Raw genomic sequence first — 288358 nt, 5'->3', positions numbered from 1 at the left:
TGGTTTCTCCTTTGGAAGAGGCCTAGTAGATTAAAAAATTTAGCAATTAGTATAGAATGTTAGTAAAAGAGACATGAGGTGGAAAATTTGTAACTATTATGGAACTAATTAAAAACCCCCTATTCTTTATTCAGCAGCCATTGCCTTAATATGCATCTGTGCTGCAGTCATAAATTTGGGGACAGATACAATTTTTGTGGACCAGTTTTTTGGCTATTTTGAGGTCAGGTAGCAGTTAGAAAGTAGCAGCACTTAAATCTCAGAACAATGATGTTGTCAATGTATACAGATATTTCTGATGGAATAGCTTTTTTAAAACTTCTGGAATGCTTCTTGGGACATGGTGAATTATGTTTCTTGATGTGCTTTATTCAAAAGATACGTTTTGTTTTCAGTTAAAAGAAGCGTATAAACACATTTTCAGTGTTTGTAAGCTGTAAACAGTTTCTGTGTTTGTAAAGTCTCTCTTGGAAATCATTTGTATCATTTGCCATTATAGAATCAGAATCTGTGTGTCTTGTTCAGAAGTCTTTTCTATAAAATAGTACTGTGTTAAATATTAGTACAGATGGAAAGTAAGGGCTTTCAGAAAATTCCTCTGCATCTACAACTATTAATAAATGTTGCCTGTCTATCAGTTACAGCTATGATCTGTCTCACTCCCTTCAGTACAATCTTACTGTCCTGAGAATGCCACTTGAGACATTAAAAACTGAAACAAGCCAGACCCGACAAGAGAGTTTTGATATATTTGAAGATGAAGGACTTTCAACGCAGGGAGGAAGTGGTAAGAAAACACATCTAATTAAACTGATGTTATTGGTCATGAGTGCTTTTAAAATATGTTCCACTTAGATTTACTTTTGAGAAACATCCACGTCTTCTGTTGTTGGTCAGTAGTGTCCTAACAATTGTGAGTTAATAAAAGATTTTGTAAAGTGCCAAGTACATTTCAATTTGAACAATGCCATTTCTCAAGGTGTGTAGTCATTGTTTTAAGTTGCATTGTAACTGGGGAAGATGACTGAGCATGCTGACATTTTTCAGCAATCAATTACTCAATTGACTTCTGAGTCTCTCAACAGGAATGAGTTACAAGGAGAGTGGGAAGTAATAACTAATTAAGTACCAATACATTTTTTTGTTTGTTTTATATTGGAGAATACTAACAGAGGAGCTGTATGAAGTTAGCATCATCTTACTGTAATAACCCCTGTCAAGAAATGTAAGAAAATTACTCATTTCGGTGGGAAACTTCAGCCTTCAGTTTGGATTAACATTTTCATAAGAATATAAAGATGAGCAGTCAGAGAGAAAAACTATTTTCTCTTTCTTTTTCTTCATGCACACACACACACACAGAGTTTCTCCTGAAATTCTTAATACTGGATTTTATTCTGTTGAATGAAACTCCCATGCCCCTAAGAAAAACATACGAGTAACATGGTCATATAAATCAAGATACCAGCAACTGGCTATCAAATACTACCATATCAGAAAGGACCATAAGGAAGGAAGAGTGCAATAATTCCTCTTCTGCAAAGACTGTAATCTGGAGGATTCCTCAGGAACCCTTACAAGGGCACCATCTCTTCTATGTCTTTGTAAAAACAGTAGGAAATGAAGATGCCCTAACCTTGACCCCATCAGCACTGTGTGCTAGTCACCTGTCTATTCATAGAGCATGTGTAACAAATAGCCACCTGTCATTTAAGAATTAATTCTCACCAAAGTAAAGCTGCTAGTAGTAAGAAATAGGAAAGATTGCTGGCAAAGTGCTTGTGACCAGCTTCTGCTGACTGTCTAAACTGCTTCATGAAAATATTTTGGTTACGTCAGTTTTCCTTGGGCTCACAGTAAGTTGGGTCTATGTAGCAATAGTTTGTTCAACAGCTGCTTTTTCACCTGCAGTCTGTAAGAACTCCTTTTTTCCTCCAGCAGAACGTTTGACTGCTGTAGTTGTCTGCTATTATTGGCATTCATACTGCTACAATGTAATTCGTCCTGTCAGAAACTTCATGCAAAAAAAGTGTGAAAAAATATAGGTAATAGGATTCTTGTCCTCCTTATTCTCTTTTAAGTTTCAGATTCATTCAATTCCATCTGTCACCTTTCAGTGGCACTTGTCATCTTGGTCCTTATATTTGAAACAGAAAAAGACTCTGATTCTAGATATATCAGAAGATATATTTTAATTTGCAGGTCTACAATAGCTGCGTTTCTTGGTGTTAGTGCAAATAGGAAAACCATGTTGAATTGTGTGAAAAAGGATTGATGTGCATGATCTTCCAGAACCTAGTAGGTAATTAGAGGTGACCCGGAACTGAGAAGCTTATAAAGTCCTCCTGTAAGAGCATTTTGCCTTAACTGGAATTCACAACTTTATTTCCCTTGGTATTGCATCCCTTGATGCTACTATGTAGAGATTCCTTTTCATTACTGAAGAATATCAGTAACTTCTGCATGAAGACACTCAAGTCACAACAGTGACTGACAGCTATAGAAAAACTGCAAATCCTCACAAACACTGGACTTCAGCATGTGCCTGAAATTATCTGCGTTCAGCAAACCTCAAGGATGCGAGTATTTGGTAACACTGAGTTGCAGTCAAGGGAAAATCAAAACAAAGATCCAATGTCCTGGATTTTAGAGCAGGTGAGCTTGTTTCTTAATTGCTAATGCATTTTCACTGTAACAACTTCCTAGGTGTATTTGGGATTTGCAGTAAGCCTTATGAAAAGTACGTATGGAATGCCAAGCTTCTGGAAGCAATAAGAAGTGCTGTTCATCGTGACTGGCTGCTGTATATTATTCATGGATTCTGTGGGCAATCAAGTATCCTTCTACTGTTATAATGAATTTTGATTTATCAATTTTGAGAAAAAAAACAGTTTGAACATTAAATTATTTCTTTGTCATATAAATACCATTCAATTTTATACTTATTGTTTGTCTTTTATTTTCATTACTTTCTAAGTAAGAAATATAGTTACTGTAAGAAGGCCCTAACACAGGTAGACTAGATTTTCAGTGAGGCTCTGTTTATAAGCATGGGGTTTAGTAGTAAAGAACTTGAGAGGATTTTTAGGCTCAGCTGTATTTTTTCACAGATGTTTGAGGAAAGGGGGAAAAGCTAAGCAGAGCTGAATTGCTGACTGATCTGGTTTCAGTTGTGTTTAAACCATGACATTGCCGTAGAAATGCTGTCCTACTAATCTTCTCTAAAACATTTTTTAGTAACTGAGATTTGCAGAAATTCTTGTATTTACTCTCTTTCTGTTGAAGACGATGATACAACTTCAGCCCTGCTGTGTGCAGAGCACTAGGACACGTGAAAGTCTCTTTTCTTGACTATATACTATTTTAAATGGTAAAATGGGTCTATGTACATTGTAACTGGAGGAGCAAAAGACCAAATGCATACCGCAGTCCAAAGAAATGTCATGTTATGCATTAAGAAGTTAGTGTATTACAAAGACACTCTGTTTTATTCACCAACGCTATCATGTTAGCTTAAAATTCCTGGGGAAGCAAATGCAATTATAAAGTTAACATTAGCGGTGTCTGCAAAATTTAATTTTACTTTTTTATGATTGTAAGACTGTTGGTCATTGGCTTAGTCCCCAGACAAAAAGCTAGATCTGGTTTTACATACCATTATATCATTTGTGGTATTACCAAACCAAAACTGGATCTGACCACCAGTGTTGTGCCAGCAGCTGCTTAGTGTGTGAGCAAATGTCTTCTTAACTCTTTCTTGTGCCTCCCTTACACTGAGGAGTGTGCCTCCCACTAGGCTCCGATTCTGTCTGGTGTTAGTAAAATGAAAAAAGGTTATAAAAAAGCCACCACTGCATCTGTAGCCTGTTTGCCTCTGGCTTTCAATTGTTGTTACTTAAGAGGTTGCAAATTTATCTGTTTTTCCAAATGAATAATTAGAGGGCGACGAATATGCTTCATCTGAAAATGAAGCCCCCAAGTTTTAATCCCAGGTGCTAGGTGTATCTTGTATCTATTTCACCTCCATTGTCATTTTAAAAAAATAGAAATGCTGCTTCTCTTGTGTAGGTTCTGAAAAGCGGGTGATGTATTACAACGTAGATTCACTTTCCAAAGTTCCTAAACCAATTGTTGGAATGGGCAATGTTCTCTTCCAGCTGCAAAATAAGTTTGGAAGTGATACTCATCACTGTTAAGGTGTTTTTAGTAAATTGGATATATTGGGGTTTTACACCTTTATTAGAGCTTATTTTTGCTAGCATAAAGTAAGTGAACAAAAAATTGCATGCGACATATAAACCTTAACTTGTCCTTCAAGAACTGTTAATATATGGCCGCCCTATATATGTCACTCTGATAGCCAGAAGGTCAAGCAAATTTGCTGGAACACGTTTTCTGAAACGAGGAGCAAACTGTGAGGTAAATCAAATATGATTTTAGAGGTTGTTTCCTCCTGCTCCTCCCCAGTATGAAGGCTTGAGCTTGACTGACTGAAGAGCTGAAATGGTTTAGAGGGTTGTTACAGGTTTGGCTATAAATGATGCTATTAGATGATGTTATCACAGGTATCATTACTTTTTTTTTGGCATAATAAAGTTGTTCCTGAAATAATAAATTTAATAGTTCTAAATTGGCACTTGTTTTGGTTTTTTACACTTAGAGGTAATGTTTTTTCCCAAACTGAGGAAAAAAATAAAAATATTGTAATATACATTAGGGACAAATGGGAGTTTAACCTTCACTGTTGTTCTCCCTACTGTAGTTCTCTGTCTCACAGTTAATTGTGCTCTGTTTGTAATGATCAATTCTCTGTACTGCATGCAGCTTTGAATGTCATGTCTACCTCATATGTGTATTTCTGTTTGGTTTAGGGAGATGTTGCTAATGAAGTGGAAACTGAACAAATACTTTATGATGCTTCAGTTATGTCATTTTCTGCGGGGAGTTATTCTTCCTATGTTCAGGTTCGAGGGTCTGTCCCTCTGTACTGGTCTCAAGATATTTCAACTATGATGCCTAAGCCACCCATAACACGTGTGTACAAATTATTCTTTGTGATAAATTGTGGTTAGTGCTGTGTCCTAAAGGAACATATGAGAGAATAAGTGGAAACTGAATTTGCAAAAATGAAGAGATTGTCTGTTCAATTGTGCTTTGTGAAGCCATAATTTAATGTAAAAAAATTAAGGAAAAAAATCTCCATCTTAGACTTCACATTCAGAACTTTAACAGGAAAAGTTTCTGTTTGAAGATGTGAGCTTTCTTTGTATTACTTTGTGTGTGAAGTTAGCTACATTTATCTTAGTATTGTGGGTAAAATATTAAACCTGTTGAAAATAGTAGAAAATGTCTGGACAGAGATTAATGGGGCCAGAATAATTGTTCTTTATAAGCATTTAATAAAAATTTAAGAAGCTGCCTACAATTCCATGAAGGGAATTTTTTTTAACAGCTTTTGTATGAAAAGAGGGAAAGTTCTTAACTGTGTTATTGCTACCAGAGAACTAATGCATTTTTTGTGAGGAGTACTATTAAGGGAAAATTCTACAGCTCACTTATTGTCATCTTCAATTTATATTTGTTTCAGTGGATCAAGCAGATCCTTATGCACATGTTGCTGCTCTTCACTTTGACCAAATGCTTCAGAGATTTGGCTCCCCCATTATTATATTGAATCTTGTGAAGGTACAATATTTTGAATATGTTCTATATGTTTGATTTTCAATATTATGCTTCTTTCTGTAGAGCTGCTTTGTAATTTTGGTTATGTTCTAAAACTAATATTGGCTTACAAGTGGAATATTTTCTTCATAAATCTCATGATATAGGATATAGTACATAACTCTGCTTCCACAACAGCCCTTCAAAAACAAAATTTCCCATGTTTAGAGATTTCTTACAGTAACCTGTCACTGTTCTTTTCAGGTTTTTGTTATTACCCATTAGATCTAAGTCCAAATAAATTTATCACTAAATTTAATTTAACAGTAAAAACTACTGAAATAGTATGGTTCCATTCAAAGCAAGGTTGGAACTAGGTGACTTTAAGGTCTCTTCTAACCCAAACCATTCTGTGGTTCTATGAAAACATATGCTATATTTAGGCAATGGCAACACAATTCTAATTTTTAAAAATTAATGCATGACTGGGAGATGGGAGCTGTTGTTCCCCATCTCTTGCCAGTAATGGAGAAGAATTTCTCTTTGTCCTCCTATATTCCACAACTGAATGGGATGCTTCCCTTTCTGCCTGTGTTTTTGCTTCTCTTTTGTGGTTCTCCATTTCATCTTGCCACTTTTATTTCTGTGTGTTCTTCTTTACACTTCCAGCATTCCATTTTTCAGCCAATGATTATGCACAGTTAAAACAGGTGGATAAACATCTTACTACTAATACAAATTGATTGTTAAAAACCTAGAATGTTCCGATTTTTCTATCTTTTCTGTTCTTAATTTAATTGTACTATTTATGAAGAACTGCCTGCTTTTGTTACAGCTTCCACTTTTGATTTCCATTATATATGCATGTGTCTATGTGTGCATGTGTATGGGTTATATATGTTTGTTAATGAAAATTGTGATGTTGCATTCCTTGTCTTTTTGCTAAAGGAACGTGAGAAAAGAAAGCACGAAAGGATTCTCAGTGAAGAACTTGTTGCTGCTGTGACGTATCTCAACCAGTTCTTACCCCCAGAGCATGCAATTATATATATACCCTGGGATATGGCCAAATACACTAAAAGGTAGAAAAAGTTTTTTCTATACTAGTGTTTGTAGCTGCAATGCACATATGGAAGCAAATGTTGCTGAACAAAACAGCAACTTGCAAACAAAACAAGGGAATGTGATTCAGCATAATCATACTTCCTTTTCTGCCTCATTCATATTTTTGAATCACAGAAAGTTTGGTAGAGAAAAATCAGTGTGATGTAAAAATCAAGGAGTTTTAGTTTTTTTATGTCTTCTGCTACTAGTTTTTCTAATATTTTTTATCAAAAAGAAGCAAAATTACTCAGATACAGTCAGCCTCTCTCTCCTGTAAAATCCATGAAAATTATAGACATAATTACTGTTGGATGAATAAAGCTGTGATTTGGGGCTGTTTTTAAATAATGTTTGTTATGGAAAAACTTCTCAAAACGTGAAATTTTTTTAGTATTTATGTATCTTGACTGTGTCTTTTTTTTTTTTTTTTCCCTCTCCTCAGCAAACTTTGCAATGTCCTTGACAGACTGAATGTGATTGCAGAAAGTGTAGTAAAGAAGACTGGATTTTTTGTAAATCGACCTGATTCCTACTGCAGTATCTTGCGTCCAGATGAAAAGTACCTATAATTTATTCGATGCATAATGAGTACCACCTACTCCTTAGAAAGCTGTTTGGAATTTCTATGTTTATTAAATTATTTATTATTTTAAGACTAACTAATTTGGAAACTACTAAGCGACTTCTTTTGAGGCATACTAATAAGAAAAATGTCATCAGAGTGTTACTGAGTCTGTTGTTAACCAGTTGATTATATGGTTTTATAAATAGAAAATTTGAAACTTTTTTTGAAGACAGAAACTGTATTTGATTAGACTGCTTCAGATGAAGTCTCTCAAGTAGCTGAAAATCCAGATGTAACTATTTATCACTGAGTAGATCAATACATGATATGATCTGTTATTTTATGAAACAATTTGAAAGTCATTCTGTTTTGTTTCTTTTTCAGGTGGAATGAACTAGGAGGTTGTGTTGTTTCCACTGGTCGCTTGCAGGTACTAAAATATACCTTTTTTAGTTCATAGTTTTAATGATGTAGGTCAGCACTCCCAAAGAACAGTGAATCATTTCACTTAAATAGCTGATTGGTGACTCACAGACTGCTCTTAAATGAATATTTATAGTACAGATTATTATGGCTGTCCTTCCTAGAAATCTAATTGGGAGTTAAGGCCTTAAGTTTTTGCATGGTACCCCAAAACCTTATGGTGTTGGAATTGTATCTTTTCTGGACTAATTTCCATTACTGTTTACTCTGTAATGTTACCAGTGCAGGGAAAGTTGTACCATCAACATTTTAGCAAACGGTGTCATAAAATGTTACACGGAAGTAGTGAGGAATAAGCATGTACTTAACCCTGGTAACACATTCATACACATGAACATGGGTTACTGACATTTACACCAGTTCTGAATATTCTCTACATTGTTACAGTTTCCAGCACTAAAAGAAAATAAAACAAGAAACATGTCTTCCTTTAAGGTCAGAAAAGTACTGACTAAACTGCAAACCATACACTATCAAATTTATACCTGAATGTTGTGGTTATATACTCTGAACACAGGGCATATTCTTAAGAAGTATTAGTTGCTTTGACCTGCCATTCATAATTTTGTATTTCTTGTAAGGTAGAGAGCATGTGACCATTCCCGTAGTAGCCGATCACTGGGATATGTTTGTTGAGGGTGGATAAACAGCAGAGCAGATGGAATTTGATCTCTTAAAAAAAACCAAAAAACAACAACTCTCATTAGATTTTTTATGTTAGTCTTACAGGTTTACCTGTAGTAGGAAAGTGATTTTTTTATATTTAATAATTTGAGAGTCACCAGTGACATACATGTAAGCATTCAGATCACAGTTCATCTCTGACTAGACATCTTGTGAGTCGCATCCAAGTTGTGACTTCTTCAGGGCTGTTTGTGAGTTGAAGGAACATCCAGTTGGTGTGATGATAAACGCAAGAATATTTTGAAATCAGGCATGACAGCAGTCTGATGTAGCTTGCAAGGGATGAATTGCTTTTGAACTTCTATTAGGAGTGTCTTCACATTTTTTGTGAAGACATAATTTGAGATTTTATAAGACTTAGCTAGTAGTAAAAAAGTAATAATCATGAGTGCTGTAATTTGTTGATTAAGGTAAATCTTTTATTTGGATTGCTTTGCCAGACTGGAGTCCTCCGAACCAACTGTGTGGACTGTTTAGATCGCACCAACACAGCCCAGTTTATGGTGGGGAAATGTGCTTTGGCCTACCAGTTGTATTCATTGGGATTGATTGATAAACCAAATTTACAATTTGATACAGATGCTGTAAGGTAAGATAGATTAATAGAGTGTGTCGTGGTTTTAGTTTTTAATTTTGAGTCAAGAGATTATGGAGAATTATGCTTATGTAGAAGAAGCATACAATTATTTCTACTGGTATGATTTAATGTTTATTCATCCAAGTTTAAAACATCTTTCATACTTGAAATCTTGAGAAAATCCCATTATGCTGGAAGTTCCATCTTCTGGAAAAGTATGTTAATCAGTCTTACAATATAACTGCTTTACTTCATTCTATTTATATGCCTAAACTTAAAGAGATGTGTTTTCCTTTGAAATAAGTTCAAGAAAACCTCTGACCCAGTCTTCTACACTTGTTTCAATTGCTTGAGGCAAAATGCTGACTGAGAGTAAAAACTGAAATAAATTCATGCTTTCGTGGAGAATGCCAAACTGGTAATTGTATAGAAGTACATCTTACCTTGCTATTTCCTTCTTTGTCTTTGGAAAGATTTCATCATTTTTGATTTATTGAAGTTTCTCAGCAGAATTGTTCTTTCAGATCAAGTGTCAATACAAGCATCCTCAAATCCCTTATGAAAATCCAGCATTTGTATTGAAATGCTTTGGGAGTCAGGGTGAACTAAGCTGCTTAACTTGTACACATGCTTCAGAAATTAATGTAGGAGTCTTTAAAGTGCTGTGCTTTTATTCCTTTAAGCTATTGTTGTGACTGTGAAACTTATGGCTTCATTGCTGATTTTAGCTAGTGGTTTGATAATTTTAGAGCATGGAGACCTAACTTGTATTCAGAAGCCACAAGTAGTCAGGCTTCAGTCCCCTTCCCTTGAGATATAACTTCAGCTCCTCTTTTTTTCCATTAGCTTCCAGCACCTGCCTGGTTCCTGGAGCTGGTATGTGCTGGTGAAACCACCTCACCTGCATCATCTTGGTTCACTGTGCAAGTGGTGGCTCCTGGCCTCTGGTGGCCAGGGAGAGCACCCACTGGTGGCTTCCTGGGTGTGCCTCTCACCCACCATGTCCCAGCTGCTGGGAGCTGCATGTTTACCTCCGGGAATAAATAATTCCTGCTGCCAATACCAGTTGCTGTGCAGCCTCCTGGGGCTACTGGTCAAACAGAAACAAACCAACCTACCAAACCCAAAGAAACAAATGAGATTCTTATACATGGTGTATGATCTCTGAACAATTTGGGTGGAGGCAAGTGGGTTTGGGGTTATTTCTTTGGGGGTTTTTTTTGTCTGTTTTTTTCTGTTAGGGTTTTCCTTTTGTTTTCTTAAAGTTATTTAGCAGATATTTCCTCCATCATGTTGTACTTGACCTTGAACAAAAGATTTGCTGGACAGCTATTCCGTTTTTACAGAAATTGATTTGCTGCTCAGATAAATGTTCTTCATCCAGATCCTTTCCAGGCGAACTTCAGTCAGATGGTTGCTAGGTTACATATGCAATACTGTCTCTTTTGTTGGAAATTTTATTAGGGGAATGTTTTTGTTGTCTTGTTTTGATGCATTTGTTGTTGTTGTTGTTGTTGTTTGTTTGTTTCTATCTTTCTTTTCACTCCTCAAGGACTTCTTTCCCCTGCAGGTATTACATGTAGATGCCTGAGTTACTTTGTCTTCCTGTACTGATGTGAAATACATTCTCACATCAGTGCTTGGGTTTGCTTTTTAGTTTTGGGGAGAGGTTGGGGCTTGTTTTGTTCTGGTTTGGGGTTTTTAGTCTCTTAACTAAACTTCCAGTCTTTTTTAGCAAAATATCGTCCTTGTCATTGTCTTGCTCAAGCAAGGCCATAGTCTCCATTTCTGAGAAGCGCTTTTCAGTCTCTTATCTTTTAGACTGAGCACCATCTCCTGAAGATAGACTCTTTTTTCTGAGACTGTTGTCTTGTTTTTGTCATTGATAGGAAGCTTGTTTAATTTTTGCTCTACCAGTTTGGATAGTGTCAGCTTCTTGATTCCAGAGGACTTCTTTCTTTTTCAGCCAGCTTTCCTTGTTCAAGTCAATTCTTAGGCAATTCTTTTTGATTTTTGTTTACATCAAGATCTTCCAGCTCCAGCAAACGTTACCTGACTGCCATATGCTTTTCTTACATGTCACGCTTATTCATTTTGTACATTTGAGCCATCATTATTTTAACTGCAGAGATTTTTGGAAGGTTATGCTAACTTCATTCCTAGTGCACTTAACAGGAAATGTAGCCTTGAGATATTGATATGTTCTGTCCCTTTTAGTGTACAAAACATGCCTTGGTTAGTGAAGATACATTGTTTGTTTTCTCCCCATTAAGTAGTAGGACTGTTAATCTTCTTCCTGAATCTGCAGAACTGCATACTCTGTTGGTGTGAACCTCTTCTTTTATATTAAAAAATAATGAAAATCTTATAAGTCTAAACCTTCTTAGTAATTATTATGTCCGAATAAAATTTCCACATATTTATCTGAATAAAGGAGAAGAAATTGTATTGCATTTTCAAAAATACTTTATTATATTTTCTCTTAAAAAATTCTATTCAAAAGTTTGATAGATGACACATTTTGCTTTTCCTTCAGATTATTTGAAGAATTATATGAAGATCATGGGGACACGCTTTCTCTGCAGTACGGAGGCTCTCAGCTTGTCCACAGAGTAAAAACATACAGAAAGATTGCTCCATGGACTCAGCATTCCAAAGATATTATGCAAACGCTCTCTAGATACTATAGTAATGCTTTCTCAGGTAAATTTAAGTGCTTTCTTTCAAGCCATTGTTTACAAAATTCCTTACTCATGATGTTTCAATAATCTATACCATGACCTTATGACAGAGTTCCTCTATACTGTAATTTCAAAGTAATTCAGAAACATCTCAGATAGGTATTCTGGTTTGAGGATATATTTATTTATCCTATGTTGTAACATACAGCCCTCTATTTAGAAAATGCACACATGTAGCACTCCATCTGCAGTGACATTTGTAGATCAGTAGGGAAGCAAGCAGGTTTTACAGAGTTTTGAAATGTTGGACAGAGTGTTTTCAGCAACTATGAGGAAAATGGTAAATCTAAACATGAGTAGAAGGCTTCACATGGAGTATTTCTTGTGATGTTTCTGAGAGTACAAAACAAAGCAAGCTGTAATGCATGTAATTGTATTGTGTAAATAGGAGCTACAAACTGTTAAATCTATGGTAGAAAAGACAAAATTAAATTCAAAAACCAAGTAAATAAGCAAATGTTTTTCAGTTAAATAAACTGTAAAATATTAACTTACTCCTTCACTAGCTCATATCACTTATTAGTTCAACACTGGGTTTCTACTTTCTTCTAGGCAACACTGCTAACAGAAAACTTGTTTGAAAAATGTTGATCCTTTTCTTATGCAAAATAACAAAAAAGTGTGGTGTGTTTAGAAGTCTTGCAAAAGATCTAAAAGAATGATCAAAGGACATGTCAGAAGGGCAAACACTGAGTGCTACTGTGTCATAAATATTGTGTCAGTCCTCTATTACTCTTTTGCCCAAAAGTTGTGGAGCCAGGGGTGGAAGTACCTTTTTTTCCTTTTTTCTAGTAGACTGCAATTAGTTAGAGACTGTGAACTTTAAAACAGTGAGTTGGACAATGGCTAGAAATACTTCAGTAATCTCTGATTTTTTTGGCTGAAATTATTGATTTAGTGCATATAACAGTGTTGAGAGCACACCATTCAGGTTAACTTTTCTGAATGTAAATCATGTAATTTTTGTATCATATTTGTCCAAACTAAATGGGAAATGGAGAATTTGTTTATTTCAGCGATGTGGTCTCTTATTGTTTGCATTGGCAATAAAGTCTAGCTTCATCAATTCTTACGAGCCAAAGGTAGCACACTGGCAGTGTCACCTGTACTGTGACACAGAGGATGGAACAAATCTCTGAGCTGTTCATTTTTATGTCAGCCACTGAAATGGTTAAGTAGAAGCCTGAGCTAAGTTCTATGTCCACATCTGGGGTTGTGGTCTGCTTGCAAGGATAGTCATAATGCGCACACCTTCTAGTAATAAAAGAATTTGTTCTAAAAAAGATGTTACAAAAAGAAGAAAAAATTTAAAAATTAATAAAGTCCATCTTGTCATCTCAATTAACTTGTAGGAAAGTACACAAACAGATGTTAATATTTACTGAAGCCAATACTGTCTTTGACTGAAATTTTCTTAAAGGTGCTGCACACTTCCCCCAATTTACTTACAATTTTGGTATTTGATCCCATTTGAGGCATGCATTTTTGGGGCTGTATGCATTCCTTGTGTTTGAAAATGACATTGTTAAAATGTAGCATTCAGTGTCATATTTACTTTGTTGCACTTTTTGTATTGAGTTTTAAAATATTTGTTTCAATGAAATTTAAAGGTTTGCAGTCCAACACTGCCTGTTCAGATGGCAACAGCTAGCTTGTTAATGTGGCACATTGAGAGAGATCACTTAGTTCTTTAAGTTTCCTAAGAAAGCAGAGAAAAAGAAACAGTTTTAGAACAAGATGCTGATTTACTGTACTGTGTTTATTATTGTTGCTATCCATTATATATCCTTTAAAATGCCAATAAAAATCTGAGGACTAGCTAGTTCATGAATTAGCATTTCCTTGTGTCTCTGATCTGAGAAACTTTTTTTTAATGCTTGTGTATTTTATTAATTAATGAATCTGAATTAAACAGACTCAAAAAATTTTAGTGATTCACTTGGAGTCATACAGTAGATAAGATTCAGAGCAGGGTTAAAGGAGGCCTGCTGTCACTGCCTCTTAAATAAATCTCTTAGCTACACATGTACTGCTTGTCTATCATTCAAAATACATGAATCTAAAAAGAATCTACTCTCATAAGAAAATATTTTCATGTGTTGACCTCAACGCTCTTAGGATAATTACTACTAATTAATTAGTAGTAATTAACTTACTAATTAAGTTGTACGGATGAGAAAAAGTAAGACAGGTATCAAGTAATAATTTGGTGGAGCTTAAAGTGTGACAAGATAAATTGATGATTTAAACCAACAGGAAAAAAGACCAAATTACTAAAAGGTGTTTGTGAAATTTAATCATTTTACTGTGTATTGGCAAGGAAATCCCAAAGAAATCCTCATTTGTATGTTTTATTGGAAACTTGTGTTGCATGGATATTGTTTAATTTCATTAAGTCATTTTTCAGTTATTTAGACTGCAGTGAATCCACTAAGGTATGTCAGTTTTCCTGAAACATGCCTTAATCCATGCATGTGCTTCATCTGCACACGTGGCAAGGAGAGTTGCAGTGTGAGGTCTGACTTCTGCCAGGCCTGGGCTCCTGAGGGAGAAGCCAAGGGAAGAGGCAGTGTTGGTACCAGCTCCACGTGCCCTGCAGCATAGCAGGTCTGCTGTAAATGAAGTTCCATGGTGCTGCTTGAAGCCCAGAGGACCCTGCAGCCGTCACAGGATACACACACACTGTCTCTGAGGAGCAAAGGGAAGCAGTGTCTGAATGGGCTTGAGCTGTGCAGTGCTCCTAGTGTAAAGTGTGCCTCTTGTCTAACAGATGCGGACAGGCAAGATTCTATCAATCTCTTTCTGGGAATGTTCAAGCCTGCAGAAGGAAAGTCACATCTCTGGGAACTTCCCACTGATTTTTATTTGCATCACAAGAACACCCTCAGTCTGTCACAGACTAGGCAAAGGTATTTTGCTGTTCTGTTTTTTTGTTTTCTTTGGTTATTGCTTTAATAAATTCTAAAAACCACACGTTGCTAATCAAATAATTAGGTCAGCCTGTCAAAAACTTGCTTACTGTTTTTTATGTTTATACAAAAGCTTAAAAAAACATCTTCAAGAAATTACCAAAAAATGCTGAACATAGGCGTTTCAAAGGATTTGCTTTAGTATGTTATTTTCCTGTTGTATTTAAAAAGAAAGTTAATTTCATATGAAATTCTATCCTTCAGTGTAAAAGGCTTCACTGTTTTACTGAAATACAGTTACTACTGTTTCATTAAGCAATATATCGGTGCATTCTTCTTTGTCAGATTTATTAATGGTTGAATTTGAGATTATGTGATAAGGAAAATATTTAGTTTTCTATGTACTACACTTAGTCTGCAGCTGTGCATACCAAGAAACCCATGATTTTCTATCTTCCTTTCAGCATGTCTAGCCTGTTTTGAAGACAGTTCTTATTCAATTGCATTCCACTGTAGATGCATGGTAATAAACAGAAGTAATAAAGTATAAAAATCTTAAAGTAATTTGATTGCTTCGCAGAGGGAAATTCTTCTTTTGAAGACTATGAATACTGCACGTTTTTTAAAAATCCATTTCAACAAAAAGGACAGTATTCAACTTGTCAACTAAATAATCTCTTAGGATTTTGGCTGGTTTTATCTTTATTCATTCTGTGAGCCATAAAGCTCTTTAGTACACATGGCAGATCTGAATATCTGCATTTAGATTTTTGTCTGGGCAAAACTGCAAGTGTTTAACCAGTGTGATCAGTCCCTATTGCCTGCTTATTCTGTTAACCTGTCGCAGCAGCTGACACATGATATGGCTCTTTGTGAATATCAGTCCTCTTGTATTGTCTCCTGAGGCTTCTCTTAAAGGTAGATTATATGAGCCATACAACCAAGTGGTATTTCAGGCATACATTAAACACACAATATTAATTGTCTTGACTACTTGTTCTGAACATTGTTGTATGTCTAAAATTAATTCGGCTGATATATTGCAAATATGCAAATGTTCTAGTCTCCCTTTCATCTGTTACTCTGTTAAAACAGCCGTCTCTTATTTGTCACACATACTGTTCTCAAATGAGGTGGAATATTAAAAAGAAATGTTGGTACTCTTCATTTACTTGTTAATTATTTTTACCTTTCATTCTAACCAGAATTTCTTCTGAGCAGTTATAATATACAATCAAGATGTTTCATCATATGAATTAAATGACACCTTCCTGTAATAACTATGTGAAATAAATATGTGAAAAATACTCCTATAGGTAATTTTTTGTTTCTACCAAATATTTGGACACATTCTTTGTGTAACTTTTTCCTGCCTGTCTGTGTAATGCCTCTTTTAGGTTCCTTGGGTACAGCAGCAAAAAAATAACGACACTCATAATGAAATCAAGGATATAGGAGAAGGAAGATGATGTTCCCTGTCATTGAAACTTCCTTTGACTATCTGTGCTTTTCCTATATTGTAATTGCCTCCTCATCAGGAGGAGAATATTTAATATGGTTCATATCTTACTTCCGTATAATTTGTGATTCATGTGAAAGGACAGTGAATATGGAAAAGGAGACTTTGTGCTGCCATGTTACTAATCATTTATGCAGGCAACAAAACTGGGTGTGTCTGCATCATTTCTGAAGGCACTGGAGAAATAGCTTACTAGCATGGGACTTTGAGGAGAGGCAGGACAATCAGGCATAAGTCATTCCTTACTGTCTAGGATATACACAGTTCTTGGAACTGAAGTGTGTTTTCCTGCCTGTGCTGTATCATCTCCTAAATCCCACTAACAAGCCTATTCCTGGCCATGGGGATACAGCCATTGTGTCTGCTGCAGATGGCTACATTGACTGGAGTAGGAGATAACCACATTAATACTCTGATTACAGCCCTCACACAAATTCACACGTATTTGAAATAAAAGTCAATGAAGACAATTGTGTTTTATTCCATATAATGAAATAGAAAAAACTATCTGAATAAATCAGAGAAGAAATTAAAGTATATTTGAGAAGAGACAATAAAAATGTGTAAACGTGAATGAAAGATACAACATGCTTTGTTATATGAATGTTGCTTGCCTTCTTTTGCTGTTTTACAGAAATACTAAATAAGGTTCCAGCCGGGCTTGAATTTTGCTGTTAGATATGCCAATGGCACTCAGACTTACGACAGCTGTTACATCAAAATGTGTTTCTTTGTGTAGAAGTCAGCTGCTTTGACAATCTACCGTTCCTATTATCATTGACCTTCGCTTCTTCATAACTTTATCCTATATTTTGGGATCTGAATAACTTGTGGGAGGGGATGCCTTTCCCCCACTCCTCCCACCCTCCAACAACCAAAACAAAAGAAATACATAAATACTTTTGATATGTACTAATACTTTAATTTTCAGTGCTGTAGCAGTGGGCACCTGAAACATATTTTTAAATGAAACAAAACCACTCTTATGTCCATACCTGTATTGTGTTTCATGTGTTTAAATTTCTTGATTTAATAGCAAAGTAGTTGGACAGGAGCCTGTTGAAATCCTCGTCCAATTCAGCAGTGTTTGCTGAAGTGACATTGTATGGATGGGTGGTTGTTATATTCAAACTGGATAGGCTGGATACAAGATCCAATCTCCTGTATCAATTGTGTTTCTGTTTTTCTTGTACAGCTATACTTACTGGTGGACCACAGGTGTGCTAAAGCATTTACCTCTTCCTTTTGATGAAGGTAGGATCTATATTTGCTCCTTGCCTTGCAGAGTATCTTGAAAAAGAAATTTTAGTCACAAATGCTTTTTAACTGGTTTAGATCCCAAATCTGGGAAAAAATGTGTTTCTGTAATGGTTTCTAAATACTTCTCCGCCCCCTCCCCCCCTCCAAAGAGATATGATGTTTCAATTGCAGGTTGCAAGAGCTACCTAAGTGGCTAAAACTTGACCTTCGTGTGTTTATGAGCCAGGGCATGCTTAATTGTTTTTTTTCTTTTTTTTTCTTGTCTATTAGCATATATTTATAGTCTGTGCTGATGAACCTATTCCTAATTATAGCTAGTGTGTCTCATTTCTCTCTTTCTTATTTTCTGTCAATGTAGCTAGTGTGTCTTATTTCTCTGTGCTGTTGTGGAGCATGTTTTATTAGGAATTGTCATCATGAAGTGAAATCAAATTACAGTGGTTGATAATTCATATTTATTAAAGATGTGCAATGCATCTTCTTCATGTCATATTTCTTTTTCTCAGATGGGATATGACTGTAGGAAAAAAATTGCCTGCTCTCCTAGCCACTGTTTGATTAGATTTTTTGCAAGAGTCAGTAATTGCTAGTAAAAAAGACTTTTTTTCCCCTTCAGTGACATGTGCTGAAAACAGACGCAAGTTGACAGTGAAGAAGTTCCACAAATACGAAGAGGAAATTGATATCCACAATGAGTTTTTTAGGCCGTATGAGTTAAGCAGTTTTGATGAGACCTTCTGCTTGGCAATGACCAATTCTACACGGTACATTGGGATTTTCTGTGGTTCTAAATCCTTGACTGGAAGTTGATTTGGTGTGAATTAAATATGCATTTGATTTATTTGGTTAAATATGTATGGTTTCAAATTTAGCAAAGTTCTTGAAACTAAATCACAATGCTACATGGAGATGTTACTCTAAAAAGAAGTCAGTTAAAGTAGCAATTAGATTTCCAATTATTTTTTGTTATGGAGTGCCCAGTGTCTGGGCACTTGATGGCTGAGAGATGAACTTTTCTCTGTTGACTCTGATCACAGAGGCTACTTTCAAAACAATTGTTTTCTCATTGTTCTGCTCTCGTTTTGCAGTTGTTTTCTTCAGTTCATCTGGTTCTCACAGCTGGTCAGATATTTTTGGGTTTTTTTTTTGTTGGCAGCAGTCAGCTGGATATTCTGAGCATAATCTGAATCATGGTTTGGCTAAAGACTTCCAGGCAGATTATGTTTCATGTAGCTGTTTGACCCAATTTGTGCGTTGGCAGCATTTTGAAAACAATATACAAAGCCCTGAGTTACCGGGCTTCTTCAGCACAGGAATGGAGCACGATGCTTTAGCATCTTTGGCAAGTGGTCATACTTGCAGCTGTTTTATGGAACTAAATAATGCAACTGAAGGCTTTTAAAAAACCTTGGTTATATATACATTAACTTGATAAAGTTAGAACATAATATCTCTTTATGATGATTTTTTTTTTTTAGTTCACAGGTAGATGTTAGAGGTAGGTGGTTCTTCCAGAAAATTTAAAAATTTTATGTGTTGCACTTTGTTCATGAACCCTTTTTCTTTTCTATTTTGGCAGAGATTTTATGCCTAAGAATGTGGGAATTGATCCAAGTCCATTTACTGTTCGTAAACCTGATGAAACCGGAAAATCTGTGTTGGGGTAAGTCTGAAATCAGAAATTTTGTTGTGGTTTAATAATAATGACATTGTAATGAATATGTATAAACTGTTATGTATGTGTCTGTGAAACAAATTCTGTTACATGGGAAATAAAAAATGCATTTGTGTTATACTACAGAATTGTACACTTTGAAAAATCACATCTAATTTGAGATTTTTATTTAAAACTAGGAATTCTTAATTCAACTTGTTAAATATTTTCTGTTTTCTCTCATTCCTCAAAGTGAAATTCATGAGAAGATTTTACCAATAATATACAGAAGTTATTAAAATTTGATCATCTCCTCATCCTAGTGGCAGCTCTATTCTCTACTGGAGTTGACAGCAGTGCATATTTTCTTGTTCTCTTAAAGAAATGATAAATTTTTCATAAAGAGTGCATATTCTGAAACAGCAATAAATGCCAATTTCAGCATAGTCTTGGATAAAATACATTATTAAAATATTTATGGATAAAATGATATAAAACAATCCATCAGCATTGCTGGGACAAATGAATGCTTCATTTAACTGCTTTTGCATCCTGGACCTGCTTTGTTATTCTATTTATTCCACTGCTATGTCCCACAAGGGCTGTGCAGAATCTTCCTGAATTCCTTCTCTCTGGTAGCTCATATTAAGGAAACCTTTTGTCAGTAGTTACCGTGCTGTGAGAACATTAGAAGTTCCTCTGTAAACTTGCTGTTCTGTTAAACACTACAACGTTTGTCTGTCTCATGTGCTCTGATCCTGAGGGTCTCATTGTCAATAAGTGTTGAGAGCAGACTATGCTTATCACCAGTAGAACCTCATTCCATACTACTGATACCCTGGGAATAAACAGGAAGACCATTCAACTGTTACACAGTTCATCTCTGCTAAGAATTTGAGTTTATGAGTATTTTGAGGATAAGCTTTATTCTTCCACTATGGTAGAATGTCAGATTTTGGACTAATTTGTCTCCAGGTACTCCATTAAACAGTTGACCGTTACATAATTTTCTGAGGCACTTTTATTCAAACTTTTCACTGTGGTTTTTAGGGATTGATGTGGGACAGAGAATCAGCTCCATCAAAGTTACATTCCAGGACTCTCTGCATATCACTTATAGGGCTTCCCCTTCATTGACTGTGTTGTAGGGTAAAACATGGCTTCACTCTTGCACCTCACCCATATTTAGCCTTGCAAAAGATGGTACCTTTGCCTTGCTCATTTGTCATCATCTTTTGATCTAAGACATTTCTGAAGGAAATTTGGTGATCTCTTTTTATCTGTAGGCATTCAGGTCCCAAGGATGCTTAGATCTTGGCTGAGTATGTGTTGGGAGTGGGGTGAGGATAACGCTCTTAGCAGTGTTCGGCTACTTGCTCCATTCCTCAACTTTCAGAAAGGACTGCTTTTCTTGTGACCTTCACCTCATCTAGAAAAGTAGGGGGAAATCCCTTTATTTTCCCTAAAAAGAATGCTTATGTCTTCATAACTTCCTGTAAATTTCAGTCCAAGGAAATGTCTGGTTCTGCTGAGTCAGAAATCAAAGTCACCCATGGTGTTATTTTCCCCAAGGCATTTGTACCAGCTCCAAAATTTCTTCTGATACAATCATGGCCTTGGTGGTGGGGCACTTAGATTAGATTAGAATCTTTGGAAGGACTCTCCTACTTGTTTAGATGTGTTCCTTGAGCATATAAAGTGTAGCTAATTCAGTACAGGGATAAACTGCTGTGTGAGGCAGCATCTGTAAGAGTCATGGTGTGCTCCGTTAGGGCTCAAGTGATGCTGATGAGAGCAACTAGACCTGCATCTCCAAATAGTGTTTGCATCAGTCTGTGTGCTCTTTTCACAACCTCTAGCATGCTGCTGTCTTCCTTTAGAATAAGTCACACACTCTCTCTCAGTGATACATGGGACAGTCACTGCAGCAAGGAAGAGATGTTCCTTCCCTATTTTCAGGGATTTGTCTATAAACTGTCTATTCATTAGCTAATGTCTATTCATTAACTGCCTTCCCTGAAAGATTATGACAGTGTCTGAGAGGAAATTGCAACTAAATATTCTTCTGTGGCCAGTAGGAGAGGATGCAGAACACATAAGTCTGGTATGATTTCTAATGGGTGAAGTAATGTGTACCTTTCAGAGAGCTACAGTTAAATTCTGTGTTAGCTTGCTTATGTAGAGATGCTGTATCTTGAAGGCTTCTTATAAATAAGGCACCTCTTTATATTGACTAGAATTTCTTGAGTGAGAAATATGTACTGCATCAAGAAATGTTGCTGATTAAAGAATTAAATAGAGGGGAGAAGTATGGAAGATAAAGGAAAAAAGTGACAATACCATTAAAATTTGGAATCAAGATTAAGGAAGCTATTGGAGTCGCTATTGTTATTAATCAGAAAGTGACACTTTTTCCAAGATCAAAACCAAAGATGTTACGTCTCAATTAATTTTTATGCCTTTTTATTTATTCAGTTGTGGGGAGGAATTTAAGTAAAGAATCAGAGAATTGGTAGAGAAAGGCTGACAGAATCCTTTGGGCTTTCTTTAAATGCTCTGGAATAACAAGAGATTGAAGAAGAGACATCAATCGGGGATTTAAAAAGATGAGCAAAAAGTTGCCCCAGAGGTTAAAAGTTATTTCCCTGGAAAGATTGTAACCAAGATTAGGAATTTTAAATATTCATTGCTATTATCCTGCTGATTTCATAAACACACACTGCCTTTCCTAATAGGAACAAAAATAATAGAGAAGAAGCTGTGCTCCAGCGCAAAACAGCTGCCAGTGCTCCTCCCCCCCCAAGCGAGGAAGCAGTGTCAAGTAGTTCTGAAGATGATTCTGGGACAGATAAAGAAGATGAAGGTGCTGTTTCTCAACGTTCAACTCCAGTAAAGGTGACTGATGCGGGAGACAATACAAAAATCACAGAGGTAAGAAATTACTGTGTTAGGCAAGAAGGCTTGAAAGTCACATTCTCTTAAAAAAAAGCATTATAGAACAGTCAGAAGTGAAGCACTGAGAAATTTAGTGACAAAGATCTGCAGTGTATTTTTTTTTGTGCAGATATTAGCATAACTGCAGCACCACTGCTTGTTAACCTTTTCTGTTCTTCTTGTCACGTAACAGTGAAACACAAAGGAAAATAGCATTAAACAAAAAGAAAACTACTGTCAGAAACCTATGGCATTTGAAAGGTATTTGGGTCATTCCATAATGTAAAATGCACCTGTATTAGTGTGTTAATTCAGAGCTGTAGTGCACCTTTCATTATTGTCTGTTACCATGCTCTGGCACACATCATTAGGTGGCCTTGGAGCATGCAAATATGATTCCTTTTCTCCAGGAATGTATTTAATCTACCTACTTAATCAACATTAAGTCCATGGGAGTTAAGCTGGAGCAAACCCCCGGAAAGACATGTAGTATGAACCTGAGGTCCTGAGAACCGCCTCTTAGAATTACAAAGCAATTTGTTTTGGACGATGCCACTTGCTTAGGTCAATTAACTGTAAATTAATGTTCATTCTGTCTAAATTTCAAACTGATTTATGTGAACACTTTTAAACTGTTGTTCCATAATTATGTGGTCTGGCATTTTAAAAAAAGAATTAACTAAAATGTGCATGATAGTGTGCACAGGTCAGATGCTATTACTGCTACTAAGGTTGCAGATAATGGCAGTGAATAAAATAGTGAAATAAATTGTATTTGCCCAGTTAGGTGGAAAGAATGTATATTTTCAGTTGTGGGCTATTAATCTTTCTTTGCTAGTGTAACTCTGATATTACTGGAATCCCTTGGGTGCTAATTTAATGAAAATATTGAGTTGTATAAAGAATTATGGAAGCATCTATTTTATTAGTTCATGTAATAGTCCTTCAAATTCCTTCTTGTACATATCCATTTTGGATACCATTGAAAGTGCCTTAACAAAAGGTTATGCTAATGTATACTATAGAAATATAAGCAAAATACTTATATTGTCTGGTGGGGTTGTTTTTTTTTAAAGTCACAGCTAATTTAAATAGTTGTAGGATTGTGCACGTTATCACTTCTGAAGAAAATTGAGTATTAATGACCTCAGCACCTTAGCATGAAATGTAGTGCCTGATAGGCAACAGACAATTACACTGCCTTCTTTTTTTTTTCTTTTTTTTTTTTTTTTATTGCCACGACTCAAATTTTGATTCTATTCAGTCTTTAGCCTAGGGTTGTGTGTTCTCAGATAATGGATTTGCAGCCTTCAATAGTGCAATAGTGTCTTATTCCTAAGCCAGTATTCCTAAGCCGTTATTGAGTTAATAATAATAGAGTACCTGTTCTCCAGCAAATCAGATTGTTTCTAGATTTTTTTAACAAAAATCCAAATTGAAATTTTCTTATTGACTCCTACTGTTGCATATTTCATCTCACATCAGTTTTTCCCTCTGTTTTGAACACACTTCAGCACTCAAACCTAAGATATCTTTCTTAGATTTTTAAGATGCTTAAATGAAAGGTAAATGTAACCACAAAGTGTGATTTGAAATATTGAATTTCAATGGTTTAAAAATTGGGTGAGCTACTCTGACTTTTTAGTAATGATATGAAGAAATATATTCCGATTTATTAGCACCTCTTCGTGCACTGCATTTTAGTCATAATTTACATTGTTAATTCATGCCATTCCTTATTATCTGGGGAACTCAAAAAGCTAATGCCTTTCTGTTCACATCTCTGAGAAGTTAATAAAAAATGCATTTATACTTCTGGTCAGGACATACCTTTCTGAAGTTCTTTGACTTTGAATTGTTTTGAACTGAGAGACAACTGTCTTTCTATTTGACTCACAGTCATATGTGTCTTGTCAGAAAACCCCCCTCAGTTTAGCACCGAATCACTAGACACAGTTAGTGAACTATTGCATGTGCATTGATTCCGTGTTATAGTTGAATGACATATTGCATAATGTGTAAAATAAAAATAGTTTTGTTCAACCTGAGGTTTGTAATTATTGCAGAATTGACAGCAGGAAATGTGAAACCAAATGTGGGAGAATGTTCTGAACGAATATGACTTTTTCTATATTAAGTTTCAACACAGAACAGAATTTAATAACTACACCATTATGTTCTATTACTATAATTTATTCTCCTAATATGTTGTTTTAGCCGATGTTATCTTTCAAGAATTCTTTACTTGTTGAATAAATGTGTTGATTAATATTTTTTAAAATTATTTTCTTAAAAAATATGTGTAAGCTAAGATTGCTGTGGATGTGAGAAGCCTGTTTGTCTGCAGTTCTGAAATGATACTTTGGTTTGTAAGGAAGTTCTTTCTTAAGAGCAAACTTGCTTTGGATGTTGTTACAGTATTCTTATTCCTAATCTTAATCTTTCGTATGTCCCAGAATGTAGTGCAATCAACAAAAGATGTGTATGGAGTCAATCTTTCAGATATCCCTTCAGAAGATGATCTTGCAATATATGCAAGGTGAGATAAATTTCCAGTGGGAATCAGTAAAGGATAATTTGAGCTAGTTAAGTGCAGTTTGTGAAAGTGCTGCCTTTGATTAATTGTTTAAATGAGAAATTTGCCTATATATGCTATCTCTTTCAAAATCAAACTATTTTCAGCTGTCTGTGTCAATTCTGGTTTCAGCGGAAGCTCTGCAGCTGTCTCTGAAAGCAAAATTTGGAGCTTAAGTCAAATGAAAGATGCTTCAAAAGAAATACCTGTCACTTAATATAATCCTAGAAATTCATAAGTAAATTAATGGGAATTCCATATTCCATTGATAAGTAAATTCCACAGAAATGGTTCCATGACTGCAAGCTTTGTAAACTGTGGGGTTTGCGTTTTTCAAGTGTTGAATTACTCCAATTCAAGTCAGTCATTATGAAATAGCTTATCCTGTAAAAATGCATATAAAATAATAGAAGTTGTCTTTTTGTTTAACATGATGTCATATAGGGGTCTAAAAAATCTACAACCCATCTCAGGAAATCTCTGTGTGTATATTGAAGTGAATGCTTGTGAGACATGCATTGAAATGGCCTTGTGTGCATTTGTTTTTATTTTCTGATGTGTAATAGCAGTAACTACCTTGTTATATTTGAAACCCTTTTCATTTTTAAGGGAAATTTTAATTCACTGTGATATCTGTTTGGTGATATGTGGTTTCATCCTGACTTACTTCATTAATCCACTCAAAGCATTTTTTCTTTTTATTTAAAATTATTTTTCTCTTACTTTTTCTTTGCCTGTAGCTATTTCTCCTGCAGTCTTCTGTTCTTTAAAATTCCTATTTCTACCTATTTCCTACAAGCTGAGTCATTTGAAGATACTACACTTGAATAGGGTTAAGGAGGATATTATTTCTCACTATATCTGAAATTTTTACCTTCATCTATTTTTATTTTAACCTTAGAAGATGGATGCAAATTTGACAGCTATCCTTTGCTACAGCAGGTAGTTATTGCGGTTCTGAAAATGGCCTGAGAGTCTCTGAGAGTCTTTCTACTGAGAGTCTCTCTGTACAAATGAACAACTCTGTGTTAACATCCAGAATTGCAGCTACTTCCAATTTTGTAATTTCTTCAGGCTGGACTAATATTCAATCTATTGTTCATGTAAAACTGTAAACCCCTTGGAGGCTTTGAAGCTCCCTATTTTTATCCTTCTTAAGAAAAAATAAACCTTGCATTTATTTCATTTTCTTCGAGCAATGCAGGTTTTAAAATAGAAAAAATTACAAATTCTTTATCTCTTTTAGCTAACAAGACATAGTGCTATTTCTGGTCTGGTGTGCTGATTTATGCAATAAAGGATGTCAGTAAAATCTATACTTTCCAAAATGTACATCGCTTGAGAATAGCAGCAATTTGTTTCACAGTATGATTACAGTTCTCACATCAAGCTTTTTCTGTTACTGGAATAAGGGAAATGGGGATGTAAGATCCTGACTCCACGTGACATGGCTGGACATGATACGTGTTTTTTCATTATTAGGATTAGGGTCTTGCAGATTCAAAGTACTTCAGGTTAAGTTGCTTTACATCAACTGATCCATATTAAGTCTATTTGCAAAAGCAAAATAAAAGTGATTTAGATCTATTCAGTCTGTTTTCACTGATGGCTGAGATAATACCCTTTAAAACAGAAAGCACAGAAGCACAGGTGGGTTGAATTTGGGAGGGACAGGAAGTCCCTCAAATAATTAAGGGCTGTACGCTGCAGGTCAACAGTGCATGGTGTCTTCCTGACATCAGGGAACTTGCTTGTGTGCATTCAGGTCTTGTGGTTTGGAAAATACTGAATAATTTGAAGCAAGCAATTGGTTTGCCTTTGGATTTTTAAGTTGGTTTCAACTCCTGCAGACTCCTGAACTAGAAGATCTTCATTATCTTGATTTCCACTTAAAATTCTCTTATTTGGTAATGTAAGTTTTTATTCCTTTAATGGTCAAAGTGATATTGCTTTTTTCTACAGTATGGACTCTGAGTGGAACAGAAAAAAAAGCTGCAATAAGTTGTTTAGGAACATGTTGTTCATTTGACTTCTGTACACTCTTTCGTGCAATTGTTTCTGCTATTGGTAATAGTTGCTTGTTAAAATGTAGTAAATATTCCTGAAGTAGACCAGTAAGACTTCTTAAGCTAAATGGAGGCTCATTGTGAAGAGAAACCCTCTGCCTGAGAAAATTAAACTAGTAAATCACAACTGACATTTACTTGTCTCTTCAGTGGCACAGATGTGTTGGAGAGTGAACAAATTGAGTGCAAGATAGCTACATACATTTACAGTTGAAACCATCTGACTTTTCCTTCTATTCTAAGTGACTAAGATTAGTGAAAAAGTACTTTTCAGAAGATTTTGTTCCACTTCATTGCCAAGAAAAATAAGCCATGAAAGTATTTTCCATTGGCAGTGTCTTCCAGCAAATATTTGGAGATGGAGAAATTGTCCCAAAAGGTTGTGCTTGTAAATAAGTGATCTGGACTAACAGTGTTTCAGATGAACAAACTAGATTGAATTCAGCATAGGACTGACTTAAATCTGAAACTCCAGAGACTTTGTGTCTTTTGCTGATTTTTCCATAGGCTATTCCTCTCTGATTGCTTTGAGAAAGACATAGGAAGTTGGTTGTAAAGGGCTGCCTGTTTCTTAGGGGAGGCCTGTTTATTCCCATGACATGCTAGGTGACACCAACTGATAAACAAATCTTTTTTCAAAGGAGGTTCTGAGTTCATGCATGCACCCTCTATGAATTTTTAAAAATCTCTCTTGCTCACCAGAGAAGTACATCATGATCAGTGACTTACATAGCATGACTCAAAATGTCATTTCTTACTGTCATTTTTTTTGTTTGATGATTTTTGGGGATAGTTCTTTTATTTCTTTGATTTATTCTTTGGTCTACTGCTTTTCACAGGTTTGTTCAGCTGGGACAGAGTCAGCATAAACAAGACAAGGGCAGCCAGCAATTTTACTCAAAACACCCCTTGGATAAGGTCATAAATTTGTAAGTATTCTTTTTCTTTTTTTTCCCTTTAGCCTTATTTTGCTTTTGTCATTAGATATGAAAAGTGATCAGGTAAATTTGATGTTAAATTGCTTGAGAGTCATAATTCCATTTTCTTTACTGCATAAGGGGATTCAATGCATAGCATGAAGAACTGGTTTTTTGAGGGTTTGGGTATTTTAGGGGGTTGGTTTTTGTTTGTGTTCTTTTGGGGAGTCTTGTTTTTTGGGTTTTTTTTGTTTTTGTAGTATCAAGGGGCTTGTATTCAAAAGTCTTAGCAATCCTGAATTAACAGAAAATGCTGAATCTATTGAGTTTAGAGGGCAATCTTTTCTTGCATGTTCTTCACTAAAAAACATTCAAAGTTGCATTTCAGTCTTCTTAGTACTAGTGTACTGGAAGAAAAAGGGTCATACTATTATCCAAATGTCTTACTAATATTGAACCAGGTCTTAAAATTTAGATGATCAAGTACTGCCTTCCCAGGTGACATCTTCCTGTACTGTAGGCAGCTTAAAGTTTCACCACGGCAAGGCAGAATTTTATTTACTTCTGTCACTGGGGTACATGATGATTAATCCAACAGCATGACCATTTCCTAGAACTGCAAGAGCTTTTCTTCAATCTGTTGATTTACAGAAGCCTCAACTTTGTTTTCTGCACTGCCTCTTGTCCACCCCTCTGTGCTGGTGAAGTAAGGAAACCTTGAACACAGCATTTGTACCTAAGTAGGGAGAGACACTGGGTGAGTCTCAGTTCTCATTCTGAGAAAGAATGACATGAAACAGATATAATGCTGTGTATGAGACAGTACTGTCTAAAAGCAGTGTTTAGTTACGTGGTATTAGCTACATTTAAAGTGATGACATCTCATTTGTAGGTAAATGAGCCTCTAGTTTTATAGTAAAATGTGCCTAATGTGTATTAAACTAGTAAATTAGATTGGCGAACTTTAAAACTGTTTTTCAATGAGGGAGCAAGTCTGAATGTTTTAAATTGACATGTTTATTAAGAAAATATTTTGTAAGAAGAACAGTATTTTTGCTATCAATGAAGTCAATTTCTTTATTGCAAAATCTTCCAGCATGTAAGACAGTCTAGGATAATCATTCCTTTCTTTCCCCTTTAAACATAAAATTTTTTCCCAATGCTGAGCTGCTGTAAAATGAACACATTAAAGAGAGTTTCTACACAGAATTTTGGTGGTTTGGGGATAGTCAGATGTAAATTTTTTAATTTTTCCCAATTTCCAATGTGTTTCTGAGTAGTAGAAGTGTAAAAGTCATAGGGCACACAAATATCTGCTTCCTGTCACTCCTTCTCTCAAAGTCATGTAGATCATCTCTCCTTGCCAGTTCTACCAAACATGCTCCTCTGTGCAGATCAGAGAGGAAACAAGGTATCTTAGAGTTGCTAATTTCTTTTTTTATTACAATATATCCCTGGACAGCATAAAAATTTTCTTTGTGTTTTGTTCTGTAACTTTTAAAAAATGTTTAAGTACTGTTTGGATGATGACCGATTGTTCTTTTAGTTAAATTCATAAATATAGCCATTCTTAAAAGGCATGTCGTTCAACTCTGAAACAAGGAAGCTTTCTCCTCAGGGTGTGAATTGCTGCTCTGAATCAGGAATTTCCTTGGAGAACACTAACTTTTTAGAGATAAAATAGAATGAACAAAAGTGTACTCAAGATCAGGAGGAGAGAGGGAGGGTTTTCAGTAACAGCAGCTGAGGCACCGTTTGCACTTGTTTCTCAAGGAGCTCTTGAAGAAATTGAAAAATTATACTAACTTTTATTAATTTGATGTTAAATGCTTTTTGAATTGAAAAAAAAAAATCTGACAAATATAGTTCTCCAGTGGTTGCTTCTTATATGATACAAATGCAATCAAACCTTAATTCTTTACATAGTAAAATGAAGTACTCAGTCTAAAACTTTGGTTTCATATCATCAGGGAGATAAAATTCAGGCTTAGGTTAGTTGTCTTTTCCACACTTCTCAAGAAAATCTTTTTAATAACCCCACATTTCACCATTTTAAACACTTGACCATTTTAATCAAATACATGAAACCACTACAAAGAAGAAATATTTGTTATTTTTATAATATTGCTGCAGTGATATTTATTAATTCAAATAGGAATTGTATAAATACTGAAGCAAAGGTTCTGGCTTAAATTTAGAAACTGTAAGTTTAGAATAGAAATAAAAAATGGCAACTTGAACAGGGACCAAAGTGATGCAGTGAAATAATACTGAACTTGAGGGGAGGATGTGGAAGGATATTGAAATTATTCTTTTTGTTCTTAGAAAATCCATGAAGGAAAAAATGATGTAATTTTACTTAGAGCTAAATAGAGGCAAACAGAGCTGGACTACTTTTAGCACAATCTGTTATAATGTGTATGAAGAGAGACTCCAAGTACTGTAGTGTAATTACTGTTGGCTGACACAGTGCACCTGTTCCTAATTCCCTAATTCCCTGGTATTAATTTTGGTATGATATAAATACTAGTGTTGTAAAACTACACTCTCAAAACCTTTTCAAATGTACTTCATACATTTATCTAGTAGTACAAGAAACTTTATTCCCTCCTGAAAAGGGAATTGAGTGTTTTGATTCCCTGCAGCACAAAAGAAGAGTGTGGGCATGCTTAAACCTCCTTGTACCAGAGTGTGGCTGGTGCATACATCAAGGTCCAAGCTGTCTTCAGTGCCTGTGCTTCAAGTCAGATCATAGAATACTCTGGGTTGGAAGGCCTCTTAAAGACTATCCAGTTCCAGCCCCCTACCATGGGCAGGGACACTTTCCACTAGTCAAGGTTGCTCAAAGCCCCGTCCAGCCTGGCCTTGAACGCTGCCAGGAATGGGGCAAACACACCTTCTCTGGGTGATCTGTTCCAGTGCCTTGCTGCCCTCACAGTGAAAGATTTCCTCCTACTACCTAAATTAAACCTGTCTCCTTTCAGTTTAAAGCCATTACCCCTTGTCCCATCACTTCATTCCCTTTAAAAAAGTCCTTCTGCAGCTCTCTTTAGCCCCCTTCAGGTGCTGGAAGGTGCTATAAGGCCTCCCTGGAGCCTCCTTGTCTCTATGCTGAACAACCCCAACTCTGTCAGCCTGTCTTCATAGGAGAGGTACTCTAGCCCTCTGGTCATCTTCGTAGATATTTGCTTAGGGTTCAAACAAGGTGAAAAAGTACATTTTGTTTACTGTTTAGATATAATTCAGAGACTTGATGAGAACTAATCAGTGTTGAAATAAATGCAGTGGCTTTTTGGTGACTGCTGTGTGTCTGAGAGCTGATCCACGTCACCATGCACTCTTCCTTGGAAGTATGGAACATCCGTATAGTAGGATGCCCTCACTGAAGGCTTTAGCTGTATCTTTTGCAGTAGAGACAAAGATACTCTTGATGAAACCATAACCCCAGGAAGCCTGCTCACAAGTGGGATGAAAATAATTGAAAATTGCGTGTCAAGGGTGCTGTCCTTCATTACTTAAGGTTTATGTTCCTATCTACGTAATTTTCACTGGGAGGCCATAAAGCTACAGGTCTCTAGGGAAACCTGATAGCCAAGTCATAAATAACATGCTCTCCTTCATGACTATTGTAAGATATTAAACTTATAAAGTCGAATGGATTTTTACATTAATATGTTAGAGAAATGACTTTTAATTAAATGACTGGATAATACAAGCACTCTACAAATAGTTACAGCTTAATACAGGGTTATTAATCAAAGTTGGCATGCATGAACATGCGGTTCTTTCAATATATTTTTATCATGTTGATGAAAGTAGGAGGAAAATTGAGATTCAGTTATTAAATGCTCAAAATGAAATGCACTCTGCTGCCCAGCTTCCATTGTACCTAAGGAAAGGATTTTTGAGTCATTAGTGCTTCAGAAATGTCATATCTTTAGGAACCAAACAATAAACAGAGAAGGCAACAATTTAATGTTATGGCTCTGTTTTGCTCTTTTACTTAATCGTCCACTTGCTAGTAGACCAGAGACCAGTTATATTTGAGTAAGTGACATCTTTTGTTGCTATAGAGTGACATTGATAAGTTAGTACAGTGTGCTAGTGTCAAATGCCATTGCTAGAGTCTCAGCTTGGATACTTTACACTGGTTAAATAAGTATTGCAGAAACGATGGATGCTTTGAAAAGCAATCTACTTTTAAAGCATCTAGACTAATGTTTTTTACCGGTTCTGAAAACACCCACCTTAAATAAACTAGAAGTGATGATGAGAAGAAACTATCACATTGTTGAGAAAAAAAAAAGTAAGTTTTAGAGTATGCAGCCAAACTCTGTGAGTGACCAGTGATTTTATTGTCTCAAGTTCAAAAGTATACTTGTAAAATAATTCTGTCATTCCAGTCAAAGAGTAATCAAATGAATGTATGGCTATGCAAACTTGAAATATAAAATTGAAAAGTATACTTTAATCTGGAAACCTTTTTATTTTATATACCATATTCCAGTTGTAGTGGTATATTAGGCACATTAGTATATCCTACATGACATGCTGCAGTAATTTTTTAAGACTAATGAACTGTCACATGATGAAACATCCAAAATACAATATATTTTACAAAAATAAAAGGCTGCAAAATGAGGGAGCAAGAGTTTTTGGCATTTTTAATGGAGATCCTCATTTAGAAACAGGGTCAAACATTAGTTTGTGCCCACAATGCAAGTAGGAGTTTATTAGAGCATTTTATTTATAGAAGGACTTTCCCTTTGCTTAAGTGTTCCAGTTCTTACTTGTTTTTTTACCTTCAAAAGAGTAGATTCTACAGATAAAAATAACTTCTTGTCTCCTGAAAAGCACGTAGGTAGTGTGGCTTCGGTAGAATATGGCAATGATGCTAATATCTGAATCTTCATTGCATTTGGGCTGGTTGATGTTTGCTATATGAAATAGTGAGCTTTGACAGTAAGTTGCCAGTTTACTTTCTTACCTGAGAAGTTTTGAGCCCAAAAATAGGTGTATATTAGGATTCAGATATAGTATTTGTTGAATGAAGAAGATTTTAAAAATATTTTCATAAAATATCTGAGTGCTGTTGCTTATAATAAATTGTCTGTTTCCTGATAATAAGATGGAAATTTCTTACCTAATTAATCCTTTCTCTGTGTTGGGTCAGAGTATAATCACTTGTTATAATTGCTACTAAGTGGATAGCTCAATGAAGTCCTTCTTTTATCTGCTATAATGCATGGCACAGATCTACTTTAGCTGGGGTACTCACTGATCGTAGCAGGTCTGAGGAAGGATGAAGAAATGAGGGCAAGGCAAAGGGAAGTGAGAAGGTATTCTGTAATGGGATTAATGACAGCTTACCTAATTACCCTACTTGGAAAGCTGGGTCTTATCAGGTCTGCAGTAGTGATAAAAATCTAGGTAAATGAATTATCTACTGGGAACTTGCCCTCTTATTGACTCTCCTGTATATTTCAAGGAAAAGAGACACTCCGCTCCCTCTCTCTCTCTCTCTCTCCCTCTCTCTCTCTCTCTCCCTCTCTCTCTCTCTCTCTCCCTCTCTCTCTCTCTCTCTGTGGAAAATTTTTACCTAAAGCTCCAAATACTCTGCATGTTTGGTGTTTTCCAGAATACCCATCTCGTCCTTTTCTCAAGATAATATTTACGAAGTCCAGCCTCCAAGAGCTGATAGGAAATCGATAGAGATTTTCCATGCACACATTCAGGCTGGAAGAGGAAACATGCAGCCCCTGGGAAGAGATGACTTCCTCATGTACAGAGAGTACATTCGAAACAGATACATGTAAATCCAAGCTGGATTCTCCTGCCAAATCTACTGTACTGATAAGTCACAAAAATAATTTTGGAAAGGAAATCTAGATTTGTTCTTTTGCAGAAATGAATTTATTACTAACTTTTCTATTTATTATTCTTTACCATTACCCATTTATTGTATTGTGTTTTAGGGGAAAAGGTGGTTTAATATCTGATTTAAAAGGTTATTTAATATCTTTTTAGCTGAAAGTGTATCCTAAGAGACTAAGTGAATAATTGGGGCACCCAGAGTCACTAGAGAGAATGTAACGATTTGTGGAAAAGAAAATATGGCATCTTTATTTTTTTTATAACAATTTCTTACATTGTTATGTTTGCTAATAAAACAGGAGTGATTTGTACACAAGAAACAGAAGAGAATAATTTTCTTCCTCTTTCTTCCATGACAAAACAATCTTCTTTTACAGCAGAATATTTTCTGATATTTCTTGAGGTTTTTAGCAAAGTGAGTGCTAGAGTGACTGCTTGCAATTTTCTGCTTTCTTAAGCGGAAGTGAAAAATATGTGGCTTATGTCAAAATCAGAATTTGCATCAACACTAATAAACTTTGTAACCCTAATATGTGTCAATGCTGATCTCACTGGTGCTGGTAGCTACGGGATCTCTGCCACATGCTGCAGGGTGAAGATGGCTTGTGACTAATTATCACAGGTTTCTAGTAGGAGGCTGAGGAGAACCCCATAATGACTGCCCCTGCAAATGAGGGAATGCTCTTCACATTACTGCATTTGAACACCTAGAGAGTGCCAAACCCTCCTGTCATTTTTCTGTATGACAGTCATTATCCTTTTGAAGCATACTCTTCCCATCCCTGTGTTTGTTCTCCTGTGAGTTGCCTTTGGGTTCAAGCCTAGAGCCTCCGGGGAAAGTGGTCTTGGTAAGGAACTGGATCAGCTGGGGTGATCATGCAAGAGGAAGCAGTAGTTGGGTTTGGCGAGACTGAACATCATGTCCTGTGCTGGGTAAGAGGTAAAAGAGGCAGCAGATGTCTAAATAGGTTCTTTTGCGCTTGTGAGTAAAACATTTTTCAAATTAAAAAAAAAAAAAGCGGGGAGGAAGCCTACTTCGCAATTGTGAGCTGAAATTCCCAACACTTTGTAGCCCTTTCCCTTGAAGAATACTGACAGTATCAGCAGCATTCTTGATAAAACATTTTGTTCTACAAGCTTGTACAGACCACGTTTCAGAATTTTCTGGAATAGCGGAATACCTGTTTTAGGGATGTAGCCAACTGCATGTAACAGAAGTAGGGAACATGTTTGTGTTCACAGTAAATTGCTTTTCAGGCAGCTACTGTAGATTTGTGGCTGCTTGCTCCAAACATGCTTGCGTATCTTTGAATATTTTATGCAGTAATTTGCACCCCTGTCAGTAATTCAACATAAAAGATGCAGTGGGTAAAGGGAAAAAAGGTTTCTTGTGATACAAGTTTGTGTGTCTCAGGGAAGGACTTGCTTGTAGTCAATGAGAACATGGTACCTTGAGCTACCAAAGGATTTTGGTGTCCGTTCTCTTTTGTTAGTTTTTTTGAGCCAAATGGTTGTAATTTAGGAGATGCAAGAATGAATTGTCACTTCAGATAATACTTCATTGCAATTGTCAATGTTTTTATCCTCTGGAAAAATAAACCTATACTGATTTTTTTTGCCTGATATGAAAATACTTAGAAGGAATAAATGCTTTGAAAAAATGTAGAACTGGAGTTGGTGTCTTAATGAGACAAACACACACTTTCCTTACTGCACATAAACAATTGCAAGGAATGTTTTCTAGACTATCACAGACCTTACTTTTGCTGTGGATAGATACTGGTAATTCAGAAAAGTTACCCTTGAAAGTGTACCACTTACCCACAGATAACTCAAAAGATGAAACTCCCTTTTCAGCAACCAATGATGTTGTTGCAAAATTTAGGGATAGTAATCATTTTACAGCTCTAGGAAAAAATATGTTCAGCCCTCAGCAATTCAGACACTCCTCAAAGAAGAGGATTAAAGGAGATCACTTTACAGTTCTGAGAGCTGAATGACACCTCGGTGATGGCTTGTGTGATCTACCATCAGCATACTCTTAGCAGCTGTTCAGAATGCTTCAGGGTGCCAATGTCAACTTTCAATAGACTTCTTTAAAGAAAAAAAAAAGGCCAATGCACAAAGCTAGACTCCCAGCTTAACCCTGAGTAAATTCAACAGTCTGAGTGGACCTGTTGCCTAATGCACATAAATGATTTTTTGAAATAGAAATACACTCAATCACCCACCTAACAAGTTCAGCAGAGTGAAGGACTCCCAAGGTGCTGCTTCTGCATCTACCTACTTTATTCCATTCTTGTGATAATAAGGTTCAGTTCTCAAAAGTGTTAGAAGTTCTCAATAGATGCATATTGTTTCCCTTTCAGAAGCAGAGGAAAAAGTGTGTAAAATAAGAATACACATGAAGAGAGTGGGCTGTGTTGGCTCTAAAGAGTAACATGGTGCTCTTTTTCACTCTTGAGTGCTAATAAACACCTTTAACTTTAAACCATATGTGTTGCAGCAGCCCTCTCATTAGAGGGTAAAAATGAGCCGAGGCACAGACTTCTTGTTAAACACAGCATTAAAAGGGTCCTGGTTTATTCCTCTTCACAGCTTAGTCATCTTAACTCCAACTATTCACTGGCTCTGGCTGCAGCAAGCTGCTACTGTAGATTTCCCTTCCAGCTTTTGACTGCTGGTTATTTCCTGCTAAACTATGGCTACATGTATTGGTTTGCAGACTCTGAATGCAGGCTTTTACCCAGCTAGACTGTGGCTGCAAGTTCCAACACTAGGCTCTAACTGCAGACTCTGACTGACCTCACAGCAGTGAGTCTCTCTCCCCAGGGTCCTGCTTCATGATTATTTACTCTCCTTCATACTCCTCAAGGTTCCTCCTCTTATGGTTAACCCCCTCTTTTATCTCACTCATCCTTATTGGATATAGCTGTTACTCATCAGTGGTAAGGCTGTATTGGTTAATTATCACAGCTGTTACTTATCAGGGGTGAGGTCACCTGTATTTCCTTCTCCTACACATACGGACAAAAGAAATACTTGAGAAATATGTTGATTTTTCCTCCAAAATATGTTTTGTTTGTTTCAGTGTGTTTAAAGGTTACTTTGCATTACAATGCCAAAAGGTACACCTGGAAAATAATGACTTCAGGTTCTTTTCCTGTGCAATCAGGAAGCACAAATATCAAATTATGACTGATTTGGTCATTTCTGTGCCATTTCTGTGCCAATGGATTTTGATGCCAGTCTAACAGTTTTAGCTTTGTGCTGTGACTGCAGGAGCAGTTCTTTCCTACAATTTTCATTGGTATTTTCCCCTCCTTTTGAGTCTTGTTTCCACTTTCAAAATCCACTGACTTTATTCTCTTCCTCTCATTTTCCAGAGGGACTCATCTGTGGTGCTAAAATAGGACCTTTCAGTGTTCACACAGCTGCCAGGGGGAAGAAGCAAAAAGCTGTGTATAATAATTCTGGGGTGACACTTGTGGCAGCTCTTTGTTTTGTTAAAGTTTTGTTGAAAGTTTCTCTGACTTTCTGAGATTTTTCTTCATCATCCAGGAAGGTTCTCTTGGCTTTCACGGACTCAGGCTTGCCTTCACTTGTATAAACTCCAAAGCATATGCCCTGTCAAATAGTCATGTTTTACAGTCAAAGGAAATACCAGCTTCACTCAGGAGATCATTTCATCCTCCATAGGGATTTTCACCCTTTCAATAATTACATGAACAAGTCCAGTTCACTGAAGGTAAAACTGTGGTATGTACACAGGAGTGTTCTATTTGCTGGCATAGTAGGGAAAAATACAATGTGTTTGGTTTCCAAATGCCTCCCTCTGTCTTGCATATATTTAAAAACTTAAAGTTGTCACTTTTGGTGGAGATTTAGAAGTAATACGAAACCAGTGTGTAAAGTTACAAAATATTAATAATAAAAAAACCATACATTGAAATTACAAGCCTTGCAAATATTTATAATCAGCAGTCCCCTTCTGGAGTTCTTAAATCAATCTACAAAAGAACCATTGCAGCTGCTGATCTGTCCACTGGAACCAAGCAAGAGAGTGCTAAGCAAAGGCATGGAAAACAGTGTTTAGTGTTATTATGTATTGCTCCTCCAGAAAGACATGCTCTTTGCCTGACCCAGGGCTTGACTAGAACATTTGTATTCCTTTTTTTTTAATACATTCATCTTTGTAGCATAGAGGGATAGTGTAATCAAGGTAGGACAGCCAACAGCATGATATGAACCATCTCTGATGCTCCATTTGCATTTCCCCATTCTAGGGGAGGTGTGCTGCCAGCACTAAAGCCCAGTGTGGTTTTCAATCATTCCAACAGCCACCTCTCATTTCCAGAGAGATTCAGATGTGGCCCTAAAATAGGTTTGTTATTTTTTATTATTCCCTGACAGCTCAGGCGCTTTTTTTTTTTTTTCCATAGGGGTTATCTTTGGTTTATTTCCCTTCTTCTGGTTTTTGGTAGTGTGTTTGATTTTTTCAGCATCTGTGGTTCAGAATCCTTTTTCTCACATGTAACTGTGCCACAAGTTGAAGTTTTCCCACTATATCCATCTCCTCCTTTTGGAGTTTTCACTTCTTGAAGCAAAACTCTGTAGTTCCAATACACTGTCTTGTTTGTTTTATTACTGATGCATTCCAAGTTGCCATCAATGATACAGTGTAATTTTTTCTTAACTTGTTTGATTTTCCACCTACTTCTCTGGAAATGCAATGTGGATTATGTAAAGAGGAGAAAATAAAAGGAGAAACTAAAGGAAGTGGTAGGATTTTGACTCTCAATCAAACTTAAACCTTGCTTGGAGATATTCTCTGCAGGCCAGAACTCCCATAATAACTTCTCCAATAATAAAATTAAATACCTTGTGCCACCCTCTTCCTGGGTTTTCCCCAGATCACATTATTGGATAATTGACTCAGATGCTCACAAGCCTAAGCTATGAAACCTGATGCTGGGTTTAAGGTTCTACACTATATTTTGAGGGATCTTTTTTTTTCTCCTCCACAGCTTGCAAGGGTATTTTGTAGGCTTATGTACTCCCTTCTTAGCAAGAGAAATAAAGCACTCAGTAAAACCTTTCCTAAGAGAGACAGGATTTTAAGGAATGGTTAGACCAGTTACCTGGTGGAAAATCCTTTTCCCCAGATGCTCTGATAACCTTTCTCCAGTAAGTCCCTAAGGGAGGTTTTTAGGCACTTTTCCTTCTGGTCTCCCTTCTTTCCACATAGATTACAGTCCTTTACCAGGGGTGAGCAAGAGCCGAAATGCATCTCAGGGAGGCAAGGGGAAAGGAAAAGGGCAGATAAGGGAAGAGCTGGAGCCATCTGGGTGAAAAGAGAGGGTTGGACGCCAGTGAGGTATATTTGAATAAGGAAGCTGATGCACAGGGAAGAGTAGACTGGCAGGGAGGCTGCAACTTAGTTGCTAGGAGCTGCAGAAGAGCTGAGCGCAATGCTCGCTCTCACGTTGCCGGCCGGGTGGGCAGGTTGAGGGTGCAGAGCTGGAGCTTACGGAGTGGCAGAGCCCAGCTCAGTGTGTGAGCATGGCCCAACACACTCGGGGACACGTGGAGCAAAGGGCTTGTGCTGCTGTGGCAGGGAAGGAGGTTGGGTCACAGCACGTGGAAAGCAAGTGGCGAGCCTGCCATTGAGACATGCCCCGCATCCACATGAGCCCTGATGGGAGTCACAGCAGTCATTTGGAAGACACATGTGCCAAGCCTGATTTGAATTTCCAAAGGTCACATTTCTCATTCTCTGTGTACCAGGATTCTCATTAACAAGTGTCTCCAGCTGGCCCTGTGCAAGGTCCTCAGGGACATGCTGTTGTAACCAAGCCATGCACACAGGGCTCCCCGAAGGCTTTAGTCTCATCTCACTGCTCTCCACTTCTGGGATGTCAGAGGAGAGGGGGTTGTGTCCTGGACACACTGTGTAAGGGATCGGATTTTGACCTAGCAGGCACGCCCTGCTAAGTGTTGCATGAAACCTATAGAGCAGCTTTCTAGAGGTGTAGGCTGGTTTGTAGCACCATCTGATTGAATTCCCCTTTACCTGATGGCAGTGGCATCAAAGCCACTACAAACAGAGGCTATAAACAAAGAGGAGGGCTTCCAGTGGTGAGTCAGATCATCTCTCTTGGGGGGTGAGAAGTTACCCCTCTGCAGGAGTTTGTTTCTCCCCATTGTGCCTCCTTGGAGGAACATACACAAATGGCTTAGCAAAAACACCTGCACTTAAAAAACTAAAATTAGATGAGTCCCTCGGTAGCCTTTGTAAAACCTGGCAGAGCTGTGAGATAAGTAAACAGCTACATTATGGGGTCCCTTACAAAAGAATTTTATGGCTTTAACCTCTGTCTCATCTACTCCAGACACAGTAGGTACTCCTTTGGTACAGTGTTTCTCTAAAATAAGGGTGTGTGCCACCTCAGGGCTACCCTGTGTCATCAGGGGTAGATGGGGCTTCTGATCTATCACCAGCCAGGCCAGAGGACAGGCTGCTCAGAGTTAGAGAAGCTTGTCAATCATCACTGGCTTTGAATAAAACAGAATTTTGTCTGTCTCCGTTGCTGATGGGACATGGTGAGCTCTCTACCCATGTCAGGAGCCTCATGTGAGGACCAACTCTCCTTGACTCCCCTGGGACTCACAAAGCTTAGCTCTGTTTCTCCTCTGCCTGCTGACAGCATGTTCTCCATCTGCTGCCTTGGCTTGAATCTCTGACAAACATTATGTTATGGAATGGCTTCTCCAGTAACATTTATACCATTAGAGGCTCCACAGAATTATCCACTTCCCACTCAATAAATGCTTCCTCTTCAAATGCTGGTTTTGGAGAATGTTTGCACTGCAGTCTGCTGAGCAAAAGCCGTATGAGTAAGTTTCTGAGAGACCTTCACTCTGTCTGAAGCTCAGGAAAGTGTCGTTCACCTGAAGATGAGTTACCTGCCTTTTTGATCTGAAGTAATTGGTCACAATTAGGAATCTTCACTTACCTGCCATATGAATGCTACCTGATCCTCATCTGCCTCATGTATCCTGCTTTTGGATGTCCAGTACTAAGTGTCCCCCAGATCACTGAATGTGTTGATCTGTTTTAATCATCACCACTCATCTCCTCCATTTATTAGATGTTGGTGAATTTTTATACTCCCATTTATTAAATGCAGAGCATACAGCGGTAGCACAAATACTACATTGATTAGTTGTTTTTGTAGATGTGCCCTTTAGATTTCTTTTCTTATATACACGGGGTTTTACCTACTTTCATTTTGCATATCATTGCCATTGTTAATTTTATTGATCTTTCTGCACACTTCAGTATCATGGGTCTGAGCACAGGGTCACAATTCCTGCTCTGAGCAATCACAAAACATCTCTTCACCTTCCAGGTCTGTAGTTGCAAATGTGAAGCTAAAAACTTTAGTCAAGGATGTGTTTCTTGCTAATTCTTCTTCTAGGCATTAGTTTGTTCCTTCATTGTTTTTTCTGGACTGCATGCTTGAGCTGACTTGGAACTAGATGTCTCTGATTATATCCCCTAATATTTTCCTTCTTTTATTTTTTTTTTCTTTTTCAGTGATTTGGCTATTAGCTGTGCTTGTAGAAATAGAGGTTGAAGTTCATAAAAGAAGCTAAAATCCTTTCCATGCTTTCAACAGGTTGTCACTGACTGAAATTGCAGCAAAAACCAAGTGCTGAGGGTGTGGTCCCAAAATAGCCTTTTAGGGCCACTTCATCACTTGTTAGAAGAGGAGAGGCTATTCAGAAAAACGCTGAGGAGACATAAACACGAAGTGTCTCTTTCCCCCCCTTTATCAAAGGCTTGTCTCTCACAATTGTCTCCGTTCTCTCCTATTGTCCCTTGAAATCCCCGACAGCTCTTCACCCCCGTGCTCACGCAGGTAGCCGGCTTGTCCTCTCCCGGAGACGACGGGAAAACATTCCCAGACCCTGCCTGTATTCTCAATGACAGGAGTGTGTTCCAGGCTGAGCATCTCTGCACAGCTGTGTGTCAGCACACAGGGACAGGCAACAGAGATGGGCCAGCTCGTGTTTGGCCACAGCAGGAACTGGGAGGCCTTTTGAAAGAGCATCACTTTTCCCACAGGATTCCCTGAAACTGAACTGCTTTGTTTTCTGTTAGAGCATAAGTTTTCCAGTGCAAAATAAAAATATCATTAAAGCACTGTCAGTATTACAAAGTGTTTGGTACAGTATGAATTTTTTCAAAGGAACTGTTTACCTTGAGCTGATTATTAGCTTAGTCTGTAAATCCCCTGAAAAAAATATTTATCCTCAGTGTAAGTGCTGTAACTCTGAGAAGGATCCACATGCATTCCTCATAAGCATAAAATGGTTTTCAGCTTCTAATTATGGAGCAATCACAACACCCCTATAAAGAAATTAATGAGCTTTGGTATTCGTACGAAATGAATATTTCTCTATTTCCCAGTTCCTTTTTTATTACTGATTAAAAAAAGAAAATAGACAATGTTTTTCAGTGCTGTGATTTTAGAACATACATTTGCACTCAGCTTAGGGTCATTTTGCACATTGACCTCTTTGTAACTCAACAACTGCATGAGCAGGAGCACGAGCAGGAAGCTTCCAGTTCTCATCTATGCTGAGAAGTGCTCCTGGTGTCCTGTATTCTCAGCCTTACCCTACCTCAAGGGGCTGTAGTGCAGACTCATGCCGGCCGCTTGCTCTTTGAATCCTGACTTCAAGACTTCAAGTAAATATCCTCTTTGCTGACAGTCTGCTTCTTGCCAACATGGCTGTTAAGCTTCCTCACACTCACACTCCCTTCTCCACGCTCTCATTCCCTTTTCCCTCCTCTGCTTTGTAGTTTGTTCATGCTGGCATGCTACACTCCATGGTCTCCTTTCAGATGGTCTTCCAATAACCTCAGTGGGGGTTTGGAGACTTGCTACTTGCTCTAATGTGCCTAAAAACTGTTGCTCTCACTTCGGTCTGGGCAGAACATTTCAAATGACACCAACACGAAGGGAGGTTGCAGCTACAAAGGCTATGATGGAGTTTTAACTGTGGAAACCCGATGACAGAAGGAAAGTCCACACATTGCTCGGTCTCTGCCTCATCAAGAATAACTCACTTATAAGGACACTGATATGCCAAGTCTTTCTCACATGGAGCTTTCTGCTTTGAGTTCAGTGGGAGTAGCATCAGGCTTAAAATGTGAGCATAAAAACTTCCTAAACCTGTGATATGAGGGAAGAATTAGGCCATACTGTATAGGCACAGTATTTTTCTCACATTGTACAGCAGCACCACGTTTAACAGCAGCGAGGTTACAGTTTAACCAGGGCATCATTCCAGTGACAGCCTGAAGATTCTGCAGACTGTAGACGTCTTTTGCTGGCAGAAAAAGTATTGTTTTCTACCTATTCTAGGCAAGAACAACTGAAAGAATACATTGCAAAGCCTATCTTTCATTTACCTCATTTCCTAGGAAATGCAACCAATAAAATCAATTTCCATCAGAAAGGTATTTTTAGAAGAAGTGGCCTCTTCCCTGGCCAGACTCACAGCACTCCAGCCATTGTTTTTTGTGCACTTTTTATTCCCCCCTGGTTCTTCTTCTCTTCCTGACTTGCCATCTGAAAATTATTTCTTTTCTGTGCTCACCTGGGCAGAGCACAGTGGCTGGATACCAAAGGCACCACTCCTAGGCGGGGGTGTAGGCAGGGAAGAAAACCCCTGTGGGTACCAGAAGGAAGCAAGAGCAATTGCCCAGAGTCCTGGTGCTGTGTCTGTGGGCACTGCCTTTCAGAGCAGGATAAAAGAAAGCCTCATGTTCTCCCTCAACTGACAATTTCATTGACTTGCAAACTGTAATTTTGGGAGTCTGTTCAGGCGGTCCACAGCCACAGTAAGTCAGTGGGTCCATGGCCCTGGTCTTTATTGCTTCAGACCACACAGCAGCCAAGAGTGCTGCAAGGTGTGACCTTCTGCACCAGACACAAGGAGAGTGTGAAATACATGTTTGCCTGACATCCTCTGACACAGGGGCCCCAGTTCTGGGGATTTTTTTGTTTTTTCAGATTCCAGAGGGAACGTGGTATAATCGTTCTCCCCTTCCATTTTTCACCATGGCTTCTTCTCATCTGCCTGGTGTTAACAACTCACTTGCTTTCACTCACGTATTTGCACTCTTTTGTCCTAACATCTCCCTGCTGTTCTCTATCTCCCTGTCAAGCAGTGCTGGCCTCATGTGCCCCTGGGATGTGCTGCTGGGGAAGGCACATTCTGGCGCACTCTGAAGTATCCCTGTCCTGAACTCATGAGCTCTTTGCTGTATTCTCTCCCCCCATCCACCTGATAGAGTGGCTTTCGGTGGGCCACTGGTATCCAGGCAGAGTCAAACCACCTCTGTGGGAAATGTCAGTAGAACCCAGGACGAAGTAGTCCAGGTTAAGGATGAATCATCAAGAGTTAATGACAGAAACTGCATCTATTTTTGAGATTACACAATAGGAAAATACTGACCTGCATTTGGTTTGAAGTGGTTTGGCTTACCTTTCACTTATTTTGAGCTGAAAATGTGCTTATTTTAGAGTGTTTTTCCTGCAAAATCTGTGACACTTTATCCATCATCCATTGTACACCATGCACACAGACGTTTCAATTACCAGAGCATACAACCTGTCACAGTCCCTGCACTTCTTCCTCTGAAATGTATCCCAGGATTGTGCAGATTTATGAAACACTCAGAGGCACAAGCATCTCAGACTGTGGTTGTGTTTTCAGCTGTCTTCTCAGCAGCAGCGTAGGTGGCAGTGCCATCCATCATGCTTCCCTGACCATTTCTAGAATCCTGATTTTGCTTGAATTCAGCCTTTGCTGAATTTCATTCTTTGGGTAGAAATTTTTTATGGCAGGACAGCAAGATATTCAAGAGTTGCCATTGTTTTCATGTTGTTGCTTCAACGTATGTTACTTTCTGCCATGAGGAAGACAGGGTCCACCCTTTATATATATATTAGATATTTAATATCGTATACTTATTAGATATTATATTTATGCTGTACTACAGTACACTATCCTGCACTATGCCATTTTTAATGTGTTTATATAATTATAATCCAAACTAGATAAGCTGCGTTGTTTGTCCTAGCAGTCTTAGGAGAGGAGCCAGATGGGCAGCCTTTCAATGGGAGAGTTCTGTTTGTTCATTTGGGCGAGTCCTGCATCATTGCTGGAAAAGGAAAAAACAAACCATTTTAAGATCTTCCACGTGTCATGTAGCCTTGATTTGGATCCTGAGGGCTCTGTACTATGGGTATTTCTGTCAATGGTTCAATACCTACAAACAAGCACACCATTAAGTGCTTTGTTGATGGAGGGCCAGAGCACTTGGCAGCCTCCTGGGCTGAGCCTTCTCCCTCTCCTCTCTGCAAGGCATGATGCGGGGAGGGAAAGAACTCAGCTATGTCCTTCAGTCATGAGTATTTTAAAAAATTCGAGAGAGGGAAGAGAATGAAACAAAACCAGCAATGGGACCATCTTAAAGGAGGAATTTTATCTCATTTATCCTCCTCTGACCACTGTAATGTCCCAGCAATTATAATAATTTCAGTGGCAGAGGCTGCTCTTTGACCCAAATCCAGCAGACTGGGGCCATGACTGAAATCAGTGTACACACTCACAAACTGACTGAAAGTAACTTGAAGATGACTACAGAGAAGGCCAAAATCCATCTGAACTCCAAAGACCCACACCATGGTCCTGATGGCCAGGCCAGTGAGTATATCTTTTTCCTCCTACTCTGCTTTGAATCCTGTTCAAATGGAAGAAGGGAGTTTGACTATTTTGACCATTGGAAGAAATGTCCAGGCCACTCAACAGATGCATTTGGCATGAGTTGGGTTCCCCAAACACCATGCATGTATTTCTGGGGGTGATTTTCCACATAAAGAAGCAGGAGCACTCCCAGGTGCAGACCTCAAAGGCTCTCAATGCAATGCACAGTGTGCAGTGAGAGCTTCAAAAGATGGAAACATCAAAGAAAACCTCTGCAGCTGCTGCTGACTGCAGCAAATACATGAAAGGACAATATCATGAGGATTGTCCTTATTTTTTATTTCTTAACAGGGGATCAAGCAAGTGATCAAAATTTCACCTGCATTGAAGTGATGGACTAGACCACAAAAGACTGATATTTTTCCAAGCTGACTGTGTGAATTCATTTTGAAGCCTGGGTCTTAAAGCACTGCCATGGCACTGTAAGAGAAGGGGTGCACTGGCATCCCTGGAAATGAGGCATGGTTACCCCTGAAGGGCTGTTGAGGAAGGTGCTGTCAGCACTGTTACAGCGAGGAGGGACTAACAGGTTTGCAGCTATCTAACAGAAGGGCAAAGATGACCAGAATCAGCTTTTAATAAGTTAATTCAGCATGTTTTGAATTCAGCTTCCCTATTGATGCAGGTTTTTTTATATCATAGACTTGGAAATAATAACCTTTATTTAAGTGCTTATATTGAGCCATATCAGCACTGCATGTTCCAGCACTAGGGCTTTGAAAGGGATATTTGATATGAGATGATTATTTGCTAAGCCATCAGGTTCAAAAGTAGATTTTTTGGAAATAGGCATGACCAGAGCTGTTTTTTAAAAGTGACCTGCAAACAGCTTTTAAAAACTCAGCAGCTTTGCCTTTTCACAGTACGCTGCCTGATATTCACCAGGAACCGAGTTTATTTCTGAGCACTCATTTCCTCAGTTCTTCATGTCCAACAACTTAATTTTCTGGGTTTTTCAGGTGCCCTGCCTGTAACTTTGTGAGACTCAAACATATTTAGGAATTGATAATATCATAAACTATATCATGTTGGTTACAGTTCGGTCTTCCTTTTGAATTTTGCATATGCTAACAGTCAAGTACTCCAAAAGAGTATTTTGTGTGTTTTGGTGCTAAAAATAAATATGTAATGAAAGGCATTGTTGTTAGCATAAAATTAATCGTAATGGTAATTAAAATGCATTCCTAAATTCTTTAGCTTGGATTTTTGGTGACTCACCCAGTGCCTTTCACTCTATACCTGGATATTTTTGGAGCATGGATGAATTCCAATTATGAAATCTCAATTTAGACAGGACAAAAAGCATAACAACAGGTTGGGGAAGTGACCAAAATAAAGGCAAAATTATATCTGCTGCTTTGATGAAGAGGGTTCCTTCTTTTCTGCCTCAGTATCTTGACTCCCTGCCCTCAGGAGATGAAGGTGTTGCAGCCATAGCTGGGGCAGGCTGGTTTTTCACATATGCTCTTGAGTGAGGGTTTGCAGCTCCCCTCCTGGTACAGCCAGTGCTGTGCTACTCAGTGACCATGCCATGCAGCAAGACTAAAATCCACTGAAAAACCTGCCCTGGCATAGCCATGAACCAAAATCTCTGTTCCAGGTACCTCTGTGTAGCTGCTTGGATAGGTGGCATCCATGGTGTTGACCTGCAAAGCTGATGAGCCTGTGTCTGCTTCTGTGTTTAAATATATATATAAGGCCATTATTTCCACTCACCCAGAGCAAGCAATTAGTTTATTTGAGTCTGCAATCTGGGGCTCAAAGTGTGAAAACCCCATGTGGTTTAGAGTTTTGGAAGTCCACACCTTCAAAGTCTGATTAGGGTACCTGAGTGGGGCCTACTGGTACAGCAGAGTTATTTTATGAAGTTCCTTCAGGGTTCAAACAAATTCTACATCTCTGCTTCCTTCCCCACAATATGATTGAAATAACTTTGATTTCTTAAGCAGCAAAGCTTTCAGATCTTAATTTTCTGCAGAGCTCTGCAAATGGCTGAGGTGTGATCTGTGGGAACTTGGTGGCTCAAAGGAACCAGGTCTGGGAGCAGGCAAATGGAGAGCATGTATGGAGGTTTGCTGACTCTTGACATCTGCTGCCCAGATGGAAATAAAATTATCCCCATGCCAGAATTCCAGGCAATGCCTTGAAAGCATTGGCAGGGGCAGCACAGCACAGGTTCCCCTCCCACCACAGTGAGAGTGGTGGGGGAAAGCCAGCGGCTCCTGTCACTCTGTCTCTTCTCTGGTAAGAACAAGGGCAACAGGTTATGAGGGAAGGACTAAATCCCTGCACAGGGGTGCACTGATTGTCCATCTGCAACAGGCTGTCAGGAAGCAGCTCCTGCATTTGGAGAGGTCCAATGGGTTAAAAAGCCATGTGCCCAAGCAAAAAGGTTTTTCTGTGCCAATCACCTTTGCATCACATTCCTCCCCTTGCTCATCAACTATCTGCTACAGTCAGCTGTTCACTTCCAGGCTTTTTAAAAGTCCACGTTGCTGCTCAGGAAAGGAATAAAAATGAAGTTGTGTGTTAGTAATGGAGGCATCTAATGCAACCCAGGAGAGCATCATTGGACTGGCAACTCTGATAATGTTCAGGTCCATAATAGAGGCATGTATCCTCACTGCTACAGATTAGATCAATTAGATCACTTACTAGTTAGAGTAACAAAACTGTGGTTTGGCAGTGAGTACTGTAAGAGGAAGCTGAGATATAGCCAACAAAGAAAACACCATTAGAGGTGTTTTCAAGCTATCAGTGCACAAAAAAAAGGCTTGTCCTTACTTTTGACACTGCACATGAACTCAAAACCAGCAAAAAGGATGTCATTACAAATGCACTAAGTGATGCTTCCCTGAAAATCAGCTTCCTGTCTTTTTCAACCCAGACCTGAAACCTTTCCCCGCTCACAGAACAGGGCAGCAGCTGGTCATGCCACGGGGATGTGTGGGAACGCAGGACTGGCTCATCTCTAAAGTTGTACTGGATACTTTCAGATAAATTAAAGATTAATTTTTTTCACCTTGAGAATCCAAATTAATTTAGAATGTTGTCTGATCTTGGTGATCTACAAAATGTCTTTAAGTAGAGATCAACTCTAACCATTTGGGCATTTAAAAATAAATATTTCTATGCCTTTAGATAATAAACACAAGCAAAAGCCATACTACAATTTTAAATGTCAAAAAGATAGCAAGCATGATTTTTGCAGAGCTCTTACAAAGTAACTGGGTTTTTGCATGTTTTGACTCCCACAAGGAATTCACAACAACGTTTTCTGAAATACTTAGTTTAAATACCAAAGTTACTAAACATTTGAGAATGGTATCTGAGCATAAATGGTGTTGTCCTTTCCCTCAGTTACTAGATTTTTTGTGAGATACCTTAATGTAAAGTGCCAGTGTTTTGAAATGCAAGAGAAGCGGAGCTCTCTCTGAAGTTTATTTGGCTAATGTGTAACTGCAAATAGCAGAAGGTCAATAAACAAGAAGAGCTTCAGGGCTTACAGAAATCACTGACTCATGTTTGATGATACAGAGGTTGTCCAAAAGCCCCCGGGTCTGGGATGAAGCAGGCAAAACACAGTGAAATTCAGTGTGCAGCATCCTCCCACAGCACAAAGGAAACGTGGATGGGACAGAAATGTTGCCACTAATCCACTCCTCTGCAGGCAGCACACAGGGAGAGGGGCTCTGCTTCCCTTCTGGCACCACCTGCCTGGTGAGAGGCGGCACTGAGGCATGGACAATGACAGTGGGGGTCTTCCATCATCCCCTGGTGGTATCCCCACTCCCAGCTGTATCACTGCTATGAGGTTGGACCCCATTGTTGTGGGGCTGTGCTGCTGAATTCTTTCTGGCTGGTCAGTCAGCTTTAGGGTTTGTGCCTGTAAAGTGAAAAATCAGGATCTTGCAGTGACTTGAACCTCATGTACTGGGTTGACTTCTCATGGGGATCTCCCTGAAGAGTAGGACTCTCTCATTCTCTTTCTCTCTGAGTGCACGGCAGGCAGGTGTGTGTGTGCATGCATGTAAATAAGGCCTAATAATGCCTTTAAATTCATTCCTTCTGTTGCTATGGGAACACACACTACTGACTGAAGAGAGTGCAGCAGAAGTAGGCGCTACAGCCAATATAAGAGCAGACGTCTGGATTTATCCTCTAAAACTTTGCAGTTTTTTACAAAGCAGACTGCAAAAAAATTCAGTTGGAGCTCCTGAGACTGGGAAGTGCAAATCAGGAATTGTCAATCTTTTCCCAGCTTGCAAATGAACCAATCTTCACACCTAATATTAGCAAGCCCCACCTGGAACATCAGCCTGTGTCTGGGGCTGGTTCCCAAGGAGATGAGCACTGGGCTGGCAGGGTGGCAGGAGCAGGCAGTGCTGAGCATCGGTGCCTTCAACACCTCCCAGTGATCCCTTGGCCTGAGGGAGAAAAATCCCAGGCCCCCAGACCCACCCGAGGAGCAAAGGCTTGCAGGGCAGCTAAGGATCCCAAAATCACACACACACACACACCCCCCGCCCCCACCATGCTAGGCAGGGTTTGCTCCTGAACTGTCTGTGCTTTCAAATCAGAGTCCCCTCACTGGATGGCAAAGGGGCACAAAACCAACGAGCACAATTTTGAAGGTGTCATGGTACGAAAGGCCTGGTGGTGAGGAACCCTCTGCTTTGACCCCCACCACTGCCTGCCAGGTTACTAGTAAACAGCAACGACAACAACAGTAATAATAGTTAGGAGACATCAGTGAAGGCACAAGCTTTGATTTCCCCCTACAGCCACTTGCTGCAATCTGACAGCCAGTCAGTTTTTGACCCCATACACCTTGTCAAGGTCACAAAAATCCCTAGTGTCACGCAGCACCAAATCACACACTTTGGACAAATCCAAGTGTATTTTTCTGCATAGAGGTGTTGGTCCCATCCTAGAGAGGTGCCTGATCTCATAACAGAGGGAAAGAAAAATTATCTAGAGCAGTGTGTCATCTGAGAAGCCATGCTAATGACATTGCCTAGGTTTCCAGTGTATGATGCTTAGCTGCTAAAGCTGTCCGCACATCTTTTTTTAACCAGGATGCTTCTTCTCAACAAAACATGCTGTGGAGGGTTTGTTGTTGTTTGGGGTTTTTGGTTTAGTTGTTTGTTGGGGGTTTTTTGGAGTTTTTTACAACATTTCTGTAAGTGCATCTGCAGGAGCTCCCATAGAACGATCTAAATGATATCTAGTTGGCATCAACCTTTCTACCATTAAACTCACAGTCCCAGGCACCACATTACACTTTGGAAAACTGGCCACTTCTAAAGCCCTAAATATACATCTGAGTGTTTGGCTTTGCATTCTGTTTGCACAACATAAATGTCAACACAGCCTGACCAGGGGTACCTAGGCAACAGCTAATTTTGAGGTCAGTGATTAACTCTTCTTTGTCAGAGTGTAATTTACCATCAAATTATCTCCAGCTGAATATAGCACTTTCTGGATTAAAAAAGGTCTTCTTGCTATTTTAAGACACTGAGAGCTTTTATTAATGGTGGCAAGTGATGTTTGCTGCATTTTCTCCTTGTCCAAATACGGATGTTCATGAGAGAAGCAGCCTCTTAGGGACACTGACCCCCTACTCCAGTATTCCCAAGAAGTAGAACTGAAGGCTGAGCTCGGCCACTGCTCACCATGCCACAGTGTTTGTGGCCATAGAAGGGAGCAATCAATTTTTATGTTCTATGGCACATATACACACTTCCTTGATTAGATAAAAAGTGGATGCTACCAATTAGCACATATATCAACAGGGAAGTATTGATGCTCAACTTGGGCTTTTCTCTTTCCCTTCTTACACTGAGCACATTGCTACCTTCAGCTGTTCAAAATCCCTCATTTTTTCATTAACTTCTAGCCAGTAACCCAACGCATAATTTTGAACTCTCTGTATCCTAGCACTGTATTTCAAACCCATATTTCTCTCTCATAAGGCTTTTTGGAAATAACAGTGAAAAGCCTGACATATTAGAAGGTCCTTCTAATGCTCCTGTCAAGAAGCAGGCCCTTCTGCAGGGATTACAGAGGTGAAACAACCATTCTTCTGTCTGGAAAACTACTCATTTGCGGTCTACATCATCAAGAGCATTTGTATGGAAGACTCCAGAGCTGTGGACATTTCACCACTGGGTCCTTGCATTTGGTGCTGCCAAGCTGAGCATGAGTTCACCTGTGGAGTGAGGAGAGCAAGTCAGATGTATTGCTTTGTCTGTGGATTTTTCCCAGCCTTTCCTCTGCCTTGGAAGATGTGATCATCCTTGCCCCTATGCTCTGCCCTGTAAGCACCATGCAATGCTGATAACTTCAGCCTTGCCAGCTCTACCTTTGATTTTACTATTGTAAAGCTGACACCACCAGGGGAGAAAAAAACAAACAAAAAAAACCCGCAAAACCAAAAAGTTTTCTGACAATTTAATACTCTCTGTTACTGACACAGCTAAATATTCATCAATTTGTTTTTTGCTGGCAGGCACCCAGGTTGTTGAGCAGTAACTGGCTTGTTTTAGACTTGCTTTAATTTGTTCTCTTAGAGGAAATGTCTTCTCTAAGGTTTGCCAAGTTGGCAAGCAAAAAATTTGGAACTGTATTTGTATCTGGAAGACTCCTGTAAAATATGTAAAGAACTAAACTTTATAATAACAAGGGTATATATATGTAGATGCTATTGGTTTACACCTGAGTTATTAGTGTCTCTGGGGAATATCTAATTTGATATGCAATGTATTTGGCTGGGGTGTACGGATTTGTGCCTGTGATGTGAAATTCCCAGGCCAAGAACCCCAGGACAACATTCCCACTGGCAGGCAGGGACCTTGCTTTCTCGCCATAACATGCCCCACTGCTCTCTGGAGAAGAAAGCAGCAGCACTTTTCCCCCTTTCCTGCCATTAGCAGAAAAGATCCCACCTGTTCTACTATGTCTTTTTAGGATGCAATCTTCTCAGATGCCTGGGACTTCTTATAGTTTTGTGACTGAAGGCCACCCAGTGTTTCTTGGCTTCTACCCTGTAATTAGGGAAATTAGTTGAGCCCTAGAAGAAATTGCCTATGGGGATCACACCAACTACATCATTGAAATTTTAAGGACAATTTTAAGGGTTTTTTTTTTCAGGGCAAATTGGAAAACCAGCTACAGAGGATAACTTGAGTACAGTTCATTTTGTACTGAGTCCGTGTGGAGATGTATCAGAGTAAGCACAGGAAAGAAAGCCTGACTACAGCCTCGGAGGGTGGGTGAAGCTGAAGATTTGGTCCTGTTTCAAACTGGATGCTTCTGTATTACCTGCAGTGGCTGCTTAATATGGCTGTTGGCCCACATTTTTGGGTGGGGCATAATTCATTCCTGTGGGAGATGTGGGGCAGACAACCAGACCTCCCCTACCTTTTCCATAGGGACTTGTTCAGCCATTACATGAGTATCTAAAGGGCTGTGCCTCGGCAAATGTTCTCTTCTAGATTTTATAAAAATGGGTGAATAAGCCTCTCTTTGGTCTCTACAAACAATTTTTGGGAAAGCGTACTAGGGCAGATCCTTCTTGGGCAGAAGTGCAGAACCGCCATCTTAGCCCATCCCTCTGGCCATACCCATGGTTGAGCTTATTCCATCTTCCAACTGGATCCTAATCTGAGCTTTACCTGCTCAACGGATCCTCAGCATTTGGATTCCTGGCTTAGAAATAGATTTTTTCCCATTTTGGGGAGGCATGTACCTTACGGTTGTCCCCCAAGCCCTTTATAAGGACTGGCCCACAGAGCCACTTCTGTGCTGCAGGCAGGGAAATTACCCATGGGTCATGATGGCTGTCTTCTTGCAATTTCTAAGAAAGCAGTTTCAGAGAGGAAGATGGGCACAGTGCTTTTTCCACAATGAAATCTATTTTTATCTTGCATTCTAGTATCTGGAAAAATTGTTCTCAAATTCACTATTAACTTTAATGAAAAAATCTATTTACACCCTCCTGTGTAGCCACTGTTCATCAACTTATAGGATCACATGAAACAACAGAAACCAGTGTTTTTAGTTATTTTAGCGAAATAAATTTGCAGTTTCTTTTCACAAAGCTGCAAAACAACATTTGTTAGGTGAACTCTGAACTCTCTCTCTCAGACATGCAATTTAAAGGCCAGTTTGAAGCCTTTAAAAAACTTGAGCAAAAAGGTTTTGAAAAAGTTTAAAAAGAATAAGAACAATAAAAGACCTTGTTCGACTGCACTTGATGACACATCTAGTGATGAATGACCTTTGTTGCTGCTGCTTTCTTTCCATCAACAGAACAAGCAGGGCAAGGAAGGAAAGGTTGCAAAATCTGTGTATTTAGCTTCAGTTGATTCATCACTAATCTCTAGAAATAAATAGAGTGGAGCAGAGGCTAACTTTTCCAATAAGGGTAAGCAATGACCATACAAACCCATGTGCAGCTCTTTCCACATCCAATGTTGCTGGCCTAAGTTACTCCTTGGGAAGCTAAGCCAGCTCCTCTGTCTTAGCCTGGCTGGCTGCTGGGCTGATAGATGTGGAGATTGCTAAGCACACGTGTTGATAGTTCTCATAGTATCTGTGCCCTTTCTAAATGATGATGTGAAGCACTAGAAAAAAAAATAAACATATCTGGATTGTGAACATTTAGAAAAGGCGTCTCTGTCTGACTAAGCTAAAGAGGTCAAAGATGCATCCAAAACTCATCCTGTCTGCAGTGGGAGCAGGAGGAGGAGGATTCAAAACCTGGAACCTTGCCACTGTCAGCCAAGGGCAGAACCAGCAGCTGCTGAAACTGTGAGTGGGGTGGGGGAGGTTGCGTGGGAATTCTACCTCAAAACCAAAATCTCAACCTGAGCTTCAGCCTGGATCCATTCCTGATGACTCGTATTTGCTATATTATTGAAAGCATATTTTCACCTGCTTTTGTGAAGGTTGTCCCTGTACTTTCTGCTAGTGATTCAGAGACCACATAAGCTTTAGCATGGTTTTCCAAAGTACCCATAAATTCTGTTGGAGAAATGCAGTCTTGTGAATGCAAGAGTGAACCAGGATTTTCAGCCCAAGCATGTGCTAGAAAAAGTGTGATAGTTGTTTTCTTGCATTTATGCGGACTCATGCAGCCTTACTGTGCAAGTGAAACAGATTTTACAGACATGCAGGCTGTATTCTGGAATGTATTTTTATGAGGGACACAGCAGCCAAACAACTGGAAACTTATCAAAAAGGAGTGGTGGCACCATGAGTGCTCCATCAAGAAGCACAGTCAAGGTCCATGTGGGAAACACGATCTGTGGTGGAGAAATGGGACTGTGGAGGATGAGACTGAAATTCTAAATGGTGTTTGAACCCCTCTGAGGTTTATGCCACCAGTAGGTTTTGCAATGTGGCCTGTTTGCAGGTGGACACCTGTCCAAATATGAAGGATCAAGCAGAGGGTATCATCAGTAAAAGCCTAGAAATTGGTGTCACCAGGTGACTCAGCTGAGTTCACCGAGTCAGGAAAATTATAAACTTGAAGAAATGCCTAAATGGATTGTTAAGGGCTTAAAACATCTTTCCCCACCAGCTGCATAGACATCTCTGAAATGCCAGCGCTGGTTAGCTCACCATCTGTGTTACCCCCCCCCTCTCTTCCCCTCCTCCTGCCTTTATTTTAAGGCTTCTTTATGTTGCCAGAAGAAAAATGACTCTTCAATATTTTCAGTGTGTTATTGGAAAGATAAATTTTGAAGAAGAAATTTTTGTTGTTTCCAACTCTTGCTATGTAAAGCGCATTTAATAATACTTAACATTTACTCAGCCTACTTATTCATTAAAAATACCAGCTAGCAAAATAATCCATAGTTAACTCAAATTAAGTAATCACATATTAAAACTACATCACAATACTTCTCAGCTCTCAGAACAGATGGAGAATTCAAGCAGAGATGTTTTTTTAAATCATTTGTTTCAGCAACTTTTTAATTTTGTTGCTGCTTAATTTTCAGAAACTCACTAAGATAATTACAGAGTTTTATCATGCACGATTGCTTAGGTATGCACTGCTGGAACATAGGTTTTATATTTATATTCTCCTATGAGATCTGCAGATCCAGCCTCAGCTAGGAGGGCAAGATGAAAACATCTTGATGACAATGCAAGAGGTCTGACCAGACTTTTCTCTCTGCTGCTCCTTATGGTGCTGTGGGAAATGTGGTGGCTCTTAGGGACCAGCTTTGCATCTACTCTTTGAATTTTCTTTTTTCCTACAACCAGTTAAAATTAAGAGCAATCCAGATGGCTCACCTTTTGTTGGAATGACTGATGCAAGAATCTCTACTAAGAAGATAAAGGGCCTTTAATGACAGCTCTGGAAATACAAACCGTTCCCAAGGAGGTGTAACCATAAGCATGGAGTTGGTCCCTAACCCTGTCAATTGATACTTGGCAATGTGAGGGAGATGAGGAAGATGCACAGCACTGCTCCCTGGGCACTGTAAGGACCTGATGAGGACTGTCACAGCATCCTCCTCTTCAAAGGGTAAAAGTCCAGGGAAATGAGGGAACTACAGAGCTGGAAGAACTCAGAAAAAACCTGACACAAGGAGCAAAGACAAGCTGGACATGTGCATCTCCTGTTCAGAAACACACTACGGTGGTTGAGCAATTCTTTCTCAGAGTGAAATATGTGACCATGAGCACGGGGTGTGAGATTAGCCCGCTCTCAGGCTAAAAACTCTTCCTACATCTCACTTTGAGACCCTAACACTCTCACAAGGTTTCACCACACAGGAAATTACTTCTGCCTTGGCAGCATGGACTCTTAATGTTTTCTGTTAAGGAAAACTGTTTAAAATCCATAATATAAAAAATACACTGCCCTGTGATATACATGATATATACAGCCAAGACCTGCCACATACTTGTTTCCCAGCGGTAACAGGTTGGTCAAAGATGTGAAAAATTGCTCACAACCAAGACCTTCCACACCACATCTCATTGAAAACCAGGTAAATTACATTTCTCTTTCTGCTTTATAGATGCCATAAAAATACTGCAGATCTTACAGCTGCATAGTGGACCCCAGCTGGTTCATGTTTGCAAACCTGACTTGCTAAGTTTGAATGGCAGCATTTTTAATCAGTTTTGAAAGATGTTTGGAATAATTTATTCTGCCACAGTCACTCTAATTAATGTTGAAATTAACCACTTCTCTTTGAGGGGTAGACCAGAGGATTTCCTCTGGGCAAATACAGAATTTTACTTTACCTCAGATTTTACTTTGCCTTCTGTTGCCTTGCTCTGTAGCAGCCCTTTTTGCACTGGGATTCCTGTGATTCCAGCATTAATCTTAAACCAAATTTACATCGGCCATGCCTGTTCTGCAGCTGGCAGAGGGTATAGGGCAACTGCTTTTTTTCTGAACTATAGTAGGGGTACTCGACCAAGTGTTTGAGTTGAGGAGACTTGCAAACCCTTCTTAACTCCACTTGAAACTGGTTTTGCCACAGTTACTAACACTGCTGTAATGCCTGGATAGGTAAGGGAAAACATACAGATGGCAAGACACCCCACAGGAACTGTGGACACAAGTTGTAGTGAAGTCAATTACTAAACAAAAAGGAAAAATCTTTACAGTTGAGGGTGAAGCAGAGCCGCAGGTTGCCCAGAGAGGCTGTACAATCTTCTTCCTTGGGGATATTCAGACTTGACTGAGTGAGACCCTGAGGAAAGTCTTTGCACAGTTGATGATGTCCCTGCTCTGAGCAGGTGGTGGGACAGGAGAGATGCCCCAGACCTGACCTCCACTGGTCCCTTCCAAATTAAGCTTTTCTGAGATCTGTGTTTCAGAATTCCTGGGGAGCAATGGCTTCAGTTGTTTACAGAGGTACAGAGTGTCCACAGCTTGTCTTGATGATAGTGTTTAGCCTGCAGGAGGACATTGATGGGGGTGGATGTAATGAGTGCTGACACTAATTCTCTTTGAATGTGCCCACCTTTTACCGTGGCACAGCCTGCATGTTTTCTTTGTTTAGACTGTTCAAGACAGTAAACACATTTTCTTCTAATGTATTTTTCAAAATTGTGTCTAGATGGTGTGCATGCTGTTCCCATAACTGAGAGGTTATTTTACTTCCACATTCTTTTGATTGTCAGTCACAGAATGAACACAGTCTCCCAGACTGAGGTGGGGACAACTTTTGGCTTGTCCCCTTGGAAAGCTGTGTTGCTGCAGAGAAAGCTACCCACTGCCCACATTTGTTTGATACTGGTTTTGCCAGACATGGGCACAAGAACGTTATCCTTGACCATAACAATGTGTATAAGTATCTCAAAGGCAGGTGTCGTGAGGATGGTTGCCAGGCTCTTTTCGGTGGTGCCCAGTGGCAGGATGAGGAGCAATGGCTGCACACTAAAATGCAAGAAATTCTACCTCAACCTGGGGAAGAACTTCTTTACGTGGAGGTGGCAGACCACTGAAAGAGGCTGCCCAGGGAGACTGTGGAGTCTCCCTCTCTGGAGACATTCAAAACCCACCTGGACAAGTTTCTGTCTCACGGGCTCTATATTGACCCTGCTTTGGCAGGGGGGTGGGACAGCGTGATCTCCAGAGATCCCCTCCAGCCTTCGTGATTCTGATTCTACTTCACGCATTCGCGCTTTAGAGAGGAAACCTGCTGGCTGCTGCTTCGTTGTGAGTCACTAAGGGTGAGACAAGGAGACAGCTGATATCTTTTATGCCCGTGGGATTGAGTCTTCTGTGGTTTGACCTTATCATTTTGGGGACCTCAGAAAACAGTGCGAATGCTTTCGGTGGCGAACAGACTGTTAGCCCAGAGTATACACTGTTCAGAGAGCGTAACTGAGGAACAGGCTTTTTCACAGCTGTTTCGAGCGCTATTCGGGCACATTTCCACCCGGCGGAGCACAGAGCTCCCGCTGGGCTCAGAGCCCTTACAGCAAGCGCTGCACGGACGGCACCCACCGCGGGAGAACCGGCTGCGGAGCGGGGGGGAAAGCAGCGGGAAAAGCGGCTCCTTGTCTCTCTGTGTGTACGTGTCTGCGTGTGCGCGTGTGTGTATGCACCCACTTCGCCTCCCGGCGCCCCCGACCGAACCCCCCGTGGCCCGGAGCCGGGCGGGCAGGGCGGGCCGGCGCTGCCCCCGCTGTCCCAGCAGCGCGGCGCGCCCCCCGCGCCCCCCGCCCGGCCCGGCCCGGCCCGGCCCGCCCCTGACGTGTGCGCGGGGCGGGGCGCGGAGGCGGCCGGGCCGGCGGGAAACTTCTGCGGCTTCAGCACCACAGACAGGGCGGCCGCCGTGCCGCCGCCCGGCATGCGCGCCCCGCCGCCCCACCGCCGCCCCACCGCCGCCCCACCGCCGCCCCATCCGCCCACGCCCCATCGCCGCACCGCCGCGGTCCCCGCACAGCCCCGGCCGCCCGGGCGGCGATGGAGGCAGCGGCAGCGCTGAACGAGAGCGGAGCGGCGGCCCCGCGGCTGCCGGCCGGCGGCGGCAACTCCTCGCTGGAGCTCTCGTCGCGGCCCCCCGCGCCCGCCGCCCTCAACCCCTGGGATGTGATGCTCTGCGTGTCCGGCACCGCCATCGCCTGCGAGAACGCCCTGGTGGTCGCCATCATCTGCTACTCGCCCGCCCTGCGCACCCCCATGTTCGTGCTGGTGGGCAGCCTGGCCACGGCTGACCTCCTGGCCGGCCTCGGCCTCATCCTCAACTTCGTTTTCCAGTACGTGATCCGCTCGGAGACGGTCAGCCTGCTGACGGTGGGCTTCCTCGTCGCCTCCTTCGCCGCCTCCGTGAGTAGCTTGCTGGCCATCACGGTCGATCGCTACCTCTCCCTCTACAATGCCCTCACTTACTACTCGGAGAGGACGGTGCTCTGCATCCACACCATGCTGGCGGGTGCCTGGGGGGTCTCCCTCTGCCTGGGGCTGCTGCCTGTCCTGGGCTGGAACTGCCTCCACGACCGCACCTCCTGCAGCGTCGTCAGACCCTTGACCAAGAGTAACGTGACGCTGCTCTCTGCCTCTTTCTTTCTCATTTTCCTCATCATGCTCCATCTCTACATTGAGATCTGCAAGATCGTCTGCAGGCATGCCCACCAGATAGCTCTCCAGCAGCACTTTCTGACTGCCTCGCACTATGTCACCACCAAAAAAGGCGTCTCTACCCTGGCTATCATCCTGGGGACTTTCGGAGCCAGCTGGCTGCCTTTTGCCATCTACTGTGTGGTGGGGGATCCTGAGTACCCTTCTGTGTACACGTACGCCACGCTCCTACCCGCTACCTACAACTCCATGATCAACCCCATCATTTATGCCTACAGAAACCAGGAAATCCAGAGGTCCATGTGGGTGCTCTTCTGTGGCTGCTTTCAGGCTAAAGTGTCCTTTCGCTCACGGTCCCCCAGCGATGTCTGAGTGACTTTTCTCTGTCAAACTGCGCCCAGTGACAATCTACCCAGTGAACTATTACAGTGCCTGTTCTAAACTTCAAACTACGTCGTGAAGTCATTGGAAACATGCTTAAGTATTAGCACTTTATACATATCTGTATCTCAGAGAGTGGTTCGGGGTATGGAGTCTCGGGTTCCCTGAAAAAAAAAAAACAAACCATGTGGTTGTATATAAATTTGCACATCACATTTGTAAAGTGAAGACATTCCAGTACCGCTGACTTATAGCACCTTATTTCTAGCTGCTGACCTGCCAAAACAGTGTTGCCTTTCTGAAGGGCAGAGAGAAAGAAAGTTGTGTTCGTGTCGTATTTCTAAGTGTGTGTGTTGGGGTGGGGAAGGGGGTGGGGATGTATGTATGTGATGTATGTGTCTATCTATACTTTGCTGGACAACATTGATAAATTATAACATTTTGTATACAAATAAAAATATATAAAATGTAATATAACCTTGTGTGTCTAGATGCATTTAGAAAGAAGAGAGTTGGAAAATTTGCCAGTTGAGCAAAGTCCCTTTGTTTATTTTTGAAGGCTCCCCGCCTAATTCTGCCTAAAGAGATCATCATTCACTATGGAGATGAAATACTGGAGCAAGAAAGGCACCCTCCTGATTGTTTGTTTGTTCTTTTCTTTAGCCTGGCAAAGAGTAACAAAGAGTACAAACTTTTTTTTTCTTTTTTTTTTAACTTTCAAGAACCGAAGAAACAGGTAGGCTGGTCAAATAGGCTGCTTGTTACAGTTATTCACCACGTTTCCAGTAGCTTTAATTTTCAAGTTATAAATTTACCCTTTACAAAAAAGACCCATTTAAAAACTATCAGACTGTGAGGAAAAGCATTCTCTAAGCTGGACTCTCTTTTCCTGTTTTAGTCTAATGCCAAAAGGGAAAAAGGAAAAAAAAAGGCACAGTATTCTTTTCTAAAAGCCTGTAAAATTCCACAATATGTGGACTTTCCTTATCATTCACGGTTCTGAGGGGAATCTGAATTGTTTTTCTGCCTCCTTGTTTTTGGACTGCATGCTGTAGAAAAATCATTTAAGTGTATCTTTGCTGTCTGCCTGTCTCAGAGCAGCATACAGTCTTCTGACAACCCCGTGGCTTACTGGCTTCCAAGAGTCCATCAGAGGTCAATGTTGTTCAGAGTTTGGAATATTCCTTCACTCGGGTTCAAATCTACCAGTGACTGATTTATTCAGAACAATAGCAAGTGCAGCAGATTTCAGAAACAGTGTTGCTGTTCATTTATTTATCGTTAGGCTACACTTACCTCTTGGTTATGTTTATAGTTTATCGCTACCATTTCTGTTTGCATTTAAGGGCTGAAACAGATTACTTTTATATGCATGGTACCATTTTAAAAGTTTGGACTAGTGCTTTTCCCAGTTTGTGACTGGACAATGGATCAAACTTCTGCCTGCTGGAGCAGTTGGGTCCACAAGGATCCAACAAGCCTCAGAGAGGCTGTGAATCAGTAATGCTTTATTATGTGCAAGTATTATGAAACCCAGCATCATTGCACTGATAATACAAAGATATTTCCTTTAAAAGAAAAATTGGTATTCCAGACTGCTAGTTCCACTATTTTTATCAATTCTAATAATCACAAATCTGACAATGTAATTGGTGACTACCTTCAGGCATGCAGTTCATCAGGAAACTGTTGCAGAGGTGTTAGAAATACAATCCAAACTAGATTTTATTATAGGTCAAAATACTGCTCAAATTAAGAACTCTCAAGTTGATGGTAAAAAAGATTTTTTTTTACCCCCCTTTTTAAGCCCACATCTCATATGCTATGTCTAAGCCAGCAAATAAAAGAGGGCCTTCCCTCTAGCCCTGTGACTGGGTGTGCTCAAGATTCCTTCCCCTTGAAAAGCCAGGGACCAAACTGCTGGCTGGAGCATCCTCACCGTGCTCTGACCTCACCCTGCAGAGATTCAGCCAAAGATGCTGCAACACCCACAACAGTAACTGCTGAGGGAAAAGACCTGTGACTGCTTCAGACAGGTGTAACGTGGCACAGCTTTCTGTTAAACCCAGAAAACACGCCATCTGCTAGCTCTAAAACTCCAACAAGAATCTTCTTATCCTTACTTTTATTCCTTAGGGGTGCAGAATGTGTCACAGGTCACCTCTAATGCAACCTCCCTCCTTTAACCCTGTCTGGCATGGGAGGATTTTCACCATGAATTCATTGCACACTGACATTCTGTATAAAAGTTAGATAAAGAACTTAAATTAATAGAATCCTACTTCAGTAATAAACCACTTAATTGAGGAATGTAAAGGATTTAGGTGGGTTACTCTTTAGTCCATGTTTCTTTAAATGAGACTTTGTTCCTTTTTTTTTTTTCTGTTAAATGATCACATTTTCAGTTACCACTTTCCCCAATGACTCACTCTCTCTAAAAAATAAAGCTGGATCCCTCCTGTTAAAAAAATGTGGCACTTTCAAAGTGTTTCCCTAAGCATTCTTCTCTTCCAGGAAGAAAATTTGGGTTACAGTGATCTTAGCCATTCATTTTCCTGAGACAATACAGATGCAAGAATTTTTTCTATATGCCACACTCAGAAAGAGATGCTGACTCATAATTTCTAGGAAAAACTAAGGTAAATGAGGAGAGGGCATTTTGATAGGTTTTGGTTAGCCCTGACAGTGGAGTTGACATCAACCCACTTGCAGTATGATACAGCTTTAGTTTTCAAAGTGAATCCAGACCTGCAGGAACACCTGAGTGGAATAACATAAAGAAGGCTACCTAATCTCTTCTCTCCCCAAACAACATCTCATTTTAGATGATGGAGGAAGTCCAGGAGTTGTGTATAGCGTGACACCTGTATTTTACTTTCTGAGTTTTTTTCTTGAAACTGCAGATATTTATATCTGAGAAAATGATGTGACATTTGCAGTGTCTGGGCCCACAAACCCCTCCTGTTACCAGATGATGGCACTTTGACCTTAATAATGAAATTATGTGGGAGACAAAAATTCCTGGAGCCTCATTTCCAGTCACTGGGGGGCAGGGCAGGGCTGTGGCTCCCCCATAGCCCCAGTGGGAAGCCAGCACAGGGGACAACCACATGTCTGCTCAAGGGGAACTGTGTCTGATCTTTTTTTTCCAAAAGTCTGGGGGCATTTGCCTGCTTAGAGACCAGGATTGCAATGGCAGTTGCCATTACTATTTCCTTTTCCCTGCAGGCACATGGGCTCAATGGTTTTTTTTGTCCTCATGTCAGTGGTGCAGTCTACGAGGAGAGAAACACACACACTGAATGAGGTGCAAGGATTAGGCCCAATGTTTGGTTGTGGTGTATTCTTTGTAGTCTTTTCTGGAAATGGAAATAAGATTTCTTGCTTTACCACTCTTAAAACATCTTTGCCTTCTTCTGATCTAGGTAAAATAATGACAGACTTGGTCTAAAGAGCTGCCAGCCTGGTCCCACTGAAACCAGTGATGGTCTATTGCACTTCAGCCAAGATAATGGCAGTATCTCATTACAAAAATGTTACCATGTTGAGACAGGTCTCAGCTCCAGTCTCGATTAGAAACTAATGGTTCATTACCACTGAAAATCTTACAGGACTTGCAATTCCTTGCAAGACCAAATCCCAGTTGTTTGGGTTGCTTGAAGTACCTCTCACTGGGATGAGCTCTCTTGTTTCAGGAGGAGCAATTACAGAATGAAGAACACAGCTCTGGTGAAGGAAGATCTAGTTGGGGACCAGTCGGGGCTGAAAGCCCCCCACACTGCTTGATTTTCTGTGGGGCTTCTGCCTAAATCAGCAGTAAAGCAGTGGAGAAGAGATGGACTCTGCAGGCTGCTTTGTATGAGTCACTGTATATTAAAAAGCCAGCTGGATTCAAAATCACAGGTCAAACAAAACCTCTTTATTTAGCTAAGCAAACATAAGGACAAAACACTTTTAAACCTGAAAAGTGAGTCTGTACATATTTTTATCAATGTAATGGTCCACAGGTACTAAGTAACACCCAACGAAGCACTGGAACCTCTAATCTCCATTCTGCCTCTCTCCCTTTAAAAAGGATAATTTTTTATAATGAGGTAAAAATAATTTCTGATATTGCAGCTGCTCCTCAGCATTTCAGTTAGCTGTTGTATTACTAATGCTGTAGTCATTATTAAAAAGAAAAAAAAAATACAAAGGGAAAATTTAAAAAATGTTTTCTCTTTCTTACTGCTTTATGATGAGATGCGTGACTTGGAAGGAGTGACCGAGCAGGTGAGATTCAGCTCTGCATGGAGGATGAGCACACCTGGATCTCACCTTAACACTTGGTGGGTTTGCTTGTTTGGGGGACAGTCTGTGTCGTGAGGTGTCTCCCCACCACCTGATCCTCCTCCAGCGAGCTCCTCCCTTGAAAGCTCACAGAAAGCAGCTCCCAGGCTGCTGCATTTTGCTCAGGAGTGCCTCACAAAAATCCCCTGGGTGGAAAACCACTATGCCTTTCCCTGCCCTCTTGGTGCTTAAGCTATTTCCTCTGACTACAGAAAACTCTCCCAGGGACAACATTCCCCCAGTGACAGTTCCATCTATTGAGGGCAGTAACTCCAGTGTCCTGGAAATAACCCAGCTGCTTCTGGGGCAGCTGGAGATCGCTAAGCGCTGACTCAGTGCTGACACTAGAGGTGGCAGCCGGTTCAGCGGAGGCAGGTCTGCTCGTGTCAGCCCTGCCTGCTGCAAAGAAGTGACAGAAGGCAGCGAGAGGTGAAACAATGGTCAGGTCTCTGTAAAGGCTCCACATGTTGCAGCAAAGCCTCACGGTGAAGGGCATTTTCCAGCAGATTCTCACCCTTTTTAAAAATGAATTTCCTTTGTTGGCATCATAATGGTGGGAGAAAAAGAAGAAGAGAAAAGATGAATGTGCTTGTGTCTGGTTAAGGAAGGAGTTCAGTGCTTCATGCAGTGTGACTCATGGCATGGGGACAGCTTCTCCAGCAGCTGCCTCGGATACATCAGCTGGCTGTGGTGCTCCCTTCCAGCAATGGGTTGGGGCCACACACAAGACAAAGGACCAAAAATATTTCTTCACTTCAGCATTGTTTGAGTTACCCTCAATCCTAGACCTCCTGAGCTGAAAAGTGCAAGTGCAGGCAGATCTCTTGAGCTACCCAACCTACCATTCAGCCGGTGAAAGGAGAGACGTAGTCCAGATTCCATTTTTGTTCTGCTTTTGAACACAATTAAACTTCTAGCTGCAAACCCACACTTGGCAGCCACCTACAAGACAACATCTTTTCCATCCCCTGCTGCCATCTATGCCTCTGACACAAGGTGCTGGCATAGAACACCTTTGCACTGTCCCTTCCACCTTCCACTTCGGCACAGGCTCTGTCTCCACCTGTGCAAGACTGGAGTTATATCCATACAGTAGCACATATTTAAGAATGTCTCAGCACTTTAAAGTGAGAATAAGATGCTTAGGATAAGAATTAGGAAAAGGATTTATGCCCCCATACTCTCGGCAATCTTGCTTGCTGAGTGGACATGCAAATACCAAATCACACACAGCTGCCCTGTGTCTTTATCCTCTGTGCCTTTATAGCCAGGCAGCACCACGTCCACAGAGTGCTTTGCCCAAGCAACACCAGCAGCCTAAGAGTTGCCTTTTCCTACCACACTTGGTGGGGATTGAGGTGTCTGTGCACCCGTGTTTTCCACATGGCTTCATTTCCTAGGAAAGCACAGGAATACCACATAGAATAAGAATCATCCAGGTTTTTTTTTGTCTCTGCCCTGTCCAACATTTCCACACATTTAATGCATTCCAGCAGGGAAGGGGGTTGAGCCCAGGACACTGGTAGATGGGGGTGGTTTTGTGCGATGGAGGTTGATCAGAGCTGATGGGAACACTTACTTCTCTGCAAGGGGAGAGAGGACAAACTGCTTCACTGTTTCAGGCACAGGAGATGGATGGGGTCAGGAGGCGGCAAATTGACTGTTGGGGAAGGAAAGAGATTCTGAACTGGGGGAATTCTCTAAAGTTTTGACTCTTTTTTTCCATGCTACTCACTGTCTAGCTCCTGGCTGGTTTAAAACAGTGTTGTTTTGCCAGAGAAGGTTTTCTCCAAGCAACCTGCTTGCTGTGTAGTTGTTTCATTTTGTAGTTTAATTGAAAGACTGAGATTTTTCAGGAAAGAATTGGAAAAGAGTTTTGAAAATTAAACTTGAACTTCTGTCTTTTTTCGAGATAAGACACACTTTGTGTGGATCAGTGCTCATTTTATCACCACCAAGAAGATGGTATGCATATTAATAATTAAATCTAAAACCAAGGCAGAAGGAGTGGTTCTGGAAATATGCTACAAGAGATAGATTGTCTAAATAAAGGTTTAGTTTCCTATGAAATGTAATTAGATCTATGACACTCTTTGAATGACCGAATTGGTTTTTTTTAATCAGCACCTTTGCATCACAGAGAGATAATATGATTGTATACCTGCAGGCAGATATAATTTGTCACTTCTAGTTGTTGCTGCTTTTTATAGAAAAAAGTACATCTAGCTAGTATTATGATGCTGTCAGAAGAAATCTGTTCTGATGGAAAATAAATGTGTCAGTTAATATGGGGATTATGCTACATTCCAGTATCAGTCTGACTTTCAATACTGTAGTCAATTTTTGTTTGTAAGTGGGAAGTTGGGTTTTCGTAAAGAGTTTATCTGATTTTCCCAAGCATGGGTGTGTTTTGTTTTAAACCTCATTTTGCAGTGGCAAGCAAGGAAAATGGGAGACAAATAAGTGAAGGCTTCCCTCTTCCTGTTCTCTCTGTTTTACAAATGTCTCAAAGGAAAAAATAAATTGTATTGAATTATGCTGCTGAAATAAATGCATCAGAAAACCTATGGCAGGGAGAGTTTGGGTGTGGAGTGTGTGTGATCTGTGCACTAGGCACAAACCCAAGACTTTGAGTGGCTCCCTTACTTGGACACGGCTGAAAATGGACTCCTTCATCCCAGGGATCTCATTTGCCCCGTGGCAGTCCAAGGCCATCACGTGGGAGACAGGGATTTGCATTGTGCAGCCCATTGTATGAGGCCTCACTTGTAACACCGGGACAGTGAGCTCAAAGAGTGATCAGACACTGCCTATTCATGAACAAGAACAGCTAATTGCATTATTTTTATTTTGAATGAAACTGGGGAGATTAGAACACTGCTGTATTTGCCATCACACCGTTAGTTCCACGTGAGAGGTGTTTGTGGGAAACAAAGGCTCTGTGGAGCGCCACGACTCTCACAGCCATGCTGAGGTAAATACCCAGCTGCTATCTCATCTGCTTAAACCCATGGCTACGTTAACAACACACAGCTCTTATTGTGCCGACCAGAACATTTTTACCTTTCATAAGACATTTTTAGAAGTTGGGAAAAGCTCGGTCTCTGCCTTCACTGTCATTAAAACTGGGACCTTTTGCCTAACCATAGTTTTCATAGTACTGGTCAGACCCATAAAAGCTTCCTGATAATACCCTCCCATCCTGCCATGCTTGGTCTGAAATGAGCACTTATTACCTTATCTGAGCAGACAGAAACACGCTGGACGTGTCTGATACTTGACCTGGCAATGTCAGTCCAGCTTCTCCATAATGCAGACAGCAGAACAGGTTTACTGCCCAGCCATTCACTTAGCCCATTTGTCTGCCAAGCAATGTGGCTTGGCACCTTTCCAGCGATTCCCCAATGCCTCAGCCAGTGCTGAGCAGGGCACGGGCCCCCTGACACCCCCTCCCCATTTAATCTCTGCCACAAACCAAGGAGTGTGTTGGTAGCACTCAGTGCTGAGGGGCCTCTCAACTTCCCATGGGTACAGCACACCCCTGGGCAGTGCAAGGTGGAAGGTGTCTGATAGTGCTGGGTGTAGTCATAGGGGACTGCTGGACACCTGTATGGAAACCTGTGCTTTGTGATTCTCCTTTTTTGCAGGGCAGAAAATGATGATAAGGGAAGATGAGGTAGCAGTGAAATTTCCTAAGAGCTATCAAAGAAAAGTCTTTTTCCTCCTGGAAAAGGTATCTGCCTACAATGCACAGGTAGGATGCCTGCTTTCTCTTCCCATTTTGGCAACATCCATATGCTTCTGTTATTCCTATTTCTGTCTTAATCTGTCTTCTTCCCCTGACACTCCCTTCATATCCCTTTCTTCCCCAAAGGTGGCCTTTCCTTCTCTCTTCCCTGATGGCCCTGGGACAAAGGTATGTTTCCTGCTCTTGGCATGAGCTGCCTTTCCTCAAACGTCTTCATTTCTTTTTCTTTTCAGATGGCATTGCTGCTGCTTCCCTCAGAAGGGTTTCACATGTGAGGAATTGGGTGGATTTTATTTTTTTTTTTTAACAAGTTCCCTCCCTTGAAGGAGACTGCTACAAGAGGAACAGTGTTACTTCTGTGCCATCTTTGCTTTTGCTGCATCTGGGGAAATCATAAATAATATCTGGCAGAGAGGCAAACAAAAATGACTGCATCTATCAGACCTGCAACTCGCTTGTCTCACAGTGCTCCTTAGAAGCACCTATAAGTGACTGGTGGAGTTTATTCCCTGCTTTTTGAAAGTCACCTATCACCAGAGGTGAAAAGACACAACAGGAGTGGTATTTTTCAGGATACCCAGTATATTATACTCCTAAGGGCTTCAGAGTGAGCACTGGAGGCTTAGACTGCCTCCACTATGTGCTGTTTTATGGCCAGGATAATTCTGAAGGGCCTGTCATGCCATTGGGCTGCCTGAAGGACATATTCAAGACCTGTCTTTGGGGTGCAATAGGCAGGGCAATGCCCTGTGTTTCATTTTTTCATCACACCAGGGTAGGACCAGAACAGGTAAATGTGGGTGTAGCAAGGTGGTCCCACTGACAGAGCACAGCCAATATGCAGGCATGCTCAGATTGTTCTAAAACCACCCCACAGCTGCTTTTACACATATCAGAGAGGTCCATCAGACCCTTTGGTGGAGGTAAACACTCTTACCCCACAGCAGGTGGCCTCATCTGGATTCTGGTGGTGGCTCCCATTTGGTGTGGACACACAAGCCTGAGAGCAGGAGGGAGACAGCAGGGATCAAAACAGGCAAGATGGGGAGGGCAACCAAGCTCAGGGGATCTGCAGGTGCCAGCTTCACCACAAGCCCCTCTGTGACTCCCTCAGGGAAGAAGGTGTCTTTTCTCCCCTAGCTGGGTCACACAAGCCCCAAGTCTGGGGCAGGTGGTGTGCTGTGCTGCTTGGAAACTTTCCTCCCAACTCTGCTTTGCTGCTTCTCAGAGAGGCTTCAGACATGGTCTGGAGTTAGCTGGCATTTTTGATCATAAACTGAGACTGAGAAATACACATTTATGTCCTTGAACATATCATCCAGAGGCAGTAAAAATTTCTTTTAAACAACCTCAGGCAGCTTTTACATCATCTTGCCTTTCGCTCCATTCCCAAATGCCTTAATACAATGTTTATAACTTTGTCTGTCCTGGTATCACCTCTCTTTGCTTCCACATAGAGGCTGTTCCTGCTTCTTAAGATTACTCTCAGGTGGCCTCCCTCTAAAATGTATAACCCTATATAAATCCATAGCAACAATTTCTTGGCTGTTCCAGCACTTGGGGCTATCGATTGGCTGTGATGTGCTCGCTGTGCTGTGGTTAGCCTGGTCCATAGCCCCACTTCACCCCAGCAGAGGCGAGAGAAGAGCTATAGCTCAGCTCAGTTTCCCATCGAGCTGTGTTTCCCAAGAGCTGCTTGCAGAATCCATCTATAACAGAGCTGATGTCTTTCTGCAAGCTCCTTTATGCCATGACCCAACAGCAGAGGTTTCTAACTTTTAAAAATGTTTCTTTGTAGAGAGAGCAAACCCCTCTGTGGTTTATATTATTCTTTCTGGCTTTAGTTGCTAAGGTCTTACCTGAAGCTGAGAGAGGAGGCATGACTGAGGAATCTACAGAGGCTGGGAGCCTTATTATTGCTTGTTTGTGCCTTGTTTGTGTTTGTTTTTTCTTTCTACAAATGTGACAGCTGCTTTATGAAAATATCTTTCACAGCTACAGTGAAGGAAGAAAGCCTGACACAACCCCCTCTTCTTCTGTGTAACGTCTCAAAAGCAAGGGAGGAGACCTTCATTTGGGTGAAAAGCCCCCTGTGGGAGTGCTCACTGGGGGTGTGCTGCCAGACCGGGAGGATGTGCTGAGTCACAGGTGTCTGTGTCACCCAAAGTGTGAGATTTTCTCAATTTTCTCAATTTTTCTCGATTTTCTCATAGATGACTTGGGTGATGGAGCAGGGACAATGCTCACTCAGTGGGCAACTGCCAGACATCAGGAAGGGGCTGCAGTTACCCCAGAGGTTTGACTTGGTATTCAACATGATCTTATCAAGTCTGAAAGAAAAAAACCAAAAGACATTTTGTTAGAGGCAAGCACAGCAAGCCAGTGGGAAATCAGCAGTGGAAATCCAGATGGAGTATGAACAGCCATGGAGCAATCACATGGAGGCGTATAATGAGCTTGGTCAACAACTTCTCCTCACCATTTGTGAGGGGTCGGGGGAACTCCTCCAGTATGTGAAAGCTGCTGTAGAAAAGAGTAGAAAATCTTGTGCATCTAAAATCCATGGCTTGTAGAACAATGAATGATGAGCTTAAATGTCAGCAAGGAAGGGTCAGGCTTGATGCTGGAAAACTGCCAGAAACAAAGGAACACGGGAACAATCTGTGTAGGGAGGTTATGGAGACTTCATCGCTGGAAATCTCTCAAAGCAAGTTGCAAAGACCCACCTGAAACAGCAGAGAGACAATGATCCTGTCTCCAGAGGGAGTGACAGGTTGAGTAAACCTGCGCAGTCTCCACCCGAGCTATTTGTTGGTCACCGTTACAACCACGTGTACTTCTTTAATTTGCAGTTTGAGTAGCAGGCAGTCAGGTGCTACAAATGCCACAGTTCTCTGCCTTCTCTTTAGTCCAGACTTCGTGGTTACTTTCCAATTCATACCCTGTCTAGACAGCAGAATGGACGCCATAGAAGCAGAATTGATTATGAATAAATATGGCAGGTTTTCCCCCCTCCAAATATTTCCTGCAGAGTGTCAGCATCTTCTTAATCAAGTGTTGAATTAAGCAACTCTGAGGTTGCTTGTGTATGTGTATATACACATCTTTTAAAATCAGCTTTCCTTTCATTGGACTTCCTTTTGGGCAAGCCCATTGCCAGGAGAGACTGCTACCTGAGCCCTTCTCATTTTTATGGCGTAAGCAACTGCTCGCCAGAGAGAGTGAAAGGCCCACAGTGAGCAGGGGCTGATGCTACCCAAAATATCAAGGGGTGGAAGAAAATCTCCTTGGGACACTGATGTCTGCAGTATGTGCTCTGTAGCACTATAGAGATTGCCAACTAAGTCATAACAACGTGGGTAAAAAAACACGGTTAAATTCTAGTCCAAGTCGCTAGGACACTGACATCAACTATAATGAATGGTAATGACAGATTTGGTGGTGTCTGACTGCAGAACTAAGGTATGGGGGCACCTGCACATGTACACAGGTCAGTGTCTGCAACTTCAGAGGACAGACCTTATGGCTTTGTCAGAAAGGTAGGCTAGGAGGGTTCTAAAGGGATCACCCAGTTTCTGTTCTGCTCAGGCTGTTCAGGGTACCTATGGAGAGTAGCAGAAAATAATGCAATCCCTCTGACAAACTTCGGCCAAGTTTTGCTGAGAAAGCTGGAGTAAAGCAAAGTGTCTTTTTGAAAGTCAGTCCTCATAATTGCCAAAGAACTCCACCAAGTTCTACAGCTGGTAAATAAAAGCAAATAAGGAAATCAATAAGTAATAATATAGCAGATAAGCTGACGGGTGAGAAGCTGCATGTGTTCATATGGGACAGATCACATCAGACAAAATCAATAGCTGCCTTTGTCAAAGTTATAGGCTTGGTGACAGCAGCAGACGTTTATCTAAATTACAGTAACTTTCTACAAAGAACCTTGTATAAAACCTGGGGGAAGTAATCTGTTCAGGCAATCATGCTGCTGAGTTTGAATTAGACAAACTTGGTTAGATTAAAAAAAAAAAAAAAAAGACAATAATGCTGTTTTCTGGACTCACTCAGGGATGCTGACAAGACAGAATAAGGATCAGGGCCCAGATGCTGTCCAACATCCATAAAACTATACGGTGCACTGATCACCCTGCGCAGAAACCTACTCATTCACTACCTTAAGTAATTGCCTGAAAGCAGATAAACGGTTTTAAAAATATGAGACTTACAGAGCAAGTCCACTACCCACTGGTCTTTCATTTTTGGCAGTACAAACCTGTAACACTGTCTTTCTATTCTCTCCACTGAGCACACCCAGGGCTGCTGGTAACCACCTTTAAAATGCTTGTACAGAGCACACAGGAGACGTGGGATCCACTGCCAAATAGAATGTTATCCTTCTTGATATCCTCTCCAAGCATTTACTTTTGTGCGAACATCAGGTTAATACAGACATTTAGCACAGCCATGTGACTGTAATAAGAATTTATGTTGTATTATAGTTGGTTCTTTGTGTTGTTTTTGCCTTGAGGACAAGGGGGGACATTGCAGCATTTTTATTCTGTACTATTAAAAAAATCTTCCTGTTAGGAAGGTATGTGACACAGCAATAGGTGCAGTTATCAACAAGAGGGAAACTCCAGTCTGCAGATAACTAGCCAAAAGAAATCTAATAGTTTAGCCAACATCATTGGTCACGTTTATTGCAGCCTGTAAAAGGAAAATCTGCTCTTGAGCAAGCTGCCAAAAGCATGGGCACCGATACCTCAATATCCGGTCACTAATAAGGGTGTAGTCCCACTGTTTGCACAAAAACCTTTACGGGAGGGGCATCAGTTACTTAATTTAAAGTGACTCAGGGGGCTGTTTGCCTTGCCAACCACGTTTATTTCTGAGCAGTCTGGCCCCTCGGCTGAAGCTGTGCTGGTTCATGCCGCAGCTCAGCCCTGCTCCACAAGTCCGGGGTCGCTGAAAGGAGCAGGACAGGCACAAAGCACCCCACGCACACATTGGTGCACTTGGGAGGCAGCAGGCTCTGAATTTACACACACTCACTGATTTCTTTTTGTAAAATGCTTGTTCTGCTGGCTCCACAAGGAGAAGCACCCCCGGGAGCCGTTCTCCATGGACTAACAGCTTTCCTTGGGTGGAGGTCAGGATTTGTGCTGTGAACATGAGACACAAAGGTCTTAATGTTGTCCCTGACTTCCTCCTCTTCTTCCCAGGGGTGGAAAGAGTCACTCTGTGCAGGCTGCTCCTCCCCAGATCTGGATGTGCTTTGGGAGAGGATTGCTGCTGCTCAGGGATGCTCCTGCATTGGGCTGCCTGCAGTAAAAGGAAGGTGTTGCAGGAACTTTCTGCAAACAAGGGGATATATTCTGGAACCAGCTATGTCCCATTAGCAGAAATGACACACACACTCCCAGGTGACTGCCTGGGCTCTGAAGCATTGTGGATTCTTTTGGAAAAGAGAGCTCAGGGTTCATCCAAAGTCACCCGGGTGCTTTTTTAAAGAGAGCTCTCTAACTCCCTTGAACCTGAATTGATCTGTGGTCTGCAGGAGCCCAAACCTGGCACATCGAGAGCAAAGACATGTTTTGGGGTTTAGGAGCATTTTGTGCAGCTGACAGGATACGGGCTGGTTGATAAAGTCACCCAGAGGAGCAATAGCTCTGCATCAGGGAGGAGCAGACAGGCATTGCTGCCTGCTCTAAAGGGAGATGTTGCTACAGGAACCAGCCCAGATACATGTTTTTACTGTTTTCCTGTGGTTTATGGCCTTCTTCTCGGTGTAGGAGACGAGGATGATGGGGCTGTGACCCCTGCCTCCGCCCTCTGGGGGCACGGAGGGGTGGGTGTGGGTCTGTGTGGTTGATGTGCTGAGCCCACTGCAGGTGGAGCTGCAGGGAGCCCCTGGGCTTCGTGCCCCTCGTGGTGCAGGGCGGCAGCAGTGCCATCGCTCCTCCCGAGGCGACCAGAGGAGAAGGATTTCTCAGTCACCCTGGGGGCTCTCACAGGGTTCTGCAGGACTTCTTCCCCGGCGAGCAGGAGGCTGGCGCGACCCTCCCCCCTACAATCCCCATTCCCTTGAGCAGGTGGAGGCCCTGGTCGTGCCGGGAACTTCCCATGGGTGACACGGGTGACCTGGGAGTGCGGTCCTTTGATGCCCGTTCTCTCTAGGACTGGAGTGACCAGCAGCGCTCAGGACTCCGGGATGTTGCTCCGGGTGCTGCAGGCGGTTTGCTGCCTTTTTTTCTGCCTCTTTTAACTTCTTTCTTCCCTTGAAATAAAGAAATAAAGAAGGAAGGGGGGCAGGGGGAAGGAAAGCAAAAAGAGAGAAAAGGGGAGAGCTATAAAAGCAACAAGCAGCATACTTTTCCAAGTATGGCATACTTGGAAAATACGACAAAAGGATAAAAACCTGCCTATTTCCCCTCGAACAGAGCACCGTGGCTGGGCAAGGGGCTGCTCTTCCCCCCGGGCCGCGCTCGGCGCAGCGGTGAAATGCTGCCACCTCCCGATGCGCATCCCTGGCGCGGCCCCGCACCCCGCTCCTCCCGGCACGAATCCCGGGGGCTTTTTGGGTGCGCGTGAAACGCCGAAACATCCAGGCGGGTTTCGGCACGGCCTGAAAGTGGTTTGTGGTTAGCCCCGGGGACAGCCAGCTCGGTGATAAAGCAAAACCGCACACACTGTCTCTAGGCACAACCAGCACAAAAACGGCACGTCAGCTGCATCCCAATTTGTGGTGGTTCATCAAATGTTATCTGATCGTGGGTGTTAGTGAAACAGCGGAGGAAGAAGCAGCCTTTCCATAGCAAACAGCCGAAAGGAAAATATTTCATTTTAAATTGTGTTCCTTTCATTTGTAATGAAACTATTTCATTATCATTTTTGCACTGAAATAAGAGAAATGAGAGGGCAAATGAGGTGATGAATAGCTCTTACTGGTAGGCATAAAGGGGCATGTATCTTTCTTCTAAGGACATACGACCTGCAAAGGGACACCAGAAAGTTCAGCATTCCAAAGGGTGGCCACCCTGCACAGGCAGATCCAAGTCTATTGGTGGATCCAGGTGCCCAAGACAGAAAGGCTGAAACACAGCTGTGGACATTATGGCAGGAATGGGGACCACTTCTGAAAACACTGGGCCTTCGGTGGGGTTCTGCATTGCGGTGTGTGGGGCACAGAGCCAGGATGTTTCATCCACTGGGGCACTTGGGAACAGTCAAGGATACACTTTTGCATTCAGAAAAGGGACTCTTTACTAGTGAGGAGGATAATGTAGGCTCGGGGGCAATGGTAGTGTGCACTTAGGACAAGGTTAAAAGGCTTTAAAGGCTCTAAAGTGAAAGAGGGTAGACTACATATAAGGAAGAAATTCTCCACTGCGGGGATGGTGCAACACTGGCACAGGTTGCCCAGAGGAGCTGTGGATGCTCCATCCCTGGCAGTGTTCAAGGTCAGGTTGGATGGGACCTTGAGCAGTCTGGTCTAGCAGAAAGGTGTCCCTCCCCATGACAGAGGGATTGGAACTAGATGATTTCTAAGGTTCCTTCCAACTCAAACCACTCTTGTTCTATTGTTCTATGAAGGAACAGTTTTGGGCCGGGGGAACCGTCATGGCTGGTACTGACCAAGAGGACAGGGTGCTTTTCTGGAGGCTCCCAAAGGGATGCTGGTGGTGCCAACCCTTCATCCCAGAGCCTGGATTTGGCCCTGCACCGTGTCATGACAATGACAGAGCTCACACGGGCTGCAAGTGTCACACAATCTTGATGGATTCCACAGGTGCTACTCACCCCTGCTCCTCTGCACTGACACCCCCAGGGCTGGAGTAAGGCATGCCTGACACAGAGCGCCGTCTTTTGGGCTGGCAATTACAGTGCTTTCCCTCTTTCTCCCTTTCATGTTAGATAAAGTGCTGGCAGCTGAAAGATCCCAACTGCCACGTGGGCTGAAGCAGCTCCAGTCAAATACACCCAGACACTATGGAGCACCCAGCCATGCTTCTGAGCCTGCTCTGACACAGGGTGATATCTTTTGATGGAAACCCCAGCACCTGCTTTTTACTTAAGAGGGTGTAGCTATGTATTTTAAGAATAAATGCAGTGTTCAATCAGCATGCTGCCCTGAGCACAATGGGAGTGAAGAAGCTTCCCAGTCAGGGAGGCAGCCAGAGGCAATGGGAGCAGGGTCTCGCTCCCCATCTCTCCGTTGCAGAGAACATGATCTGAAATTTTGCTCCAGCAATGCTAAGAATAGTATATGAGATCAAAAGGCTAGTTTCATCCCTGGGGATTGTAAGTGTGCTGAAGGTTTGCCGTAGGAAGTAACAGAGAAGCTGTTTTGGAAAGGCAGGAGTGTCTGAGAAGCAGTGGTGATGCTCTGGTCTATTTTTGGATAGCTTTCTGTCAAAAGCAACGGTTTGCTAACCAGCTTCTGATGCCTAAAAGCATAGCGCTAGTTAAAACTGAATGTTTGCTAGGGCCTGGTTGTTGCACTGAATTGGAAGAAATGTTTTTAGGTGCATATTGAGCACAAATGAATTGATACATCCTCTTATCTCCACCTGATGAACAGGTGGAGACGAAGGGCACAGACCACCTTCAGGCCTGCTGTTGCCCCAGTAAAACCAGCCCTAAGCACAGCTTAGGGGGGCAATCTTGGGAACATGAACCTGGTGCTGAAGAGCAGCGCAGAAGTGGCTGCAGCTGAGGATGGATGCAAGCACAGCTCTCTGCTGGCTCCTTCCCACTGCTGTCCTGGTCTGTGCAGAGCTCTGCTTCCTTTCATGTAATCAACAAATTAGGTTTTGTAATTTGCCTTACAAACAAGACTCTCATATACTCACTGCCTTTTTTTTTTTTTAAGAGGTTTAGCAAGCAAACAGTGGGAGACCAAAGAATTAAAGCCATAAAGTAATCTGCATATAATCAGTAATTACCATGAATCAAACCCTCCTTCAGTTCAGCGGGTTATTATTTCCCTGATAATGTAATTCCCTTCACGGAAAAAAACTAGGAAATACTCATTTTCACCAGAACAGCAAATAATTTCCTGCTGTGTCTGTAATAGTGTATCATGCAGTTTAGTGACCACATAAATCCAGCTAATGAAATTTATGGAGAATATGAGAACTACTAAAAACAGACTAAAAACCTGAAAAAGTAATTGCTCCCATGTGTGTTGGGAGGGGATGATATTTTGCCAGCAGACCTCTGCTGAACAGTTCTTACAGGTGTCATAGATTGGCCCAGCTCCCCTGGGAGCTCATGTGGATGAGAGCAGGGTGCTCCAGCAGGAATTTTTGAAGTCTGAATGCGGGGTGATGGTCACGTGGGGCTGCAGCCCTGAGAACTCCTTCACCTCACTCTTGTGGGATCTTCTCAGGCCTTGTGGCAGAGGCCACAGCAGCCACTGCTGGGGCACAGCTTCAGCACACATCTTCCCAAAAATGCCTCCTGGTCTCAAGGGATGTGAAGTCAGCATTGTGAGGACACTGTGGGGATTGGGCTAATTGTACCCCCACTTGCAGATTCTTCAGGGGAACCTCATATCCTGGTACTACGCAGGCTGCAGAGACGTGGCAAGTCAGTGGAAAGCTTCAAAACCCAAGGAGGCATCAAAGCCTGGCTTGAAAATTTCTGGGATTTAGGGTGATAACTTTTCCATGTGACCTTAGAGGTCTCCATCAGAGAGATCTACAGAGAGTGAGTGAGCTGCAGGAGCTGTCTGGGAAGCTCCAATATATTTGGCTGCTCTCAGAGCTGGGCTCTCTCTGCTGTGGGAACAGGGACTGAGTTGCTCTTCCTACCTCTGATTTATTCAAAGATAATCATTGGCATTGAAACTTCCCCTGCCAGGTGCCGGTGCACAGCCATCATGCAGAGAACAAAGTGTACAGAAGCAAAGGAGTTATCCTAATGTTTTCTTCTAATTAACCACAGCTGAATTTCTGCCGGGATTCCTACTGACCAACAAAGAATGCTGGCTTGTGGGGAACACCTGTCCTGTTTGGGAGCATTGCTTACAGCTTTGTGTTTTTAAAACCCAAAAGATGCATCCTTGTCTGGGGTTCAGCCCCTTGCCCAGGCTGCTTGATGGGCTCCTACATCCCTGCATGGGGCTGTGTGTCCTGCTAGTGATGCTTACAAGCTGGCTTTGACTTTGCCAAAATGTAACTGGGAAAAATCCAGCCTCCAGCATTTGCTTGGCATGAAGGGGAATTTCTAAACTACACCAGCATGCCAAGACCCAGGCTGTGAGCTGCTTTCTCAGAAGGTTAGAAGTCTTGGGCAGTTTCTGGAGTTATTTCTGGCTGATACTGAAGCGCAAAATCAAGCTGTGATAAAATGACATTGAGCATGGATCTTGCTCCACAGGAGGCACTGCGGTGGGTTGAGAAGGAGACCTGCTCTGAGATTTCAAAATTGTGGTGAAGGAAATGTCCTGTAGAGGAGTAGAACTGGCTAAAATACAGTGGAAGGTCTCAGGATAAGGAGGTACTTTTTCAGCTTTTCTTGGAATGATACTGCCGTGAAGCTGTGGAAAAATGTCACAAGGTCTGCAATAAGTAACACTGACATTAAAGGCATTAAAATGGGGGAGGTGGGAAACGAAAACGACCTGTCTGTAGGGGGCACTCTGCTGTCTTTCCGAAAGGGAAGACATTGAACCATCAGATAAAGAAATATAAGAAGGGGAATACTCAGCCCCGTTTGGTGCTTGATGCTTGATGACTTCTCTGATCTGTACCCAGACACTTCCAGTTGCCAAAAGGAGGGTAGCCGGAGCAATCCCTCAGAGCCTGCAAATACGGTAAAAATAAGAATTTAGAAGAAACGGGATAGATGCAATTTTTTTTAGTGGCTTTTACTGATGCTGCTGTCAAGGGATACTGGCAGCTGAGGAACATGAACGATGACTAATGTGGCAGAACCCATTCTCCAGGCACAGGAATTAGCAGGGGGGAAAAATGTCTGCTTGCAGAGGGCAGAGATCAAAGAAAAAGCACAGGCTGTACAGTATCAATCCATGGCAACAGAATGAGGTGCACAGCTCCAGCCTCGCCGTATTTGTTCTGTACCCCAGTGCCCATTTCCTGAGGTCTGTCCACGTGTCCCCTTCTAGCAGCAGGTGGGATGGGGATGAGGTCCCCATCCCCTGGCTGCTCCTCTGCAGCTGCCTGGCTGCCAGGCATCCACGGAGCCCTCCGAGCTGACAGCCAAGTCACTCGCTCTTGGGAGCGCTCTCTGCACGCATGCAGGCAAAAAGCAAGTCCCCGGCTTGCCAGGAACCTGCTTTTTAAGCACTTAAACCCGACCCAGCTCATTAGGGCTGAACGAGGGAAGGGAGAGCAGCCCCGAGCAGCTCAAAGGACAGACGGAGGGAACTCACATCCACCGCGGGCTGATGTACTCAAGAAGCAGTTTGGGAATCAGGGAGGACTCTCCCAGCTGCAGCCACAAAGAGCGTGTGAAAAGTCTCCCGTGGGCAGACTACCACCCCGGAGAGTGGTTCAAGTGTGAAAAGTGGTCAGGAGGGGAAAGGAGAGGAGAGAATTGGCAGAGGTCCCGGAAATGGAGATCGTGGTTGCTGCTGCCCCGGTCTCTGGTTTTGATTCCTCTCCTGTTGTTTAATGTCCCCAGCTGCAAGGGAGAATGGGGGAGAGTAAAACTCATCCCGGCCTGTAGCTGAGGAGACAAAGCGGACACTTGATGGAGCTCTAGTCGAATTTCTGTCAGATCTTTTGCTGATGCAGCCCTGGGCGGCAGAGCCTGTGCGGTGGCTTTCCCTCCGTGTCTCCGCTTGGAACTGCTGTTTGTGGCAGTGCTGGGTTTCGGGGCTCTGATGCTGCTGTGGGTACGCTGCTGAGCTGCATCCGCCTGTCAAGCAGGAACTTCTGCACCATGTCCTGAACCCCCTCATGATCCGTGGGGATCCATGGGCTGCCGACACTGAGATACGGCTGCCCACAGCAGAGTCCGCTCCCATCCGCATCCTCCAAGCAGACAAAGGCTCACAGCCTCCAGGTAAATCACGTGGGGATGCACTTTAGGGACGGCAGCTACATCCAAGCCAAGATGGTCCCATCATCCTGAAGAGTCTGTTGCAATGCACTGGGGACTGTGGGGACCTCTCGGCACAACCGGGCTCTTTTTGAGGAACATTGGTCTGTGCATCCCTCAGACAGGCAATGATGTGCCAGTGTCCACCCAAATGCTGAGGAGTGCACTCCTGTCTAACATGCAGAAAAGAATAATTTTGTCAACTGAGGGTCTTTTAAAATGCCTCCTGCTTTCAAAATCCCAATTTACTGGGAGATATCATAATCCCTTAATAATATCTAATATTTAATGGTTACTGTTCATATCACACACTAAAAAAAAAAAAAAAACCCAAACAAAACCAAACCAGAATTATGTCTCTTTTTAATTTCTGCTTCTTCAGTCCTTGTCCTCTTCCATTTAGTTATTTGTTTTTGGTTTGCCCATGATGGCTGCATCATTACTCTTATATTTTGATAAAACCCCCGAGTGACCAATTCTGCACCTCCCCAGTCATCTGTCACCAAGCAAATTTTGTTTCTTCTATGCACTTTATATCGCTCTTCCCCCCCCCCCCCCCCCCCCCAATTCTCAGTAGGAGAGGTAGATAATTTTTAACTCTCTCAGATTACAGTTTGAGAAAAGGGTGAAGACAAACAAAGGTTTCACTTCACTTATTTGGAACATTACTGACACATTATTTTTGTGTCAGACTTCAAGCCTTGGTTTTAACCAGCTGCTGCAAATGTACAGAGGTAAACAACAGACTCCGTAAACAGTTCAATACAGAAGACTTGATTTAGTACCTTACAAGACAAAGCAATCAATAATCTATTACATATCTAATCACAGGCATGAAGAGCCCAGCAGCCCTCTGCACAGCGTTCCACCAAATGAGAAAGGCGGTTGGAGACCACATAAGAGGGACACAAATCACTGAGATTGCAAATGCACGCCTCAGAGTTGATCTACAAACACAAATATTCAAATTCAACAATCACCTCTTGCTACTAGTGAATCATGCTATTGCTATCTGGAGACGAGTTGCTATGGCAGAAAGCTGTAGCTGTGGCAGAAGGCCAAGAATCCTGCCTTTGAAATGTTAACTGAATTTAACTCTTGACTTTTTACAGACAAGGTTCATTACTTTGTGTGACTGTGTCATATTAAATGAGTGCTTTGTCTGCCCTAGGTACGGGCTTGGAAGGGATATTATTAATCAGCAGGACAGCAAAACAGGTCAATAACAACCATTTGTCAATAAGGATTTTGTTTTTTTCAATACCTTCAGCTTTGCTATGTGATAGCTGCAGTTACATAAGAGCTTTTTTTTTTTTTCCCCCTCTAATTTCTTTCCTTTTTCTTCACTTTATGTAAGTTATATCCAGTTCACAGTTCCTGGGCACACTCAGAGCACACCCACCAAAGCAGAGGTGCTCTAATTTGAACAGTTACAGCCTGGGCACAGAAATGCTGCTGCTCCATTTAAGTGAAAACGTAGGCTGCTCTCTATAAGATCCGTCTGAAAAATCAGGAGTTTATAGAGACATGAGCAAGGAACAGGTATAAACATCAGTTGAAATGTAATTTTGTGAATGGCACAACTAACTACACAGGAAATTCAGGGACAGGCTCTTCTTTCAGCTGCCTGGAGTGCAGATCTGGTTAAAGGGAAGCTGCAGGTGCACACAGCGCACTTTGCTTTATGATCTCAAATCTTTACAGCTGCATCAATAGGATTTCACATTTAGCTTCTGGACAAGTTAGTTAGGTTTGGTGAGTTAAGGTTACTGAGATCCAAGGAAACACCATCAAATATTCATGCAGCAGTGCCTCTGACATGCTTTCTTTACCATTACAATGGGAGGTTAAGAAGGACATGCAGTTCAGAAGTCAACGGAGAACAACAGAACAAACCAAATGGTGTTAGTGTGAAGAAACTATCAGAGAGAACACGGCTCAGAGATCTGCAGCCATAGTTACAAAGGTGCAGATTCACAAATTGTGACAATAATTTTTCTTCTGCAAAACCAACAAAGGTGTTACTGTTGCAGTTAAAAGTCTTGAGTAAAGCAGGCCACACGTAAAATTGCAGTGGAGGCTGAGATAGTGACAGTGAAGCTGGAAGGGTTGCTGTTCGGAGCCAGACCCCAGTCTATACCTCGGGAGTTCTGCCCAGTTCCAAGAGAAGACTAACAACCACACGTTCCTGCAAACTGATTTGTAACACATAGAACTTTTAATGTTCCACCTTCAGAAATCTCATTCTGACTTTCAAGACTTATTTTCCTCCGTTATAGGATTCCATCTTCCAGGAATGAGATCACAGGATAAAAGAGCTCTTGCACTCTCTCATGCTTCCCTCCTCAACAGGCTTTTGACTATGTGCTTGGAATTGAAGGAGTTACTCCAGGGAAGAGAAACACAAAAGCTGTGCAAAACATGCACTACACTGCTAGACAGCACTTCAAAAATCATCTTTCATCAACCATGATTTTAACTGCTGCATCTCCTCAAGATACACTGACAGTAAAGTACTTTAAACAGAAAAAACAACAACCCTAAAGCCAATTAGCCACAAGCTCCCAATTCTGTATTTATTTCTTTTTTAAACTAAGATCATGGTAAGATTTCAGCTGGGTTGTTTTGGTTTTTTTTTCTGGTAGACTTGCATATAGATATCATTTAATGATAGTCTCTTGTTAGATCAGATACAGGATATTTACTGTAACTTTGTACACCACAGATTAAATACCTGAAGTCCAAGTATCTCTCAGGTATACCAGTGAAAATCAGGCTTCATTGAAAGAGCAACACCCAGGAACATTTAAAATGAACCATTTATTAAATCAAACTGTTATTTTAACAGTTACATAAGTTACACGGCATGTTTAAGTCAAAAGATTTCACAAGGAAAAAAAAAAACTTTAAATTTTTATTATGCAGGCAAAAATAGTACCACACAATATGTACCTGGGAGGGAAGAAGGGAAGGGAAATCTCTAAACATTCAAATAAGGCCATAATTATTTAAAAACAACAATAAAACAATAATAAACCCCCCCAAAGATCCATTTGCTTTTCAGTGTGTTCAGTGCTGCTAACTATATGTACTTTTAGTGTACAGGTGTGATCGAGGCAGTGATATTTTGATAGCTAGGTTTAATGCTTTAAAACACTATCAGAAGTGGAATAAGGCTCATTAGTACATACAGCTGCCCTTGGAATGTCAACCTCAGTTGCCTTCATCAACTTAAAATTCACAAAGTGCACAGTTAAGATATGCCAAAAAATTGAAACTGCTACTCTACCAACAGCTGCCCATGCTTAATACTTAGTGGTCTATTGGAACAAAGTATGTCCTTTCAAAAGAGATGTGTAAGAAGAGCCACTGTAAAACATTTAGTTTTGAAGATGCACTAGGAGCTCTTTGTAAACTGAAAAGTAGAAAAACATGGATTAATTATGTTAAGAAAAAAGAATACAAAAAACACTAGAAATGACCATCAAACTTTCAAGGAACAAGCACCACAATAGACATTAATTAGCATTCGATTTTGCAGTGTACAGCAATGTAATAATTTTACTCTAGCCAATCTACTTCATCAAATTCTGAATCATCTTCTGAATCACTGTATTCCACAGCAATGCGACGGGAGAGGATAGTGGCCACATCATTCTCAATGCGCTCATGCTTAGCTTCTTGTTCCCGCTGCTCCTCAACTTTGCGGAGCTGAATACCTGGAGAACATCAGATCACAAACATGTCAATCTCCTCCTTCACCACCATAAAAGGAAATGTATTTAGCTGATAAATCACAAAATGCTTTGCAAGCAAAAATGAAGACAGAAGACGCTTCTGTCTTCTGCCCTGCTCAGGTAGAAATTTTTTTGCAAGCTTTTATAAGAGAGGAATGTCAGAATTGCAGTGGCAGACAAGACCTCGAGACCTTCGACTATAATATCCTGGTTCTGATTTCCCATTAAAATACATTTTTAGTAGCACTGTAAGTGATTAAGCCATTTTGCTATTTGCATTTCCAAACCTTTTCTAGACTCTCTATTCATAATTTTAATCAAAGTTTATAGCTATTTGAGTATCCTAACAAGACAGGACCTCTTGTCACTGTTTTTTATCATGTAATGAGTTGGTTTGGGATAAAGTATTCCTTGGAGATCAAAGCTGTGGTAACTCAAGCCCTTTTTTCTTGGGCATGACTTGGTGAAAAGTGTTTCCAGCAATCGCCTAGATTATACCAGCAGGCTCTATCTTCTCATTTTGCTGACATTCTCTACACGTGTTCAGGCACTCCTGTTGTACTCAACTGTTGTCAACATTTTCTTAGACTTCAATGGTGTTATCAATTCATGTGCACACAGACACGCAAAAATATTTCTAATTAGTGCAATAGCCTATCTGCTGATATTACAGTACAATACAGATTCTGTGCTGTGCTGCAGGTGCAGGGGAAGAGAAGAATGCAAGACTTGAAACATTTGAGAAATCTTAACTACTGAAAGATACCCCACTGTCAAACAGCAGCACACACAGTGTAGCGGGGATTTTCCTGACCATGGGCACCATAAGCTGAGAGATACAGCTGGCACACAGCTCCTCATGAGATCATCAGGAAAACACTGCCCTGCAGCTCTGCCCTTCCCTTGCACTCTGCAATGCAAAGGCTGCTCCACTACTGCACTGTGTCCAGATCAAGATTTCAACAGCTTGAAATCTTCAGCAATGATTTCTGAACAACACTTATATCTTGTTGTAATACAGTGACAGATAATCAAAATTCCAATGCAAATTGATCCGTTTTGCTTTTATCTAATAGTCTGTAAAAACCAATGTTTTTGTCTTCTATGCAATCGGTAGCTGATCAGAAATAGCTACACTTCCAGGTAAACAGAAATGGAAAGATAATCTCCACAGATCATCTACAAACACTTGTACTTTTTTCTGTAATCTAACTTCCACAGAGAACCAGTTTTGCCATCCAAACTAAACATCTGATAAGTGCAATTACAAACTGAAAAAACCCCGTTTACTTGGCAATGCATAAACTGTAGAGGATAGAAAACAGAAACAGACTTAGGATGCATTCCTCTAACTTCTTACACATGTGAAATATTCCATCTCTCAAAGGTCACATGTATTTAGCAGGTTTCTGAGACGGTTCTTTTTGCTGCTTAAACCAATGTTCTAGGCAACATTACCTTTCCGTATTGCTTCCAGAAGAACACTTCTCGCATCACTGATTACAGGAAGAGTTGAAGGATGGCGTTTGGGCTCAGGAGCAGGAATCACTTGGGACGGTGGAGATGGAGGCATTATGGGTGCATGAGGGCTGGGGACAATGGTTGTGGGAGGAGGGTGCAGAACAGGAGGAGGGTGAGAAATGTTTGCAACTGTGACAGGGGAGGAGGGTCGAATGCCAGGAGGTGGCAGAGGAGGAGGTGGGGGTGGTGGAGGAAGTCCCTGTACTTCAGCTTGTGGAGGAACTGGGTGAACAGGTACAGCTTCACACACTTGGGCTGCTCTAGTGACAGGGGGAGAGGGTTGTGCTAGGGGAGGAGCAACTGGAGGTGGAGCTGGATGAAGAACTCCAGGAGCTATCTGGAGAGGAGCTGGTGGAGGTGGCACAGCTGGGGCCTGCAGAGCAGCTGTGGGAGGGGGTGGTGGGGGTGGGACTGGGGGTGGAGGGGTGGAAGTCATTGCAGCTCTTAATGATGAAGTCGACAAAGCAGATGGAAGAGGTGGTGGTGGTGGTGGAGGAGGAGTGGGGCTCACGAACACGGGTGTTCTGCCTGTTGCTGGTGACTGAGGCCGATTTTCTACCAAGCCAGGAGTAGAACTGCAACATCCAATAACAGAACAAAGTTATTAGAGCTAGACAGTGGAAAAAATAGTAATAGATTCACTTCTGCAACTTAAGAACATTGAAACCTGGGCATCAAAGCGCATTATGTACTATGATGATTTCAGGGTGTTTGTCCACATCTCATAAACAAGGAAGTCTAATTTTCAGTATGGAGCATGCATCAGGTTTCCAAAAGACCTCTGCACAAAGTCAGCTATTAACCAAAATTTATGTTCTTATACAATGTACCTGCATCTTTATCAAAGGTTTCCTATACTAGTATAATTCTTCCCTGTTGTCCCTAAGTTAATCCAAATTATTTTTCTCAAGTCAGGAAACCGGCAGCTGATTAAGTGTTCTGATTCACAGAACTTGAAAACCAAAACAATGCAAACAATGAGGACAAGTTAATTTGAAATATATATTTAAGGTGTGATGATAAAATGAGTGAAACTAATATCAAAAGTCATCAATACTGCATAGAGAGAGGAACAGTTATATGCTAGATACTCATTATAGGACAATCAACAGGTGAACTAAATAAAACAAGAGAGAACAGTAAACGTATTTTCCTGAAGGACCACTAGAGAATTTCTTTAAACTGTTGTGGTAAATTAATCTAAAGAGCTATACATTTTTGAGTATGATCTCCTAAGCAGTAAAAATCATTCTTTTCAAGAGACTAACATCTTGCTGATGGAATAACCCTATCTGAATTAACTGTCCTCTATTCTAAGTTGTATGTACCTGACCATAAAGTGAGACTTTCGGTATAAAAACATAGGGGAGTGACAAAGAAATTTTCACCTTTATTCTATGTATGTATTCCCTTCTGAAAAGGTACAAAGAAACAGAAAATAAAAACACTTTGCGAGAGGGAAGCACTTGCAATTTAGCAAATGTGATGAATACGGAGTTTTGACAGCTGACTGTCTTACTGTGATGTATTCTTCCTTTCATGTAGGCTGAAACACAGCTCAGTTGTACAAATTTCCAAAGCTTCAAAGCTACATCCTGAAATGCCAACATATTTCACAGAAACATTTTCCATACAGTTATTTGTCTTGCTATTTAACTCAGAAGGCAACACGGTCACAGTATTAATGGCAAGGTGTGGCCTATGTCCACCAGAGCAGCCTATGGGATTTAGATGCCAACCTTCCCATCCAGCTCCTGGAGGCCCCGTTTCTGCACCCACGGTGGGGCTGTGGGCTGCCATAGCCCCTGGGATGCCTGGGATTTCTGGGCAGCACAGAAACAGTGGGGTGACAGAAAACGAAACCAGCCCCAATAGATCCTCACGTGGCTTTTCTGCTCGTACCTCACGCAGGGAGGCACAGGCTTCACCTCCGCTGCTCCGTGCATGGGGGGCGGCGGCGGCGGCTCGTGGGGCCGGACCAGCACGCGCTCCTCAGCCCTGTTCAGCAGCTCAGACATCTGGCTGTAGGGCAACGCAGAGAGGGAATACGATCCATCGATGTGGTCCACGTATGCTTGAGATCTGGAGAAAAACAGGGAGAAATGATCCAACTCCACCTTTAGTAGGAGTAAGTATTTGTACCCTCAGCTACTGTTCCATATTTCAGTCTGACTTCTGAGTACAAGGATCTTCTCTGCACTAGTGTTGCATATTAGACAGTGTGGCTTTTCAATAATTTATCCCACTTTCCCTGTTATTACTTCTAGCAGCTCAAGGGTTTGATTTTGACAGGTATGTCAGAAAGTTTCTACAGTATGTGTGTGACCTTAGTGTTTATTAGTAACATTATTTTGAGTTAAATAAACACAGCAATACACTCAGAACTACTCTTCTTTTATAACATTCATGAAACATCCATCAATGCTAGAATAGTAGAATTTACAACAGAATAATTTAACTGAACTTCTGTCAGAGGATCTTTATTCCAATATTTACAGAAAACTCGCTGCTTTAATAGACATACGACTCGATCAATACCTATTATTGAGTAGTAGCAGAAAATAAAGATGATTCAACTTCTTAATGACAACTTTAGACACACATCAAGGACCTGATCAGTTAGTAAATTTTAATTAACTATTCAATCACAGATTTTTATTTTAAAAAATCTCTATTAAATTCAGAGCAAAAGTGTTTCTAGAACACTTTCCAACAAGTAGAGCAAGACTCTACATTTCCACATACTGCCACCACTGTAGTATCTAAGCCTATGAAATTCTTCAGGGGTGAAAATCTTCCTCATTCATTCCAAAGCATGGTGCTGTTCTGTATCTGAACAACACGTTCTGCTCCCAAGCATTTCACCATTATTAATAATTGCATTACTAGTAATGAGATAATCAAGGTTTAGGCCAGGGTTCTGGATATAAAACAAACATGTCTAAAGAGGAACCCAGCACACAAAACACAACAAAAGGACAGCAGGAAAGCAGAAGTTTCTGCCAATGACTTGACACAGCAGTTTACAGAGATACTATAAGGCTGTTCCTTGAAAAATGCTAATCACCATAACTCAACTTGTACCCCACTGAGTGAAACGCACTGAGAGCATTTTCACATTCTAAATTGAGCTAAGTTTTCTACAAGCAGGTTTTTCTACTTTTCAGACAACAAGCACTCTCTCCTGCAGTTGTCATAATTACTCACCATCACTACTGAGCTTGTTTGAAAGCCTTACAAAGCTAAACAAAATACTCCCTCATGGTGTGCTTTTGACCACGGAAAGACAGGGGAAAAAATTAACCAGTTTTTGAGAGCAAAATGAATAATTTTTGATTAAAAAAAAAAAACCCAACAAAACAAAACACCCGAAACCTCCAAACCAAAAATATATCCCCAAATGTCCTAGCATTACTTGTCAGCCCTCTTTTCTCTCAGATGTTTCTTGGCTGGTAAAATGGACTTGATTTTGCACCAAGACCAGAAGCATAAGCACAGCAGGTATTTACCATGTGAAATGCTACTTTTAGCCACCAGCAAATACGTGCTGTGAAATGAGAATTCAACAGGTTGGATTTTGTAAAAGGCTATAACCAGAAATGTCAATCAAATAATGGATTTGTTCAAGAGTAAAGAGAAGCTCAGTATTCTCATTTGAGTTCCAAGTGGACGATTGTTCACATCACACACATGATAAAGTCTTGGCAGTGTCTGCTTGAGAAAAATCAACAGGCTAGAATAATGGGGATTTTGTAGGTCAGGATGGAATGTAGTGACACACCTGGGTGCATGCTTGCAGCAGTGACACTACACCATCAAGCCACAGAGGACAACACATCCTTAAGGATACAGTGAGGATACACGCTACCCTTAAAAATAACAACATAGTAACTACTCCTTTAAGGACACGCTAAGAATTTTAAAACTGAATTTTGATTAAGCTAAATCAGAGATTTCCAGTGCGTTTCAAGGGGAGCAGTAGCATCTCATCATTGACCATTTCTCATGCGTGTTCATTACGCAGTACAAATACACTTCATAAAGGACAGAGAAAACAAAAAGGAACCTTGATTCAAAATGTGAAGCTGGGCCATTAGCAACTTCAACGTGCTTATGTAAGAGGTTAGCATCATCTTCTGCGAGCTCTGGACCTTGGGCTAACTTCTGCCACTCTCTCCGTCTGTCATGAGGTGCCCTCGGCACTTTCTCTGGTTCATGAGGGCGATCTAGATTTTTCTGCTGTAGGAGAGTTGTGCAAACAAAACTGACAACTGAGACAGTGTTTTTTAATTACTTGCATATAAACATCAGCCACAAAATTATGAAAAACAATCCCATTTCAAATGAGAGAAAATTTTGCTTTCAGGCTAAACATAATATGTAGACCAGAAAGGATTGTAAGAGCCAGAAACGTCAGGCTGGTGGATAAGTACCCGAATAATAATAGAGAAAAATACCTGTTTAAGTAGCTTTTGATTCTAAGTCTGAAATCAAATTATGGATCTGACACTCATATTTACTCTCTCTACTACGTATGAAACATAGAGAATAATGGTCAAACAAAAAAGTAGCATTACCTTTTGCAAAAGTGCTTGTTTACTTTTAAGAAAATATAAACAAAGTGGTTTTTTCCTACTAATTTCTTTCTAGTTTAAACCTATCTATTAGAATGTAATTCAAGCTTTTTCACCTGTAAGATTGTCAAAATTTTGTCTTACAAATTAGTGTTCCAGTGAAATTCATTATTCCTGCTGCACTCCTCCTTTCTGAGTCATGGCTAGAATACTTAAAAGTTTTCGCAGAAGTTGGTTACGTTAAGACAGCATGAAAGCTTAAAGTCCTTCTATACTGTTTACTACTTCTACTACTTCCTTATTGTTTACTACTATTACTACTACTATTATTATATTATTATTATTAAAGTTGATGGAACTGAATGAATACAAGTAACTTCAGTTGAATAAAGATGACTGTCCAGTTTGGATTGCTATTAAAGTAGCATATCTGCAAGCAAACCCTTTCTAGGAAAAAACAAAGAGAAGCCATATAAAGTTAACATATGTACCTTCTGCTTCCTCTTTTCTTTTCTTTTGTCCTCAGTGTCCTGCAACATTTTTTCCTTCCACAGATCAAAGAAATATGAAGGATTGGTATAGAACTTCAAACCCTCTTTTCCATCATCCCTGAAATACAGTGACACAAACAGGGCATACTATTTATTTGACAAGACATGAATCCAAACATTAAGACAAAGTAAGGGCATATTAAGGAATATATAGTATCTCAGACCCTGAAATGTTTTATTGAGGAACAGAAAAGAGATGATTATTGATCTCCGGGATCATCACTTCTTACTATCTTTCCTGGCATTCAAGGTCTTGACTTTAGAAAGATAACTTCAACACAACCTCCAGACAAAAAAATGTATCACAAATCAGAGAATTCCCACTCCAATAACTCAAATCTTGCTGTTAAAATATTGAGCAAATTTGTGTGGCTGCTCACGTTCAGCTACTGATTCAAACTGAATCTCTAGGACAGAATCAACATCCATATCCATTGAAGATCCTTCTTTCTACACACCTACCTGTTTAACTTCTTCACTTCACATCCAAGTACACAATATGGTTTAATAAATACAGAAAACAAAAAATTACTTTTTTCTACCATGTTACACTGAGTTAAGATTTTAGAAATATGAAGTAAAGTTTTAATGCTCATAATGTCTTCTGCTGCTTTCATTCCTCCAGCAGCTTCAGTTTTCTAGTCTGGCTCCTTAAATATTCAAGTGCTCAATGTGAGCAAGGTGCCTGGCTATATCCTCTCTATTACATAAAATAAGCTAGAAATTGTTCTTGATTAATTTTGTTTTACTAACCTGTAAGGGGTGAGAATGTTAAGTGGAGGAGGCTGTTCACAAATGTCGTAAGTTTCTTGCAAAGGAATTGGCAGAGTTTTGCGGTCAAACAGCTGCTGGTCTTGAATTGTAGAACTCCGGAAAGCTTTTCTCATTGTAATGTCCTGCAGTGACACTGAAAGGGGATATTGCCATTTTAAAAAAAAATCCCACCAAATAAATTTTGTTTGGAATAATCTCAAATTGCCTAATGTTGGTTAAAATATAAGGCACTACTGCTTGCATCTTGGGCATTTTACAGCAAATAGATTCATCTAGCACTATTGCCACCGTAAGACATTGTCAGACTATGTGAAAAACATGGCTGTAATGTTCTAGCACATTACCCCCTATTTAGCTTCACAGAAATTTTTTCTCACCTAAATAGATATCAGAATTCTGTCTCTCCTAAGTAGTTCAACAAATTGAGTACTGTAGCTGTAAAATACCATTCAGGAGTTCACAAGTACCTAATAACATTTACCAACTCCATTTCACAATCCTTTTGCTACTAAAAACTGCTCTCTATCCTGAGGTATAGATTTTACCTTTATAGCATCAGCAAGCCAAACTTTGCATTCCTTGCATGTAGGCAGCAGTTCCACTGAGGGCCCACTTAGATGCCAAACCAGCAAATCACTTAAGCTTATGCTGCTGAGATCAATGGGCTTTAATGGGAGGTGATTCTATGTTCCAACACATGAAAATAGTCAAATGCTTTTTAATCTGTTTATTCAACATGAGCCTTCTCTGTCTAATTCAGCGCCACCTTGACTTTTAAGTACAGTTGTTAGGAATAATCAATTACCTTTATGTGAGATCCAAAGGAAAACAATACTACATGAACACAACACATTAAACAGGGATTTCAACTATTTTTACCCACTCCTGGTAAAGCCTACATATCTTTCTCGATTTCAAAAGAGTTTTTTTCTATTTCATTAAAATTTAGATACAGATTAATGGAAAAGTGACCACAACTGATAAGCTTTGCACTTTTAATTCTGGAAACAGTATACCTATTTAGTCTCATATTTCTCTCCCTCCCTGGTCTTCAGTTACCTCACCTGTGAAGTTCAGGTGTGCCTCAAAGCTACCTTTGCAACCAGCATGAGACTTCCATTAGATAAAACAGCAGATCTTTTCATTAGTTTGGGCTCTTTTTTTAAAATCACAAACAATACTGAAAACAGTTTTCTGACATAGTAGCAAAGAGTATTTTCAGCACATACATTTTATCTATAAATAATTATGTTTATTTTATAGAAACAGGACTGTTGATAGTAATGTCCCTTTATGCAAGATGAGAGGACAATTCTACCCCTGCCTCACTGTCAGTAGGGACTTTGGCAACAATTTAAAGAAAAACCTGTTGAAGCTGAAAACTGTTTTTTCACTCGGGTTCCCGTAACACATAAAATGTACACATCCATATGTACATACACCAAGCTGGATTTCTACTGTGTGATCACAAAGGGGCAGAAGGCAGGATTTTTTCCAGAAGGTTTGCAGTTCCTGGAATGTTCTGTCTTCTTACCTAAGCATACTGGCAACTTCCTTTGTGAGGCTAAAGATGGGATTTTTTTGATTTTCAGCTTGGCTTTTGAAGTTTATTACACTTGGCAAGGTTGTGTATTCCTGGAGAAGTTTCCTCCTTTTTACCCTCAGGTTCTAATTCATCACAGTGTCTTTTATTCTTTTTAATAGCTTTAATTAGCTGCTCAGAAGGCTTTTTAAGTGTGTGAAAGAAGTATTATAATGTCTGAATGTCAACTAGGAGTCTCAATTTCTGTAGATATTTTTGCAGTCATAAATAACCCCATATATTTTGTACCTGTCATGAAGTACAGGTTGTTTTTAGCTGGCAAAAGTTCAGTTAGAATAACTGAGGTTTACCTCATCTAAAAATTAAAGTCTTAGATCTTTTTATACTTCAGCTGCTTTTCCTTTGGGTTGTTGGTTATACAAATAACACCAAATGTACTTGCTCAGAGTTGCTTGGCAATCCTGCAAGATTTCTAACTGTCATACACTGGAGACACTTCCAACAGAAGTAAAACTTAGCATACTTCTCTTTGAACCTGTGTACATTCTGAAAACAATGAACTTAATCAATTCATTCTAATAAATAAATACCAAACTTAGGTTTAATATTAAAATGCTCACAGAGTATGTGACACCATATTATTGACACGGCTCTACAAACTCCTTATTGGCATTCCATCTCTTCAGTGAGCAAGCACAGCCAGACGAATTCATAATTTCCATTTTCTTGCTTAAACCCCTACATTTTGTACACATGTACAGGTGGATAGCACACAAGAGGACAATCAATCAATCAATCAATCAATCAGCATAATAATTTTCCCTCTAAACCTAAGATACACAGCAGAGGGCTTCATGGAAAAGATACACCTTAGAATTTCATGCAGCATTTCCTATGCTGATAACCTGTAACAGGCATTCCCTGGAAAGCACACCATTATCCAAACAACAGACTACATGAGGACAGCATTACTCAGAGAATGGAAGGATGTGGCACACAAAATAAGGAGAACCGTGACATGGATATAACTGGCCTACACAGAGGGATCAGGTAAATCCCACGTCGCACACCCAGCATAATCCTGGGCTGTGCACGGTTTGGCTCACAAAGCCACTTGTTCAGCTTGCCAGCTGGCAAAGAGACAAAAGCCCTGCCTGCTTTACAGCCTCAGCAGGGGGAAGACGTGAAAACCTGGCGGGTCCCACAGCCACCCGGCTTTGGCTGATTGACAAACTGGCACTGCAAGGGCACAGGTCAGACAAATTGGATGTATGAATTCAGGTGTGAGAAGAGATGAGTGGCTGAAGGAGGAGTTGGAAAAGCTGCAGGCATTTGACTCGATGCTGGTATATTTATGCTTCCAGTAGCTTAATTCCTAACTAACACCAGAACTTTTTGTATAGCTCAAGATCCTAAATTTGATATGGATATATTTTTCTGAAAGTCCGTGTACTACACTACTTGCGTTCACTGCAATTAGCAAAAAACGGGGTCTTAAATAATTTCCTTACATGTTGAGATATTCACAATTTAATTTGAAGATTCATTCAACAATCTAAACAAATGCCTGTTTGTCTTTATTGTGTCTGTTGTTTGGATTGTATGAAAAGACGTATTATATCAGCCAATCTAACCCTCGGCACACAACAATATTTCCCACATAAGCAAAAACTGTCTGTCAGAAAGCGAAACTGTCAACCTTTTGTACACTTGGTTTTGAAAAAGAGATGCCAGTCCATTTTTTCTTATAATCAGATACAAACAGGGGAGGAAAAAAAAGGGTATTTAAATTGCACTGTGATGAGGACACAACAACTCTTTTGTGTTTTTTTGGGGGGGTGAAGTAAAAATTAAATAAAAGCATATCTGTAATGTGTATACTAAATAATGTTTTATCTCTTGGCAAGCATCTTTAAATGCAATCCCCGACTTGTAGTAAAAGTCAGGTATAGAGCACATCAGTGTACTGACAGAAAGTAGCTACTTTTAACTTTTCAGACACATTAAATACTACATTTTACTTCACCAGAAGAAAAAAGAAAGTTACTAGATTTATTTTTATTCTTTTTCACTCAACTACACAATTTATGATTAGCTTCCAGGCCAAAAAATACCATTCTCCTAAAGACAGTAAACAAATAAATCATATAAATTCCTCTTAAAAAGTTGCTCTCTTAATACTTTATGCAGAATTTCATCCTGGCAACTTTCAAGACCGTAAACTCGTGACTATCACAGCTGTGACTCCCTGCAGAATTAAATGACATGGGGAAATTTCATACAAATCAAGGGACTCAGCTGCCCACAATTCTCCCTCTCTGTTCAAAATCTTACCCAGCAATTTGAAAAGTGCAAAGGGTGACACTCTTGAACAAATAACTTAGTTGTCAATTTCCCATTAAAGGTAATTAATTGGTTGGGAGAGGTGCTGCTGAAAATTCTCTTAAGGTAAAGATTTGTGTGATTCATTTCCTAAAGACACTGCAGTCTCCAAGTCTGATTTTTACAGTATTTATTTTATATTTTTAATGATTATCCATTTAAACAATGACCAGAATGCACACATATTAAGTTTCTCTGCCACCAGAATACACTGACTGTGGGTTTGATAGTTGCTAAGGAGAGAGATTATTTCTGTAGATCAGACATGACTCTTGGGATTGTCCCCTTCACAAGAAATAGAAATTTTCTGAAATACTGTTTTAAAAAATTCCAAAACAGCTCAAGAGTTCTTTGGATAGAGAACGTATGTAGCTTAACTACTACAGGTAAATAAAAAGAACATGTAAATATTAGAGCTATCGTTATAGGAGGACTCAGAAGTTGCTTCAAATGCAGCATGTAGAACAAGCAAGCCCCATTAAGATGTGAATTTCCCACAAGCATCAAACACTGAATCTGCTGGTGAGTCTCAACAAAACCACCACATTGTTTAGCAAATGGTATTTTGTCCACATCCCTCTTTTTATACACAAAATATGAAGTATCCTGGTCTTACCATGGAACTGTTAAGCCTTGGCACACTAATTTAAAACTGATTTGCTTACTAAATAACCCATAAATTTCATCAAGGCCCTAAGAAAATTGGAGAAGGAACACGGAGAGCAGTTGAAGCCCAGCCCACCCGCTCAGAATCCTGAGGGAGAGACACACTCAAATTCAACTTTCTTTAAGTAGAGATGTGCAAGAAAAAGTGACCTGCTATTTAATTTAAGTCTTTATTTGCCTTTGAGGGTAAAATTTCTAATGAATGAATTGACAATAGTGTTACTCTCCACTTAATACAGTACATGTGGAGATCATGACCCAATTTTCATGTGCTCCCTTTTCTTAATTTTGATTACATTTGCACTCTTTTATACTCAGCAAAATCTTCTTCAGAGGATAAAGACAGTGAGGTGCCCTTTAAACTGGGATTTACTATCTTTTCCTTTTAAGTCTCACAATGGGCTGAGTATCCAGACTTTAAAGTTGACCAAGTCTCCCATTTCCAGCAGTATACAGACCACAATTATCTGTCAAGCCTTTTAGGTTTCTCCCAACCAAATGCCATCTTTTTTCCCATAGTAAAACATCAAATCTGTGTTTGCCATTAGTCCAGCCAAACGTCTGAACTACTACTGTTTCAATGACAGGGCAATATTTATAGAATGTTTAGAAAAACAAGGAACACGTATTCAAATGAAGAAGCCTACTGAAACTCAACTCACAACACCGTTTGATTCCTTTCCTGAAGTGTGCCAGGCAGCTCACCCACAGCACTTCTGCCATGAGGTTTATTTAAGTTGCTTATCACAGTTGTAACAAATATGCTACAGAAATCAAGAATTTGATACATGGCCTTTGAGATTAAAATCCTCTCTGGTTTGAGGTTTAAATAGAATTAGGCAGCTCACATTGAAAGAGTCACTAAATTAACACCAAAATAGGCTGATAGTCTGAGGGATACAAAACTATTTTCCAATACCTCATTACACTATACATCAGAGCTGTACCATGTATCAGCATTTCAAAAAAGAACCACATTTGGTTAACATTTTAACCAAAATGTTAAAATTAATATTCTTTTCAAAACTGTCAGATTTCTACAGCTATGACATTATTCATTTTTAGCAGTACTTCACACTGAAAAGGCACAATTAAATTCACAAAAAATTGATCAATTAAGAAAAATACTATTTTACTTACACAGTTTGCATATATACAGGCAGAGTTAGTAATGTTATTTATAAAGTAAGTACTGAAATAAAAAATGGTTGCAAAGAAACTATAGTCAAGATTTATTTTCGCACCTATGAGGACACCATATATTGCAGGGTGTGGGCTAGTGAAGCTGTTGACCTGAGTTCAGCTTTATAGCAAGAATGTGTTTTCTCAGTCCTAAAAGGACCCCAAATATTACTCTTGGATACATATGGGCTTGTTTACCATATAATTGAAATAAAGCTGAGTTTGCTGATGGAAAGCAGAGAATTTCTTTTTGTCTGCATACAAGTTTGGTATCTTCTAAGGGGAAAAACCCACACGTATATGAAAAGAATAAAGCATTTTTTAAAGCTATTAAAAATATGAAATTAATAATACTGAGAAATCAAGAATTTGAAAACAGTGTAATAATTCAAACCAAACCAAGTTCATAGCAACCCTCTATGACAGAAAAATTGTGCACAAGGAGTGAGGCACCTAAAGATACAACCTTGGTTTTATTCTTTCACAGAGATACTGTAATAATTCAAAATGAGAAAACACATTGACTGTTCAAACAAAGTCAGAGCTTTTTATCACTCTGTCTCTACCAGAAACATCTTGTCAAGTATCTGCATCTCGTTTAGTGAATCTAACTTGGGCTGTTTTTGTTCATGCCACTTAGCTTTAAATGAATCTTAATTTCTTTCTCTTGTGTAATAGCATGGGCCCAAAGGAACCCATTAAATCTTCTATTACTGCCTCCTGGCAAAGAGCAGATGAGACTCATTTCACAAGTATATCCCATTTTATTCATGCTGTTAGCTGAGTAGAAGTACTGAAAGTTGCTTATTTCTTGCACAGATAGCTAAAAAAGGTAAATTCAGATATTCCCCTCTTCCCTCCCCTTCATGCATTAACATCCTTCAGCTACTCTAGTCCACACTAGGACTAAACCTAAACTATTTGTTATGGATTTCTAAAGTCAAGCCCAAAACAATATACTGAAGGAAAAAAGTTTCCTGATCCTTAACTTTTAAGGAAATAGAATATCAAATGTCTCCTCATCTCCTTTGTCCTCATCTCGTAACTCATTCCAGGCAGACACTTGTGAATAAGGAGCAATGGGTATAGCTCAGGGACTGGATATTCTTAGGTTACCAAAACCAGTAATTTAACAGCTCCCGACACTGAGGACTGCATGTGTTCCTCTGAAGTACAAGCAGTCACTGCTATTCTATGGTGTAAGACACAAATCCAGGGGATCAAGTTCAAGTCACCCTGAGCCACGCTGGACTTCATTGTGTAGACCTATTCCCAGCCCTGTTTCCTTAACTGCAGTGTCTGTTCCTTTCTTTAGCTATACAGTTTAGCAAACACTACAGCACACACAATTCTGTGAAAATGTGTTGGTATGGTGCATTGGGGACTACACACTATTTAAAGCTATTCTAGCAATTCCCTTAACATCATATAGTTACAGATTCTTGGTCCTGAAACCTAGAGCCAAACTTGTCAAAGGCCTTTTACCTAGGATAGTACAATTTTACATCTTGCTATTGTGTAACATCCCTGGATGCTTAAACTCAGTGGCTTAATATGGTCTCTTCATTCTGTGGAAACGTGAATGATTAACATATTAGATATGATATATCAACATACATTCCCCTCTGATTTAAACCAAAACTAGGCTGTCAAGAGTAAATGCAGAAATGTCATTAACACTCTGGAGTGTTACAGTTTTTACTAGATTACAACTGCTGACAATTTATTACCATACACGGAAAGGATTTTTTTATCATTATCCAATCATAGCAAAAATGCCCTGGTTTGGGCAGGAGGAGATTTCATTTTTTCCTAGCATCTGGCATAGTGGTGTGTTTGGGATTTAGGATGAGAATAATGCTGATAACACGCTGATGTTTTCGTTGTTGCTGAGGAGTGGTCAAGGACTCTTCAGCTTCTAACTCCACCCTACCAGTGAGCAGGATGGGGGGACACAAGGAGCTGGGAAGAGACCCAGCCATGACAGCTGACCCAAACTGGCCAAAGAGACCTTCCACACCATATGGTGTCATGCTCAGTATATAAACCCAGGGGGAAATGGGGCTGGGCTGCTGCTCAGGAACTGGCTGGGCATCAGTCAGCAGGTGGTGAGCAATTGTGTGTCACTTGTTCTGAATATTCTAATATTATTGATGTTTTCCCTTCCTTTTCAGTCCTATTAAAATTCCTTTATCTCAACCCATGAATTTTACTTTTTTTTTTTTTTTCCCCCAATTATTTCCCTTCTCCCACTGTGGAGCAGGGGTGAGCAAGTGGATGTGTGGTGTTTAACTGCCTACCAGGTTAAACCACAACAACTAGAAAAAGAGGTTTATGGGAGTGATTTATGCTCAGTTATCAAGAGACTTGGAAAATCCCATTAATGTAAGAATTCCCCTAGGCAAGTCATGATTTTGTGGAAAATCTGCTACTAGCTGTGAACAGCTGTCTTTCAAAACCTGTTCTAAAATTAATGTCACACGAAATACAGAATCAAAACTTCCCTTTGCTTAATTTTGCTACTATTGAAATTTTGACATCTATAGCCAAAGACAGCCTGAAGAGCACTCTCCTGATTTGACACCTCATTTTTTCTGTATACACAACTGTAATCACACAATGTAATAATACACAACTATTATATCTAGACATTCAGAACTGAAACAGCTTTCTATCGTTTAAATTTGGATCCCACAAGCAATCTGAAGTTATTTTTCATGATAGGATATTCCTCTACTTTCTAGGTCTTAACCACATAGTGCAGAACACCCTAAATAGTTTGGGGTTACAAGATTTTTCACAGTTCCACCTGCAATCAACAGATATCAAAGAAGGCAAAAGAGTTTTTACGCATTAGGTGGTCAAACAAAGCCTAGGCATCCTTTAAAATTCCATACAAATTCTATCTTATAGGCATGAGCTGATGACTTTCAAGAGTACTTGTTTACTCAGTGCTAACCCAATATTTACAATATTTAAAGTTATTTTGAAAGAATCCAAGAGGTTATACAGCAGCAATAAATGAAGCTATACAACTACAACATCATACAGAAAGTAAGATGGTACAAGTTAAATGCAAAAATCCTACTTGGACAAATGTTTACATTCCATGAGAATTAGTAGAAAGGTTTAAAAAAGTGTATAGACTTATCTCCAAGCATTCACATAATGGTACATAGTATTATTAATATTCCAAATACATAACACTACTGAAGTGACAGATACTCCTGTAGCCATTTCAATGTAAATTCCTTAGTATCATTCAGTAACCATGCTGAGCTCAGAAAGCTGCTCAAGGCTATGCTTTTATAGCCTGTATCAGAAATAGAAATGGACCTTTCTTAAGATGCTTTGCTCTGTGTTCTTATAAATATGATTTAAACTATTAAACTATTATTTCCATTTCACCTATCAGTGCTGCCAGAGTGACAAAATAAGAAATCCTCCCCGCAGGAGGTAACTTACATTCCTCTTCCTTTGGATCGAGTTGTGTAACACTGACAGATAAGCGATCTACACGTTCTTGTAAGGAGTTGACTCTAAAGGAGAAACTGTGTGCTTCGTTGAAAAGTTCACCAAATATATCTTCAGCATATTTACCTGAAACATGGGGGAGAAAAAGCATCAAGCATACCACAAGACAGGCAAATGATTTCTTATTGTTTTAAGTAATTCTAAGATGCATGAGTATCACTTGTAACAACCTGTACTTACTGAGCCCATTCAGAGTCCTTTAGAAAAGCAAATAGAAGTTAAATACTTATTATGCAACTTATTTATCAGAAATTAAATTATTTAATACATTACAGGACAGATATTCAGCTGCTATAAAATGATTTAACTATGCTGACATGCATGGAACTAGACTGCACAGTTTCTTGGATATTCCCAAAAGGACAACTTCCAGCATCTGAAGCTGCTCCTGTCTGAGCGATAACTAATCTTTAAATTCACCTCAACACGAGGTAAATTCTCAAAATGAAGTACAGCTTCCACTCCTGCTGTACAGAGAACTTTACAAAAAAAACCCCAAGATGATATATTCACATCTAAGTAAATTAGAACCAGCCTATTCAAAAATACACACTAAAATAATAAATCCTACTTTGAAGGATCAAAATTCTAGTAACTGACCCATTTACACTGAAGTAAAAAAACCCAAACAACCAAAAAAACCCCTCCTTTGTTCACATCAATGGACATCATACTTTTAGCACAAAAGAGCAGGAGATTCAAATATTATGATAAAGGATGAGTAATGAGTTTCTCTTCTACAGAATACTCCACATACTGCTTCTAATGCTCTCAAGACTCCATTTGAGTAGTCTGCCAATGTCACTGGAAAAACCCCACCAGATTACACAGCAGAATGTGTAGCCACACTTGTGAAATACAATGTGATAGCTTTCAAAACCTTCTATGATACTGTGCATATGTAATTCATGTACTGTTTGTGCACTTACGTTGGTTTTGGAAGTATAAATCTCACAAATTTCTAACTACCTGCTTTGCACTCAAGTTCTGCCAAGTATAAAAGGAAAGGATAGCTGTGGAAATTCTGCCTTTGGTGAGCAATACATCTGGAAGTATACATAAAAACAAGAACATTTTTATATAAACACATCAAAAGAACAAAAATTAAATCCCTACAGGTACTGTGGAAACTACTTTAAGATGCTGTGTAGTAAGCACAAGGCCAGCACATACCATTTATTAAGACTTAGGTAACAGCAATAGAAAACCAGCATGACTATAAACAACAGAATATAAAAGAGGATATCAGAAGAAATGTACAGAAGAAGAAAATAGAAGAGGAACAACTAGCAAACTAATAATAAATATTCTTTCAAAGACAAGAGGAATAAGAAAGCCTGCCAGGGAGTCTGCAGAGTTGACTGGCAATGAAAATATGAAGGACTACAGAGAAGACAAGACTCCTGCGGACAAGCTAATTTAACACTTTCACTGGTGTCCACTGAAGGGAACTGGAGAGACCCTGATGCCAGAACTCTTTATGGGAAGCTCAAAGAAACTGAAGGGACTACATAAAAATTGCAAAACCTAATCAACAAAATGATCAGCAAATTTTAGGAACAATTGAAAATCTCCTTATACACACTGAAACACGCAACAACAAGGATCAAAATTCTTTTCATAGAACATCTTGAGATCTTGAGAGCTACAGACCCATAAGCCTGACATCCATACAAATTAGTGTAGATCACTATGAAGAACTAAATTAGCAGACATCTGTGTGACTCATGACAGAAGAAGCAGCACAGCTTTTGTAAAGAGATATCTCTGAATGGTTTAGAAGCACATAGATAGAGAGCTATGATCTACTGAGATTTCCAAGAGAGTTTAGAAAGTCCTTAATCAAACAGTTTGAGGAAAACTTAACAGATGGGGCATACAAAAGAAATGGCACAGATAAATAATTCCTCAAAAGGTAGAAAACAGGGCATAGGAGTAAATCATCAGTCTTCACAGTAGAGAAAGGTGAGTTTTACTGAGTTTCTATGCTGGGATCCATGTTATTTAAGATATGTGTAAATTACTTGAAAAAAACTGCAATTAAAGTTTGCCCATGATACAAAGTCATGAAAAAGAAACACACTGAGCATTAGGAAATACAGACAAACCTCAGATGGTTGGAGAGGCTTCCAGGCTGAAAAGTGCTGGAAGCAGGGAGATTAGTAGGAATATCCTACACCCTAGTGCTTTCACTCTTGGAGCAACTGCTAATAGCCACAGTGAGAAGCAGATCAAAGGCACTCTCATTCTGAGAATCTTTGTCTCGTAGCACAAGTCCACAGAAAAACACAGATGGAAAGTTAGTAAAAGTCTTCTCACCTGGAAACTCACCTAACATAAGACTTTCTAATATATGTCTTAAAACTCTGAAAAGTTTATGTTCTTTAACCTGTTCCTGAAGCAAGTGAAATTACTTAAAAATGCGATCCATTAAGAACAAGATTGTTGAAGTTTTAATACACAGATACTAAAAATTTAATGCATTTCAGACAATATAATCAGAAATATTAATTTAAATTAGGTAACTCACATAACATTCAGAGACATACAAACCAAAATTAAAATTAAATATAAAATTTCATGTATAGAATCAAAAATTAGTTTAGGAGCAGGGCTTTAAAATCCAGTAACTTCCCTTTTATAGGTGTATTGAGGCTAAATTTTTATCTGTATCATTTCATCAAGCTCAAAATCAATCTACCTCATTAATGAGCTCCAATTGCAAATAATCTGTCTTGGAAATCTTTTCATTACGTTGCATACAGCCACAAACATACTGCAAGGAATAATTTACCTATGCTTATGAACACTAATCCTCAGATGGGAAATATATTAAAAACAACCCGTCATGTTTGAAGTGGTATGCCAACCACGATGTCTCCACCTACCTGTGTGCTGGTGGTCTCTTTATTTAGCCAGAGGTATATTTAACCAAGTGCTTCCTCTAGCAAAGCAAAATGTTAGCTTTGTGTGAACTGTACAACTATCATTCCAAAGAACACTATATGTGAGTGTACAAATACATACATAACACGCATAATCCGGCATTGGTGTTACCATCTCTGTGTATTCTATAGGAATCCATCTTCAGTTTTGAATGGATTACAAAGCACACAATTACAGGTGATAATACTGAACAAAGCGTCACAAACACAAATAAGTACAAGAAAGTGTGAGAAAAAAGCACGTTAGTAAACACTCCACATAATTTATAGGTAATATGTCAGAAGAGTAAGAATGCAAAATTAATTCCATTATACACAATGAATATTATAAAGTATTAACACTTCAGAAAATTTACAATATTATGGGCCCGCTAAAAAACTCTACTCTTGCTTCACAGAGTACAATAAAGAGAATTACAGTTCACTATGACAATTAAAATATTAACACCTTAGGAACCTGCTCACAGTTGGATACATAATACCAGATCAGAAAGATCAGTGGTCTTGTTTGCCTACTAAATTAAATGACAACACAGACTTCTGCAATTAAATTAATTCAAAATCTGTGAAAAGCTTATTTTACTGTATTTGCAAAACCTGCTTGGCATTTATTTTTATTAACAGAGCACTTTAAAAAATTCAAGTAAGAGGCTACATTATTGTTTAGTTTTAATTAAGGAATTTCTTATTCACCTAATTATTCTTTCCATAATTTTTCCTCATCTATCAAAGAGCTCTGATGACAATTAAACCTTCAGTAAGAAAGGGATACAGGAATGCAGCTCTCTCTGGTGTCAGTCAGTATCCTTTTTTCTGACAGACAAATAAAATGTCTGGGAAACAATGTTCTCTCCTTCCTCCCCTCAATAACATGCACATACTTTGACTTTTTTTTAACAATTATCTTTTTGACTTTTAAAACAGAGCTATGAGCTGAAAACTGAACAGTAGCTAGTAGCTACTTACAGAAAATAGAGCAAAAATTAACTCTGTAACTGCCTTCCTCATTTTTTTTTAATTAAAACCACCAAAACATGTATCAACCATTCCATTTCCATTCATTACCATGGCAATAAGTATACAATGTTTTATAAAATGTAAAAAAAATTACTGATCAGTTTTACAGTGTTCTGCTTTCATCAAATGTTCCTTCTAATTTATCTCCTAATCCCCCCCCCCCCCCCCCCAATAATTTCTTAACCATTTGTCCAGCCTCCCTGGCTTCTATCCACAAATGAATAATTGCTAATTATCCAACACACTAAAATGAAGACACACTAAGGTAAAAGAATTTTTTTTTCTTGTTCTGAGGGATTGGGTTCTTGTCAGATGAACTGAAGTCAACCACAACCTCCACATCAGCTTCTGGACAGTATTTCACCCTAATTAAATAAAGCATGACAAAGAAATGTCTTCAAAGACTTTATTATTGTGTTGTTCAAATTCTTAGAACCACACCAAGGATTGGGGCATACACTAGCGGTCCTCTCAAAACTCCAGTCCTTAAATCCACCTGAACTCTGGCATTCTCAATGCTGTATCTGTTGGCAAACCCTAAGGAAAGGCCATTTAAATTAATCATTTTGCAACACTAGATCAGTTACTGACAGATTTAGTTACAGGCTCTCAGACAAAGAGTAGGACATGAGTCCTGAAGCAGGACTTGGGGAAGAAGTCACTTCTTTACTATCCTTCTGCATTGTTAAAGAAAAATAAATCCAAACTCTTCAATTGCATCCCAACCCGAAGCAGCAGATCAGTTATGGCATTGGCAGCCTTTGTGAAGGATGGTCTGAATTTGATGTAATTACCTGGATAAACACATTGACCACACACAGTACTCAGTTCCATAAACCAGCATCATTTTTTGAAATTCAAGAGGATGACTGGTAAAACTCAGGCCAATGCAAGATGCAGCAAGCAGGACATTCAAAACAAGACAAATCGTTCAATCTTGCCAGAAGTATTGATCTTAATTAACTCAGCCTTAAGTGATCCGCCAGACTTCTGGGGCTCAGTGGGGGGGGTGTGTGTGTTTGCAAATTTAACATTTACAAGCCTAAACTCTAATCCAACATATTTATCATTGAATTCAATTACAACAATACATAATGTATTAAATATGTGGTGACATTATTAAGTACAAAGTATAATGAAGGGTTATGTCATTAAAATTAATATTAATACTTTTTGATATTAAAATAGTAAATATGTTGATATATTAAATACACAAACCCCAAAATACTATTAGTTTAAAAATATGAGTTTGACAATTTTAAAAAAAAAATTAAAAATAATCAGGATCATTCCAATCTCAAAGATCAGTGATTAGGAAACAGACTAAAAGCTAGGAGACTGAACCTGGAGATAAGAACCTTGGTTGAGCCTTGGGAACTTCACTGGTTACCGTTGAGCAATGACATGTCTGAAAAATGACATGCTAAATACATAGCACTGATGCTAATTAGGAACTTTCATTATGAAAGTCTGAGGGCAGTCCACAAGGATTATAGTAGGAGTATCAAAGTACTGAGGAGATAACCTGATTCCTTTAGCCAGGAAAATTGAACCAGATGTTTATCAGACAACCTGACCAGGGCATGAAAAGTATCAAATAAACTTTGCTAAAGGCTTTATCGAGAGCAGGTCTGATGCTTCTTGCTGATGTCCAAAAACAAAAAGTCAGCCTTCAAAAATCTTCTGCCATGGAAGTCTGAGATATCATTTGTTACCACCCACGGAGGACATTATCAAGTAAACTAGCTGAGATTACCATTATGTATTCAGAAATCTGTGAAAGAGACTGCTGAGAGCTGAACTTCTGTGGAAAGTAGCAGTGCTAATGATCATTTCACAGGGAAGTCTTGATCTTCCTTTCATTTCTAACATAACCTGAATTCACTGCTTTATGTAGGCAAGGAATTAATGACAGTTGGGACTTTTTTCTGCTAACACATTTTTCTGCTTTAAATGAAACTTTACTGACCCCCTGCTCATCCTCTCATTATCATTCGGGATGGACACAAAACAGTGTTGCATTGCCACTGCTGCGAAGACAACATCAAGAAATCAGACAGGAGATTTTAAGAGAACGGGGTTCTCTCAAGCTGAGTTAGACTTTAGTTTTCAAGTCTATCCATTTCCTTTCCCCCTCGTGCACAAGAACACTTTCTCTTGTGTTCCCTGGCAATTGTAGTAATAATGAATTAAGAAGAATGACTAATAAAGAAAATTCACAATTAATGTCCTCCTGAACACACAGAGAAGGAGGATGGGCAGGGCAAGACGCAACACAAGGGTTCTGCTGTTTTTGGAATACTGACTGAAGCTCTAGCTGTAGATCTGCAGGGCGTTACTTCCAATCAGGCAGCATACAGGAACCTTTCCACGTGCTGAAGATGTTGTCCCCACAGGGTGGAGAGAGAGGATGGTCTTCAAGCTCAAGAGGCCTGGTTCTAAAAATTAGCTGCAGTCCCAAAACCTTGCAGCTAAGTATTTCTGGAGAAATATTTCCCACGTACTAAATGTTAACACCTTAAGCCATGACAAACTGTAAGGTTTTCCTGAGCTGAAAAAGTGTTTCTCACAAGATAAAAGTGTCTCTCACAAGATGAACGCTTTGGGGGAAGGCACAGTAAGCAAAAAATAAGAAAGAAAGGTTAAGCCTGTATGAGAAGAAAAAATAAAGAGGAGAAATAATTTGCTCCAAAGTCAGGCTTTCACTCCTGAAAACTAACAAATACGGGGCAAGGAAAAGAAAGAATTAGAAGAACATGGTAAAAATAGACATGCTGCTCAGAAAAGATAGAAAGAGGGAAAAGGCTACAAAAGGTTCAATGTAAAGTGAAGGTTGTTTTCACTAACATATAAGGCACTCCAGCTTAGTAGAATTATGCAGCATTCTCTTTGGTTATGCAGAGGTAAAAGAAAAAATGGGGAATGACATCTTGCTATGATTGAATAAAAGGGCTAGTCTGAATGCCTGCAATACAAATATTCATTAAAGGCACACACTCAAAAAGAGAAATGTTCTCCTCCCTAGATGGAGATGTCAGAGACAGGGGCTGAGAACAAATCCCATCAGTTAGGTTTCTTATGTGGCACTGAGATTCTGTGTCCATGGAACAGCTGAATAAAAGGAAAAACAAGATTGGTCAATAGCAGTGAACAAAATGATGAGGCTACATTCACACAAGAGAAGTATTTATCCCCCTTCTAACAATGGCACAGCTGCACAACGCTCTCAGTTGTTTCATGTATGCGGGAATGTTAGGGCCTGACATACACCAATGTATAGAGAACTGGAGTACTAATGTATGTGCAATATTGCTGCAAATATTAGGTAAGCACTTCCTCAAAGCAGATATTGTTAGAAAGAAAGAAATACAGGGAAGAATGGCTAGGAAACGAAGACAGCTGTTGCTGCTGTCCAGAGAGTTTCTGTTCTGCCACAGTGCTAAGAAAAGCTGTCAGAAAACAGATCCTTTTATGAAGTAAGAGAAGACTGGGAATAGACTGGGGAAAAAAAATTACTTACTGGCAATTTTGTACGTTGCATCGAGACAGACTGACATGTTTTCATGCTCCAGGGATAAAGGCAAGGACTATCACTCAAAGCAGAAATAAATATTTCATCCTCTCATCTCTACTTCTTTTAAAGGTCAAAAATTTTCTCAAATTGAACAATTAGAAGCAGCACATCAAATAAGCTATGAAAGGTTTGATAATTTTCATGGAGACTAATGGTAGATATTACTGACATAGTGATGTAAAGCTCTTTCAATTTTATACTGAAACATAGGAAAACAGAATACCTGTCATTTCATAGGTATTGCTTCTGTTTGTATATCCAATTTAAATGTAGTATCCAAGATCATAGAAACACAATCCTGTTCAGGTTAAAAGGCCTCCAGAAGTCATCTAGTCCAACACCCTGTGCAAAGCAGATCCAATTAGATCCAGCTGCTTGACTAATCCAGTTGAGTTGTTAATATCTCCAAGAATGGAGATCCAATGACTTACATGACAAAACTCTTTTTTTCCGCAATAATGACTTCGGGTATTTTTTAGAGTACTGGAGGATCTAATTCCCTGACAGCACCCTTTCTCCATATCATGTCAGAAGAAAAGTTAAGACTGCCTGGTCATGAGAATCATGACCATAACGGTAGAAGATTGATCCTCTCTTTGAGGGTTAGTAAATGAAAAATCTTAGAGGCAGAGATGACTGATTGCTAAACAGGTCAAAGACCATTCATTTAAATATGAATAACTTTACCAGCAAAAGCAAAAGCAGCTTTAGTTTAAAGGAAATGAAACCGTAACAGAGCTCAAGGTTTCCACCCTCAGAGTAAAGCCTCATTTCATCTACAACTTAAAGGTTGATTCTCAAACACACACATTATCCATGGAAAACAAAAAGGGAAGGACTGCAGAGAAGCTGGTTGCCAGGGGACTGCTGCAAAACCATGCCTGCTGGCTGTGACTCACAGGCAACTACTAAAATTTATCTGCATGTCAGCAGACCCTGCTGTACATCCCTAACAGTGACACACCAAGTGAAGACTGGTTATTCAGGTTTAAGCATGAGACACAAAATTCCTATTTCAGAACTCCTAAATATTTTTGAATTCGTATTGCTCCTAGCATAAACAGGCAGAAAAGCTAAAAGAATCCTGGAACAAAATACTTTCACAAGTACCCAAACCTTTGTAACATGATCCTCATTTTTAAAGAACAGTCCTTAGCACTGCTGAGAAATGTGGACTGTTTTGCAAAACATGTTCTATTTTAATTGTAGGAAAAAAAAAGTTGGGTTTTTTTGTTGAAAACATACACAGTATCAGATAAAAACTTGGTATATACACATGAATGCGTGTTTTAGGGAAGACCCACACTGCTTTTACAAAGAGGAGGTACACACAGTTATAGTTATTTTCCCTTGCAAGTGTTCCCCTGTGCTATGCGTTAGGCAAACCACGTAACAAATGTGCGAGCATTCAATCTATATTCTTAATTTTTTTTTCTTCCTTAATAGAGTTCTTTCTCTTCTAATATTGCTTCATCATGATCTTCTCATAAGCAGCAGTACATACAACAACAGATATAAGCTCTGTATACCAAGAAAACATAGCAAAGGCAGCTGAATCTCAATAGGTCAATCTGGGACCCATGATGTTGAGTTAGAAGTTACTGTTCCATTTTTTAGGGTCAAATAATATTTCCAAATGAAAATGCCAAAATAGATACTTGGCATGCCACTTACAAGAGCAAATTTCCCCAGATGAAGCTTATAATCAAGTAAGAATTTTTAAAACAAGCAAACTAAAATAAAGTAATACAACATTAATAAGAGTGACTTGGAAGGGGAGGCTAGTACATGAGCAGCTAGTCTGGAAAGGGCTTTTGGCAGAATCAAGCAATACCACAGATGGTGATCATATACTGCATCCTGATATGATATGCTCTTGGTTTGCTAAAAAGTATTCAAATAGTTATTTTCCTTTGTTGCTGCAGCTATATTAATAATGTTCATATTTATGTGCTGCAAGCATTCCTGTCTCAATTCCATAATTCAGTGTCCTCAATTAAGTCTTCCACCTAATGGCACCCTAACAGCTTTGAAAGGCTGCCACAACAGACTCACCATACAGCATATCATCAAACCAATAATTAAACCAATCTAATCAACAAATTAGGCTACATCACCTGTGACTGAGAAAATCATGGAGCTGAAAGACTTTTCACATTGTAGATATATATACATGCATATTTAAATATTTAACGTGTTGGCAGTTTTAATAATGTCCTAGTGGTTAAAAAGCACTTGTACTATTGGGAATTCAAAATGTGATCATGCTGGTTCATCTGACAACTTATTAAGTTGCTGTAACTTGAAGAAAAAACAAGTCAGAGAAAAGCCTTTTCAGCAAAATTCCTTCAGAGTTTCAGAACTTGAGAAGCATTCACTCCTCTCAAGTGCACCAAGGGTACAATTGTTGACAGAGAAGAAGGAAGAAAAATCTTTAACTATTTTAAATACCATATAATAATTACATTTCTGGGTTTACTATTTCAAAAGGTAAAAGCTCTTTTTTCCTGAATGACCACAACATGACCAAGGGTTTAAGCTGAAAGAATTAAGCAACTAGTGATATATTTCTCATTAAGTAATATTTCCTACTCAAGAATTGCTCTAAAGTTAGCAATTTTTGACTTCATTTATTACCAGCTTATCTTTTCCTGTCATATTCTGGTAACAGAAATGAATGGATGAAGCATTTTAAGATGTGCTGCTAGAAAAGGTTCTAGTTTTCTTTCAGAGACATCCACGCAAGACACTATGCACAAAAGCTCTACATTCCAGACCCAGTGACAATTTTCTACTGAGAATCTGAAAAGATGTTCATACTTCAAACACTGAGACTGTAAAATATATTAGTTCTAAATACAGCTATTAAGACAATGTACTTACTTAGGCTACTCAGTTGTCTGATTATATTTGCTAAGGAGATATTGGTGACACATTCCAATTCATTCTTGATACCTCGGGGTAGAGCCGTGTGGCACAAGTGCCTGGGGTCTATGTTCCTTTTTACCAGCGGCATTCTGAAATGTATCAGAGGACCAGCAAACCTGCAAAGAGAATAGACACAGTACTGTTATAATTTTGATTGTAAATATTTAAAATTCAGATTGTGTCTGAAGTTAAATTGACTAATCCTAGCAGGTAAAAATAGCTCCATAGTACTGATGGAATTCATTGCTCTGTGAGTATCTAAATATTTTCTTCTATGCCCAAAAGGAAGATTATTCCATTCTCTCTCTTTAAATCTTTACCTGATTCAGATGCCAGTGAAGTGACAATTTTTTACAGCTGATTTTTCCTAAACCCCCCACCCCCTAAAAAATACAGGAAAATCTCTGCAGTACAAAACTATTACGGAAAGATTGTGTTCTTGATGGACTACTTCCTTATTCGAGGCAAGCAAAGTCCAACAAAAAGTCCTCTTATTATGAGGTCAAAGTCGAACTAGTTATTGTCAATTACAGTCGAAGGGTAGATATGATTCATTCATTATGTCATGCTACCAGCAGGAGTCACCCTTCTAATCTGAACATCACTTCTAAATCATATATAGTCAAGGTAAGAAAAGAGATGTCGTCCTTCCCCCTACACTGCTACTGACAATTAATTCCGCTAACAATGTATCTTCCAAATATGAAAGTCTCCACAGTAGACTTGTAGTGCAATGTCCTCCAGGACTCCAAAACCCTATCCCTTCACACTTTTCAGATCCAAATGGTAAATACAGTAAGAGTCTTTCCTGGTTCTACAGACAGCATTAGAATTGTCTCAGGGTGTGAATACAGGCTGGTAACTTTCTGCACCCATGACACTGATTAGAAGGAGTTTCCCAGAGGCCAAGTTACATCCCTCATTTATTAAGACCCATCTACTAAAATTCTCCTTCACAAAAAGTTGATTCCCTAAAATTCTGTATTTTTCCATCATTTGTCATGTAACACTCTGACAAGACTTCCACTTGATATACAGAGAATGGTTACATTTAGTGTTGGTATAATTTGTTCTCCCTTCCCACTGCAGAAGAGATTACATTGCCTCCAGACTGAAAAGAAAACAGGTTTTTTCCAATGCAACCCATATGCAGTCCTAGTTCCTCAACCATCCAGCCTACCTGTTTCATCTGTCCTCTGCTTAGAAGTTTTACCCCAAAATGTTCGTAATATGCAGCCAGGGCTTTGTGTTGAGCCACAGAATGTATTTTCCCTACAGTATATATTTAGCCACTGTTATCCTTACTTGGTCAAAACTGAGAGGGTTTTTTTGCATAATAGGTGAAATAGCTGAAATTTTGCTGACCTAGAATGGGACAGTGAATTAGAAGAGGCAAAGGTGACTGTAAAGGAGTACTTTCACCTCGCAGACTGCTTAGATTTCTCCTTGCCTCATTTCCTGGGAGTATACTCTTTCACTGACGCCAGGGCTCACAGCTGAGGGACCCAGGTGGGATCCTTAAGTAGACCTGAGAAACACCTCTGTGTTTCCAGGATCTAACTGCATCTTGTTCATTGCATTTTAACATCACATCTACCACCCTTATTTTCTTGACAGAACAATCAAAAATATTCTATGCTTTTAACTTATTTTTATTTTCTAGAAATATCCCAAATCTTTCTAGTCACCAAGTACCTAAGCACTGAAAAGCTAGACTTTACACACAAACTAAATAAAATAAAAAATGCAAATCTGAACACTGTCTCAGATCGAAGCAAAGAAAAAATGTTCACGAACACTTTACTACAGGTTCGTTATCATGGTTCCCCAACAGAAAATAAAGGAACTATTCTGTCCCTGTCAAAGAAACACAACAAAAGATATGTGAGCAATGTTCTACAGAAGCAATTAAATATTAATTACAAAGTTGAGCCCTTTCTTGGTTACTGCTTTAATGATAGAGTTGCATAAATACCAAGTACACAAGTCTTTTAAAGATGGTTCAAACAAGTATGTAAATAAACATTTTCACCGAAAAATTTCACACTTTCAACATTTTCTAATATCTGAATCATGCTGTTGTGGCTGTCCTACACACACAGTGTAACAAGAAAAGGTAGCAGTAGAAGCAGTAAGTATGCTAAAAGGTGTAGTTTTCAAACAGGAATAAACTTGTAAGGGAAACAAACAACAGAAGATATAACTGACACCTTCAAAAATATGCCTAATGTTTGGAAGCTATGCAAAGCCTGAAGAGAAGATATTGACCAGAATCCCACAGAAACAAAACAAGGGAGGCAACAAAGGAAAATACCACTTAAACATGCTTTAAACAAAGGAAAAGGCATTTCACACAATGTTTAATAAATTCTGGAACTAATTGCCACAAGATGCTCTATACAACAAAAGTACCTGCTGGTGATTTGTCCACTACGGACCTCATATTCTTTGCAGTTTGTTGCAACCACTGGAAGGTCTTGATGATTCCTTCCCAACTGTAACTAGTGACCCCAACACAGGGAGTAACAGGTGTGCAACAGCAAACGGAACTTTACTGTACTCACACAATTTCTTCACTCCTATAAAAGATGTTCTTCCTAACGTAGTTCATAACAAGATAACTGAAAATTTCTGAAATTGCTATGTTTATAATGTAGCTTTAGAGCTGTGGTAGAGGAAAATACAAAAAAGACATCGTTACAATCTATTATATCCTTTAGGCAAAACGCAAAAAAAAATACACACACCCTCCCTGCCCGCCCTGGCCCCAGCTCCCACACCATACATTACCCAAGACACTGGGGCAGCAAAAGAAAAATTCACTCCTTTGAAATGAAATCCTGTCACCATGTCACTCCCAAGTAAGCCCTGGAAAGTATTCATAACCCCAGCCAGGCAGAAGAGAGAAGCAGCTTGTCAGTGCATAAGAGGATCCCTCGGTTGAGGTTACACGACACCTCCTCAGAGGTTTACAGCTCTCCTCCTGTCACACAGGTCTCCCTCCCCTCAGCTCTGCTGCTTCCCAGCTCAGAACCCAGGAAGGCAAGGGGTTCAGACACAACTACCTCCTCTCCCCAGCAATTCCATGCAAATCTTTGGAGGCAGCTCTTCTGAAGTGAAGCAGCACTAGTTTACACTCGGTTAACTGCAAGTACTTTACTCCATAGTGATCTTAAAATGAAACTCCTCTTTACAAAGAGATGCCAATGTCTTTTGGAGAGCCACTATTGAAAACTCTTCTGCCCCATCTTATACATCCTTTAAAGCACTCTGAATCCACTTGAGAAGCCAACTCTAATCTTCTTTGCAAAACCCTTTGCTACTTCAGTTGCACAATGGCTGGCACAAACTCATCCCCCCCACAAATGCCTCGAGTATGAGTAAAGAATACAACTGTGTGTACATAACGCCTGCCTAATGTTTTTGTTAAGCTGCCATGCTTTCGTGTGTGATTTTTCAGGCATTAGGTAAAATGTTCGAGTAGCTTTTCAATTAGTTCCTATTACTTAAAAAACTAGCAAAACAACAGCACTAAAGAGAGCTAATTAAAATATTTTCAGAACAGCCTTAATGAGATTCGACCACACTTCTTATCAAAAAAGCAAGTTGTTGAGTGTGTTGCACAGTCCTCTTCAGCTATTAGGGGTCTTAGGGTGTGAGTGAGGGTCTTTCCTGTCTCACAGCTCTCAAGCACTGCTGGCAGCAGCTCAGAAACCTGCTCTCAGGGCACCTGCCCCCCACACCCACAGCCCCTGGCTCTGAGCAGCACAGTGTCCCCGGCTGCTGGTGCTCAGAGAAGGCCCTGGGGGAGCACTGGGGTCAGAAACAAGCAACTACCTTCCCTTTAACATCCTCCCGTAGAAATATTTCAGAATTGAAAGATGTGGGGAGAAATGTTACGTGATTTACTAGAAGCTTGTGAAAAATCTGAGATGTCAGTGGTCACAGTAATGATTTAGGTTTTCTAACGAGTACAGTAAGACAAGTAGGAATGAAAGCACAACAATAAGACGGGGAAACCTGCCCAACGGTTTAACTAGAAATTAAATTACACGTCAGTTTCATTTTCAGAAAACTAATGAAATTTTATGATCACATGGTTTTTTTTATCAAAGTTTACTTCTGATTAGATTACATTTCATCCTTACTAAAATTGCCATTGTTTTCTTAGCATTAATGAAAGATATTAATCTATTATTTTTTCTATAACATGCTAATAATCCAGCACTGAATGCCCTTGCTTTGATGGAGTCAAATTTATTTCCAGCTATTTCTAGAGTATATCTTTAGACCTCAGTATTACACTACTACTAGTGATTTTCCTTTAACAATGTGCAACAGCAATGCCTTTCATATGCCCCATTTAATTGATCACATTCCAGCTGCTGGCAGAACAGACCACAGTTTCAAATGCAACAATCAATTTAACACTTTCCCCACCCACTCTAGGAAACTCAAATAGAATATATAATAGTTTTTATATTTGCTTACATAACTGTGTACTAACTGCATCTACGCTATATACAAGCTAATAAAAAAACCTTAAACATGTTAACAAATCTGGTAAAATCAGAACTGCATAACTTAAAAAACCAAGTTCATTAAATTTTTTAAATTATATTACAAGACATCATATTTCATACCAGTTGTGGAAAATCCAAAGATGATGTTCTTATAATGCACATCTCTACTATGAAAGGCAAATGTGCAAAGAATTTGTGCTCCTCCTTTTTCTGCAGATCTCACTGCAAGATCAAGATCAGGTACAAGTTGAAAAAGAAACGGACACCTATAGTGTGGTGTCCTTCAACAAAGTAGGCCACAACCACCTCCTGCTGAGTCAACATAACAATTTTAAAACTCTAAAGGCAATTAACATCCCTTAAAGGATACATAGCGGAACTGACAATATGACAATTGACATCTTAAATAGGCAATTCAACAGAAATGTGTTAAAATTACAGTTTTGAAATTCTTTTTGTTGTGAACCATGGCACAGAATGGAAAACCTTGTCCTTGGAACCTTTCCCTCAAATCTCAGTCTTCTGCAACTCACTTTCAAAGATTTTTTCTAACTCCAAATAACTAGGAAAAGACTTTACTGTAACTAAAAAAAAAAGGTGAAATAAATGTGGAATATATTACTGGAATGTGATGTTGACATCACTGCTCTTCAAGAACGAGCATAAAACAAATTATTTGCATCTTAAGACCTCCGATACTAGATTGCCTATTCAAAAAAGTTCTTACACACTTACAGAATCACAGAATATCCTGAGCTAGAAGAAATCCATCACGACCATCAAGTCCAACTCCTGGCCCTGCACAGGACACTCCAAGAATCACACCTTGTGCCTGAGAGTGTTGTCCAAACACCTCTTGAAATCAGACAGGCTTGCTGCTGTGACCACTTTCCTAGGGAGCCTGTTCCAGTGCCCAAACATGCTTTGGGTGAAGAACCTTTTCCTGATATCCAAATTAAACCTCCCCTGACTCAGTTTCACACTGTTTCCTCAAGTCCTGTCACTGGTCACAAGAGTTTGGTCAACCTAAGGAGCAATGCCTATAGAGGGCATAGAATGGAAGTTAATAATTTCTATTTTAATTAAACCACAGAGTCACTACAAAAATATTTAATATTTCATTTGTAGTCACAAATATAAAAAATACTGTTCCCCAAGTAATAACAACAGCAGTCTCCCAAAATGTTCTCCAAATATTCTGTTGCTGAACTGAAGGTAAGATTATTCAGGGATAGATTAATATGTCAATGCATCACTGAAGCCTCTAGCTCAATAACATTGTATAAGGAAGCATTTGATTAGCAAGACAGTAATTAACAGACTGTGAAAACAACCTACCTGATATAACTATAAAATATATTTAAAATTAATTTGTAACATTTATTCTGTGTTTATTATTGACTGACTACTGCATTGTATTAATTGTCTGTGGCAATTAGTATTTTCCTCCTGTAGAACAATCTGTAATCATCTCAGCACATCTGTCACATCAGATAAGCAGAAAAGAGAGCACAGTCACAAATACGAGTAGGACTTGAGTTCTACTCAATCTCTAAGGCATAATTACAGTGTTAAAAAATGATTTTTCAGCTACTACCATCCAGCCAATTTTCTCTCAGATGTGTATCACAAGACTAGAGTCTCTCCCCCATGCCTGTATGCACACCTGCACACACAACTGGACACTAATCTTTAAAGAGCATGAAAAAAATATTTGAAAATCAATTTGGATTTGATTATAGGCACAAACTACAGCCACATCTACTTCCTTGTCAAAATTTAAAAGTTTAATATTTATTCAGCTAAACAAATGAAAAAAGGTCAATATTTTTTTACATTAAAAAAGAGCTGTATTTTAAGCCCTATGTAGCTTGTGACCACCATGAATTAGTATTGTAAAAGTGAAGGCAATTTTGGCAAGCTATGCAGGGAAACAAACTGAGTGATTAATAATTTGTACGCTGACTTTTAAGAGCTTTATCTGTGATATATTAGCTTTTCCAGAAAATCTTAAATAGCCACTGTCACTGAGATGACTCTGGTGATGGCAGTATCAGCAGAGTTCTCAGTATGGGCAACAGTGCAAAATACAACTCCCCAGTACAACCTCATTAACAGAAACAGCAGCAACATTTCAAAGGAGAAAGTTGACATATCAGTTCATAATTACAGGGACTATCTCAAGTTTGAGAGGAAACACCTGCATATTTTCAGCAAGTGAAACTGCAATCTGGGTCAAGTCAATGAGCTCAGAGTAACAAAATGCAACATCATAGCAGGCAGCAACCACTTCCCACACTGTGAGTCCAGCCCTCAGGGCCTGCACACCATTTCCCATTCTGCTGGTAAAAATCATTTACCTTTCATCTCCAGCTACAACCCGCTTTTTAACTTTGGGCTTTCCTCAGTGTCCGTACTCACTTGTCTGGAATTCCTCCCACCTGGCCCCTCTTGTCCCAGTATACAGGTGGGAGAGATTGTCACCATCATTTATACATTCCTCTCCTCTCCTCTCCTCTCCTCTCCTCTCCTCTCCTCTCCTCTCCTCTCCTCTCCTCTCCTCTCCTCTCCTCTCCTCTCCTCTCCTCTCCTCTCCTCTCCTCTCCTCTCCTCTCCTCTCCTCTCCTCTCCTCTCCTCTCCTCTCCTCTCCTCTCCTCTCCTCTCCTCTCCTCTCCTCTCCTCTCCTCTCCTCTCCTCTCCTCTCCTCTCCTCTCCTCTCCTCTCCTCTCCTCTCCTCTCCTCTCCAATTTCTCTCTGATTACATGTACAGAGCAAAAACTTAAGGTATCCTAAATACAAGGAGAGAATATTCAGGTCAATATTGGTTTCTTTTTCCCAATAGAAGTGGAAAATGCAATAGGGTGAAATATACAGCATGTGGATTTTGCAAATCTCATCCCTATTGTTAAGCAGAATTCCTATTAATGAAGTGGAATTCAAACACAAACAATTCAGAGAGAACCAGCCTACTAACTGTGGCTTTTCAAGACGGGTTCTTTTTACAAGGTTAAACTCAGCTTGATTTCACATAACTGAAGATTATTATTATTCCTTTGTTTTTCACCTACGATTTTCCAGAATATGAAAAAGTACCCACTGATTTGTCAATTTATTAAGCATCAAATGTTATTTCCATCATTTCTGACTACCTTTGCAACAGCTTCCATCTTACTATGGTGTCTTTTAAGTCATTCATGTCAACTTTAACAAATCTACAGAAAAAAAAATATCCAGCCATCATTACTGCAGTTAGTTATCTTGCTAATAACTGTTCATCTTAATAAAGAAGAAAAATTTTACATCAAATTGCTCTTGGAAAAAAAAATTAAAACCAAATCAGGTTCAACACTACCTACTCCGAACAGCAGGACTGCTGGGGGCAATAAGGCACGAAGCCAGTTACATTTCCAGCTTACAGACAAAATTCAGTGCACAAAGTTAGACATGACACCATTTAGCATGTCTATAGCAAGAAACATTTAGACTTACAAATTTCCTTCACATTAAGTATGTTAAGCAAAAAAAGAAACAATTATAATTTTTTTTTGTATAACAGCTTACTTCCAAAATATATATTACCTAAAAAACACAGAACACACAAAGACTAAAATTTCTGATAAAAAAAACCTCTCATAGATCTATTAAAAAATAAAATAACATCAGTGAGGATTTCCAGATCTTAGATGCGAATTAATTGGTATTTAGGCTTGGTTTTCCTTATAATTCTACTTCTTAGTATCTCAAAAAATAAAACTTTTGTTACATGTATGATGATCCAAATCCTTCATGACCTATCATATTTTAAATTTACAAAACAGTAAATAATCAGAAACTGGATAGAACAGAATTGCATTCTTCAAATCCAAATGCTAAAGATACAAAATACTAATCACCAATTTCTTTCCTTGCAATATGGCACTAAATTACAGTGAAGACTTACAAAATCAATCTTCTGAATAGTTAACAGAAAAAATTACAATCATTATACCCAAACAGGCACAAATCGTAATGATAGTTCACCAAAAAATTATTGAAATTAAACAAATGTGTCCATATGTTAATGGAGAAATATTTAAGTCATATGGAACCACATCTCACTTCATTGTTAAGATATTAATAAAGAAAAAATAGGGACTTCATGCACTTCTATTTCTATTAAGCTTTCTGAATTAGTTAATTTAAAAAATATAAAGCATATGCGCAACATATTTGTATAACATACACGTACAGACTCATATGGTTACCTCAAAATAGAAATATTTTAAATTATTATATGTACGACTAGAAAAAGAGCTGCAAAATTTCTTAGCAGCATTACTAAATATTATTCAGAATCGCCCATACTCATTAATTTTCTCCTAGTGAGCTCCTGTCAGGTCATTTGATTAATAACAATTTTGGAAGTATCCTGGGTTCTAATTTAGGTACAGCCAAGAATGCTTAAATTAATTTTTGATTACAAGTTTTCCTCTTTTCCCCAAAGGCTAAAAATGTATTAATGCATAACATAGTATGGAACTTGAAATTGCTTTTTGAGACCTATGTTTTATCTGATGACATTTTTTCTCTCTGCATTAATCTAGTCTTCCTGTTAACAGCTTCTATGTATAGTGTATAACACAAAAGCTCTATGATAGATTGCAACAAAAGCTCTTTATTATAGTCTTGACAGAGACAGATAACTAACCCAGCGTTAATTTAAAATCAAAACCTTAGGACCAGAACTAAAGGTACCTTTTTTTGTGGTTTAAGTATATCTTATCATAACATGCTACCTTCGAAATTTTCTACAATTTTTCTTGAAAAGAAATATTCCATACATTAACAGTTACCTTTGTTACATAGCCCTTTGCCAATCCAGGATAAGACCTATTAACGAGCACTCGTGAATCTTACACAATCTTACAAAATCTACCAAATGCACAAAAAACCAATGCCAATATACTTCTGTTGCACAGACACAACAACCTGCTTTTGAATGGACAATATTTTGTGGCAGCAAATTGTAAACATTTAAAGAAAAGGTACCTGAACTTCCTGGCCGCCGAGCAAAGCAGCCTGGTAGGTACTGGGGGGATGAGGTGTTTCACCCTGGCTACGGCGCTCAGCGGCTGCGTTCCCCATCGGCACGGTCCGGTCCGGACAACTTCCAGAGCTCCTCACTCCGAGGGAGCCCCCGGGCTGGGGCTCTGCTGATCTCAGCCAACACCTCCCACGCTGCCCCTTCCAAACAGGCTGGCTCTCGCACCGAGCCATTAGAATTCAACACACAGTGTCCTGCCCTAACAACAGGGCTGTCCTTACAAAGGAAACACAGACATGCTCCCCCCCGCTGACCGAACTGCCCTTTTTCCCCAGACACAAGTGGAGAACCCCCTGAAGGCAAAGTGATCAGGAAATAATTATTCCTTCGGTGCCAAGCTACAATGGGTAAATATTAAATTATGATGTGCCAAAAATAAAAGAAATGAGTTCCTGTGCATTGGTGAGGAAAGGAAGGAAGGAGAATACAGGAATCTGGGCATTGTGTTGATCTTACCGACAAATCTGAGAAAGAAATTGCATATTTAAAAAAAAAAAAAAAAGGGTAGGGAATCTACAGGAGTAATTAGACTTGTGACCAATGTACAGAGGACTGTGACTAAGAAACATCACACAAGGCAGGAGCTACTTATGCAGTTCCTGTATTCTAATTCAGCAGTGATACACATTATATTGCCTAGTACTCCCTTACTAAACTAAGTAACAGGCGTCAACAATGACTATCTGCAGCTTTTCCCCCCTCAAAACATTACTGGAGATTTGAGGAAGTGGTGTTAGCACTGCAAGAGCCACAAAGGAGTCATGTATTTAAGACAGAAATCTTTCCTGCACTTTATGCTATGACACCAAGTGCCAAAATGCATTTTATGCTTAGATACCAAACCCACAAATGACAGATTATTTGGTTTGATTTTCTTTTTCACAGTTTTAAAGAAAGAATTAAGATATACCAACTATCAAGTGGGATATAAAGATGTGCAATAATCATCTTATTACTACTAGCTAAGCTTCTTTGTAGATGAGTTTCCCCCCTTGTGAACAATGAAATTCCTGAGAAGAGGATTTGTTGCAAAAATGTCAATGCAGAGAAACGTTTTTCCCGGTCTACTGCCATTTATGTTACTTAACATGTTTGAAGAGTCATGCTGCAGAAAAAAGGTATTAACATCTACAGAGAAGCTGTTTACTTTTGAACTGAAATGTTATTAAATATTCCACAGTCCAGAAACACTGACGATGATTTAATAACGATTTATATTATTGTGATATATAAAATATTTTTAAAATATTATTTTAATAATGATTTATACTGTGGCAGGCTAGGAACAGATCATTACCTCCTCGATTTGGTGTAACAACAAAACTCCCCACTGAAGTGTGTTAAAGACTTGCTAAGTAAAGACTGGAGGACTCAGATGTGCCTGTTTTCTATGCAGTGAAGTGCTGTTTGGGACAATAATTTTTCCATTCAAATATCATCATCTTAAATAGGGTATTTCCAGTAATTTCTTGGGTAACCTCTAACAACTAACTATATATCACACATACAAAAATGCGTCAATTCTCCCTCTTCCCTTCTGAGCTTTGCTTTTAATACACATTAATTCTTATTTCTCATTGTTTGTAACATTGAGGTATTTATAGATGTCACACCCTTTCTGTACTAGCAATTCTACTAAGTTATAAATTTCTATTCTTATTTAGCAGAAAAAAAAATTGAGGGGTCCAGATGAGGACTACAGAGCTGGATCAGAGGGCCGGTGCACCTCTCCTATGGAGTTGAGGTTGCTCATTCTGGAGGAGAGACAGCTCTAGGGAGACCTTACAGCACCTTCCAGTACCTAAAGGGGCCTGCAAGAGAGATAGAGAGGGACTTTTTACAAGGAAACACAGTGATAGCAGAAGGGAGGATGGCTTTAAACTGAAAGTTATAGTTAAATAGATATTTAATGTTTAGATTAGATATTAGGAAGAAATTCTTCACTGTGAGGGTGATGAAGCACTGGGACAGGCTGCCCAGAGAAGCTGTGGATGCCCTGTTCCTGGAAGTGTTCAAGAGCTCTGAGAAACACGGCCTAGGGGAAGGTGTGAAACTAGGTTATCTTTAGAGGTCCTTTCCACTATAAATAATCTTGTGTTCTGTGAATACCTTTAATTATGACATCATTTGTTTCTATTGCCTACTCTAAATTTGCAACTACATAAATTCAATCTTGCAAATTCTTCCCCCAGTTAAGTTTCTTGTTTGGATGTCCTTTAAAGGTTGAAGTCTGAGTTCCAGACTCTCAAACTCCTGGTCCTTTAAGTAGCTGGTCTGGAACAAAATGAGATTCCTTACAGGATGAAATTTAGAACTTGCAATAGCAAGGTTTTTTTCTATTAGCCTGATTTATATGACTTCCTGTGAATAAATATTTACACAAAATCAAGGAAACTAGTCATGCCAATACTTATTAAGAAGAAATGTGAGCTATTTGTCCTTCTGTCATAACACTGATTAAGGATTATATAAAAGAATCAGTATACATATAGCAAATTCATGTAGCAAGTAGGGATTACATGCATGAAGATTTTTAAATGTGCTGTATTTTAATAAATTAATTTTAATATTCTATAGTTTGTGCAAGCCATACTTTAAACACTTTAAAATATCTCATAAGGAAAAACTTATTTTCCAGACAAAATTAGATTTCTTTATAATTCTGTAAGCAGCATTTAAAGTCCTCATATTTACATAAGTAGTTTCCTCTAAATTTAAATACGCAAGTTAATTATAGCTAGCATTTATTTTCACTGTCCATGCCTGAGTTTGAGAAGTATTCTGGCCATGAAATGAATAAGTATTGATGAAAAAACTGATTATTTTGTGAAGTTTAGAACTAATTAAAGCTAGTCCTCTCAAGGCTTTCATGTCATGGTTGATCATGAGCTTTAACTAAAGCTGTTCTCATAATTGGGATATCTGTAGAATGCCTTCCCTCTCTGGTTTCCTCTAGCTATTTACATGTAAACTAACACTGTCACCTTTCCATTGCCTGTAACATTTGCAAAGACATACATTTTAACAATATGTACAGAAGCTCAGCAACGTTTCAAATATCTGTTCCCTACGAAGCTTCTCTTAAATTTGACAGTCACTTCAAAATATTGAGATGAAATAGGAATCAGACAAACAGACAAAGAATGACTGCATTCACCTCCTTTTCTTGACTCCAGGTTTGGAAACTTGATTTTTAAAATTTTTAAGTTGGTTTTGTGCTATGCATCAAACAATCGTTATTTAGAGCTACCAGCTTAAATAACTGAAGGCACAAACATGAAAGAACAACATTTTGAAATTCCCACATCCTTGTACTTTATGATTTGGACTTGGAAATACAACATCCATGCAAATGAAAACTACAGTTGGCAAACCGGAGATGCCATCTCAGTTTCAAGCAGAGAGAAATTATTCCCATTTGGAAGCTTTTCAAGGGAATTTCACTGCGTCAGAAGAGTGTTTTCAGTTGTGCATTCACCTTACATCAGGCTTCTTAACAGAGGGACAGTAAAGGTACACCTACATGGCTTATGGCATCAACAGGATTAAGTCACTATGAGCAAAAAACCTGCAGGTACATATTTATCAAGGAATAGAAGGTGTTCTCAGTCTGCAGGGAAAACATCCTCAGGCCCACTACAGGCGACTACCATAGCACCTTCTATGATAAGGGAAACACTGACAACACAGATCTCCGTTGGCTCCTTCAAGGGAGTCAAGGGAACACACACAGGAAAAAAAGGTAAATCTGTTTATTCTTGATACAAAACAGCAAAAAGATTAGCCCAGCCAGCCATGAGGAAGGGCAGATCTAGTAAGGGAGTTAATAAAGTTGGCTCTTTCTCTCTTAACAAATATTTAGCAGAGAGTAGATAGTGAAAGAATAGGGATGTAGAAATGAGATTATCTTTAGCTGTCTCTACAGGGAGCTCTGAAAAGATAGCTTGGAATTGTTAGACTTTGAACTAGTACATATAATTATCAAGTAATAAAGATGCCTCAAAGGTAGATAATGTAAGATCTCAATAATTTCAGTAATTCCTTTTGCAATTAAGATATGCTAAATGTAGAAATTCAGAGAATTTAGGACACAGTATTAGACCAGAACTGTATAAAATGCTACTTATCAAATACTGGTGCTGCCATCAAAATACTGGTTTCAAGCATAGGAAAAGATAGGAAATGGATGTGTCTGTGAAGACACCAACATAGTTGCTTCAGCTGCCTGTGAGGATAGCAGCTGGAAATCACCGTGGCCAGGTCAATCCTGGAGTTTCCACAGGATCCCCAGAAATCACACGTGCCTAAAAAGAGGCATCCATTTCATTCACTTTTTTCTCTTTTTTTTAACCAAGGACATACGGAACAAACAGGAAATCAAAAAGGCCTCCACGTGCTTCAGGTTAACTCTATCTACTCTCCTTGAAGCACAGGCACCAAAGGTAGGATGATTCTTGCTTCCTGAACAACAGCCTGATGTTTGAAGAACTCACTCAAGAAATGGAAAGACTGATTAAAGGATGGACACAAGATTAAGAGGAATGAATTCATGCCTTCCTTACTGCAGTAATCAAAAGCATTACACCACAGAACACTTTTGTGTGAAGGCACTTGAAACCAAGCAAGCAAATAAGGAAGTTAAATCCTATCCAGAAACTGGGATATTAGTTGCAAGTGGCTGAATTTAGTTCCCAGATCTCAATCCCAGAAAAAAATTATGCACATAAAACATATATATTTTTTTTTCATTAGATAAAACCACTTCCAGAATTATTGAATAGAAAATTAGATATGCATCCTTACAGTTTAATGTCCTGGTCACTTGAAAGGCATTTTTCCATTTTTCCTCTATTACTTAGCCCTTTCTCCTTTGGAAAGGAGAAGACATAGGTTTAAATCACCTATCTTGAATGTTGTACCCATATTTTTCAGTGTTCTAATATGACATAACCAATGAAATGTTCTCAGTCAGAGACAGTAATGACCACTCTCAGATGAGGTGAAATTGGTCATAGATCTAATCCCCAGCTCTTTTCGAGCTTCTCCTGGGAATCGTAGAGAATTCAGGAGGCCATCCACATACCTAGACAAATCAGCACCTCAAAGCATGTGTGGGTGGCTTAAGCTAAATGTCTCAATTAGGCAGGGAGGAGCTTAATATATTTATAAACATAGCATTAAGCAGTCTTGGAAAATTAAGAGATTTTACTATCTGTGATGTTTATATTTTGGGTAGGATATGTCATGCTTAAACCACAAATCTAATCCTATGTAATGCAAAAGACAATGCTGTACAATCCTATTTATGAACTAAACTAATCAAGCTCCACCTTAAATCTAGTTACAACCTTGACCCTAACATCAAATTAAATACAATTCTCTCCCTAGAAGACAAAAGATAATATGTCAATGCCATTCTAGATTAATAATTATTAATTTTTTCCCATTTTAGAAGTGTTCTTCACTGACCACTTCCCTTTACAAATTGTGTCTCCAACTGTACTTTTATGCTTTATTATCTTTCCTGTTTTACATAACAAAAACATATTATAACTGAATTAAAGTTCATTAAAACCAGGAAATAGTATGCCTGTCTGAGGGAAGGACAAGTTGTGTAGCCAAGGAAGTTCAGAATACTTTGATTAACACGTGAACTTTGTTTCAAGTCAGGAGGTGCTCTTTGGATATTGATTCAGGTTATTTTATTAACTTACAGATGAGAAAACTGTCCCGGAGTCTAGAATTAGTACACTGAAATACCCGTCAGGAACTCACACAATCTGAAGACATCCCAGAAAAAGAATGGATGTGGAATTCAACATGGGATTCATAATGATGGGCTACATGGCACAGAATATCTAAGTCACTTGGTCTGTGGGAAGAGCATGTAGGCTTGGAGGTGTTTAAAAGACATGTAGATGTGGCACTTGGGGACATGGTTTAGTGATGGCCTTGGCAGTGAAAGGCTATTGATTAGACTCCATGGTCTTAAAGGTATTTTGAATCAAAATGATTCTATGAAAATTTCATGGGAAAATTCATCCAACAAATTCAGAGAGTTTTTTTATAAGTAAAACTAGCAAAATAATTAATAAATATAATATTTCTATGTAGTAAAATCCTGATTACAATGATAGTACAGAATATTTTTATACCACTAAAATTCTTAGCAACAAACTTGAAAGATTAAAAAAACCCCCATATTTTCTATTTTTCCCAATAAATGTTATAAATAAAAAAAAAATGTAAATAAAATCCTTGCCTTACCCTATATAGCACAACATTAGATGCAATCAAATAGTAACAGTCTGCTTGGTTACTCTCGGTTATTCTGCAAGATCTTCCATCAAAACCTTTATCAAAAAACCAGAGAAAAACCAAGTAGGAAAGTAAAAAGCTTGCTCAAAAAAAAAATACTACCTTTAATGCAATCTGAAATAAATTAATGCTTCTGAATGCAACAAGTAAAAGCTAAAGCAGTCACCAAATGCCATTGATATTACTTGCAGATCAATGCTACAAGAGACATGGCTATGCACGTAATAGAGTAGATAATGAGTTCCTACTAATAGTCTGGAGATGCTCTGCATCAGTAAACAGGAGAGAATACCACATTGGTGACAAAACTGATGCTAACGTTAATTCACTAAGAGAACACAGTTTTATATTTATATATCGATGCAATGAAAGGTCCCAAAGACAAGATTTGAAAAAGAAAACCTAAGCTGGATTGGCACGATACAATTTCTGCACGTCTGAAAAACCACAGCAACTTTATCTGTTTTTATAATCCATAACCTCATTTTGGTAGTCTTCCCAAGGACCTAGACTCTCCTGTGGTGAAAAATACTACCAGAACTCACTGCTGAACCCGGACTAAAAAGGCTAACGAAATTACCAGCGTTGGTAATTTATATTCAACTCCTACATGCTGGGAGTTCTATAAGAACTCAGATGATCATTGCCATGTACATGTTTAGATGAACTAAGATTGATCTTGCATGGCAACTCCTACGTGCTTGGAGTTATTCTATGAGTGTTGAGATGATCATTCCAATGTACATGAGCCAGAGGGAGGGAATGGCACAGTAATCTAAGTACTAGAGCAACAAAAAAGGAGGTTTCAAAATTTATATCTTGATAATACACTGAACTTACTTTCCTCTAAAGAACTTACCAGAAGGAAACTAACAAAACCAAAACAAACAAACAAAAAAGAAAACAAAAAACCCACCAAAAAAAATCCCCACCAAGAAAAGAAAAAAAATAGAAAGAAGACAACTCCTCTGTTTTACAATTAAAGCTACATCACAAGTCTAAAGTGTCTTCTTCCAATACCCGGTTTATATCAGGTATCACTACAGGGATAATATTTTGCTAATGTAAGAGAAAAGGAAAAAAAAAGTAACCAACTGTGACCTTGTACAGACTTTATACTTATACCGATAAACTATCATTGCATAAATATTTGGACAACCTTGTCCATAAATAAAAAGGATTAAAGTAATTGTCCAGCCCTTGTAGTCATACAGTCACTCCTAACGAAGGCTGCAAGTTTACCTATCCATAATTATTCCCCACTACTGATATCACTCAAAAATATTACTGCCTATTGAAGAAAGAGTGGCATCTTGTCACCTAATTAAACAAAGTAACCAAATGATTATTAAACACTTTGAGCAAAACTGTTGAGGATGGAGATTCCTGTTCCTTGTAGACCTAGTCAACAGAACAGCAACAGTTACACTGAAAAAAAAAACTTTATGAACAGGTTTTTTTCACTACAAGAGTAGATAATTTCAATGTGAAGGTGCTTTGCTGAGAATGTTTCATTTAAATAATTTAAAATCACCACGGTATTTTAAAAGAAATTTCTAATAGCCAATATTGAACGAGCAGAAAAAAAGTTCCCACACTTCCCAGAAGGACTGCGTGAGACTGACATTTTTCTGTCTTCAAGAGGCCTCAGTTTCTTCACTGCTACTTCCAACTTTCTTGAAGGTCACCTGTTTTTTCTAAAAATAACTGCAGATGAGAACACCAATTCTAAAAAATCTCCTTTCAGTTTCTGGTCAGGATCACTAAAACAGTACTGAACATATGATGATGGGCACCCCTGGACATCAGGCGTGAACCCTGCTGAAACGGTTCCAAAGGGTGAGCTCCTTGGCATGAAAGCACGCTTACCCAGAGACTGACTCCACCTTCACTTCAGGAAGCCCTGACATTTCCTCCAAGACAAAGTCACTCCACTCTGCACTTTTGTGCAAAAAATCCACAAGGAGTCTACCAGGACTACTCAAAGAAGAATTGCCTAGAAACAGTTGGCAGAATTTCTTGCTGGTTTGAGTCACTCTGGAGAGACCCCAACTTGACAGTTGAACTCTTTAATCAGCCATGCTCAACAGAGCATATTTTGAATCCCTGTTTGCTTTCCTAACCCCTCCCGACTTTCTGAGGGGAAAAGAGGCAGCAGCAAAGGCAATTTCTGCCACTCCTCTCTTCAGCCTGCTACCCTGCAGAGGTCACTCAACAAGATCTGTCTCTGTTGAACATATCCAGATACTCAGGAGACTGAAAACTGCAAGAACCCACAATGAGCAAATCGTGAGTGCTCCTGTAAGAGCTTTAAAAGACTCAAAGAATCATAGACCTGAGTAAAAGTGAGGGAAAGTTTCAGGTCATCTACAGTCCATTCTTCCACTACAAGGGAGGATCAATTATGCTCAAGTTATAACTGGCAAATGCTCAGTTAACCCATCCTTAGAAACATCCACAGGTGTCTTAAGAAGTCTGGCAAACTTTCACAGTGAAAGTTGTTGCAACATTTCACAAAAACTACAGATCATCTGCATACTTGAGAACAAGGATATTTCACTACACCTGTAAATAAGTATTATTGCCCCAAATAAAAAATACTGGGGAAACACGGGAGAAAAAATGGAGGTGTGGTGGGGGGCGAGGGGAGAGTTATCACAACAAAAATAGCTCATCCAAGGAAACAACCTAGCCCCCAGAAAAATGTGCCTTGGTTTTGTGCTGACTCAAAGCTTCAATCACACAAGCTCTGGCAAATTTATCTTAAACTCTCAGTGGTGTCTGCTGATGTATTCAGCTGAAGGTAAATGTCTATCACCTGTGAGGCAAATTCCAATTGTTACAAATATTGTACACACAGAAATTAAATTCTTAACTGCTACTGCTACTGGATTATTCACTTACATTTTCCTGTTGAAAAGAGAAAGTTAATATTATATTCAGTATTCAACAAGTTTGAAATAATCGTCTTTGGCTTGGTGCATACTATGTGTTAAGAAAGCCTGCTACTTCTTTTAGTATTAAAAGACACTCTTTAGAGATGCTATACAAATTAAGCATGAAGTTACTGCTTGCTCCTCTATACTACAGATTACCTCATGTGTTAGTGGAACTTATATAAAATAAGACAATTAGAAAGTGACAATACAAAAATATAAAGGAAAGGGGAGGACTTTATCATAGAGCTCTGAAGAGCTGGCTGAATTTCAAACAAAGAACTTAGTGGCTGGGGGAGGGAACACAGAATTCTCATGTTATTCTAATTATTTAAACTACAAGCTTCCTAGAGCTTGTTCACTGAAATGAGGATGGTTAATCTTAAGTATTCAGTAAATTACACAGATCAGCTGAAAAGTCTTCTGAGGCATGGATTAAAGAACTTTCACAAGGCATCCTTAGTTCATGCATGGGCTAACTGCTTCAAAACACCATGTGCTAAATCTGTATAGGTAGAGACCACACTCTACAAATCCTTCTAGAATAATTCTAAAGCGTTCAGGGTGTTAAAACTGGATAAAATTAATCCAAAGAAGGCCAAATTATTTGAGCAGGCTCCCCTAGTAGAGCACACAGAACAAAGGGTAAAGAAGCAATGTTGAAAATTGTGAAGGTTCTCTTTTTGTGCTTATTATTATTTTTACTGCAGTATCATGTTGAGATGCTATTTAGTGCTGGATGGGAATTACACAACTCCTGCCCTGAAATCTCATTTCGTTTTAGAGGTCAAATCTCAAATAACTGTGGAATCCTGACCTACTGGCACTGGACTCAATACTGGAGATCAGAAGGAGGAAATGCTTATTATGCGACTTGGTTGTTTCTTGTGGTTCTTTCCTAATTAAGGTAAAATGCCATTTCCTTTCTTTGAACAAAAAATTGTTTGCCCCATAAAATGACAGGGACATACATTCAAAAAACAAAAACGTCCTGTCAAGTATATTATTCTAATGTTACTATTCTGGCTGATCTGTTCAGCTATTTGTTCCATTTTACTATTCTGGGCTCTCAACACAAGAGCTGGGAAAAGTACACATTTGCATATTTCTATATTACCAGTGTTTCAACATTAACAGCATGTACTATACAGTTCACACTTCCAGAGCATAGCACTGAAGACATATAATTTTGTACTTCTCCTTGCCAATTTTTTCTTTTCTAACTTTCATTTTATATACAAATACATTTTAAATTGTGTCTTAAATGCTTAATTTTATCAAATTATTAATGACTGTTTCAATATTTATGGATGCATTAATAATTCAGAATACATTATTTATACTTCAGCATTAGAACAGGAATTGAAAATTCAATGGACCGTTCTACATCAATTTCTTGTCCTAAATAAAAACATTAATATACCAGGCATATCGGAAACTTTGTGGAAGGAAGCCTGGGAACAAAAAATATACAAACAGTGATAACAGAATTATGTAATAGAGAGTTTGCAGTCAAATCTAAGCAACAAACTAGCATTTCAGTGACTAGCAAACACGCTGGATTGAAATTTTAGACAGGACTAAAAGGTTTTGCTGCCTGCCAACCATGATAGTGACACCAACTACAACAGAAGCATCACTTGCTAAGAGACATCAGAGATGTAGCAATGACAGAGCATTCAATTGCATTAAACAATTATGTAGATGGAATAAACAAAACAAATATGACATTTTTTAGGTCTTTCAGATCAGAGGCTGTCATGGTTAGCATGACAAAACAAGCAACCATTGGCATGTCACCTCACCAGTGCTGAATATAGGTGGACAACCACTGCCTCGGTCCTGCTGGCCACACTATTTCTGATACAGGCCAGAGTGGTCATCTGGGCACAGCTGGCTCATGTTCAGCCCCTGCTGACCAGCACCCCTAGGTCTCTTTTCCACTGGGCAGTATTCCAGCCACTCTGCCCCAGCCTGTAATGCTGTGACCCAAGGGCAGGAGTCAGCACTTCAGCTTGTGGGACTTCGTACAATTGGCCTCAGCCTCTACATCCAGCTTGTCCAGATCCTGCTGTAGAGCCTTCCTGCCCTCTAGCAGATCAACACTCATGCCCAAGTTGGTGTCATCTGCAAACTGACTTGACAGAGCCTTGTCCAGATCTTCAATAAAGATACTGAACAAAACTAGCTCCAGTACTGACTCCTGGAACAGAAAAGTTACTTCCTGAAGTAATACTTTCAGAAAGTGGAAGTTATGTAAAACTGAGGATGGCTGTCAAAAAGCCAGAAGGGGCTCCTAAAACAACTGAAACGTTCCAGGCAGAAATAGAGACTACTGAAGGATATCACGTCAGAAGTGCAGTGCCAGACAACACACTTAATAAAGCAAATGCTGGTACAGGGTGAAGTGTAAACTGCTGAAATAACCAAAACATTAACTAAATCATTAAATCAATAGGCAGAGGTTTAAAAGTGAAAATAACTATGGAACAAGCTAAGGTACAAACACAAAAAATTAACATATCACCCAGGCTCCATGGTATCCGTGCAAGGGTTCTAATGAAATACAGGATGGAACAGCCAACTTACTACAACTTCTTTGGCACCTGAACAAAGGAGCTGACAAACCCAGGGCCAAGCTTGAGTAACAAGGAAATTCTGGGGAGTACATTTAGGTAAGCATGAGATTTGATAATAGAATGTATCATAAAGAACAGAACTCGCAAACTTTTCACTAAATACAATCCACCAGTGAGGAGCCAATACAGCTTCTGCTAAGGCAAGTCTCACAAGAGCTCAAGTTCTTTGCAGGGGTTACACTCATGCACAAGGGTGATCCAGCTCATGCAGCCTACTCACTTTTAAAAAAGGCTGTAAACAAAATTCCTCACTAAAGGTTTTACAGCAAAGTAAGCTGCTGAGACATAAAGCAAAGGTTGTGGAAAAATAACTGATTAAAATAGAAGAATCAGAAAATAAGAGTTCAGAGTCAGATCTCACAATGAAGGGAAGTCACTTGCACAGGGGGCTGTACTGGGAACTGTCCTGTTTAACACTTTCATAAATAACATGGCAAGGGAGAAGGAGAAAGGGATGGCAGTTCTTCAGAGAGGTGAGAAAATCTACTGATGGTACATACTACAAGGTGTAGGAGCACCTTAAAGATCAGCAAAAACACTTATCAGTCTGAGGGACCAGGCAATAAAACAGTGGTGAAATTCAATTTAGATTCATGTAGAATGATACACATATGGAAAACTAATCCTGGCTTCATATATAAAACAAGAAGCTCTGAGTAGTAACACTAAAGAGCAGAAGAGATAATTCCATGAAAGCATCAGTTTGGTGCTTGGCCATACTAAAAAAAGCAAAATAGAAAACTCAAGAATCATTATGAAAATACGGGAATATTAAGAAAGAAAGAGTATCCAACAGAAAGAAAAATATTCTATATAATTCGCTAAAATTACACTTGTTCCTTGCTTTAAATATTGCATTAAGCTGCTGCCTGGTCCTCTCAATAGAGAGTGGAAAAGGTTCCAAGAGGGCAAGAAGGATCTATGGTATGAACTGTCTCCGTTCATGGAAAGCTCAAATGCATGGAATGCTTCTGTGAGCAAAAAACGTCAGTTTGGAAGCTACTATAACAGAGACCTTCAAAATCTTTAGTGGAAACATCTTACCTAAAGATTAGGTATTCATGTTTTCTGCCAAAAAAGCAAACAAATGGATAGCACAAAAAGGTAAGAGGAGCCAGGTTCAAAGCAAACATGGCTGGACTTCAAACAATGAGAAGCAGCACCAGAGACTTCGTGCAGGGGACACTGAGTGCAAGTTCACATGACAAAGTCAAGGGAAGAACAGACAAGCACCTATGAGAGTTCACTGCAGGTTCCTAAAGAGACTAATTCCCAAGAGTTTACAAAACCTATAAAATGAAAATACTCAGAAGCTCAAAGAATATTAGGAAGTATCATACGGGCTAATCCTATTCTTCTCCAAGCATCTGCTGGTGGTGACTGTTGGAGCACGAATATTGAGCAAGATAGATTGGTGCAGAATTCATTTTCTGGTTAGATATTTGGAGGCAATTTTCCTCCAAACAATCACATTACAAAGGCTGAAGTAAGGGAGTACAAGCATAGCTAATAACTTTGCAGTAGCTTAAGTATTTAAAAGATAAGCACTCAAATTGAACTCCGCTGTCCTTGAACTCGTGCTCAGGTGGAAGTTCCTTCTCCAGAAGTTCAAACTCTTGCAACTTAGTCATTGAACCTATGAAAGCTAGGTATGATTACTCCTACAGTAAATAGTTTATGTATAATCCTTTACTAGAACCAATCTTTTCTCTGAATTTTAGGTGCTTTCCTGTGTTCCTTGTTCTGTGTTGCTCAGCCAGCACATACAGCCAGATTTAGGCAAGAAAGTCCAGTATGTCCAATCCTGTCACGTGATTCTTCTTTAACCAAGTTCCAGTTGGGATCTACTGCAGGGCAATAAAACTTTAATGGAAACCTATTTCAGAACTACAGAACTCTGTATGGTTAAACACTCCTTCCAGTTTCCAACCTGAGCATATTCATGCCCACTCTTATAGATATCTGTTCTTTTGCCAAAACCAGAATTTATCTTAAGTAAATTTTCTTCCTTCAGTGTTTACCCTCTGAAGTACTTAACATGGGAGGGTGTGTCACAACTCCTTTAAACTTGTGTACATCAAACAAATCAAAATCCGACTCCTTAGCTGCATGTATTACATTCATATAATCAAAAATACATAATAATATATATAATTATATAATAAATAATAAGATATAATACTTAATTTCAGAATACAACATTTTACATTAGATCTTTCCACTATTTTGTAAAACGCCACTATTTTGTTTCTAGCTCTTTCAGAAATACTTCATCTGATCCAGACTAATGGCAAATTTGCCTTTTACAGAATTCAGATTAATTTTTGCTTGGCAGTTATTGTCTAGATCAGTCAGGACTTCTCAGGTTTTCTCATGCACTCTTCTATGGATAAACACAATAATGCTTCTTTTGACATTTGGACTTTCTATTACATTTCACCCTAATCAATTTAGTCTTCAATCTTTCACCATTTAATGAGGCTTTTCAATTTTTCATCTACAGGTGAGAACATCAACAGCTTCATAATTTCGGTCTGCTGATTAAGACTGTTATCTCCAAGAGACTTAAAACAAGAGACAAAAACATAATACAGAAAAACAGAGGCACTAATTTCAGCATTAGTACTGCTAGTACCTGTTCAGGTAGGTATTTGACGAGAAGTTACAAGAAGAGTTTTGATGGATGATTATGAAATAATTTTACAGATTAATGAATATCATCAAAAGCAACATGACAAGCAGGACAGTTCTGTATGACTGTACATGCAAATTGCACCTGGAAAATTTTCTTTACACACGCACTGCCCATACTGCAATATACTGTGCACTGAAAACCTTTTAAAATATTTTTTCTTCCTTTGGTTGCATTTCTTTCCATTAAAGATACACTCATTAGGAATCAAAGATAGAGCTGCTTTCAGAATGTTTACATCAATTTTTTATATAACTGAAAAATGGAATATTTTATTCTCTATGTACAGAACTATCAAAAATAACAAATGTGCCTCAAGTATCTCACTGAATTAACTGTACCAGTTTTTAACTGCCCTTGTTAAAATGTATCCAAGGGTCATACAAAATAAAAAGGTCTGCACTAAAGGACATAGCACAAAAAAAATAGCTGGCTGGTTCTAGAGATTGAACTCACAGGCTTCAGTAGATATCCTAATTGTCTAGACAATGTGTGTACAGCTTTAGGTACAGAAAAACAGTATTCACAGCACTCAATATCCTGAGCAGAGGAAATACCTTCAACTACCAAAATGAAATGTGCAAGAAAAACGTGTTTCTGAAATTGCATCTCTTTTATCTTTCTAGATACCCAAGCTACACTAGAAGTAAGCACCTCAAATTATGTTAAACATTTTCAACATTTAGTTTTTTCAGGCACACTGCCTGTGTTCAGACAATTGGATTAATTGATGCTGTTGCCCATATCTCACATAACATCTAAGCACTGATGCACTATCAGGAAACAAAGATTTACTAATCAGAAATCTCCATCTACTTAGATCCATCCTTCCAGTATAAAACATATATCTATCACATCAAAAGTATCTGTCATTTGTCATGATAATTAATTTTATGTATAATGCAGTGATGACAGGAAATGTCAATAATAATTTCTTTAGCACCATACATTCTTAAATACTTTTTTAACATATGATGAACATAAAGATTATTACATACTCATGCTCAATCAGTCTCTAAAATGTTAAAGTTCCATTTATTTTTAATACACTTAGTCTCTAATCTCCCATGCCCTAATCTCCACAGCAAGGCATATCTCAACAAAATCGTACACTTTCAAGACTTTCAACTAATTTCTATGCTTACTTCTACCTTAAGTCAAGGTTGTACATGTCCTGTATGTAGAACTGTGTCTAAAGAGATTTCTACCACCTCTCTTTCTCCTCATGAAGAGAAACATATGGAGCTTACCATCACAGAAAAAAGCAACTTTTCACCACAAATGAATTTTAAAGCTTATGAAAACAAAACAATCCAGGATAATAAAAGCTGTACTGTTACAACTACAGGGCATTCTCCAGTTCTACAACACAGAGTATATATTCATAGAAATGCAAGTGTACACACATACACACAAGAAAAACCAGCTAAAAGACAGATTGCTTGAAGGGATATGCTTGAAGCCATTGATATATAAGATAGGTGAATTGAAGCTGTTAATATATAAGATAGGTTTAAGAATCTTGTGGTCAGTTTTCTGCCACTCACACTTTTCCAGAATTCTACAGCTTTGTCTACACTTGAATTATAAAAAAAAAAAAAAAAAACAACCAAACAAGACCACACACCCCAAACAAGCAACCCTAAACTATTATTCACTTTATTTCCTGAAGTTCAGTTCTGTCAGTGTTTAGGTTTCTTTACAGGTGAGTGCCAACATACTTTGCTGGTAGGAAGTAAAAACAGCTTCTGTCATTCACTTTTATCACTCCATCTATTAACACAATTTCTCAGTGGTAGTACTAGATTTGAAACAAAAAACCAAACAAACCACCAACCAAGTGTAGATCAAGACATGGAAAAATATTTTTGATTTGTGACTTGAGCAGGCATACCCTGCGAAAATAAATCTGCCTTAATCCTCTTGGCTGAAAAAATCTGAAAGTTCTTACCAAGCACTTTAAAAATGCAGTCTCTTTAATAACTTTAAACTGCATTAGCAGTGAAAGCAGCACTGTGCAATGAACATTTCAACCAATCTGTCTTCAGTATTCTCCGTATATCTACGAGATTCATGAAAAAGGAATAAACATTTGCATCTCATAAGCTGTTTCTACAGACAAAGTTAATTTTTGTCTAGGAAGCTGCTCCTTCCACAAACATGCTGGGAGCTTTCTGCAGAGAAACACCAGCTGATTCTGAGGAGAAAAGACAATGGACATTATGAAGATGATCTCTACTAGAATCAAATCCATGAGGCACAGTTTGCCAAAGAACTTTTTTCTTCTTAAGGCCTAAACTTATTTTAAGGCTACAGAAGCGGCATTCGGTCATGTTTGAACAACTGAGAACACAGGATGATCTCATGCCTAACACAAGAAGTATTATCTTTATTACAATAAAATATCTAAAATTAGATTAATTTATCTTTATTTGAGACAAGCTAAGAATCTTTAATCAAACAATTCCAACAATCCTGGGCAACATATGTATTTGGAAAGAGTTTTGCAGAAATTCTGGACTCAATCATATACTTCTCACTATCAAGTAATAATAGTAATATTACAGTATTTATAATATCAAGACCAGAATACATAGTGAACTAGCAATGAGAATGATTTTTTCCAACACAAATAATGTATCTCTCTCTTGATTTTTCATGGCACTCTTCAACCTGACTCCAGTAGAAGGAGTAGTTTCAAGAACAGGGACTCATAATTAATGGTACATGTACCTTACAGTACCTTCCTGAGCACAGTCCTTAAGTTGCACTTAACCCAACACAGAGGTGAAGCTTTAGATTATGGTTTCCATTGCCAGTGGTCTGCTTAACATCAAAAAACCCCAACCAACACTACAACAAAACAGCTCAGGAAACTGTATCTTAAAACGTGGATTCTGAACACTGATACAGAAAGATCACCATCACCTACCTTAGTTGACTATAGACAGATACACCAACAGAAAAAGGTTCACAGTTATAAAAGGCCATTTTACCCTTTCCTTAGGTGATGTTACCAAAATAAAAAATTATTACGAGCCAAGTCTAAAGAACTGAGTTGAAGACACAATCTTAAAAGCAAACGAAGATTAGAATTTGTGAAGCAAAAAAACCTACCATTTTTAAGTCCTCCTGAAATGAATGGACTTTAGAAAAGTAATATTTCCTTTCCTCTCAAAGTTGTTCCCATCAGTAGAAGACAACAGCATCAGTCACACTCCACCTACTCTCTTCTGTTGCTGATACTCATGCTTGTTTAGAAAATTTTTAATACAGTAGTATTTACCAGCATAACTTGAAGGGTAGGTTAATGGACCATTTTACAACCTAGGTGCCAATTCTGCTAAACAAAATTTTTAAAACAGGCACAGACACCAGAACTGTAGTCATAAATCTGAACAAAATTCTTAGTGTGTTTACTGTTATCATGCTAAGCCGCCAGAGTAAAAACAAGTAAAATAGTTACACTGTATTTTTTTAAAGCCAAGGAATATACAAGGGTTTTGTTAAAAGAAAAAAAAGGTTCAAAATGTCACAGATAAATTGGCAGATGTAAACGAGCTTTTTAAATTGATACTTCAAGAAAAATCAATTGAAATTATATAAGCTTGCCATAGAATATACTACACAAATAATGAAAGAGAGAAGGCTGCATATCTTTAAGTTATTATGTAATGCACTTACTCAATATTGCAATACAGTCCCTAAACTGGTTTAGATTGAGGTTACCAGCTCAAGTCTATTAACATAATGTCATGATGAAAATCAGGAAAGAAAAATCTTTAACATGCATCCTTTTAAGATGCACTCAATGAAATAAGATAAATTTACCATGTTGCCCAAAAATATGAAATACGCATTCCAGAGAATAAATGCTGAAGTTTGCTTTTGGCACCTCTATAGAAAAATAATTACCTTTTTCTTCCTGCTTTCCTTTTAGCAAAGGAGAGCTGAAAACTTCAGATAGCCAACACAAGTATTTTTTAAATATAAAGAAAATTTATATGACATGAGTTTTGAAATATCATATTAAAATAAAATCTCATGCTCCATTACAATGTCTGAAAATAAGCCTCTCAGTGAGAAAGAAGAGCTCACAGATTTCTATCCTGTGGAAATCCCAATCCTACAAAGTCATCTGAAAAATATTGGTTTTGGAGTTCTACTCTATCAAAATAATTTGTACTAATGGGACGAAAAGTCAAATGGATGCAAACATATTAAAGACAGAAGAAATTTTAAAAAGTAATCAATCCTGTAATAATTAGTCTGTTTCATACATACAAGACGTTAATGACAATGGTTTTTGTTTTGGTGTTAAAAAAACATGAGAGTGGGAAAACTGTACTCAGGGGTCCTGAGTACCTAGGCAGCACTACTTCTCACTGATTTTTACCTTCTACCTGAAGAATGACTAGTCTGCAATTTTGCTGTATTTTATTTCAATTATCACAAGCCTCCATACTTAGGTCCATTGCGGGTTGTTTTTGTTTTGTTTCATGCATTTGGTGGGGGGGTGGAAGTGGAGATTGAGATTTTGGTTTTGTTGGTTATTTGGGGGCTTTTCTCCGTTTAGTTTCGTTTGTTTGTCATTTTCTTCTCCTCTAAAAAGAGCTTTTTAACATCATTATTTGTTGTGCAGAGCCCTTCTTTCCACTATTTTAAGGTCTTTCACAGAAAAACAGTCACATGCTCTCAAAATATCCAGCTTAGGATCCCCATTTTTTTCCCCACTAAAATACTGCATGGGGGGCATGAGGGTTATGGATTGGGAAGGTGCTGAAGGACCATCTGTACTTTATACCTCAGTGAGTCTGAACATTTCAGTGCATAACACAGAATTTTATTAAAGCCCTAGAAGCAAGATCAAACAAAGCCATGCTGTCATTTCCACCAGTGGTCCCAGCCACATCATGGGTATTTATTACAGGGAGCAATGCCATTTTCTTCCTACTCTGCATAGCTCTCAGCTGCTCATCTCTCCTTTTTCCAGTCTTTGAGCACAGTAAATTGAAAATCAGAACTGAAAGAAAAGCCAAACCAACACACAAATAAAACACCTCTGTATGGAAAGACAAAATCCATGTATTTCAAATAATTATGCTTCTCTAAGGAATTTCAATCAACTAAAAATCCAGCCATTCTTCTAGAATTAAAGAACACATTCAGGCTGTGAATGGATATGGGTGCTATTTCTAGTATTCTGTGAGTATAAAAATGGAAAACACAACTATTGCCTTTGGACTAGAGAGGAGTGCAGCTTTTTCACAGTGGATTACCTCTCCTTACAAACCTACAAGGTTGTCAGTACAGAGGCATTATAAAAATTCTGAGTTTCTTTATTAGTGTCTGTTCAGAAAAAAAATCAGAAATCCCCCAGGACTGCAGGTAAATGACCTATAACTATTCACATTTTGTGTGCTGAAGTATGTACATCCTACTCTTTCTCTGCCTTCCAGTCCTACCTTTGCATTAAAATGCAACTGAGGTGCATTGTGCAACACAAAACAAGAGTTTCCTTGTATGTGTAATTTTGCCCATTTTACGTCTTCAACTAATTTGCTGATTTTCAGAAGATGTTAAATAATACTGATTTAAAAATTAATTTAGTTTTCTGACTCCTCCATTACTATATTTAATGAAGATGAAAGTGAAACCACTTTTACTGGGGCATAAACTATTCTTTCAAGCAGCTGGTAAGTTTAGCTTCCTTATGGCCCCAGATGATGCCAAACCAGTACCTAAGTATTTCACTTGATATTATTAAAAGGAAGAGAATGTATTTACAATCTGTTTAAACAACAGTTTGGAATGATGGTCTTCCATTTTCCTTTTCATTTTTTAGACTTATGTTACCCCTTATTAGAATGAGAAGTTTCAGAAACACCTTTGGCGGAGACAGAAAATGGAAAGGTTTTTTTATGTTGGTGGTGTTTCTTGTTGGATTGTTTCAGGGGGGCCATTTAATTTTTTATTCCAACAGCTTCTGTTCATCTGTCTTGAGAATAATAAATGTGATATAAGATAAAATTATTTAATTTCTCTTTGTCTATATCTTTATAACCCATTGGTTTGGGTTTGTTAATAATAAATTCAATTAATATCTCTAGCCTGTTTTCCCCATGACAATATTTGGTGAATGATCTCTTCCAGCTCTTAAGTAATGAATCCTTAATTACATTTTCTCTCCCCTGTCCAGCTGCAGAGGGGAGTGAAAGAGAGGCTTTGGTGGGTGCCTGGCATCCAGCCAGGGTCAATACATCCATATTTCCCTCTTCATCTCTTATTTTCTCATCTATTCTCTCCTTTTTTTTTTTCTTTTTTTTTTTCTTTTTTTTCATCTGTGCATTTTAATTCTGTTTTGGCAGCTTGGATCTCTGAATCCTCCTTCTTCCAGTCACCAAAAAGCTACTCATTGCTGGGTGAAGAGAATGCATTACTTCACCCAGCGTGCCAGAGGGAGAGAAAAGAGGCTTAGGTCTGTGATCTATTGTAAGAGCTTCTGCAGCCAACATTAGAACTAAGACAAAAAAGTAGAGAGGAAAATGGTATCTTTTTTTGAAAACACCTGTTGCTTTCCTGTGGGTAATATTTTCTCTGTATATACATGTAGATCTTAACTTTCTAAACCACTCAGTTTTTTCCCATGTTCTCTCTCTGTTTAAACTAGGCTCAAAACCTTAAAGATTAACAAATATTGGGCACAATGCAAATTGCCTAAAGTTGCATTTACCAAAGTTATTTATATATTCATTTTTATTGTACTGAATGATTCTTTATGATCCCTCTTTTGTTTATTGAGATAAAAAGATGAGTAATTCCTAAATACTTGTAATTACTGGGATGGGGAGAATAAGTCTTGATTTTACATAACCTGACAGAATTCTACATAACTTATGACATTTCAAAAGTATTTTAGTAACTGTTACTGCTATTACATATCATACAGAAAACAGAATTACATGCTATATATAGAGGAACACGTGCCAAGACATACAAACCGTGCTTTTCAAGATTTCAATCAAGCCACTTGTCTGAAACTAAAGTAGGCATAACTATAATTAGTTGTAAATGTGAAAAACATTTTTTCAGTCTTTCACTTCAAACTAATATGATCCATTAATTACAGTAAAACAAGTAACTTTAGACCTATGTACAAGTGTGTGAGTAACTACACACTGGGTCACTCAGTGAAGTAATTATAATTTCATCGGCTGCATGGTTTTATGTCAGCTTCTGAAAGCATAGAATCCTAAAATGCACGCAATCTGAAGCCATCCACCATTCTAGATGATGTGCTGCAACATTATTTTCATTATTACCTCATTCCTCCTGCCTTCCCCCACCTCCTGCCCATTTTCTACGGGAGAAGACCAGAGGAGCGAGGACAGTCTTCCATGATAATCAGCATTAAAAACAAGCAAAGTAAGTCCACATGCTATAACTTTTCAGATATGAAAAGCCATGAAAATGTATCATTATCTCATGATATATCCAATGTGACACTAGCTACAGCAAAAACAAGTTAGCAGCTAAAATGAAGGGATTTGATTATTCATTACAGTTCATTCACTGCAGAGAATCATGAAAATGGATCAGCACCACGATCCAAATGATCCTTACCCCAATGACAACTTCTCCATGTTATTGCTGAGGAAAAGAGAGAGCAGTGGAACTTAGGTAGTTTTGTTGCATAAACTTCTACCTGTTCTATAAATGGAAAACAGTTACTAATTCAGACGTTATTTTATATGTGTTGACCACAGACTTTTTACTGTTGTTCTGCAAGCACCCAGGTAAACTCAGGCTTCTGTTTAACCAGAATCTTCTTTTTAACCAGAATCTTCTTTAGCTGCACTGTCTCCACGTTATGATACCTGTTGATACAACAAAGCTGTTCTTTGTATGTGTACAGTGGCAGGAATCCTCAGCTGCTGAAATTCCAAATGCAGGGATAGAAGGTATGTCAGCACATGCATGATGACAGCCCCTCAAAGTACTGCAGCTACAGGAGGTTAAGTTGCTTGGATCTCTTCATCATTCTGAACCCATTCCTCCTGCTTGATGAATACACGGATCTAAAATTCACAGGGAGACACAGAATCACAGAGACATTTCTTTGGGACCACTGGAGATCATCTAGGCCAAGCTCCCATTCAAGTGGAGATTATTACCAGCATTAAAGCAGGACAGCCTTAGTTTTGATCCGTCATGGTCTAGAAACCTGAAAGTATGAAGACTCCAATCTCTCTGAGCTAACTGTTCCAATGCTGCTCAACTCCTCCTAGAATGTTTCTAGAAGGTCTAACAAAGGCCACATGTTTGAAGATTTAAAAGCTCAGTTCCGCAGAAAGCAAGTCAAAAGAACTTTGGCCAATAAATCATAGAATCAATGCAGGTCAAAAAGACCTCTGAAGATCATCCAGACCAAGTCATGTTGCTCCAGGCTTTTCCAGTCATGTTTTGATTATCTCACAAATAGAAAGTCCACAATGTCCTGACAACCTTTGCCAGTGTTTAACTAGACCCACAAAGAGAAAGTTTTTTCTTATGTTTAAACGGAATTTCTTGTGTTTCAGTTTGTGCCCACTGCCTCTCGTCGTGTCACTGGGAACCACTGAGAAGAGCCTGGCTCCATCTTCTTTACTGTTTTCTGTCAGGCATTTATACACATTGATGAGGCTCCTCTGAGCCTTCTCTCCTCCAGGCTAAACCTCAGCTCCTCAAGACAATCCCCATGTTACAGACGCTCCAATCCCTTAAATCCTTTTGTGGCTTTTCACCCCAATATATCCCTGTGTCTTCCAAACACCTGCATGCCACTATTACATTCCTCTCTATAGCCAAATGTTAAAATAAATAAAACCATTAAAAAAGGCATACAGGCAATTATAGAAGGAAAAAATCCACCAAAATTTGTCACCCTCAGAGAGTTCAAATTTCCAGAAACTTTTATTGATAATAGAATTAAATTAACATCTTCATTTAATACAATATTCAGAGATTTTTAATGGCATCGCAGTGCTAACCTAGCGCTCTTTGGGTAATGACTGTTAATAGTGCACGAACCAAGCAAGCGTAGTGCACGCTTTATAATTCCACAGAAAGCCTTCAGTAATTTTTTTACATTCATGAAAAGCAGTTAGAATCAATTTCCCCAGAGAAGCTAGGAAAGAAATCTACCTTTAGCAATTCAAGTAAACTTCAACTCTGCATTAGGGGGAAAAAAAATTACCTGAGATCACAAAACATACAAAACGCATGCACTTTTCTATTCTATAAGCACAACATCTCTCTGTACAAACTAAACAATTTCATATATTTGCTACCATAACAGCTTTTCAGCTCTGAATAACATCGACCATTGTGGTATCTTCTGGTGGCTTAGAATTTATTATGCTAAGAATATAAATGCAAGCAGGCAGACAAATTCACTCTGTTTGCTTCAGGGATATAAATGCTATTCAAGCTCATAAATGAAGAAACATAGCAATAAAGATTAATGATCCAATCCTGAAAGATTATGTAACCTTCAAATGCATTTCAATGCAAATCAAGATAAAACAATTTGTCACAAGCTTATTTTCTAAATATCATCCCATGCACAGAAAACCCTCAAAAATCCTAACTCTCTGCCCTGCCTCCAAGGTTGCAGGCTAAGAAACAAGATTCAACATTGTTCTTGCCAATAATTTTCAACTCTACATAGTACGTGGTTGGTTAGATCCAGATGCTGAGAGAAAAGCAGGATCACCAGAATGCTTTTAACCTCACAGAAGCACCACGATTTCCTATGATAAGTCTTGAGAAAAACGGAGCTCATGTTCAGCTAAAGGAATTTGTCTTACACATCAAACTAAAAGCTGTATCTTACAGAAAGAGAACACTTCTGGTGATTTAATTTCTAATTTGTACCCTACCTCCCTTAAGGCTTTTGTCAATAACCTAACCGTCCATTAGATGCTCACTGCTGACTGATAACATCATCTTTGACTTTCATTAGTGAAACACCAAAATGATGCTCCCTGCATGCTCTTCAGTCTCTTTTTTCCATTGAAATTGTAGACTATAATAACAGTATCTGCTTCTGTCAGGAAAAAAGAACCAAACAAACCACACAGTAAGAGACCCTTCCCTCAATTATAATTAAACTAGCTTGTAAAAATTCAGGTTTAGTAGAATCTTTTGAGATATACGATGTTTATGTCAGCATTGTTCTGTAAGCTACAATTTTGCAACTGTCTAAAATTAAATTTTGAAATTAAATTCTGAATGCCAAAAAATTAAAAATAAGAATTCTGAGGTTAAGGCATAAGGAGTCTGCAGACTCTAATTCCAAGTTTCTCACATTTTCTTAATTTTAAGCAGTCCACAAAGATTCTCCATTCCTTTAGCTTTTGCTTATGAAAGAAAACATATACTTCCAATGTTTCTTACATGTTTTACTAAAATCCAATTAGCCTTGAAGTACATAAATACCTTCAAACAAAGGATGCTGCATAAACAGAATTCTTAAAAGACCAAACTGCAATGCAAACTACAGAAATATTTCACAGCAAAGTAAACATTCAGGTTGTTGTGTGTTTGAGTTTTTAATAAAATACTTGTGATATAAAAGTTGTTGACATTTTCTATATCTTATTTCAAAAGGTATACATTTGTTTCTCTATATTAGGATAAAAAATACTCTGCTCCTTTACATACACAAAAAAGCCCAAACCTTGGAACTCAACTTCCATAAATATCCAGTATCTCTCTGCAGCAGCTGCTTATATGCATCAAAAGTTACCCTCAAAATGATGCTGCCCACACATCAGGATTACTCACTTAAACCAGAAAGAGGAACTTAAAAATAAGGGTAAGCATTATCTTTACACCAAAAGAAATTGAAAGAAGAAAAAAAAAACCTGAAAAGTTAAAGTTAAAAATCACACTTGTGGTCATAGCCAGGGAATTTCAGCTTCTGTTTCCTGATTTACCATCAAGGAAAATGGACTGTGGCCTGTGTGCTGGGTACCAAAGATATTAGTGTACATCAGGTTTCCCACCAAAAGGATTTTTCTGTTCAAAAGGTTTTGAGTTTTTCTGAAGAATAATTCATGACAGCAACAGATTCGCGATCACAAAACATTTGACTCAAAATTAGTCCATTTTCATGATTTAAGCTTAAAAATTTCAATTCATACATGCATGCACATCTCCCATTACAGTGCCCAGCTGTCATGTACTGCAGCAGTTGCTTCCTTCATGCTAAAAAAAAAAAAAATAAAAGGGGGGAGGGAATTTCCCAATCTACATCCTTCTCCACTCCATGAGCTCTGATATGTTTTTTATAGAGCTATACCAGTCCCTCAGATGATCTCTTACTACCTAAATACAAACATCCCCTCAGTGTGCTCCTCAGTCAACTGAGAGCAGATTGGTTCTATTTGCATATACCTTAATGTTTACCTATATAATTAAAGTATCTACCTTTTCTTCTTTTTTTTTTAATATTTATACACATTTCTTACTTTTGAATGTATTTGAAAGTACTTTTATCTTTAAATAGATTTTATGTTCCACATTCCCAATCTCCAAACATCAATTCATAGCAATTCCTTCTTGTGCAAAATATTGGAAACAGAAGAATGTTGAAAGAATTGTATGTGTTCAAAGCTTGTGTTTGCTTTTGCTGTGGGAATTATTGCATTTCATATCTAACTACAGACAGCAAAACTAAATTAATACCAAACAACTGAGATTTCACAGACAACATAGCTTCCCCTATGCACAATGCAAAAGTGAATCACCTGTACCTTCACAACAGCACTGACTAGTTAGTGTACGCACTGGAACTTACATGGTGAAAAACCCTGTAAATTAACTTGCCATCCAGGGAATTTCCTCAACACCCAGATCAGGAATATGTCACATGTTTTCATCTATGTATCTAACTGAAGTGCTCATCTGGCAACATATCAAAAGGCAGAATTGTTTTTGGTTTTGCCTGTACTTTTATCCCCACTCTGCTTTCTTTTAATGGTCACTTTTCTCCCGATCCCACTTCAGGTTTCATCAAAATGATTTTTGCTAAGGAGAACATTGGTAACTAGGAAAAGAAATCTCTCTCTGCCAAACTCTGAACTTTGGTGTAGTATTAAGTAACAACAATAAAAATGGGCATGATCTGAAATCCCTATACTACAGCAATCTTTGATCTGTCTCAGAAATTTCCATAATTTGCTTTGGCTGCTAAGCAACAAATTAAATATGATTTGGTATATTTAAATGTATTATTCCTCCTACTGCTCTTCTGACTGAAAAAATACAGTTATAATGATGCTGTTGGCACAGAGCAATAGTCTTGAGCAAAGGTCCTGTATTTCAGCAGGTGTACTCATTGTGAGCCAAAGAACATATATTTGTTTGCCCTGCAGTAAAAATGAAGAAATACAGAGAACGTAATGTCCTACAATCTACTTTCAGAGTCATTATTGTTTGAATTGTCATCATACCTACAGGGATTATAATTTTGCCTGAATTAGTCAGCTCATGGCAAAGTAATAGGTAAGACAAACATAAGATGGATAAGTAACTCCACCTGGGCGTCTCTGAGATCAACTAGTTTATTGGGAATTCAGCACTCCATTCTGAGACTTTACACATGTGGACGCTATATTTCCAGCTGAGAAAGTCAACTGAACAAAACCAAGTTTAGTATCCATCAAAAATACTCCCTGCTCAGAAACCAGAAGCACAACTCTAGTCTTCTGATACTAATATGCTACTACTGTAACAAAGCACTCAGAGAAAAAAATATAATGTGGAGTTCCAGTAAAAGTGCAGTGAAATCACAACAGAACTTTGTTTTCCAATTTACGTGCACCATAAATTCATAGAATCACAGAATGGTTTGGGTTGGAAGAGACCTCTAAAGATTACTCTATTCAATCCCCTTGCCTTTTTAGGGAAAGGGACACTTTCCATTACACCAGGCTGCTCAAAGCCCCATTCAGGCTTTAAAAACTCCCAGGGACATGGTATACACACCTTTTCCAGAAAACCTGCACCAATGCCTCACCACCTTCACAGTGAAGAATTTCTTCCTAATATCTAATCTAAACCCATCTTCTTTCAGTTTGAAGCCATTCCCCCTTGTTCTACCACCACATGCCCTTGTAAAAAGTCCCTCTCCAGCTCTCCTGCAGCCCCCTTTAGGTACTGGAAGGTGCTGTGAGGTCTCTCTGACACCTTTTCTTCTCCAGACTGAACAACCCAGCTCTCTCAGTCTGTCCCCATAGGAGAGATGCTCCAGTCTCCTCTGATCATCTTCATGGCCTCCTCTGGACTTCCTCCAACAGGTCCATGTTGTTCCTATGTTAGGGTGAGTCCAGAGCTGGATGCAGTGCTCCAGGTGGGTCTCAGGAGAGCAGAGCAGAAGAGCAGAATCACCTCCCTCGACCTTCTGGCTACGCTGCTTTGGATGCAGCCCAGGACAGAGTCGGCTCTCTGGGCTCTGAGCACACATTGCTGGGTCATGCTGAGCTTCTCATCCACCAACACCCCAAGTCCTTCTCCTCAGGGCTGCTCTCAATTGAATCGCTGTGCAGCCTGTATGGATTGGCATTGCCCCAACCCAGGTGCAAGACCTAGCATTTGGCCTTGTTGAACTTCATAACGATCAGAAAGTTTCTCAGAAGAGAAGAGACCAGTCATATCTATGCACCTTCAATTTAAAACACAAAGTACTGTTAAAGATGGAAAATAACCTTTGAGTTTGGAGAAAGAAAGGAACACCCAGCTTCCTTGCACATCCTTAAAGTGACTATGTTAAATGTGACTTGAAAGCAAGTAACAGCATTTGGTGTGTGGGCAGGAGGCTTGCTTTGCTACTACCAGTGTTTGTCATATGTCTACCGAATATAAGCACTTTTGGTCCTAATCTTGCAGTATGAATTGGTAAAACAGTAACAAAACCATCAGAATCACAGAAAAGTTTTATTTGTAACATTTTAGTGTCTGTTTTTGAGACCAAAACACTCCTGCATTCTTTATCTCAGTCACAAGAACTTTCTGTGTGCACATTATTCAAATTATTCTTTATTATCTATGTCATTACTAGATGGACATTAGCTTGCAGTAACACCTTTGTGAGCAATATTTTCTTTATTTATCTATATTATTATGATGGATGTCTTTAATTTCAGCTGCAATATTAAGGAAAAATAAACTACCAGATTAGGTTGTCAGAATACGCCTTTTAAAATTTCCATGAACAACAGATTAACGAAATTAATTTCTTCACACAGAAATCTATCAGACCTCATTCCTCCGCTCTCTGTTCAAATTGTATCTTCAAAAGAAATACTTAAGATGATAAGAGGTTTAGTTTGATCTCATTAATTATGTAAAATAATCCCAATATTAACTATATTAATCAAAATAAATTATAATGGAAAATATATTTGAAATATATGGGTATAAAGCAGGTCTTATTGCAAATATTCACAATGTGACTGTAATGTTGTTTTTGATATATCTGTTCATTTTTCCTCATCTGAAAGCTGCTGGTATTCACATCCCTAAAAAGGAAGTATTTATTTGTCTATAAAAAAGACTGAACATGCAGTACATGGATGGACAGTCTCTACTGGGATGACATCCTCAAAGGCCAACAGAGAATAACACTGAGTTAAAGTGATTGTATAACCACTGCTGGGACTACTACTAAGAAATTCCAGAATTTTCAACACTATACAACTGTTCAGTAGAAAGAACTTGTCATCACTTCAAAGATGAAAATTAAAAGATACGCACTCCTTTTCTTGGTAATTTACAGGTTTGGAAATTTAGTTTTCTTCTCTAAGACATAAATCTGAGGAAGTCCTTCGGAGACTGGGCCTTCAAGATGTTCAGGACCATTTTTCTTTCACTTTTCCAAGTCCTTGATTCCTGAATCATCTTTAAATTATCACGGATTGTAAGAAGTGGGGGATACAGTTCTGATCCTGTTTTGACATGGGAAAAAAAAACCCACAAAACCCTAGACAGACAAAACCCAAACAAAATCCCATACCCAAACTCAGCTGTATGATAGTGGAAGGAATGACATGGAGATACTTGAGGAATGAGTCATCTGAAAGACTCCAAGTACAAGGAAACAAGGCTGACAGCTGGCAGCTGAGTGGGCAAGTGGCAGCCCTGCTGAGAAGGACCTGAGGGCTGCAACAGACCCAAACCCTCAGTTGAAGACAAGCCAACAATGCCTTTTCATCACAAATAAGGCAAATGGCACACTGGGCTGTATTAGGAAGAAAAATAACAAGCCAGAAACAAGAACAGACAAAAGAAAAGCTACCATTCTGCTTCTAACTCAGTACTAGTAGGGAAGAACTAGAAAACTGGGTTTGGGATTCCAGCTCCAAAAAGACTATTAGGAAGTTGGATAGGGCCTTCCTGGATGGCAAAGGACTGAGAACTGCTAAGGGATTAAAAGAATAGGGAAAGGCATATATGGAAAAATTAACCAAGTTTTCCTAGTGCTATGGCAATTATCTTAGAATTGTAGGACTATCTCCACTTACAGGAGTTGTTTCAATACAAAATAAAACAGGAAGGAAGACTGGAATTACTATTTAAATAAAACATGTCCCATCAGCTGAGGCATATAACATATGAAGAAATGGTCTGAATTAAATGAGTCCTGATGATCTACTAAAGGATTACATTCTGAGAAGAATTTAATGCAAAAAGAACTCCCTGCCCTCCCTCCCACCCCCTGTACTACTTTAATGCTCTATTTTAAACTATGCATTTATTTGTTCTGGAAAAAAAAACAATTACAGATGTCTGTCTGACATGGCATCAGATTACTTATAACTAACTTATGCATGCAAACTGCTTATTAAATTTTAGAATGATCTCTTTCTACTGTCTTACAGAGCTGACAGCATAAAATCTTATTTCATTTGAACTATCACTGTTATTGCCTATTTTATTTCAAACTTCCTCATCCCAAAGTTCATTAATAAACTTTTCCCATCAATAATGTCACATTTACAATTAAGAAGTTAATTGAAAGTATTCACAGAATAGTGTCTCCAGTTTGAAATAACATATTTACAAGAATTATTTTCCTCCGAAAAACAGTCAAAATTTAAGAAGAATAAGGACCAGTTACAGCTGAGATTTTAGAAATAATGTTCTGTGTAGAATACTCATTGCAATTATTTCTGACAAAAGCCCAACTGTAAAGTCCAGTTCCAAATCTACACAGATGCCTTATTTTCTTACTCTGCTAGTTTAAAATTAAACAGACTGTGATGAGAATGAAAAAGACAGCTTGTCTTGAAAGCGAAACTTCAGGAATTCCCTGCAGCCACTCAGCTTTCCCTACTTCTTTTTATAAGGAGCCTGATTCTACTGAAATAAATTGCAAAGCCTCCTTGATTTCACAAGTGCAGAAAGAGATTTGACAAGAATTTTGGAAAAGTTTAGAATAAATCTGCAATGAATACTTTGGTAATGATTTAATAACCACTGTTTAAGCAGTACAGATAGAAATCCTGCAGCTTCTGCCCCTGTGTTTCTGCTTCAAGCATGGAGGTAAAGTTTTCTGAAAAGAAGAGAATATTAATTCAAGGAAAATATAATCCAGAAAAAAGCAAACAAACAAAAAAATACTTTGGATGAGTATCCAATCTTGCTTACTGTAAAACCACACAACTCCAGGGTGCCTTGAATGCAAGAACAATCAGCAGGGACTGCTTAATGAAATCGGTACCTCAAGAATTTCTTGACAACCTACATTCTAACAAGCACATTTCTGAAAATCAATGAGCCTTATAAATATCAAAATAAAAATATTTTCTATATATATTATATATTACAATTTATTATATCCACATAAAATCCCTAATTTTTTTCAAAATAGACATAGAAGTGAAACAGAGATAGGTTTTCTGCCTCAATTCAGTGTCCACAGTGCAAGAATTTCATACAACATTTTAGCCTAAGTTAGTCATAAAGTTTCAGATTTCATGACGTTCTTAAAACCAGGCACTGCTGAGGCTTTGTGTAGCTTGTTAACATAAGGCACTGAAGCCTCATACCCACACTTAAAAACTGACTCTGCAAAATCTTGTGTTGCTATCTTTAAGGAAAAAAGCATCTGTCCAGAGGTAAGATAAAAACCTAACTGATATTCTAAGACTGTTGGATGAATGAGAATGGCTAACAAGATATTAGACTGACTGTCTAGAAGTTCTTAAAATAAAACAAATATTGCTTATAAATAAGCTCTACTAATACCTACAGGTCTTTCAGTTCTGCCTCAAGAACTGAAGAGTTTCAAGCCTCAAATTGCAGTTTAATCTAGTTTTGTATCCCATAAACCTCTTCCTTCCCTCACATTTTTGTAAGATTGTAAATTCAGGTGTTTTTATTTTCCTAAGTAAGACCCTGATTTAGGAAGGATCTGCATTTTGATCCTCTGCATCCTGAGTATTTTTGTTACCTCTCTGTGCTTGCTTTCTCTTTCCACTTTGTTTTCAGTCATATTTTCCACTGATTATAGTTTTACAACTTCCACTGATAGAGATGTATACGGTTTTGTTTCCCATAAGAAAGGCTATTTTTCTTTCCCTAACTGCTATTTTCTATTTCTTCTCAAATGTACATTTGCTCAAGCAAGCTTGAGCTCTCTTCCGAAGCTTCTTCACCTCTCCTTTTTTCCTAAACTATTTATCAACACACCACATTTATCTTCCTTCCTCCCTTTTCCAGCTCCCAGATTCATTTCCTCCTTATAGCACATCTTCTATCCTTCAATCCCTCTCCACTCTTTCAACTTCCTTCACAGTGCATATATTCTATACATATATAAAGCTATCAACACTCAATATATTATGAAAGAAAACCTTGAGAATTTCACTACCAATTTCAAAAGGGTGGGGGCTTTAAATAATTTAAGAGAAAAATTGGCAGTTTTAAAAGTTAATTTTCCTAGGGGAGAAATCACACAGAAGCCTCCAAAGCCCTTCAAATTCAGTAGGCATTTGAAAAAATATGCTAATGCTTTTTTTTTTATTCCATCTGACTCCTCCCCACAGTTTCTTGCTGCACTGCTTCACCCATCTTAACTTGATGATTAAACTTCAGTGCCTTCACAGATAATGTCATATATTGATCCCACTCAACCATATGTCTTGCAGCTTCATCACACCAGGATGTGATCACAGACAACTACAGATATCATAATTCTCATTCCATGCTGCAGGGAACCAAAAAATCTTTCTCTTTTTCACACATGGCAGACTGGCCACAACAGGGGTTTCCTCTTGTCTGCAGAACCATTGTCACCCCCGTCTCATCATTTATCAGGTTTAGCTTTTTGCCAAGGAGGGACAGAAATTAAGTAGATAGAACACACTTTGAAAACAAAACAAAATGTCAAATTAGTGGATTCAAATTATGACTGACTAGTCTGTGGTCTTGTTTTGGCCTTGTAGGTGAAAGAGAGGGGGAATTTTGCTGATGCATGTTTAGCTACAAGTTTTCACTCACCTCTTACTTGGTGTTTTTTTCTTCATAGCAGTCATCTAGTTTCTTGCCAAAGACTAGACTTGGGCAAAGAATTTTGAAATCACCCCATTTCATCCCCACCCACAGCCCATCTAAGCAGCTGCATTTACACAAGAGTCCCTTAAACCAAATTTTTTCTTCTTGTGGCAAAACTTTTCTATCCATAGTCTGTAACTGAAAAGAAAAGGAATATGACATAGTTTAGATTCTGACTTTCCACTGACTAGTTTTGTAGTAACTTCCAATGAGAAAAATCCAAATTCATTGAGAAGCAGACCAATATAAAGCTTCCTTTTTCAGGAAAATTATGTATTCTATGTAAAAAGCACAAGTTTATCGAAAGAGTGAGGATTTCACTTGAACGTGGCAACTGACATAGAAGAACAAACCAAGTAAAGAGGTTACTTTGCATACCATCTTAACAGATTTCAAGGCTTTTTTATATTTTGCTAAATCTGGCCCATTACAAAAAGCTGTGATACTTTAAAAATTGGTTTGCTGAGATGTCCACATAAATTGTGTTATAATGGTTATTTAGCAATATCCTGAAATGAGACTATTATTGCAGACAACAACACTCAACGTTTCTTTAATTTGGTGGCAGAATTTTTAAGACTCAGCTGGGAACCTGAGAAAATATTTTTCTGAACATAACTGCCAACATGATCCTGAGGCTGCTCACTGTTCTTGTTAGTAATTTCCTATACTTTTCCAAATCCTATTTTTCACCTCTTAAGCCTCATTTGTAGTTACTGGTTTCTTCCAGTCTTGAGACAATAATAAGATGAAACCAAATAGCTTTCTTCCATAATAACACTGCTAATCAGACATTAAAGAGAGCAGAGAAGCTCTAAAATTTCTGTTTGGCTTTCATCATAACAATTATAAATTCTACGAGATGTTACATGACATTTATATGTATTACAGTTGTGAATGGTCACACAGGAATCCTTTAGGATTTCACACAAAAATCACCTATCACTGAAGATGACTTGTCTGACCTTGTGCCTCTTTATTTTAATAAAACTGTTACAATTTTAAAAAACCACTCAGGATTATGGTTTTACTTTGTTCTCTCTAAATACAGTTCTGCCTACAATGAAAGCATAAACAAAATTTTTAAACAGAAACTGCAAAGTTTTGGTTGGAATGATTTCTTCTGTGCCCTAGATATAAACAAATTAATTGAGTTAACTAAAAATTTCTTTCCTGAGCAAGCTTTATATATCACAATATAAAAACACTCCTCCAAAAAATCCCCATACGTATCAGCATTGTTAATAATTAAAACAAAACAAAACAAAAAAAAACCCCCATATGACATAAGATTTCAAAATTCTGGCAGCAAATTTTACGTTTTCTTCATACCACTGAGTCACAGATAACAAAATATTTTGAGTAGAAGGGACCCAGTAGGATCATCAAAGTCCAAGTCCTGGCCCTGCACAGAGCAGCCCCAAGAATCACACCATGTGCCTTATCAGTGGCTCTTTAAATTATACTAGTTATTACAAATAAACCAAAATGTTTATAGTCTTTATAGTCTAGAATTTATTGGTCACACATTATTCTTTTGATATCTTCTTTATCTTGATACAAATTTCTAGCTTTCAGTTTAAAATTCAACTCCTATTAAATGCAGTTTTTTGCTTAGATACATAATAATAAACTAATGAAAATAAGCACGATACAACACATCATTTCAGCAGTCCAACCTTTAAAATATTTGAAAGAGTGATAAGCTTCACAACTAGAATAACAATGGACAGAAATTCTTTATTACTATTTAGAGCAATTAGAAAAAAATTTCAAGCAATAACTGTAATTTACAACTCATTACTTAGGCTGTTAAAATGATTAAGCCTTCCAGGTCCATTGAAGTGACCAATTTAAGCAAGCATAGCTTGACACCAGCTGTAAGAGTTTGTATTACATTTACTTGCCTAGCCTCATGTACTGATATAGACACATTAAAGCAAGTCCTGCATGTCATCATTCTACTTTATCACGCAGACAACACTTACCTCTACCACAAAAGGAGAACAAAGCATTTTATTTACTGCCTCACTTAGCAAGGAACAAAAAGATAAGAACCGTGAACAGGAACTTACTCCACAACTGAGCATCTTCTCTCTTGCTCAGATTAGAGCCTTGCAAGCATCACCATTTTGTAGAAAACAGAAGACAATGGTGAGATGAGGGGGGAAAAAAAAATCAGAACACTAATGAAATCTCTTTTTTAGTGTTCACCTGACATAAAAAACAGACAAGGAAAGTGAGAAGAGTTTAAATTTTTATAATTATTTTTTCCATTATTTTTGCTTACGTTTTTAATCTAAAAGCTCAAAAATTAGAAGTCAACATTTTGTCAACATCTGCTAAAACATGCTGTCAAGTTATGTCAATTTTTATTGTTTGGAGGATAGCTATTTTTAGAAGAATTATATTTAGGAGTGAGTTAAACTAGCCTGTTCACATTGCACACTACTGCTTAATAGTTCTGACAGTAGCTTGTTGTCTTTCTTTTATGGCCAACTTAAAAAAAAAAAAAACATTAAGAGAACTACACTCTTGAGATCAGCATAGAACTCTAGAAGTTGTTTAATGGCTGAGTGAACGCAACTACTATTTCAAGCAGTACCGTGGATTGCAGAGGTCAGCAAGGGCTGAAGTGAAATGTTCATTTCAATTAGTTTCTAATATCTTAAGTTCAAAATGTTCTGACAAAGAGCAACTTATGAATTCCATGAAATATCCATTATATACATGTCACAACAGACCAGTAACGTGACTCAAGGCTCTTCAGTAACTAAAAAGCAGCAGTCACACAACATCTGCAAGATCTCCTTCTCCATGACAGCAGCTGTCAATCTGAGGGGCTTTTAATGCTGCACTGAAGCATAATGTCCCCTTACAGAGGAGGCTCTCTCTGGGGCCCTCTCCAGTAGGTGCGAGAGACCACAGGTGGCAAACACTGAGGTGAGAATAAAAGCATTAGACGGCATTCTCTAAGGGAAGGTCGTCACTGCCCTTTAGAAAAGCATTTTTGGGTACTTTCCTTTCTCCACTGAAAGACAGTGAACCTGTTGCCTCTCTATTCCTCATTCTCAGCTCTGTTTTGTGGGTATGCCCAGTGGTACAACTGAGCAGGGACAGTCAAACCAAGGCAGTGTTTCTCAAACTGCAGTAAATAGATGCTCATCAGCTTCAAGGAAAAAGGTTTGCAAAACATTTGTTTTAGAAAAAGTTCAATATACACTCCTTATTAGCTGCATCACAGCAGGGAAGGTTTGCAGCACACCTCCAGATTCGGGAAGAGATTGTTTAAGCATATCAGGCACTGAAAATGGGGGAACAATGCTGATAGGTGTTGAATTTTTTGCTCAAAGTCTCTCTGCTGCCTGTAATAAATCACCTCCATAAATTCATGCTCCATTGCAATAAAAAAAGCTGACAGTAAATCAGCACTTACGGAGGTGCTGTATTTGGAAGAGTGAGAGGGAAATACTGTGACTTTAAATTTACTACATACAGGGACAAACATGATCTTTCTGAGACTGGAGTTTGGGTGAAGGAGAGAAGTTTGTTATCACAATGAAACATGGTTCCACAGTCTATCAATTCTCATTTCCCTACCAAGCCATGATATGACAGTTACCAGCCAACCTAATTTTTGTCTGTCCCCAAACAGCACTCAAGATTACCAATATTTTATTTAAAAAATTAAATTACCCAAAGTGCACCTAACCACTTCACTCGATATTGAAATATTAGGAAGAAGGGCGGTATAAACAAAACCGAATCACGAGTAGTGTTTAGTTTGAGGCATACCTAGTTTTTCTGATAAGTTCACTAAGAGACACTGAGTCTATTTCCACAGACCTAAGTGTATCAGCTTTTATATAAAAGATACATTTTTTCAGTGCTGCACAGACAGCTTTATTTTTACAGAAAACCCCAACCAACAACAACAAAAGCACCAAAACAAACAAACTAAAAAAACCCACCCCACCTTGCTTTTATTTACATGTCATGTCAAGAAACTTTTCATTACATACAGTTTGGTCAAATCTGACCATAATGTTAGAGCCTAGATCTAATACAACATTAACAGTACACCTACATGGACAGCTGAAGACAGCTATCTGTTCACGTCTGGAAATGAGCCAGCATTGCCTGTGCCCCATCATATTGCCCACGACAGTATGGACTGCCTTTCAGAGAAGAAATCTCTTTTAACCTCTTCCAGACTACCAACATACAGTATGATATGAATCTAAAATCTATGAATGACAGTAAAGACAGGTAAACTTTATATTCCATCCTTTTCTAGTTTACATCTGTCAGATTTAAACGTATAGGCAACCTTCTCTATCCACTGAAGATGAACTCGGCTGCTTACATTCTTTGCTTCAAAAAATGAAGCAGCTGTCCTTATTTTCTCTTACAAAATGTGGCCAGGAGAGGGTACCCATCTTTGATATCAGGTCTCTCCCCTACAAAGCAGAAGCATCTTCCTTGATTTTTTGGGAGTTCAAAAGCATACCTCCTACCTCCTGCGGTGGACAACACATGTATTAAAAATACATTATAGACAAACACAAATTGGAATACTATTCACCTTCCCTTTGCCATTGTTCCACTAAGCACAAAACAATTCAAGGTTCATAAGAGCAGAAAAAAATCAAACATTAGTGTATGACTCAGCAGTTAGGACACACAATACATCCTCCAGATCTCATATTTTTAAAACAGATCTACACGTCACTTATTAAATCTTATCTCCAAGGCTTGCATAATTCTAGTCAAAATTCATACATGTACTACAGTGAGACCACCATGTACCAGGTATAAATTTTCATTAACAAAGTTCAGGAAAAATCTCCAAGATTATAAGAATTTTTATCAGGGTTTTATTGTCTGTTTTAAGCATTTGAAAATGTGTCCATTTTTTGAAGAACCAAAATTCTACACTTAACATGCATTTTATTTCTACAAGCCTCCTGATATTTCAACAGTTACACAAAATACATATTTTTCTGTAGTGTTTCTTTTAACTCAAAGTACTGTTCTCAAGTACAGGTGAATCAGGCTTCTCTACAATCCTTTCAACAACAATGTCCAAATGGTTGCTCTTGTTTCAACATGAAATCAAAATCATCTATCATTTTGTCTGCAACTTCAGCTAAGAGGTAGCTGAGCACTCTAAAAATAAAGCTAACAGATGTGTCTTGGGATCTAAACGGACATAATATCTTGAAAATTAAGCTAAACTGCTAACCTGCAAAAACGGCATACATGCAAGCTGCAAGGAAAAAAAACTCCAAACATTAAAAGCTTCATGTTGGAAGTCAGAATTTTGAGGATGGTGGGAAATTTAAGTTAAAAAGTCTTACAGTGCATGTTTGAAAGTGTTGCAACATGATCTCATGAATTTCTGAAAAAAGGAGACATAAAACAGGTAGAGAAGAATCTGTCCTTAAAAATCTCTCAGCCTTCTAGAAAGTTACTGTCAAGCAGAGTTCTTAGCTCTCTCTAGCAAACATGCATCAAAATAAAAACTGACCAAAAACCAAAACAGTACCTCAACATCCAACATGTTATAATGACTGCATTACACAGCTCTTAAAGCTTTTTCCCCAACTGTCTCTATTTTAAAACCACATCTTTAGCTCTTTGCTTAATTAAATTAACCTTTTGTTTCTAAAAAGACTTCTTCTGTAATGACACAGTCAGTTTCAAAAAAAAAAAAAATACTATTAGTAAAGAGGCTCATTATAATCAAGGATGGACTAGAATATCTATAATCAGCATACAGTTTAGGATTCCAAAAATCTGAAACACTTTCTTCTTACCATATTCAGGCTCAAAAATCACCCTTGGTAGCCAGAGCTCCATGCATAAGCACTGAGCTATTGGAAAGCACTTATATTTCTGAAAATGCTCAGACACAGAAGATGACCCATTTAGATTTCTATATCCAAATGGCTTTGCTTTTCAATGTATTCCCAGGAACAATGAAACATAAAACTAAGGCGCTGTTTTAAGTGACAGGGCAAGAGACCAAAAATACTAAAAGTACCAACAATTTTTCTCTACCATTAAGTTATTCTACATGAAACTTCTTACCAAGTATTACTTTGGACAACACTAATCATTAAGCAGCTATTTCCTATGGAAACTCTCTAATACCTAGGCAGACAGCTTGCTGTCAGAAGCTGACAGAAGTTCAGGATTAGCAAAAATTTTAGGTCACAAGTTTACATGCATTTATTAAGATGTCCCATCATTGGGCCACAGCAATCCACTATGAGAAGGTCATTCCAAGTATCACATGCTAGGCTGTATTAAGCAAATCAGACACTCAAAAGGAATTTTCCACAGGTTTTGAACTTTTGGAAACACTGATCAGACATCTAATGAATAAACAGATCATAAACTTATGAGGAACCTAGAGCTTACTAGAAGACAGCCTATAAAGCCTATAGTGCTTTAATAATCTATGAAATATGATAGATCTTAAGAATCAATCCCATCTACCTCAATTGGTTTCTTTCGCCTTTTGATGTAATATCACTACTATCAATTTTTTTATGAATACTGACAGTACTTGAAAAGATTTGAGCCATGAAGCACCACTCTGAACTTTCCCTCAGATAGGACAGGTGACCACATATAGAAAGAATAAAAACCTTAAAGAGCTTAAAGACATGTACTTCACTTGTCACCCCAGAATAAAATAATGAATTGACCAGCTGAGTAGAAAGGTAGGGAAGAGAGGTTCAATTCTCCTCCCACAAGAACTGCACCTCTTTTAGACCAATAATATAAGCAAAAATCTTTCTCCTTGCTAATAAAACTTCTTCCATTTTCTAGACAAATAAACAAAATCTTTATAGTTAGAAGTAGAATGGATAAAAGTCTAGCTAAATCAGCTAGACACAGATAATTCCTAATATCTGACTTCCATTACTGGAAACATCATAGTTGGTAGACAATATATTCTTTTTGGACTGAATTGTACAGAATCTCTCCCTGGAGCACGGAACTTGCTGAAGGCTGATTTGCTTGAAGCTCAGTTCCGTGGAAAACAAAAACTGTTTATTTCTTTTTAATTCAGGGAATTTCATTCAGTAGACCACTCATGCTAGCCAGAGCCACAGAATGGATCCCGTTGTCTTGCCTGGGGACGCAGACAGCATCGCTTCCCATGGGTGCCACACTGGAAGCTTCCATGGCACAACAGCCTTGAATCTCCAAGAGTAACATCAGTTCATTCTGCATAAGACTGACATGCGTATATATTCTGCAATATCATGCCATTCTTCAGCTACAGGGTAAGGCCCTACAACACCACTTGAGTTGTATAGGGTTTGGTCTGCTTACACAAGGGCAAATTCAGATCAAACTGCAATGCCAGAAATTTTCATTACCATCTCTACAGCAGTCTAAGCCACCTATCACTTCTCCTGAATTAACTGTAAGATCATTCTTCCCCCTGCTGTGAAGATCACCTAAACATAGGACATTTGAGATTGCCCGAAATAGGAAGAGCCAGAGCAGTTTGCTTAGAGTATTAAGATGTAACAAATACCACTGTCCTGTATTACCAGCAGAGACCAACATTTGCCATACTGGGTAGCTGGGTGGCATAGAAGTGAAATTTCCTTCCCCATAAACGAGACAAATTTTGTAAAGCCCTTGTTCCCAAAGAGAGGCTTCCAAAGAAAGAGCACCTATGACAAACTCAACTTATATTTTCACTTGTGTTCTCAAGATTGCATGTGCTAAGTTTCACAACCGCACATGGAAACACAGTTGGGAAAGTCTGACAATCACAGCCTTCTCCTTTAATGTCAACAAAAGGCAGAACCATTTGAGAGTTAAAAGACCTCTCTAAGCATTTCTGCACAGACATTCAGTGGCTAGTGGCTGAACAAGATTTAACAAGTTAAGCATTTCCTTTTTTACTGAAAAGCTGACTCAGCATGCCACTTTTACAAGTGCTGGTTAAACTACTCAAGTTCCCACATATTATCAAGTTATATATGACTTCTGATTTTCCCAAATTTTTTTTAATTACTTGAAGGCTTGCTTCAAAATCACTATGGAGGGTGCAGTTTTGTTTTATGATAAGAAGAACCTTTTGTAGAAAACCACTTATTTAGTACAGCTAATCCGTCAGACAATCTATGTGAACCTGCATGAACCTGGAAGGTAAGATTCTCAAGCCATGAATAGTGTCATGTTGGAGAAATATATCTAATAAACTCTAATTTTGGCCACTCTGTAACCATTACATCAAAACGGCAACTGGGAGCTGCTGGACAAGCCACTTCAATATATTATTTAGCATAAATACAACCAGTAAAGTATCTTAGTGTCAAACACTCTTTCAGTTTTCCATAATCTACACATCCACTGTGCAGTGCAGACGAAAGAGTTACTCTGAAAGAAGACTCCACACCCAAAAAGGACCCTCATAAACTTGCTCAACTGGCCTAAGACAGCTTCACTTCATACATCAATTTTCACTCATCATTTTTCAAACTTCCCATCCCCATGCTACAAGCCATTTCCATATTCAGTCTATTGATGCAGGAGTTTTACTCATTATCCCTCTGTTTTGGACTGCTTCATTTTGTGTAAAATAGTTCATTACATCAAACAGACAGAAAATTACTCAAAAAACCAGAAATTACAACATTTATTTCAGCTATAGAAAACTGAGACTACTTCACTGCAAATGAATATTGATTTATTTGAGCAATCACCTCTGATGAGAAAGAACAAAGTTCAAATTATTGGTTTGGAGCAAGTAAAGCAAGGATTTTAAGCTGGCTCCATGTGTTCAAAAGAAATAGTCTAACAGTGAATGACAGATACACAGATACATACATATAATGACAGAAATACAGGTACATTTAGCGGACACAGGCAAAAAGTCTCAATTCTCTTCTCCTTGCAAAAAATGTATGGCTTCAATAAATTTTTTTACTGATATAAAAAACAAATAAATTGTTTTTTTACTGTTTCTTGCTTTTACATTGTTATTGTAGAGCTTAAAATCACATGTATTTTATAGTTCACTCCTCATTTTCTTTCATTTCCTTGGGTAAATAATTCCAATCTTTTCACTCCCTTGAAAAACTCTGTCATATCCATCATATCAAACTCTTTACAATACTGTGATTTATCTCTTTTAAACTAATTGACACTTAATAATGCACTTTGAATAGCGGATAGGAATTAATGGATTTATATACAATGGCAGTTCCTTCTCTGGTTTTTTTGCCCATTTCTGATTACAGCTATAATTTGGATAACAGTTCCTTATCAAACTGTAATAATGCTCAATTTTTTTTTGTTATAATAATACTGTTAATTTAGAAACTCTTCAGACACATAAATGGAAACTTATTTTCTGCTTCCAAAACACACTGGAAGCAATATACCAAGAAGCAATTTTACATGTCATCCTGCTGTCCTTTCACAAAGCTTGGACTTCTCAGATCATCTTTCCAATATTTGTGAATTCAATTAAATTGTTTTAAATCCTTAGTAAATAATTCTACTTTATGAATGAAATTTTACAGATGACTAATAAAAGATATTGAACAGCTCCCGTTCAATATTTAAGAGAAAAAAAATTAAGTCACTTAGAAGTTAATATTTGTTAATTCCTCTCTGAGATTTTTGTGATCCATGAAAATACTTTACATCTCATATCATGGCATTTTCATTTATTAGTTTGGGGCAAGGAACCTTCAATTACACCTTTTAAAAGTGTATGCAAATTAGAACTATATGAAAATTTAATCCACTATGCTACCATTGCAATCAAAACCCCTGGTAGATTAGTGAGGCACATTTGTCACTGCAGAAGCAGTACCAACTACTTGTGATTTCAGTTATTTCAGTGATTTCAGTTAGCACTACGGAGTCTACCATCAGTCTTTGTCATCATCACATACTTTTATCTACAGGCAGTTGTGATTGTAAAGGAAGAGAACTACATGTGCATGTTTTTTCATTAAGAGCACCCAACAATTGTCAGACCTGTTCCCTACACAAACTTTATGAGACCACCTGCAGAGTATTGGAGATCCTCCTTCAGTAACTTAAAATCTATCGACCAATTTTCTACCAAATTTGTTTTTGAAAACAAGAGACAAATAGAGAGCAGACACTCTCTTAATACTTCCAGAAAATAAATACATCTTACCACAGAGCAGAAAAGAAGGGGGAAAGACACTACAAATGCCTTAGCTATAAAAAAAGTGCTTCAACAGAATTTAATGCCTTTTATTATATGCCAAAAACCTACACCTGGTTTTAGAATAGGTTCTTGTTTTCTAATAAGTTTTAAATGTCATACTGCTAGGGCATTTATAATATTTTACTTTTGCGTGGAGTCTGCTGTCAGAAGACTAAATTCATGTGGCAACCATAGCATCTAACTGAAATGTCAACCAACAAAAAGGTATAATAAACTCATTTAAAATTATCCATTATTTCTGCTCTGTGTTAAGTGGTTTGCTAAAATGTAACTACAGTTGTTTGTTATTCTGTAGTTCTTTGAATGTATAAGGCAATTTATTATACCAACAGACTAGTATAAACAAGCTGTCAATCTAGTTCCCCCCAAAAATACAGGCAGGTATTTTCAGAAACATGTAAACTTTTGATGACATTTTCTGTCCTTTAACTGATTTTAAAAAAACATTTTTCATAGAATTAAGAAAACCAATATAAATTTGTAATTATGCTAATTAAGTTTATATTCCCGGAAGTCTATAATTAGTTTTGCTGCCTCTCCGACACAGTCCCCGTTCAGCTCATGCTGTAAGATGCAGTTCACAGCACTGCATATGTAGCTGAGTAGTTCGAAGAAGCTGCACAGCTTCCGTCCTCTAGGGAAGAGGTGGCTCTGCAACAAATATTATTTAGTTTGCAACGTCATCTGAAATAAGTAGAACAGTCTAAGTCGTTCCAGTCTTGTCTCGTATCATTCTTTCTTTGAAACCACACCTTGTAAACATGAAATATATAGCATGTAATCTGTGTCAGACAACCTCAAGACTCCTTCCAAAAAACTTAAAGAGACTGATTCACAGATGTACTGGAACAGAGAACTCTTTTTGCAATCTGGCGCCTTGGTATCTTTCAGAATCCGGGACATAGTCCAAAATAACAAAAAACTAGAAAAGAGGTATTATCACCCTTGCAGCAATCAGAGGCTCCAAGGTGGTAGAAATACCTGAGCGTGAGTTATAAAATGTGCTTCAGTCTCCAAGCAGCTAAATTAGAGTACACTGAGATGCATCAGATACACAAGCAGGTGCTCATAAAAGGGTCCAATCCAAACGCAGCAGGAGTAACCTGATAAGATTTACATCATCATACCTTTCCTCAGCAGTCAAAAGCATATGAACAAAGGCGAAAAACCTCTTTCAAATTTCAAATTTCTTTCAAATGCTGTATTTCCCACAGACAGTAGAACTTCATATTTTAGTTTGATCCTCTGTCTGATAAGCATCATGCTTTATTTTTTTCCTTTCCTCCAAACTGCAGACTTACAGATGTTGGTGGATGAGAAGTGAGTGTATATGCAAGTGGGCTGATAGCAATTTAAGAGTATTAAAAAACACAGAGAAAAAAACTAGAATAAGCTGGATTATATGCACCATTTTTTGTGGGGAAGAAAAACCAACCGAAAGCACAAGGGTGTGAGATAAAGCACATCCATCATGGAAAGCAACAAAAAAAGAACTATGAAAGAGCAAGTAAAGGGAAAAGAAAGTAGGATAGAATACATTAAAAGCAGATGGAAACAGATTTTATGATCAGCTATAGGGAAGAAAAAGACTGATGTGAAGGAAAAATTGTGAAATGTTGAGTTAAAATTTAATATATTGTACCCCAAATTGTGAAGTAAATCAGTCTCAAACAGGAAGTGTTGGGGGGGTGTGATGGGTGTTTCTCCACTTGCAAACTGGCTGGCTGAATCCAACCAAATTTGTCAGAGGTGTAGAATTCTCAAAGATACCTATAAAATGTTAAGTTCATGAAATCAAGATGCTGTGATTGTTGTAACCGAGGGAAAGGATTCAGAATGCATTAACACCCTGTCGGACATTAGACAATCCACAAAAGGATGAGACCATACAAAAAAAAATCCATTAGAGCTTATAACCACTTTCAAGATTTAAAAAAAAACCAAAAAACCTGAACAAACCCACACAAAAGAAAAGAAAAAGAAGGAAAAAAGGTAAAAACCAGGCTTCTACTGCTCAAGGGACCACAATTTTAAAATATTTCTCCCTGTTTCCTTTTACCAGGAAAAAAGACATGGTAATACTTGGTATAGTATTTACCACTAGGAGTAATAACAAACAGGTGTTAAAAGGCCCTCTTGACACGTAAAAGTGCTGTACAAAGGGAGACAGTTTTACCTTCCTTCGGAAAATTAAAGCAACAGAAGCAAAGTGACTGCAAGGAAAAGCAGCAGTGAAAAAACTGGATGGAAAGCAAAGCCAAGCAACCCAGAACACCTTCCACCCACTACTTCAGTCTGCCTCAGAACCAGCAGCATTCAACGCATAACATAACACATTTTGTGGAACTCAGTCGAAAGAGAACATACAGCATACTGTAATCAATGAGTAGAGCTTTTTAGAAAAGCTGTATCATTCTTTCAGTTTGTTTTATACTGAACAACCCCTTCCTGAAATTACAAATATGCAGTTGATAGTCAAGATGAGCCAGTGTATTAGCTCAACACAAATGACCAGCAGCAACCCCTTGGCTTTTTTGACAAAAGCAAATTTTAGATCATGGGGTATATTAGCCAGCTACACTTTTAAAGCATAGTCAAGCCAGTTTTTCACATCCAGAAATGGCATTAGCTTGCTTGATGAAAATTAATCTTCACTACTATTTAAGCAACGAGAAACTTCAGACAGTATTGCCCTGAATGCCTTCTCATGTATTTGCTTATCTACTACTGCTAGTACCAGAAAGGCAGCTAATTTAAACCAGTAAGTGATTTTCGTAGGTTCTACAACAAAAGCATCTAGACTCCCAGACGATTACATTTCACCGGCAAGCAAACTCAGATGCTTGGACACAACATAGTTGAACATTAAGTCAACTACCAAAGCTTTGTAAATCAAACACTTAACACTAAAGGATAACAAGGCAGAACTACTTTAATGATTTTCAACATAGTTCTCCAGACAGAATATCACAAACTGGTTCACAATCATAATAACACTATCACAAAATAGATCTTAAAATTTTTCACTTTTCAAGAAGCACACCGTTCAACTTCAGACAATACCTGCATGCCAAGAGAAAAAGGAATGCAGTCACATGGAATCAGTTACCAATTACTGCCAATAAACCGACTGACTGCAGTGGAAGAACCACTTTTGATATTAATAAGCAGTGATTCATGTGAAGCATCATATAGCTTTCCTTACTTATGGATTCATCATTCATAGATTTAAGATGAAAAAGTCAGCTCATTACCATATGAAATGCTAGTTCAATGTAGCATATTTCAGCAGTTGGAGATGCAAACAAAAGGTCTTGCTGTTGAAATGTGTGGGACTTTTACCTAAAATCCTGATTCTAGCATACTGAGATATAGCATACCTATGTCTAACAGAACAGATCTTAATGTAGCACCTTGCTCCACTCCATGCTATCAACACTTTCTACATGCCCTCTACGTTTATTCTATTCTTTTTAAAAGACAAATGAAACCAAGTGATACCTCAAGCTAAGAAAACAAATGTTTCAAACCGTTACTGCTGGAAAGGGTGGAAAACCCAAAGTAGAGCATTTAATCAGATTAAATGCCACTGTGTCACAATTAGATGTCACTGTGTGCTCACTTTAATTCTGAAAGCACATGCAGCTCGAAGGGAAGTCATGGCACTGTACGGCTCCAGGTGCAAGCGCGTGCAATGCACACACCTGGCGTTACAGCCAGCCCTTGGCCAGCGCTCCGTACTTCCCATTCCTCCCGTCCGCGGGCGCGCAGGAAGGCGCTCGGGAGCGGGCTGGGAGAAGTTGGAACCTACGCGCTTCTTCTCTTCGCTGCCGGCCATCCCCCGCGATCTCCAAGCCCTCTTAACAATGGTACCAGTGTTCCAGCGGGCAGCTCTGCCCTGGAATCGGACCGAATCGCCCTGCGCTCCGACCGCCAGTCCGCACCTCTGTCCCCGCCAGCCCCGGGAGGGGAGGGGGCGCCGCTCCCCGCACCTGGCGGCGGTGACGTCACCCCGCCGCCCCCCGCCCGCCCGCGCGCTGACCCCGGCCCCGCTCCGCCGCACCTTCCCCGCCGGCCCATCCCGCCGACCGCGGGCACACGGGGCGGCCGGGAGCGGGAGAAGGAGAGGGAAGCGCCGTGCTCCGGCGCAAGTGCGGCCCCCTCCCCTCCTCCGCCTCGCAACACGCCCCCCTCATGCCCCTGCCAGCGGGGGCGGCGGGGAGACCGGGGAAAGCGGCTCCGCGGCGCGCTTCCCTCCTTCCTTCCCCCCATCACTCCCTCCCGCCGCCGCCCCCGGCGCGGGTGCGGACAAAGGGGAGGGGACCAACACCTGGCGAGCGCCGGTCCCTTTGTGGGGTAGGCGCGTCGCGCAGCCCCGCCGGCGATGGGGAGCGGGGGCCGGTCCTTCCCGCCCGCGCCAGGGACCGCGAGGGAAGGAAGGTACGGGGGTGGGGGGCACTTACTCGCGTGCCCTCGCCGCGCACCTTCACGCCGCTCGCCCTCAGCCTCAGCCCCTCCCTCCGCGGCCGCCGGGACGCTGGAAGTTCAGACGGCGCCGGCCATTCCCAGCTGGCGGCTCCGTGTTTCGGGGGGCGGCGGCGGGCGCGGAGCGTCCCCGGCGGCTTCACAATAGACACCGGGCAGCGCGCGCGTGTCTCTGTGTGTGTGCGCGTGTGTGCGCGCGCGGGGGGCGGGGCCTCTCCCGGCGCGCCGAGCCGGGAGGGAGGGAGCAGGGGGGAAGCGCTGTTTACCCGGCGGCCGAACCCAGCCGGCCCCCCCCACCCCCTGATGCTCGGGCTGGTCCATGCGCCGCCGCCCCCCACCCCGCGGGCGGGCAGGTGGTACAGTCCGGCCCGCCGGGCTCCCTCTCCCCGGCGCGGGCGGGGCGGGGCCCCGCCGCTGTGACGTAGAGAAGCCGGGTGTGCAGGCGGCCAATCAGCACGAGGGGGCGGAGCTCCCCGGGGCACGGCGCGGGGCCGGGAGTGGGAGCCCGGGGGTGTCAGCCAGCGGTGCTGCGGGGCTGGGCTCCCCGCTCCGCTGCCCTTTGCCGAAAAGACGGCGAAGACGCTTTTCGGAAAGAAGTGGGCGGCTCGCCCCAGGCTGGTGACTGTTTTCCCCCGCCGCACCGCGAAGTGCCGGAGAGCGCCGGGGGGAACTTCCAAGCGCGGCGCCGCTTTGCATGCTGGAGCTTGTAGTCTTGCTGTAGAGTCCTGAAAGGTTAAACCCTGTGAACGGGCAGATGGGATGTTACCTATCAAACGCCTGTATATCCCGTAACAGATCACAATTTATCCGTTACAGTGCGTTTTTTGTTTTAACTAGCCACAATTTTAAGAAGCAGCCCCAGCCCCCTCGTTCTGCGGGGGAAGGGATTCTCGCAGCCCTGAGGAGCTGCCAGGACCTGCCCGTCCCGTCATCCCCCGCGCCAAGATGTCGGCGGCGATTGCCGCGCTCGCCTCCTACGGCGGCTCCGACTCCGAGCCCGACTCGGAGCCCGAGACCGAGAGTGGCTCCCAACGCTCCGCCGCCGTTCTCGCCAGTCGCGATGCCGTGCTGCACCTCCGGCCGCCGCCCGCCGCGCCCCCGGCCCTGCCCGTCGATGCGGCCCCGGAAGTAGCCGTGAAGGTAGGCAACCCTCTAGGGCCCGGGCCGCCCGCCTGCCCCCCGGCGTTGTGTCCGCACTGCCGGCCTCGGGACAATGCTGGAGCAGCCCTGCAGCAGCCCCAGGCTAAGGAAGCGGGGCGGACGGGGCGCGGTGCCGACAGGGGTGCGTTGCCGCCGCCTGGCCCTTCCCTGCCTTGCCTTGAGGTGTGGGGGTCGGAGCTGTGGAGGGGAAGGCGTGTGTCAGGGAGCTCCCATGAATTCCAGCCGCGGGGTGAAGTTTATTAAAGTGTGTTAGTTCTGTCTCAAAGCGTGCCTTGCTTACAGTTCCTTAGATACTTGTTGGCTGTACCCAGTAAAAAGGTGTTTTCCTGGGTGTTTTTCCCGGGTGGTGGGGTGAAGTCGATACTTGATAGGATGGCTGCAACTGAATCCTGTTCTAAAGGGCAGCCTGAAAGCTGGTTCATGTTTCTATTTCGTTATTGATGGGGGAACCTTTGTTTTCCGAGTTCAGTATCACATTGGCTCACTTTTGTGATACCAGAAGGGGAGGGGGGAGGGTGCTGGTTTGGCTTTGGGATTTTTTGTACAGGCAACGAATTTCTAATCGAAAGCAGGCATCTTGCCATGATAACTGTCATTGTTACTGTCTTGCCGCCACATGCTCAGAAAAAGTTTCTTGCCTAGTGACCAGGAGGTGGATGGGCTCTTTCACTTTGTTGTGATTAGTTAATTCAGATTCTATCAGAATTTATAATATTTTTCTGTAGATACTGTATTGTATATAGTGACTACATTTGTTTATCTCTTAGAGGCTTGGAAATTAGGCTTCTCAAGTTGCAGCATCCAGCAGGCTGGCTTGTGCACATTTCAAAAGAATTGCTAATTAACATCTCTTAATATTTCCTGAGTTTTAGTGGTAAGTGGCAGGTAGCACTGGATGTGCTTTTCACCACCCTTAGGCCTTTGGCAACAGGTTTTCCCTTTGCCATGCCAGCACAAGGGTTTATATAATTGCTCAGGGACTAATGTCAGGGAACTGATCTGAATTCTGAAAAAAACACAACTCTGGTGAAGTTATTTGTCCTTGGATCCATTCCTTGATCTGGTCTGCACAAATGCTATGCTGGTGCAGATGGATCTCCAGTGCCAGTGCAGAAACAAGCAGCTGGAGAGAAGAGTTAGGTGTCAGCAGCACCTTCAGTTCAAAGCTGTTTGTCAGCCTGTTATAAGCCATTATAAACATTATAATGTTTATAACTTTTTCTTGTGAACGTAGATGAGGGGCATATAACTGCAAATAGCAACAGTTTCAAGCTGAGTCTTTTAGTACACAGCATACTGGGGCTTCTTTTAGCACCACAACCTACTCTGAGTAGCAACAGGTCATTTCTTTGTAGAATTATATCAGGCTTTCTTTTTGGACTTTTAGGGTTTGAGAAATAACTGCAGGTCTCATATGCCACTTGTTCTCAACACCTTCTGTGTTTAAAAGTGATAGTGTCCCACTGGTCAGCTGTGGAAGCTTGCCAGACACCCCTCAGGAATTTACCCAGCTTCTTTAGAATTAAAAAGCCCTTACTGAATAAATGTGAAAGATTTAGTGTTTTGAGTGCAAGTCACAAGTCCTCTCTAAATACAGGCCTGGAAAAACAGGAAGCTGAAAAGTAGGAAAGCAAAGTTACAGTTCATTAGTATCACTTCACTTGTGCAAGTGTTGTTTTGACAGGAATATGGATCCAGTACTCTTAAGTGCAAAGGTATTTATTCCACAAAGGACCAGGAATGGGTAACAGAAGCTGATGGTAAGAAGAGAGGTTAGAAGGGTTAGTCATACAATAAATATAAACCGCAGCTTGCATTTTTGGCAGTTGAGAGTGCCAGCCTTAAATGGTTGGTGTTCTGTACTGTAACTGTTTTACCTGATTCAGAATTTCAGCCTGTTAACTAGCATAGACCTTAGACATTTGTATGCTTTAAACAGGAATGGGTCCTCACTCTCTGTAATAGCAGGCATCATTTGTTAGCACATGCAGCTGACAACATTTGGGCTACTGAAGTGTGCATTTCAAATATAGCCCTAAGATACTAGTCCAATATGTATTGCACTTTTCTATAGAAATCTGCTGAGTCCTTGTTTCAAAGTACATCACAGTTACATAAAATCACATTTCTGTGAAAATAATTATTCTGTAACTGAAAGCTGTGCTAATGGTTGGTAACTGTGTTTTAAAAGTTTGAGGAGCTGGCTTTTGTTAAACTCTCTTCTTACAGTCTACTTCTTGAAATAGGCCTGTTGCTGATCTTGATGTTAAATTGCGCATGAAAGATAACAGCTAAAATTATTGGTGACTCCAATCCAGTCATACTTTACTCATTCTAAACTGGAAAGCCCTCTGGATGAAAGTTGCATGTTTCTGTTACTGCTTTTAGCACTACTGGAATCACTTGAGGGAAGACAACAGAGGATGAAGGTTTGTGCTTCTGGTCCCTTCATGCAGAAGAAGATAGGTTGTAACTGCAGGAAATTCAGAGAGGGACAGCAGGGCTGAAGAAGATTTCTGCTTCTGTATGAGGAAGTATTGAGAAGGCCAGAAGAGACAGCTGAAGTGTAAAGTATGATAGACACCTACGAAATCATTGAATGGCACAGAGAGGGAGTGAAGTACTTCCTGTCTCTTCCATTACAGCAACCATAAGCTGTCTAGTAGCAGTTAAGTTCAGAGGAAATAAAAGGATGCAGCTCTTCATGCAATGTGTAGTAGGGCTTATTGTCATGCCAAGGAGTCCTCCTGTGTGTTGAAGAATTTTGCATTGTTACAAGGAGAATCTGGACAAGTACTGGAAGAGATCCATTGGAGGATGAGGTGTCAATAAATACACAGATTTCCTCAAGTCTCACCAAGACTTGAAAATATTTGGCTGTTGGGAGAAGTATCACAGACCCTTGCTCTGCTCTTATTCTCCCCTAGATGCCAAGTTTCCTTAAGGTGGATGTTTTCTTTTGTGGGAACAGTGGACAGGTTAATCAAGGTATTTTCTTTCTCCAAATACATGATCAAGCATTAGGTAAGTGTGGCAGTGTTGTAAATAGAGGCTGTTCAAGAAAGGGAAGGGAGCCTAGTTGCCAACAACCAGGCCATTGTTAAACCCAATTATAATTAATTTTCTTACAGTTTCTACTTCTGTGAAAAAAAAATCACCCTAACATTGCTGACAGTTTTACCTTCACTCTCAAATTATAAATGTAGAAGGAAGTTCAGGAAATTGTACTTTCTGTGAAAAAAATCACAGGAAACATCACAGCTATAAGCTTTGCTTTTGAGAGAACAATTATTGTTTGATCTCTGTCCGGGGTAAGACTCAGATTGGAGCAGATTTTATGATATTTCTCTACAGTATGCCCTTCAATAGTCTTGAGAATACATTTGACTGGGTTAAAATAATGAGGCTGTCCCAGTCCAGTACAGGAGCTGGAGGATCTCTGTCGCCTTTAAGTGCGAGAAGGGATCAGAAATGTCAGTTCCCTTTGAATCTAGTTTACCTTTGGCACTATGTAGGTTTCCAGAAAAGTTTTACATAAGGGGAAGAAATAGACTTTAGTCACAATTACTAATGTTTTTTAAAACCGAATCCTGCTAGCTATGGAGGGAAGAAGATACAAAGTGGCATGTGACAATTCTGTAGCAGTGACTGAACCTTAGTAGACTTGGGAAGTGTTAGGTGTTAGCAATGTTTGTCTTCTTTGACAATGTGGGTTTTCTGGCTTTCTGTGGCACAAAATATCTTGTAGAGAGTAGATGTTTGGAACTTGTCATCCTGCAACATCCTGGGAATCTAGCCTAGCTCAACAAAACCATTTAGCATACGCTTTTCTTGGTGGTTTATTTTTATTCTGTTGAAGTTAGTGAGACAGTCATTTACTGTTAGGAGTGCATGAATGGGTAGAAAGAATAAAAGCTGATAACAGCCATGTGTTAATGTTGGAGCTTCACTGCAAATGCTATTTATCTCTTGGTAATAAATTTGTAAATCTTTAGAATGAGATAATGTGCATTTGACAGCCCAAGGGGTTTAGGCAAGAATTGATATGTGACAAACTGCTTAAGTCTCAGTGGCTCATGGGATGAGGTCTTAATTTGCCACATTTTAATGTGATTGATAATTAAAACTAATTAAACATTATGCAAAGCAACCTCCCCTTTTTAGCTATTTGACTAACTAGTAATGACTTTACCTGGGGAAATGGAATGTCATAGGTTTATTATCTGAAATGTCCAGAAAAAAAAGAAAAGCTCCCAGCATATAGACATCAAAACTCTTTGCTTGCATGAGATGAAGCTGGAAAATCTAAGTCACATTTTATTCTTTCTAAGGAACAGAATTACCATCCAGTCTTGTAGTACACGGTACACCTTGGTCTTTTTATTTAAGGCTTCGTTTTGTTGCCTCTTACAGGGATTTTGCCACTGTTCAATTAAAGAAATGTTTTTGTCTTGCATGCACATAAAGAAACCTCTATCAAGCTTTTGTAATATATTTTTTTTATTATTGAACTATTTTTATTCTGTAAATCAAGTGATTTTCATAGAAAGTAACACTATTGTTTTATGGCATTTGGGTAGGAGTTTTTTTGAAAAAAAAGAGGACTGTGGCACGTTTAAGGAATCTGTTAAAGAGGAAGGTTAATCTGATTTACTGTATTTGTAGTCTAAAATCTCTTCTATTTCCTGTTTTCTTTCTTATGCTTAAAAGTGGCTAAGTTTCATGGTAGGACTGAAGGAGCATGCCTTGGAAGGAGCCAGAGATTCGATGATCTCTGGAGAGTTTTAGTGAAGCACGCCCTTGTCTACACTTAACATCAAAAGCTTCTTTCTGTCTCAAGATAGATTCCTTAGGCAATGCTAATACTCCAGAGTACAGCCCTGTGTGCCATTCCCCTATAATAGTGTGATTGTGTTTCATTAAACAAAAGGACAGCATTTAACTATCAAAAGAATTTTTTTACCTCATCATCTCTGAACTGTAAAGCAAACTGATATTGCAAGTAAGTGGACATCACATCTATTAAAAAAACCCTAAAACAACACAACCAACACAGTAAGTAATTTGGTGAAATGACTTTATCTGCCTCTTTTTGCATTGTGCCAGCTGTGATTCTTGCATCTCTCTGGACAGGCATTCATTCAACCTGTCTACCAAGCTTCAGTGGATCTATGGAGTGAGCATTTTCAGTTTTTGGTTGTCCTTATTGCTGCAGGGTTGTATAATCTGAATCTCTTCTGTGCTGAGTTAGGTTGCTCAATTTTTCTATTCAGGTTGTATTTTCTTAGGCCTTTGATCATGTGTTTTTTTTTCTTTCGAACACTTTTCAGTAGTATATGTTCTGCTTGAGGTGTGGTGCCCAATGTAGCCACTGTATTTCAGTTGAGTACTTGTTACTAGTGCTGAGAAAAGCAGAGGTGACACATAGAGCTAAGTTTCCAGCTTCTTTCTATTATGTTTTTCATGATAGCTATATTCAGTCAAACATAACTTCCTAAAACCTTAATTCTTTTGTTCCAGGTTATATGGGGTGTACAGCCCTCTAATGATATTACAGCATGCCATAAAGCCCATATTAATGCAATTTCTGAGTTGCAGCAAAGACCAGCTGCTTCTCTGTCAGTCATACAGCTGAACTTTTCTCTTTATCCAGAGGAGCACTATCTGTTTGAGAGCTTTTTGGCCCCCCTTTTTATGGTTCCTGTGCCTTTGAGAGTGGAAGTGATCTAGGGTAATACTTAGCCCTTCACTGAAATCACAGATGCCCTCCCCTTTCAGCTTGACTACTGATCATTTCCCATCCCACAGAGCCACTTGTGTCACACTTGGCACATAAGCTACATGATGGATTGCTCACCTTAGGCTTTTAGATAAATCATTCCTGTGACCAAAGGAAAAGCTACAGCACTGCAGGGAGGCGATCTCCTAGATTACCTTATCTCAGTCACAGCTCTGCCAGACTGCAGCTCCTCTGATCCCTTCCCTGTTAGCTGGAGCTATAGCAAATGCATCTGGAATGCATGCAGTTAAGGCTGTTGCCAGCATAAAGGGACAGTGTTGTGAGACCTGTATTCCCTTTTCTTGCTTTCTGGGTCCTGGAAGGATGAGTTTGGCTGAAATGGTCTTCTGGCAATGCATGCAGTTGTACCAGAGATCTTCACCACGTTCAGAGGTTGCCAATGAGTTCTTTCCTCTCATCCAGGAAAAAAAAAGTAATAAAGCCACAACCAAAATACCCCAATACAGATAGCTTGGCAATTGATGAAATGAATGATGGGCTAGGTTAATATTTTTAATGTTTCTGCTACCTGCTAGAGTCTTGTAACGCTGTACAAAATGGCACTTACCAGATGTTGACCAAAGGATAATTTGTCTGCTGCAATTTGAACTCTTGCCATGGACTAACATCTGGCAATATGTTCTGTCAATACTTTATATTCCTATCAAGATCTAATTTTTTAAAAATAATGAGAAAGTAGGTAGTTGGACCACATTCAACTTATTACATAGTTTAAAGCAAAATGACGTAATGAAAAGATAACCACTGTGTGCTTCAGCAGCATGTTATGAGATTGTCATTTGATGCCCTAATGTATGAAAATGTGAATAAGACTGGAGGTCTTGAGGAGCATGGCTCTGATAAATATAACATGTGCTTCAATTTCAAGGCTCGGTGGCTTTCACACAGAAAGAATGTGCCTGTGGTGGTCTAGGAGGAACATATTGTGTGGCTTTCAAGTGACTCAGCACTGTTCCACCAGCAGTGAAGTAGAACCAGAATTGCTATAATCCTCCAGCAGAGGATCAGCTTTTATGGCACAATCTGTTTCTTTTCTCAATTACCAAGCAGCATATAATAGAACTTCACAGGAAGATAAGAGGAGGAAAACTAGCAGAACTGAAAAATTCTTGGCATTTTTGCAAACCTGGATTTTTTTTTTTTTGCTTTTTCAGATTAAAGAGCAGGAAATAAACTGTCCTAATTTCAAGTAAGCTGATCACCATTTAAATGTCACTAACCATTGATCAGATAAATTTTGCCTTATTATCAATTACATTAATTTTTATCTTCTCAAATTTTGAGTTTTGGACAAGATGTGAGGTGTAGCTGGAAGAGTAAGCTGTAAGATGTGACTTGAAAAAGTTGTCTGTGGAAAATGTCCTCATGACATGGAGCAGTGAAAGGAAGTGTAGATTTGTAGGTAGCACAGGTTAGGAAGTGGTTTTGGTACGTTCCTGTTCTAACTGGGGCCGTGTGGGTTTTTTGCTGAATGACAGGATTAGGCCTGCTGTGCTGTTTGCAGGCGACTTCATGGTGTATCAAAGTCGGGGCTGTGAATGTACCAGCAGTTGTTGACATCTGAGCCCAGTGAATTGGAAAGGTTGCGTGATGAGAAAAATGAGGTCAGACTGACAACTGGTAGTGCTGAGGGTTCAGGCAAGATCAGTGCAAAGGCTGCACCTGCCTGTTAAAATAATTGATAATGTGGTGAGAGTAAAGCTTTCTGGCTGGACTTAACAATTCTACTAAGACAGTGGCCTTAGCAGAAAAATAATTAATGGGATTACTCATATCATGTTTTTGTTTTGAGTTTTTTTAACATGCTTTTATTTTCCTTTGTTGAGCAGTTTTATTCAAATATAATCAGATAACAAGCCAAAGATCTTTAGGTACTGTTTTTCTTTTCTGTGTTCTAGAAAATCAGGTTTTAAAATCTTTTAAGTCTTGTGTGCATAAGCAAGTTTGTAATTGACCTGCTGTTAAATTGGGGAGAAAAGCTTCTGGGCGTAGCACGTCAGAGAATAGAAAACAATATTAAACAAGTTAAGAATGTACCATTTTGCTCTTTCAAGATACTATAATATAAAGCAAGATTGAGTTTATTTGAGATAATTTTCTATTAATGAAGCAACTGCTAAAATTTGATTCTCTGTTATGCCACTTTCTTTTGTAAGTCACAAATGCTTTGGGATCCTGTTGTAGGTAGGCACTGACTAAGCAATGATGATAAGATAGCTTTTTCAGTATGATTACTAGGGATTTTATCAGCATACTAGCACATTCTGGGTCCTTTTCAATTGCTGTTTGTCTAGAATAAAGATATAGGAAGCAGTGACAGTAATAATTCTGCAAAATAACATTTTCTTTCATTAACTGAGGTCTTGATGAGGGGAGGGGTTCTGTTGATGTGAAAGAGCCTTCTTAAAGCTCTGAAACCAGGTCTTTTTGGGCACTGCTACCTTATCAGCCATCTTCTTTCTTCTCTGTCTTCTATTTCAGCTGCATGTGCCCTGCTGAATTTTTCCCTGTGAGTTACTTCAAGTTATTATTTTGGTTAATCCCTCTTTCTTGTCCCTTCATCTATCAAGTTAATTTTTTGTCACAACAGACTTGCAAATGTGTTTTAAGTACTAAAGCTGGATTACATTTATACCTTCCAGTAAAAACGTACCTTTTTGAAAATAAGGTATCATTGGATTCAGTGAAAATCATTGTTATACTTGATGTTTGTATGTAATGTTGATATGTAATTGTTTTCTTTGCAACTGTCTTTCTGAATAGTTACTTGTGATTTCTGCCTTTTACCTTTTGTAGAGTTCTAGCTTTCATACCTTTATATTAAATTTGTGACCATTTTAATGGTTCTTCTTTACTAGTCAGGTTTTCAAACATCCTTTAAAAAAAGCTCTCCTTCAATCTTGCTGCTGTTTTTAAAGCGTGTGCATGAAATCTTTAAATAGAAAGAAATAATTATTCACATGCAAAGATCTTTAGGTGTTTTAGACGAGTTTCTCAATGACTGCCTGACATTGGATTTGCAATCAATATTTTTTAAAAATAGAAACTTTGGCCAAGATGCTCTTCTCTTTCATAATGCTGAAAGTGTCAACTTGAACTACAGCCCTAATTTGGAAATAAAGAAGATAATGTCATATGTTTAAATGTCTGTGTGTGGGAAAATGGGTTATTAATATGTCTGTTTTATTTCAGGAAGATGTGGAAACAGGAGTCCACCTTGATCCTGCTATCAAGGAAGTTCAGTACAATCCCACTTATGAAACTATGTTTGCACCTGAGGTAAGAAGCAATGTTGGTTTTTAGAGCAGAAATGCCTTTGGCTTCAAGGGCAGAGGTTGTATAAATTTCCTGTGAATTTCCTATAAGACAACTTCTTTGGATGCTTGCTGCATTTTGGAATATCATTTGGGCGAACTAAAAAATAGATTCTACACAAGTGTGTTGGTATTTTTAGCACTTGAATTTTAATCTTCTGCATAAAGTTCTTCTAAGAAGAGTCTTAAAATATTTATCAGAATTATAGCTATGAAAATTAAAAATTAAGCTGGGAAAATAGCATTATAAAGATGTTGAGTTAAACATGAACTGCATTGAAGTGGTCCTTTACTATTTTCAAATTCTTGCTATTTACTCATTGTTCTCATTAGGGCAGAATTTGTAAGATTTGCAGATATAAGACTTTTAAGAGAAGGATTTAACATTAAAATCGAAGTACTTTCAGTTTAATTATTCGCATCAGCGTTATGAATTTTAGTAATTTGAGCTATGCTAAATTTGTGTAATGAAAAACCTTTTAAGACTGAATTTAGACTGCCTGGTGCCATGTGAACCACTTTCCATTTTGTTGTAACTGACAGGCTATCTGAAAGATAAAAATAGCTGTTCAAGCATTTAACTTTTTTCCATATTTAACTTCTTTGTACAGTTTGTCTTCTCTTTGACCAGGGGTTAGCTTTCTAGGTAGACAAATACTGTATCACTCTCAAATTTCTACATTAGTTATGCTTTATGTTTACAAACCTTTTGAGGAGCCACATAAATTGGCCTTTTCATAGTGAGCTTGCAACATTGCAACTTGCAATCACAGCCATGACGTGTGCAAACAGAAGTACTGTTTTTAACTTCATTCAGTGCTGCTGTGTGTAAATGTTTTAGTTAGGGAAACCTAATGTGGGGCAGCCTTGGGTTTTACCTTCTGAATGCTTGCACTGGTCCCACACTGAATGACAGTATGTGTTGGTTGGTCAAGTATCAACAAGTCAAGTAGTTGATACCAACCTGTGCTCTGTGCCAGTAATACACGGTAGAAAGTTCAATCCTGAAATCAACTGTTCCGAACAAATGTGTGAAGTAAGACATGAAGAAGCCTACTCAGTAGTCAAAGAAATTTAAAGTTGAAGTGATTTTGCATTACCATTTTTGAGACTGGTCTCTTTTTTCAGTGTTTTTTTTTCTGAAGAAGTAAATACACAAAAATAACAAATTACTAATTCTGCTCCACCTTGTTTTAACATTTTTGATGAAGTTTGGACCAGAAAACCCATTTAGGACTCAGCAAATGGCTGCACCTAGAAACATGCTTTCTGGATATGCAGAACCAGCTCACATCAATGATTTCATGTTTGAACAACAAAGAAGAACATTTGCAACCTATGGTAAGTCCTTAACAGTGGAATTCACCTCCGTCTTTATCATACCCAGGTTGGACGAATTATGATGGTCTTGATAGAACAATTAATAGGACTATAACTTCTGTAAATTGCTTTCTATCAGAATAAAATGAGAAAAGGCTTTTGAATAAGAATCCATATGAATAGAGATCATAGTATTTATTGGGAAAACTCATTTTGAAATTCCCTTTTGAACTGTAATCCAGTGTATGATCTCCTAGCAAACCCCTCTTAATTAATCCTTCCATTAGTTGCATCAAGTATAGAAAACACAAAATTTCACGCTTCTCACATGACCAGCTGTAGATCTGTTATGCAAATAGATTCTTTCATGTGATTCTGACTCTCTCAAAACCATAAGGAAGCCTTACTGAGTTGTCAGGCTCTTCAGTGGTTGCCTCTTGGTACAAACTGAATGAATCAGATTTGCAGAGACTGGCAATGCATTACTAAAATAGTCTTGGGAAAGACAGACCCAAAGAACTGTGTTGGTGGTCAGTGTAGTAACTGCTTTCTTATCTTGAGTAACATTTTCCCTTGTAAATAGTGGCACTTGAAAAATAAAACTTATGAGTCTTGGGGAGGCTTGAGGTTCCAGCAGACTTTTGTGTGAACTGTAAGAGAAATTGATTTTGTTTTAGATAGGGAAAATATGGAAAGACTATGGATTCTTAACATTCTTTTGCACACATTTGAAAGAACAAAGCTTCTATGTGTTTACATATAACAATGGTTAATTTTTTTCCTGTATTTCGTCGTAAGCTTTCATTTCTGTTTTAAGTTTGATTGCAAGTGCTTGTTCAGATGAAGTATCCTTTATATACTTGAAATTCAGTTTATTAGGCAAGATCTGATACTTCCTGTGTTAACTTAAAACTCACGAAACTCAACTTTTTGCACAACAGATTTGCATCTTTATTTGTATTTACATTCAAAATACTACTTCTTGCAAACAGTTTTGCCTCAAAAATCACCTTCCTAAACATGTGTCCCTAATTTCATTAGGGCTTTATGCATGCCTGAATTCACTTGCTGCATTCTGTGATGCATGAGATTGGGACCTTGTTGCTAACATCTGTGGTAGCTAGGTATTACAGTGGAAGAAAATGCCTAACATCAGAGACTATCCCTCACTCACTTTTTCTTTGTACTTGAGTTTTATTAGAAGCTTTCTTGTAAATGTTAAAAATTGAAATATATTAATGACAGAGTTTTTCTCTTACATAGTTTTAGCTAATAGGCACTTTTCACTGAGTTGTTAGGATGTGGAATATAAGCAAAATGACAATATTAAGAAATGGATATCTAGTTTCATAGCATAATTTTAACTTACTTGACTGTAATTTTGATACTAGAACTTGACAGACAATACAAGTAGGAGCCTCTATTCAAGATCTGAATAGACAGATTAGATTTTGTTCTGTGAAATTAAATGTAACATTTGGGGGGTTGAAATTAAATGCAACATTTTTGTGTGTGTAAAACTGGGAAAAAGTGCCTATAGGCATACAGTGTTTCATTTGAGGTTTTTTATTTGAAAAGTTTCATTTGGCGAAAGCTAGTAAATCTGCTCAAAACTTCTTCTCTTGGTTATGTCATCACTGTATAGCACCTGTCTTGAAAGCTGTATTAAAAGTGAGTATAAAAATGTATTTTTAAACCTTGTAACACTGGCAACTGTGCAGCTATCATTCAGCTTTCTAGAAATGTTCAATAGATAATGATCTGGATACAGTGACAATGGAACTATGAAAATGCTGAGATAGAGGCAATTTAAACAGCAAGAACCAGCACTGAGAAGCTGAAGTTCAGGCTAGAAGATGCAGTAAGTCAGCAAGGTATTCTGACTCAGTAGAAGATCTGTTAAAAACCGCGCTCCTTTAAGCCGTCAGAAAGTTATCTATTAACATTTTCAATACTCTTTTTCCATTTGGAAGGATGTAATAAATATCTTCTCAGAAAACACCAAGAATAAAAATGCAAGTAAAATTGATAGGCATAAACCCAAGCCATAGATCATTTTCAAGATTGAGTCATAGCCTATTAGACGAACAGGAGTAAACCTCTCTTTTAAAAGCTGCAGATCTTGAGACTTCTGGTTTCTGTTACTCTGTTTAGCACCATTGCACTAAGGCAGGATGTCTTGAACAAATCTGCAGTAGCTGGCAAGTAGATAAGCAGTGACTGTAAATGAAGGACGAGGGTAGTAAATGAGATCCTGTATCCAAAACAGTTCAACTGTCTTTCACAAAAAAAGAGACAGCTTTATAATACATATATAATCCAGAAAGTTAATACATATTTCTTGAGAAACCTGTATATTAATCACAAACAAAACCCCAGTATTTTTTGGCAACTAGTCTTTGTTATCTACTTCTTGTGCAGTAAATACTTACTCTTAAAAGTAGATTTTTCTTGTGATGCTTGGGCAGCTGAGAACATCCATGCTGTCATTGACTGAGGGTTGTTCCAGCCCTTTATTCCATTAGACAAGTGGCCAGCAATGGGTATCTAGTGAGGAGCAGAAGAAGGAAGCAAGAAAATAGTGATACATCTGATTACTTCTTTTCAGTATGTAGTCTGTCAGCCAAGGGCAATGCTTATATATTTATTAATTATCAGACAATCTGTTGGGGGGGTTCTGTTTTTTCTTTTTGACAAACTTTTCCAGCTGCTTCTTGAACCCGTATAATTCTTCTTTGTACAGCAAACTTTTTCAGGCAGCTCTGCAGCTTAGCAGCTCCTTGTGTGAGGAAGTATCTCTGCTTTGAACTTGTGGAACTTAGCAGCTTTCTGGTTTGGCTTCATATCCCCTAGTCTCTTAATGCTGGAAAACAAAGTGAGCAATCATTTCTTATTCACCATTTCTGTGTGATTTCTTATTTTGTAGGTCTTGGCCATAGCTTCTTCTCAGTCTCCATTTTTTTTTTCCACCTGGATAGATCTGATCAATTTTCTTGCTCCTCAATTGCAGCCTTTTCATGCCTATGGCTGTCCTTGTCTCTCTTCTGTATCTCTTCTAGTTCCACTGTATTGCTCCTAAGATGGAGAGCAAAGCTGTGCACATGTTAGTCTCACTGCGAATTTGTTCTGTGAGTAACTTGCTTAAAGCTACTTGCTCCATTTTTCCAGATCATTTATCAATATGCTGCATGTCACGGGCCTGAGCATGAATCCACCAGCAACTTTCCTATGCTGTGCAAGCCAACCACTTATTCTTGACAGTGTTTTAATAACTTTTCATCAATTGACCGTGTAAGGACCTGTGGGTTTTTTAAAGTGTCTTTGAGGCACCCTGTAATCAGTCTAACTTAGTTTATCTTGGATATCTTCACAAAATTAAGCTTTGCTCATTCTCAGGATTGTCACCTCAGAAATATTCTGGAGGTTTTGTCATTGTAATTTACCTGTAGAGAATATTGTGGTGTCTGCTCTCCTGCAATATATAATGCTCATCCAAGTGCATACTCATTTTCTTTACTGTAGTTTCTACTTGAATCTTCTAACCACAATAATGTCTGGCAGGTTGATCTGTAGTTCTCCTTATCTCCTCTGGAACGTCTTTTGAAAGATGGCATTGTATTTGTTACATTCCTTTTCTGTCATATTGAGGTGAGAGTATCTGCACTATGGTTTGACTTCAGATCTCCTGAGTGGCTGCCTCTGATCCTGATGTTTTGTTACCACTTACTTGACTCTTTAGTTTCCTGGCATTTCACTTTGAGGTAGATACAGGGTCAAGTTGCCCATAAAGAAAGGTCATGGCACAGGAGTCTGGGGGGCACATCTTGGGTTGTGCTGAGCCAGTCTTGGGTTATGGCACACCCATGCTCCACCGTAATCAACATGTGTTTAATACAACCCTCGCAGATGTTCTTTCAGTCCTTGATCATCTGTTGGCCTACACGCTGTTGGGTACACTTTCTGTCCCTGCCAGTTTTGACAAAGGACAACTGTTAGTTTTTTGTATCTTAACAAGATTTCCCTTGCTTTTGGGAGCAGGCTGCCTTAGTGTAGTGTTCACTTTGTCTGCTGGAGTTTGATCTTCGTATTTTCCACATCTGTATGCAACTTGAACTCTGTGAAGAATAGGTTCTTATTTCTGATAGTTTCTCTTTACTTACTGTTCAGCTGTGCTCACTTCCTTCTGGTTGCTTTAAAGTCATCTTTTATTAGCTGGCAAGCATTAGGTTTTTTTCTCCTACATGGTGTCTTATAAGTGCCCCTGCATTTGAAAAAGGTTTTACCCTTTGGTGCTCACTTTCTGTTCCTTTTAAAAATCTTTTCTTAATGTAGCTCTCCTGTTTTGAGATTGAAATCATTGTCGTAAATGTTTTTATAACTTCCTTTGCTTTGTCAACAATATTGGTTTTATACCCCATTATGGTCGTTGTTAAAATGTGTGTCCTTAGAATATCTTAGAATCAAGTTTCCTGTACTGCTAAACTGGCTTTTATTCTCTGGTGTGTCTGCTCCATGGTACAAGTACATTGTGTAAAAATCACCACATCTTGGTGTGAGATTTGTGCAGTCTGCTACAAGGAGATGACTAAAATATGTCATTATTACTGTGCTTCTTTCCCTGGCAACTGTTGTTTAATTTCTGTTACCATTTCATGGTTACTGCATTCTCTGTCTTAATGGTCACTCTGGGAGTTCTGGCAACTGTAGTCACTATTACTTAGACCTGGAATTTCAGTCTGCAGGACCATTTAATGCTCATTAACACTATTAACTTGTTAATCTGATTTGTCTTTAGCTTTCTATGGCATAGAGCATGTTTTTCCCCACTGGCATGGCCATCTTATTCTGTATTCTTTCTACCTGGTAAAGCATATATTCTATCCAATTATGTCAGTACTGTCCTACTAATTATGTTTATTATTTTAAAACAAGGTATTTCAGTGTTACTGTGTATTATTTTAGCCTCTGTCATTTTGCATGTGTACTTGGGTTTTACATTTGCCTGTCTTCAGTTTAAATAGGATTCTGTGATTATTACTGTCCCTCTTACCTGAGATTTCAGATTTCTGTGCTACCTCTTCCTTGAAGATACGGGTTTCTAGAGATTGTGTATCCTTGCAAATTGCTTACTTTTCTTTAGATATTTTTTAAGTATTATATTTCTTTAGGTATTCTTTAAGTACCCCAGCTATTTTATCAAAAAGTACTCTTTCAGCCTTCTCAGTGCCATCTGCTTTTTAATTTAAATGAGACCTACCCATCTCAGTAAGGTACTCTTTATTCCAGGAGTTTGGGGAAGTGAAGTTGTCACAGGCACTGAAGATGTTTGCCACATTGGGGTTAAAATCTGCAATGGCTGAGAGAGCTGGGACTGTTTAGCTTGGAAAAAAGGAGGTCTCTCCTGGGTGGGAGACCTTATTGCCCTTTACAGCTACCTGAAAAGAGTATGCTGATGGCATCATCCATAAAAAGCATTGAATAGAATAGTCCAAGTAGGCATTTTATGACCTTATGAAAGGTCCTCTCCCAGTTTAATGGAAAGCAATTAATAATTGCTCTGTGGGAGTCTGACATTTTTAATTGGTAACCAGTTTTGCATCTGCAGTCCTAGGTAATCTACCCTAGTTTGATTCCATTGATGTAAGGCACTCTTCTTATTTTAATTTCAACTATCAAACAAAGGCTGTCTCTCTAGAAAATAAAATTTCCCCTTCACAAGACATTATGATTTTAAATGCTTAACTAGCCTCATTTTTTCAATGTTGTATTCCTTGGAGCGTGTCAAAAAAGACTAGGAAGTCCTTACATAGAGGACGTGTTTATTCTTCTGTATCTGTGCTCTGAACTGAAGGAGTCTCTTTTCTTGAAAATTCTATTTTGAGTACTGATAAAAAAGTCAATATATGAGCCTATATACATTTTCAGGAGCAGAATTACAGATTATTTTTTACATGCTGCACACAAACTGCTCATGAATATTTTTGCCATTTCATAGCTATTTGAGCATCAGTGCTCATCCTAAAAGTGGGCTGCTTCATTCATGCAACATTTGGTATTTTAAAATCTCTTTTTCACAAGATATTAATGTCCTTTTTAATAAGAAGTAGTCTTCTCTCCATGAATCTCAAAGCTCTTTATGAGTAGTCAGTAACTTGGTTATAGCAGGATTATGTCATCACTAACACTGATATTTTAAGAGCCTAAAATAACTGCCTTGGAAATAACGCTTAATTTATTTAGTTTTTTTAATCTACTCATGTTATATGCAACACCTACAGTCTCTGTTACCTGTTAACAATTGTAGGCACTTTTTTCTCTGATTACTTTGATTCTGCAGAGATGCCAGTGCAGAGTGGGTTAGTCCAGCTGTATTTTTCTTCGTACCTGTGCTACCTTGGGTCTCTGTGTGCTGCATTGCACAGGCACCAAGCCTGTGGTGTAAACAGGCTTTAATTAGGTGTCTTTCTGGAATGCACATCAAAGTCTAATTATTTAACCAACCATTTTCAGGTGCACTGAAATTATAGATGTGGGTGGAATTGTATCCACCATTGCTAAAATGTTGCAGGAAATATCTGCCTCCTAACTAAAACTGAAGGAGACATAGAAGTCAGGGCACATTGTGTGGGATACCAGCTGAGTAGGATAAAAGCAAGCTGTCTTTTGCAGCTGCATTTAGGAGTCCCAGCCAGAAAGAAAATATTCCCTTTCACATATCCACTAGAAAGTAGAAATTGTTCAGAGCTTTTCTATGAGAATGATGCTGGACCAAATTCAACTCAACTATAAGAAGTCTCTACTTCCACGGGAAGCCGTGCTTGGCCCAGGGATCCTATTCATGGGAATACTGTCCCTCTTTTACAAGTACCAAGCAAATAGAGTCCCGGAGATGGTGTCAATACAGTTGGAGGACAAGTAAACCACTGTATTGATTTTGACAGAAATCCAAAGTAATATCTCTCTACTGTTAACAGAAACCTTAAAGCTTGGAAGAGAGCTCATTGAAATTGTGGCTTAGTAAAAGCAGGCAGCTAAATTAGGGGAAGTCTGATTGCAGTGTTGGCTCAGTTTGGTTACCATAGAAATAAATAGTACTAAAAGTCTAGGATAAGTTATTTTATCGTTTAACAGAGGAATAGTGGGAATGTATATTTTGTAAGATGACATTGGCGTATATTTCTCTCCCTATATCATTTGTATTCATGGATCATCTGGACATATGTTGTTCCACAGCTGGGTCTTACCAGGTTTGAAACTACAGGGATGATCAGCAGGTGGAATGCTTTATTTGGATGGGAATACCTGCTGTGTTCTTGGAATGGCTCTTTTACTAAATTCAATGGTACTTTTTCCCCAGCATCTAAAAAGAATTTACCTGGACCATGCTCTAGGAGAGTAGTCTTTCTGAAAAATGTTTGGGGAGACAATCTCCTTTGGCTGTTGGAATAGTGTTGATTGGTTCTCAACTTGTATGCATTTGTATGTGCCTTTATGAGCCAGTGGTCACCAGAGTAGACTGGACTATCTCCCCCTGCTCATAATTGTCACTGTGAATCAACAAAAATACAGAAAATGGATTGTATGTTGCAGGATTTAACTCATTATGTGCGTGTGATTACTTTTACTGGTGGTTTAATATCTTTCTTTCTCTTTGTTTTTCCCATCCTTGATACAGAGAAATTCTCATTGGCTCCTCAAGAGACATTTTGTCACTTTAATATTTAATAAAAATTGGTATTATGTCCGCCAGGGTGCAGTCTTTCCCCAAAAAAAAAAAAAAAGCCATGGTGGTCAGTAAGTGTTCAGTGCACCACTTGTTCCTTGGAAACCAAATGAATTGATTTGTTTATCTTATGAGATCATCTATCCACTTCAGGAGAAATGGAGAAAAAAAATTGGATATATGTATTAAAATTGTAAATATCCTAAATAGCTATGAAATGCTGATTCACTTTATAAATTACTTATAAGAGTAAATGCAGCAGATTTTGTTGTGGTTGGAGTTGTTTCGTTTGTTTTGTTTTTATCGATGTTCAATACCTGTAGTCAGGAAATGAAGATGTGAATACTTCATTCTTTTAAAAATTAAAGGCCATGACTGCTGATTCTGGTACCATCCACAGTAGTTAAAACAACTCCTTTCAAGTTGAAGCTTTCCCAGTTCTGGTAGGAGGAGGATTAAATAATTTTTGCTGTGGGAGACAGAATACACACAAAGCCCTAGAAAACTTAATTTGATTTATTTTTCCCCCATCTCTGTCCTCTGCCTTCCAGCTGCTGCCACCCCAGGACTGCCAAAGATCGGTAGCACTGTCTTTGACCCAACAGACGTAGTAGACAAAGCAGAAGGCTGCTTGCTCCTGAAGCCAGAGGGCTCTGTGTATGTAGCAGCCACAGGATGGTTTCCATGTGACTTTCTGCCTTTGCAAACCAAGGAGCAGTGCCCTGCACTAAGGCAGCATCCATTTAACATCCTGTGTTTCTGCCACAAGATTTTGAGCTAGTCTTTTCCTTATGACACATTCTTACAAGAAGAGGTTGCTATGGCATTTCAAAATCTAATGTTTGCATTGCAACAAACTGACCTGAATTCAGTGTTGATTGACCTTGCTCAGAGCAGGGGCATCCTGGGGTTCCTTCCCAGCAGATTTTTGTGACTTGGCTTCCTGTGATTACCCACCCTTTATATCTTATGTATCTTATGTTGTTAACTGTTGCCTGTTACATTTATTTGTTTCTCTGTGTTGTGCAAATTTAATCATTTTGATAGCAATATGTACTCAAGGGCCTCATGGTACTACTTCATAGTAATCGTCATACTCAGGCCAAGTGGAAAGTTAATGGGATTCCAAAGTTTCAATCCTTTGTCATCCCCAGCTTGTTCAGAGTTCACAGGAAAGAATTTGCTGAGGGACAGAGTAGTAAAAGTTGTACAAAACTGAAAAGCTTGAAATAACAGTATTTTTTTTCCTCTTGTTCTAGGTTATGCATTAGATCCCTCTGTAGACAACCCTGAAGCTGCTACCAAATACATTGGTTCTGTAGAAGAAGCTGAAAAAAATCAAGGTAATTAATTCAGAATCTTGTATAAATTACTTGCATCTCTTAGCTGTTTTCATTTCTTCTTTACTAAGAAATGGAATAGTTATTAGCAAAGGAAGATATTATGGGAGACTTGCCCATGTCCAAAAACACAATAAAGAAGAGATGTGTTGCAATTTTAACGTAGAGGGGGAAGAGAGATATTGGAGTGTTCTATTTTCTTGAAGTAGCAAATGTTTCAGGTTGTCATGACAAATTTCAGAATAGGATTTGCAATGTGCCATTGCATGAATACAGTTTATCTGTATAATTTGAAACAGCTTTTTGGTCCTCTTAAATTCTGTCTTAGCTACCATTGTCATGTATCTGCATTAGGATACCTGTATGTTGAACTAATCACCATAACTGCTCCTCAGGAGCAAACTGATCGCTCTGTGTGCAACCTCTGGCACTCCTGTTGGGAGCTGTGTGTTATCTCTGCTTAGCAAAGTTAAGCTCTTTAGGTTATTTGGAAAAGAAAAACCACTGGAAGGTTGCCAAATGGTAACAGTGTGGCATGCCACTGGGAGGATTGACTACCAGAGGCGTGGGGTTTGTAGTTAATACTGTGATACGAGAATTTAACACTCAAAGGGACTTGTACCCATTGGAAAGCTGTACCTGTGTAAATGTCACGGTTATGCTTTCCCTTGCATGTCTTTTTCAAATATCCTATTCACATGGGTATACAAAGGATCTTTATTTCTGTGTCCTGTTCCTCAGAATATATCCAAGCTTATTTCACTCTTTCCTTCCAGAGAAGGAAATGACTAAGATTAAACCATTAAAAAAAATGGAAAAAACCCTCTTCATAACAGAACGTTGGACTTCATTTTAAGAAAACCCTTGATTAATGTGCAATTCCTTCTGATCACTAAACTTTTTACATTGCCTGTTTTCCCCTTGTTTGTGTAAAGCTTCTTTTGTCTCTTTTGCACAAGATGAGTATTACTGCTGCTACAGAAAAAAACATTGTTTGAAAATTGAACATAATTGTATATACAAGCTTGAAAAACTTAAAACATGTTAAAACAATTACCTACTGGGGTTTTTTTCCTCCCATATCTATACTGTATAGTGGTTTTGATACGTGAAATTCTGAGGGTGCAATATTTGTGAAAAGCTGGTCTTTCTATGAAAGAACGAGATATTACTTGAAAGGGAGACAACTCTGTCAATAGTGACAGACATTTTTAAGAGGGCCTGTAGCAATAGGAGAAGGATAATGATTTTAAGCTAAAAGAACGTAGATTCAGACTAAGTTATAAGGAAGAAATTTTTTACAATGTGGTTGGTGAAATGCTAGAACAAGTTGCCCAGACAGGTAGTGGGTGCCCCATCCCTCAAAATGTTCAAGTTCAGGTTGGACAGGACTCTGTGCAGCCTGATCTAGGTGAAGATGTTGCTGCTCATTGCAAGGTGGTTGGAGTAGGTGACCTTTTAAGGTCACTTTCAACTCAAACCATTCTATAATTCTATGATTTTTTTCAAAATTAAAATACATAGTTGTGGTTGGGTTTTGGGACAGTCTGCAGACTTACTGTTTAAAATTTATGGTACATGCATGGTTAAATATTCTAACAAGCAAGGATACACAGTTTAAGTGGTTGCTCTGTTACTGTGCATATTTAGCACCGTTCATAGCTGGAAAAGTGAGCAATACTTCAGCCAATTTTGCTCAAATACTTTTTCCATGTTGTCCTTTATACTGAAAGGAGCAGTGGTGGTGCCTTTTTCTTTTAAACTGACTATGGTGTAACCTCTGATGTATTCTGTGTTAGCAGTTAGTCAGTGTATTGTTTCCTTCTTCAGGTTTAACAGTGTTTGAAACAGGACAGAGGAAAATTGAAAAAAGGAAGAAATTCAAGGAGAATGATGCATCTAATATTGATGGTTTTCTGGGACCATGGGCAAAGTATGTTGATGAAAAAGAAGTAGCCAAACCATCAGAAGTAAGTACTGCTATAACGAAATGGATACAAATTGTCACTGCATGGTAGTGGTTACAACAGAGATCCTGCTGCACTAGTGCTTGTCCAAGCTGATCCCTGCTATGCTTTGGGCTGATAGAAACATTTTGGGTGATAGGTCCAAATAAGATGTTCCAGATATTTTGCATTCAATTATTTGGAACACTTTTTGGAAATCTGTGTGTAGACTCTGATTAAAAGAAACAGTTTGGGGGGAAAAAGTGAAAGTAAAACTTTTTTGAAAAGAACTTGCAAATGAAAACCCCCAATATTGCACACAAAAATACATCCTGAACCATCCAACCAACAGATATTCCTCTTGTCCAGTCAGTGCTTAGCTTTAGTCTATGAATAAAAAGATAATAGTTCTTTTTGGTGTACATAGCTTTCCAAGCCTTTATGGTTTTGATAGGGGTATTCTCTTTATTGATGCTTAGAAATATTTCTAATCTCGTTTAGCAAATAAATGTGTTCTTAATAGTGAGTAAACAATAGTACAGTTCTGGATTTTGTTATGTGATTTTGAATGTTGTTTTTTTCAAGAGGTCATGTTTTATTTTTTCCAGGAAGAGCAGAAGGAGTTGGATGAAATAACAGCTAAGAGGCAGAAGAGAGGAAAACTAGAAGATGATAAACCTGGAGAGGAGAAGACCATATTACATGGTAATGGCATCTTCCTGGCAGTTCTCATCTTCTAGCTCACTGTGTTTTCTTGCCTGCTGTGTTAATTAGTAAGGATGGCAGACACCCTTAGCACCTTGATGTTTCTGTATTGGAGATAACAGCACTCACAGGCAAAAGCATAAAGGATAGGGAAAGAGATAAATAAACTTTGACTAATTCCACTTCATGCTGTGAAGAGCAGTGTGCAAATGTCATTTTTCAGGGTACTGGTTTTATTTATTTATTTTTGATGTTACTAGATGAATGTATCCCTTTCCTGTTTCACAGAGCAAACATATTGAAGTTAGGAGTTTGGCTTAGTTTGAGCTTCAGAATTACAGTAGTTTAATGTGTCAATATTTTCATCAGCAGGTAGGGCTCTGAGTTATGGTTTATGAACAATTTAGAAAATCACTTGGACTTTATACTTCCTCAATTTTTAATGTTAATGTTCTCGCTGTCATACTATGAATAATTGTGTATCAATTAATTACCCTACGGAAGCTTGTAGTATGTGGTACCTTCCAAGAAAATGGTTTGTTAATTTAGTAAAATTCAGTAACTTTTTGAAACTGTTACTTCAGGTGTCTGCATACAAAACAGCCCTGTGTTACACTGCTTGGTGCAGATAGTTTGGTAGACAGGGTCTCTCTTTGTGTGCCAGTTTCTCCAGCCAGGCTCACACACATGAGCTGTTAGTATCCTTTCTAATGTGTGTTGGGGAAGAAGTGGTGGTTGTGAGATAAGTGTTGCTGACATTAGAATATTGTTCTGTTTATCTGTAGTAGATTATGGCGGTATTTATTGAACAGCAGTGAGCATAACAAACATGAAATTTTAGCCACTGAGCCTCCTACAGGCTAATTATTTTGTATGCACTCTGCCCAAAATTTCACAGGGAAAGACCTTGCCATATCAACTGTGATCTTCTTGCATGCAAGCATTCCAGAAATACTCCATTTTGAAGATGTGTTTAAGCATGGGTGCTGTGCAGGACTACAACCAAAACTGCCATAACAGTATTCCAGAACCTAAGAAATTAATTTAAACAGTGCACAGTTTATGGTCATAGCTACCCAACATGCGTCTACTCTGAAATAATCCATTTTCATGCACAATGCATCCCTGTGTTTCTGACTGTCCAATCGCTTCTTAAATCTAGTTAAAGAGCAGCTGTTGGCTGCTGCTGACCAATATTGGTTCATGCTGGCCAAATGAACCTTTTTTCCTTGATTTGTAATGCTTTTGACACGACTGACATATCACAGAGCTGGCCAGAATATGAGTTGCAAGCAAATGTCAGTGTTAAAGTTGCATGGTTTAATCTATGTAATGTTAGTGTAAGCAAAGTTTTTTTGGTCAGGGGAACTCTCTTGCTGTTTGATGATGAGTAAAATGGATAGGAGAAAGATTGTCTTAATGTTTGGATTGTAAGATTCCAGGCACACTTTGCTGAAATTACTTGAGTTTAACTGACGTCAAATAAGATTCTACATCTGTATGAAGAAGCTGGTTTTTCTTGTACCCCCTCTCTCACCTCTCCCTCCACAGCAGAACAGCTGTGTTGGGAAAACCATAATTGTGTGAGTTGTTGAGCCTTTCGAAGATTTTAACCTCTTAAAATATGGATTCTCAGACTTCTGTGTTTACTTTTTCAGTTAAAGAAATGTATGACTATCAGGGGAGATCTTATCTTCATGTCCCTCAAGATGTTGGAGTTAATCTCCGTTCTACAGTACCACCTGAGAAGTGCTATCTTCCAAAGAAACAAATCCATGTGTGGTCTGGGCATACAAAGGTAGGAATGTCTGTGAGCATACAGCATTACAACCCATTTAATTTTATGTCTGCAGCTAGTAATTTCTATAAAACTGAAAAATCAGTAGAAGGAAAGAGTATTTTCCTCTTTACTGTACTCTGCATGTAATTGGTTCCATTACATGCTCACACAAGGTGTTTGCCTGCTCAGCTGGAGTTGTCTAGCTGCATGTACTTTTGTGTTAACATGGTGACTTCCTGACCTACCTTAAAGGGAAAAGTGTTATTCAGTGAGTTCTGTAGGGTTTGAAGTTATTCCTTAAATTACAGTGTGAATAACAATAAGGCTAATTCTAGAGATTCCTAAGAATGATTGAGGTTTGAGAGTTTTTTGTAGTAAGAGTACTTAAGGGCTATTTCACATCAAACTTAAGTAAAGTTACATAGGTTTTGTGATTATGGTGCATCTGCAATACAGGTTTCCCAAATATAGCTAATACCTTTGAGAGGTGTGTCTTGGTAAGAGTTTTCTTTGATGCTGCTTAACAGTTCCTTCTTGTGTCAGATACCAAAACAAGATACACACTTCTGGTATTAAAATAAGTGTTCCACTGCTCAGGGTTGTATAGTGTATACTCAATTTGCTGCTTCTTTTGCTACTAATTTGAAGTATTGCTGAAGGGGAATATGCTGCACTACAATGGGCATCACCTTAATAGTATCTGGAAGATGGAAGAAAGGAGGACACAGGGAATGTTTTTAGCTTTTAGCCTTTTTTTCAGTTGAGTCACGTCTCTGAGCTCTTCTTAAATGATTGCTGCATCAATGAACTTATAGCTACAGCTTTTCAGAATGATATCTCCTCCCCAAAGTTCTAGTCCACTTGGTACTTGGGACTTTGGTATATAGACATGTGTATAGAGCGATATAGAGGATTTGGGGCGTTGGCTAAGTTGTTCTTCTTTTGCCTTCTTCTTCATGGTTTTGGGTGGTAGTTTGCAGTTGGGTAGACAGGTCCACATTGCAGACTTCAGGCAGTCAGTTATTGGGTAATTAGTGCTTAAAAGACCATGGAAAGGGTTAGAAGCAGAGCCATTTTCTACTTTGTCCACTGGAGCTCACAACTTGTGAGACTGAGATAGGAATTAATAAACAACTGAGTCCGAACACAAGAAAACTGCGTCTCCCGTGCATTAATCCTGGCTTCAACAGGAAGAGAAGAGGATAAAAACCTCATATTTTAATGGTGCCCCGTGTGAGGAGGAGCACCTGTTAACAGTGTTAAGGCTGGGACCTCCCTGAAGAAAAAGAGATAAAGGAAGCAGCTGGAAGCTGGAAAGGAAAGAAGAACTTAGCCAATGCCCCAAATCCTCCATATTGCTCTATATACATTACTATTTGCCAAAATCCCAAGTTTTTCCACCCTGTGATACCACACAATTCTATTCAAACTACACACTCACAATCCCAGTGCTACCAACTCAACTTCAGAAGTTCCACAGCCTCAGGTCAAATGTAGTGCTTGCTTGAGGGTCAGTGCCTTTTAGCAGAGAAAGCCTAAATTCTCAGCGTCCAGAATTCCAACATAGTCCCTCCTCTGCCTGTTATTCTAATACAACAGACTGATGTGTAAAATGGCCTTCAAACAAGATGAATAATGATATTGATGAGAGAGGCAAAAGAAAAATGGGCTGACAAATTTAGAAAAACTGGGGGATATAAGTAGACAACTATAGGGAGGATAAAGTACCCAGCTCCAACCAGGGCTGGGAGGGAAGTGGACGGCATATGAATAGAGTAATCAACATTAAATGGAAAGGAGGGACATTAAAACCACAAGTACTTGGGGGTTCTTTGGACTTCCCAGAAAGGAGTGCCTGGAATACAGACAGCTGTGCCCAGGAAATCTGAGCTCAGTGGGTAGAAGGCACTGGTAGTATATGTAAAAAATTGAGCTGGCTAAAACTTCTTTTTTTTTTTTTTTTTTTTTTTTTTTTTTTTTTTTTTTTTTAAATTCTGTACCTGCCCTACCTGAGAAGGCTTGTTATGCAGAGACGGTCCCCCAACCCCCAGTTTATATTTATTTGCTGTGTTTACCACAGTAATGGTGTGGATGTTGAAGAAGGTTATATATATAGCCATTAAAGTGAATTCTTCTTTTTCCAATAACATTTGTTCAAAATACATCACTGTTTCTAAAATGGAATGTGGGCAGGTTATTTCCTTTGAAGATACAGTATCTGTATATTTTATGAAGATAAGCTTTAGCTTTTTGCTTGGAAAAGAGGGCCAGTGAACTGAGGAAACATCTAGATGATCCACTTACTGTTAACTTCTGTTCTTATTTACAGGGTGTCAGTGCAGTCAGATTGTTTCCTCTGTCTGGGCATATACTGTTGTCTTGCTCAATGGATTGCAAAATTAAGGTGAGTTATTTTTCTGTTTTCATGTATACTTTTTATACCATCCATCCTGGAATACAGACAGTGCATTTTAGGATATATAAACATTTGGTACTTCTACGGAATACCTTTTGTCTGTGCTGCTTTTCTTTTTCTCACCTAATTTTTAAATTGCAAATGCATTGGAACAAAGATAAAAACAGAGCACAAGCCTGAAGCTATTAGGACAATGTTAGTTTCTTTTTAATAGCCTTTAGGAGGTCACAGGTTTCTCACGTTATTGCCTTTGTTGTTATATTAATTAATTTTCTGTGAAGCCTAGTTTTACAGCTAACAATAGGTCTCCGCTGAAGTCTTCTACTGAAGCAGTTGTGGTGTGAACTAATCTCACTTCAGTCAGCATATATCAACAGAAAGTTGATGTTTTGGGGGGTTTTTTTAGTAGCAAAACCTTAAGTCAGTAAAGTTGGAATATGGTATGGGAGTTTTAGTTCTTCTAAGGGGATTTTGCTAACAGGAAGGTGACAACATTCTAGTGAATTTCTGGATAGGCTGTGATTAATCAGTACGTGGTATATGTTTGTAATTAATTTCTTAAAAAGATGTTGCCATATGTGTTTGTACTTAATTTCAGCATCATTACTGTTTAACAATTGACATATTTCCCCCCCATCCTTTTTTCCTAGTTATGGGAAGTATATGGTGATCGAAGATGTCTACGAACGTTTATTGGTAATAGTCTTTTTTTAAACTCCTTTATGTCTAGAGCAATTTCCTTGAAGAATATAATTTAGGTTAGCTTATTAATTGGTCATAGAGATGACTTGTGTGCATTCAAGGCAATGGTTGTTCAGAATGATCTTGGCAGTAAGAACTGAAAAAGTTCACGTTTCATTAAGAACTTTGTCATTATCCCAAGTAATTAAATGTTGGTGTGTAATGCCTTACAACCCTCAAAACAAAACATTAGTGTACTACAGTCGTCAATACTTTATGCAAGACTCCTTTTCAAAGGCAAAATTTTGACATGAAATTGCCCTATCTTCATGTTGAAAACAGCAACCCTCTCTATTTCACCAGTGAGAATGTCTCATGGTCTGATGATCCCCCTTAAATAGGTCATTCCATCTGTGCTGCATTTTTAGTGCAAAAGCATGAGAAATCTTTTTTAGTTTCAGGTGCAGTCTTTGTTCATGTAACAGGTGCTTTTTAAAGCAGATGGCTGAGAGAGAGAGAAAGAGAAATACAAACTTCTTAGCAGCCTTGAACACAGAACAAAAGTAGCTGATTCTCCTATTGAAATAGGAACATTTCTAGAACACTGAGTGAATATATGTTGAGTAACAAGAAAGAAATCTTGTTTCACCTATTATTTCTGATGACAGCAGTGTGGCAAAGATGATGGCTCAAAAAAGGTTCTCTCTCAATAGACTGCTCTTTCTGAACAGTGTGACTGTTTTTCTCAAAAGGTTCTCATTATCAATCAGATTTGCCTGCCATTTTGCTCTATTTGAATTACTGTGTCAATATTTAAACTAAAAAGACCTGCAAGTCTTTGGTGGTCAGATAAAAGTATTGAGGCTGAGGGGGTAGCAAGGTTACTATCAGATGAAAGCATTCTTACTCTTCTGATCTAATATATCCCATATTTTGTACCTGTTTTCTAATTATAAATGTGTCTCATGTAGTGTTTGTCTCTCCTCTTCTTCATTAGATGTTTCCATGTATTAGAGTGTTTTAAATTTCTTCTGAAGTTCTGCTTGTGTATCAATTTATACAAGTTTATACTTGTTTATCAAGTTGGTTGTGTGCAATGCTTTTGTTTCTATCTCCAATATCTTAGAAGTGTTAGGGTGTTATGGGATTTTATTTCATCATTCTTTAGTAGTTACTTTTTCTTTCTCAGTTGAATTATTCTTTGCTAGTTCTCATTAAGAACTTCAGTAAGTGGTTTTCTTGTCTTTGCATTGTTAGACCATTTAACTTGAGTAATATGGGTTGGGTTTGTTTTTTTTAAAAAATCCCAACACATGAGTTTTAAGTATGAATGGATGGAAGTTTACCATTGCATTTTTTTCTATTTTGTAGGACACAGTAAAGCTGTTCGAGACATCTGTTTTAACAATGCAGGCACTCAGTTCCTTAGTGCTGCATATGACCGCTATCTAAAACTCTGGGACACTGAAACAGGTAGGCTTGTATTTGTAGGTACTGTTATTTGGCACTGGTTTTAAATAATAGTGACTATGAAGATAGCATTCAGGTTGTTTCCAGTTGTCCTTTGTATTGTCTTGTAGTTCACTGTGTAGTCTTTCAGTGCAGAATAATTAATCTTTTTTCACATATGTTTTATGTTTTGTTGTTATCTGTAGTGGTGCAATTGACACTACCTGTATTTCATATACCTTTTTATTTGAGGAGTTTGATAGTTATTTGTAATGCTAGAACAATTTTCAGCAGAAAGACTTCTTGTCAAATCATTTAATTGCATGTTTACATTTACAGGCATTAAATTACTCTTTACACCTAAATATGATTAATTTAGAAAAATTATCTCACTTGGTTTTTGCTTAACCTGAAGAGTGCTCCAGGATAAGAAAAGGTGGTGATAACTGAGCTGCTGGTATAGAGAGTTGAAGGGTAGGTCTTATGCTCTCATGCCTTGGAGATGCTCTAACATTCTGCTCCAAATAGTTTAAGTTAAAAGAAAATACAGGTTAGATTTTGTCAGTATTCTTTTAAACATGGGTCTCTTCCTAAGAAAGGAAGTTCTCAGGTTTGAAAAAGTTGTTAGCTTTCTGGGCTAGCAGTGCCAGTAATCTTATACAGGTGTTAGCCAGAAACGTGTAAGTCTAATTCTCCAGTGTTGAGTCTGAACTCGAGTCTTAACTCAGTTATTTAGACAGAGCTCTTAGATTAACACAGCTCCTGTAAATTATGTATAACGAGTAATCAGGGTATTTGTGGCTGAAGCTAAGAGGGGAGGTCAGGGCTTTATTTTACAGTTGGATGATTACTGTTACCCTTTTCTAAGGCTGGCCTTGAACTCTTGCCCAAGTTTGTATTTGTTGTTGAGAAGACCTCTGATCCTAAGGAGGGATTGTTTTACAAAGACAGTGGTCAGCCTGTGATATCCTGAATCTGTCTTTATGTTCTTGTTATGTCCTGGTGGCATACAGGGTACTGAGCCAGTTGTATTGTTTGGGAAGCTGTAGCAAACTTACGAACAGTCTCTGTGTGCATGTTTACGCAGGTACACGCACACAAATGTGAAAGAAGGTCTAACCAAAGAGCAGGGCAAATTCTGCCCTCTAATTCTCTCAAGGACTTTTAAAAAAGTGTTTTCTGCTCATAGTAAAGTGCTTTTTTTTTTTTCAATATCTGTAAACAACCAATCAGCCCATAGCACTTCCAACCTGATACACTATAAATGGGTTTTCTGTTGCAGGGCAATGTATTTCAAGATTCACCAACAGGAAGGTTCCTTATTGTGTCAAGTTCAATCCTGATGAAGATAAACAAAATCTCTTTGTTGCAGGGATGTCAGATAAGAAAATTGTACAGGTATGTCTACTCAATATGTATTTCTCTAAAAACCCTGGCATTTAGTAAAAAACAGGTTCTTATTCTGACTCTTTTAATTGTAGTGGGATATTCGAAGTGGTGAGATTGTGCAGGAATACGATAGGCATTTGGGAGCTGTCAACACCATTGTGTTTGTGGATGAAAATAGAAGGTTTGTGAGTACATCTGATGACAAGAGTTTAAGAGTCTGGGAATGGTAAGTTTAAAATTTTAAATTTTACCTCAAAGTATATTGTGAGCAACCTGGGAAGAGAGTTCATTTTTAAAAGTGCACATAGGTCACTGGAGTGTTCTAAGTTCTAGCTAGCTCAGGAAAAGCTTTAAAACCCTGTTCTGACTTAATGCCTGAGACACTTCATTGATTTCCTCTTCCCCAAAGAAAACATAAGACAGCTGTATCAGCCTGAAGCACACTGCACTCTTTTAGTGGTCTCTGCTCTCTCCCCTTTCCCCAAGAGTGTATTAGTCCTTAAATTAACTCTTAAAGCAATGTCTGCTCTATTACAATTGGTGTGTGTTGGTTTAGAATGCTTTGCACTTGGATGTCCATAGTATTATATGGTACTTGGCCCATGTGTGAAATAACTAGGTTAGTGTAGCTTTATTCTGGTTTTCTGTTAGTCTGGCTTTTTGGCAATAATTGATGCACACAGTATGAATACAATAGATGACAGAAACAGGAGAGTCTGTCCAAGAAAAACATACTACAAAGTATTTGAAATGGCTTCCAGTTTTTAACGTTTAACCTGCAGAGAAAACAGATCACTCCTATCTGAAATGTTTTTCACAAAGTTCTAGTTACTAAGAGCTTGAATTTAATACTTTTAAGATTTCTCTAGTATTTGAGAATTTCTTTTTGAAATAATCAGTCCCATACCATATCTTGAGGTATCCATTTCCTTTTGCTGTTCACACATGCAAAGCTGTTGCATAATACAGACACCAGTTCAACAGTTCTGTGACTAATCAGTTCCTTCCCAACTGCTTGCTGGGGTTTTTTTTGGTTTTTTTTGGTTTTTTGTTTTTTTTCCGTGTAGCCTAGACAAGACTCCAGTCTGTGGTATTGGAATTTCACCCAAGCAGCAGGCTAAATCTTCACCCTGTCTGTGATTGGCTGCTGTCATTGCCGGTAGCAGTGGGAATGACCAAAGTCTGGGAACCCAAGCTTAGGCTAGACATAAAATGCTGTCACCATATGCCACTCCAAGAAAGCCTCTGTTCAGTACTCCATAAGTAGACTCATGCATTTACTGATTTACTGAGCTCCTTAAAGAAAAATCTTTACAATACCATGTCTGCTAAGGAATGTCTCCTCTTTGCTGAGTGGGAGGATGATCTCGCTCGTACAAATCTGTTATTTCCTTGAGATTGGATTGCCCTTGTTTTATGAGCTTTGTGTGATGGCTGAAATAAATAGTGAAGTGGGTGGATTTAGTCAGTCTGTGGAGAAAAGCAGGAAAGGCAAAAAGGTTCTGGCATGGGAACATTGCAACCTGATTGTTCCAGTAGCAGAAGTTTTTTTCTTCTGAAGAAAAAAGCATGTAATAGTGTGTTGTGCACTAAAGAAAGAGCTCCCTTGTTGAAATGATAGAGAACTCAACTCTAGGCAATATTCTGTAATGCAGTTGTTGGGAAATCTTTTGGTTTTACAAAGAGCAAATGTAATGCCATCTTCCTCGGCATGCCTTCAAAACCTTTCCCCACAACATGCCATGATATATGTTAATTGGTCTGTATACATCTTTCTATAATTTCAAGATCCAGATTCTTAAAATGCCTTAAAACTAAGTTAGTACATACATTATGGAAGATTTTGGAGCTCAGAAACTTCCATAGCAAATTATTTCTCAAATCCTTTTTTCTTAAGTTGATAAGAGAAATTACTTGCTATTTAGCAATGATTTGGTTACTGCACCTTTTGGCACTTTTCTTCGATGTGTTCTTTAGCACAATGTTTCTTCAGTATCCTACAGAAACAAAGTAGAAATAATTATGACCTGAGTATGGCCTTAAAAGCCTGTGAATAAAAGTTGGTCTAATTGCTGAGTTTCAATTGTCTAGAGGAATTCTGGAGTGTGTTTTGTAAACACTTTGACTTGGCCAGAGCTGCTAATGGGATGGCATGTCTGACATGTCTGACTTCATCACAGTGAGAAACTCCTGAGAACTTAAATCTTCTTTTCCCAAGAATTCATCCCGACCACAGATTTCACTGGGCTGTACATAGAATTGCAGTTGGTTGGTTGCTGAAAGTTCAAATTTCAAGTGTAGTACAGACTCTTGTAGATCACATGGTTTATTTAGGAATATTGATGGGAGTACTTGAAAATTTGCCTGCTTTTGCTTTTCATATGATTGGGATGTTAAAGTTGGCATGGATATCATATTCTGTGTTCTCTTTTCTAGAAATGCAAAATGTTATTTTGTCTTTCTTCGTATGCATCTGATCCTGTTTGGATAAACAGTGAAATGATTTGGACATTTAACTTTGGAGGCTTTTTTTTTTTTTTTTTTTTTTTTTTTTTTTTTTTTTTTTTTTACCTCCAAGTCAGCCAGGAAAGCAAGAACTGTGCAGTGATAATTTAGCTATTGTGCTGCCAGGCTTGGGAGGCTTGTCATCTCTGTAAAGCTGTGCCCTTCAGTGGGCCTTTTCGCCCATGGCTCCTGGTAGAGATAGTGTAGTCTCCTCAGAGATGTCTTCATGATGTGTAGGTCACAAAACTGGATTGGGTTGGGCTGAAGGTTTGGGTGAGCTTGGTTTTTTTTTCCTTCTTTCGTTAAAAAGACTTTTCTACCTCTTGCCTGGGGAAGAAGCTTTATCAGAACCCCAGAGTATAAAACTTCTAAATCATGGCTAGCAGGTATCACTTCCTGTATTTAAAACATTTTGGCCTTTGAAATGTTATGAAGTAGGGAAAGGACTTCAAAATATTTAAATTCTAAATATTTGTCACAAAACCCAAATATATCATGTGAGTTTTGAGGTAGGGACACCATGATAGCATCTGTATTGGTAACTTTTTTAAGAGAGTAACCTGACATTACTTATTTAGCAATTTGACTGGAAGCAAATGTGAAATACAAAAGCATCTCTTCATTCTGCCTAATAGTTTAATGCAGCATATCCCGCTGCTGTCCTAAGTGTGCCTGGTAGGTATCAACATAAAGCAGAGCTGGTGTGAATAAATTCTAATAGGTGAGGCCTGCCTTCATTTGTAAAAGGAGAAGAAGGCAAAACAACCAGTGCTGCGTTTAAATTTCTGACTGCAGTACAATTCAGTACTGGACATGCATCTTCTGTGATAAGACTTCAATGGGGCTTCCAGTGGGATTGGTTTTACCTGGCATTGAGGACTCCAGAAGGTTGTTGGTCTGCAGGAGTGTTGGGTGGTGGGAGCAGATCAGGGCCTGGCCTTGCTGCAGGAATAACCTTATGTCCTGTTGCAAATGGAGCTGGAAACTGTTTGGGTAGGATGTGGCACAGGGGCTGCACTTCCTGTGCTGTTGTGTTAATCAGCCTCAGAGATGATGTGGGTTTTTAGTTACTTCACAGATTTGCTTCTTCACAGACTACCCAAGGGCAGTCTTAGGTCTGCCTGTTTGGAAGCTGGTTATCCCTGGCCTAATGTGCATGCTTTTTATCCCTGGAGTGTATTAAGTGGGTTGCCCTTCTTATTCTGAGGAATCAATGATTTTAACTCACAGGAGCATTTGTGTCGCTCCCTGACAACAGAGCAGCTTCTCAGCCTGCTGCCCCTGTGTGTGTTGCTTAACTTAAGATGATGGGAAAGAACTTCCTCCACAATAAAGCAGGATGGTAATTACCTTGCTAATGCCGGCCGTGTTGCCATCCAACAAAGCTCGGAGAGCTGGGACAAGGCAGCCACCCACGCTCTCTGCCCTGAGAGTGTCCCAGCAGCTCTTCTGCTCTGTGAATTAGACAATGAAGTCATAAACATCCCCTTTGTATTAATTAATGTTGCTATAGAACATTTTGCATGTGTTTTCTGCAGAATACGTTAATCAAATCTATTTTCTGCTGGAGGTTTCTTTTGCTTAATGAGAAAGCCATGTGCATGCCTTCTCTTTTTTCCAGTCTTCCAGTGCAGGGTATGAGGAATACTGTGAATATGCACAAACCGTTAGTAATTCAATTTATATAGTCAAAACCAAATGGCAGTTCTGCGGAGTAAGGATTAGACTGTCCTTGTTTTTACCCTAGGCCTTTGTACAGGATGGTGTATGTTAAGAATATGCACTGGCACAGTCTTTATGCAATTGAGCTGGGGAGTTCAGCGTTCAGTTCAACTGTGAATATTTGGAATTGGTTGGCATCCCAGTTGGGGAGATCAGGAGGGAAAGGGCATGTCAGAGAGATGAGAGAGAATCTTGTTTTCCTTTTTTAAAAAGTTTAAAAAAGAAGAATTTTTTAAAAGGCAGAAATATTTGAGTTAAAACAAAACTCAAGTCAATAAGATGTTCCAGTAAGAGCCATGCATATGTCAGTATGTTCTTACTATCTAAATAGGAACTTTGTAAGGGCTGCAGTTATACTGGAGGCAATAAAGGAACTTTGTGTTACAGTTTTGCTCTTAATAATTAAAATGATGACTCTAATTTAGACTGGCTCATTTGATTGGGGTAAATTCACGCTCTCAGAGATTATGCTGTAGATGGCTACAAATCTGGAGCTCTTGGGTGGACATTCTTATTTTTGAGTTTTTGCATATTCTTCCTTTGGATGCCACCATACATTCTCCATGGTTCAGTTGCCACATAAATCAGCTGACTTGAAGCAGCTCTTTGGAACATCTCCATGTCTTCATAAAACACATACTTCTTCCTTTTGCAGGGACATTCCTGTAGACTTCAAGTACATAGCTGAGCCAAGTATGCATTCCATGCCAGCTGTGACTTTGTCTCCAAATGGTAGGTTAACACTTTGCTGCCTTCTTAGACCTAATTTACGTAGGCAACTCTTACTGATTATATCTCTGTGATGTTGCTGTGTTGCATCCTCCTTTCACCCCAGACTAACCCCCTCCCCAGTCACTCCATGCACTTATTCCAAGATTGGACTGGATCTTGTTTTGATTTAAAATTCTAAAGAACAAGTAGGTCAAAATGAGGGTTTATATCAGGGTAACTGTATCAGTTAAAAACAGGCCTTCATCCAGACAAGGCAGCAGGACTCTCCATAGAGCTACCATGTGTTCTTTGCCGTATTTAAAATATTAAGAGAAACAATAGAGGGAACTACAATGGTGGCAAAGTGTTAAGCAAGTTCAGCAGTCCTTGTGGTGCCACTGTTAAAGTAGAAACTCATGTTGTACATGATCCTGTTCCCTTCTGTTGTGGATGTAGTCCAAATAATTCTCGCATTAGAGAAATCCCAAATTATCTCAGTGTTTCTTTATGTTAATGTTGGTGCTTATGTTCTTCAATTAGAATCGTGCTGAAGAAGGATAATTGTTTAGTGCCTCAAATAATCAGTGAAAATCCAGGACAAAATTCCTGTTATCTGTTTTGGCCAAATTTAAATAGCTTTAGTGTCACCATTATTACAGTGTTGCCAGATTTGCTATTAACAGTCCCATTATGCTAAATAGAGGCTGATCAACTTGTTGCACAGCCAATGTTATGTTGTCACTGCAGAAAACACTTTAAAGGCAGTGACAGTATGCAGAGTTCAGGACAGAAATATCTGTTCTGGGTGTTCTGTAGCACATCATCTTCACTGGATTCTCAGGCAGGAGTTAATGCACTGCCAAGATGCAAAATGAGATGATTATGATTAGAAAAGCTTTGATTTTTCTTTCACAAAAAATATCTTTATTAATTGAATTCCACTGAGGCAGAGAATACTGTATAGTTGCAGACTCCTCAGTCTACCTTAGACCTATTTTCCCATAAAGAAGAGAGGGGGTGACTGTCTTAGAGTACCCACAAAACAGGTGATCAAGTAGAGTGCAGCTAGATGGATTTTTTTTCCCCTCACTGAGTTACATGACTATGAGCACCAGCGAGATTACACAGTATCTTAAAAACTTAACAGTAAGTCTGTGGGGTTGATGCAGCACCTAACTGGAACAGTCAGAGCTTTAGTAGAGTCCTGAATGCATTTTATAGGAATAGGCATCCCAAATCCTGTCAAACATAAGGTTTCAACTCTTGGCAGCTGTACCAGGCAGAAGCAATATCAACTGTTTCCTAGAACCCGGCCACATAATGAAAATCTGGATTAAGATAATGCAAGAAAAATTGTCAAAATCTCTATAAACATCCCAGTTAGGTCTGTTTCTTCAGGTGCAGCACCCTGACAACACCTTTGTTCATTGCATTTACAGGAAAATGGTTGGCTTGCCAGTCGATGGATAACCAAATCTTGATTTTTGGAGCTCAGAACAGATTCAGATTAAACAAAAAGAAAATTTTCAAAGGTCACATGGTAGCTGGCTATGCTTGTCAAGTGGATTTTTCACCTGATATGAGGTAAGTTTTTGTGGGAATGAACTTCATTGCAAGTACAGACACTAAATTTCCTTTTGAATCCCTTGCCACATTCATGAGTGCACAGTCATCCTGTTAGCTCAGCATCAGGCAGAGCTCCCTTGCCAAGCAGCAGAGCAGAAAGTTTACTCTTAGCATCTGATAGGACCAAGAGAGGCTTCCACATCTTACACCCATCTTTTTGTGCATGGTGTGCAGTGCAGGGTCTGTTCCCACATTGTGCACTTGTCTAGAGTATCTGGGATTTGAACTCACCCAGTTTCCCCAGTTTGTAGGTCTGGTGTGGGTATCCTCATTTACTGTTCAGACAACCATCTCTTTCTCCCCCTAGGCTTAGTAATGCCCATACATTTAGTACTGTATGCACATAAGGTAAGAGTTGGAATGACCTCAGCAAAGGAAAAAGCATCTATAATTTTAAAGGAACTTGTGGCACTTTCTCTTGGGTTCCAGTAGCACAGTGCTGGGTATAATCACTCTGCTTAGCACATTTACCTCGCAGTTGATGAATCACCTTCTGCAGGACTTGTGTGCTCTTAGAGCACAGCGTGAATGCTAATTCCTTGATAGGTATATTTGCAGGCTGTATCAGATGAGAAGTTCCCTGGGAGAAGCTCTTTTCTGTTGCTCAGTTGCTACTTGTAATAGCATACAAGCAGTCTGCACACATGACGCAAATTTCATTTTATTCCTGTTAATACAGCTATGTGATATCTGGAGATGCAGATGGGAAACTAAACATCTGGGACTGGAAGACCACAAAACTCTACAGCAGGTTAAAAGCACATGACAAAGTCTGTATCGGTGCAGTGTGGCATCCACACGAAACATCCAAAGTCATTACGTGTGGCTGGGATGGTCTGATTAAACTATGGGACTAAAGAGGATGCTACAGAGACCTAACGATGCAAGTCCTGCATAGATCTGAGATTAGAGTGCATTCTGCTGTAAGGATGGGTAGACATTTGTAATACTGCAGTTCTCAGTTCACTGTATATATGTACTAAACACCAGGAAATTCAGAAGACTCAAGTGAAAGGATATAGTTCTAAATACGGCATCTGGGAATGAGAAGCTAAGCTGAGGTCATCTGAAGCATGCAGAATCATGTGCCAGTTTGTCTTGCCTCTGCTTGTGCAAAACACTCTTGTAAAATAAAATAATTTTAAGAAAAAATATTTTTGTGGTTCTGACTGTCAGGAAGTTTAAAGAGAAAACCAGCAATTGTGTAACTTTTTCCTAAGAAGAAATCTTTGGTACTACTGCAATAGAGCTGGGAAAGATAAGCACAAATCCGCTTGCTGGCATTTGCTAATTCACGGTAGAAATGAAAAATTAATTGGAAGCTGGCAGTTGTCAGGTGAACTCTATCAACTGAAGATGCCATTCATAGTCTTAGTTTCTGTCTGTAGAATCGTGAGGATCAATCACTTTCACCTTTGCAAGCAGTCTTCATTTTCAGGGTTTTCCTCGTAATGGTTGTGCGCTGTGTATTGCTTTTTTGTCTTCCCATATGCTATTCTGTTCCAATAAGCATGACATGTTTAAAAAAAAAAAAAAGTGAATGCCTCTTGTTCTGTTTGGAATAGTTTGTATTTTAAGCCCCATGAGGGTTTTGACAATTTAATGTATATACATGTCACACTTTTTCTCTTGAAAGAACTTATTTTTAATAAATCTTTTTATAAAAACTCTGCTTATCTTTATTCAATTTTTCTGTCTTGCAGTGTCCATATAAAATATTTCCTACCATTTGGTATTTTAATGTGCAGTTGTATCAGTGTTCAGATAAACTCATTCTGTTGCAGTATTCATTTAGAACTAAGGCAAGTTGACAGCAGGAGAAAAAAAAGACCTTTTGACTCCCTGTCTGCACTCTTTTTTGGGCACATAAAAATAAATGCATGTAGCAAATTTTATCCCATTAATCAGTCTTGAATTACAGTTTTGAATTATACTGTGTTGTTTACTGTGAATCCAATCATTGCTCAACCATTATAAAGGATAGCAAAGGAATAATTGCCTTAATTGACAGCAGGATAGAGACTAAGAATCCCAAATGATTGAGATGGAAGGAAATGGTTGGTTGTTTTGTGAGGTTTGGGTTGTTTGACTAGTTGCAAGAAATTCTTTCAAAGAGTGAGTTACACAAGTTAGGCCCTTGTGGGTGAACAGGAAGCTTAAGCATTTTTAGGCCAACTCTGTAATGCTGAGTTCAAGAGGCATTCCACTGTCAGTCCATGCTGTTGTGTAACTGCAGTGAGTTTACACATCCCTGGTTACCTTCCCACCCCAGCAGCCTTGTGTGCCTGAAAAACTCCACACACTGTTTTCACTTCAGGCACCATCCTGGTGGAAACTGGGTATCGCCCAGTCTTGTTCCCATGCAAGTACTGAGATAAGGAACAGCAGAGCCTGGTAAGAAAGAGCTGGTCCAGCATGTCCTGAGGACTGATCCTCTGTAGGGAGAGAAGAGGCTGTTCCTGCTCCTCTGCTCTTCAGCATGTGGGTGGGAAAGAGCTGCTGCTGTCTTGCAGAGGATGAATTTCTGATGTGCTTTTCACAAGGAAGGTTTGATCCCTGAGCTGGGAGTTGAGTTCTGGTGTGTATTGTGTGCCAGGTGCTGCTTCAAGAAAAAGTGGGCTGGGGTAATTTGGAACGGATTTTCTCCTTCAAACACATTTCCCAAATGGATATGTGGCAGTGTGCCCTGACTCTTAACAGTTTATATGTAAAGAGAAATAGGGAGGAAAAGAGGAATAGGGCCGATAAAAATCTTCCCACAGGAACACATACTGGCTTTGACATCAGAAACACCTTTCCCGAGTGCTTAAAACCATTTAAATCATAATACACAAAATGCTTGGCTCTGTTGTTGGTACTGTCTTTTTCTACATGTCACCTACCAGGCTGAACTTTAGATATATACTTGTAAAATAGTATATGCAAAATATAAAAATAAGTGTATAGACTCTTGTAGTCATAGACTTGGTGTTGTCTTTGGAGGCAAAAAAAGTAAGAAATGTTTCAATCAATTCTGCTGGAGTTGATGAATTGGGATTAAATGTTTGCAGCAAGCCCAGAATCAAAATTGCCCTAGAAATTTTCAGATAAAATCCTTTGTCCCTCACAGTTGGTCACTGCATTAATCTTTTGTGGAATTTCTCATATCTGCATTGAAGCCTGCAGGGGGAATTTTCATGAGGATAATTCTCTCTTGTTGCAAACTGCAAAGCTCACGTTTTCAGCTAGTTTGTTGTGCACAAGGATAGAAGTGTGTGTGAGTGAGGTGCGAGTCCAGACTTGTTTTATCAGCAGCCACCTGGGAGGAGATTTCTTTCTGGGCTGATCAACTCAAATCACGTCCTTCTCTTCCCAATTTCATGTTTCACCAGAAATTGGTCTATTACAGGTGTTGGTCAGGGCAAGTCTAGACTGAGACCTCTACACTGAACTTGGCCTGTGAGCAGATAGATCCAAGGAAAAGGCAGCACTGGGAGAAAAGGGAAGAGTGCATTTTGAGATCCCTGGTTAATTTTCCTCGGACACTAGTGGGGAATGCAGCATAGTGATTCAAGCTGAAAGGACATCTCGGGAGGGCTGGAGGTGAGTGTGTTGCACTGCCAGGAAGGAACACAGGCAAGCTGGACTGCAGAGCTGCCATCACAGCATTGTTCTTTTGTTCCCCTTGATCATGCGCCTATAATTTTCAGAAATGACATGCCAATATGTTGCTGCTTTTATTAATACTGATTGCTTTTATAGCAGAAGTTTTACAGGTCAGTCAACTGTCTCCATGGTTCTTGGAGTTCTGTCTGGGAAAATTGATAGTTCCTTTGACCTTTTGCCAGCTTTTTCTTGGACTTCTTTCATATGCAAGAGGGGGAAATAGCCCACGTATCCTCGTGCATCTTGCTGGTAAGGAGGCTGGCTGTCTTGAAGCAGATGGTCTTGGCATCTGTCTTGCTCAGAGTTTATTATTGTCCCCAGTAAGATGGAGCTGCTCAGGCTTTGCCCTCATTATGAAGAACAAACATCAAAATTACTGTACATCCAGAAAAGTCCAAGATTGTCTTGTAGAAATCCGATTTTTAGCAGCGGGCAGATGTTCAGTACTCTGTTTAACGCTGTGGTCTTTAACAGCTGATTTAAACGGGGAGCCTTGCAGCTCCAGCAGCCCAGTAACATGATGTACTTTCCTTCTTTCTACCAGCTGGTCATTACAAAATCCTGCTCTCGTTCGCTAGGAAGACTCCATATGCAAGCCTGCACGAGGGGGAAAATGCAGAAAGCGGAGGAGGAAGGGGAGTTTTGCTTGGAAGACTTTTATAAACAGTATAACCTATACACCAGAAAAAATCAGTTGCCAGGAAGGTTGTTCCTCTGGAGACTACTTAAGGGACTTGTTACTGTAGGTCAACTTCACTAGCATACATTCAAAATTTTAAGCCTCATATTTTGCAGTAAAATATGTCTTTTCTGTTAGGCTTGCTGATAAGCTAAACAGACACCACGGCTGCCTTGCAGCAATCAGAGAAAACTGCTTGTGGCAGGGTTATGTTTACAGAAGCAGCTTGCAGAATTTAAAGCTTTCAGAAACAAGCTGCAACAACTTTCAGTGGGCCATGGACCTGTAAATTCACCAAGCACACTGGAAGTTTGTCCTCAGACCTGTTTGTTATCTTATATGACAGAATATTTAAAGTGTGTTAAATGCACTGAGCCTTTCTGAGCCTCCTTTTGCCCTGCCATGCTTCACACCACTGGGGGACTGCTCAAATGAAACATTGCTGCATTGGTCAATAGAGCAAGAGGTTCTCATTAGGCCTTGGGGGTTTTTTGGTTAATCTGGAATATGTCACGGCTAACTGAGCCTGCTTCTCTGGTTTGGGAAAGCAAAACAGCAACACAAATCCTCTGGAGAGTCATTTCAGTAATAGGAACTTTATGGAGCTTCAAGACCACTGACAGTTGCCCAGACATAGTTCTGGAAGCTGCAAATCTTTCCCATTCTCCCAGCATAATTGCCCCAACAGTTGCTGTCTTGCTCCTATTCCCCAGCTAAACTCTTTAATTGAGTATGAGTAATAGATCTTTCTTTTTTCTTTTTTTTTTTTTCTTTTTTTGGTGGAATTTAAATTCTTGCAAAATGATATTAAAAGGAAAAAAATGAAGAAGAAAAATGCCCTAACCTAGAAGACTTGTAACAATTTCACCTCCCACCTTAGCTTGCTCCAGTCTGATTTCCTCAAGCACTCCCAGGCCTTTGCCCAGGGCTGTTGTTCATGTTTTGCTTTGGCATCCCCACACAGTCCTGCTCTTTCGGCTCCTCCTCATGTACTCTCTCAAACAATAATCCCCTCCAGTATTCCTTGGAGATAATAAGGGAACTCAGACTCTGAAATCATTTGTCAGGCCAGACATCTACAGGAAAAAGAAGGAAGGCCCATTCCCTGGAGTTTCTCAAACCTTGCTGAGTTTTGTCAGAAGAGCTTCCCTGCAGCAAGTTCCTTTCTCTGTCCTGATGCTGATGCTTTGGGAGTACCTTGGGGGCGCAGGATGGGTTTTGTTTGCTTTTTGTCATTATTCTTCCGATATTAAACAAGTGGAATAACATTATGGAATATTTCTTCCTGGATCCTGAATTCTCCTGTTTCTTGGAGCAATTTTTTCTTCCATAAAGAAGTTGGAAGTCATTTCAGGGCCTCTCCTGCCTGGAAAGTCAGTTTGAGAGGTCAGCATGGGGTTGTCTGGTGAAGTCCCTGTGTCTTGGCTGCTCCTGGCTGGCATCAGTGGAGAGACACCTGTCCTCCTAGGGTGCTGCTGCTGCTGTCTCAGAGGCTTGATACCAATCAGGAATCTGCCCCCACCTCCCTGCGAGGTCAGTGGCACCCTGGGTGGTGGCTCCACGCTAGACATCTGCAGGTGGATGCAAGTGTGGGATTCACGTGGTTTGTGAATGATTTAGAACTGGAATTTCAAATATAGAGGGGGAAAATTCCAGCTGAGACACTGAAGCATTTTCATTACTTGCAGAAGTTTTGTACTGTGTGTACCAGTGCACTTTCCTTCAGAAAACTGCTTAAACTCAAAGATCTATGTTGGTAATCCACCAGAAAGAGCAGGGACATGGCACTGGTATTCACAGAGTCATCATGTCTAGGCAGTGCAAAGTGGGCTCCTGTTTTCCCTGTCCAAGATGCTGCCTATTGGGATAAGGGATGTAACATGGGCTGTCTCTGCAAAGGTCTCCTTCTGAACCAGGCAAAACTCTTTACATGGGGTCAAACTGCACCGTGAACAGGGACTTCTATTTGAGGACAGAGATCCATTCATTACTGCAGGTGGTTCACTTCAAGAGCCAAGCTTGCTCTGCAGATGCTGGCCCTGAAAGCCAGAGGAGGGGGCAGGTATAAATATGTCTCTGAATGTAGGTTAGCTCTGAACTTCCACTGCCACTAAACCAGGTCTCTACTGACTGCAATTAAATGTCACATTGTGTTAACAAGCAGGAAAAAATCAAGAGTGATTTCCTACTGAATAACCCTGAGTATCCTTTCAAGGACAAGGGAGCAGCTAATGAAGCTCATGAAGTCAAAGTTTTGTAATGAACCAGATGGTCTTAGCTGTTGAATCATTCACCAGAGAGAATGAGTGCCATTTCTTCAGGTGTGTTACTGGGTGATATGTCTTCTTGGCATCTGCCAAGAAAGGCCAGACATATGTTCCCTTTATGCTTTCTTTGTTCTTTCACAGTTGAGAGGCGCTCGAAGAACAACCCTTCACAAGTCACAATGGGATCAAAGCCTGGGGCCAGAAGTATATGCAATAAATGATAGGTTTTGGAGTGCAGCAGGAGGTCAGATCTTTGTTTAGGCAGATTTTGGAACCTCCAAGGAAGCCAATGTGACATTCAGAAAGGTCCCAGTTTTCCTGGAGGAGTGTATTAGTGTTCTAAAACATTCCCCTCTGTGCTGCCATGGGATCACCATGGAAAGTTCATGTTGCAGTATCAGCTGGGATAGTTTGAGGAGATTCACACCTGTTGCTTCTCTTCATCTTCACCAGGTTATGGACAGCACCTGTAAGTTCTGATTCACAAATGTGTGTGATTTATAAATCACTGTGAGCCTGTCTGAAAGAGAAATGCCCTCATGCCCACAAAAGGATTTGTGCAAGTAGAATTGCCACTACCCCTGGGTCATCTCTGCAAGGATCCACTTTAAACCAAATGGAAACATCTCCTGGTGGAGTTGTCCAACTGATGCAATAATGGGTCCACATCAGGAACAAGACCTGTCACCTTTGTTGATTGGGGTTGGCACTGGCTGTGGCCACCATGAATGGCCTGAGGATTGGACAGGAAGGAGGCTCCTGGGCTGGAAGCAATGGACTGGCTTCCCTGGAGAGCTGATGCACATGCCTGCAGGGAGTGCAGGGAGCTGCCCAGTGCACCTGGGGACAGCAGGCCAGGTGAATGGGGGGAGAGCAGAGCTGGGTAATACCTGTAATGGTGATGCTGAACAGATCTGGGGCTGAGTCTGACTCCCGTCATGGCCATACAGTTCCCAGTCTCTAGGCTGTGGCTACAAAGGCAGAATGCCCGGTCCACACTGTTTTTAATCGTGTTCTAGCCCTTGAAGAAGGGGGAAGCTGTGGTGATTTCTGTGCAGGTGTGACCTGGGAAGAGTTGTGGAGTGCAACACTGGCATGTGGTTACTTCATGGAGATAATTTCTGAGCAGGTCACGGACGTTGTGCCTGGAAGTGACAGTGGGTAGATACAGACCCCACAGAACATCCCTCAGCACCAGCCTGTCCACTGCAGCAGTCAGCCAGCACTGGCTTGTGTCCCTGGGCACATACCTGGCAGCTCAGTCATTTGGAGACAGGAACTGAATTCATTTAAAGGTCTGTCCTTTAGGTAAAAGAGATCAATAAAAGGGAAGGGCTAAGGGCATAAAAGCAAGACCTCAGAAAGGAAGGCTGTAACTCTGCTCTAAGAGATGTGAAGTAGAAAAGCACAGAGAGTGCATTAAATAAGCACTGTTCATTTTCTCCTATAATATCACATAACTGCCTCCAGAATGATAAATGGCTTTTATCTACCCTGTATTAGAGATAAGGTTTTCTTTAAAATTACCATAGTTATTGGAATCTATTTTACCAAAGATGTATTTGCTGTAGCCTGAAGTGTTCCTGACACTACCTGGCAATTCCAAGCAAGAGATTAGCTGATGGTTTTTTAAACTCTCTTACTAACCAAAGAACCAGGATGGACCTCTACTCCACTTCTGTAATTTGCATATCACCATTTTTACTTCAGGGAAATAAATTATGGGAGATGTGCATCTGTTTTGAATTTTAGCATCTGAGAGAGGTCATGTCATTTGTTTTTTAACCTCTATCTATTGGTTTCTTAAACAAATGACAATAAGCTACTAGGCTACTTACTCTAAGACTAGTTAGGAGGAAAAACCTGTACAGTGCTAGAGCCCATATTTTTATACTTCATTAATAAATCAGGACTTGCAGCTGGACTTTTGCCACCCCGTTATTTGAAAAATGGGAGTTGAGCCATTCTGCGGTGCAGTGAGCATGGCCATTCCAACATGCCAGATATTAGTTTAGGAACCCCTGGCAGCCTCTTGCATTTTGATGGCTGCTCATGGCTCTGCATCATTAAACAACTTCAGTATTTAATGTATGAGAGTTGTAGCAAGGCTGGCTACAACTGAACTGGCTGCTACTTCTTCGGCTGTCACAAAGACATTTCTTACTCATTTTTCAGAGGCTGTGGATCTCTTGGATTACCTGGTTCAGGGATGGCAATAGGTAGCTCAGCCCTGAGGAAAGTGCCTTGCCCAACACCCTGGACATGGGGAATTCAATACATTAGTCTCAGGTCATCTTGATTTTGATGCAGAGCTGAGGGCATGGTGGGCACCCACAGTACCCTGCTCTGGGTGTCTGCAAAGCTGTGGTCCAGGTGGGATGTGCAGGAGCAGAAACAGGAGCTACTTTTATGGAATCATAGATTATCTCAAGTTGGAAGGGACCCAACAAGGATCATCAAGACCAACTCACTGCTCCTCACAGGACCTAAAACTAAACCAGGTGTCTAAGAGAGTCATGCAGATATTCCCTGAACTCTGATGGGCTTGGCACCATGACTGCTTCCCTGGGAAGCCTGTTCCAGTGACTGATCACTTTCTGGGTGAAGAACCTTTTCCTCATACCCCATCTAAACTTCCCTTGACACAGTTTCATTCCATTTTTTCATGTCCTGTCACTGGTCACTGGAGAGGAGACCAGCATCTCCCCTCCACCACCTCCCTTGAGGAAGTTGTAGACTTGTAGAAGTCAGAAACCAAAGGCAGTTAAAAAGTCCACATACTAAAGACATGAAAGTGGCAACATTTTGTATTTTAATGCAAAGTTTAATGTCAAAATTCATCTAAAGATAAGAAAAAATCCAACCTGCTATATATATTTTTAGGTCCCCCCATTCCTTAGCTCTTTTGGGAATGTCAAAGGTTCCAAGGGGCACTGCAGACAATCCACATCCCAGCCTGCAGAGCCCCAGCACAGCTGCAGTCCAGGGCACCTGCTTGGGCCACCCCCTCTGTCAGCATCAGTGCAGATCCAGGGTCTGGCCTCCTTATGCCAGGGAGGGGCAGGGTGGCGAGGAGGTGGCAGGCATCCAGGCACAGCACTGGAAAAGGCATCAGGAAATGTACAACTAAACCCGAAAACAAACAAAAAGGACCAGGTTGCACTTCTGTCTCTTATATACATCTCACTAGATCAAAAACCACTTGCTGCAGTCGTTGCATGAGTAATTTCAATCAAGCTGTTCTTTGAGCAGATGAACCAGGGAAGTCCTGTCTTCTGTGGTTGAAGGCTCTTGTGCGTGAGGAAGGGGAGTGCTGGCAGCAGCTTATCCAGCAGCTGTCTCTGTCCCACCGTCTCCTGTGTCAGAAGCGTTGAAGTCACTTTTTGCAGACAGACTAGCTTAAAAAACCTACGTCAAGGCACTCAGAAACTGCTCAAAGAAGCAGGTAGGAATTAAGTTTGGTGGTGATTTCTGTCTCTGCCAAATGCAGCTGAAATTTGCCAGTGGGTTCAAGAACATACCATTCTTGCCTAAAATTTGTTCCATAGGAAACAAGGCCTAAGTTAAAAAGGTGTAAATCAAAGATAACCACTTTACAGAAAAGTAACACTCGACACTTTCTTAAAAAGACACCTCATCACATGCACTCTCCTGCCCCAGGGCTGGCCCAAGCCAGCAGAGCTTCTCAGGGCAGCCCCAGAGGGATGCCCTCCTTGCAGGCAAGCTTAACCGTGGGGCAGCCTGGAAAAGCCATGCTTTTAACTCCCTCAGACAAATCTTTACAGAAACCTCTGTCCTCTGGGACAACATACCCACTGGCAAATATATTGCTATATAAATCTGTACCATGTATCTTCTCCTAGAGCCAGTTCTTTTGACGACATATAAATATAAAGAGCCAGTTCATTTTGTTAGCAGTCACTGCATGCATATTTAGCAACTTTAGCCAGTGACGCCAAAATCCTCTTCAATAACGCTACGGGGCCAGATGGCTCGCAATCACACATCATAAATTCCTTTCTGCTATTTCCATCTTGTATTTACCCAGCTCAGTGTGTAACAGCTACTGGCGTTGAAGGCCTCCTTTTTCAGAAACATCTGTGGTTTTGATAAGTCTTTGTAGGTATGGAAAAGCCTAAAGTCCTTCAGCTCCAGTTCTCGGAGCAGACTGTACCAGTACCGCACCACGGTGCTGTCATTGCCACTGACCTCAAACCCAGGCCAGTGGATGTGCACCTCAAACACCAGCTGTCCTATCTGCTCAACAACATCTTCCAAGATCAGGTTTTCCAAAATTTTCCACTCGGCGCTCTCCACATCTGCCTTGAGGACATCGATCTGTAACAAAAGCACCATTGCTATGTGAAAACGAGAAACTTTGCAGTTATAGTAACCTCTGAGGCCAGGGTGGACCATTTTTCAATACGCATAGTTATTCATCTTGTATTAAAAAAAACACATCAAAAAGTCTCAGAGGACAAACACAGGCAGTAGACGGTGTTTCATACTTGACAGTTCACAGCCCTTTTCCTCCTGCCTCCAACTCGCGGTCAAAAAGCTGTGTATTCCAAGCTCCTCCTATAACCAAAGCATGTTACTGGTTCCTTTGCAATTCTTGGGGGGCATCACAGCCATGAAAAAAAGAAACAGAACCAAACGACAGACCCAAATCCACTAACAGTGATTACCTGCAACATAGCTGAGCTGGGTGCTCGTGAGCCATATGCTACGTGCATGACACAAGTGCAAGAGAAGACCAAAGCAAAAAATGAACACTGTGAGCAGCTCAGGTGATCAGCTGCCCTTGGCCAAGCTCCTGGCTGAAGCTTTTGCAGGCGTCACCACGGATGCTGAGAGAGGAGGACCAAAACAAAGGATAACCACGCAAAGAGTGTTCAGGATTTTAAGGGCAGCCCCTCCAAAGAAAAAGGCATAGCAGAAAAGAAGACGTGAAGATGTTTGAAGGGAATAACAGATCTAACAGAAAAGTGCCATGCTCTAGTTTTAGAGCATTATTTAATTTTGCAGTGAGATATTCAACAATCCAACTTCTCACAGCCCAACACAATTGCGGGTTGACTTTCTCTGGAGATTAGCTGGGGGAGGCAATCGATTGGATGCTTTAACATAAAAAGAGCATTTCATCACCATTTCACACCTGATAGAAAACAATGATCACAGTGCAAGCAGTGGTCACAAGCTGTGAAACTCAGCTTGTTTGCCAGAGCCCAGCAGCAGAAAGTCCTACACCATGAGAGCAGTGTTTGCCTGTTCCAGTTCCACCTGAGCTGATGCTTCTGTCCATCTGCTCACTCAAGATGGCTGTGAAGTTCTTTCCTCAGAAAAACTGTAGACTTTATTTAGTCAAGAATTCCTTAAAAAAAAAAAAAAAAAAAAAAAAAAACACACAACCAAAATAACACCAAGCAAAAAACCAAAATAAATAAAACGAGCAAAAAAAACCCCCAAACCAACCCAGATTCTCTCTGGCAGTCTACCTTAACTATTTGTGGCAGTATCACAAAAGGCACCTGTGCAGGTATAGGAGAGAAATGTGGGCAGGTAATGTTGGTAGGTAATGGAAAAGCACTTCCAAGGCAACTGTTCACTTAAGCTGCCCCATACCCTAGGGCACCTGGCTGGTGTCATGCCATGCCCCATCTGTGGGGGTCACAGACCCTCTGCCCTGGGCACAGGGCAGGGATTGTGCTGTGAGCACATCTCCAGTACAACCAGAGCTGTGCTTTGCACGGGCCACGGCCAAGAAATCACAGGGCCGTGTCAAGGGGTGGTCACATCTCCCTTCCCTTGTTCCATGGATGGCTGACTGGAGATGCCAAGGGCTGAGGTGCTGGGGTGCAGAGCTCACCGCCACGTCAGCCCTCCTCTGGGGCTGTGCCCCAGCATTATGGATGGGCATGGCACGGCAGGAATCTGTAGGTGCTGGACGCTTGCCCATTCTGGTCTCCGTCTGTAAAACAAGGGCGTTAATCACTGAACGGCCTCTGCAGAGTGCACGGGTTGAGCACGTGAAGGGCTGCGAGACTCGGGTGGAACAGGCTGTAAAACAGCTGGAAACAAAACACCACATTTTCGGAGCAGGACTTGAATGAGGTCCATGGTCACAAAGCGGATCCTAACAAGCCAAGCCACCGCTTGTCTGCTCATTAAGGGGGCATTGTGCCTCCTTCACACTGTAGGAGGCAGGGGGCCAGCGGAAAATGACCGAGGGATTGTGGAATTAAAGCCCATATTGTGGTATGCCCGCATGGGGAGCAGATAGGAAGGTTGCACAGACAACCTTAGCTCTGGTATTTCCTAACTTGCGTCCCTAACAAAGAGCCTGTCAGCCTGTCCATCCGCGGGTCAGTGAAACAGTTGAACACAGAGCTCCTTTGGGTTCAAGGGGAGGCTGAATGGTAATGATGCAGCTCATGACATTTCAGCTGAGAACTACATCATGGGTGAGCTCACTTGTTTTCCTTCATACATTTAAATTGGTTATTTATTTTGCAAACACCAACTCATATCTCTACCTGTGATGCAGTTTTGCAGGCAGTTGTTTCCACGTGGGTGAAATTGCCACAGGACCACACTGCCGCACTTAAGAAACCGCAGATTTTTATCTCTGGGAGGCTTACGTAACTTTGAAAGCAGACTAATTATTCAACCCCCCCCCCCTTTTTTTTTTTTTCCTTGGGGGGGAGGGGGTGGATGGATAGGGGAAGAAATGCTTCTAGGCATTTGGGTTTGTTTTCCCATGATCTTACTTTATGGCATCAGCAGGACATCTTTTTCCCAGGGTAATGTTTCCAGTCCTTCAGGTTTGTTTGTTTTTCTCTTGTGACACTAACTGCTGCTCTGGCTGCTCAGCAGGCACTCTGCATGCTCTGTGCTGTATTTGCAAACTGATCTGAAAAGTGGCTGCTAACCCGTGTTATAGTAGGAGAAAATGAGGTACCACAATAGCAGCTTGAACACATAATGAAATGACCAAGAAAGAAAGACAGGGCTAGTGGAGATGTGCTCCATACACAAGCCAGAGGCTCCTTGTTGCCCTTAGTGCCCTGCACTGCTCAGAATCCTGGAGGGAGGAGGGTACCTGTCTCAACCCACCAACTTTTGTGACTGCTTTCCAGGCAAGGTGTCCCTCTCTGCCCAGAGTCTCCATTGCATGCCATGAATACTGTAAAATGAGTGGCAGAACAGCTCGGTTTGGGAGTATCTGAGCAAATTACAAGCATCCTGCTAACACCAAATGCAAGTTTTGTGATGATTAGACAGCTCAGGAGATATTTGCCATCAGTGATAAGCAGCGCACTACTGATAAGAAATGCACTACCACCTTCCAGTTGCCTTGATCCAAAGTGCCAGTAAAAGGATTAGTGGGCAAATCTATAAATTCAGAGCTCTAATTCACCCAGGAGCACAGCTGCAGTCTGCTGCTGTGAATAAATCCTGGAGGGCAAAGATCTACAGTGCCTGAAGGTAAAGTATGGCAGTAAGTTTCAAGCACTCATAAAGGCTGGTTCCTCTTATCTTCCACAAATCCTCTTATCCTCCATGAACTAACTAGGTTATCACAGAAAAGTAAAAAAATGTGGATTTTTGAATGTTTTCTCAGTTTAGCTCCTTTGAAAATGCACTGCAACATTGTACCACTTACACTTGGAGAAAAAAAAAAAAAAAGAAAGGGGGGCCATGCACAGCCAAGCATATAAAACAGTTGAAAACAAATTGTGTTTTACTTAGTGAAGGTCAACACATACTATATGAAGGCTCATTTCTTCTTTTTAGGGTAATGACTTGTTACAAGTGTACATCATTTCCTAAAGCAGAGATCTGAGTTCTGTTCGCCTTGATCGCTTTTGAAATACCAGGGTTAACGGGGATTTCAGACACTGTGCTGCCCCGTGGGCATCATTTAAAGCTCCCCATGGAGAAGAGTCAATTGAGAGTGAGTAGCTGGAGGAAGCAATTTAGCTGTATTACTTCCAGCATGAGCTCAGCATGTGGAAGTGGAAGCCAGGAAAGGCAAAACCAGCAAATGCAGGTCAGGTACAGAGGATCCCTCCAGTTCTGTGGGAGCATGTTTGCAGTGTAAATTTGGGAGGAGGGAGAGGAGAGCTGGATACAGCTTTCAGGCACACAGACAGAGCTCAGAACCACCCTGGCCGCTTGAACTGCAGGGCTGCTCTCACAGTTCGAGAGAAAAACATTCCTCTGCTCTGGCTCCCTGTGATACCAGGTTACCGTTTTGACATCAGCTGTACAGCACGAAAAGGTCTGCTGGCTTGTGCATCAGTTTTTCCCCTCTGTACCTAAGTACAATTCTCTATTATCAGAAAACAAAACTCTAGAAAAAGTTGTTAATTTCCATTTTGATAGCACATCTTTGCAGGTAACAACAGGTTCTTGGGTGTGTTTTGTTTAACTGTAACTTCCCTCTTACCTTTTTTCCCACATGCAGATTTCCAGCATGATACTGTCCTCATTTTGTTTCCTCTCAAAATGCATCCACAGCTCGTCCTCAGCAGCAGGAGATGGCTTGGATGTAAAGTCCCTTTCATTCCCTTTTATTCTTAGTGAAGGCTGTAATTGATGGCAGCCAGGATGCCACACAGCCTTACGGCAAATTACGCTCCCAGCAGCTTGTGACTGTCTCTTCCCATGCTCCCTGTGAGCAGTGGGGAGGGGGAATATCCTGCCTCTCTCTGAGCCATCCGCTGGGGAGACCAGGACTGCTGGGGGCCTGGCCAGAGCAGCACGGATACTGAAATCAGGAGGAAAGTCAATCACCACAGATCAGTGATGTACAGCTCCAACCGGCAGCACTTCTCTTTCAAATTACTTCCCTCCCTTCCTGCTCACATTTACACCTCTCCGTGGTGGTCTGTACAGCCAGTTTCAAATTGGCTCTGGAACAAATGTGTTATTTGAGATTATTGACTCCCAGTGTGACAGATCGGGCACATCTTCAAGAATCTGCTTAAGGCATCATAGTCACAAAGCTGATTTGTACAGCTGGGTGCTTACAGGATCTTTGGTCTTTTTTTGCAGTAAAGGGCAACTGTCCAGTTGAAGTTACTCATACAGTATAAACATCACTGAAACAGAAAACCTGCAGTGAGTGCAGGCAAGCCTTGTTCCTCTGCTCCCACCACCGATTCTCCACAGCCTTGCAAGTGACAGTCTATTCTCCCAGTTCTGGTGTTGTACTTCCATGAATCCATTACACAGCAGGAGCAGGATATTAAGTAATACTATGTTTACCACTTAAACCAGAGAAAATATATCAAAATCATATTTAGAAGAAGTTATTTAACTTTCTCACAGCATACTATCAGCACAGCAACAGCTTGTCAGATGCAGTAATGGCCCCAGACAAATGCACCCATCCAGAAAGCCCACCCAGCACATGCAGGAGGCATCAATCTCAGCTGCATGCTCAGGAGCACTATGAGCACTCTCCCATGGGGGACTGTTCCTAGGAAAGATCCATGCTGGCACCCCAAGTCTCTCCTTCCCACAGCCTCAGAGCCCAGGTCTGGGGCCAGTCTGGCACTTTGATTCCACAGCTCTTCCCTTGGTCTCTGATGCCATACATTTCCAATATACTCTCTCCATCTGGAAGCAATTTCTCTTTGGGGACCCATTATAGAATAAAAGATACATAGACCCCCTCCAGCCCAGTTAACTAGATCAGTTAAGCAGTGCCTCTTACTCCAGTGGACAGGCTGAGAAGAAAAGGCCTCTTAGCTGGCAGAAGGCTCCTTTCCATGACATTTCACCAATGGACAACTTGTTAATCATCTTCTGGTCATATAATAATACAGGTCCCCAAGTCTGAATTGATTTTCACACAGGTTTGATGGGTTTAGCTAGCTCTACACTAAAATGATCTTAAAGCCAGACATCTTGTCTAACTTGCTACCCAGCAATATCAACATTCCTGTACAATGACCCAGAGAATAGGTTCTACAAACCCCTCCGCATGGAGCAGGCACACACTGCACATGGACATGGCTGACACAAGAAAAACTGAGCATCAAAGATCTTTGTTCCCCATTTCTTTAAACCGAGACTAGATTCCAGAGCAGGCAACAGGAACCTCACCACTAGCTGAAGACTCAATGTGATGCTTCCTCAGAGGAAGGAAATAGTGAAAAGTCACTGTGAGGACAACAAGCCCTCAAACAGCAACCTCTTCATCTGCTCCGAGTGGCAGCAGCTCACAGGTGTGTGCCTCTGCTCAGAAACACTGTGCCCCAGCTCCCATTTGCACTCTGGTATCTTTTCCAGTTCACATGGCTCTCCTGTTGTACACTAAAAGATGAAAACATCCCAGATCCCTCACCCAATCCTTTAATCCAATACCTAGAATGCTCAAGTAGGAAAAATCCCACAAGGGATCTGCAGGAACCCTGACGTTAAATTATTTAACAGTCTGATCAGCTGCAAAACCTCTGCTTGCCAATGCCCATGCTGCAAACAGACATTTTAAATAGTGTATGTACTCCTCCAGCAGCCAGACTGGAAGTGCAGCCACTCTGTGCACAGCCCTGGTTGAGCGCATGAGTTGCTTTGCAAAACATTAATTCAGCCAACCTAATCCTGCAGGAGATGTCCTGCTGCCCACTCTCCCCACAAAGGGGGGAACACCCTTTCCTTTCTGTTCTTTTGATCTTCTCTGCCAGTCACTGCTGGATGCCTGTGGGAACGGATATTTACTCAAAAGAATAAATGGTGTATGCTAGACCCTCAAGCCTCTTCATCAGAGGGGAACAAACATTTGCAGCCTGTTTGAGCTGCCCCAGCACTAAGCACGGATGGTGGGACACAACTCCAGGCTTGCATAAAGCTACATTATCCTGGTCTTGCTAAAAGTGAAAGCCAGCAGCAATAGGACAAGCACATTGCAGCAGGATGAGGGGTCTGTCAGCAGAGGAGGTTTGTGATAAAAGGCAAGTGGTGAAGCAACAATTGATTCTAAAGCCCTGAGGAGTGAGACCTGCAAGTGTGTGCAAGCAGTGCAAGGGACAGAGGGCTTGGGCTACTGTAAAATAGTTGCTCAAAGTAAACAAACAGTGTTTTGGCTGTAAGACCCATGGTTTATTAACACAGTGCCCATGGGGGCCATCAAAATGTATGCAACTGAAGAAAGGAATCAGAGTTCCATCTTCAGAAAATGTCCACCACACCTTAAAGAACATCTCTTGCAGGATGAGAATCAGCAGCCCTGGTATATCCAAGCAGCTCCAGTTAAAGCTGATGGAGGACTTTGTTCCCCTCTACACTTGCCAGAGCAATAAAGTCCTTTGAGACTACACCCCTCCATGGGGACCTATTTGTTTCATTCCATTTCTGCTTCACTGTTTGTCCACCCCACTATTTACTTGCAGCCATGACAGGAAGAAAGCTGCACATACATTCCTGAAAACATGAATAATAACCATCCCCAAATGCTTGCTCAGATTTCATCTGGGACAGGCATTCAGGAGGGGCAGGAAGAACTGCTAAGCCTCTGAACTTTGGATTTTGAGAATGGAACCTTAAACTGCTGTCAGATCAAAAGAGAGGCCAGAAAGGATCCAGACACTAAGGTGAAGGTATTTAAACAAGATATGGCCAATTCCAATGGCAAGAACTTGTAAACCATGACAGGAGGAGGGACAAATGTGGGGACAAAAAAAAAAGTACATTTCTTTAGAAAGCTCCTAGAGGCTCTGGATAAGGCATTTATCTGAAGAGCTTGTTAATGTCAACACCAGAAACTGTGAGAAAGAAGGGTAGTGGAGAAAAACCAGGAAGCTCATAGAAAGTGGTTGCTCTCAATTTTCATTAAACCTGTGCCATGTCATGGACCACCACCCTGATCAGATATTCAGTACCTTGGGCAAATTAAAACCGTAAGATTCACATTACTGTGTTTAAGCCAGGGTTAGTGGCTTAAGGACAAGCTGGGAAGTGTGTATACAGGTCTGAGCTCAGCAGGTGTTCTGCATCTGGTATCACCTTGTGAAGCAGGGCAGGCTCCCAGTGCTCCTGCCAGGCTCCAGATTTGGCAGGAGGGAACCAGGACTGATTGGTTTCCTACAGCAGCAGCACAGCAATGCTGACTCCACAGTGCCTGCACCAAGTGCCATGCTCCTCTGAATGCAACTCAGACACTGAAACAGTCAGATAGGAAGGTGGAATTGAACACAGCTTGTACAGCCCTCTAGCAAAGCTGGGGATAAGCAGATTTTTTATTACCTGATTTTTTTTTCTGAAGGGTCTTAACAACCACAACAAAAGCAACTAAAAAAAAGGAAAATAAAACCCTAAAAAGAATTGTCCTTCCCTTCTAATTTTTAGCAGACAATAATATGCTTTGAAAGTGCCTTTATTTCTTTTTTTTGAAAGATGACCTGAATAAGTTCTGCTTCAACAATGCAATACTTCAACATTTTCATTACAATTCAGGCATTGCACTAGGCCTTTTCCTAAGGGAAGAAAAGGCTATGGATTGCACCATATTCAGCCAATGGTATCATTAAAAAGATCTTTTCTCCATGCCTGACAATTGCATACTAAACAGCACCTTCAGATCCCTCTCTAGAAATACCAAGATTCTTAACAATGTCTTGAGAAGTGCTCCTGGTGGAGAGAATTTAAATGAGGTGAAAGGAGATGTAAGAGACCAAGAGAAAACCCTGTAAAGGAAAGTGCGTGAGGCACTTGGTGCACACAGCACTGAGAGCAAGCGGTGGTGAGCAGTAAATCACTATCCAGAGATCTTTGCTTCCAGAAACACGAGCCCATTTGTCAAGCCCATTTTTAGTTGCAGCCAAACTCTACAAACTACTTACAATTAAAATACTTTAGGCAGCAGTAGCCCCAGGTGACTAAGCAAATACAGAACTATCACCACTTTGATTTTATTATCCCTAAAATGAAAAACTACATACATGCAGGAAAGAAACACTGTGTGCCATGAGCTTATAGATTACTCAGGGGCAACTATCACAAGGCTACAGAAGGCAGCATTTCCAACTGCAGCTGGAAGCATCTGCACCAGCTTGACTGCCTCTTTTCAGCAAGGGGAGTAAGATTTGCCAGCTCTCTGAGAGACCCCAAAACAAAAGGTTCCCAAGTGGCACCAGTTAGTGCTCAAACTGCAGCAATATCTGCCCTCGAATGAGACAAACACAGTCTAGCTTGAGTCCATAAGGACCTCAACAGCTTTCTCAAATGTAGAAATTTAAATTAATGGAGGTGGGATTTGTGCTCCTCCATCCTGTGGCAGGTCATTTATTTTAGACTACAAGCTCTAAATGCTATGGTATTGCATCTGCCTGGTGCAAAAGGGTGCAGTACTAAAATGGGACTTCGCTGCGCAGAGTTACTCCTTCTGCAAATAGGTCATGACCAGCCATTTACACTTTGAAAAAAATCAGTGTTCCGGGACAAAACTCTTTCTACTGCACCATTCAGAAACTGGTATAACAAGGAGACAGTCTGATGAGTCACAAAAAAGCAAAGAAGGTGATAAGCAGTAACAGTGCAGACATTTCCAGGGAAGGACAGTCAGGACATTTCCAGGAAGAAGGCAGTCACAGCCTGAGCCTTAGCAGTGACACCATTGGGACTTCTGAATAGTACTGATTGCTGATGCTCCAGCTGCAGGAGGGGCAGCACAACACAAACAAGATGTTACAGGAAATACAGGATCTCTCATGCTGGAGAAATCTTAGAAAGGCCAGTATGATAACCCTACAAAAGCAAAGGCTGTTCTTCACTGCTCTATGTGAATGGTAAATAACAGCTGCAGCAAAAGGGCCACTTAAGCTTAAAGACCATTGATTGCACAAGAAAATTTTGATGTGAAAATAATGAGGCTAAAAATCAGATGAAGGGTGGGTTTTTTCCTTCTAGAACTGAGATTTTGGAAAAGCCCCAAATAAGCATAAAAAGCAAATAAAAAATTAAGCCCTTCCAGGAATTCAGAATTCCATTTACTTTAGGATTTGCGATGCAACAATTCAAAAGACCCATCTCATTTGTTCCTTCTGACACTAAGCCACACGTAGCAGAGCAGATCTGAACTTGTGCTCCCACTCCCACAAGGTGATGGGGGCTGTTCCCTGGCTGCAGCAGCACCAGAGACAAGGACTCATGTCCCTGCAAGACCTCCTGGGCTTCTGAGCCCCTGGCTTCTCATCTTAAGCTCAAGATTCCACATCAGGACCAGTCTGCAGATGCTCATCAGCTGGTACTGGAGGTCCTGCTGTGCACTAAGATGAGCTGAGTGTGCAAACGCTGGTGGCACCCACACATTGAACTAAGGCACAGCAGCCCCTCAGTGAATGCAACTCACACTAAGCAACCCCCAGGCTCCCTGGGCAATACCTAAGTCTAGCCTTGCAAGGGATAAAAAGTTCAATGATTTTGTCTAGGCAGGGTCAAGAATTCAAAAGCCTGTTCAGGCCCCTACAGCCCAAAGGTATGCATAGTAAAGAGTAATTATATGGATTTCATTGCTACAAAACTTGAACATGGACATTTCCCAGACTGAAGAGTTTATTTTTGTTTTGTTAATAAAATCACGATGCACAACTAAGCTGTTGAACATTTTCTCTGGGCTATTTTTAATATCCATTTGTGTACTACCAACAGAGCTGATTTTAAGCAAAAATGGTTAACCTTTTCTTTAATACTTGTCTTTTCACATCAGCCTTCATAAAACTGAAAGTGCGGCATGAAATAAATTCTATAGTATCTACTTGAGGAGAAGAGCAAGTGATAAATTACTTGCCTAGGAGTAGATGATGTTACTAATCAGAATGACTTCAGGGTATAGTGTTTGGAAGTTGTGATGAGTATTAAATAACAGGTGAAGGAAAGGAGGTTTTTTCCCTTTTGAAATCCTAAATCGAAGCCTATTCAATAAAATGAAGCAAAATTACCCAAGTTGTTACAGAAAAAAAATCTTCATGAAGAGAGAGTGTAAATTAAAGCCTTCAAATCGAAATCAGAATGTAAAGATTGATTTGCATTTATTTTCATTACAAACAATGACACAGTTCAGGCTCTTACACAATTTGTTTGAGATAACTTGAATGGCAGGAGTTGAATGCAGCTCTGCTGTCCCTTGAAAAACATAGCTATGAACATTTTCTGATTAAATTAAGGTTTTACTCTGCATTGTCAGATTCTCTTTTCCAGATTAATTTGTTTTACAAGAAACAATTTCATCCTCTGGTGAGCCATACTGCCAAGGAATGTAAATTCATAGCACTTACTGAGGGCATGACAAGAGACTTGTCCTGCAGAGCTCCAGAGGGAGGAGAACTACTACTGAAATAAGAATTTGCATGTGTGACCACACATGCCCATTTGGGACAGAATGAACTCTTGCTTTCTCTGCTGTTCAGGGCCTTTCTGTCAAAGGTTTTTAATTGTGCTTCACAGCACAATCTTTGGAATACAGAATACACTTAGTAGCTTGGTTTGAATTTCTGGTTAAGGGTTAGCAGTGCGTAGAAGTAAGACAAGAGCCAACAGGCATGAATGGAAATCACAGATGTTCAGACTGCATGTAAGGAGAAACATTTTCATAAAGAGAACAGTCTAGCAGGACAACAACTGACCCAGAGAGGTTGGGCAGTCTCTGTTCTGGAGAAAACTCAGTGTTTTTCAAGACCAGAGTGGAAAAAGCCTTGAACAAGTGGCTTGACTTCACAGCTGGCCTTGCTTTGAGCAGAGGACTGAACCACAAGCCATTCAAGATCCCTTCTGACTTGAATCATCCAACAACTCTCTATGAAGGAAGCTCTCCGTGCACCTATCACTAATCCATGGGAAACACCAGCACTGTAGCATCCTCACCCTCACAGGTAGTTAGAGAATAGGGAAGTGAAAGCTTTCATAAAGTTGGACTCCACTGCCATAAGAATCATGGGCCCTCAGTGGCTTTCTCCATTTTTTACCCACTGTTCATTGAGAGTGCACTACAGAGTGTGCATGTTCAGCAAAAAAGTTGAGGGCAGGGGGGAGGAGAAGGGAAGATGAGCAAGATCAATTTTTTCATCTTTATTCTTTCCTGTGGCTGATAAAATATTGCTCTTCTCAGAAGATACACCAATAAATTTTCCGTTTAGATCTGTATATCAGGAAATAAGGCTCCCATGATATCCTTTGGAGATTATTCCAGGACTTAAGAGATTTCACACTCTAAGAGTTCCCAAAAATACTCTGACTACATGTTTCCTTTGTCAGCCACATCCTAATATAGCACTGGATAAGTCCTCTGCCTCCAGGCTGTTTACACACCTCAGAGAACTGAGGACTGTTTTGCCACATAACCAGTTAGAGAGATCAAGTTATTCTAATCTTTTCTCACATCCACTCTGATTCCAAAAGTGTTTGTATTTCTTGCCAGAATATCAGGATGGGTTTCCCTGGTGTGGATGAGGTCCCAGTATTGCCTGCAGACTAGCAGGTGTGCTCTCCTCTGAGTCAGGGTGCAAATGAGCCCATCCGAGTTCTTTGATTCTCTTCCACACAAATCCCCCAAACTGCAAGTTTTCTTTTCAAGACTACAATAGTAAGAACTCCTGGAGATCTTGTCTGTGCAGTCTTCATCAGCCAGATTTTCTAACATCAGTGGAAATGGTTTCAGTCACTTGTAGGGTCTTGGATCAAGTCCCAAATCTTAAAGAATAAAAGCATGGATAAAATGAGGCATTAACTTCAAATGCAGCTGCCTGGAATTCCTGCCTTGAAGTGGGAATGGAACAACATTGAGGGCAGGCAGAAGGGTTTTTTAAATTAAAAATGGGCCTAAGAGCATGATTTAATTTTCTAATTGAAAAAAAGGGCTTCGGAAAATATTCTGTGAAACTGTTTTGAATTAACTTATTTATTCAGTCAAGGGAACGTTCCACTCACATTCACCAAAAGAATGGTGTCTCTATGCAATACACAACTTCTCAGGCTGTCTTCCTTCTAAGTTGAAGAAAACCTAAACAAAACAATGTGAGGACAGTCAGCCCATTCAGGTATTTCACAAGTATAAAACACCAGAAAGTCTGTAGGCGTTGTAAGGTCAGAGGCGTGTAACACCTTTACCCCCATCGGGAGAAAGTCAGCTCCCGACTTCACTAAGCCATGGTTTTGCACAGAGGAGCTCCTCAAATGCTACCAGAGCAAGAGGTGTTATACACTGTTCACAATGCACCAAAACACTGAACTAAATCCCATGTCACACATACACAGCTAGAAGAAAGCCTGGTTGCTTGTGTTATGTGTGCATTATGTTCCTTGGCTGCCATCCAGCCCACTGTTTTCAAAGAGTTACATTACACACTCAGAATTCAACCCTACATCCTTCCCATTTACAGGAGGTGTTGCAACCACTCTGTTCTACCATGATAACCTGACACTGACCTCAGCAGGTCTGGTGTATCACAAGACTTGTACACTTTTTCTGGACTGGGTCATTAATTTTTTACTGTATGACTAATTCTACTAAAATCAAAACAATGCAAGGCACACATCAAAGAAAAGCCATCTCTCTGTCTCCCCAGATGTTTCACTAAGGCACAGCATAGTACATTACAGTATGACTAGGAAGAAGAAGGAAAAGGCTCCTTTTCTCTACTCTTACTTCCAAAATGTTCCAATCAGCAGAGCTGAAGCAAAAGAAAACATTTTCAAAAAATAAAAAGTGAACCAAAATGGACATCTTGCATTTTTAAATAACAAACCAAACAAACATTGCACTTCTTGCTTTGTAAATCTTACAGAAGAGCTCCTCCTTAGCCCAGGCTGCCTATTTCTTAAAAAACAAAGACAAGCAGAACTAGCCGCAGGCAATGAAGTATATTAGCATTTGAATTCATGTTTGTATATCCTCTGAAGGAAAAAAAAAAGCAACCTAAGAACTTCCTGAAATGGATTATGGCAACATTTATTTGAGATTTGAAGATTCCTGATGTCTTTATAGTTCCTTAAAAACAAACTGGGAAATGCTAAAAAAACACCCCACAGATTGCTGCCAATTTCAAAACAGGATGTTTTTGTTTTTGAGGACTGTAATTAGGAACAGTGACCTTGAAAATATAAACAAACCATCCATTACCTCTTCTCTTCTAATTACTGTTGCAAATATTGTTTTCTCTTTATAAACTTGTCTGTGTGAGTAGTTTAGTTTTCATACTCAGGCAAAGACCAGAACTTCCACAGGACTAAATGTGCGAGCACCCAATGTCACCAGATAGTTCAAGGGAAAAGGAAGTGAGGAGGAGAAAGAAGGTATTTGGTAGACAGCTAGGCATTTAAAATCATTGTGGATGCTATCAGCATACAGAGAAAGCAAGACAGAAAAGGCACCTCCACAAGAAATGTATTAGAAGTACGGCTGAAGAAAAACCTTGGAAAAAGAAAAAACTTGGAAAGTGCATGGTCTCCCTCAGGTAGCAGGAAGGGAGATCTGAAGCTTTCCCGGCACCTAACCCTGCAGTCAGAAACCTGACACCCAAGTCCTTCCTTACCTTCTGATGTCCAAATTCATTCAGTACTGTGCCCAGCTTCTTTGTGTTGCTGTGAAGTTTATGGGCTGCAATGGCTGGGTTGGGATCCCTCCAGTCGATGGAGAGGCGATGGTACCAGAGGTGCCGACCCTCCTGGATGTGGGCTGACTTGATGCTGGGGTCAAAGCGATGCACCTCACATCCACTGTTGGCCATGCTGAGCTCAAATTGGTTGTCATCATTGCCTAGCCTATGTAAGAAAAGAAGAAGAAGAAAAAAAGTGTAACTATGGATGCAGAAAAAGAACTATTAGTGAGGAGGATGTTCTGAGGGTGAACTAAATTAACTTGAAGAAAATTCAAGCTCAATGCAATATTAGAACTAATGGCTCCTTTCTAGGCAAGAACTAAACCACTTTAAGCCAGGCTGATAACATTGCCAAAGAGCTTTTCCTTAATTCAGAAGTAGAGCAAATTTGTACAAAGGAAAATTAAACACTGGAATCTTTGTGCTGTCATTATTCATATTCATATTTTATGTTTATATATATATTTCTCTATTTTCAATTTGCTTTTTCCTTGACAAGTTTATAATACTTTCCTTAGTCCCTGCTGCCCAAACCTCCAATAACCAAGCCATAAGCAGAAGAGAAAATACATTTAAGATGTATGCAATACTACTTTGTAGAAATCTGACATATTTCACACCACATCTGTCACCTGTTACAAACACGACCCACAGTGACCACCAGTATGGATAAGGCACGAGAACAAATGCCTCTCTCTGTGGACCGGAAGACACAGATTTAAAAAGCATATTTAAAAATAAGCACAGTAGCAGAGTTGTTACATAAACTGGAGAGAAAGATTGCAGCTAATTTGGTGAAGACCCCAAAAAAGAAAAATTAATAGCCCCATTGAATAGCAGTATTGTCTCAGTCCCCGCCTCTGCAAGAAGATGTGTTTTAAAAGGCTGTGCCATATTCCCACCTCCTACAGCCCAGTGGTTCATACAGGGTGCACTAAAACTAAAATAATCTGGTATTTTCCATTGCAAATGCACATCTGAACCACAGGCCTCCCCTACTCTGTAAAACAGGATGTTCTCTTCATCCTTATTCCTCCAAGCTTATTCCAAATGTGATTCTAATAATGCATTAAACAATAAACTGAAACAAAATTAAACTGTTTGATATCCACATACGTAGGGCTGAGAAGAGAACTGAGATTTTTTTAAATCAGTTGTACTATAAATTGTACAATTGAGATTATTCACTCTGTACTAACAGCACAGCATTTATCTGTTGTGCACAGACCACAGCAGGGCAGTACCCTCAGATGTACTAACAGAGCACCCACTACACCACAACACAGTTATCCTAAGCAGTGGTGTAGGTCTGAAATAATTTTGGCTATTTGCATCAATATGTGAAACCTGACACATTTTAAATCACGTCACGCACTATGGTACAACAGCAGGTCAGCACTAAATGTTCTACACAGATGACATACAGGTAAGATAAAATTAATTCAACTCATGAAACAAGGAAGAGCATTTGTTTTGGAAGTTACCAATACAGTATGACACTTTCTGTAATACTGGCTAAGCACACTGTAACAATACCCTAGGAAATTTTCTTCTCCTCAACTATCTTCCCTTTCCCTGGGAAAACAGGAGGAGACGGGGTGTGCAAAAATAGCCTAGCATGCTTTTAAGAACAACCCTAATTCACAGGATTCCAACCCATACAGCTGTGTGGGAGGAAAAGAGAGGAGTTTTCTTTTAATACATTCAACACACATTAGGAAAAAGGTTCAGACGTTAACCAAGTGAATCGACATGTTTGTTTGCATGTGGCTTTCTACAGAATGGACAGTGATGGACAAAGGCCAGTGTAATCCCTTAGGAATGAGATGCTGGCTAAAAATTAACAGCATGGGAATTGTTGAAGACAGTTACAGAATTAGTGATGAGCCCACCAGCGACCCACGGCCACATGTGTCTGTGACACACTTCTAACCACACCAGCTGGTACAATCCAGAAGGCCAGATGCTTTTGGTGCAGACAAACCTCAGGCTGCCTCCAAACAGATTGCTGCTCATGTGGACTGCAAAGGGAGCTTCACAGTGGTGGAAAACAGGAAAAAAAACCACCACAGATGGGGGTAAAGACGGGCATGATGTATCTTCTGGCACTCTAGTTAACAGATCAAATTTATGCCTGAAAAGAGATCCAGCCAACAATAAATATATAAGAGGGAAAATTAGGTCTTTTCCAAAGGAACTGGTTTGAAAAACGCCTGGCCCACATGTGATCGTGCAAAGGGATAATGCAGCATGAAAGAGATAAAAAAAAAATTAGGTCTCCTGAGAAAGATTTAGTTATTTAAAGAAAGATGTGTTGCTTAAAAAGGAATCATGATTTTAAAAGGAAGGTGTGGAGGTCACAGAAGACTTAGCGAGGCCTTTCCTCACCATCAGGAGAGAACGGCTGCTGCCTCCACCAACAGCAAAGTAAAACGTGCCGAAGAAAGCGACCTATTTTTCCCGTAAGGGAGCCGGGAGCCCGGTGCCCTGGGGTGGGGGCAGAGGTGGGGGCAGAGGTGGGCACTGCCAGCAGCGGGCACAGCCCCGCAGGGCCGCCCCTGCCCGGCTGCGTGCGAGCGCAGGGAGGGAAGGGCTCGCCGGCACCGCTCCCCGCCGCCAGCGGGGCAGCCACGCTGACCCGGCACACAGCGCAGCGCAGCGGGCAGCCGTGTCCCTCGGCTGTTCCCTGCTCCCAGGGTTCGCCGGGGGTCACGGCGCACAGAGCCTGGCACTCAGAATAGACACTGGGCTGCAGCTTGCGCTGGATGAAGGGTCACACCGGCCCCTGCACCGCCCGGGAGCGCAGTGGGAGCCGAGTGGCACAAAAGCTGCTTTGTCTGCTCCAGCACAGCTCTAGCGGACACCTGTAGTTGATCCAGCCTGAAAACTGCAGGTACTCCGGCTCCCACCGCGACCACAGGACAGAGCTATAAACACATGCAAGTTAAGATCCAGCTTTCCCTTTCTCTGTTCCCCCTCCTCCCCTTCTCTTTCAAAGGCAGATAACTGAGCTCAGCAGCTCAGGAAAAAACGAAGGACCCCCTGCCTGAAACCTAAAGCTCCTACATACACTTTAGGATGCACCTGAAATGGCATTTATACTGTATTGCATCAAGACTCTTTAAACCTCTGCTGGTAAGTTTCTGAAATCCTATTCATTTATGTTATCCCAGCTTGAGTGCCTGCCTGTGGTGCTTGTAACTGACTTAGTTTAATCTAAGCAGATTTAGCACTAATAACCAGAGCTCACTAATGCATATTGCAATTATGCATCACACTGGGAAATCCTGTCCCCCAAGCAAAAACATTGCTGGCTCCCAGTAGTGGAAGCAACTAATACTAATCTAAAAAGATCCCCAGAGGTTCCAGACCCTGCTCTCTCCCATTCACAAGTAACCTCTTCTACAGCATTCAAGGAGGCAAAGCCTAAGTAGCATGTTTTATTCCAGTTTTAATGATACATGGATTTAACTCAGGATTCCCAGTAACACTTCCACTGAACTTTCACATTTGTCTTCCATCCATGCTCTCTGCAGAGAATACTCTTCATTGGAAGCAGCTGCTCCCCATTTGCTCTTTATGAAACGTATGAGATAACAAAAATGTTTAAAGGGTATTTGTGCCTTAGGACCAAATTACTTTTCTGTCTGTCATAAATGAAAGGAAGTGAGTCTGAGGGGAAGAATTATGCAGTAACAAGCTCCAAAGGTTGCAGAAGTAAACCGGTGGATTTAAGATGCTTCTCCATAACCCCAAGTATTTCCCTTTTATTTTTTAGATGTTTCATGTGATGCATCCTGGTTGGTTAGTTACTGCATGTGTGTATCTGATGATTGATGGGAGAGCTGACACCAATTTCGATCTCTGCTAAGCCCTAGTGTTCCATCACTGCAGAAAATCTGGCACTCATGCTCCCTGGACCATACACAGAAGAGCACCACATACAAAGCACTGGTATACACACACTAGCTCAGTTTTGTTGAAAACCATTAGCAAAATATCTCAGTGCAGGTCAGCTTCGTGCCTAATCTGCACTTCCTAGCCCAGATTAAATCAACAGCGTTGTGCCTGCTGGACAATTCAACAAAAATACCATTCTCAACCCACACTTGATCCTTAACAACCGGGAAAAAGGCCACCAACACAGGAGCTCAGGCCTAATATTAATGATCATGCAGCTTGAAGGGCAAGGTCTGGATTAATTCCACTGAATTTTGAGTACTTTGCCAAGACATCTAAAGTCAGCAGCCACCTTATCCCAGACTTCCACTATAATAAAAGGAAAGCTATACCTACCTCCAGAATGCTGTTTAGCTTAGCTGATTTTCCACCTGAATGTGCTTGCCTCTCCCTGCTGACTACTAGAAGGGCCCTCAGGCAATAACTCAGTACTACAGTCAGACAGTAAAGTCTGGAACTGAGCATGGGGTAACACAGCATCTCTCCTAACTTTTATAGGAACATGAAAAGCTGAGAAGGAAAAAAAAAAAAACCACCATGTAGACCTCTATCTTGTATTAATGCCAGGTTAGTATAATTTGAAATATATTGCAAAGAACACTTAGAAAATAAGAAGCAACAGTAGTCAAGAGAAATTTTTCTGTGCATACGTGATTTGTCTCTAAGGGAATGTGTTCTTGTTCTGCCACAGAGCAGTGCTGCTGAACAAAACCTGAGAGCATCTCCCTTTCAGAGGATCTGAGTCTTTACAGCTCAAAAAAAACCCCCTCAATCGAAATATAAACCCACTCAAATTAACCAAAACCACTCCTTTTGACTAGAGGGCACCCTGCCTCCCTGCCACACTCACTGCAGGTGTTACCTGCCATGTACTAATGGCTGAGAAATACCACTCCGCACGGTTCCTTGCTATCCAGCCTTTGTAAACCCACAGCAGCAAAATCACAGGAATAAACTGCACTGGTTCAAGGGTGATGAAGCCTTTCAATACACCTCTAACCTAAAGCTGCCTCCCAGGACAGCAAGTACAGTTTTATTAGGCAGCTCTACACGGTGATGTGTGTGAAACGAGTTCCAGATCCCAGAGACTGTTCTCCTAATGAACCTGTGTGCTGACGGCCTGATGCACTCTGAGGACTGACCTCCCTCATCCTCATAGGAAACAGAATGTTTTATTAGCAGGGAAACAGGCTGCATGTGTGGTTTTGCTACCTGTGAAAGCACTTGTTCTGTGAAAACTTCACTCTCAAGTGCTGTAAACATCATAAACACTACAAATCTTTCAAAGTAAAGCCACAGCTGCCTTTATCACTATCACTTTGGCACATGTCACCTCTGAGTGTTGAGCAAGCACATTCTCATATGGAAATATACTGTTTCATCCCAGAGGTAGTTAATGAAGGTTTGTAAGTAATGCTACTGAAATCCTTGGCATTTATGCAAGTCAAATCTTCTCAATGAAGATGCTGTAGGCTTCTCAGCTTACCTCTTTGATTTCCATCTTCCTCTACATGAACTACCACTCACAACTCACCATCAATCAATTTGTTTTCATACCAAGATTAGAAAGGCAAAGGAAAATAAAGAGCCTCATGGAGAAAGGTTTTTTCTCTAAAAATTAAGTTTACAGAAGCACATCAACAGATGATAAACACCTGAACAAAGTTTATATTTTAGAAGATAACCTTGCTGCAGCCTGTGTTGTATTTATAGGGCTTTTTGAAGCTACTTGCCGTGAAACGATTTCCTTTCTTTTAAAGAGAGCACTTACCCAAGTGAATAGAGACGGCATTGCTTGCTTCTGATTCGATGGATGAGGCTAAACCTCTCATCAAGACAGATTGACCAGGGCTTTCTTGTGGTTTCAGAGTACTCTTTCAAGCTGTTCAGGTTCATGTGTTCACATGAAATCTGTTGAAATCAAAGGATATTTCATTTTAAGACAGGACTTTTAATTTGTTTTTAATTTGCCTTCTGGGGGAGAATTGGAAAAAAGAAAAATGCTCAATGGTTTACTTTAAGTCTTATTGTCAATCTGAGACACGACTACAAAGATTTGATGATTTTTTCCCTTGTTTGTCTGTTCCGCTTGGTGAAATTTAAGGCTTACATAATTCCCCAGAGAGGAATGCAGTTTGAAAAGCAAATAATTAAGCATTAGTACTATACCCAAATTCATTTTTTTTCCATGAGGAAAAGATGTTTCAGGATTCACATGTTTCTTTTTTTTTTTTTTTTTTTTTCCAAACCTTGGAGTGGAATCTGCATCGTGAATAATGTTAAAATAAAGACTGTAATTACAAAATTGCAGTGTCTCTGCAATGTGTACCTTACCCAGAGTGTCCTGGATGTCAGCTCCAGAAGGGATTTAATCATTACCCCAACACATGCCCTCTCCAGCAACAAAGGGCTTTAAACAAATGCGTAACTAAACAGAGGAATCATAGCATGTGTGTCTATGCTGAGCTGGCTTGGACATCTAGAGTCTAAAGCCAGGATAAAAACCCTGCAAAAGAAGAGATAGAGATCCTGCAGGGAGGAACACTCTAAGTCAAATCCCTTGGACAGACCAAGAAAGCAAAGTCTGAAAATGCACTGGTTTCATCAGAAACCTGGACGTGTCAAAAATCACTGGGGGGTGAAGTCAGCTTTGCCAGCAGCTGGGCAGCAGCCTGGAACAGCCAAACCCACAGTGACGGAGCCAGCAAAGCCACAGCCCTGTGAGCGACACCTGAAGAGGGGCCCCCGCCTGCAGCACCAGCTCTGCTTGTCCATCCAACAGCTCAGGCCAGCCTTTCACCCCCAGGCTACCACATTCCACTCCACCTTCCTCCTCCAAATCCACTCTGGAAAAGGCAGGCGCAGTGCTGGAGAGTGCTGCACCCTTTCCAGAACACAGGAGCCAGAGCACAGCAGCGGATGGAGAGCTGGTACAATTTGTACAGCTCTTGCTGAAGCAGTGATGAGGAGGCAACGGGAAGCAGAAGGAAGCGCCAAAGCTGTGGCTACTTTTGCCCAGGAAAACCTGCACTGCTCTGCACCAGCATCAGCATCCACACCTTGTTCTTGAAGGGTTTCTCAGACCACACAGCCCAGTCATCAAAGTCAGGGGTTGCAGGGCACAGGTTGCTACCTTATGCAGATAAGAAAGCAAAGACTGAGAAGAGCTGCAGGAACCCAGCTGAGCCATCATGATGAAAAGTTGTTCTTTGGGCCCAGTACCAGCCCCAGCTGCAGGAATGGGAGCTGGCACTGTCAGAATGGCAGCAACTAAAATGGTGGAAAGGACAAAACCAGGTTAAATCAGTCTAGAACAGACTGTTCTCATCTTGCTCCTTTCCTTCCTCTACAGCAGACTTCAGAGGCTCAGTTCTTAATCTTAGCCAAAGTAAAAAGGGCTGCTCTGGTCCCACCTGGAACCACAGAAATTATTTTACACAGAGGTGAGAGTAAAACCTGGAACCCAGCCTTTAATGTGGCAGGCACTCTCCACCATGTACCTTATAGTAAGTACATAAAACTCTCATTCTCTAAGAAGTGTATGCTCTGAAAGATCATTACCTGGAGCTTTACATTCAAAGAGCTGCACACTGCATCACCGCCTCCCTGCTCCTGCTTGACTCACAATTCCCATGGAAAATTCATAAAAGCAAATACAGCATCTCTTCATGCTGTTCCCAGGATTCACTAAGTTTTAAGCAATGATTTACACTGCACCCCACTACCCATTTCCCTTCAGTCACATAACAATCAAGGAATAAATGGCACTGCAATAATAAGCACTAATTTAAGAGACAGAAAAATGTACTCTCTACAGAAAACTAAGATTCTGCAAAGCTGCCACTTAATTGACTCACAGCATTATGAGCAATTACTACAGAGTTTGAAGCAATTTTAACAGCTCTTGCTACTGAATAGCTCTTGCTATCAAACAACAACAACAACAGCCACCTAAGAAAAAAAATCAAACCCTGAACCTGCCTTTAGCACCATCATCAGTCTGTTGCATAATTCACAGATGCACTGAGCTCACATCTTGTTGTGGGCTTCTGCTCACTCCTATCATACAAACAATAGCACAAGAGAGATGCTTCTCCTGATCATGGAATACCAGCTCTGAAAATGCTTTTTCTGGCCACACCTTGACCCTGCTGACATGGCACCTTCCTGCCCCAGCAGTTTGAGTGATTCTACGCTAATGGCATGGGGCTGAACTTAGGCCCAGTAATTAGTAGACACTTGCTCAGCCAACAAGGAAAATGGCATCCCAGGCTTATCTACATAAGCAGGATGCCATTTTCAGAAGTGTTCATACTAGTCATGGTGTTATCCCATCAGTTACTCATCTTGTAACATCTGCCAGATCAGGAACAGGGATTCCTCTCATTTTTTGTTTTCACTTATGTTTATTCCCCCAGCCAGGGTCAGTTACTCTGGGAATGAAACTTCTTGCTGAGTGTGTCAAAAGCAATAAACTCTCTGTTAATTGATGACCTTGTAGGCTTTGACCCAACTAGTGGAGTTTAGCAGCATCTGCCACTGTTTATTAAGTCATTGAGATGAAGGATGCTTTCAAACTTAATACGTCTGCCACAGTCTAAACTTCTGTACAACAAAACCAGCAGTTCTACAGACATCTCTTGCTGTCTCCACATGCATCATCTCGCCTCCTGCCCTCTCAGTGCTGGCATGAGTGGCAGCAGAGATGTCATTTTATTGAGAATCTAGCCAGGGGTACCCACAAGCTGGAGAATACATGAACACCCTGCTATCCTCTTTTTTAGAGGTGTTTGAAATTAATCTCAGCCTTGAAAGCACTGCATCAACAAAGAATTTCATGTGTGAATGACATTTCAGTGGTGTTGGCACCTGGGGCTTTTTGCTGTTCTTCCATGTAAGTAATGATGTTGTCAGCTCTGCATTCAAGGGTCAATTGCTGATAGACCTGGGTATCAAAAGCAGCTGCCCTGTTGGAATTGTGAGCATCCAGCACCTTTTCAATTTTTTTATTACAGGAAATGCACATGCAGATGCTGTTGTGCATAAGTGATGCCTCTGTTAAGACATGATGGCCCAATTTCCATGTGTACTGAATGCTGGAAGTATCCATCAATACAACCTGGATTTGGAAATGTCATCTTTTAAAAAGCTCATAAACCTACTAATTTCCATGGCCATCATTTTTGTCCTGAAAATATCAAGATTCTATTGGTATCATTGAAACAATTTGTCCAAGTTAGGGTCTGATCCCTTGTTCTCATTTTACTGGGAACCTCAAATGCCTCTTTTTGAAGTAAACTGAGCCTGGTTATCATATTATTATTGAGAGGTGGAGTGGTTACATAGAGTCCCTTGATACACAGTGCTCTGTATTTTTCCATCTGAGAGGGAGAGAGGGGAGAGGGAAACACCACATCTAGAATTTCAGTCATATCATACTCCTGTCAGGACACAAACCCATTTGGAAATAAATAACATGGAAATAATGCATTCTTTCTAACCTGTATTTTGACCTTTATATTCATGTTGACCATCAGTGCTAGGTCAAGCAACTTTAGAAATAAATCAGTTTCAAAAAAAAGTTTGGTGTGAATTTAATTCCTTAGATACGAGGGAAAAATCTGTGCCAGGCAAAGTGTTTTCTAAATGGAGACTGAAATAAAAAACCTACCTGAGAAGTGCTAATGTACTTTAGGAACCTTGAGGCCTCATAGTTGAGGGAAGGGGTTGGACTTGCCCATGGTTGTAGTTCTATGTGCCATCTTACAGCCTGTAAAACAAAGCAAAACAAAAAACACCTTAAAGGCAGCGCGAGCATAAATTACAAGGGCTAATAAACCAAGGACATTTAATTTCAAACCAAAAGAGTTTCCTGGGGGCTTGTCCACACATGAAAAACATTTCAGAATAAAGCAAGGTTTCAGCTACAATGAAAAAGCATCTAACTGTGATTTATAATGATGAGCTTTGAAAGTAGATATAGGTAATTCAGAAAGAAAGGGCTCCTCATCCAGGATACATGTGTTAACCCAGTTATTCTGGGTCACCAAAGTAGGCTGTGAGAAATGCATGAAGAAAACTAAGATCCAAATAACTAAATCCTACAGCAAAACATCTGAAAAAAGTGATACCATTTTAATTTCATATCCATCAGTATCTCTGCTTGAATGTCCACTGAAACAAGAACTTGGATTGCAAACACTAATCACCAAAGGAAACCCCTCCAAGCAGCCTGTTTTCTTTTTTAAGATCTAGATTTTATTGAAAAACAAGCTTCTTGTGGGCTTTGAGAAAAGTCCTCTTCCTCTCCCACACTTGCCTGACAGATAGATACACCAGAATTCTTTGTTTCCCTGAAAAAATATAAGTGTGGCTGCCTGCAGCCCTACCACTTCTCATTTTCATAGCCCCAAGGAAGTAGCTTTGGTGGGTGCTTTCTGAGCTCCCTCAGCTCTGAACCTCGGGGATCCTGTCAGCTTTTCCAGAAACACTTCCCACATAGACAGAGTGGGACAGGAAAGGTCTTTTAGACACGTGCTTGCAGAGCAACAGGGCCCTGTGCTCCCATCTGCGCCACCTTCTCCAAATTCTGCCCGCCGTCACGCCAGGAAGTTTCGACTTGTCATCTCTTGCCCTCAAGTAGATAAAAATACAAGCACGGTGTTAAGTTGTACTAAATCAAGATTGATTCCTCGTGGCTTTTCATCTTCAGGCGCCATAACTCACTTCTACAGTTGGGCAGGTAGTATCAAGCTTCCCTTTAATCATCCTCAATTAGCTGAGCTTCCATAATTGACAGCATGGAGTTTCTCCCTCAAAGGCTCATGCTGGCATTCAAGAAAACACAATCAGAAACCCTACTGGGGATTCCCACAAGACTGTATTTCCGACAAAGCCCTGGAAAACGTGTAGGAGATAGCAATTAGCTGGAGAGGATGGAGGCAGACAAGCGAGGTGAGGCACTGTGCCCCCAGACAGGACTGGTCTGTGGCACCAGGAGAAGAGCCAGCACAGTGACAGCAGGGATTCACTGATGCCAGAGAGGAATGCAGGAAAGACAAGGTAAAATTAGAAAAGAAAGATTATTAAAGACGACCACCAGACCAGATGGTGTTTGCCTTGAGCTGGTATCATGAATTGATATTTTTGCAGCCTAAGTAAACATAGTCTACAGTGAATGTGAGCTAGGAGGTCTGTATGAGGTTTATTGCTCCTTTAGGGGGTATTTTTCAGATTTGTTGTGGGCTTTGGGTTGGGTTTTTTTGTTTGTTTGTTTTTTTACTGTAAAGAGATGCTGAGAAAGACATTGAGATTTTTTTTTCCCCCCAGCAGCAGACAAAAGTAGCATTTCTCACCCTGAAACTTCCTGCCTGCAGCAAACTTGGACTCCTATACTCTGCACAGCATGAGCCTGGAAGCAAGCTAGCAAGCCAGCTCTGCAGCAGCCTGTCCCCCTGACCTCTGCTTGCAGCAGGCAATCTGCAAACAGTGAACAGCAGGAGGATAGGTGCACACCAGGGAGGGAAATGCGTGTAATCTTTCAGAATGAGTCACAGTTCACACGGCTGAATAACGTTTGCAATGACAGGAATGCTGCTGTTTCACCAGGCTTGAAAGCTGAAATGAAAATGAAGACTGACAATCGTTTTCAAGGGGGAAAAAAAAAATAATAATAAAAAAAAAAAAACAACAAAAAACCAACCAAACAAAAAAACCTCAAACCAAACCAAAAAAACTCCCACCAGCCACCCAGATACCTACACATCTGTGCTCAGTTATTCTGAAATCTATTTGTGTGAGAAGTAGCTCATTAAGTAGAGGAATTGCAGGGTGACCATTGTGGACTATTCAGCAAGAATTCCTTCTGCACAGAGTTGACAGGGAAGAAAAAAAATCTCTATAATGAACCACTTGAATGAGGTTCCTTTTCAGCAGAGTGCAATGTCCAAGAGCCACTGCAGCTTACACTCGGGTTCTTAAATCTTAAAGACGATGAACTGCCTTCCCACTGACTCCAAACTATTGATAAACACGTGAAAATGAAATAAAGACCCCAGTGACTTACTAATGTATTTTCACTAAAAAATTGCGGGGCGGGGGGATGGGGGGTGGGGAAGGAAAAAACAGAAAGAGATCAAGCTTTTGTATAGCTCTTTATATTTAGGAGCACTACATAAATGCTACCTTTGTGACAGAGATCAGATCCGAGGCTCCTGTTTGACAGCAATGCTTTTGAATAGCTTCTCAAACTTCACACTTGGTCCCTGCTCCTTAGGAAGCAACAGCCTATTTCCATTCACTAACGAACACACAAGAGAGTCCTGTTCCTAACACCTCCTAAACACGCCTACAGGGTGCCTCAGATGCTGCCATTCAATAAGATGCACAGACAATGGATGGGGGTGAAAATCCAACACATCTGTCCGACCATGTGCACCCCCCTGCAGAAGGTAACTCACAAATGTCGGTGATGTGTTTTGGGTACATTCAGGAATATAAAATATCCTCCTGAAGAAGCTGTTCCATAGGTACGTTGGCAGCCTTTGTTTATAGTTTTCCAGGTAATCTTCAGCCTGATTCATAGCGTTTCCATGTAAGCCTTCTCAAATAAACTCTACAGATGCTTTGTGAAAATCAGGTTTATCCCTGATAAAAACCAATCCTTATTTGAGGAGTTTCCCCCTCTCTTGACTTTGCAATTTTATTTATCTAGAGCGAACCTGACAGCGGCATCATGATTTGGATTTTCTCACCTATATGGTGGAAACCTCTAGAATGACTGAGAGCAGGTCCCTATGGCTGCTGAACAAACAGGCTGAGGAGGAGCTCCTTTCACAGAGGGCTTTCCAGCAAGAGGAGCAGAGGAGCTATTCCAGCTCAGATTATACAGATCTGGATGGAAATTCAGACAGACCCTCCCAAGGCTGCCCAGGAGGAGCCAGAAAATGGGTTCAGACAACATTTTTGCCTATCACCATGGGTGTGCTCTCTCCTTAGGGTAAGGACTCATCCAACCAGACACCATGACTGTTTCCCATACATCAACATATCCATATTTCACAACATAAAGAGATGACAGTACCTGGAAAGTTACACTGCCACTTAAAAAACATACTCAATATCTTAAAGTATCCCTCTGTATATAGCTGTAATAGCTTCACTTATAGACACATTAACTGAAATTAGCATTGTAAGAAAAATCCATCTTCAGCAAGACTTTGTCACAAGCATTGGTCCGACCCTGACTTCAGCTACTCCTGAAGGGTAATGGATATCCAGAAACTGTTATCCAGAGTGCAGTCTTAATTTTCACCACATGATATAACCACAGAGAAAAGAAAATCTTGAAGCAATGCCACTGCTTTGTTAGGAAAACTAGGACGCATTTGAAGGTCTGATTTTTCTTCCAGGTACTTCACGCTTACGGATGAGGACTGATGTTTCCTTCAGACCAATCTGACTGTAATCTGCAGAGATCTTCTCTCTGGAGAACACTTTTTCCTAGATTTTTTTTTTTCTCTCATATCCCTCTGCAATAGTCATTTGATAATCCCTTAGTAACATGTAGTATATATGTGATATACTTTTAAAAGGGCTGTCATTTAAAATCCATCCTAAAAATCTGAAATTATAATATAAAATTTAAATCAAAATGTGCAATGGGCTCACAAATCAGCAGGCCTAAAATTGTAGGTCTGCCAAATGTTTGCCTTTTCCAGCCTAAACTTACACACAAATCATTAAATTCTTTCCAGACCAATCTTAGTTTTAGTGCACTAATTGAAAAAGCCCAATCCCTTCCTTCCCTTCTGCTTATATTTGAAAGGAAATCAGTAAGTTTTTCATATTTCCATCTTTTTTAACTCAGTAGCTGTTTTCTCTCCCTTTTAATCTCCTTCCTTTTTAGCAGCCAATTAAAATACAGAAACATATTAACCATTTTTGTAAACAAAAATTCGGGAATCCCATTACCCTGCCAAGCAATCTGTTGCTTCCAAAGAAGAAACAGAAGACTTGTCAATATATACACAGACGTCTTAAGCAAATCCTCCGATTAAATCATGCAGCAATTTAATTTTTTACATCTGAGGCAGGACCTAATGTGAGTGGAAATCATTTGTGACAATAAATTCCATCAAAAACCATAAATATTTGCTAGCCATAGAGACAAATGACATACACACCTTCATCTCCAATTATTCTGTCTGTACCCTGTGTACAACCACACTCAGAAGAACCGAACCTGTTCATGGGTGAAATTTTGCCGGGCTTTTATCAGTTTGAAAGGCAATGCACGCAATTCAGATTCAGAGTGCAAAACTTCAGACATCTACATGGCAAATTTATTAGATTGCATTCCTGAAGGCTTTCCCTTGTGAGAACAGATTGTCCCCACATACGATTCACAGAGCTTGGACAAAATTTTATTTGTGGTCCCTCTCAAGCCCCTGTGGCCTTAAGCATATTAGTTTGTTGTGGTCTTACTGTTGGGGTTTTTTCCTTTAATTCAAAAGTACCCTAAACAGTGAAAGCTGCGTGCTGCAGCCCACACAAGCCCCGGCTTTGCAGGGCACACCAACGCCTCACGAGGGACACGCCACCGGCGTGAAGCCTGCTAAGGGGAGTGGGAGGGCTGCTGAGGGTGGAGGCAGCCAAACCCGGCACACTGCTCCTCTTGCTGACAGCACAGAGCGGCTCCAGCAGCAAAGAACCCCTCGTGAACACCCACATTTAGTTTCAGAGGCAGTTAGCTGGGTGACTCCCAGGGAGAGCCAGGAGGGAAGAAACACAGGTGCATGCAGACAGCCATCAACGAAGCTCCCACAGTGGGCCGGGGAGTTAAGTTATTTGACAGGATAGATGAGGCAGACAGGATCTTTAAGGGAATGATTCATCTCACTAGAGAGTAGACATATAAAATAAGCACTGGAAAAGTCCATGTCTCTCCATGGCCTGCAAAGGAAGCCTGAAGGATGGGCTCAGGAACACTTAAACCACAGACCCTCAACATCATAGAAGAGAAACCCCAGACCAGACATTCACACACCCCACGCTGCAAAAAAACATGCAGTTTAGAGGGCTGAGCCTACTCTTTAGCTGTGAGCCTAAAGCAACATTTAGCTGCATTTTATTCTTCAGCAGGGTTGACTAATTCCAAATGTTTTGTGTTTGGAGCAGCAGTTTGTGGCACAGGTAAAACAAACTCCACCTCAAAGCGGAGTATCGGTAGGAAAGAACAAATATGCCTTCAGCCTTGGCACAAACCTCCTTGAGAAAGGTCAATTCATACAGTCCCCTTTAGCTAAATGTAACCAGCACCATGAGGGCTCACAAGACACACACTCATAAAAGCCTGCTACCTTACATCACTAATTTAGCAGTAGCAGGGACACACACAGGCTTCAGTAAGCTGTAATTTAAAACACAGGCTTACAAAGTGACTAACTCATATTTAAAGCTTTGAGTGAATTAATTTCCAACACAACTGGCATCATAGATATTCCATCTCTACATGTCTGAACTGGTTTTTTCCTTTCTTTTCTCTTTCACATTACTGTTATTTTCTTCTTTTCTTTGCAGTTTGGCTTTCTTAAACATATGAGGTTTTCTCTTAAGAAACCACAGTGCAAACCTTGCTAATACAGTCCTCCTCTGCATGTGTGTGCCTGTATTGAGAAAAAAGCAGTGGGTTCCCTCTGAGGAATCAGGCACTGAGGAAATCACAGGGAAAAGCAGCTGACACCTAGTCCTGCAGCCACCTAAACTGAGGATTTCCACTCCCACAGTGAAACTTCCACACATTGCACAATGTCCATGATGAATTGAAAAAAAGAAATTAATACAGGAAATCTTTCTATTTCTCCGTGTTTCTACTTTTCTGAGTTTATTTAAGGCACACACACCTCTGACCCCACTGCACACATGCACACAGCCTTCTCCATACCCAGTCACCACTGGATTGCTCTGTCCTATGCAGGCACCACATCGGTGCAGCTCAACAAGCAGGCCACAAAGGGAGTCCTCCCCACAGGCAAACTCCTGAGCTGAAAAATCTGCAGTGTGTCACAGAATCACAGAATGGCCTGGGTTGGAAAGGACCTTTAAATATCACCCAGTACAACCCACTTCCATGGGGCACACGTTCCACTAGGTCAGATTGCCGAAAATAAACAGTATCTCCCCCAGTACAGACCCCTGATGGACACCACTCGTTACTGGTTTGTCATTTAGACATTGAACCACTGTTACCAACTGCTTATCCATCTATCAGCCCATCCATCAAATCAACGTCTTTCCAGTTCAGAGGTAGCTATGTTGACTGTCTAAACAACTCCCTGTCCTCAGCATGTTTTAATGTGTCTTCCAGGAGGATCCACTCCATGATCTTATCCAAAGATTTGATGTTGGAACAAAAGGCTGAGGAACAATAGCTTTGTGCCAAAATAAGCAAGCAAGGAGTCACACATACAGTCGAGAGCTTTCCCACACAGGAAGGCTGCTCAGGAAAGTAAATCCTGCCTGTGGAAATGAATCCCATGAGAAGAGTGCTTTCTGCATTAATGAGTGTGTGTCTTAAATTTAAAAGGGTTTCCAACATGATCGGTGTATGCAGAATTCTATATCTGGACGTGTGTGTTTTATTTTATGGAAGAGGGAATGCCTAGGATGTACTTAAGTCTCCCCTAGCTCCTCACTCTCTGTGCATCATCTTTTCCAAGTGTCTGCAGTGCAGCACACACTTGTCTGTCTGGGAGCAGGATGTGAGTGCTGCAAGAGTCAACTTAGGAAGCTCCAAACATCACCCAGAGGGCTCCACTTAAAAGCAGTTTATCAGCACTTGCTTCACAAGGCTGCAGTTTGCACCAGTAAGTAAAACTCTTAGACTTAGCAGGGAAAAGGAAAAAAAAAAAAGTTTTACACTGAAATGAAGAAAACTATTTTCTGATTTCAATTCTCATTAGAAAAGCTTTGAGACACTGCGTGGTAATTGAAACTAAGAGTCTTTACTCTTGTAGAACAAATAAGTCTGAACATGAATACATTAAAAAAAAAACCACTGAAAAGTCAGCAATCACCAAGCATTTCACCTCTGCTTTCCTTTTGTTAATACTGATGTTTATTTTCTGCTCCTTTTCCTTCTCATTTCCCATCTGATGGTGTGAAATCGAGAAACACGTGTACAAATTACTGCTCTGGGGGAACTGCTGCCCTCACCTGCAGTGAGGTGAGCTGCATTTGTGACCTCCATGCAGAACACCAACTTCAATGCCCCGGGAGATTCTGTGTTTCACACATAAAGCCCATGCTCAAGCTCTCTCCAACTCTACTTTCAGGTTTGTGTCTTTTCCCCTAAATAAGTGTCTCATAAGAAAACCATGCACAGAAAAAAAGGATGCTCGCCATTGACTTTGAGTCACAGAATTTACATCACTTTAAGAATTAAGACACGGATTCAAGGAAATAAAGAGCAGCTTCCAAAATTAACACGAGGAAGCCAGGTCTGTAGAGGAATTTAGGTGACTAATGCTCCAATGAATTCAAATTCCTGAATACCGCAGGAAAGGGTATTGGGAACTCACTTGCCAGGCTTACATTAGCCACTGTGGACACCCCTGTGAATTCACCATTCACCCTGAGCGCAGGTTTGGGACTTACAGGAAGCAGGATTTCAGAAGACTTGTCAAAATATTAATTTGTAGGTACTTATGAATTCAGAAAGCACTGCATCTAATTCATAATTTACACGGCATAACTACCACTCCTCACTACCTCTGAGGAATAAATCCACTGCAGCCAAAGGAGCTGGGGGCTGCAGGGGTAGGAAAGGGCAGTGCCGCACTGGGGGACCTCTCCTCAGACTTTTGAAGGTCACCAAAGACTAACAGCTCTGCCACTGGGAATCCCAGCAACATATGGGAGAAATACACATTTATTAAAAGAGAGTTTGATTTTACTCTAAGAGACATACAGCTTTGAAAATAGCCAAGTGAGATTTCCTTGCTATGGTTCTAAAATAAAATAAATAAATCAGGCAGCAGCATTCCAGCGCTATCCAGAGGCTGACAGCATGATGATGCATCTAATGGAGATAAAACCAGGAGCCAGAACAGACTGAAATTTATGGAAGTAAATTCTCAAAACTGCTTAAGCAGCTCAATCAGCTGAATTCCTTCCAGTGCCCGTATGCCTTTGCCAACACTTAAGGATAACGGCAAGAAACAGATACAGCAACTACTGGTCACTGCTTGTCAAATTCAGTTTCTGCTAAGCAGAGGCAAGACCATAGTATCAGCCTGTATTCATAACTGCTTCGGTTGAAGTGCTCTGGCTGAGAAATATGGAGATGTCATAATCCATTCAGTAAGGGGAGAAAAGCTATTTTCCTCTAGGTTGACTTCACTGCAATATTTAAACCATAGAATACAACAAACAGAATTCATCTGTAAATACTCAGCTAGCCAGATAAGCTGAGTTTATTTTGTGCAAGTTCCAGCACTCTAACTGTGATTTACATATAGGGATGCCTCTGGCAGCCTATCCACTGACTTCAGAGCCTCTGCCTGAGGCTAAGAACTGGGGAAAAAGAAGGTGCTTTAGAGTAAAACAAATGCTTTCACACAAATAAGAGCATTTCACACTTGTGCAGCCTTCTCTCTCATCCAAGTGAAATGCAAGTGTTTAAACAGAAATGGTCCAGCACACCTTCTAGACTAAAGGGAGATAAGAAGAAAACCCCTTCTTCTTCACCTTCCCCTCCTGCGTAAGTTCCAGGACAACCCTCTGTGCTCAGGGAGCAGGAAAGGGCAGTATTTGTCACTATACATCTATAATCTCATAAAGCAAGTAAATATCAACTCTTATCCTTAGGTAAATCAAAAGGCTGAGTAACTTCTACGGGTATTTGGATTTCAGAGTGTAAAACCTTAAGGCAAGGTACCAAGGATACTGTTCCTTCAACCCACCATCAGTTCACTTGGTCCGATCGGGTTTTAGTGGATAGCCAGGGAAGACTCAAAAAAGCCAAACTTCACTTTTTTCTTCTTTAACTCCTTATTTCACAAAAGCATTAGATAATGGAGTTTCACAGAATGAAATGATTCTAGCTTTAAACATATTCCCTTTCTTTTAAAAAATATGGTTATGGATTAGTGCCCTTAGTCTCGAGCAATGTAAAAGTCTTCCAAATAAAATAAAAAAGTGTGTTGGGCAAGCAGTTCCCTCTGTCTAGAAAGGGAACAACAGCTGGCTTAAAATTGTTAGGATTTTAAGTACAAAATGATACATTTATTTTCCAATCTATAGAGAGGAAAATCAAGCTCATTTCAAAGCACCCAAATTTGAAATATTTTTTGTTCAAGACAAGTATAGAAACAAGCATCATAACCCCATGGAGGATGGGCTTCGGCAGATATGTACCATCCTCTTTAATCAAGGATATTTTCCAATGTTTTATCACTAATTCTAAGCATTATTCATATAAAGTACTGAAAAACTACATGGTTTGACCCTGAACTCATGATGCACCCAGAATTCCCACGGATTTCATAATGAATAATAATTGAAAGATCAAACCATTAATCAAGACATCTGACGAAGAAGAAACACATCAGCTCAGCAGCAACCAATTGACACATAATTGCTTCTTGTTTAATTTCCTCAAAAGAGGGAGGGAAAAGGAACACCATGTTGTTGCTTCACCCTATTCGGGATGAAACAAAGTTCACTTCTTTGAAAGTTTCAACCCTGCAGGACAACCATGAGGAAAGCCCAAAAAGAGACAGGGCACCAGTATTAAAAATTTGGGGGTTTTTTTAGACAGCTCCAACGCTGTGGTGTTTATCTATTGAATAAATCTAACTCTTCCACTACTGCCATCCACTCTGCAGGGAGCAGGAAAGATTTGGAACTGATTCCTATAATTTTTAGGCTTCTAAGTGGCAGATATTTTCTAACATTACATACCACATCAATAGACATTACCATCTCTTTCCCCTAGCATTTTAAACAGTGTCTCTTTGTAAAATATGAAAGAGGATGCTAAAAAAAGGGCTTTGAAGCTCCCAGTTGATTATTTGACTTAGCTAACTGCTAGGAGAGGAATGAGGAAGAGGGCTGGGGATGGATGAGGCCAAGAGGGGGAGGACAAAGCAGCAACAGCAACTCTGTGATGTTAATGTCTGCTGGTTCTAACATCATTTTCAAATGCACACCTTTCCCAACCACATCCAGCCCCTGGCTCATCGCTGATACTTGCTTCTCTGCCGTAATTTTTTCTCGGCTAATTTTCCCTCGCAGACCAACACATCACACACACACACACTCAGTAATGACCCTACCTCATCAAAACTAACAGCAAGAATGTATTTTTAGCAATATCCCTAAGACAGCCAAGTTGCCTACCAGGGTCTTGTAGGTGTTTCCTTGCTAAGCTTGCAAGGCCCACAGATTTGTCTTCCACATGCCAAGAAGGACAGAGGTTTCAATTCCTTCAGTTTGCAGAAGCCACAAGGTCAGTCCTGGAAAGAACCCAGAATTCTGTCTGTTCCAGGACAGCTCACAGCACTGCAACTGAAGCTGCACCTGAAATCTGTCAGAAAGTGGAACCCAAAGCAAACTTCAGAGGGTGCACTTGTTAAATGAGCTGTTGGTTAGCTCCTTCTTCCACAAGCACATAAACCCAGAGGTTCTCCATATAAATTCTGATGCAGTTGGCCTGACAGTCCCAAGAGACTTCAAAAGCCAATGTACCACTGCAAAGTCCTCCTGGTCCTACAGTGCCAGAGACAAGAGAAGCCCCCATTGCATGATGGGGAGAGGTGGCAGCAGGAATGATGTTTCTCACAAGTACCCAAGATTTGGGATTTGCAAAGCCAGAATTATTCTGTTCTGACTTTCAAAGAACTCTGCAAAGCCATTTTGTTCCAGTCTGCAAAGCAAATGGAGAAGACTTAGGTGAGAAGCAAGATTTCTGTCTTCTAACAACTGCTGAAACTACTACATTTATCATTGCACAAAACCATAAGGAAAGGTTTATTTATTTTATTTATACACGAGTCAGAGTGGACATGAATTACAGCACTAGTTTTTAAATGCTGAAAAAAATCAGTAAGAGAGCAAAATTATCACAAAGGGGTTTTCCCAGAACCACCCCCAGGGCTTGTGCTTTTCAAGGGATCAACAATGACCACAGGATACCCCATCCACCCATTCTCTGACAGTCCAGGTCTTGAGCATTTGCAGCCAGAGCCTTTCCTGGGGGCACCTGAGCTTGATGGCACATTCAAAAGCAAGACTACTGAAGATGGAAAAGAAGATTAGATGGGGAAAAAACATGTCATTGAAAATCCAAGCCCTACCCCTTAGCATAAACAGCTGGGAACATTTCCGCCTTCTCCTGCTGAAATTGACCCAGTTGTTGCCACGAGAGCGAGAGCGAGAGCGAGTTTAAAATCATGGCTTTCATCTGTTACCCTAGGCATCAGTCCCTTTGTGCACATGGTTTTTATTACCCTGAGAGATTGGCTAACTCAAAATAGGGCAGCGTGACACCCTGTTGCTTTTGTAGGCAAAAACACTAAAAAACGCAGTGTTAGGGTCAGTGTATGCATACAAATTGCATGATACATATGCTATATATTCCACAACTGAAAGAAAAATTGAATCACACCTTTTTCCCCCTCTTAGTTGTTCCACTGAACTGCAGGTCATTTGATCTTAGACTTACAAACACGGAAGGGCTCTGGACAACATTTCATCATGCACAAAAGTATCTTGGTGCATATCTTCTAGTTACAAAAACACTCAAGTTGATTAAATGACTCACATCCACTGCACACAGCTCTGGAGCACTGAACAGCCATACAAGACAAACTCAGCTCAAAGTTAATATTAGAACAAGCGATAAGAGTGGGCTGTGCCGCGGATGCCATCAAAGATTAGTGGTGGTTCACACAAACTTTCTCACTGACATGCCAAATCTTTTATCTAATCTGTGCCACGAGTGGCAGCCATCACTGCAGGCTGCAGGCCAGCCTGATCCACCACAACCAAACCAGGCTGCTTGAGCAAAGCCTGGAGGTGCCACCCTAAGGCTACCTAAATCTTCAAATTCTACATCTGTTTTGTAAGAAGTGATGATGCACTCATCATGCTGTCTGCACAAGACTGCAAAGCAGCTCTGAGAGGGTTTTGTTCTTCACCGCAGGATTTCAGTACTGCACCCCTTGTAAGGGGCCACTGGAGTTTTGCTCTGGGCTCACACCAAAGATCCCCCAGCTACACCTCAGTCTGAACTGCAGCCAGAGCTCAGTGAAAGTGGCATGAGAGAGATATCTGGCATGCTGGCACCTACCATGCAGCCCCCAAGCAGACACATCTCTGTTAACTGCCTGGCTGGCTGAGTAAATGTTGATGTGAACTGATTGAACTAACTGGGATGAAAACCTTACTAGCAATGAAGTTAAACACTTGTCTCATAAGAAAGCAGATAAAGGTTGGAGACGTAAAGTAAAAACCCTAGAGCTACTCAGCATAATTTTTACCTGTCCAAATCCCTCTTTCTGGACTCTTCTCTCTACACAGAAGAAAATTTTAGAAAAAAAATGTAGAAAGATTGGCCACCTTGAGAGCTGCTTGAGCAAGGAAAGCTGTGTGTCCTCAAAACTGTCCTCACTTCCCATTTCAAAACATGAAACTTGACAAAAGATAATTCTTGGCACTAACTGTGCCACTGCTACTGGGCAGTTCGGGTCACTTGGCCCCCAGAGCAGACGCATGAAACAGTTTGAGCTGAAGACAGCAAACAAGAATGCTTTTTTTTCTGATCTGCTACAGCAGTCATAAAAGATTCACATTTTGTACCAGGCCTGTGAACTGTCTCTCTGGGTTCAAGGAAATGTTGGCACAACTGGAATGGCCACCAAAGAGCAAGGCATCTGCAGAATAAATCATCACCTCGATCCTTGGGTCCCTTAGAAGAGAAGGCTTAAACACCCAGATTGATTTTTTTTCTGTGCCACAGCCACCTAGAAAAACTTCTCTTGTTTTTATATGCCAAAAGAAAGCCTTAAGCAGGTATTTGAAAGATTTTGAAAGAAATCTATGCTATTGGATATAAAGTCTCATAACACTGCAATGACTTTCTGAAGAATAATATTTCCCACTGCTTCTCAAAAATTCATGAAGGAAGAACTATTGCAGGTAATAAGAAGTGTGTAAGAATCAAGGTTATTCTTAGTAATCCTTTACCCCACAAGCTTGCAAGTGACATCATTGTCAGAAAAAACATTACCATTTCCTCTTTATGGTATACTCTAAACACATTTCATCTGCAGTTAAAATACAATAAAAGCCCAGCATTGCCATTGCTTGACTACTTGGAGAAGGATTCCTGTGTCTGGGTACTTTCTGGTACCTCAGCCCCTGTTTACAGGCAGAGCTGGCTGATGCTCCCCAGATTTAGTTATCAGCTGATGAAAACTGCTTTCAACAAAAGTTTATTCTTTTCTTCCAAAGACAATAACCTCACTCAGTCTGTGCTATTAGCCTGAATATTTGAGCCAAAACAGACCAAGGCTGTTCCACAGGTACCAGCAGATTGAAGCCACAAGTTCCTATCTTGTGCTAGTTTTAGCAGATAAATAACTTTGGGTTAGTTTATATTTGCTAAGAGACCTCCAAGTGCTGGAGGGAAAAACGTTGTCAACTACTGTCCCTGCCTCTGGGGTCCACTAAGTCATCACACAGAACAATTATGGTGGGGTCTGGTCTCTCCAGTGAGGTATTAAGTAAGGGCAAAGATTGCTTATTAGTCTTAAAAGACCCCGTTACCTCTTTTTACTCCATTGATGTTAGATCATTGTTCAGGCTAAATTCCAGTTTGGCTAATCGCATTGTATCTGCCAGATTGCTTCTCTAATTGCAGAGCAGGTAAATGTAGCCAGAGGGACCTCAGGAGGTTGCCCTGAAGCAAAATGAAAAACATTCCTAGACCTTCCCTGTGTGGATACCCACAGTTCACATTTTTTTCAGGAGCCCTTCCATTCCTTACCAACTGCAGAGTTAAAAGATTTTCCTAATATCTTGCCTGAAAATGAAGCCAGTTACTTCTTGTCCTACTTGCAGTCGACCTAGGGAACAACTGGTCATTATGTCCTTCAGAAAAAATATTTCTTTCAGTTTGAAGAGTCTTGGCACATTCTCCCAAAACCTACTTTTCCTTATTCAAAACAAGTACCATTACTTCAGGCTTTCCCTGGAGGTTTGCCTTCCTGCACCTCTTAACACCTTTTTCCTCTAAATGAAACTCTTTCCAGTTTGTCTGCCTCTTATTAAAGAAGGTGCCGAGAGGTAGCACACTCCAAGGAATAACCAATATCCAGCTCTTCAGCTTTGCAGTCCTCTGCAGCAGCAAGCCACGTGCCACCCACATCCATCAAAGCCAGGATGTTATTCACTCCTCAACAGAGCACTTAGGGAACAGCACTGCACACTGTAGAGCTCATCATGCTGGGACACAGTTGGAGAGGCTGGAATAACCTTTGGAGAGCTGAGAGGCCTCTTTAACCCATGTGGCTCCTTTGGTATGGCTCAGCCAGGGCAAATCTACTCCTGCAAACACAGCCTGATGGGACTCCCTGATGGCACAGCTCCCAAAGCCCTGTTGTGTCAACCTCTGGTGAAATGTTGAATCATTGCTCCACGCACACAGAATTAATAAACTTATAAAAGTTAATTCCCAATCCAAAACAGACACGCCATTATACCATGGGTTGTGGAAAGACAGATGGAGAAATTTAACTTCAGAAAGACAGATGGATCAATTTAACTTCAGAATAACCAAGTTTTCTCTGAGAATTTTGGCTCTTCCTCATGAAGAGTCAGAGTAACTTCCTATAAAAGCAGTACCCAAAACTTACTATATTTTAAAGAGGTGGAGTCAGCTTGAAAACACTATGCATGCAATTAGGCAATGAAAACATCTGATACATTTTTTAAACCAAACTTCTAGAAGAATTAAAAAGGACTCTTGGCATAAGCCCTACATATCACTGACACAAATGTAAATGGCACTGTCACGCTAAAGTTAAAACTCAAATGTAAATTTAAGTAAATTTTAGCAATAGCGTAATGCTAAATCAAATGAGGTTATTATGAGCCTGCTGTACTACTAAGTGCCAAACATGTGTTATTCCACATAATTTCAAAGATATCACTCCAAAATAATTTGCAGACAATTAAAGATAAGATTGTTATCAATCATCACTGCAGAGAAGCAGTAACCTCTTGGATATAGTTCCTATTTAAAGAAAACCACAACCTTCAATCCAACAAGAAACAGCAATTAGTCTGCATTTATAATGCACCAAAAGACAAATGCATGCAAGTGAAAGTAACACCAAAAAAAAAAGATCTCAAAAGAGTTTTTGGTTTTAGGCAATAATATATCATGCTTCAGAATATGTTATAATCCCAAGCAAAGTACACATTGACCCAGCAGCAAAATCTTATTCTTTGCTTTAATCACTGAAGGTAAATACTTTTATATTCCTAGATATGACAAGAAAGAGCATCCAAAATAACATTAGGTTAAGTTTGGCGGCGTACCACACTCCCCACCTCTGTGGAAATAAATCTGCCCAGAAGGCAAGGAATTCCAGCTTTTCTCAACCAGACTCATGAAGAGGGCTCCTCCCAAATTCAGTGCACAAGAGCCAACATAACCTTGTTATTGCAATTATTGTGACAGGAATTTGCTGTTATTTCAAATTCCAAATGCAATATTATTTTTGCTTTTGCCATGGCACCCTGGAATACCTTTTTAAAACACACCTCACAAGTCTGCAGCGCTCTGTGGGTGCACACACTGCTAATACCTCTTGCAGGAGCAGGTACACCTGGCAGAATCTGTGTGTTTCCATGTAGCTGGAGTTTTTATCTGCTGCATATGTTACCAGGTCAGGGCTTAACACAACCAGAGCTTAGAATCACAGTTTAAAAACATAATTTTATTAGCAATAACGCAGCTTTAAGTGGGATTATGAACTTCCATTAGCATTACCCTTGCAGCACAAAAAAACTCTTCTGATTCTTCAGATGACCATCATATGCTGTCAATGCCAAATCTTGCTTGTTATTTGTCATCGAGAGTAGCAGCATCTGCTCTTTGGTAGGCTCAACCAGGAGCAAAACAGCTGGGAGCAGCACAGCTCCCTAAAGCACCACAACAGGCAGTTCCAGCAGCTTCCAGAGATGTCACTTAGCTGAATCACTTTATTCCCTGTTGCTTTCAGTTAACATTTTTTATGTATGCATATTAAGGCACAGACACTTGAAACCTTGGTGGTCAAACCCTCCCATCCGCTGCACAGCCATGGTCTCCACTAACAGAGCCTCACCAATGATCAGGAAAAGCAAAGGCAGTTTCCTGCAGACTTAGGGACCATTTATGGACAAGTCTCCATCCTTCCCATCCTGTGTCTTTTTTTTTTCCCCTTTTGGTGGGGTTGGTGTTGGTTGACGACTGCAGTTGTGCTTGGGAAATAAATAACACAACCCTGCTTCCAGAAACTTTAAAGTGATTCAAAGCAGACACAGAATATTTTCCTTGTGTGCTTTTGCAATTTTTTTTTTTTTTTAGAGCCACAAAGTAGGATATTCAACTTCATCTATGGAAACACTCTGTTCGTCAGTCTTCTGCATTAATTCAGTGATGTAAGTGTGAGAAGAGTTGTAACCTGGAGGCACTAGGAAAACAAAGTCTGGCCTCACTGATTTTTCCTTGCTGCCATCCTGCTGGCTCACACATCCCAACATAGTCCAACACCCTCCCCATAAACAGCAGGAGAGAAAAATCTTCCATACCTGAAAGCCTCTGCAGGCTCTAAGAATGGACTGACAAAAATTTATGGACAGGCAGAAGACACCGAAAACACATAAAAGCCATAAAAGCCACAGCAAAAAGCAATCCCAACACAGTATAGCACTGATCTGTGCAGGGAGCCTCTCCTCCAGGCAGCATTTACATTCAGCAGTCATTGCACCCTGACGCCTTTCTCCAGAGCTGCTGGTAGAAGCCATGGACCACCAATTTAAGCAGCCTTTTTTGACCCATCTTGTCATACAATAGTCTGATGTGAAATACCATGTTTCCTGATTTTTATTTTTTTAAATTACAAGTTACCCATGTAATTTTTTTTTAGCTTTTCATGAAAAATGAAAAAAAAAGTGATTCTTTTCATGAAAAAATGGCAGACCTCAGACCACTTTCACTTTATTTTACTATTACTTTTTTCCCCTATATTTTTAACAGCCCTATTTCAAAGTTCAGTCTGACTATTCCCAAACCCCTATTTTTAAGTAGATTTTTCTTAGCCTGAAGCAACATGTTCAAGTCAAATAGCTGAACACAGAAGGCATTTGATGGTCTCAAACCTAAACTGGCAACAACTCCACCCTCTATTATATATACTAATATTTTTCCCTTGACTTAAATAGAGGGATTCAAATGAGACCTCAGCAGCAACATGCCCAACACCACAAACCACAGCAGTGATGTTTCACACACTTCACCTGGAGGTGCACCAAAACACACTTGGGCGTTCCAGAGCCTCGAGCTCTCCAACATTGCAAGGTGCTGTCAGTTCTCAGGTAAAATGGGCAAGCCTCTACTTCCCCACTAGGATTTCCTCAAAAATCATTAACTAAATTAGGATGTGTTTTACTTTTGCCTCTTGTTTTTTGATGTCATTCTTAGCATATTTTCAAGAAACTCTCTGAATCCACAGGATTACAGGCTTTTTTCTCCATTAATGCTGAAATTCTTCCATAATTAGACTCACTTACAAGCTGTGCTTTAGGATAATGCTAAGTAACAGAGCATCAGCAACAAAAGTCACAAAAACTGACACTGCAAGACCTAGGTACCTCGAAGTGGTATCAACACCACAGCACAAAAGAACACCACATAGTCATTATTCTGAAAAAATCCGTGGCAATGTTATCCTCATCACTGCCAGTAGTGAAGGAAGGATGGTGAAGGATTATTTAATGTCTTCTAAACCTTTCAGGAAACCAGAGGCAGAAAGTAGCAGTTTATTTGTTACGTCATAGTTTCCCACAGAAGATGAGCTGAACCTAGAAGTTAATCTATACATGAATTCCTTGTCCATCTCCTCATGAAATAAAAAATTCATTACTGGGGTGGAACAGGCAAAGAAAACAAAGCAGATTTGCAGTTGAGACCACATGCATGACCTGTGAGAGATCACAGGACATCTGGTCAGATGGTGGTTTGGATGTTAGCAAGTAGTCTTTTCATCAAGGCAGTAAGGACAAGCTTTAGCCATTCCACAGAAAACTGGTTATATTCTTGCTGGGGCAAAGATCAGAAAGAGTTATTTACTATGACCACAAAGGTGGTCTCATCTCTAACAAAATTCCATGTGCTCGTCCTCATGATCATTCCAGCTTAAGAACCTGCACATCTCTGCACGGACCATCACTACTGCACCCTTACATCACAGGACCCCAAAGTACATGACAAACTACTCCTTCACTGCCCTCAAAGCTGGCTCTTCTCCCCCTGAAAGACTGCAAAGAAAACTCCACAGAATAATTATCTGAATCTCTAAGTAGTTCCTGAGAGCATGGCCTCTGCCAAAACTGAGGATGACCCCGAGATCATTGAAGAAGGCAACATCCTGCTACTGGCCACACACGCAGCTGACTGAGAGATGATGGTAGCACTGGCACTCCTCGCTCTTACTGAACTCCAGATCCTGATGACAGTCCTCACTCCCCCAAAGGCTTTAGAGTCATTGCCACGTGAAACCTAATTACAGGTTTACCAGCTCATTCACTAACTCACTAATTCTCACGGAGACCAGGTCTCAGAACCATTTCTTGATGGCCTTATGCGAATGCAATGGCACCCGGATGCCAAGAACGTCAAGGGCCATGGTCTTTGCCTAAGTTTGATCATGCTGGGGATGCATCAGCCTGGGGAGACCACCCTGACTCGGGGTCACTGTCACCTTCTCAGACCGAGCCTCCACCTTGTCCAGCCCCGCGCCAGCATACTCCCGCTTCTCTGAAGCTGAGCAGCACTGCTCAAAAAGTCGCTTGACCACTTCCCAAGAAGCCGACATCACACCACACCACCTCGCTTCACCACCGCCCTCCCGGCCGCCTCTGCCCAGGTACCAGCCCCATCTCCGCCCCGGGTGCCCGCTCAGCCTCAACCCCTCGCAGGGAGCCGGGGTCGCCTGTCGCGACACGGCGGCCGCTCCCCCCGAGCCCGCCCTACCTTCCTGCGGCGGCTGCCCGGGGGCTGCGGGGCGCAGCAGGCGGGCTCGGCGCTGCCCCGCCGCCCGCTCCGCACGTAGGTGACCCTGCGACGGCCACCCCCCGCCACCGCCACCGCGCCCGGGCGCTGCTCCGCGCCGCGGGACGGGGCGGGCGCCCGCGCCGCCGCCGGGTCCCGGGACTTCTCCTCCGGACACCAGGATCGCCTCATGCCCAGCTGCAGGCAGAGGAAGAGCGCGGCGGAGAGCAGGCAGAGGCGGAAAGCGGCGCCCCGCCAGAGCGGCCGCTCCTTGGGCATGGCGTCGGGGGCTGCCCTGGCCGGCGCTGCCGCCCCCCCGCCCCGCCGCAGGGCTCATGCCGCCGGCGGGCCGGGCCCCGCGGCCGCCGCCGCCGAAACTTGGGAGTCCCCGCCCCGAGCGGGGCCGGCCGGGGAGGGGCCGGGATGCCCCTGTCCCGGCCCGGCGGGGGCTGCGGGACGCAGCGGTGCTGGCCCGCAGGCGGCCCGAGGGATGCTCCGCGCCTCGGCCGGGACGGTGCCCGGTACGAGCGCGGGGCCGCGCCGCTGTGCAGCCACAGGTGCGTGTCAGCGGGCCTGAGAGAGGACACAACCCCCCGCCCTAGCTATTGTATCAGCCCGTCCATAGCATGGAAGTGTGCTAACTTGTTAAGGTACGTGTTAGATCAGATTATACACTGTGATGTCACGAGGTAGTGAAATTTCACTGGAGACTTAGGGATTGTTTCTGTTGAAGTCAAACGAAAGGATAGCCCGGCCCTGGACTTTGCGTCTTGTAAGGTTAGAGCTGCCTGTGAAGGATAAAGGACTTTGGACAGCCAAGGTAACACCAACATCCTAGCTCCTCTGACACGTCTTTGAAATCCCACTTTCTCCCCTCAGTATCGTCCGGCAGTACAGATAACAAACTCTAGCAAGGTTGACTCCAGGGGCGTCTGGATCAATAGACAAGCAGCAAGAATGTTGCAAAAATAGATCTGCTTTGGAGAGTTTTACTATGATTAGTAACCAGTGGTGTGGCTGTTAGTGAGCAGTTAAATGATGTTGGTCCTGAACTTTTGAAGGGTGTGAGAAACCTTCTTGAAACATCAGTTGTGGTGCCCTAATTTGGCTGCAACACCTCGTGCTTATGAATAACTCTTTTAAGTTTATACTTTGCCTGCTAGCCTCTCTCCTGGGTAGTCACACCATCCAGCTGATTTTCATGACACATCCTTGGTTTCATGTGTGAAGGAATGGATCTGCTTGAGCTGAGAGGCAGTGCAGGAGACAGGTGTCCTGCTCATCTCGGCGGGAGCACAGGAGGCCCCGCATTTGTTTTGCAGTGAGGACACACTATGAAGGGCTTTGGTCACAACACTAACCCATGGCTAAGGCATGAGCAGGGAGTGGTGGTTGGTGGGATTTTCTGAAGCAGGAGCACAGGTGGGGAGCAGGGTCAATGACAGGAGGCAAGCTCTGCGGCAACAGGGACCAGGCGGTAGCAACCAATTTGCAGCTCAGTGAGTAATAAATATATTCCCAGATGGGATATGTAGGGCTGGGACACATGACTACTCCCTGTTTCTTTGCCAGGCAGGGAAGAGGGGCTGTGACTCTTGTCTCCTGTGAGCAGTACTGTGCTTCCAGTGTCCCTGCCTTGTCTGCTGGCAAGGGAGAGGCTTGCTGCACCGACCTCTTTCTGGTGTCCTCTCCTCGGCAGCAGGCTGCACTACTCCCCTCTGACCTCTCCTATCTCTTCACAGCCTGAAGCAGAGTCAGAGATGGCTGCTGCTGGGGGAGCAGGTCAGAGAGGAGCACTGGCAGAAATGGAGTGTGCCAGCAGCCAAGCAACCTGACCTACTGCCAGCAAGATGGAGGAGCTGCATGTAGAAAGATAAGGGAGGGAGCAGTGATCTGTCTGGAGAAGTGGGATTTCAGTGTGGCTCCAAGCACAGATGCACTGGCAGGTGAGGCACATGATTCCTGCCATTTAAATATTGCTATTCTCTATTTTTTTAGGCAAACTGTTCTTCTGAATTAGATTAAAGCAATTCCATGGTTGTTTTAAAACATGGTAAATGTAGGCCCCTCTCGGAAGGGTGTGTCAGTCCTACCTGCCTCTCCTGTAAAAGGAGAGTGGCTCCTTTGTCATAAACTAAGTCAAAACAGGGCCTGGAACAGAGGAAAACTAACTCAAAAAAACCCTATCTGGAACAGTTTCCTAATAGACCTGCACACATTTGTTGATATCATCCTACCTTTTGATCAGCTTACAGCCAACAAGGGGCAGCCTCAGCTCTTTGTCACCGGGAAGCAAGTTGGCTCTGGAAGTAGATCTTTCTGACAACCACACACTTTTCCTGTTTCCACCCCACTTAGATGGCTCACAAATGGATTGGACAAGTCTTGGTGCTCGTGTAAAGAAACACATTTATGAGGACAAAGGGAGAGTGTAACTGCTCTAATCATGACTGACATCAACTTAAGAGACATGTATACCTGGGTCCATTCATGAGCATCATCTGGAGTTCCTCAGCAGAAGATCCCTTGGGTTGTCACAGGACTGCCTATTCATCATTTTGCTCCTCTGTGAAATGGCAATATTCATACGGAGAGCAAAAGTAATATTGCTGCTCAGGGAAGAGGGATTTTAGACAGACCTCAAGTACATTAAATGCAGGGGTATTATTTCACAAAATCCTTAGCACAAATGTTGTTTTAAGGTATCAGCACCTAGTCAATAAATAATGGTATGTGAAGGTTCTATTAAAATAAAAGTTTGTTTGTGTACGATTATAGAGGAAATCTTAAAGGCAGGTTGACTCCAGAAATATAAAGTGCAGAAACACATCTAAAAACTCTCTCTTGAAGTTTAATCCTTGAGAAATCAAAGCTTTCCTAAAAGCTTGAACAATGCATACTCAGATAAAAGGGGTCTACCTGAGCAGAATAGAAACCACAAGGTCTTTATTGGCTTTAGCATCAGGGTTTCATTTGTTGTTTTTCTTTCATTGTGTAGTTTCAGCAAAAAGCTCAAATACTTGAATCCAGCTACTCTTGTCATCACTGAGCTGTAAATGTAACTGCTGTACAAAATATTCACTGCCTTAGAAAGCTGATGAGCCACAGTTTGTGGGCATGCTAGGAGTGGTCCTGATAAAGAAAAGTTCACTAATTTAACTCAGTATTTTCATTTTCCTTTTGTGTTTTAACAAAGAATTTAATTTCTTGTGCTTCCTCCCCACCCCCCTGCCCTGCAATTTCATGTGAATGTAAGTCTGCCTGTTGAAAACACAATAGAGGTTTTCTAAAGATAGAGAATAAGAGAACAATGGTAGAGAATGATCTAAGGAAATCTCAGGGACAATGAGAAATCTTATCAGGTTTAGCATGAGAATCTGTGAGAATTAAGATAGTCCCTTAAACAGTGTCACTTCTTCATTTTAACGAGTGTATTATAAATCAATTCCTCCCCCAGGAATTGGCTGCAAAGATATGTGTGTGAGCAAAGCCTGTTGAGAAGAAGAACAAATTAAAATTTTAGCATAATGCATGAAACTCCAGTCCAGCTGGAGGATGGGCCTTTTAGAGGTGATTGCTGGGAAATACACCTTCTGCAAAGTTTCACATCTTTCACAAAACATGCTCTCTCTTTGAGTCAGGCAGCAAATAACCTCCCCTCCTTGATCTCCCGAAGCAAGATGGATGGTGTTAGAGGAACATTCATCAAGCTGGATCCAGCTGAGCACAAACTGCCACCATGAAATGCAAGGAGTAACAGGAACAGCGACTCTGAATGTGAGCACTCAATTTCCGCTGAGAACAGTCAGCTTCATGCTCTGATAACCAAAATCAGGCATTGGTCTTACAGCATCTACATTTTATGTAGGTATCACAGAGCTACAGCTCCCTCAGTTCCTCCAGGAAAAGTCTTTAAACTGTTAAAATTCCTCTCTCATTTACAAATTTGTCTGTAGTAAGAGCACAGTGCTAGACCTCTAGAAGGTAAAAGTTTAACACGAATGAAATTTCATTGCTTCAGTGCTATCTTTCCTGCTTACAAATTACCTCTTGCCTGGGATTTTGTTGGTAGTGGAATTTCTCCTTCGCAGCAGTTGTTTAATATTTTTCTCTCTTATGGCCATTTTCAGTTCAAACACCTTGCTTACCTCATTCATCTTCTGCCTCCACCCACTGTCAGGGCTTCTGTTTATCTTCTGGTTAGTTAAAATGTCTGCCCCAATCCCTGTGCAAAATTAAACCCTAGGCAGGAAAAACATCACTAGGATTCCCTAGGATTCTCCAAGGGCTGTTAATACAAGTAAAACATTCCTCCTATAAAATGAGTAAATGAATAAAAACTCTTTTTGACTCTGTGCTCTGGACTTGATATGAGCCACTTGCCAAAATCTACAGGACAGAGCAAAGGAAGAGTTTTTTTCCCTCTCCTTCCTCCTACACTCCTGACTAATGCTTCAAAAATCGGAGTGATGTTGTTCCGTTCACTTGAAAACAGAGATGCTCTGTGTAGAAACTTTCACAAGCACGGTGTGTCCTTCCCACGGGATATGTGTGTTCCTCAGATCCCAAGCCTGCAGCAGACAGAGCTTTGGTCCAGGCCCGGTTTATTGCCTTGCACACTTATGTGTGAAAGCTCAGCCATAACCCTGAGGAACATGGAATTAAAAGTCTGTAGCTCCCTGGGTGACTTCTCAGTGATGCCTTTTGTGCAAGCCTGGTTTCAGTTCTATTCCTTGAAACTGCAGCTCAAAATCCTGGAAGTATTTCTTTCTGCACCAAGTGACAGACCTCCATGGACCCTGCACACAGCTCTGCCAGGTAGGTACAGCCCTTACTCCTTCCCATGCCTTAAATCCCACAGAAAACTATGAAAAAAATCTCTTTGTGTTATCTTTTAAATGTTAGCAACAGAGAAGCAAATTGGCTCTATTGGTCTATTACCCACTCACTGCTGCTGAGAAATACGTGTCTGAACAGCTGTCAAGGCAAAAGCTCAGCTGTGTGAATCATTAAAACTGCTTCTCAGCTCGCCACTGGTAAGTTTGAAGATAACAGCTAAAAAATATATGTTCATGCAGCCTCCCATTAGCTCTCCTCAAGCTCGTGGGCCATTTAGGCAGCTTAGCACAAGATTGATCTTGCTGTTCAGCAGCACAGCACGAGGCACAGGCAGAAGCTGTCTTTCCCTCCAGCTACAGAGGGAATCGAACAGCACAGCCTTGCCACGTGCTCTGAATTTGACAAAAGAGATAGTTGATCATTATTGGCCTGGAGAGGGATTATAGCTCAAGGTTTACCTGTGAGTCACACCCTTGTGTGTTTGCACTCATACATACCTGTACCTGTGCACACACATTTGCTGCAGGGAGGAGAAGAATGAGATGGCCCTTTGGGAGAAGATGCTTTGCATCTCTGTGCTACTCCTGGGCCTTGACTTTATTTATTTAACTCTAATCCTTGGGGTATCTACAAAATACAACTGTTGCCTCCAGAAGCTGTGTTTCAGTCCTGGAGAGGAATAACAGTGCTTTTACAGTGTGCCTTTTACTAAATTGTCCAATCATTCTGAACAAGCAAAATTCTGCCTACTTTTAAAATAAAGGTTGGAAATTTTATTGAAGAGGTATTAGAATAAAAATTGAAAATGTATTGCCATGGTAAAAAAAAAAAAGGCATTGCAGTTCACAGGAATTAAGTAGTGATGGCTCACATGCAGTTCATATACTGTTGCACAAAGATTTTTGTGGTGTCAGTTCATCATCCGTATTTCCCCTGTATCTGTATGTGATCCCAGGCAGATGTCCAGCTTTGCTTAGAAATTACCCTGCATTTCTATTAAAAAATCCTGTTTTCTGTATGTTTTCAAGATTACCTCAGTGTTATTCTGGCTTCAGCTTTCTGGGTTTTTTTGGATGCAATAAATTTGACTTACACTTTTACACTTCTAAGTTCAGGGATGAATATCTTTCATTAAAAAGTGTAATTTGGCATAGGGATAAATCTATAATTGTCAGAATTTGACAAAACACCACAGCTGGGGTAGTAATGATGGCTTTAAGAAATTATATAAGCCTTTTTAGTACACGTGTTTAATGGGCTTATATAGAACAGTACAAATGCCAAAGTATTTATGTAGGGGATGGCAATGGCACTGGAACAATCAAGCAGATATCACTGAAAGAGACCTTCCTTCATCTGCAAGCACACAGGGAAAAGGGGTCTCCAAGAGGGGATGAGGTGGAAGCCAAACCACTGGGGCTGACAGGAAGAAGAACAGTGGCAAAATGTTTCAGGCAGAAGATTCACAAACAAATTAAGACCTGTAATTAATGTACTATGCACATTTTCTGTGGTCTGTCTTTCAATGTTGCTCAATACACTGGCGTGTGTCTGCACAATTTATGCATCATTAAAGGTGATAGGAAACAATAAAACCTGGGAATGGCTGGCAGCACCCTTGAGACCTGATGGGTGACAAGCAGCTTTCCTAGGATAGGCTTTCCACAATGTTCTGGACCAATATGTAGGCTAATTTAATAATATGCATCCACCTTTAATAAAGGTGGTCATCCACATGTCTGGAAAGCATCTCATTTTTTTGGGACATTTTAAAATTCATTCTTCATCTGTAACAAAAAAGTTGTGTTTTTGAACTGGTACCATGTGGTCAGCCATTCGTCTCCTCCATCTGGTTACATTTTGAAGTTTTAGATACAATCCTAACAAGGAGGAGAGAAATGGTCTGCCCTCAGCAGAAAAGATACCACAGCTCCCCTGCAGCTGAGCAGCCTGTCTAGGAGCAGACGGTGAGGATAAAACTCACTGTTCTTCCCGCAGGCTCTTTTCCAAGCAGTTTGCCCTCAATGTCATGCGGAGCACCATCAGTGATGCAGAGACACCTGTATGGATCCAAAGTGGAAAAACCTACTCAGCCAAGAGTTTGTATGTAGGTTAGGTGCTACCACAGGGCTCATCCTTTTGGCATGTGCCTCCCTGCAGCATGTCTGCCTCCACTCGTGGATGTGGGAGGCAAAGGCCAGTTGGATGTTTTGAAGATGCTCTGGGAAGGACAGAGTAGGTTTGTGACAATGCAGGTGCCTCTACCGGCATCGGTCCCAGCAAGGACCACTCAGCTGGGCTAATGCTTTTGGCTGTGTCCCAGCTCCTGGCTTGCTCACAGGCTCCTTGTTAGGAGGAGATCCCTTTGCCAGAATGTATTGAATTTCCTCAGGAACAAGGTCGTTTCTCTGTATTCTATCAGGAGATAAAGTACATGCTTCTGAAAGCATAAAGGCATTTTTGCAGGGCTTGCTTTGTGCCTGTACTGTCCTGTCGGCAAGACTGGAGGCAGAGCCAGCAGCTACAGAGGAAAGCCTGCTCTGCCATCTCCCCACAGTCCCGTCAGCACAGAGTGGGGAGGAATATCTCACAGGACACTTGCCTCTCCTGCTAGGCAAAGATGAAGGTGTGGCTTCTCTTGAACTGTAGCTGGGTCAATACCAGAAGCCAGGCAAGCTAAGGAACCTCCTAGCTGAAGCCCAGGACACCAACACCTGCAGAGGGACATCCCAACACTGGGACGTGCAGAGCAGCAGCTAGAAGAAGAGGCAAATTTTCCCCTTAACTTTTCACTTCTTCCTCAGGCTTAATGTGAAGGGAAGATGATCACTGCTGTACAGTGGCAGGAGCCTTTAGGAATCCAGGGCTTTTCACTCTATCTTTGTGCTGAAATGCTCAGTCTTACACTGCAAAGACAAACAGCAACAAGATTGCTCTCAGCAACCCAGACAAGAACATTTTAGTGCATAATTATGGATGAGATGCAAAAGGACAAAAAAGAGGGAAAACATCTGTTCGCATAGAGTTTATTGCCGTTCACTTAAGAGGCCCATTAAATGCCAGAAAAAGCTATTTATCCTTCTGTTTGAGGCAATTATCCTGCTGCAAATCTCTGTGTCAATTCGTCCTGTGATTATTCCTGGAGTGCTGACACTCTGCAGATACACTCACCACACAGAAAAAGGAGCCCACCCAGGCTTACAGAGGGATTTTCACAAGCAGGGTAGCCAGTGCTTTTCAGGGTCTTTACCTCTGTAAAGAAGTGGGTTGTTTCTTGAAGTTCTCCCTGGAGTTCAGCTGCCTCAGTTCCTTTATTTCAAAAATATTCTTTGAGCTTTTTCATTGGAAGCACACCTAAAAGTGGGATTGCTCTTCTTGAAGTCACAGCAATATGGGATGTGAGAAGTCCAAATCCAGCTCTTCAAATGTTCAAAGAATTTGAGCTCAAAAGCTGTTCCACTGACTAAGAAGCATTTGTCTCACCAGGCTGCAAGGTCTGTCCGGAGGAGAGGCTTAATCTTCTTGAAGACCAATCATGCACTTTTTTGGCAAGGAGGAAAGCAAGTGTGAGTGTGTTGGTTCATCCCTCCTTCCCTCTCCTCTGGCCTGCTCAGGCCTTTTCACAAGAGATTGGTGGTGAAGCATCTCTTGATCATACTGGGAAGTCTTGGAAAGCTAAGGTGGGGGGGCTGAACTGACTGTACCAGGAACTCCTGCTGCCTTATCAAGGTGGGAGATGACAGCGAGAATAATCAGTCATTCCCTGACAGCCTTGGAATGTTCCTTATCTGAAATGCGGCTCAAGTGGAACAGTACCATCCTCACTGGAATTTAAAAAATTCTAGTAATAACTAACCCAGATTGCGGCCAGGATGAAAATACATCAGTGGCTTAAGACAACCATCTTATGGCCCTAAAAACAGTGGTCCTAAGACAGACCCTTTGAGCTCTTCTGGACTGCAGTGGGCTGCATCAGTATTTCCCTCTGTGTGGGATGCCTCTCAGAGTGCCTGAACTCTCAAGTTTGTGAAATTCAGAGAAGTGTCACCTGGCAGCAGAACCTGGACTGATATCCCACAATTTGAGGCTCAACACCCCACCTCACCCCCGTTAAGAAAGGCCAAAAAGGCATTCGACATGAATGTTTCAGTGATTTTAAAGGGAAATGTTTTAATACACATACCTCTGTACTTATATATTATGTGCATGTATTACCTTTGTACATTTGCATACACATATCTGGGGGTGTGTACTGACTTGGACACCCTTTAGCAAATATAGTATGCATGTTATTATCTTGAATCCATAACTGTCATTACTGTTGGTAGTTGATCCTTGGTTAATCTAACATTTAAGTGCTCCTAGGTCCTTTAGACATAAATAGCTGATCATGTGAGTCTAAGATCAGATCCAGCCATGTGTGGGCACCTCTCTGAGAAGCAATTTAGCAAGCAAGGGAGTTCACTCTGAATCTCACCAGAATGATCCACCAGAGAGTCTCCCCTAACCTTTCCTTCCTTACCCCATTTTACATCCCTGGCCTCTATATAAATCACTCTGAATTGTTTCTAATTGCTTATCCTTTATATGTATTATCAATGCAGTAAGAGTAAGCCCTCAAGAGCAAAGCCATCAAGCTTTGCCTACTTTTGCAAATTTCTATTAAAGTTTGTTTTCACTAATATATCTGATGATGATTCTTTAAGCAACCTAAACCATTAATTTGTGTGACACAGAAGCTCCCTCCATTGGTCTACTGTGTTCCCTGAGGAAAGGGTTGTTTTTAGAACTTCATTTTAGCCCAAATGCTGGCTGAAGGCTCTCACACAGGTTCTGAAACACTGACAGCTGGCTCAGTTGCTTAAATTCTCTGATGACACAGAAAATAAACAAACCTCCCCTCCTCTGTTTGGCTCTCAAATTGAATGAAAAGCTAATGTAAGGCTTAGATATCACCTGGTTGACTGGGACTTAGGAGTTGAATCAAAAGGCGGGAGATGTGACAATCGTGGCAGCACAGCACATGATGCACATGGTACATGCCTCTTACTATGTGAGAAATATCCTTATGTCCATTACCCACCATCCTTATGGTGGGTAATGGACATTAACAGCAACAGAGGAAAGTGATGTGGGGCAGGGCTCCCCTAGTGCTGGCTGCTGTCAGTGGTGTAAGACAGTTTCAAAGGATGAAAGCAAATCACCAAATCACCGGAAAAATATTCCCTTGAAACTGCTTTTACTTTTGGAAATTCCATTTGTATGAAGTTGTTCACTTTCAGAAAAGTTTCTCCTCCCTTTCTTTTCTCCGCAGCAGATCCCTATCTTAATAAGCCTGGGTTTTGACTCATGTCTGCTTCTCCTTCTCCAAACTATGTAATTTTTACTTCGTCATTGAGAAAAATAGGCATGAGGGGGAAATTCCCAGAAAGAAACTAGTCCATTTCAGATCTTGAAGCAGCAGTAATTTCTAATACCTGAGCACCCAGAATGGTGTCTGGGCTCACCAGGAGCCTGATCAGGAGCCAGTGGACACATGGACCAGGATGCAGCCCCACAGGGACTGGCCCACAGGATGTCCAGCCCAGGCATTACTTGAGGGGCTGGGGGACCCCAAGAACGCACAACACGAGGAACTGAGGACACTTGGCTACCCAAGACAATGGTTTCCTCTCCCCTCCAACCTTTTGGTGGAGGAAAACTCTGAGACACGCTGCTATAGCAGCAGCTTTATCCAGGATTTATTTTTGTTTGTTTGTTTGTTAACAACTGCTTCGAGTATGCTGCTACCTTCAAATTTTCTTGTACTTTTAAAAAGCGTTCTCCATAAATAACTGATCCACGAGCCCTTTTTAGAGCTCTGTTGAAGCACCCAAGTCCCCCAAACCCTGTAGGTATGTGGGAGTCCGACAGGCACCCAGATATCCACTGAATTAAGCATCACTCCATTCGCTCTTTGAGATGGAGTGTGAGGGGTTTTTTCAGCAACTGCTTGATCCAACATCTCCCTCTGGTGGAAAGTAGGGAACAGAGCAGGATAGACTAGCGCGGCGGACAACGTAACAATAGTCACTTGATTGCGGTGAAAACAATAAAAATCTCGGTCCAGGCCATGATGTTATCTCTAATTGCTACATTTACTCCTAATGAATTTGCAGTTTATCTCAAAGAGTCCTTGACTGGAAGAGAATGGTAATGAATGGTGAATGCCAATTATCCTGCATTTTCCAGAAATTTGTTTTAAACAGAAGCAAAAGCCTATAACAAGACAATATGACTTTATGGCATTGTTTCTGTGAAGAAAATCAACAAAATTTCCTGTTGCAGAAAACTATTATTTTGTGCTCAAGCTCTAAAATCCATCACACTTCCCATCTGCTCTCTGGAATCACAAGGATTGAGAAAAATGTCTCAAAATATAATCGTTCTCTTTCTATACCACAATTACACCTTTGAAGTTCTATGTGAGTGTGACAGATTGGTTGCCATCTGCCAGGGGTGCCTCTTCAATGTAGATCAGAAAGCGTGGATAAGAGGGAAATACTCAAGCACAGTTTGGATAACTTATGTCCAGACATGCATAGGCTTAAGGAACAGCACAGGGATAAAATGCTTTGCCCAGGTGGCAGCTAAGTCTTTCTTTCAGGACACCTTTCATCTGCACAGGGAGGTCAGAGAGGTTTAATGAGCCTTCTACTCTTAATCCTCTCCCATGTGTGTTTCTCTGACACTTGTTCTGTGATTTCAGGTGAAAACTACAGAGCTGATGCGGCAGCACCGACAGATTTAAGATCAAAATGGAGGTTTGAAAATTCCTCAGCTGCCAGCCCAGCTCAGCTTCAACTGGAGCTGGAGAGGTAACAGAGGCTACAGCTTTGCTTCAGCTCCTGGCATGAGTCTTGGGTGAGGAGCAGAAACTGGGGGATGGCTGATGAGATATTGCCGGAGACCAACACCTGGGGCTGGGCAGCTGAAGCAAGACAGGACTCATCTCAACAAACTCCACCTGCCTGAAAGCAGTGTCAGTGAGTTGGCCTGAAGGCACTGAAATAGTGTGACTCCCCTTTGTGGGCAGGTGTACAGCTGGCACAGGGTAGCACCACTATGTATATAGGAGGTGGTTTAGATTATTTAAATTTTTCATGCCTAGGGAAGCATGACAGAAGGATGTTCAGTTATTCCCAAAATATTAGGGCACATCCTTGACAAATTGAAAGCTTTTGGAACAAAAAGATGAGGTTTCTGAATAGAATGCTCAATCTTTGTGTGGCATGACTTTAACCAGGAGGAAAACTTCTGTGAGAAGGAGTAAGATTTAAAAAAGAATTTCAAGCTAGACACTGGGGAAGTGAGGAGGAAGAGAGGAGCAGAGAATTGTGATGAAATTTGTTTAAAGGTGCCATTTTGACCTCTTTATAACCGCAAGTCTGAAATATCAGACATGTGCCAGAAGGCAGATAATTACTGGGTCATTGTACTAGCATGTTAAAAATTACATGGGAAAGAACCAAAACAGATCCCCTCCAAATTAGGATAATGACATGAATTCTGTCAAATTAGAAGCAGAAATGGAAAGGAAGATTAAAAAAATGTTTTGAGGAAACTTACTTCTAGACAAAAAGCCTCCTCTATCCTAGCAGGAGCAGGGAGCCTGCTGGAGGGTTCTGCAGGTGACCAGGGTGTGCAGTCAGCAGATGATCAGGGTGGCAAAGGCGTTTGAGAGGGAACACATCCTAACACAACAGCTAAACAGATTACTTGCGTCTGTGTTCAGTGCAGAAAAGCTTGAAAGAAGTGAAATTCCCATGGTAGAACCATTTGTAAAAGGGATAATGCAGTGAAGCTGCCTCCTATTGAAGGATCATTAGATGAGGCTTCAGGACAAATAAATGCCAGGGATAGTAACAAGTTCATGAAAAGCAGATGTTACTGACTTGTGGGTTTTTAAGGAATGCTAATGGAAATTGTTGCACTATTAGAGCCAGTGTATAAGCTTTTGCTTAAAACAGCCAAAGAAAAAAGAGGATGGCAAGTAACACTGTTTTTAGTGCTCTAAGGGATCTAGAGAAATGCAAGGCATTCAATCTGAGACCTGTGGCAGGCAAACAGCAAAAGCCATAGTAACAGAATAATTGCAAGGAGAGACATAGCCTAAGAGAGGAGAATTGGCAGAGCTTTGCAGTGAGAACCTATGAAGCTGTGCTCCACCACCCTCTGACAGCTTCAGAGGAAACTGTGAAGCTGCAGATGAGAGCAATCCGCTCGCTATGGCCTGCTCAGCTTCTGGAAAGCCTTTAACAACATCTGTCACCAAGGTCCCATTAAGAAGCTAATCTGGCATGGGTAAGAGGGAAGATCCTCTCATGAGTCAGCAACTGCATACAGGATAGAGAGACAAGGTAAGGATAAATCATCCATCCTTCACAGTGGAGAGAAGCCGCCAGTCACATCTTAGAGGGATCATGGTAGGGCCACTGTTCATTCAGACCCATGAGACAGGCAAATGACTGATCTGCTGGTGGTACCAGTTTGTTCAAGGCAGTAAAACGTAAACTGCCTCAAGGAGTTGCAAAAACCATTTCATGAGTTTGCACAAAGTAATGGCAGGTGAAAATCAGTATAGTTAACAGCAGAGAAAAACACCTGGCTGAGCTGGGAGGTAGACTGCCTCACTATCCAGCCTCAGCCCTGGCCTCTGAAACATGTAGTAGTAGCTAGTACTACTCAGGACAGGTATCTGGTTGCCACTTAAATGCTTATTAATGACTATAAAGCATTTTAATATATTACGAAGTAAAGAGAGATCATAGAGTTACAGAATGGTTTGGGTTGGAAGGGACATTAAAGATCATCTAGTTCCACTCTCTGGCATGGGCAGGCATGCCTTCTATTAGACCAGGTTGCTTACAGCCCCATTTAAACTGGCCTTGGATGCTTCCAGGTGTAAGGCACCCACATCTCTAGACAAGCTGGGCCAGAGCCTCACCATCCTCACAGTGAAAACTTCTTTCTGATCTAAAGTCACTCTCTTTGATTTGAAAACCATTCCTTCTTGTGCTGTCACTACATGCCCTTGCAAAAAGTGTCTCTCCAACTCTCTTACAAGACCCTTTTAAGTACTGTAAGGTACTGTAAAGTGTCCCAAGGGTTGTCTCCTCTCCAGGCTCTCAGCCTGTGTACATAGGAGAGGTTCTCCAGCCCTCTGATCCTCTTCATTGTCTCCTCTGGACTCACTCCAGCAGATGCATAGTCTTCTTGTGTTGGGATCCCCCAGAGCTGGAGGAAGCACTCCAGTGGGGTCTCACAAGAGCAGAGAAGAGGGGCAGAATTGCCTTCCTCAACCTGCTGGTCACTTTGTTTCGATGTAGGCAAGGATACAGTTGGCTTCCTGGGCTGTGAGCACACATTGCTGGGTCATGTTGAGCCTCTCCTCAATCAACACCCCCAGGTCCTTCTCCACCCTACCTGTATTTGTGTTTGGGATTGCCCCAACCCAGATGCAGGACCTTGCACTTGGCCCTGTTGAACATGACAAGGTTTGCAAAGTCCCACCTCTCAAACCTGCCAGGGTTTGTCTGGATGACATCCCTTCCCTCCAGTGTGGCCAGTGCACCACTCAGCCTGGTGTCATTGGAAAACTTGCTGAGGGTGCACTGTCCATGTGGCTGACAAAGATTTTAAACAGCCCTAATACTGACCCCTGAGAAGTATCTTCACTTGTGACACCAGCCCCTCTGTGTTGACAAGAACAGAGTGCAGCATGGCACGTTTCCTTGTTGGCTGCTCTATCACTTGGAGAAGAAACCTCTGGGAATGCTTTTGTTTTACTGTGCTGTCTTCTCCAACAGGAAAGTCCCCACGAGAATCAGGGCTTGTGAAACTGAGGCACTTACGTATTATGTAAACCAAGATACATCAAGGTGGGAAAGAAGAGTCTGAGAGAGAGTATGGTGGAGTTTTATAAATTCAAATGGGCCATGGAGTCACTACCTCTCATAACATGCAAGAAAGGGGCATCAGATGATGTTTTCAGGTACAAGACAAGGATGAAGGCAACAAGCTCTGCTCCTGAACAGAGAAGTTTCTCCCTTTAAAGAACCTGTTTTCACAGGATATTGGGGAGTACGGAAGCACCCTAAATCGTTCTAGAAGCAAGTCAACAACTGTGTGGAAGGTAAATCATCTGAAACACTAAGCAACCCCTCAGATGAGGAAAACCCTAGGCGAGAAGTGCCTGTCCCCCCTGCTGGCCATGAGCTAAGCTAAGACACCAGACAGGCTTTGCAGCCAAACCTATTCTGACACTGTATCAACCAGACAATTTTTAGAAGTAGATTAGAAGAAACCCCATCACCCTGGAGAGAAGAAGTGCACAAGCACAGCTTTGCTTTCTTATGGGGCTATGATCACCCTATTAGCATTAGTAGTGTTTCTTGCTCTAGGATAAATTACACCGTTTGCTATTTTTAAGCTTAAAATAAAGATTGAGAAAAAAGAGCCCATTATTTTGTTCTTTTTCCATGTATTTTTATGTTCTGTGTTAGCTGAGGACAAAGCTGCAGTTTGACAAGCCCTACGCCAACATTGCTGCCAAAAGCTGCAGCTCTGCCCTGTCATACCACTGGAAAGGACAAATGGGGGGGATGGAGGGGGGAATGCAAAATTAGCCTTCAGAACTGAGAAAAAGAGGACGAGGCTGCTGAAGGCAGGGTTGGATTAGGCTGGTCCCAGGTGCTTATTGACCTATAATTTAATTTGGTGATGTTTCTCCTGACAGCTGGCCCTTGCAAATGATAACTGTCCTCATACCCCCTGAGAACAGCAGGGGTTGGCAGCCATGGCTGAATGTGGCCTTTCTTGGCCCTTGTCAGGCCATCCCAAACAAAAGAAAATCCCTTGCTTATGAAAGGAAACACTACAGAAGTGACCTTTGCTCCATTATTAGAAATTTATTTATCAATTAATTTTAATCACTGAAATTATTGAAGGATTTTGAATAGTTTTCCAATTCTATGGACAAAAAAGCTAGACAAAAATGGATGATACACTCTCAAATGAGCCATTTAAGATTTAATGAGGCATTTAATCACTAAGTCAGACCTGTACTTTGATGGTAAGATCCAATTTTGGGGAGCGATTATCTTCAGACACATCAAAGGGCTTGAATTACTGAGGGGAGTGTAAAGACAAACAGAGCCTCTGCCATGGAGTGAGAGAATCTGGGCTTTGGTGACTCAGTTTTCTTACAGCAGAGGAGCTTGCTCATGTCCAGTTACAGACAAATTTTTCTTTAGAGTGTTTATCTCGTCTTAAATGGCTCTTCCACGAAACTGATGCTGGTGTTGCAATCCTTGTTGGTTTGTCTCCAATTTAGCCACATCAGCTGTCACAAGGAAAGCAGACAGCGTTGTTGTGAAGTAGAAAAGGGATGTTGCATTCCCAAGCCCACTCTGAAAAATCCTCTTCAGTAGAACCAAGGCCATATCAATGCTGCTGTGCAGGGGAGGAGGGGAGGGGCAGAAATCGTTGGTATCTGAGAGCAAAATCTGAGGGCCTTGAAGGAGCAAACCAGATTTGCAAACTAGTGTGAGAAAAGATGCACAAAACTGTAGCTCATGTGGGGCAATATTAGCAGACACTTTAAGTTCCCTGAGGTGCAATATGAGCAAATGCAGTGATGGGTATCACAGACCTGCTCTCAAAATCACTTGCCTGGTCATTGTGAGCTGACCGGAAGCATTGTAATGCAGAACTGCATGGGGTTTTCTTTTTCTTCTAAATAATACAGACAATGATAAAATTTGTTAGCAAAGTGGCAGAAACAAGGGCAATTCTAGATTAGATTTGGTACAAGAGTAGACAACCTTTTTTACTGAATCTGAGCCTACTGCATCTGACACAATGCAGATACAGAAATGCTGAACTGATGTTATTTGTATTATAGTGAAGCAATCTGATCCCTGTTATGTGAAGAGTATTTATGTATCTTGTCTTCTTCACATGAGGCTAGGACAAATGCCCAGGGCAGATGGAAGAGATGATCTGCTGGACTAATACTTGGACCAACACATCATGCCTTTCCAAGATGGTAGAAGATACCACTGAGTATCTGCACTGGAACAAGCTGTTGACTTAGCTCCCTTCTATACAGTAGTGAACTAAAAGTCCAAGCTGCTACTAGGAGGTGCAGCACTAGCTGTAAATGGAAAAGGAGCCTCTGGGATTCAAAGCTTGGCCCTCAATGAGGAGCCTTGCAGAGCAGAAATGCACTCTCCCACCAGGTGAGCAGCCTCGTTGGCTGTGCCCCTGTGCACTGAAAAGCCACCTGCCCCATGCCCATAGTTGTGGACCACTGGGAGCTCAACTCCTCCTTGGCTCAGAACCTCTCTCTGCACTCTCACGCACTGCCTGGACGGCCTCAGGCCCACCTTCACCTCGATATCCCGAGCTCCCTGCAGTGAGGGCTCAAGGGAGCAGCATCTGTCAAAGATGTCTCTAGTAGTGCCAGCATCAGGGGAGAGACTCCAGCTCCCCTCTTCCCTGGTTCCCCCCAGGGTCACCCTGTGTATCCCTGGGTAGATGTAAGTTAAGCCATCTCCATCCCGGATGAATTGTTTCAGCCAAGGAGCGTGAACCTTGAGGACTTGTCCCCTGACAGGGAAGAGCTGCTTGTCGCCCAGCAGCTGGTGGGCTCCCATGCCTGCGCAGTTGACAACGATGTCATATTCACCGTGCAGCTCCCACAAGTCTGCCACTTTCCTGGTGTACAGCTGGGTGCCAGCTGCTTTCAACCTGCAAAAAAGACTCCAAAAGTCAGGCAGAAAAGAAATCCCTAAACCCTTACATAATTATTATGGATATTAAATAAATGAGATAGATTGCCTTTGCTTTTACATATTGATCAAAACCAAACAATAGATGGGACAAAAAGCAAAGAAAATGCCATGGGAGTTCTGTTTGTGATTTGTCTGATTTCATCAAAAGTACTTAGCCAGGTCAGGCTGGAAAAAGTACAGCAAGCTGAGCAGTTTAGAGAAGGGTGTGGCATCAGACCTAGGCAGTCAGGTCCTCACCCTCTTGATTTATTTCTGTAATAGTACCAAGCTTTAACAGACCAAGCAAGCTGGGAAACAACAGATTTATTTACCAACTTGCTCACGCTAGTGGCAGAGCTATCATACTACATCCCTTTTAATGTGCCTGTTATATGCTGTCACATTCATTCCCAACTCACTCCCTGAGCTACACAGCAATCTAGTGCCATGTGCCAAGCCCTAAGATCTGCATTACGACTAGGCAGATATGGCACAGCACCCCCAAGGTGCCCATAACCTTCTGGAGCAGCAGTCAGGAGTCACCCAGGACAGCTCAGAACACTGCACATGCATGTCTGCTCTTCAGTGAAAGCCATCTCTTCTTGAGATGCATTTTTGAGCTCAATTTCAAGCCAACTCCTCCCCTGAACTTGCCTGAATTTTGAAGCCCTTCCCTGTGGAAAATCACTGGTATGAGATGGAGTTAGTGCATGCTGTCAGCTGGATCCCAGTGCTGGGGGTTTTAGCATAAGCAAGTCAAGAGACAGGTCTGTGATGCCCTAAGTGGAAAATCCCATCCTCTGGAACATTCTAGCAGCTGGCAAAGTCATCAACCCCACTATAAAGGCAGTGGTTTCCCACAGAGCAGTGAGTGAGCCAAGAATCCAGGGCACAGTTGATGCTCTGGGGCCTGATGTAGCAGGACACTGAAGCTGTCTGGGAAGAACAGGAGAGATCTCATGAAGCAGCTGTGGCTGGGCAGCTTGCAGGGAGAGCTCCTAAGAGTTGTAACTGGGACTCTGTCACCATTCCATAAAAAATAGACGAGTGAAAAAACCTGCTGAAAACTCCTGAATTCGGGCAAGTAAGCAGGAAAAAATTCCTGAGGTCTATTTTTGGCCTAGCAAGGTGGGCACAACAACAGTTTTCCTTGTGGATTGCCAGGGGAGCGGTCTATAAATACAGCTCAGGTCACTAGGGGTTTGAGAATTAGTTACATGTTTAATATTCTCTCACTTCTCATCACCAGGGAGAAGAGAAAAAAAAAAGAAAAGAGCTTGATCACCTCATTAGACTACATCCTCTGAGAAATAAGAAGACTACAGCAGGAATGAGGAGGGAGCAGAAATCACATGGCAGATACTAAATGGGTTGTACAACTTAGCTGTCCTGCAGCAGAAATTTGCTTCAGTTAGGCAATGAAACATGACAGATCATGTGTACTGAGTAGATGGCACAGACCTCACATGGCACTGGTGCCACAGGAGAACTCCCAGCCCTCCTGGCTGCTACAACAAGAAATGCTTTTACACATTTTGCAGTGTGATGAAAGGCATCCAAGTAACCAGCTGAACTGGCAATTTGTACCGTGGTGTCAGTACACATCTCTTTATTTAACCCCAAATCAGCTTGCAGCCTGTCTCTCTCTCTCTCAAGAGGATACAGCCATTTGCTCACTTTAGAGGTACTTACTTGGATTAAATACTTACCCCAGTATGTTCCAAAATGTCAAGGCCCTTTTCGGTCTGCATCCTGTCTCTCCTGTGATTCTCCAAAACTGAGGTATTGGAGAAAAAACTCCAATACCTCAGTGTTGGAGGGAAACTTAAAACTTAAAAATTTAGAAATTGGAAGATTTTCTAACTTTGATGTCAATCCAGGCATGAACTCTGAAGCCACAACTTCCTCAGAGTGACTGCATCACTCATCTTATGCAAGCAAACATTTTAAAAAAAATTGTTACAAGAGATGCTGTTTAACATTTTGGGGTTCTTTTCACCTAAATGGATTAAGAAATTGCTCCAATTGTTAAACAAATTTGAGATTAATTGGTCCAGCTACTTCATAAGTGCAAAGACTTCACAAGAAGACACCTTCCTAGATGCGCTTATTCTCTCAGGGGCTGGATGCATCTTCAAAAAACAAAGCATTATCATTTGGGGAGTTTGGCAAAGGTGGAGCAGCCAAATGTTTTCTTAGTGCAAGGCAAGTTCCTGATGTACCTTCAAGGTGTGGCTGGCCAAGCATGGCCCCTGTGGCTATGTTGGCCCTATGCCCAGGGTCTCTCACACTCCAAGCCCCATGGTACAGATACACTGGGAAAAAAAGAGACACTGCATAAATGGGGCCTTTCACATTTTAGAAAAATTGGGTATTTTTTTTCCTGTGCTTCTCGCCAAGCAAGAGCTTGTTGCATTTTCTGCAATGAGAAACAGCCTTTTTCCAGTTTTTGTTCAAATCTAAGGCTCTCAAGGAGACCCTGTCTTGCCTCCAGTCCCTCTGCCAGGGTTTCCCTCTGCATGCCCAGCCTGCAGCAAAACCTACCTTTTCTCCAGCCACAGCAGGTAGGGTGGGCAGTCACATTTCAGGGTCGTAAAGGCCTGACCAAATCGGTGCTGTGGGAACTTTAGGAGTTCTGCTTCAGACATTGCTCGAAATCCCAGCACAATATCTGACCAGAAAGGTAACTCCTCCTTGGGAGTGCTTTTAAAGACCTGCCAACTCAAAAGACAGAGAAAAAAATGGAAAACTTTACTGGTATTGCTCTGCCATGTTATGTGTCATGGCAATCTTAGCACAAACCCAAGAGCTCAGGAACCTCTTTCCCCATCAGTGCAGCTCTGCAAGGTTAACAGCAATGGCGAAATATTGCTGTCTGCTCCTGCAATACTTGCCTGGGCAAACAGGCAAAGGGTCAGCACAGCTGAGCTTGATGGTGGCACACCCAGGTTAATAAACTGCAGAGAGCCCTTCCAGTGATAGTGTATGTATAGAGTGCCCTCACACCGTGTTTCCACCACAACTGAAGACACCTGACTGGACCTGGTGGGGCCCCTTGCACACCTGTTCAGCATTTCTTGGGTATCCATAAAGCTACAGACTGCTCAGTCTCAATACTCTCAAGAGGTGATTTTCTGAGTACATAATAGGCAGCATAAAACACCCCCAGTTGAATCTCAGTACCCAGCTGCTGAAACTGGAGGATCCTGCAGTCCCATCCCTATGAATATGATCCCTGCTGCAAACAAATAGCGGGTGACAGTGTGGAAAACATCGGTTCTTAAAGGGTATTTGGTCCTGGGCAGACTTGAGTGGGATTTCTGGAGCACCTGTTCCTCAATTTTGCCTAAAAATACATTATATTTGAGCAACTACAATGCAGTTTCTTGGGAATATGGACTACAAAAGCTATTCCTTGAAGGGAATGCTCCTGAATTCTGGCAAAGAAAACCTGTCTGCCTGTTCCAGAACACAGCACAAATGTACCAAAGGCTGTCCCCGGGGGCTGTTCTTACCCGGAGACCAGGTGAATGCCAGCCTCTGATGCCTCGGCTGAGTTGCTGATGGCAAAAAGGTAAGCGAAGGTCTCTTTGAACCACTGCTTCTGCCTGTGGATTGGTGTGTCTGCATGTGAACAAAAACAAACGTGCAGAGAGGAATAATGCAAAGAGGAGAAGCATACAAAGGAGAGTCAAGGATATGGGACAGACAGGGAACACAGGTCAAGGCACTCTTTTTCCTGAGCCTCTACACACCGCTGCACAGCTGGACACAGCTGCATGAGGTGCCATTGGCAGTGCTGGCCTGGATTAAACAAACCTGGGTAGGTGTGAGGGATAAGCATCCCAGCTGCCACATCACTCGTTGTGTTGGGGCTGAACTGGTCCGAAAGGACGGTCACAGAGCAGCTGGGACAAGTCTCGGTGATGCGCAGGGCCGTGGACAGGCCGATGACTCCCGCGCCCACCACTGCAACCTTGGGTGAGGCCATCTCCAGGATGCAGAGTCAGAGGAGAGAGGTTCCTACCTGCATTTGGAAACAACGTATCACATGTCACTGTCATCCAGGGCCAGTATCAGGCTATGACATACCCACATGAGATGTAAGATAATCCCTCTCCAACAACTAATCGAAGATTAACTGCTGCACACAACCAGGGCTGTGGTGAGGATCAAAAAAAATCAGTCTTTGATATGACAAAAAGGTTTTGAAAAGTCTTTCAGCAGCCACTTCCTCATCCTCAGCACAAGAGAGTGATCTGCACAGGCATCGCTAGTGTTTGCGCTGGTTTGGGGAAGGTTTCCTCAATAAAACCTGAAGAAGTGAGGCACCCATCAAGTTTTCTATCCTGTCAGGTGCAAAAGGTACAGAGCTCTGGAGAAATTGGCTTTTTTAAAGCTTTTGAAGCAAAAAGGTTACTTGAATATTGGGATCTCTAGCAGTGAGAGCTGTCACTGCCTGGGCAGCAGAAGCAAATCACGCTGGAGATCTCCAATCCATTGTTGGTCCTTGCACCTGCCAGCATGACCTACTACCTTGGACACATTTGTGGGCGTCCAAGGCTGCCATGCTCTCCCAGCAGTACATGGTGGTCCACAGGTGCCAGCCAGTCTTGCTGCTCCAAGGCCCTATATTTTTGACTCTCTCTGCCTTACTTTATAACTTGCTTCATATCCTGGAGCAGCTCCACTCCACTCCTCATCCACTGATTGCTACTCCAGGAAGTGCAGTGTCTCTATTTTCCCCTGTCCTGGGCAAGTTTCGGAGCTGGCACCTGTCCTGGAGAGTGGCACACAGCTCTTGGTTGACAGCCACCTGGTTGCCATCCCACTGAGGTGCCAGCCTGTGCTCCTGGCCATGGCCAGCTCAGGTCTCACACTGGCAAAGGCACCAAGCAGAACCATGCAGCTCTGTGCACCCTACACACTCCCTGAATCCAGAACTAAATGGGCCCAGAAGAGAGAGACTGGGCAACCTCAGAGGTGATAAATCCTTTAAGAGCTTTGAACCAGGTGAGTAGGGGTGCTCCTGCTGGGTCAGGAGCTCTTTCAATAAGTTACTGCCAATATCTGACCAGGGACATAGGGGGAGGATCCCTTCTGCCTATGACTAATTTTTTCCTGGAATAGCTACAATATTCACTCTCAGAGAAGATGCTGAGCAAGATAGACCTTCACTTTTGCGCCCTGATAGTTCTGGTTTCTCCTATGGGGCATGCTTGCCAGTGACTGTCGAAATCCAGCCTCGCTAATTGCTCTGTGAGAACTGGAAACCAGTGCCTGCACTTTGAATGACAAGCTGATTTACCATCTTCCTGTGGCTTTTGGCATCTTTGTTGTAAATTTAGACCAGACAGACAATGTGGAATTATGATAGGTCAGGTTTATTTATGAGATCCTTGCTCATAACTGTACACACAGCTTCTCACTTATCCCTGAGGTTTTACTACTTAAAATTTGATGTATCTGCTATGTAAGAAAGGAAAGAGCAGCAGGCACTGTTGTCTGTCATTAAATTCCTTCCGCATCACAGCCAAGGGTTGTTACAACCTGTCTTCTTCCTCTCGGGGCAACGCTAAAGTTTCTTTCTGTTAATTATCACATCTTCTTTCACAAGCTGTCTACAGAAGTGCCTGCACAGCAGAGAGAGAGGACACAGTACAGGGGGGAAAACAGACCCTGGAGCAGAACTGCTGGCCTGCATGGCTGACACCCAGAAACCCAGTCTGGAAAAAGGCTGGGGGAAGGGGAAAGGCAAAGTAAGGAAGAATATTAGTAGCAAGAAATTGGGGGACTGGGTAATTATTCTGTAATTACTTAGGAAAACTGGTTCTGAGAAAGGCATCTAAACACATCTTTATGAACAAACCTTCTCACTCAGAACTGGCAGCTGTGGAAATGGTGTGTGGCTCTCAGAGCACCCAGCGAGCCTCCCAGCAGTCCATGGACAAGCAGAGCCCTGCTTTTTCAGCTGCCCTGGAACATATGCAACGGGTACATTACCCACCTGCCAGAGATGTGCTTTCGGTTGTCCCTTCACAACTCTCCTTTGCTGAAGCCCTTGGACTATGGTGGAGATTGAATTTCCTGACTGACCTCCCTGTCCCCAGGGAAGAAAGGGGAGCTGTGGCTTGGTGGAGATTCAGGTTTCACAAGTCTACCCAGTTCAGATGGGATTTTTGCAGATGAGCCAGTTTGATATCAACTGATCCCTGTGCTGCAAAATCCAGTGAGGGCAGGAAGGGGCTGCTGACAGTGCTGGAGCCTGTGGGAGCAGCTCAGAAGGCCACGACAGGCACCTGTTCAACACACCATTTTCCTGCACCTACTGCTCTAGTCCAGGAGCACAGCAAGCCTTCACGCCAAAAACTAACTGGGTGCAAAGCAGAGGCTACACACAGCTTGTATGAGTGAGCGCAGGTCAGGCTTTGCAGAGTCACTGACCCCGCTTTGAGTGCAAGGCACACCTATGGCTCTGCCCTGGCAGCACGGCCTGCATCTTGCGCGGGAGGCAGAGGAGGAGAAACTATTTTTAGCTGATGTGGCAGCCCAGCTTAGTCCCAGCGGGGGTGACACTTCTCACCACCGCAGACAGGCCTGAGTGTTTTTGCAAAAATCAGCATTTAAAAGGCAGATCAGTTGCAGTAGCTGCTGGGGTGGGAGACGAATGGTGTCAGGTACTGTTGAGCTCTCTGTCCCTTCACAGTGTATGAAGAACAGGACAGAAGCCAGAGAGAGTCACCTGGAGCTGTAATTCCCCAGCAATGAGGACACCAGTTGCCTGATGTGGGTTTCATGTTCCTGCCACCCTCCTGCTTCTCCCAGGTTTTTTTCTCATAGTATTAAAAATACTGAGATATTTTGTAACATGACTTCACCTCCCAACTCCTGCAGCTGAGGAGACAATGCCAGCCTCATGTGACACAAGGGGGTCTTTATTCTTTCTCGCCTCAAATAGCTGTATGTCACCACTAAGTGCCACTAACTTTCAGCTCTAACATCATTCTGGCAGTGGGTAACATGGCCAGTATGGATAAATACACTGTTCCCCAGCACACAGAGACACAGAGGAACATGTACATCCACTGCCAGCTGCAGCTGCAGCCCATGGTCACAGCAGGCTGGACACTCTTAGCCTGTGTTGCAACCGGGCTGGCCTACCAAAATAAGCATATTTACACACCCAAATAAACAGTGGAAAAAGCCCAGCTGAACTGTTGACCAGAAAAGTCAGAACAGGAAGTAACTAAAGAAAACCAAAACCTGTTATATTTTAAGGCCTTGGTTTGTTGATTTTTTTTTTTTTTAACTGACTCTCATCGTAAGTGCATGCTAAAACACTGTTTTGAATCGTGTGAACCCCGTGGTACTGGGGAGCAAAAGGCTCAAGCCTTTCTGAGCTGCTGGAGGGGCTCCTCATCCACCAGGGCAGCTGTACCCACTGTTCCTGTCAGTGCAAGCCATGGGACACTTTTTCTCTTAATTTTTTTTGTTGATCACTTTTTTTTTTTTTTATCACTTCCCCAGTTTACAAGCACCCTTGATGTTACTTCCCTTCACATGACCCCAGACAGGGTTTTTTCTGGGCAGAGACGGATCCAATCTTGCGTGTTTGTGTGGAGGAGCACCTGATTTTGGCCTTTTGACTGCGGCCAGGTCCCTGTTCTGCTCTTTGGGCTGCCCTGTGAGATGTATGTTTAGGAAGTGCTGCAGGAGAAAGGTGAGAATGACCTTTCTTCACCGAACAAAGGACTCTAGAGGCTCCTCGGGATCCCCTCAGCCTTTCTGCACACGCAGCACCGCTGCCAGAAAGCAGGATTCACAGGCGACCACAGAAAGCCACTGTCAGAGGGGACCCCCGGGGCTACCAGGAGGCCTCAGCTCCTCCTTCATGTGGATTGTTTGCAAGCATGGGACACACTTCCGAAGGTTTGGCAGTTATACCCCTCCATCCGCCACCTGCAAGAGCCACCTGCAAGAGCCGCCTTCACCAGGAGCACCTACACGCCGAGCGATGCTCTTGCTTTCCTCCCAAACGGGAGAGCAATCCTCTCTCCGATCCTCGCTCCCCGCAGGGCCGGGATGTCCCCGCTCCGGGCGGGGAGGAGGGGGAACAGGGAGCAGCCGCGATCCCGGACCTTCCTCCCAGCCAAGCCCTGCGGTTCACCCCTCCCGCCCCGCTGTGTGGGCTGAGCCCTCCCTGCCCCGGCTCCGGGAGACGGGATCTGCCCACGGGAATTCCCCGGCCACTGCGGGCGCTTCCCCGGCCCTCGGCAGCTAAAGGGCTCTGGCATCCAACATTTACTTCTTCACCTAGAAGTACGGTCTGGAAACAACGCAAGCGGGGAGAGCAGGCGATACCTGGTGAGGAGGAGGCCCCTGGTCCCGCCTGGAAGAGCCGGCCTCCCGGGAAGCGCGGGGGCCGCCGCACCCGTGTCCCGGGGCGCTGCCGGGCCCGGCTCCCGGCCCGCTGGCTGGAGGAGCTGTCTGTGCCCGGGCCCGGCTCCCGGCCCGCTGGCTGGAGGAGCTGTCTGTGCCCGGGCCCAGGCTCAGGCCGCCTCCGGCGCTGGCAGCGCTCCCGGAGCGCCCGGCGGCCTCTGCCGGGGCCGGGCCCTCCGCCGCCTGCCTGAACTTTTCCCCCTGATATTCCCTCCGGGGGAGGCCCAACGGGACCCGCTGTGCTGCAGGGAGTGCATTGTCCTTTTCCCTCCCTCACAGGCAGTCATGTTCTGAGTGTTTCTGGAGCTGCCTGTGGATTGCCACAGCGCTTGAGCAATCGCGCGGGCGGCCAGGAGGGGAACTCCAGCCATCACAGGTCGGTGAGGAACGAGCGGGTTCCTGCCAGACCGCAAATCCCTAATGAGCGCAGCCAGGCAGGGCTGTTTCCAGCGGAAAAACATGAGTTTGTCAAAAACAAACCTCTCTGCAGGAGCTCTAGGATGAAATTGCATGCCATGGCCCCCGGTTTATTGCCTCCGCGGCATTAGCCGTTGGCAGGATGTTTTGGCTAATGTTTGACAGCCTGAGCATTCGTCCCTGAACACTCTCAGCAGGACAGTGTTTGCCGACCACTCCCCTCCAGACCTGTCGAGCAGCATTTGCCATGGATCCTCCAAGCAGGTGCCTTTTCTCTGTAGCCATTTGAATTCAGACCAGCAGCCATCCCAAAGGGTGTCTGTATGAACAGCAACAGCGGGCGCCACCACACACGTTGGATTGTTCTTGCCTCCCAATCTAGCTGTGCTCTTAAACTAAAGCCATGATACATTACACATCACTGATCTTTAAGATACATATTTTAAAAAGGATTTTCCCTTCCACGGTGACAGGAACAAGCCCTAATTCTCCCAAATTTTAGTATGGCTTGATTTTTTCTGAAAATAGGGGATTAAGGCAGGGAAGGCAGCAGAGGAACAGAGGTTTGCTTGTTTAGAAATTAGAATTCTGACGGGCTTGCTGTATTGTAAAATGAACACCGTTCTAAGTCATTGCAGCTTTATCTGCAATGGGTTTGGAGAAGTTCCTTTCACATATGGAAATCTACAAATATAAACGGAGGTTACAGTTCCAGCTAAGATAAAAACTGCCTGCTACTTCTCCTCCTGAGATTCTACTGCTTATTGCTTAGAACTTTGCCAAATTTGAGTGATTTGGATCAAAATGTTCTGTGACAGATGTTTGTGCAAGTCTGAATGTTTCAGGGAATTCCCAGTGTGTTTTTTTACTGAGAATAAGATGCAGGAAATTCAAGCTGGTTTGGGATATCAAATCTAATAATAGTGTCATTGAAAAGAATCTTCTGTGGGCTAACGTATTTTGCAAAGGTGAACAAAAGACATTGTATTTGGTAAAGTGCAACTCATGATTTGTGTGTTTGGGAAGAGACTGCCAGCCTTCTGGCACGGAACAAACACAGCCCTGATTGTACTTGGAGTTCTTCCTGAACCATGACTAGCAGTGGCATCCCAGCACACCACTAGCCCAGCTCAAGCTGTGCTTAAGAAGTGTTTCCTTTTACCTTAGCATTCCCTTTGCTTTGTGTGCTGTCCTGAACAGAGCCATAACAACGGGCAGAAATGACCTCTCTGAACACAGCAGTGCTGACCTATTTCAGATCTTGTAAATGGCATGCACCATTTATCTGCCACTTCTTTAACCAGTTCAAGTCAAGCATCAGTGTCCATGGCAAGTTACTGTTTCAGCAAGGAGTTTCAGCTGTGCCTCGTTTTGCTGTTGCCCATGTT

The 288358-nt window shown here is 40.6% G+C and overlaps 6 protein-coding genes across 11 annotated transcripts in view; 3 read left to right on the top strand and 3 right to left on the bottom strand.

Moving 5' to 3' along the window:
- The window catches only part of FIG4 (FIG4 phosphoinositide 5-phosphatase), a 51157-nt gene extending 17104 nt beyond the window's left edge, over nucleotides 1-34053 (top strand). For 3 of the 4 annotated variants that reach the window (XM_066179428.1, XM_066179429.1, XM_066179426.1), the window contains exons 6-23: nucleotides 639-787; nucleotides 2707-2835; nucleotides 4319-4419; nucleotides 4872-5034; nucleotides 5588-5685; nucleotides 6610-6743; nucleotides 7208-7324; nucleotides 7715-7760; nucleotides 8938-9086; nucleotides 11611-11777; nucleotides 14586-14724; nucleotides 17439-17497; nucleotides 18120-18267; nucleotides 19083-19166; nucleotides 21893-22088; nucleotides 24548-24630; nucleotides 27572-27661; nucleotides 33288-34053. In XM_066179428.1, the coding sequence (XP_066035525.1) occupies nucleotides 639-787; nucleotides 2707-2835; nucleotides 4319-4419; nucleotides 4872-5034; nucleotides 5588-5685; nucleotides 6610-6743; nucleotides 7208-7324; nucleotides 7715-7760; nucleotides 8938-9086; nucleotides 11611-11777; nucleotides 14586-14724; nucleotides 17439-17497; nucleotides 18120-18267; nucleotides 19083-19166; nucleotides 21893-22088; nucleotides 24548-24630; nucleotides 27572-27661; nucleotides 33288-33465 (2230 nt within the window). In that variant the 3' untranslated portion in view covers nucleotides 33466-34053. Of the gene's footprint in view, nucleotides 1-638; nucleotides 788-2706; nucleotides 2836-4318; nucleotides 4420-4871; nucleotides 5035-5587; nucleotides 5686-6609; nucleotides 6744-7207; nucleotides 7325-7714; nucleotides 7761-8937; nucleotides 9087-11610; nucleotides 11778-14585; nucleotides 14725-17438; nucleotides 17498-18119; nucleotides 18268-19082; nucleotides 19167-21892; nucleotides 22089-24547; nucleotides 24631-27571; nucleotides 27662-28300; nucleotides 28407-33287 lie in introns of all 4 variants that reach the window. The other variant, XM_066179427.1, reaches the window with a different exon arrangement.
- A 24758-nt stretch (nucleotides 34054-58811) lies between these two features.
- On the top strand, nucleotides 58812-60139 carry GPR6 (G protein-coupled receptor 6). Its single transcript, XM_066180508.1, has one exon. It carries the CDS (start codon nucleotides 58818-58820, stop codon nucleotides 59802-59804), a length of 987 nt encoding a protein of 328 aa, XP_066036605.1. The 5' UTR covers nucleotides 58812-58817; the 3' UTR covers nucleotides 59805-60139.
- A 22609-nt stretch (nucleotides 60140-82748) lies between these two features.
- WASF1 (WASP family member 1) lies at nucleotides 82749-168582 on the bottom strand. 2 transcript variants are annotated; one of them, XM_066179424.1, is made up of 9 exons: nucleotides 168374-168582; nucleotides 110831-110991; nucleotides 100343-100477; nucleotides 91084-91237; nucleotides 90271-90388; nucleotides 89272-89444; nucleotides 87108-87287; nucleotides 85143-85780; nucleotides 82749-83666 (listed from the first exon to the last, which is right to left on the bottom strand). In XM_066179424.1, exons 2-9 carry the CDS (start codon nucleotides 110961-110963, stop codon nucleotides 83509-83511), a joined length of 1689 nt encoding a protein of 562 aa, XP_066035521.1. In that variant the 5' UTR covers nucleotides 110964-110991; nucleotides 168374-168582; the 3' UTR covers nucleotides 82749-83508. The 2 variants fall into 2 exon arrangements, with proteins under 2 accessions (XP_066035521.1, XP_066035522.1); XM_066179425.1 differs by having other exon boundaries at nucleotides 89272-89441.
- A 435-nt stretch (nucleotides 168583-169017) lies between these two features.
- CDC40 (cell division cycle 40) lies at nucleotides 169018-207650 on the top strand. The gene is made up of 15 exons (XM_066179422.1): nucleotides 169018-169535; nucleotides 178549-178635; nucleotides 179882-180011; nucleotides 188973-189056; nucleotides 190884-191023; nucleotides 191608-191704; nucleotides 193363-193502; nucleotides 195814-195888; nucleotides 196551-196596; nucleotides 197953-198054; nucleotides 199313-199428; nucleotides 199512-199645; nucleotides 204302-204378; nucleotides 205797-205941; nucleotides 206663-207650. Exons 1-15 carry the CDS (start codon nucleotides 169341-169343, stop codon nucleotides 206838-206840), a joined length of 1746 nt encoding a protein of 581 aa, XP_066035519.1. The 5' UTR covers nucleotides 169018-169340; the 3' UTR covers nucleotides 206841-207650.
- Nucleotides 207651-215377: 7727 nt separating this feature from the next.
- METTL24 (methyltransferase like 24) lies at nucleotides 215378-260810 on the bottom strand. 2 transcript variants are annotated; one of them, XM_066179421.1, is made up of 6 exons: nucleotides 260443-260810; nucleotides 240808-240906; nucleotides 236908-237047; nucleotides 231111-231339; nucleotides 216784-216912; nucleotides 215378-215930 (listed from the first exon to the last, which is right to left on the bottom strand). In XM_066179421.1, the coding sequence occupies exons 1-6, from the start codon at nucleotides 260737-260739 to the stop codon at nucleotides 215766-215768; spliced, it is 1059 nt and encodes a 352-aa protein (XP_066035518.1). In that variant the 5' UTR covers nucleotides 260740-260810; the 3' UTR covers nucleotides 215378-215765. The 2 variants fall into 2 exon arrangements, with proteins under 2 accessions (XP_066035518.1, XP_066035517.1); XM_066179420.1 differs by having other exon boundaries at nucleotides 215838-216912.
- Nucleotides 260811-276155: 15345 nt separating this feature from the next.
- On the bottom strand, nucleotides 276156-287159 carry DDO (D-aspartate oxidase). The gene is given in 6 exon segments (XM_066179419.1): nucleotides 276156-278091; nucleotides 280659-280835; nucleotides 281630-281738; nucleotides 286476-286628; nucleotides 286631-286750; nucleotides 286753-287159. Coding segments are annotated over 6 exon segments (1440 nt in total). The 5' UTR covers nucleotides 287066-287159; the 3' UTR covers nucleotides 276156-277523.
- Between the last annotated feature and the right edge of the window lie 1199 nt (nucleotides 287160-288358).

Source organism: Chamaea fasciata, unplaced genomic scaffold (genome assembly GCF_029207755.1).
Source record: "Chamaea fasciata isolate MVZ Bird 193981 ecotype frontalis unplaced genomic scaffold, bChaFas1.0.hap1 SCAF_3, whole genome shotgun sequence".
NCBI lineage: Eukaryota > Metazoa > Chordata > Aves > Passeriformes > Sylviidae > Chamaea > Chamaea fasciata.
The sequence above is the reverse complement of the archived record's forward strand: the minus strand, read 5'-3'. Positions and strand labels throughout refer to the sequence as shown.

Coding starts and splice junctions, on each gene's coding strand:
- CDC40 (XM_066179422.1), top strand. CDS start 169,341: ATGTCGGCGGCGATTGCCGCGCTCGCCTCCTACGGCGGCTCCGACTCC. Junction 193,503..195,813: donor TGTGGTCTGGGCATACAAAG/GTAGGAATGTCT, acceptor TCTTATTTACAG/GGTGTCAGTGCAGTCAGATT. Junction 204,379..205,796: donor TGTGACTTTGTCTCCAAATG/GTAGGTTAACAC, acceptor TTGCATTTACAG/GAAAATGGTTGGCTTGCCAG.
- GPR6 (XM_066180508.1), top strand. CDS start 58,818: ATGGAGGCAGCGGCAGCGCTGAACGAGAGCGGAGCGGCGGCCCCGCGG.
- METTL24 (XM_066179420.1), bottom strand. CDS start 260,739: ATGCCCAAGGAGCGGCCGCTCTGGCGGGGCGCCGCTTTCCGCCTCTGC. Junction 231,340..236,907: donor TGCCGTCTCTATTCACTTGG/GTAAGTGCTCTC, acceptor TTTCTTACATAG/GCTAGGCAATGATGACAACC. Junction 216,913..231,110: donor ATGAATTTGGACATCAGAAG/GTAAGGAAGGAC, acceptor CTTTTGTTACAG/ATCGATGTCCTCAAGGCAGA.
- WASF1 (XM_066179424.1), bottom strand. CDS start 110,963: ATGCCGCTGGTAAAAAGGAACATAGACCCCAGGCACTTGTGCCACACG. Junction 100,478..110,830: donor CAGACAACTGAGTAGCCTAA/GTAAGTACATTG, acceptor CCCATGTTTCAG/GTAAATATGCTGAAGATATA. Junction 83,667..85,142: donor TCTGGAAGCAATACGGAAAG/GTAATGTTGCCT, acceptor GATGTTCTCCAG/GTATTCAGCTCCGCAAAGTT.